Raw genomic sequence first — 288,358 nt, 5'->3', positions numbered from 1 at the left:
CTGGACAATTATGGATGTGTGCAACATGAAACCACAGAAAGACAAATGTTTTTGCTGTCCTTACAAAGACTCAATATGACACAACTAGTCACAGAGCAGATATCTAACTGATAATCCAATTCTTCTCAAACATCTGTATGTTTGAGAAGAATTGGAGAAGAACATATATCTGATGTGACAGTAGCCAATGCCTAACTTATTTGATTCTTCAATTCATTCAAATCATAGTGAAATGGAAGTACAAACACAAAGGTCTTTCAAGTAGTTTCAAAGGAAGAAATTAATTTTTAATATAAGGAGAGTGCAGAATTGTTTCCAGCAGGGCTAATCTGCCTTTCTGAAAGAATGTCATTCAGATAAGCTTGTATCTGCATATAGTAATGAGATAGTATCTCACTGTGATAAAAATGAAGTCTGCAGACTACTCTTCTTCCAGTTAAAGCATCAGCCACATCTGCAGCATGTCTGGGTAAGTCATTCCAGTGACAATGACCACCTTAAAAAACACATCCCAGTCTTGGAAAATGACACAAAGCATATTTACCTTGCAAAACTCCGGCAACCTGTTCTATACTTTGATGATCACCACTTCATTCCATAGTAATTTATCATTCTGTAATAAACTGATAAAAAGCACCAAAGCTTTTTTGAAACATGTATAGCACACACATATTGTGTGACCAATGTGACACACAAAATTGCAAGTGCTTGTGTGAGATCTGGATTTTATCAGAGTCACTTTTTGTAATAATTCGTTTAGGAATTTTCCCCTAGTATAAACATCCTGTCGAAAAACGGCCCTGGACGAGAAACTATGCGTCCCCGGCCAGATAACTGTCAACAATCCTTTGTTCTTAAATTGTAGCCTAGATCGTCTTGCAACCTTAGTGTACACTTAGCGTCCGAATTCGTCATGTATTTTGAATCCCGGGAACACCTATGACACAAGTCGTCATCCGCTTACGATCACGTGACCTAATTTCCCAGACAAAAACTATAAAAGCCACTCCTTTCCCCCCTCTGGGGAGTCTCTTATCATCTGCCAGACAAACGCCGTCGCTCGTCGTCGCTGACTCGGACCTCTGTCCTAACGTCTCCGCGCTCAGTCGCGAATATATAAAACTGTGCCTATTTCGGATACTAATCTCCACATCGAGGATGTCAAGTGCTAACCGTCAGGAAACGAACTAATGAGGTATGAACCGAACCTGTAAGCTCTCTCTCTACCCCCCAAAGCGACATAGGGAAGTTAGTCAGATTTTGTATTGGTGTCCTTTGTTAAATTGAATAAATCTTGTTTTTATTGTTAAATGGTCGCCTCTTTGTCTCAAATATCGCTTCGCCTTATCGTCGACCCCATCCGTCTCACCTCCTATCCACTCGCGTAATGCGTAACACAAAGAAACGAAACAGCCATCCTTGACAAGTGAGTCGGAGAAACGGGAGATACGACTTCCTCCTACCTCCCCCGATCTCGCACTTGCTTATTGAAATAGAATTCTTGCATAAAAGATTATTTTAAATCTATATTTTTAAAAACTTTTTAATAGTTTGTAAAAGAATAAAAATACCTTGTTCTTCTAATTCTTCTCTATTGTATTGAGCTGGTACATTATGATGATGATGGTGGTGATGATGGTGATGAGGATGAAGATGAGAATGGGGATGAGGATTCTGATTTGGATCTGTTTGTTGTTGTTGTTGTCTGGTCATGTGATTATGATCTACCTTTTGACCTTCTTCTGCAGGCATTCCATTTTCACAAAGAAATTCATCCAAATCCACATATTCTAATTTAAAATCAGTAAGTGTTTTATCCCAAAGGGTTGGACCAAGAAAAGCAGAACACCCATCAAAATTTCCATTCTCTCCTTCCTTATCTTCTTTCTCACTTCGTTTTGCTGCACGAATGTAACTATCTATTCAATAAATATTTTATAATTAATACATTTTTTAATATAAAGATCTATTAATATACATACATACAAAATACATAACTTCTAAATCATAACAGATAACAATCTATTTAAATATACTAATAACAGTTTTGGAGCTTTATATTGAGAATCATAGGAATATTTTACTACTGGTGGATTTTGTCATATGTGATTTATACGAAAAAACATTATCATCAGATTATACAAAAGTAAAAATATAGAAACAAGCATTTTTATGTTTATTTGTTGTTGAAAGTAAGTTCAAATCAGATGATAAAAAGTGATTTGTTTTAAAAATAAACATTTTATTTGATAATTAAAACATAAATTATACTTTTAACTTTTAATGAAAAATACAGTTTTTCAAATGAAACACAGCATAGGAGAATGTGTACAAGCCTCTCCACACAAAGCATCAGAGATAAGTGTATAGTATACTGGTTATATCCATGGTTCCCAATGTGGGGCACACCCCAAAGGGGGACGATTTGATTTTTAAGAGGGGCAATTCGAGAATGAATTATTAAAAGTGAATGTGAAAGCCTGCTAATTGTTCTTATATCTTATTCATATATTAAGCTAAGAATGTTTTTTTAAATTTCCCTCTTTCCACACTATCTTCTTCTCGGTGTCTTTTCTGTTTAGCTAACCTTTACTCCTTATCTCTCCATTGTTACTTGAAGCAAGTTAAGTGGCTTGAGATGCCATTGTACAGTACATCAATAAGTCTGGCAATCTTACAATAAAATAAAGTATTTAAGTGTGTACAGTGTTATCATTATTAAAGAGTCTTGATACATAAATGTATGTACTTATAAATAATTTTTATATTATTATATTAATTTTATATTTATGCATTTCAGTTCTCTATTATAATGTTTTGAAACTTTGTTATTTTTTCATATCACTTCATATTATTATTATGTCGGGTTAAGTGAGATATACTCGGTTAACACCGGTGGCTGTGTACTATGCCGGACCAAAGTCAAGGCATAGTAGCCAAAACAGAAATTAAAGAAGTGTATCAGTGTGTGTGTCTGTATTTAGGAATTTTCTCACAATATGACATGTATTCAATATAGTGGCCTTCTGTAGTGTGATGTATGTGTTTCTATTCAATTCAATGTGCCCAGGCTTTTGTGTAGTGTGTGTGGTATGACACCTGTAGAGGAGAGAACAACAGGTACAATAAGCACCCTATCCATCCTCCACAGATGCCTTATTTCCTGGGCGAGTTCTGTGTACTTGCTAATTTTTTCAGTGCATGTGTTTTGTATATTGTGAGTGTTTGGAATGGATATGTCTATAATGTATGTGATTTTATTGTGTTTGTCAATGAGTGTGATGTCTGGTCTGTTGTTGGTAAATTGTTTTAATCTGTGATTATGGCTCTGTCATAGTACATTTTGTGCGTGTTGTTTTCCAATACTGTCTGTGGAATGTATTTGTAGTATGGTTCGTGGATGTCTACTAATTTGTGTTTCTTTGCAAGCTCTTGGTGTATTATATTTGCTACTTGATTATGTCTGTGTAAATAATCTGTCTGTGCCAAGAGCTTGCAACCAGAAGTGATGTGTTGTATAGTTTCTGGCATGATGTGACATTTTCTGCATGTGTCATTTGTGAGTGTTGCATCTTTTAGTATGTATTTTCTGTAGTTTTTAGTATTTATGACCTGATCCTGTATGATGATCATGAATTCTTCCGTCTCCCCAAAGAGGCATCCCAGAGCTAACCAGCTGTTTGACGCAGTTTTGTCAACAAAATCCTGGGCCAGTCATAAAAGATGCCTGCCATGGAGTGCCTTTCGAGCCCACAATTGCTTAATGGTGTCTATGCTTTTTATATGTTGCGTTGTGTCCATATGATGTGAATGTAAGTTTAATGGTGTGTTATTTGAGTCTGCTAGAGTTACTGCTTTATGTAATTGTGATGTTTCTTGTTTTTTATGAGAAAAACTCTCGCAGTGACTGTATTTGTTTGTAGTGAAGGTTAACTATGTCAATCAGGCCACGTCCGCCATCTTTACGTGGAAGGGTTAATCTTTCTGTGGCGGATTTAGGATGATGTTGTTTATGCTTAGTAAGTGTTGTTCTTGTTTTCATTTGGAGTTGCTCAAGATCTGTGTGAGTCCAATGTATAACTCCAAAAGAATATGTGAGTACTGGGATGACATATATGTTTATTGCTTTAACTGTGTGTTTTGCATTTAACTGTGTTCTGAGAATAGCATTTAACCTACTTTCGTATTCTTTAATTAATCTTTGCTTTATTTGTGCATGTTCTGTTAGTTTGGCCTGTTGGAATCCTAAATTCATGTAGAACTCGCCCTCTTCCAAGGATTCAATAACATCTCCATTTACAAGTGCAAAATCTTCTTTCTTCAGGATTCCTTTTTCTATGTGAAGTGTTTTGCATTTATCTAGGCCAAATTCCATTTGTATGTCCTTGGTGTATGAATGTGTGATTTGTAGGAGTTGAAGTTGTTTTTGTGTGGATGCATAAAGTTTTATGTCATCCATGTACATGAGATGTGACAGTTCATACTGTGTATACTGTGTTGTTTTTTCATGCCTGATATTGTAGCCATATTGTGTGTTGTTTAACATGTTGGATAATGGGTTCAAGGCTAGGCAGAACCAGAGAGGACTCAAGGAATCTCCTTGAAAAATTCCTCACCTAATAAAAATTTGGTTTGTATGTATGGAAGTGTTACTAACCCTGAGATGTAGTGTTGTTCTCCAGTGCTGCATAGTGTTTTGAAAGAATGCAATGAGTGATGGATGTATTTTGTACATGTGTAGAATATGTAGCAGCCAACTGTGTGGAACACTGTCGAATGCTTTTCTGTAGTCTATATATGCCATGTGTATGTTTCTGTGTTGTTTGTGTGCTTGCCGTAGAATGACTGAATCTATGAGTAACTGTTCTTTGCATCCCCTGTGATTTCTACGGCAACCTTTTTGTTGTTCCGTTAGAATGTCGTGTTCTTCAACATGTTTGTATATTTTGTTCGCGATACAGGATGTCAATAATTTGTAGTGTGTTGGAAACATGTAATTGGTCTGTATTGTGTGGGGTCTGTGGTATTGTTGTTTTTAGGTTTCATGTAGGTGATGCCCTGAGTAAGAAAATTTGGCATGTCTTGTGGATTGATGATGATGTGTGTTAGGTGTTTAGCTAGTTCCTGGTGCAGTGATGTAAACTTTTTGTACCAGAAATTGTGAATGTTGTCTACACCAGGTGTCTTCCAGTTGTGTGTTCTGTTAACAGTGTATTGGAAATCACGTATGCTTATTTCAACACAGGGCATAGTTGGTATGTTGTGCAAGTTTCTGTTCTCCTCCTCGATCCAGCCTGCTTCAGCATTGTGCGTGACAGCACTGGACCAAAGAGAAGACCAATATGTTGTGAGTTCTTCTTCTGTTGGTGTGCCACTGTGCTGTGTATCAGTGTTTGCTTTGTTATTAATTTGTCTGTAAAAGAGTTTTTCATTGTTTGTAAATAATTTATTTTGTTGTTTTCGTAGTGTACATGTTTTGTATCGTTTGAGTCTACGTGCTTTGGCAGCAAGTTTTTGTTTTAGTGTATCAATGTATTCTGTAATGCGTGTGTTGTGATGTTCGTGTTTTGTGTGTGTTTTTATTTTCTTGAAAATGTTTTTGAGCTGTTTCCTTAATTTGGGTGTTATGTTGTTTTTAGTGTATTGTGTCAGCCTGCCTAATTGCTGTCTAATGTCATTTATTTGTGTTTCTATTCTTCTCTGCCAGGCAGGCTTGTGATAGAATTGTGTTTTCTGTGTATTTGTCTGTGATTGTACTTTCAGTCCATGGTGTGTCACTACTGTGACTGCCCCAGCATAAACTAATGTATGAATGTCTGCGAGTGTAGAAATTGAATGAATGTAGTGTGGTAGTAAGTGAGTGTTTACATAATTTAGTGTTTTTCCTACTTCCTTTGACGTGTTGATTTTTGGTATTCGTGGTCTTTGTGTGGGATCTGTACCTGTATATTTAGTGAGTGTTTCCTGAAATATAAGTGAGAGCGTATTAACTAAATCCATGTCTATGTTATCAGTGATGGATGAGGAAGTGTCTGTAGTATCATTAGTGGTAATTGTTGTATGTGTGTTATTATCAATGCTTGTTGCTGGATTATCCTGACAGGTTACATGATCTTCATTAATGTTAGATGTTTCTGTCTGTCAATGTATTTGATCAGCAACCTGTTGTTTGATAAGTTCAAGTGTTGTTTGTGGAATAAGGTTGTTGTGTATAATTGTTCTTTTTTGATCAACAACCCTTTGTTCGGTGACAGTGAGATGAGGATACTGTTGTGTGAATCTATGGTGTAGTTGTTGTCTGTATGCTGTCATGTTTGTTTCGAGTTTTGTGATGGTGTAGTAAGTACGGATGATAAACTCGTTCATTTCTACTGTCCATTTCATCCGTTGGCGTGGTTTTCCAGCCTTTGTGGTCTGTAGATGCATTGCCACAGAAACACCAAGGCTGGGTTGGTTCCTCACATCTGTTGAGGGCATTGCAGTAGCCATGCTTGGGCCGATGCTGCTTTCGCCACCAGTAACCAAGGGAGACTGTGGCCTATTTTTTCGAACGTGAGCCTCTGCCTAACCCACGAATGCGGACCTTGTTAACCCGGGGCGACGTCCGAGCCGGTATCACATTTGATCTGGTTACTACCATAATACGTATCTCCACAGAATGTGGGTGTGTGGTCACTCTTAGCTTCATTTCTCCCCATAGACCTTACTGGCATGGGTGTCCCTACCAGGAGCTTGTTCTCCAGCCTGCATTGCCCTATGGATCAGTAAAATTACTGGGCTCTTCCACCACGACCAGGTGGTGACCACGGGAGAGTTATTATTATTATTATTATTTAAACAATTTCTCAGTACTTCAACTGTCCTATCGTTCTTTTATTTTTCTCTTTCATAAATGTCATGTTCTTTGGAAGCTTGTTTAAACCAAGTTAATGCCCTTTTAGGCTTCCTCCATGTAAATAGGAGTTCACTTTTTGAATAATAAGAATTATATTCAAGAATTATATTCACAGGGGGCTTCAGGAATTTAGAGATGCATAGGTGGGGTATGGCCAATAAAAAGATTGGGAACCAATTGGTTATATGATGAATTTTGTATTGCAGACCTGAAATGATGCATGTGTGTGGTTGAATCACTTTCAACTAATGTAATCCCAGTTGCATAATTCTGTAACTAACCAGTATGTTATGAGGGTTGAACTTTTTTTTTAATACTTGATATACAAATGATAGCAAGAACACAACACATTACAGTTTTTTAATGTTATTTTTAGTTTTATTTAAATAAAACTAAATCATAACAATAATAAAAAAGTCAGTAATGTTTCAAATATTAAACAAAACAAGTTTAATTCTCACAATATACCTAGATGTGAATTACAGAACTATGCAGCTGGGCTACATTAGCTGAAAGCAATTTAACTATGCCTATGAATTCTGTGCAATTAATTTCTGTTTGACAGTATTTAAAGACCTGAAATGATGTATCACATAACCAGTATACTAAATACTTACCCCTAAAGTTTTGCTACAAGCTTCTCTGCACAATCTCCTTTGGTATATGTTACTTTTGAAAAACCATGTATAGATATGTCACTGTAAAATTATATACTGTATTTTTGGACATATAAGCATTGGCAGCACATAACCTGTGTGACGTATATCCTGCAGAAAATTGCAAGAACAAAAATAAAACCTTTGTGTAACCTGCCCTATCTTTAATCATCCCTATGGAGCAGTCATTGTTCCACAGGCAGAAGTTTGTAATTTCAATTTAAAACCAGCATATAACTGCCCCTCCATATAATCCACACTCCTTTTCAAATTGTCTTTTAAACAGATAACCCATAAGTTATATGCATGAAAATATAATATTCTTAGATGAACTTTTATAGTTGGAACTGAAATGAATTCAATTAATTATAATGAAATCATCTGTTTATAAAAAAAAAATTTAGTGTTAAATTTTGTAGTTACCACTTTATTAAAAACAAAAATATTTATTCTATTCCACTATTGCCAGAAACATACATACAGGCAACCCTCAACTTTTGCACAATTCACTATTTCGCACATTTTTAAAAATTCAACTTTTTAAATATTTTTATCGAAAATGAAAAAATTTGCTTCTATGCAGAATGCTCATACACTACAAAGTGTGGTAGCTCGCTCTAGCTTCTTCGACACACATTACTTCCTACAATAGCAGACTTCTTGGAATTGTAATCACTACTGTGTTATTCCAAGAAAGAGATCAAAACAGTTTCAGTCTAGCATTAGGGCGTGCGTCAACATGTGTGTTTTGCCAATTTTTTTGTTTATGTTTAAATATTTTGTCCTTATAAATTGATAAACATGAATGAGAAACAGAGAAACTGCAGCATTGATACAAACAAAAAGAAATTAAGGACTCATAAACTTCATACGATTGAGACAAAGATAGAAATAATTAAATGTTCTGAAAATGGTGAATCTTTTGCTTCAATTGGACATTTGTACAATGTAAACAGATCCTACAATATGTTCAATTTTGAAAAATAAGAGTAAAATTAAGGAATACGTTCAAAATTGTGGAAATATATCTTCAAAGATTGTTTCCAAAAAATACAGCATAGTGATGGATGAAATGGAAAGATCTTTGTCATCATAGATTGATGATCAACATCAAAATAATGTCCCTCTGAGTTTTTCAATTATTCAAGCTAAGGCTCTTAGTTTGCATGAAGATTGGAAGACTAGATTAAATGAAGATTCTAACACAGTGTTTCAATCAAGTAATGGCTAGTTTGACAAATTTAAAATGAGATATTCTTTACATAATATTAAATTCACTGGAGAATCAGCTGATACAGATAAAGATGCTGCAAAAGAATTTATTTCCTCATTGTCCAAAATTATTATAGATGGAGAATATTCTCCTAGCCAAATATTCAATGTAGATGAGATGGATTTATTTTAGAAAAAAAATGCCTAATCGTACATTTTTATTAAAGGAAGAATCAGTTGACGCTGGACATAAACCTTCCAAAAACTGATTGACATTGCTTCTTGGTGGAAACTTAGCTGGTGATTTAAAATTGAAGCTGTTGTTAGGTTACCAAGTGGAAAATCCCAGAGCATTGAAAGGGAAAGACAAAGAATTGTTTCCAATCATTTGGAAATCAAATAAAAATGCCTGGGTTACTGCGTTAATATTTAAAGATTGGCTCACTTTTCATTTTGTGCCAACAGTTAAAGCATGTAAAAATAATAATTTACAATTGAAAGCATTATTAATCTTAGACAATGCTCCAGAACACCCAAAATCTCTGCAGAATTTATACCCTGAAATCAATGTTGTGTTTCTTCCTCCCAATACTACCTGCCTCATACAGCCCATGGACGAAACAGTGATAGCTACGTTTAAATGAGGACAATAATGACTAAGGCCATCAAGGCAACTGACAGGGAAGATGGGCCAAGATTAACAGATTTTTGGAAGAACTATAAAATATGGAATGCAATAAACAATATTGGAGACTCGTGGGCTTAATAAGAGTCGACAATGAAAGGTTCCTGGAAACAATTATGCCCACAAATGATGAGTGATTTTATAAATTTTGAAGAAACACTAGAAACTATCATAGATGAAATAGTTAGTCTAATAAATGAACTAAACTTGGACATCAACAATGAAGATGTTAATGAGATAATTGAATCTCACTCATTACCTCTGTCAAATGAATACTTAATTGAGCAACAATGAAATACACAATGAAAGTGAGGAAGAAGAAGCTGATAAAAACATCAAGACTTTGACAATTAAAAATATGAATGAAGCCTTCATGAATCTTGACAAATTTTTGACTATCATGGAAGAATGTGATCCCAATGGAGAACATATATCTCAAGTATGTAGGGCGACTGAGAAAGACACAGCATGTTATAGAAATTTGTATCAAGGAAAGAAAAAAAAGGGTGGTATTCAACTAACTCTTGACAAGTTTATAAAGAAAGCACTCGAAAGCACTTAAACATGCCTCGTTAACTTCATTATGTATACATACTGATAAATAAATACTTTAAAACACAGTTTTTGGTAGATATTTTTTTACATTCGTCTACTTTCAAACATTCAACATTCACACACACTTTCAGGAACCAATTATGTGCGAAAGTCGAGAGCCGCCTGTATATATAATTGAAAATGAATATAAGTTAATAGATCAGGCAATGTTTGTAAAGTAGAAACTGTAATTTAGTATAATTTTATGCCTTCAGAAAATAATAACAATAAAAACAATTACAAATATAATAAATATTAATGCTTTAATAGTTAAAAGTATCATAAATTAATATTAAAAAAAATGACTTTGTTATGAATTTGTAAAAAAAATATTAAAGCCAATTAAAATATTGATAACATTTTTTTCAAATTGTAGTATTTTTTATTTACTAATCATTCTTTAAAAACAAACTTTCCTGTTTTAATACACACAAATTTACAAACCAATTCAGTCTTTCATGTTTATAATTTATTGAGAATTTTTTAGTTTTCATTACTGCAATTTCTTTATTTTCAATTTTAGAAATTTGTTTTGTTAATGTCTAATTTTTTTTTATTTAAATATTTTGTATACAGTACATTAATATTTTTATATATTCATATTTTTCTTTCATAATAAGTTAAGTTAAAATTTTTAAGTTAAAATTAATAAATTTTAAAAATTTTTATGGGATATATAGTTGTTTTTTCTTTTCTGTTTTTTTTACCAGAACTATACAAATATAAGTTTAATTTTATAATATAATTAATACAAATATAATTAATAAATATTTTAATTATAATACACAAGTTGCTGATGTACAGTAGAAGTTGATGTATTTTCCATCAAAAATATACATTATATATAAACCATAAAAAATTAAATTAATTAAGTTTTTTGCAATTTTTAAATATTTTAAAGAATTGTTTCATGACTATCAGGAATTATGAAAAAATTAATAAATTTGAATTTTTCAAATCAAACAGAACATATCAATTTAAAATAACTTTACTTTGAATTATGTAATAATAAGCTTAATTGTTCAGAAGTGATCTTTAATAATTCCTTTCGTGATCATTTTTTTGAGAATGGTTTATAGATTTTTAAACTCTTTTCACTTCAATCTGATTTCGAAGACTTCAGATCTGTTTCGATCATCATACTTGACTCAACTTTTGAACTAGTTTTATATATAATATGAAAACATGCTTACAGTAATACCTTGGTTTTCATTAACTTTGGTTATTGTCGGTTTTGGTTTTTGTAAATTTTTTCATGAAAAATTTGTTTTGATTTTTGTCAGCGTGCCCATGTGACCTCGCTGCTAATTTTGTAAAAACAAAGTGCAGGAACAAACTGAGACAAACAAAAAGAAAACAAACTGAGCAGGAAAACATATGTTTTCCTGCTCAGTGTGGCATTGTTTCTTGTGTGTGAGCATTACCTTGCAAACAATTCCATTGCTTTCCTTTCCTTTTAGCTCCATCATGGGAACAAAGAAAGTTTGCAGAGCAAGCAGCCCTTTGAAAAAGGCCAGGAACACAATTGAGTTAAAGAAGGACACAATTGATTTTCAATTATTTCCTTCTTTAACTAAAAAATCTTTTATATTCATTTTATATTAATTTCTTATCATTTTTAGTATTAAACACTACATTTATTCTCTATAAAATGTGTTTTTGGTATGTATTTTGGAGTGTCTAGAATGAATTAATTGGATTTACATTGATTCATATGGAAATAATTGCCTCGGTTTTTGTCAGTTTCGGATTTCGCCAATTGTTTTCGGACAGATTATCAATGAAAACTGAGGTATTACTGTATATTTTTAAAGTGACGAATATTTATACTGTAGCATTAGGTGATTCAACATTTTACAGCTTGAAGATCTTCAGATTAATACAACAAATGCTAAATAGAAGATTTCTAGCATTAAGTATATACAGTGGACTGTCATTAGTGTCAGCTATCAGTATCACCAGTTTTTGATATCCCAACAAGAGCCTATACTACACTATACACTAAATTCTGCTTAAGAGATATTCAGTAATGATTACTGTCAATTTTTCTTCAATCTATGTAGTACAAAGTATATACATAGTGTACTGAACAACATTAGTTAGTAGAGAGTTTGCACATAGCATTTTATAATGAAATGTACCATTGTTATAACTAAGGTCCGGATTTTTGGGTGCATTTTTAGATTGGATTGGGTGCTCATTTAGTTGCTTTTTCCCCCGTTTTGGTGCTTTTAAATGCTGTATTGTTAAGACAAAAACCAACAAGAAGTATTATATTTACAAACTACATAATTGTTTAATGCAATTTAGACAAAGATGAGCATTGCGATTTACAACATTAACCATTTCAATGTTCTTAAAAGTGAAGTTTCCTTGTTTGGAGGATAGAATGTCTTTATATAAGAAAAAAGATTTTTCTATGTCAACCAAGACTAAGGGGGCATGTTTCAATTTTACTTGGAATTCTAGTTCAGTGCAATCCAAATATTTTTAAAATTGGGATTTTTTGATAAACTAGATCTGAGTTTGTCCAGGGCAAAACCATCCAGTACATCAAGCACCTGACATTCCACTGATCTCTCATTTCAGTTCCACATCTTTCCAGCTCATTGATTTTATCCACCAATAACTTGCACGAATGCACAGAGTAGAACTCTGTGGTCACTACTGGATCAGCAACCAGTTTCTTAACACTGCCGATGGCTGCAGAATCGCCAGGAGGAAGTTCGTTGATAAACACATTAATTTTCTCGAAGTTCTCGCAGTAGAATACCATTCTGTTTATCCAAGATCCCAGCAGGTGACCACTGGACTGAGTGGTAATGGCAGTCCAGTTACATCTTGATACAAGCATTTCCGACTAGGGCATTTGAGAACCATTTTCATTTTTGAAATGAAGTCATTGGCCTTGCTATATTCTACACAAATACGTTCACATACTCGGTGTAGTGCATAGGAAAGACAAGTCACATGCTTTAGGTTGTTGTAGACACACTTCAAATTTGAGAATGCTGACAAAATGTAAGATGCTTGATCTGTAACGACAAGCCAAACCTTTTCTTACTGGACACCATTTGGCCACAACTTGAGGCAAACATCATTGAAAGTTTGGGACACTGTAGTTGAGTTCATAGTTTCAAGTTGGTACATTTTGAACAACATTGGTTGTACATCTGGTCAGTGGTGCAACAAGAATGTTCAGCATGTACCATTTTGTGGAATTCGTTGTTTTGTCCAGTATAAACACTACAGGATTATCTCTGACAAAATCCAGAATTGTAGATATTGTTTGATCATAAACTGGTTTCATGTAGTTTTTTCTAAAAGTGCTCTCATCGGGGACAAGCTTTCCTTTATATTTCTGGAGAAATGACTTAAAGGCTGGATTGTTTACCTTATATAAGGGTATATTTGCCCGCAGAAGAGCAGTTGTTAAATCTGCATAAAACATATTATTAGCCTTCTGAGATGCTTCTCCTTTTTGAAGTGAGGCCCCTATAAATATCTGCTTGAAATTCTTCCTTTTTTTGTTTGTCTTCTCTATGCTTTTCTGAACTCATGTATTGCCTAACTTTCGTTTCTTGGTGTTTCACATCAACCAAAATCACATAATCGCAAATGGAACAGCGAAGAACTTTTTCTGTCTGTGCATTCGCCTTCATTTTTAAACTTATTTGCTAACATGTTCAGTTTAGATGTGGATAATTTTGCCATTTTCATATGTCACTGACACTGAACAAAGTAAATTGGAACTGTTGTGCTCACAAGTCAGGGTAAGGTGACAGATCGACCTTATATAGTCGTCGACAGTTGTCAGCTGACCAATCAGTGACTATGCTAGTCACAGCTCTATTTCAGGTCTGCCAAATCTCATGATGTAGCTACCAATGGTCTTCTTCCTTGAGACGCATGCGGTACCAATTTAAAATTTAACCGATCATGTTCCTCAACAATCTCTCCTCAGCGGCATCCATTACCAATTCAAATTGACGAATCATTTTTCTTACATGATATCACCATGACAGTGACCTCAATACAGAATATTCTAGATTAATCTTTTCTTAGAAAACAACACTAATGCTTAGTTGATTCATCCAGAACATTTCGTTTTACTCTCTTTTTTTTTTGTTTTTTTTTTTAACAAAAGAAAAGAGTAAGCTAATTATCGTAGTTTTTTCCTCAGTACATGTGGTCCGGTTCAACGAATTTGTTTTTTCCCCTGAAATGAATGAATAAAAACTAAAAAAAAAAAAAAAAAAAATAATAATTGTCAACATATTCTTTGAAAATGTAAAAAAGAGGGAAGCTGGATGCAAAATATGTAGTTTGGGTGCTATTCATTGTTTTGGGGGCAAGTTTGCATTTTGGGTGCTAATCAATTTGGCAAAAAGTGGACCTACTGCACTAAAACTGTAGTTTGTCTTTTTATACTCTGCCCCTTTCAAAAACTGACTGAGTGCAGCACCCAAAAATCCAGACCTTAGTTATAACCTTATGAACAGTCATAAGCAAATTTCCAATTATAAAGTGTGCTTATAAGCACACTTTATAGCCAATTACAGAAGTCATTTACTTAAAATGGAGTCAATAAGATATAGCAAAACATTAATGTCACTTTATCAAACAAGGCATTTAAGAAGAGATTTCAACTTTTTAATATAAAAAGACCCATAAATTGTTTAATAATGCTTGCAAGGATACTTCAAATGATAAAAGTGAATTTTGGAGGAATGTTCATTCTGTATTATTTCAAGATGTACTAAGGTAAAAATGCAAATACAATGAGCAATTATTTATCATGACATTGTCACAATACCGAGCTGCAATTTTTTATCACATTTTTAATTTATTTAAAATATGCTCTCCACCTCAAATTAGTACTCTAGTGTCTTGCCCCTGTACATCATACTTTTCCCATTCACAATGGAGTTGTACCAATCATCTAACTCCTTACAAAGGAAAATTTTTTAATTGAAATAATGTGACTTCCAGTTTGTATTGTAAGTTTCATATATAGTCAACCGAGGCCTCCTGCTGCTAAACTTTCTATATCTAGTCTTGATTTCATGTGTAACACCATTCTAGAGATTAAGGAAAGAAAGATGAACAATAGTGGAAATTTATAGGTCTATAATTTTTTTCAAATTGCAGACCAAAAACTTTAGATGCATAACTGGAACATGAAGTTCAGTGTACAACCACACCTTTTCTATTTTAGTACTACCAGATTTAATACCATATGCTGCAAACATATGGTATTAAATCTAATTTTTGCTGGGGCTATAGAAAAAGTGTGGTTGTACTCTGAACATAAAATACATTAAATATAATAATAATTACATTGTATATTTGTATTTTTAGTTTTAAATTTTAAGATCATAAAATAACATGCTTGATTGAGTAAAGAAATTTATGAAATATGACATCTTAAATCAACAAAGAGTAGTCAATAGCAACTGATGATTATCAACATTCTTGTTTTCAGAACATAATAGTGTATTTTATAACAAGAATTGCACAAATGTTATCTATGATGTTCAACATTATATTACTTATAGAGCTATAAGTGTAATGGAAAATACCAATATCATCATCCCTCCTGCTTGTCTGCCAGAAATACTATTATTTTCATAAAGTTTCACTAAAATAAAAGCAAATTTAGCTTTAATCCTTTTAGGATCTTTCAGGTGGTTTAAAAAGATTCATCTGGCAACATGCATATTACATGAAAGTACAGTAGAGACTCGTTAATCAAAACCCCGGTAATCGGAATCGCCGGTAATCAGAACGATTTTCAGTCGGACTGTGTCGTGCTGAATCGAACGTTTTTGATACTAGATTTACTTCTAAAGTATAATTTTCACGTTTTTACATTCTTCAATATATTTATTTTGTTTGTACAAAATAAAGAAATAATTTTTAACGATACAATAGCCTCGATTATTATAATAAAAATTTTCGTTAGGCTTAAAATCGACGAAAATTCAGCACGAAGCGACACGCAACAGAGAAAAATTTGAACATCGGACAGGTTAATATATTTTTTCGTACATAATCAGTAATCGGAACAAATCACTAATCTGAACAACCCCAGTCCCCAATTGATTCTGATTTTCGGTTCTTTACTGTACTGTGCTTTTTATATTGTACAATTACACTAAGGATTATTTTTAAAATCTCAAAAGCTAATTTGTTAAATATTCCTTTAGATATCAACCAAAGAGAGCAAAGATTCTCATAATGTTTCATATTTCCAATTAGCTGAAAAGTACAAGATTAACAAAGATTTACCTGAAAACAGAAAATACAGTTTTACATTAAAATATATAGTTTAATAATACCATATATACACAATGAGGCTAAAACTGTATAATACTAATTAAGGTCAACTATCAATTAATGTCAACTTTTTTAGACAGTCCCACAGGAGTTGACGCTAACAAAAATTTATTGAATTACTAAAATAAAATTTAAATAAAAGTTATAACATCTAATTATAATCATCGAAAGAATTAAAATTCTAAATACACATTAATTAGAGAAATAAAAGGAAGGTTTTTCAAAATAACCTTTTCAGAATCAATTCTTATAGTTAGTTATATTGGAGATAATCTGATATATGTGATACAAATGATGAATTATAAAGTCAATATCTGATTATAGATTTGTTCAATTTTAATATTGTTTAATATTACTTTATTAGAATTTCATGTCTTAAAATCTTAAAAATTCTCAATTACAAAATCATTTTTCAGATTTTTATTTTTAAAAAATTCTATTTTCTTAATAGCAAGGAAAATCCCAAAAATCAGCCTATTTTTGACCCAAAATCTTGAGGAAAATCCCAAAATCAAACTATTTTTGACTTCTGTTTGATATTTCATTATATCTGAATATTCATTTTCAATACAAATATAATTAACAGTCGATACAGATTTTCTAAGAAATAAAATAATCAATTTTGGAAGTTTTTGCTTAGTTTCATTTAAATTCATTAAACTATATCACCATAAAATTTTAAATTGATTACATTTTTAAGACATCTGTATATACAGAATACACTAAGATAATATAATTCATATGCATATACTTTAATAAGTTTTCAATCTATTAAGGTACTTGCAAATGAATTTCATTTATGTTTAATACATTATTTTGAAGCTTATTTAATGTACACAAGCCCTGTTGTATCTGTTATGCTGTTTGATTTCATTTAAAATAATTAGAAACAAAAATACGTCCAACTTTGCTTTTGCTGTAATGGTGCTCCTCCTGACATACTGGTTATTGAACTTGCCCCAATATAAAAATGCTTTCATAAGCATTTTTATACTGGGGGCAAGTTTTTCTCAATTAAAATTCTTTCAATGATTTTCAAATGTTTTTTAATTTTATATTTTTTTAATGGAAAGATTATTGTAAATTAAATTTTGATCAGAGGACCAATATTATTTAATTATTATTTAATATTAAACAGCTTTAAATGGTTTCTAGAAAGTGTTTAACTAAAAGTAATATACAACTACCAATAATCAGCTACAAATTTAACTTACAATTAGTTACTTAGTAATTCATTTAAATTGCTTAATAATATTAATTAATTCTCCCTTAACTATGAGTGTGTCCAAAAAATAAAGATACAACAGCTAATATTCATTCAAAACATTTTTATTTGATCAAATGTCCATTACGCCTTATTTACTGGTATATGCATTATTTTTCTATATAATTGCCACCATTGTCCAAACGCTTGTTAAATCTGGGTACTAGCTTTAGTATTCCAGAGTCAGAATTCTACCACTTGCTGTCAGAACTTTTTCATTTCAACTTCATTTCAACTTCATTTTTGATCTCATCATCATTGTGGAAGTGTTTTCATACAAGATGTTTCTTCATATAAAGAAACAAGTGTAAGTTGCTGGGAGCAAGGTCTGAGCTGTATGGCTAACGGTCAAAAATTTTTTATTTGAAATGTTCAAGAAGCATTTTGGTGACAAATGCTGTGTGAGCCTGAGCTTTGTCATGAAGTTCCTGAGGAGGATACCAGTTGTCAACATTCCTGTTTGTTTTGAATGGCTGTTGAAGGTGTCGCAAGGCTTGGCAATATGCAGCAGCATTAATTGTAGTGCCAGGAGGCATAAAGTTAATCAAAAGAATGCTTTTTCTGTCCCAAAAAACAGAAGCCATGATTTTTTTTTTCTGAAATTGAAGTGTTGAATTTCCTGGATACGATGCCATTGCAGTGATTGTTGCTTCAATTCAGGAGTATAGTGGTAAATCCAAATTTCATCATCCATCACAATGTGGTCAAGAAACTCATCTTCTACATCTGCATAGCATGTGAGAAAGTTGATGCAAAGCCCATCTTTTTCATTTTGTGTTCGTCATTGACATTTTGGGTACTAAGCATGCACACAATTTCCTGTATTTTAATCTTACAGTCTCAAGCTTCTTCAGGCAAAACTCCAAGTAAATAAACATTTGCTTATAATTGGGTGATTCAGATTCAGCAATTCTTAAATATTTGCTATAGATACTTTAATAATTTTAAAAATCAATAATTCATTACTAATTTAGAAGAGAATATTGAAGCAGGGACTTCTGCAATGACTTCATACAATTCTCTTATTGTGAGATGCTGATTTGCACAAATTGCTTCCTCAGTTTTTTAGATAGCCTACCACTCCTGTGTTCATCATGATGATCAGTCCTGCCTCTAGAGAATGCTTCTTACATTCTGTTGATTCATAATGTTCCCATAAATGGAAACAATTTGTAAATATTCACTGATTATTTGCAATGCAAAATATCTTTTTGCATTGAGAAAAAATATGACAAAGTACACTTCACATTTGGTGGGATTCTGAATCATACAGCCTTATAAACACATGCTACTTGAATAACTAGATTTAGCATAGCAATGAAAAACTGCAAAAAGAGCACAAAAGATTCAAGGCCAAATTGACTGTTGTCAATGTATGCACTAAAACATTAGCTTTCTGTTTATATACACTGTATCTTTACTTTTCGGACATGCTACATACTTGGAAAATTTGTTGTGATCAAACCTAAATCACCACCAAATCTGAAAAAACAATAGAACAGACTTCCAAAACTGTCACCTATTATAATAAAGGAAGGAAAAAGGAATTTTGTAAAAGTTGTTATTATTTCATTTTATAGCCGGTTTGTCTAATAATTCCTTTTTAAATTATTCAAAGAACATTTAATTGGAAAAATTAAAAATTATATAAAGTAACATTTCAATTCTCCCTTCCATACAACTTTGTCAATACAAGAATTTATTTCATATGTTAAAGTAGTGCCAATAAAAGAGAAACGTTTACTGGAATGTAAATCAAACATACTACACCTTTAATATATCCAGTAGGAAGTCTTCAATAGCTTAAAAACGTTTTCGGCTGAGTTAATCAGCCTTCGTCAGTTAAACGAATACCAGTCTAATTTAATTTTTTTATGTTTTGATTTATTTGAAATTTAAAATTGCAAATAAAAAGTTTAAAAAAGTTATATTCATTATAACTGAAACTTGCATACAGGTTTACAGTGAAAAAAATTCATTAGATATATATAAATATGACATATATTGCATATTTATTATGTTCTTGGTCCTTTTTAAACAACTTTAATAGAATAACTAATTCTTTCTTCTCTAATCCAAAACCTTCCGGAGTTCCAATCTTAAGTTTTCAAAGAAAATTTCTTGGAAATTTTCTTGATCAAAGATAACCAATGCTGACAATATTAAGTCAATATGTTCCAATCTGAAGATCTACAATTTGATACTTATGCTGAAAAATCTATTTGAATCTGCTAATCTCAGGATTAATATACAAAAAACTGTAGTAACTATAATTTTCAATCCTTCCTTATCTCCTTTTTACATTGATTCCACTCCTATTATGTTACATCATTCAAACAATCTTTAATACTAAACTTATCATATTGATAAATTATTTAAAGTCTCTGGCTATTAGACAGAATATTATGGTGTTTTTGTAAATCTATCTCATCTAGAAGTGCATTAAAAAGCTATTGTTTTTTACTAATTTTCAATCTTGCATAGATTATGGATTATCCATTTGGATTATGCTGCAACTTCCTTTTTGGATAGAATTGAGCTCTCCAATAAAATTTATTTATCTTTTAATAAATTATGCAACTTACTGTAAACATCAGAATCCTAGCTTTTGCTAGGATTACATTAGGTTTTCCTTCATATTCTGTGCATATCAAATATTATGATTGCTTCTTATCGGTTGAATAATAATTTTTAAGCTTTGGTTTACTGGATATATTACCCTTTGAAAAACCTATGTTTACCTTGTGTATTCACTACGTTTTATTCATTTGAGAGTATCTCAAAGATTCTTTTTTTATAGTATTTCTCAAAATTTAAATAATTTTGATGATTTTTATTTATTTTTTTAGTTGTTTTTGTTTTAAATTAAAATGTAAAAATGCATTGTACAAATTTTAATTTTATGTAGGCCTAATTGTTGTCTTTGTTTTTATGTATATTTATTAATTTTTGTGTAGATATCAACTGTCCTTTGAGACTTTTCTATTTACTTGTAAAAAATAAAAATTTCTGCACATTCTTATAGATGGAGAAAAATCAGTAATACATTCCACAAACTAAAAAACTCAACTCTTTTTAAAAAATTTTATAGTATCAGCATTTTTTTATTTTGGCTTTTTATTTTTAATAATAATGGTTACCACAGAGATGTCACTGAATAGTCATTGTATCAGCATTACATTTACATTTAAACTTACATTAACACAGCAGTACAGTGCTTTTATGAGACAAAACAAGTTGGCACACAGAAAGGCATTCTCTAATATACAAGGTTTGCTCTTTGCTCTTATAAGTAATGAAACAGTGTGTTTCAAAAATATGAAAGCAAGCAATTTTCATATATAAGAGCATGTCTTATTTGCACAAAAATATGATAGTAACATTCTGCAGATACTCATTGTCTTAGATAAAAGTCACTGACTACAGATTATTGAGCAAACAATAAGAGAGATTAATTATGCAATATGATTATACAAACTTACATTATGATAGGCCCTCTATTCTTTCAAACATGAGCTAGACAGTAATTTATAAGAAACAAGATTAAGAAATTTTGTTTAATAATAATAATAATTATTCTCTTAATGCTTCAGTTTGGCTTCAAGTAAATCAGAAGTCATTCAAGTTTTCTTGTTTATAATAAATGTACTGCTAGAACTGTAAAATATTTTTAAAATGTGTAGTAATTTGTTTTATTTTGCATTTATGGAACTGGAAAAAACTAATTTTATATAATTTTTTCAAGAATCAAACTGATAACGTAATATTGTTTTTGGAGTGGAGCCTTAAAAATGATAAATTTTCTATAATATAAATGTGATTTGATTTTCTAAGCAAGTGTTGCATAAACTGAATTCCTTCTAACTAAAATAGGAAACAAGAATTTTTAAAGAAAAAATAAAATTTTTCTTTAAAAAAGTTAAGCATTATTTTAAAATTGTTAAAAAAAAAAAAAAATATTAATTTGATCGTTGGATTAATTATCAAACATTAAACCTACAATAAAGAAATATTCTAGAGTTTATACAACGATAACCGTAACTATTTTATTTTTTTCATTTTCTAACATCCGCCAGCAAGCTATTCTTTCGTTTACCATATTCGATAAAGGATTCAGTTCATTTGCAAGTAGTCCGAACGACAGAAAATTTCGTAATCCATTCTAATATCCGAATCGAACATACCCATCTTTTAAAAAGATACAGGTCAAAAGGAAAAAAAAAAAGAGATCTATTTAATTAGATTAATTTGATTTAAATAAGCAAAAAATTAAATATATATATATTGACATTAAGAATCCAAATAACACGTGTAATTTTCTTGATTATGGGAAATTGATGAATTTATTTTTCATAGTATGTTAGGAAGAAACACATGAAACTTAAGTTATGTTCAATTCTCCATACGATGTTTATAAATTATTCACATCCATAACAATTTGATAAGATAAATGAATTATTTTTTTTATCCATTATTGTGAACTTATCAATGTAAACTCGATTAAATCCACTGATCCTAACACTAAACATTAACGATCAAATGTATAATAAATAGTCAACAGCATTGTATCGCGCCTGTACATTAATAATGGAGAGTACTTTTAAAAAAAACTGATTTAATACTTACCTGGAGGATTGAGTAATTCTCTATTTTCGAGAAGTGACCGAAGAGTGACTCCAACATGGACATCCAGATCTAAATGGGCTTCGTCCATCGCCTTCTGCTAAATGAATAACTTAATGAAACACTAATATTAAAAATTACATATTAAAAATATATATTTATAGATTCCAAAACACACGTTTGCGACTCGCAGAGGTTCTTCCGAAATGCAAATGTCGTCTGCCTTGTTGTGCGTACGATCGTCTGCCTTTACATTGGCTCCGATAAAAAGCATTAAATGTTATAGTTTTTTTAATAATAATTATATTATTTTTAAATTAATTAAACTATAAATAACGTAATAATCGATAAATAACATTATCGTCGTTACGTATTAAATTTTTAACGAACGAAAATATTGACGATAGGGGGCAGATCGACGTCTACGTGTGACGTTTCAATTATTTTAGCTTACACGCGAAGATCTCGTGTTTTTTTATTTTTATGTTTTAATTTTATTAAACTATTCGAAATAAAATGGATTTATAATGTTTTAATGTTCAATTATAATTTAAATTCGTTTTTCTAACAGAGATAATATATAACAATATAAAACAGATTTGGAGTTTTAATAAATAAAAAAAAACTTGAAATATATATTTGTATTACACACAACTAAAAACAGCACAGTTTTTATTGTAAAAAAAATTATAATAGATTACATAAATAATAATCCTAGTAATTGCTAATAACAGATTTAAAAAACTTAAGTATACTGTAAAATAATAAAGCTAATATTAAAGTCTTATAATGGGACTTGTATAAGCAATCTATACATGTATAGGTGATTAAATATTGTTAGTTATATATAATCAAAAAAGAAAAATAATACATGACAAGGGATGCCATGGCAAATCCTCTTTCGGGTCCCAAAAATAGAAATACAAGTAATATGTTAAATTCCACTTATAAATGTTAAATAAACATTTTAAGAAGTTCCAAAACTAGTTGGTGCTTAGACCATCCACATCTGTTAATTATCCATTATTATTAAATATTATAAAATTATTTTAAAAATTATTTAATCCAATTTTTTCAAAGATTATATATGCATAAATATAATTTAGATATATTTTATGATCAGAAAAGCCCAAAATATTGCATCTAATAAACCATAAATGCAGGAAATTTTTACTGGTTATTAAATTATAGTATGATTCAGCTTTTACAGTTTATCCTCAATCAAATTTGTAATTAAGGTCATTCAATTATATATTATTTTATTGTAAAAAATTTCAAAGACAAAAATTATTACACTTTGTAAATTGTAATCTTTAATCCTTTATTTACAGTAAAAATTTTATGTGGCATGGTTAACAGCTTACTGTTAAGAAATCAAAATACTTTACAATAAATTTTCAAAAATGGAAATATTAAAAATGAAGAATTCTCTGCAATGAAAGATAAAAAATAATAGGTACAGGGGAAATGCAAGCGGCCAATTTCACCCTCTGTCATCATTATCCACTTTTTTTAATAATTAAAATTTGTTTAGGTCCTATATGTAAGTGTAAAAATAAACTAAAGCCAGTTGCTGCAAAAGTGTACATTTAAACCATATAACCTGTACTTTTTAAATAATTAGTAAAGTAATAAAATATGATTTTTTTTCCCCTTTCATACTCTTATGAAACAAATGACTCAAACCTGCATGTGTGATTTGTTTAGTGATTTCATGTGATTATTATTTATATACCTGATTCGGTTGCTATAAAGAATTCATAAACAATAACATAATTCACAAAAAAATAACACCTTTTACTTATAGCTGAGATAATTTTTATTGAGAAAAACTAACGTTTTCGGCTTATTCAATAAGCCATCCTCAGGTTTATTCCTGAGCGGTTGCTATAAAGAATTCATAAATAATAACATATTTAACACAATTTGTGATTTTGCTTTGAAGTTTTATTCAAGAATGGATACTTGTTTTAGTCACACAGCCCTTGCTAAATTTCTGGCTGCACTACTGGTATATAATATGCAATTATTATTCATGATGAGAAAGTTTTCTAGTTATGGAGTTTGCATAGTTAACTAGAATTTGTTTAATTATTAATTTATAGTAATATGTTATTTAAGATAAATATGAACATTAATATATTTGCTTAATTCCATTTATGTTTAAAAAGATATGGAGGAAATTCTAATAATGATGACATTTCTTGATTCTTGAAATATTGTTAGAATTATAAATCATGCATTATAATCTGTTGAAACAAAAATATACAAAGCATTTCTCTAGGTAGACAAACGTTAAATTTATTGTAAAATGTAATTTTTATATAATTATGACATCATTTACCAATCAAAATATCATAAGCATCTTTACTATTTATCGAATCAATGAATTTTCTTCTTTCTGAATAAATTGTATCATTTATTTCATTGGTGTAATTGGCTATCCTTTTCTGTGCTTTTTCAATATTCACATTCCTTCCTATTTCATTTCTAAGTTTTTGTTTAATACATTTTTTACAAAGATTGTCCTTTTTTTTTCCTTGAAAATTTTTAAGTTCTTTGACCAACTTGTGTATGAACTTTTAAAAAAAGTTTTTAATAAATCTCATCTTTAATGCTTGTTTGTTTTGCAATCTTATCTATTCCTATTTCCTTTCTTAAAATGATTTTTATTTTCTTTTGTTTTATATTTTATCCATTATACACATTTTTTTCTTAATATTATATTTGTCTAAATACTTTTTTCTACATGTGTTGCTTTTTATTAATGGTAAATTAATCTCTTAATACTTTAGATTAATAAAATAAATAATATTTCTTTTTAAACTGATTTGCATGGAGAAAAAGATCATGATTTTAAAAGAAGAAATAAATTACTTCTTTTTTTAGAAATATGTGAGCAGTTTGATTTAGATTTTTTTAATTAAAAAAAATTAAAGTTTATTTAATATGTTTTTAAATATTTTTTCAGTATAAATTCTTTCTACAGAAATACAGTTGTCTTACCATTTTGATACAATAACAGGTCTATTAAAAGTATTTGACTATAAAACAAGTGTATGTATTATTAATAAATATTTTCAATTAGTAAATAATAAAAACATAACTATTATTTCTGAATTACTGAGGAACTTTCATACTACATTTTATATTTTTAATTAATTGTTACACAGTTTTGAAATATACATGTAGTTTGATGAGTACCAATTTATGCATGTATCAATCTTATCATGAAGCAGAAGATTAAAGTATGCATCATGTTGAATTATCATACTGCTTGCTAATACACAAGCACAAATAATAAACAACAAGTTGTCAAAAAATATTTGATAAGGGATTCAACCCAAAAAACTATCATTATGTAACGAAATATGGATCTTTCTCTATTTATCTGATTTAAAAAACACTAGCAAATACACGAACAAATTAATTGTCGCTTAAATAAAAATTTAGATTCTATCAATAGCTCTGTAATGGCTATTATACCGTAGTTTAATCAAAAATGTTTTCATCCGGAATTTAATTCAGATGCATTCACTAGTTATCAGCAGGGCCAGCGCTACCACTTAGGCAAACTAGAGGGCAAGCCATTAATTAAGGGGCGCAAAACCTCAAGCTGTACTTTTCTAAAATATCAAAATGAAATGGTTATATATGATTTAAGTATCGGTCCTTCTTCCTTATCCCTCATACATCACACTTTTTTCTATTTAATTAATCTGAAAGAGAATTTTATTACGTTTAATGTCAATTAGAAACATTTTAGTTTATGTGAGGATTTATCGGTATTTTCTAAACCAGTGTGTCGTAACACGGTAAAAGGTTCGACGTGAACTTTTACATATTCTGTTAATTTCAAATTTTATTTATATATTTTTATCACAGTTGTGTTTCTTACGCTTGTATTTCATTCTCTGCCACAGCACTGATGAAATAAGATGATGTTTGTTTATTCTCTATTGCAAGCCACGCATTTTTATGTATTCTAAGAAATTATATGTAAAATAAATTTGCTTACGGGTGTTGACGTCTGTTTAATAATAATAATAATAGATTAGTGACATTACGTAATTCTATTAATAGTATCATATCATACGTTTATGAGGGGAATAACATTTTGGTGTGCCGTGGAGTCATGGGTGTGCCGCAGGTAGAAAAAGGTTGCGGAACAGTGTTCTAAATAATGTGTGGAAAACATGGGAATTTTCGGGGAAAGATGTGGGAAAAAGGGGAAGAATTCGTCTGGTATGTGACGATACTGGCCAGCCGGAGGTTAACAGATTTGGCAACAATTTCGATCGAACACCAGCGATTGAAATTGAAGAAAACAATTTCATTTTAAAAAATATCCAATTTGTGATTCCCATTTCTGGTTTCTTAAGATTCGTTCCAAATTTGATAGGTGGGACAATTGCATTTCTATAGAAGGAATGTAAGCTTTTTACTCAATGCGTGTTATTGTAACTGTTTTAAACGTTTTAAATGAACTAGCCGTTCATTTAAACAACTACCATTTAAACAACTAGCCGTTCATTTAAACAACAACTAAATGAACTAGCCGTATCTTTATAACAACTACCGTTGTTATAAAGATAGCCCCAGAAGGAAACGAAATCGTGCTAGCTTTTAAAGTTATTTATGATTAGATTCGCAATTAATTCACAAATTACTAATTTATATTTCATAAAAACTAAAAGTTTTTCTTGAATCAGAGACAACAAATATGTATGAAAACATTTTTATTATATATCTTATAAACACGAAAGCGAATTTCTTAATTAGTTATTTAGATTTTTATTTGATAAAAAAATTTTCCTTATCGCATTTGATATATTTATTTTGATATATATATATTAAATTTATTTTGGGAAACATAAAATCTTAAAATACCATATATTTGTTAAACTTAAATTGTCATAATGTGATGAAAAATTATATTTTCATAAATATACTAACTGTTATTTGGGCTTTTGAGGGGATGGGATTGATAAAGTTGAATTGGGAGGGAGTGATAAAAACAATGGTTTTAGTGACTAAAATATACATTTATTGACCTCAGTATGTACAACAATGAAACTGAAAAAAACAAAAAAAAACAAGTTGCTCGGACTAAAGTTAACGGATTTTTTTAAAATAAAAAATACTACAATATTTAGAAAATGGATTTCCTATAAATCTGTTCAATTTTTTCATTATTTATATTTACTTTATTATTATATTTTTTAATAGCATAGATTAGCTTATCGATTAATAATAGAAAAAAAATCGTGTAATGAAGGAATTAATTTTTAAATAAAAATCAATCATCATCTAGTATATGAGAAATTAGTACAGTAATATAGGTTACTGTATTTTATTTAACATTCAGCGACATTTCACTACAGTTTTCTTGTATTATCTCTAAATCCTGTCGGTTTATTTCGGACTCTCCTATGTAAGTAAATTTTACAAAATCATCTTAAGTTGTTATTTGCTTTTGTGTTTTATTTGTATAAATGAATTATTCAATAATAATAATAATAATGTTTAAATACTTTTAAACCTGTAGTACTACCTCTAAATTTATTCATTTTACTTTAAAAATGATATGAAATTTACTTGGGTTAAAGGCCAAATTTTATCACAATTCTTAACTTTATATGTATAATTAATGAAAAGAATTCATTTTATGTCAACAGATACATCTATATGAATTATAATGATTGGGTCATACGTAACGTGACGAAATTGTGATGTAATGGTGTATATGTATGTACTGTACAGTACATATATGAATTCTAAATTCTGCAATTATCAGATAGTTAATTAAGACGTCAAAGTGTTTGGTAAGAAAAAAAAAAAGATCTGTAGGTAAATGAATTTTTATTTTGCGATAAATGTTTATGAGCGTGTGTGCAGAATATAAATTAATATTGAAAAATATACACTTAAGATTTTTATCTATGAAATATTTAAATTACAGGATAGGTGAGGTAACAGTTTGGTACTTTTTAATTCTATTGCAAATAGTAGCCTATATTTCATTAGGAATTAGAATTTTTTTTCTTCCTAAAAGATTACGCTTTTTATAATCTGTTTTCAAAAAATTCAGTTTGTATTTCCAGATATATTTTCAACTAATACATTTTTGTTTGTCTCAATAAAATCGTTAAGACAAAATTGTATATTTAGTAAAATATTTTATGCTTCATTCTTCAATATTATTTAACAAATATAACATATATACTTATGCAGCAACTGGCTTTAGTTTGCTTTTGCAGTTACATATTTTAGTTTGCTTATGTATATATAAGCAATATATATATATACATACATATGTGTGTAACAAAATTTATGGTATCCCATCACTTCACAAGATTTTTTTATTCCCTTCTCATAAAAATGGCTTGGCTACTTTGTCCTCTCGCACGTCATCGTCCGATTTCTATAGTTAAGCACATCGTGCATTATTGAATATGCCGAGTCGTGGCTAATCTGCAAATTGTAAGCGACTTCATCGACAATAATGGATCGGTTACTTCGGATGAAGGCATTTGCAGCAGCAATGTTAGCTAATTTTGGACTGCCACTATGCGAGTTGCCCAGTACTGATTGTTATCCTGCACGATGCCTCTCAGCCCATTCGAAGACTTGCATTTTTGACAACGCATTCTTGTCAAACAGTTACCAATCAAACAGTTACCAATTTTTCTACCCATCCAAATTCGATTTTGGATCCCAGGATGGCAGGCTGCCATCTAGCCCAATAAAAGAAATTATAATAGTGAACATTTTTAATATAATTTTGAATTCTTTAACACATTTAAAGTTTTAATTTGAAAAATGTCATTAACTACTGATTATTTCCGTAATTATTGATTGATTAGTTAGATACTATAGGTTAAATACTATTCATCATGTCACAATTGTTTCCCCATCTTTAAACAGAAATCGATAAAACAAATTTCCTTAATGAAAGAAAAGTGGGGAAAAAAAGTTAAATTCTTTTGAATATTCGCTAATATTTCTTGGATCGTCATTTTTATTTAAATATGTAGCTACTTATTTTAAATTCCAATTGAAGTTACAACGTCAGCCGCCAATTACAATGGTGAAAGAATGTGGTATATTTATTTATTTATTTATTTATTTATTTAAACAAAAACCTGTTGAAATAATAAACGGAACAGTTTGTTATCAATTAAAGTTTAGAATTTGTAATGAACTATTATTATTATTATAAATTTAAATGATTTATATAAACTAAAACAGGTCACGCTGTGGTGAATATTATTCTCATTACATGACTAACAACTATATCGTCAGAAATGTTCACGTAATTAATTTTTAATTTAAAAATTACTGATAATACATAAATACATAACAAAATAAATGTATTTTATTTTATTTTGCTCATTGCAAACAATAAGTGTTCAATAAGCCATTCATGTTTCATCTGTTTATTTTAATTTAATTATTCAGTCCATTAAAATTTTTTGAATATTCTTCTTACATTAATATGTACTGTACTGTATATATAATAGGATTATTGATATATAATTATATTTAATAGCAAATATTGGACGAACATTAATAATGCTTAAGATAATATATATATATATATAGGCCTTAAGTTTAGTTTAAAATCAATTTCTCGAGTTAATTTCTAAATTCAGTTTGTAAACAATAATCAAATATCAGTAATAACAAAAAACAGAATATAAATTACATTTAATAAAACCATGACTTATTATAGCTATTAGCGAGGTTGAGGCCGAAGTTTTAAACGCGAAAACGTGTACGACGGACGTTCAGCGCCGCTTTCCCGTAAGCCTAGAAGTTTGACAATGACGTTTGGAACGTCGAGCATGATTCCACTGACTTTCCAAATACCATTGTCAAACTTCTAGACTTACAAAAAAGTGGTGCCGAACGTCCGACGTACACGTTTTCGCGTTTAAAACTTCGGCCTCAATCTCGCTATTATAAAGTGTATTGTAGAGAATATGAGATTGTGTACAGTTAGTTATACGGCCGACAGCGGTGAAGTGTAAAAAATACTTCAAAATATTGTTTTCTTGTAACTTTATACTTTTGGAATAATATTGTATGTGTTATTTATTATATATTAATTGTGTTAAATAAAAAAATCATTGTATTAATTTAAAAATTCAATTTATTTCCTTTTTTTGCGGATCAATTATAGCATTTTTCTTTTGTTTTCATGTGGACAGATATTCAAGAATTGATCTTTGGTGTTTCGCGGAATACATTTAACGATGAATTTCTCTTTCTTGCTAGCAATTATATACATAAAGTATTGTATAATACTTAAATAAATGATTTTATTTATATCTTGTATTGAGAAACAGTTGAATGAATTCAATTCTACATTTTTTTGAGACGAAAAACCCCAAAAATTCGGATAGGCGTAAATGTCGTAGATAAATAGGTAATCGGATTATATAATTACATTACAACCAATAAATTAGAAAATGTTTTATAAAGTAATAATTTTAAAAAAAAGAAATTATATTATGAAATATCGATTGATGTTGTTATCAACACTTAAATTATTTCCTATTTGTAAATATTTTAAAATATTGGATCGATAGACAAGTATATGAAATCAAGATATATTTATAAATTCAAGTTCAATGCTAAATATTTAATTAAAGATATTCTTGAAAAGAAAAGAAACAATAATATTTAGTAGAACTATTTACATTTTTCTCAAAAAAGCTTGTTAACAGTGAAATAAAACGTTAATTTAAGAATATTCATTCATATTAAACGTTTAATATTAACAATGGTTAATAAGAAAGTTCACTTAGGTAAAATTTGTAACTTCTTCTATAGAGTAATTGAACACACATTTTATATAATTTAATAAGCTTTATTTTTACATATAAACGTTTAATATGCAGTAATTATTAGTATTATATAAAAGTATAAATATTTTTTCTTTATCACAGGATAAATTACTTTTATGAAGTTGTCTTATATCAAATTTATAGGATCACACGATTAAACTGTAAATGTTTAGTTAGTATATTAAATATTTTAGTTAATATAATTAATAATTTATATTTAAACTCTTCCCAAAAGCAGATGCTAGTTACGGGGTTGTTTTATTGGTAATTATGTTTACATTTGAATAACCTATTGGAAAAAATAGAGTAATCAGATAAAAATTTCACGGATATTAAATTTATCGACTTTCCATTATTCAATGACACTTAGTAGTAGTTTTTTTTTTCGGAAGCCACACTCAACGAAACGTATTCTTTTATTTAAGGGTATGCATTTCGGGTATTTATTTCTCTCTTCAGTTCAATTTCTTAAGAGGTTCCCATTTAACATCGCATTTAATATAGTACTTTATAACCAGTGCCGTAACTAGCCATTCTTGTGCCCTGTGCAAGAATTTGCATTTAGGCCCCTTAATTATATAATTAGTTTTGGGAAAATAATAAAACAAATACGTGCATTTTGGGTCCCCCTTTCAAGTGGACCCTGTGCGGGTGCACCTGTTGCACCTGCCTAATTACGGCACTGTTTATAACATTCAAATTTTTTTCGTACATTACGGTTTACAGTAGCATTATTCCGTCTTTTTCTTTACTATTACGTAAACTATTATCTAGGTTTCATTGATTACTACAAGAAAAACAAAGCGACTAGAATAAAATGATTTTCCAATTTTTAAATTTTTTAATGACCTTTTGTTAACGATATAAAGTTAATTTACCCAATGGAAAAAAAACTAAATACAGTAATGATTTTCTACACTTAAATATTTCTCATTTTAGGAAATAATTTCAAAACAAGATATATATACAGTATATACAGTAAACGTCAAAATCCTCCCAAAGTTCGTACGTACAATAGAAAAATAGCAAAAACTATTCGATATGAGAAAGTAAAAGAAAAGGAAATAAATCAGTTGTAAGATTATTACAATATTCACATAACAGCAAAAAAATAAAATAATTTTCATATTTAAAAAATATCTATGGTGTATAAGTTCTGCTTGTTGTGTTTTGGAAGGATTTTGACGCATAAATTATAACATCAATGTTAAACGATGTAATTTCGTGCATATTAACGAGATATTAGCGTATAAATATACAAATGAGCTGCTGTATGATATGCGTCATCATGAAGAAGCTTTCCCAGTGAGAAGAGAGTACGTATTGTGGACCTGCCGAAGAAAAGTTTTTCTTATGAGAAAACAGCATTAGAAGTTAATTATGGGCGTTCGAGTGTATCCAGAATGAAAAATAGTGAGCTACCATATCATGAAAATTTAAGAGCTGGCAGAAAGAAAACGTTGAACGCCAAAACAGAAACGTTTGATGACGAGTGGACCTTGCGATACATCATCACAAGTAAAGAGGAAATTGAAACATGACTTAGGAATAGAAGCTTCAACTATCAGCAGATGCCTAAAACGTAACAATTAGAAAGCCCAAGAAGCCTAAACTTAACCAAATTACATAAACAGAAACGTCTTAATTTTTTCCAAACGCTATAAATACCGGACCTTAGAAGATTGGAAGAGGATTGTATGGTCAGATGAATCCAAAACGAGTAGAGTTGGTTCAGATGGACGACAATTGGTATGGACTACATCGATGAAGTCTATAACCGAGAGAGAAGTACACAAAACATTGAAATTTGGTGATAGTAGTCTTATGGTACGGGCTATATTACCTATATTTTCCTGGAATGCTATGTTCTATACCTAATACAACAGATAGCGTTATTTACACTGAGGTACTTGACGGTTATTTGTTACAATCTGTTGATTATTACCACATTGATAGGAGCTCTTTCATTTATCAGCAAGATAATGATCCAAAACATACATCCAGGAGGGCAATGTCATGGCTTCAGGATCAAAACATTAGCCTGTTTGAGTGGCCACCTCAATCGCCTGATCTCACCTGGACTTAACACACTTGGTCCCTTCTTAACGTCGTTTATCTGACTATGCAGCTTCGCCTGAAAGCATCCACCAATTATGGAAACGTGTGTAGGATGGGTGGAACAAAATAATAATATTCCTGCAATCGTGCAATGTTAATTCTATGCTTGATCGCATTAGGAAGGTTTTAAAGGATAAAAGAGGCTACACTAATTATCGAAGTGTACTTTTCCCACAAAAATGATAGATTTTTGTCTGCATCAAAATCCTCCCGATGCATATGTTCTTTGTATGTTACTATTATTAATAAAATAATTACGTTGTTCAGATAATTATAATATAATTATATACGTAAACATAAAAGTATGCAAATAAATATAAAGCTTTTCGTAACAAATGCTTTGCAACATTTTCTAGTTCTTTAAAACAGTCTCCCGAGTTCTTTAAGAGGATTTTGACGCCATTTGTATAAATTTTTCTTTAATTCTTTTTATTTCTTTTGATATTTTCTTTAATAAAGCACTTTATATATAATTATTAATGTAAATTTTAAATATAATATATAATTTATTTTCAAGAAATGTAGTCATCTTTCTTATTAATAAATATCCGTAATTTCTATGTCTTACATGAATTAAACTATTTTAAAGAAAGAGAAGCTACGAGATTCGCTAGATAACAATATAAAAAAATACTGTATAAACTAAATTTAATAACATATGGCGTAGTCTGAGTGTTACAAAGTAGCTTGTAAATTAAATATGCCTGAAAGAATATCACTTGATATAAATAATAATCAAATGCCATTGCTTTGGACTTTATCAAGTTTTTGCCTTAAAAACGATTTTCAGGTAGATAGCACTGCAGATAAATAATAGTCATTAACCTATTCTATAAACTTTATTTTTATATTAAGTAGATAATGAAAGGAAAAATATTTTTAATTGAATGTGAATATTTTATCACCAAAATCGATTTTATGTAAATGACGTGAGATCCAGAATAACCACATTTCAACATATGATTAATGTAAGAATTTACATAATTTATCATTTAATAACTTTGTTATCTTTGATGATAAAATAAATAATTTCATTGATAAATTTTGCCTTCAAAATAATCTACTATATTTCTATTTTTCCTGAATATATTAATAAATTCATAATAATATAAGAAATATGAATTATAGAAAAAAATATATAAATGTAGATGCAATTAATTAAACCGATTAATCCGGGTCAAATCCTGAAATTTTCGTGAGTGGTTTGACCCGGATATATATATCGAACCTTGTATTTCATCACCTCTTCGCCTACATTTTTGGCCTGGCCGAACTATATTTAAAGTAAATTAAATCTAAAAGTTAAATTCTAAGAAATATTTTTCAATATATATGGAGTTTTAAAAATAAATCACACTATAATTTTTTATTAATAAAAACTGGATTTATTGTTAGATTACTTTATTAATGAAAAATCATATCACATTTTTCAAAAATAGCTATTAAAATTATTTAATATGTAACACCGATACACACAACTTTAACATTTGTCTTCTATTGTTAATATCGTAATTATTCTGAATAACATTGTAGTGTATGTCTGTGTATCTATTTGTTTCCAACCCCCAATACATACACCAGAGTTTTTTTTTTAACTCCAGGAACCACTTTTTATCAAAAAATGACAAAAGCCAAAATTTTACGTGAAGATTGGCTCGTTAAATTTTATCATTTAGCCTGATAAGCCGTCAGACTAGACAGGACTAGATAAAATGGACTGCGGAATAGTGTTTGAAGCGATATCACCGTCATCTGGCGAAATTATATTTAAATTAAATTCTAGTGTAAGATTTTAATTGTATAATATTAAGTATAAATATTATGTTTATATATAAAAAAACACAAAATTATATATGCTTAATATTAAAAAAAACCAATTCCACCTGATATCATCCAGACCTCCGAGAGCCACTTTTCAACTGCATACAATTAATGTCGTCTATCTAGTCTATTGACAAACCAATCTTCTAATCCCAATTTTTGAACTTTCCCCTCTCGTTTACTATTCGAAGAGCTTTAAAAATGGCTTCTGACCCATTGACGTTGAGCATTACAAACATGTTTACGTCTGGGTTCGAACACAACAGATCTGAATGTATTGATATGTAGAAATATTGATATAATGATAAGAATCTGCGATTCATCATTTTTGAATAATTTTGTGCCAATTCGAAAATGTACAGTACAGTACTTTTACAATTTATCAGTACGTTAGCATCAATTATCAGTTTTCATTGATGTTTGTTATGCGCCATTTTCTCCTTAAATTTCAGTATTATATAGCACTCTGATGTCTATAGGAACAGTAATTTACGAATTATGAACAGGGCCATATAATTAGGGGATGCACTGAATAGGATTCCTCAATTTAGGAAATGGCGAAATAGGATGAAATTTTTAGAAATAGAGCAAAAATATAATAGCTGTATGGTACTCCATTAATTAAAATTAAATTTAAATAAAGTAAATACTTTAAATATATATATATATTTACAAAGCCCGGATAGAGGTCAGCAACCGATTTTCCGGTACGCTTGATTCCAAAGTCTTGCCTAATAAACAGTTTTACGGGACCAACCGAAATCACGTAATATCTCAGCAATAGACCGCAAATCTATACGAGTATATGTCATGTCTCTAAAACACCTTACACAGAAAAAATTAAAATATATTAAATGTGGACTGATGTATAACATCCTCCCTCCCTTCCAGTGTAAACGTCATTTATGGACAGCCCCTAAGTAAAATGAAGTAAAAATTACTCTGAGTGAACCAGGGAGGGTTATAGATAGATCAGAAACGGAGAGCGACGTTCCTATTACGATCTACCTATAATCGAATTAATATTTTTGCATGATATGTAATGTTATACTTAATCGTACAGCCTAGATGTCTTGTACGATTTGATTCTGATGGGCCTTTAAGGAGCAAGATGTGGTCATTTTTAAGAGGTCAAAGATTTTACGAGTGTATAATATGCTTTTTTTTATTAAATTCTTTCCGCATTTTAGACATTAAGAGGGCTTTTTTAGGCTCGGGGGTTCGGTCGAGTCCACGGATTGTGAGGGACAAGGATCGATACATTCGAGACAGTACCGCCCCAAAAAATTCATGGGTTCTCTTGATGCCTTAACCGCCTCAACCATCCGGCCAGCATGTACGGGTAATGTACTAAAAGTAACAAATCTTATCCCACAAATTTGTCAGCGCTCGCAAGATATTTCAAAATATATTTATTATAAAAGAAAACGTATCAAAATTTAAAGCAAAACATCGCTAGAATTTAAGCATTGTTAAGCATTTAAAAAAAAAAAAAAAAAAAAAAAAATTATTGCCGCAAACCGGAATTTATTATTATAAATTCTCATTTTAAAACAAAATTAATAATTATAGCCTACATGTTTTACGAGGATAATTGATAAATTATGGATCTAAGAAAAAAATCAATCAACAATTGTTGTCTTTCAGCACAATATGCTGAAATGTATTATGTTGAAAGACAATATGTATGAATGTTTGATACCACTGATAGAAAAATTAGTAGTAACGGAATAAGAGTGTCATGGGGTATAAAAATGATTTATATTTTTATTAAGTTTTGTGTAAAAACATACATAACATACACATTCAAATATATTATATAAGAGTATGAAATATTTGAAAGTTATTATTTTTCCTTGCCAAGATGTTAACTAATTGGTATTCAATGCTCTGCATCGCCTGTACCTTGCTAGATTGGCCATTGAAAATTAGTTATTTAATTTATTTACACACATCAATACAAAAAATAATTAAATTTATTATATTTTTGGAATGATAGAATTATTTATTGTATAAACTTTCAAAAAATGAATTTCATGCTGATCAATAAATTCATATTTAAGATGTGAATAATTATAAATTATCAAAATTATGAAAATATCTCAAATAAATGCACATAATTCATCAATTTGAATGAACAATTAAATAACTTTGGTGAGTGAAAAAACAATCAAATATAAGGAATGTTATTTTGATTAGTGTTCAGGTTGGCTTATCGTACAATTTATCATACAATAATTATTTTATATTAATATCACATAGCCACGTGTAAATTAAAATTCTGTAGGCCCTGCATGATTTACACATAAATCTGTTGCACATGAAATGAAAAATATTCTTGTATGTTATATTGTACTTATAAATGATATATATGCCATTTATAAAGACATTATAATATACATAATAAATTATAATACAATGATTATTATCGTGCGATTATATAACATATAATAAATCGTATATATATTATTTATAAATATATTGTATATACTGTATATATGAAATAAATAAAATTCTTATATAATAAATTTTATGCTCAGATTTATGTACAACTTTTATTTACACTGTCAGAAACTCTAATATTTAAATATTTGCTTAAATCGCAGATTAAAATTGATAAAGAACTTGTATATAGATGGAAACAATATCTTTAAAGTAAGTAATAATAGAAAATACATTTAAAACTGCAATTATTTACTATTTTTATTATTATTTCTATACTACCTTATTGTGAAGGGATCCGAAATTTGACAAAATTTAAGAACCGATGAGTTATATGATAAGGCGATGTTTCTAGACGGCTTAGACCAGGGATGACGAACCTTTTTGAGTCCGCGTGCCATATTGTAAGCATACTTCGCTTTAAAGATGTTAATGCGTGCCAAAGTCTTAGACTCCTAATAATGATATTTAAAGAAATTAAACGAATACCCTTTAATTCGAATAAATGTCAAAAATCTGATTGAAAAAAGGATGATCAGGTGATAAACAGAAAGGATGATTTAAAAAAAAAACAAATTATATGATACATTACGTGCCAGATGATTTCTCTTACGTGCCACTTTGGGCACGCGTGCCATAGGTTCGCCACCCCTGGCTTAGACCCGTATTCCCCAATCCGTGTGTCGAGGAAATATTAAATATATTTTAGAATTTTGAATAAGCTATTTTTTTCAAAATTTATCTTTCGTCGTTTTATCGCCGGTCGACCGAAAGAAGGAGGTATTCACCAAAATGCCTATTATAAAACTTGAGGCATCAGCTTATCCACCTCACTAAAATTGCGTACCAATTCTTAGGAGCTTCTATAAACTTTGTGGCTTATCAGCTTAAAAACCTATACTAACTCTTTACATTGATTCAAATAGTCCTTTCAATTTTATAGTAAATTTGTAAAATTGTGAGTCTTTGTCTTGGTACGTTCAGCTTTTGTATTGTCAAACTTTTTTAAATCAACCGTAATTTATTTTTAAATTTTAAGCAAATAAGAAAATGGACAAGATTTTAATTAGAAAAGAATTGCAAAGAAACTGATATTGACTACAATAACAAAGCAGCATCTTCTGCCAAAAAAAAGAAAGCAAAAATCATGGGTTAATGTTACCTATGGTTCCAAAATGGTGGCTCGTCTCTGATTCCAGCAAACAGAAAAAAGTAAATAGTGGGGACGCACGTTCTAACCTAACCTAACCTATTCTAATAAATTACCATAATTATTACTAACAAAATTATTAGAATAGGTTAGGTTAGGTTAGAACGTGCCTCCCCACTGTTTCCTTTCTTCTGTTTGCTGGAATCGGAAACGAGCCGCCATTTTGGAACCATAGGTAACATTAGGCCTAATCAAATTATCAAACGACAATATGATAATAAATATTTGGCACTGGGGTTTTCTAAGATTGGCGAAGAGGACTGCCTTACCTACTATGCCAATTTGTGTTGTTTACAATGAAAAACTTTTTAATGTTTCTATAGTTCTCAATAAATTACAACATTTATTCACAAAACGTTCAAATCCATTAACAAAATTCAGTGAATATTTTAAAATACTCTTAGATTCAAAACATAAACAAACTCAGATCATTACAAATTTTGTTAAAATTTCTGACAAAGCAGAAGAATGTAGTCTTTTTTATTATTATTATTATTATTTGCCGAACTGGTAGCACAAGAAAAAATTGCATACTATTGCTAAAAATCTTATTAGGAGGCGATGCAGAAAGGAAAATTTTAAAAATTCCCTTCTCTAGTAAGCAGATTCAAAACACATTGAAAGAATTCAAAATCAAATGATAGAGCACCTCAAGTCTGATGATATAAAAGCACTTTAAATTGATGAATTCACAGATGTAAGTGGGAGGGTGCGATTAATGGTCATTCATCAGTCAATTTTTCTTTTGAAAAGAAATACCCGAAACAACAATTGGAGAAAACATTTTCGAAATAACAATTACATAAAAAGTTATAATTTAAATTGGAAATCTTGCATAAACATTCGCACTGACAGAGCAAAATCTATGAAAGATTCAATAAAAGAATTTTTTGCTCGGGTTAAAGAGTACAACCCCGATCTTATTACTATTCACTGTTTATTATTATTATTATTATTATTATTATTATTTTGGTTACGTGGATGACCTGCCAACGAGGTATTCCTTCCGGAAGAACTTTTATGGTAATGGCCCGCTCCTATTTAAGTGTTACAAACGTGAAGAGAACCCAGAAAACAACACGTGGCAAGCCCATTGGCGAGGAGCGATTTCATTACTTATTCAGTAGTTTTATCCACTCGGCCTCTGGTGGGCCTTCAGCAAGTAATAAAAGTTGTCCATTTTATTAAAAATAGACCACATAAAATTCGTATCTTTTCTAAACTATGTGAAACTTCCAAAGCAAATCAATCAGTATTATTAATGCACACCAAAATCCGGCGTTTATCGAAAGGCAAGGTGTTAACACGATTTTTCAAATTACAAGAGCTACTTATTTATTTTACAATTGAGCAAAATGTATATACAGTATTAAGTACCCGAGCAGCAATACACTGTGTTCAAAAGTGGCATTTTTGGCAGGTTTGATCATTTAAATCAATTAAATTTGAGCATGCAAGGCAAACAGAAAAACATTTTTATCATCAACTGACAAAATTAATTCTTCTAAAGATAAATTAGATATATGGAAAAGGAAGGTAAAAGGAAAAACAAACTTAGAAATGTTTTTCTGTCAATAAACAATTTATATTACATTTATAAATTTCTGATCCAAGCCGTATACAGTACTTTTTTGGATAGACACGTTAACGTCCACTGACCTTAATTTAATAACCAAAGTAAGGTTGATAAATTTTCGGTTAATAATCAAAAACAGAGATAAAAAATAAGCTTAAGTATTAAAAATTTTAGCTTCAAGTACTTATCATTTAGGTAGTTTCGGGAAACGAAATAGTCGCTTTTGTTTTCACAGGCAACACATTTAAAATTCTTCATTCTTCTCAAAGTGAAACAGCGAATCACGGATTAAGAATATGACCGACTTAAAGTCGAATTGAAGAAAGTGACTGACTATACATCGTCTATCTCAGTCACGTGAGAAGATTCCAACATCCGACATCGGGACACTACGCTTCTAAGTCACGTGACATTCGCGGAGTTGGCCATTTAAGTATATTTAATTAATGTATGGCTGATTGAGGTCACTCGAGTACAGTTTGTTTTAAGTTGAAGAACATTTATCATTCCGCACAAAATAATTTTAAACTCGCAGGCAAGGGTGTAAATGTTTATTTGTTATGAAGAAAAAGTACCCTCCCAGTAGCCGAGTGGATAAAACTACTAAATACTGATTCGCACAGTTGGTCGTGGATTAACATCTAGTCAACGGACTAACCGCGTGGAGTTTTCCTGCTTCTCTTCACTTGTCTAACACCTGTATAGGAGCCAGTTTCCCATAAAAAGTCTTTCCGAAAGTATTTCCTCTTGACAGATTGATTGCCCACGTGTCTCGTTGCCTTATACCATCAATCCTTGTGACGGAAAAGTCTACTACGCCTTAATTTGTTTTAAAATCGTTATTCGATAGATTGCTATTTTTTATAACTTCCTTCTTTTGTAGTTTTAGAGTACAAGTCATCCTGCTCTTACTGCTAAGAAGAAAAGCCTTATCGTGGCGGCAGGGTTTAGTAAGCGACCAATCTTTAATATGTGACGTGTTAAACAACAAGTACAGTTTATTCTTCTAAAGGGTTATATGTTTCGACAACTAAAGCATTTTCCATTAAAAACATCTCTTTAAAGTAAAATAAAGCATGCCCAAAGTCTTATTCCTTTACACAGTTGGCTGCCTCCAGTACGCAAAGACCATGCAGAGAGATCTCCCCAGAGAGGATTTTGCCCCACGAGAAGAGAATTGTATGTGCATGGCATCCAAACCAACGAATATTCCACTATTAATTACTTATACTGCAGTGCAATTGCATTCAGTTATTAGGTAACAGACATGAGATATGTTTTAATATAATCATATACTGTATTGGACTGATTCTGACTTATTTTGATACTAAATATATTACTATATCAAGTCAAAACTATTAATGATACTCTCATAACTTATAGTTCAAACTTGACAATATGAAGTATCGATTCTTTCGGGATGTAACTGTAGCAAATATTAATGAAATTATTGTACTAAAAGACATGTCACATTATTATGATGAAATGTGCAGATACCGTCAAAAGTATTGGGTCTTGTTATTAAATATAATGGCTTTCTCGTGCTTCTACAAATTACATTTTGGTGTGTTATATTCTATTATGATTTATAGTTGTAAATTATCGTTTTCCATATTATCAACTGATGGCAGGCTTTAAATTACTATTAGGTAAAATTTTTACATGTATTACACAGGTATTATGTAATTAACCACTATTATTATATGCAGTAAGACTTTATTTAGGTTTTTAGTTTTTTCTACATATCTAACTAACAAATGCTAAATAATCAGAAAGCATTTTAGGTACCCTGATTATAAATGCCATATTTCAACATATATACCGTATATACATGTTGAAATATTGTTTATGTATTGGTATAACCACCAATATTAAAATATATTATATTAAAACAGTATATTAAAATAGTGTTATATACATTATACAGTATATAACGAGAGAGAGAAAATAATTTGACGGATAATGGAATTCACCTCTAATATATCCAAAAATTTAGATATAGGTTAATATACTTTGCTTGTATCATCGATATCTCTAACATATAAGATATTATATACTAGAGATGTCGATGTTATATTATACGTTATATATAAGATAAAATTTGATCCAAAGGACAGAATTTGTTTAGCAAAAAATTAAACATTATTATTATTATTATTATTATCGATGTTTTATCGTGTCCTTCTCTATATTATTATCTGCTTTTACTATACATCCTACGCATGATGCAATAAGATTTTAACGTCTACATTTTAGATCATACGATTCCGTTATCCAAAAATTAGATTGCATCAATAAATCATTTTTGTAAATAAATAAAATAAAATTATATTAAATACGGCAAAACTATTCATCGTTATTTGTCATAATTCTTTCTATTTTACGAAAAACACATAAAATATTAATAATTAATAACAAAGGAATATAAAATCAAATACAAGATTTGATCATGTGGAAGTATTTACGAGTTAATAAATAAATCAACGAGGAATCTTTAAAAAACGAATAATAACAGCTTGTATAATGGAAATTTAGATATATAAAGTTCCAACTCATTAAACGCAGACGAAATTCAAAATCTAAATCATACATATATATACGATTGAACAGATCGAGACGAGCTTAGATACGTTATCAATCTAATCAGTTATCACTTTCGGCTCCAGAAATTCGGACGCCTTAAGCTAAAAAATTCAATTGATCTTTCCGGCAAAACACACTCAAAATGTAATTTAATATAATATTAATTTATGAAGTTATATCGCGATTCTATTTTATGCTCAGTCGTATCGATTTAAACAACGTTCAGAAAATAAAAGGGCATTATCCTGATAAAGAAAAAAGATTATAACATGGCTTTATCAAATAAATAAATTATTATAACTTCATATATGAGTTCATATATTTGATTTGATTTAGTTCGGTTCAGAATATTTGGAATTCTTTTATAAAGAAATGATCCATTGAGTGGAAGTAAAAACATAGCTATAATTTTGTTATGGGTTAATGTTTTGATAGTTGATGCTACTTCGATAGAACTAAAATTAGTAATTTAAATGCTAATAATTTGTATTTGGTCAGAATATTTAATGATTTATATAATATAGGTTTGCCTAAAGAATGGAACAAAATTATTCTATACATGATTTTTAAAAAAGGTGATAGAACACAATCAGCCAATTATAGACCAATTGCTTTATTATCTGGATTTCGAAAGCTATATACATCTATCTTAATGACAAAATTTAACGAATGGACTGCAACAAATAACTACAGAAATAATACCCAATACGCTTTTAACAAAGATGGTGGCACTCTTATAGCACTATTTGTATTGCTAGCATTAATACAACTCCAACTTCAAAGAAAAAGACATACAGTATTTGCACTTTTTGTTGATATAGAGAAGGCTTATGATTTTGTTCTGATATCAAATTTACAAAATAAAATGTCAAAATGCCGAGCCGATGTAAAAATGATTAGAGCTGTGGGCTTGCTATTCGGCCAGTACGATATTAGCGAGGTTGAGGCCGAAGTTTTAAACGCGAAAACGTGTACGTCGGACGTTCGGCGCCGCTTTCCCGTAAGCCTAGAAGTTTGACAATGACGTTTGGAACGTCGAGCATGATTCCACTGACTTTCCAAATGCCATTGTCAAACTTCTAGGCTTACAGGGAAAGCGGCGCCGAACGTCCGACGTACACGTTTTCGCGTTTAAAACTTCGGCCTCAACCTCGCTATTATTATAAAACAGAACAATTGTTTATGGCCAACCTTTGAAATAAGTCCCGGACTGTTACAGGGTGACCCGAGGTCCCCTTATTTATTTAACTTTTATATGTATGATTTGAACGACAGTTTTGTTAACGAAAATGATGGTTTTACCTTTGAAGGTCAAATAATAATACAATCTGTTCAATTCTAGGCGAAGAGCCTAGAATTGAACAGATTTAGATTGGGTACGTATTTTATTAAAAGCTACATTATATTTCTCAGTCGATTGAAGAATAACGAGAAGCTTCCAGCTTTATTGTTAAGAATATTACACCAAAAATCTTTTGCCGATAAGTCAAGAAAAAATTGGGTTAGCCAATTGTCAACTTTAATTAATATGTTCGGTTTTTCGATAGATCCGTTTGTGGAAAAATCCGATATATGTGAAATACACAGTACTCATCTAATTCAGAACGCCTTAGAAATATCTTTATCTCAAGACATCTATGATATAAGGAATCGTATTAATTCTGCCTGTTATAACATAATTTTAGATTATCCAAATATTAATAGCTATATGGATACAGAATTGTCTTTTAATGTCAAAAAATTTTTTATTCCATTAAGATTAAATAGAGAGATTATAATTATTAATAATAATATCTACCAATTTTCTAAACTATTATATTAGTTGTGACGAGGCTTTGTCTAAAATTCATTTATTTTGTACCTGTAATAAGGCACAAGAATTACAAAACGTTATAATCTCGAAGTATTGGGCTTCATTGGGCTTCATATGCCTATTATAAATAAAGTTTATTTACTTATTAAATTATATGTTTTATAGTTTGACAACCAACCTTGGAATATAACTTATTAAAACAAGGGTTTATTTTTAATTCAAATAGTCTAGTCCAGAGGCGAGGAACATTCATTAATCAGAGTTACATTTCAATTCACAAGGCCACATGTTGTGTAGCAGGTTGAATAAGTGTGTACTGTACATACATGAACAAAATATATCATATATTATATTTAGATAGGCGTATTTATTTAAAAAAAAACAGAAAAAGCATACTTTTTTAACTCGACAAAATTAAACGCGCACCATTATTATCAGGCCATACTATAAGATCCACGAAAGTCCAGATATTGCCTATTGGCACAAATTTAAAGAATTAACAGTACCACCGGTGTTTTTTTTTTTTTTTTTTTTTTTTTTTTTTTTGTCTGGACCGCATTTCATCAGAGACAAAAACTTCTGAGTGTTATCTTCGGTATTCTTTATTCACCATGCATTTCGGGTGCAAGATTTTTTTGTAACTTGCACCCCTCATCAAGTGTTACATTTCTACAAATTGGTATAATGGGAGGGGCTAAAGAGCAAGCAAACAGAAAGAAAGACAGAAATGCCTTAGGCCGCGTAGCTGCATGTCTAAAAATAAAACAGGTCAGTTCACTATTGTGTAAATATATCCAAATAATGGAAGTTGTAATAATAGTTGTAATTTGTAAAGTTGTAATTTTACCGTAATAATCACTGTAATAATTGTATTTATACCAATTTGTAGAAATGTAACACCTGATGAGGGGTGCAAGTTACACAAAAAAATCTTGCACCCAAAATGCATAGTGAATAAAGAATAACGAAGATAACACTCAGAAGTTTTTGTCTCTGATGAAATGCGGTCCAGACAAAAAAAATCGGTTAACTTCTTCGGATTTAACCTATAAAGTCTCATCAATTTTTTTGAAGAAATATTTAAAGAATTGATTTTTAAAGCAATATAAAGAAAACCACACCATTGATATAATACATATCTATTCTTATAGTACCACTAGATTCAAAACAGCAATTTTATTTTAAGAAGAAAGATGATAAAGAAGAAGCATCTTAACAATTAACAATTTCAAATAAAGTTCTCATTACAAATATACTGTATAAAAAATAATCCGAAACACTATATTTACAGTATATTATATTAAAATAATTCCATATTTACATAATTAAATTTTATTTAAAAATATTTGTACAAACTTACTACTTAAAACGTATCTGAACAGTTCTATAAGAAATATTAAAGATTTTCTATTAAAATTTAATTTCGACCATTTTAATAATTATTTTTCTTATATAAAATATCAGAAATAGGATGAAAAATTCAAACAATACACACGTATCTTTGATTAGATTAAATTTTCTAAAGGCTCAGTACTTGGATTATATTGTTAATTTCATTTTGCTTACTTCCAGTGTAACCTAAGAGCGACACGAAGGGTCCATCAAAAATCGAAGCTTTGATTATTATTCAAATTTTCTAATAACTACTTTTTAATTTTTCTGCTTAGAAAAGTATTTTAAAATATTCCAGCAATTACAGTATATATTAATACTTGTTTAATGGGGAACGAAATCCCATCTGAAAACGATTTAAATAAACCGGCGACGAGTTGCTCGACTTTCCCAACAACATTTAAAATTTTGGTGGCGCCATCTGTTATCATATTTTATTTTTAAAACTTTTTATATTTTTAACTATTATAAAACGGCAAAAAGCTAATTTTGAGGATAGAAATGAGTTTTATAAAAAATTGTAAAAGCTAATAACGAGTAAAATCGTCATTAAGTCCGACCCTACTGAGGACACACACGATCCCCTTTATCTTCCCAACCCCTCGACCTTTACCCACCAGAATTTAATTGCATCAATATCCATAATAAACAAACCTTCCTGCAAAATTTCAGAAATTTCACGACAAAAAAAAAGAACAGTTATTATAAATATAATTTAATAGCAACGTTTGGTTATATCGAATTTCTGGCATCACTTTAAATACAGGCATACAGTTGACGAGGCGTCCGCAGTAACTTTTCCAAGGGCGCAAAGGAATATACTCCCACTATCATAATTATCTCTTGAAATTATACTACCTCTTGGCTCTCTTATGGCGCATTGGTGCTGAGGTCAGGCAATTACAGTGAGCCTACACCTAAGAAGTGGGTTGTTTGGTAAGCACAAACATAAAGACTATCAGAACTTAATTGAGATAAATCCAGTGGAACTAAAAGAAGGCTTAAGGCCTGATCCAGCGGACATTCATGGCAGTTAATAATTTTTTGTAGCTATTATGACACATTAAAAAAAGGTTTTTATTACACTAAACCGGAGAACACCGGGATGTGTAAAATATGTCCCATCAGTAATTCAGTCTTACACCTGAAGAAGAACTCCCAGCAGTTCGAAAACGTTTGTGGTGATAAGCATCCTTTGTTTTTATATCACACCGGTTATAGGTTCTAAGAGTGCAGTAAGGTTTTTATTTTTGATTTATTTATTTATTACTGACAAAATTGTCTTTTACACTTTTATTACACTGTAAATTACTTTCCAATTTTATTTTGATTTATACCAGTATTTCGATGTAAAAAAGTACTGTATATATATATATATTTTAAAATTAAGAAAATGGGCTCCTGATGTTAACCCATAGCATTTAAATGTATTAGGAGGACCCTGATTTCTAGAATAGTGAAATTTTCTTGATGAGTTAACTGGATTAATAGAATAAGGCAATGCAATACGTGGGCGATCTGCCAAGGGTGAGTGAGCCTTCCGGGTGAACTTTCTGTGTGAAATTAGCCCATATTTAGGTATTAGACGGGCGAAGAAAACTGCTTAAAAGCAATTAATATTTAATATAATTTTAATTCTTATTTTGTAAACAAATTAGCTTTAAACTTTTTCAAGAATCAGATAAATGATGATTATATTCAAATTATAGCATATAGAAAAACATTACTATCGTCCCATAATTTTATAATTGAAACTGTACTAAGAATAATGACGTATATCATCAAAATAAAAAAAAAATGAATGTTATATACCTAGTGTTTAACAAATAAAACTAAACATTTTTATTTCCATTGGTATTTCATCTTCTAGGCCTATCAAAATAAATGAATACTTACAAAAATTAGAAAATCGGAATATCAGTAATTGCCGCATGCAGCCAGTAATTGAAATTATTAAATAAATCGAAATATTAAATTTCGTATGATCTATATTATTTTTATGATCGATAAAGTTTTTTAAAAGGTCAATAAACACCGAAATCCTTATATAATTTTTCAAATTAATTACTAAGAATGACAGAAATAAACAAACATTTTTAATCTCATTTTCTAAAAGTATGTACAGTACAATATGTAAGTTAAGTTATTAAATATAAAAATATTGTTAACATCATTTGCACAATATCTAATCTATATTGTAAAATAATCAAATTTTGCATTTATTATTATTATTTAAACCTTTCGATTATTTTGTAATAGAAAAGATCACACAAAACAGATAGATTCATCTAACAATTTCAATCATCGGGCGCTTCTAAGTAGCAAGTAGCTAAGTAACAAACTAATATCGTATCATATGAAACGAACTATGCCGTTGGTTTGCTCATAAATTTTATAAATAATAATAAAAGATCATCCACAAATAATTATATTATTGCACTCTTTCATCTTCCAAAATGTTAACAGAATTTAGTCCTCTGATGTTACAATAAGTTTTTGATGGGTACAGAAATAAAAAGAAAGGTATTAAGAAAAATGAGAAATGCAGGAAATAAGTATTCATCATCTCAATATACAAATCTTGCAAATATTTTATTCCAATATGACACTAGGCCCAGCTTGAAATCAGATTGACAAAAGTAATTACTATTAAGAGAGAATGATTTAATTATTTATTAGCGTTTATTATTGCTATAATCTAACATTCTGTTCGATCATCCAGCCAGAATAAGAACTAGAAAATTATGTCCTGACCCAAATTATTTATGATAAATCATGAAAATCCTTATCGAATAAAAACCTGGAATTACTCGCTGCAGTAAGCCCGTGATCAGGATTTTTAAGACGATAGGATTTAAAGAATACGTTATTTTTTCATAATGCACCTTATTAATTTTTACAATATAGTTATATAGAATAACACAATACAAAACTAAGAAGGCATTGAACGTGTACAAAAGAAAATATAACTTATGTATAATATACTGTTTCATATTTTAATTCTCTTCAAATAAGGGTTAAATTCCAAACTCGTATTGTGCACGGCCTAATATACTTACCGTGTGGCTAATTGGTTAATTTTAATGTTGTATATGATTTTTGTGCATTATGTGTAGCCTATATTACGTACTTCTATACGCAAAGTTGGTGAACTTCTATTAATTCACACCGCAGCTTCAAGTAGCTTCGAAATAATTAAATACTGTATATGTTTTTAAATTAAATATTCAAAATATATTTCGCGAGACCTCTTCCGAGAAACAAGAGGCACACTTACTCCCGGGCTCTGAATATGTAGCTACGCCACTGTGCACACTTGTTTTGTAATACAGTATTATTCCCTCTTAGTGTTTTCAACTCGATTCAGAGTTTCTTAATTTATCATATATAATGCGAACCCAGACATGGTTTTCCATTCATTCATAACGGCGATCTTACTGTGAGTCAAGTCACAGTATCAGTATAGATGAAGTGTACTAGTCCGTCGCCTTAAACAGTTACTTAACTAATCTTTAATTAAAATTACTATTAAATACGGAAATTTCTGAATGCATTAATTATGTTTATTACCCTAATTTAGTAGCAAATCAACACGTGGGAGATCTGCCAAATCAGGGAGTGTTTCAGGGAGGACTCGCTATGAGAAATTTGCACCTATTCAGAAAAATTGCACCTATACACGTGAAGAAAACCCGGAAATTCTAAGCGGACAGATCCTGGGTTCTATTAATGATCAGTGGTTTTATTCATTTGGCTACGGGTAGATTACCTTAGTGTTAATATTTGTTTATTCATTCTTAAAGAAGTTAAGGTAAAAAATCTTCATTCACTTGTTTGCTTAGTGATTTAATTATATAGTACAAACAAACAAATTGAGTCATTCAGATAGTCAAGTGGTTACGTCTAATGCAACAATATTACAATATAATATTGGATTACATTTTAAAGATATTAGTCTAAACTATTTAATTTGCCTCTGCAAAAATTTTCTTAATGAAATTTTATTATTATTATTATTATTATAAATTAAGCCTGCATTATATTATTTTTTTGTATAAACAATGTTGTTAAAAACAGAAATTATAATAATACTTTGAAACCTGAATATGCGTAATATTTATTATGATAATATACATTTTAAAATTTCATAAAAGTGAAAATGGACTATAGAAATATTTCAGAAAAAATTAATTATATTACCCTAATACATCACATATAAGTAAACTCGTTTATTAGAAATTTTAACTAATATTAAATTCAAAAATTTTATAATTTAAAACCGATATAATTGAATCTGAATTGCTGGAAAATTCAGATTAAAAACTCTAAAATGCCAGATTTTCAATTTTTGAAGTACATTTTTTTTAAAATAATTAAATTATAAAACTTCAAAAATTGAAATTGGCAATCGATAATTAATAACGTATTCTAATAAATCATTAAATTCTTGTTTAATTTCCTGATAAATACTTTACACTTTTCTTAAATATAAAAAGAAATAAAAAATAAAAGATAAAAAATCTATCGTCTAATATAATTTAAAAATTGAATTCTTGGAAGAAAAACTTATCCACAAATTTCATGTTTCCTTGGAATATCAGCTTCTCATAACCTTCTAATAAAACAGTTGGGCGCCTAATAACTTTTCTATCCACTTCAAAGGTTGTTTAATGTAGTTGTGGCAATATAATAGATCTTGTTTAGTGGCATCGTTTCTTAATACAAATTTCTTTCCTTTTCAAATTCTAAAAGAAATAAGCGCTTCTTCCAAAAATACTTAATGATATTAAATGATATTATTCTCCAAAAGACCATAATATTAACCTTTAACGAAAATAAATTAGCTAATAATACTTACAAATGTAGTCAATTTTTATTGCCTTTATCATGAATTTAAATTGAACGAGTTATTACTGAATCAATTGAGATAATATTAAATGATTTTAGTTTGTTCAATAAATTACGTATAAAAAGACATTTCATAAAACTAAGCTCTACAACTTACAATTTTGTTTTAATTAAAGATTATGACATCTTTGACTTCTAAAACTGCATTTTTAATCCCTGTAAATAATTAATTATATACACAGATCTACAGTTTATATGTATTTATGTATGTATTAATGTTTATGCATGAAATAATATTGAAATAATATGTTTGTCGCATCGATTCAGAGTGATTTATATTCGTTGAATTTCAAATTTCGAAATGATATAAAAGAATACAGAATATAGAGAAATCATTAGAAATAATAGAGAAAAACCATTGAAAACGAAAGATTATTACTCTAATCTTAAACAATGATTTGAAATTATTATATACAGAAAACTTGAAAGAAAAATATATGCCATATTAATATACTTTCATAAAATACGTTAAAATAGTATATTTTTCTACCAACTTTCTTATTGATTGAAACTTGACAAAGTTTATAATTTATATATTATATAAATTATAAACATATTATAATTTGTAATGTATGCTTTGTCAGTACTTTAAGTTCGTTACTGAAAAAAAAAAAACAAATGAATTATTCACACTAATTGCAAATGTATTAATTCTTGCTTTATTATTTCAATTTTATTAACATAAATACCTCAATGAACATTTTAATAAGTTACATAATGTAATTTAAAATAATTAATTAATTTAATTCAATGTTTATTTAATAAATGAATAGTTTTTGTTTTCTTAATTAAAATTTTTGCATTTATTTACATAATACGAAATAAAATTTTTACCCAGTGTATGATATAATATTACATATTCTTACTTTGTTTATTATTTCATATATATTTTATATAGAAAAAAATAAATTATTTTATACTATAATAAAAATTACACATATTAAAGTGCATCAATCATTTGTTATTCTTTAAACAGTGAAATCTACTCCACAGAATATAAATACAGGATTAAGGAATTATCATCAAAAGATTTATCTCAAGCAGTTAACAAATATAACAAAAAATCTGTTCTCTTAATAGCAAAACTTTGCTGAATTTCTATATAAAATATTATATTTTGTTTTGATTTTATAATTGATTTTAAAAAATAATGTATTTTTTCATAACGTAAAATATTTTTAAAAATATCTTTTTTAGTATAAATACTCGTGAAACTCACATAAGAACTACAAGTGCTAGTGTTTACAGTTTCTTCAGTTATTTGATTTCTATTCAAATAACTATAAATATATTTCTTATACACAGTAATAATCATTCTTACGTTAAGCCCTTTTGTGTCAAATAATTCACGCGCGTTATTTTAAGTCCCTGTTAATGTCACAATAACTTTTCTAAAGAGAAATTTCATTATAAAGAGAATGTAGTTTATTACGGTATATTACTAGTTTCTCATATTCTCTATCACTAGTAACAACTTCATCCCAGACTAATTACAATTTAATGAATGATATTTTCCAGTTTTATAAATACTTTGACGTTTTTATTTGTGACGATTTGATTAAAAAAATTGGATTTTTCTAATAATTTTTTAAATACTAAGAAAAAATACATTTACTTATGACCTATATGAACAATAATTATATTTAGCAAATAAATTATACTATTTTATTTATATTACATTTATTTAAATTAACATAAACATTTTATTTCTATGAAGAATTGATAAATATATTATACGAAATTAAGGGGAATACGCATTCAAATTCTAATAGAACTAATTATTACCAAACAGAATGGTGATAATTTAAAAAAATTAATTAACAGTAGGAAATTTATACGTTTCATTACAAGGCTCATTTAGCTTTATGAAAGAATTAACCATTTGTTTCCGAATAAATATGGGAGAAGTAATTTTTTTCTAATTAAGACGAAAATCTGATTGTTTTCAAGTTTAGATTTCTGTAGATTATGTGTAAATAATAAATAAAAAATTATACTCATTTTTGAATTGTCCGCTGTGTATTCATTAGTGAAAAAAATTTCGACAATAATAAGTTCAATTTATGAACTTATTTATTATTGCTTTCATTTGTCTCTAACATAAGAAGTAACTCTCAAAGTCTATGAATAATTTAAATTGGGTGTATTATATTTTGTCGGTTTCAATTAGAGGAATAACTGGCTCAATAAGTTTTAATGAACATCGGCAGGCAGAAACGAATACTCTCCTCTTTTTAAAATAATGATTTTCCACTTTTTCCCTAGAGTATAATCTTCTGATAATCACAAGCCACATTGAAAAAGAAATTAAATACAACTACAACATTATCTGTTATTTTAAAAGAAATTATCCACTAGTTTAACAATTGTTTATATTGTTTAGAAAATAAATGATATATAGAAATATATAAAATAGTTTCCTATATGTTTCTAATGTTTTTAATGTCCTAAATATTAACATCAATTAAAGTAAAATGTGGCTCTAAACAAAATTTAACATTATTGATTTATAATCTAAAGAGAAAAACAATAAACAGTTTATATTTTAAAATATTAACAGTAAAAATAACTGTATAATTTAATTAGAATGAATGAATAAAGCGAAATTCAATACAATATTCTAAAAATATAAATATTTCTATATGAAGATTTAATGCTTACAAACTGATAAGTATATATCGATTTTAATCATACCCTGTGCTAATAAACTCTTATAAATTGCATGTAAAGTACCTTCAATTTTCGTAATTATACACGTTTGTTTATGTGGGAGACCAAAGTAAAAGAAAATTACTAACGTAAAAAGTTTTATTTTTAATTCAGATTCATACGCGTTATACACGAGCAGTAATCCATTTATACTGCTGCATTACAGGTCGATAGATTTCTATTGAGGAAAAAAAAAATTGAAAACTACCTTCTAGAGATTTGGGTTGATTATTAGATTAAAAAAATAATGATAATTAAAGTCATTAATAATTGTTAAAATCTCGCATTGATCATTTATTCCTTCCCTAATTATTCCTAGAACGTGATTTGGATGTAGATGCTTTAAGAGGAAAGTTGCAATAAATAAATAAATGAAAACAAAATATGAAATGATCTTACCCACTTATAAAAACTTGTTTCTTACGAACTCTTACAAAACTTGTTTCTGAAACAGTAATTAATTTGATAAACAATAATTTTTTTTCTATTTACTTAAAATAGAAATATAATTTATTAAATACTAGCTCTTAATTTTCAAGAAATTTTGCCGAATTTTAAAAATGCGGGACAACATTCTACAGTGTATAGCAATACGAAACGTAATCGGTGCTAACCTGCGAGTCAAAAACAACAATAACAACAAAACAAAAAAAAAAACAGCTAAAGTTATGGAAGTATTTCTGTTGCCAAGCGTAGTTTTATCGATTCTTTTAGGAAAAAAAGGAAAGGAAAAGCTTTCTAGGTGGCGTTTCGGTCTAGAGAGAATACATTCTGAAAACACATCTGCCATGTAACCTTGACGAATGACCTTGGCCACAGCGATGACGTCAAAGTGTTGTTACCGACCTGTTTCGACTAACATGCGTATTGTGAAAGCGACAATTTTATTTATTAATAAATCTCTAGAAACTACTAAACTGTTTCCTATGATCACAAATTTTGATTACATTTTATTTTAAAGCGTTTATTTATTGATACAATCAATTGTTTCTGTGTGTGTGTGTGTTTGTGTTATTAGTAAAGAAAACTCGAACTCGAATCGCGTATTAATTAATCACTTTCGGCGTTGACTGATTTGAATGTAAAGTAGTTAACTCACATTATCGATAAGCATTTTTGTTTAATAAATGAGCGTAATAAATTATCTGACTCAGTACATCGTTTTAATGGATACTGTACTCGTTACTCATAACAGTAGTGGTTCGTCTCATTGGCACAGCGTGATGCCTCATTTAGATAAAATACTTTATAAAACGTAGATAAATAAGTTACGTTACGTCGAATTATTTATGCATAGCCTATACATATATATATATACACTATAATGCTGTAACGTAAAAAAATATATTTAAAAATCGCATTGCCTGTTTAAAAATTATTTCTGGTAAAGAGTTAAAACCTCACCCCTTCGTTCGGCGTGAGATGTAACTGCTTCTATAATTGGAAGATTCAACGAACAGTTTCGACTCCCGTCGTGCTCTTTGAGAATAAAATTTATGTCTTTACACAAATTTTTTCCTTAACTAACTTTTCGATTTATTACTTCCATATTGTACAATACAATTATAACGTAAATATCAAGCCTCCTTTTTTTTTTTCCTATTAAATTGGATTATATCGTTGATACATAAGAGTATAATTGCTCGCTTGTAATGTAAATATTTGCAGAAACTCGAAGGTTAATTAGTAACACTTGTCATTAGTCAAGCTTAATAAATCTATTTGTTCGTTTGCATCAGATGTACAGAAATTTTCCATTTACAGTAAATAACTGTCAGTCAAGATTAATGAGGGGGGAGACACAGGAAACAAAATGAAGTCGCGTGCTTCCTACTTTTTATCCACTTCTGTACGTCCAACGAGACTAGAGTAATATCGATACTTTTCAAATCCATATAATCTGAAAGCTGTTGTATGTATATATATATATGCTTTATAATATTTAATCTAATGGTATTCTATATTAAAATGGCAAAACATTGTTAATAGCGAGGTTGAGACCGAAGTTTTAAACGCGAAAACGTGTACGTCGGACGTACAGTGCTGAACGTCCGACGTACACGTTTTCGCGTTTAAAACTTCGGCCTCAACCTCGCTAATGCATTAGATGTTTCGAACGTTAAAAATAATTTAAATTTACAGGACCGGAACAGATCAACACAATACGTAAGACGAAAACTAAAAGCTAAATTTCATACAATAAAAATGAAATTTTTAGTCTTTTTACAAGAATTTGTTTAGTGTTATGCTATAAATGCATTATAGTTAAGTTCATTAAAAATGATTTTTTTAAATGAATTTAACAATCTAGCTTTCAATTATGTGCAACGTATCAAGGAAATGTTCAAGGAAATTATTCATTTAAATTCATGCACGTATAAAATTAAACTATTCAATTATTCGCAGTTAGTTATTAATAACGAGTAAAATATGAAGAATTTGATGGCCATTTCGCTGCTCGTTCTGCGTATAGGTAATTATATTTTACACGGGATATGATTGCTTTCGAATAACAAGGAAGACAATAAAATAATATATCATCATAATTAAGTATGCTAATGTAATTTAAGAATTGCGATTGTACCACAGATTAGGAATATTTACATATTCGAGGTTAAAGGAAATTACACTAAGACGAGATTTGTAGTTACTAAATGAAATATTACAGTATAAAATCTATTTTTTTCATATAGTCTTAGATTTTTCTAAGAGGTAAAAGAGGAATCATGTTACATTTACGTTGTCCGTTTGAGGAAATTATAATACACTTTCTCATAGGATTTATCCTACAATTAATAAAATTTCGACGTAAATTCGGTGGACAACATTGCAATTTAAGTAACTCTTAAGTTAATGTTACCTTAGGTGCCAAGATGGCGGCTCGTCTCTGATTCCAGCAAGGAAACAGTGGGACGCACGTTCTAATAACCTAACCTAACCTATTCTAATAAATTACCATAATTATTAGCAACCAAATTATTAGAATAGGTTAGGTTAGGTTATTAGAACGTGCGTCCCACTGCTTCCTTGCTGGAATCAGAGACGAGCCGCCATCTTGGCACCTAGGGTAACATTAACCAAATCGGATGTTTCATTTTATTTTTTAAATTAACATTTTGATTTTCTTGAACAATTATCAAATATTCAATTTATTGTAACGCGAAACAACGCCTTGATGTTTCTCCTTGTTCAGTCAATAAATATAATAGCGAGGTTGAGGCCGAAGTTTTAAACGCGAAAACGTGTACGTCGGACGTTCAGCGCCGCTTTCCTGTAAGCCTAGAAGTTTGACAATGGCATTTGGAAAGTCAGTGGAATCATGCTCGACGTTCCAAACGTCATTGTCAAACTTCTAGGCTTACGGGAAAGCGGCGCCGAACGTCCGACGTACACGTTTTCGCGTTTAAAACTTCGGCCTCAACCTCGCTAATAAATACTCTCTTAATTTGTCTGTAATAAAAAATTTATTTGATATTTTAGTTCGATAATTCAACTTTCTAAACATTACTTTCTACCGTTTAAAAAGAAAAGAAACAAACCTTAGTCATAAACGAATTGATAATTCCATTGGAAAGTCACGTAAACCTACCTCACAAAATCGTATTAAAATAATTTTTTAAGTAACAATAATAATAAAAATTATTTATTTTGTATGTCAATATTGAGTTTATGCTTTTAAAAAATATATTTGATAACAACATTAATTCATTTTTAGAATAAAACTGTTTCGTTCATTTCGTTACAAAGGTTAGACACGGCGTGGGGAGACATTAGTAACGTCACGTTTCCCTTTGTTTTTTTAGCAGGAATAGTAGAAATACTGATGACGAAACTAGACTGTATATGCTTACGGTATATACATCTTCTTTTCCTCTACGATAACACTAATACCGACGAATTATATGCAAAATAATATGAAAAATAAGTAATATGAAGAGAAAATTTATTTTTCTTTTACTTCTCAAATGTTTAGATCCTCCTCCGCTGCTTGACTATTCAGCGCAACAGTTAACCACTGCTCTCATTTTTCTTGTTAATTCTATTTTCATCAAATAAACCATTCGGTCATTTAAGAAGGAAATTTCCACATTTAAATAATCGAATAACGAAATATATATAAATTCTAATCTGATGTAAACGTGTTCGTTTTCTCCAGGATAAATTATTGATCTTCTGTAGTAAATCAGAAATACTTGAAACCGACATTGGAGTAGGCAAGAGGTCCCTTGGTCCCCTCGGTTATATCAATCAGTCTGGACTACTTTCTACCGAAAATGTTAATAATTTGAATTGAAATTTAAAGTTGAATTTTCTTTTTACGAAATTCTGATGCACGTTTCCTTGCCATCTCGAAGTTTTTATCGTTTTGACATTTGTATTATTAATAAAATATAAAAACATACACTACTGTAATTTTAGTTTATTTTCTTTAGCCCACACTAACTTAATTACTGGCTATGCCAACTGCAGACTGATGTTATCTTATCCCATTTATATTTCTCCGCATGTATGTAACAGAATAGTCAGCGATGCTATCAGCGTAACAAATGAAAGCATATGACAACCAATGCTCAAATTAAGCTATACTTTAGTAAATTCATATCAAACCATAAAAATAACGGAAATAATAAATTATAATAGAGATTTTATTCTTGATTTTAACAAAAAAATGACAAACATTTTTTATTTAGATAAAATAATAAGTAATAACAAAGTGCGACCCAATAAGTAATTATAACTTGTGTGTGCGTGAGTCTTTCCCTGTCTACTGCTGTATTGACAACACAACGTTTCACTTCCAAAAAAATAAAATAAAAACGAATTAAAATTATTTTATTTTACATCATAATTCAATAACAATTATTTTCTTTCCATTTTTTATAAATAATTTCTCATATATATTCATTAAGAATATAAACTCTTCATTAACCGTCAATAGAAAATGTAAACTAAAAACTACTTACTTTTAAATTTCATAAAATATTTATTTATTTTGAATGTCATTATCATATTTTAACGAAAGAATTTCCATTATTAACGTTTAACACACAAAGATTGTTTATTTTTATTACCTTTTTTTTGTTATTTTGGTTTTAGTAAATGTATACAGAACAGTATGTAAATATTTACTTGTTTAACATTACTATGCATTATTATTTGTAGAATGCATATTAAATGTCTAATTTGTCGTTTAGCTTATAAGTAAGAAACTTACAGTAGACTGTCGTTATAGTGAATTCTCAAAGGACGGAGGTAAACTATTCACATTATCAACAGTTTATTACAATGGTTAAAGGATACATGGAACAATTGTTCACTATATCGAGTGGTTAATTTACAAATAATTAAAATATTCGAATGACACTATACTAATAATTAAAACATCTTCATGTATACGTAGAATATGAAATACAATTATGTATACGTACGTGGAAATTAATTAGCAAGAATTTTTTATTATTATTAGTTGCTAGTTAAATATCGCCCAATTAAAAACTGCATCATATTAGATAAAAACGATTCTAATTATCCTCACAAAATATTTTAGTAAAGCAAAAAGTAAGTAATGAAAACATTTTAATGAATTTCTCGTTAAAGTAATTTTACAACTGCATTTTAACACTAATCAGTTATTATACTCTAAGACAAGTTTTATTTATATATTAATATTAATATCTGCTTTTTTACGTATCAAGTTCTGTATGTGCTTTAAAAATGACACCCGAAGTAGGAAAATCGATTATATAACGGAAGATTTCACCATCCAAGAAATATTTAAGAAAACTTTTTGATCAGAATATAGAATGTGTACAATTCAATTTTGCCGACAGTAATAAAAACAATAACAGCTTAGAGGGAACGGTATGCATAAATCAAAGAGCGAAATGTTTAAGTTTTTCAATAAATGATAGCAAAGATCAAGGTCCTAAATAGAGATATGTTTTGAATGTAGCATTCTTTTACCTCTCTGGTTATGTCAACACACGTGGTTATCGGAGTAACAAAATCCTAACTAGTTCCCACAATATGACGCCAAAGTCGTGGTTGGTATAATGTACTGTACAAAGATCATAAACACATTTTCATAAGCTCTATTATTTATATATACTATTAAGAAAAGTCATTTAGAAATGCTTGATCTATCCAGATAAGAAACTAAGTATTTATAAAGTAGTTTGATCTTTATTTCGGTATATTTTCGTTCGTAGCATTAAACAGCATTTTGTTTCCAACATTTTATGCAATACACCGAAGTTCTTGAATAGAAACGAGTATTAATAAAAATGGATTTATTGAGCAGCCGTGTTTACATAGTTTCTCCTTTTGAATATCTAAAGTATAGCTCTTAAGAATATCACACATATATTTATAATTCGAAATTATGACTATTACATTTAATTTTTAAATAGTTATTTAAACTTCATAAAATACATTGTATTTTCTTAGTACAAATAGAAACTTCTGAAGTTTTAACAGGGATTTAAAAATATTTTAAATATAAACGCTAATTTTTAAATGTTTATTTTAAGTGTTTACACTTGTAAACTAAAAAAATATTTACATAATGTACTGTACATATGGAGAGCTCATTTATACGAAATAATTCATGCGCATAATTTTGAAAAGCATTAAAGTGATGAATAAATTATCTGTTAATTTCTTTTTCTTTTTTTTTTAATAAAATAAAACAGATGAAACAGTAAAATCTTCAGTCTTACATTAGAAATCAATATTATAGCATTGTTTCTCATGTTTAAGCAACTAAATACTATATTTTGAGTTAAATCTGTGTTAACAGCATACATATAACTTGTACTGTATAAATGAGTTACATTATGAAATATAACTTTTTTGAAAGGGTGAAGTACAATCGTACAGTATATAATTATTGCACGTAGACTTATTCTAGGTAATAATTATTTTTGAAATTACACAAGCACGCGAGTAATTACAATAGATTCGAAATAAACACAATTACAGCTTTATGTAATAGATAAATACTGATAGATACAAAATATTTTTATTTTGTTTTATTGTATCTATCAGTTTTTTCAAAAACCTTTTAAATCTTAGGATATTATTTGAAAACTTTATGAAAGCTGTCTATAATAAAATGAAATATTGCACTTTACATGGGTAAGTTTGATAGAATTGAAATATTTTTAGTAGATAGAATGCACATAAAAATATAAAATTTAAATCGACGTGCATTCTATCAAATCAGATTTTAAACAAATTTTTATTTAAATCTGTACTGTGTATGGCATACTAAACTTCAACTAAATTTATGATAATATTATTTAAATCTATGGATTTATATTAGTATAAAATATTGAAATGGGCATTTAGTTCAATTTATGCGGATGAAACGAATCGTTTCGTAATGCATGACATATACATTAAGCTATTTTATGTATCCAAAATATTATTTAAATCTATTCGAGTTTCTAGGAATTATTTTAATTTCAAGAACTGAGGTAGTTATAATTATGAACCAATGCTATATGTGGAAATAAAACGCTTTTTAAAATTAATATAGGCCCTATAACTCCATTATTATTTATGTTTACTTATTATCTCCTACCAAACTTAAGCCAAGAGACTATTTAAAATATTATTTATTATTATTTTTTTCAACGAATTTCTTATTTTAAGTGTAATTTCTTACGAATACAAAGATTTATCACCGTTTATATCAATTATTTACGTGATTATAATACTCGTAATTTATCAACACTGATAATAAGAATACTGAAAATAAAAAGAGATTTCTGTGATTAGAATAATTAAAGATGTGTTTTAATACGATGAAATTTTTAATTCGTATTCTTCGAAACGTGGTCATAGGCCTACATAAAGTTTTGTAATAACACAATTTCCAAATTTGTCCAAATTATATAACGAAGTAGAAGGAAATTTTTTAAAATATTTTTCTTCTACCAGTAGTTTTAAGCAACGGATGTTTTTAAGAATTTAAAAGTTAGCTATTCTCCCCCTTTAATGCCGAGTTTAGAGACGTCGGTAAATTAGGCTTTTGCCTTGAGCGTCAGACATGCAAAAATAACTTCTATGCTTGGCCATATTCAGTCATGATCTGGGATTCAGCATACAGTACCTAGCTACATCCTAAATCTTATGTAATATCAAATATCGTGGGCTACGGGCTTTATATTAGCCTACGTAAATTTACATTAAAAAAAAGACAAGAACGGGAACCTAAAGGAAGTTTACACTCGTGTAAGTCCTGCCATAAACTGCCATTTCGAAGCCCTAAGCTGAACTCTGTAAGTCCCCTTACCAACCCTTTACAACTTTAAAAGTCAATCATAAAAAGAAAAGAATTAAATCAGACTATCTCTCCGATTCAATACAGTTATTGGAAGAAAAAGATGCGAGGTTTCACTAGTCTTCTGTTTTATAACTGAGTTTAATTAAATTTTTATAACCATTCCATTAAAAATCTTTTTTAAAATCGGTTTATCAATTTTTTTAAAGACCTTATGTTAATTCTTAGAAAAAATTAATGAAATATTACACAAGATAAAAAGTAAAGTAGATTTGTTTGCAAAAAAATGTTTATTACAAAATTTGACTTTAGTTTTTTTTTTTGTACAAATGTTTGAGGCCCCTTGAAAGTCGAAGCCCTAAGCAACAATTTACCTAGCTCTTTACTTGTAAATCCAGCCCTGATAGGACAATGTCAAAGTTGATGTTTTTAACACAAAGGGCACAAATATGTATAGAACGATCTCGCTCACTTGTTTCGATACCACATAATGACGTGTCCCGCTAGCAATAATTGTTCTCCTTCTATAAAATTTCTTGATAAACAGCTACAAGCAGCATATATCATTATATCGGACAGTAATATATGATTCATTTTATATTACTAGTTACTAGTTACAAGCGACCCAGATAAAGTAGCCATTTTGTAAAAATGCAGCGCCTTCTATAGTTCATGAAAAACGCAGATTCTTTGAATACTTTGACACACACATTTTTCTGGAACGTTTTTGTATTGGTACAAAAACGTTCCAGAAAAATTTAAAGTATCTGACGATGGCCTGTAGATCAGGTTGAAAACGTTTGTAAGAAAATAAATATTGGTTCTCAGAAACGTAAGGTGTGTGTGTCAGAGTTATACCGTACTCGGTTGACACCGGTGGCTGTGTACTATGTCGGACCGTAGTCAACGCAGTGACCAAAACAAAACAAAAATTAAATAAGTGTGTCGGTATTCAGGAATTTCCTAACAATATGACATGTATTCAATATGGCGGCCTTCTGTAGTGTGATGTACGTGTTTCTGTCCTATTGTAATGTGTGTGGTATGACACCTGTAGAGGAGAGAACGACAGGTACTGTACAATAAAAACCTTATCCATCCTCCACAAATGCCTTATTTCCTGTGTACTTACTGATTTTTCAGTGCACGTGTTTTGTATATTGTGTGTTTGGAATGGATATGTCTATAATCTATGCGATTTTATTGTGTTTGTAAATGAGTGTGATGTCTGGTCTGTCGTGGTAAATTGTTTTATCTGTGATTATGGCTCTGTCGTAATACATTTTGTGTGTCATTTTCTAATAACTGGAATTTGAAATATTATAAAACTGCAGATTTTATTAATTGATTATTTTAATTACTATCAAAATTTATAAATATTTCTTTTTGAATTGGAGACGTTCAATTATTATTTCTTTGATAGCAGCTTTGCGTTATTGATCAATCGATCAAATAAATATATATGTCAAGTAAAAGTAAGTCGTAAATTCACATAATGGTTACGTTCGTATCTATTAATCATAAATTACACAGATTATTGATAGGTAAGATAATCATTTTAAATTTATAAACTCATTTTTTTACAAATTTTATGTAACTTTCACGAAACGTTTCCAGAGGTCGAGAGAGGCCCAGACTATTTATCTTTTTGAGGCCCGCAGTAGTAAAATTGTATTGTAGCTTTTAGATTAAAAAAAAATTGACTAAAAGAAATTTCATTTCATTTCTTGCAAATGAAAATAAATAATTTGTAACAAATATTTTTGACGTGTAAAATGGCCTGTTGGCTTCCCCTAACACGCGGGGAGACCAATTGGGCCATATATTCCTTTTTTTGACAAGTTAAGTATGCTTTCTAATCAAAATATAATACTTAATTTTAATAAAAAGTATCAATTAGCTTACAAAATAACCAGTTAGACCTTCAAAATTTTAATGATGTTTAATTAGTTTCCTTTGTGAAAGTCTTAAATTTATGCTGAAAGTGCTTGAAAATATTATTTTTTTGACGTTCTACCTAATTTTATTCGGTAGTAAGTTATTTATAAGAGTTTGACAATCACTTCGAACATTTAGTAATGATTAAAAATTCGAAAAATTTAAATAACGATACATTTAATGATGTTTGTACCCTTTTTCTATACATTTATTGAATAATTTTAAATTTTAGTATATTTAAGCTAATTTTAAATTAATAAAATAAACTCTTACAGAAAAGATTATTATATCAAGAATTTCATCAATATTTTCTTTTATTAATCAATTTAATTATGCCTCATTCAATAAAGATTATAGTTTAATATACTGTATATGTTCTCTACAATTACTATGAACTATAAACCTATAAATAACATTTAAACGAATTTTTCGTTTGATCTAATTTAATCTCGGTTCTGATAATAACTTATGATTCATAATACGATTACTATTTCATGCTCACGTCGGGGGGAAACATCTAATAATATAAATTCTTGCTTCTAAATATTATTGGATTTTCGAAAATATTTATTATATTAATATTAAATTTATAATTTTTCTAATTATTTATAAATAAAATTACACCCAATTCTTTATTTTTCACGCCTGTAAGATCTACAATAGACGTTTTTTTAATTAATGTTGGCTGTTTAATGTATTATATTACTTTAAGTAACTTTACAAAATGGTTTCAAGTAATATAAAGGTTGTTAACACTAAATTGTAGGGATAATTTTAAAATATATATATATAATATTTTTCCTTGTCGATTCACTTAAAATAAAAGGAAAAATACGGCTATTATAAATTAGATAATTAAAATGGCGTTAAAACAATAGATTTATTTCGAAATATACAACAATCGTGTTGTTTGTTTCTTCCATAAAATTTCATAGATACTCTCTTATCTCACAAATAAAAGCTTATATTCGTTTGAAGTCTTAATATGAAAATAGATTCAATTATGTTCTAATAACCTTTTCTACTGAGATTGTATTTTCATTCAACACCATTAACAAAAATAAACTTAATGAAAAACTGAAAGCAGTAGAGCATCCTAGAATGAAATTTGGTATGGCAACAATATTTATAAATTTTCTTATATATATATATTTTTTTAACACGAAGATCAAAAACTACAAAAATATTTGAGGTTAATAATTTCAAAACAGAAAAACATTTATTCTAATTTCAATAGAGGTAGTAGCGCTTTAGTCAGTGACTGGAGGCCGTGTTCTAAATTATGTAATTTATATAATTTAACCAATAATATAATAAGAATAACCGATGATTGCTTCGTAAAAACTGGCCAATTGATTCGTGGAAATCTATCAGTCAGTTGTCCCTGTTGTTTTATTGATACTAACCAATCAGCTCTCGGTTTACTATAAAAACTATGGATTTTTTGATTTTTTTTTTTTTTTTTGTTTTTTTGTTTAAAATAAAAGATTGATGGTTAATGTTTTATTTTATAAACGAATAATAAAATACAATAAAGTTTTCATCAAAACAAAAAGTAACGTTCATTAATCCTCTTCATAAATGACGTAAAAGAGTGACGTAATACGTTACGTCTGTTTCTTATTTCAGATAATTAAAATAATGTTGAAAGATTAATTAATAATAGTTTTTATTATTACCTTACATCGTATTTTATTAACACAGATCTTCTCCGTAAAAGTTACTTAAATGCAGAAGTATAACGATTTCTTAATTAAAAAAAACAAAAAGAAAAAATAGTAACAAACACGAACTTGGTATAATTACGGTATATACAGTTTGTTTGACGAGAAAATCTAATTAAGTCTAAAGTTTTTGGCAAATATAAGTTTTGAATTGAAGATGTGTATCATTACTTCCGTATCTATTTATAGGGACAATAATACATTAGAAAGATGAGGAAATAAATTTTTCCTCCACTTATCATTAAGGGAGCAACTGCAGTTACGTAATAGACACAGCAGATCCTAAGAGGCTATATTTATTTTATTTTATTTTATTTTATTTTATTTTTTCAAAGTTTTATGAAGAAAATAGCCGCAAGAAGTCGTACATTACCTAATTCGTGCAAATAGTAACTCATTTTCTTTTGTTTTCTATTTTTATATTCTACCTGTCGACGTTATATATAAAGCTTATAAAATACTAATTCGAATTAATTTAATTTGGTTTATTTTACACTCTACGGTCCAACATGTCATATTATTTTTACACAATATTACACATTTTTCACAGAAAATATGAAGGTGTCTATCGTAAAATGATTTTCGTGTTTCTTAATGCATTGGTGAATCTAAGTATAATAAATTTTGAATAATAAGGACAACAAAAATAAAATAAATAATAATAAGTCGTAATACAGGTATTAAATCTATCCTAAAATAATGTGTTTTTTTTTTCGTTAATAGTTATACCATTTCCTGAGGCACTTGATCCATTATGACTTATATAGTTAGGATGTTTAAAGTTTTCCCTATCTTTATCCCTAAATAAAAATATGTTTAGTAAATATCTTGATAATTTAGGAACATCAAAATAATTGTTACGGTAGATTCTAGAATAAATTTTAAATCTTTATGAAAAAAAAAAAAAAAAAATACTAGGATGCATTATTGATGAAGTTTCAATCACGTTTCTAGAGTAAATATTTACTTGAAATATATTCATTTTTTTAATTTTATGTTTATAGGATGACGTACAATGATTATATTTACGTGTAAATAAACTTTTTTTTAAAATATTAATTAAAATAAATCAAAAGATGAGTAAAGGTATGACGTGAATTAAACAAGACAATAATACAGTATGACGTTAAATGACGTTTTTCTGTGACAATGATCTAGATATTGTACTGTACGTCATCAGACCTGTACATACATTTTATAGTGATATGTATTTTAAAATACGTTTATAACTCTCTAAAGAATATAAAAAATTGAAAGGTTTTAGAATATTTTTCAACTACTTTATTTTATTTTAAAAATAGACTCAAGTATATTTTCATTGGGGATTCGTGCAAATTTAACTCAAGAAAATCGATCCATCGATTGAATAAAATAAACAAAATACAATTGACTTATATTATAAACCCATATAGCAAAATCTGTACAAAAAATAAGGTTGTAATATAATTAAATTTATGTCCAAAACGTTGAAAGATTTGAAATAAATGAAGAGTTTGGATACGAATTAATTTATGTCACAATACTTGGAAATGAAAAAAAAAAATTAAGGTCAAGCCATCAGTTTTTGCTGCTTTTAGTATATTTTATTTAGAGTTAATGGTCAGTTTTGGCCTATTAACTCTAAATACTCCTTCCGAGTGAGTTGTAAATTACTTTAGACTGAAATTTCTTTTCAATCGATTTATATTGTGTGATATATAATAGTCTTTACAGCTTATTTTGGGCTAAATATTATAGATAAATGCATTATTTTTGATGTGTAATGGCTACGTAAACGTCATTAATGGTTGTACAGATGATCATTTTTTTGGTAATAATAAACAAAATAATGAAAGAAAACTTAACATTATTTTATATAATTCTTAATAATATCAATATAAGTGGATTAACAATGAAGTAGCCTGGTGATGTGACTTCTACTTAATATCTTCTTTTAATTTATCTTAAGCTGGCGTCAATACACAGGAAATTAGTTTCGTTAATTTCAATTTTAAACGTAAACTTCATTACACAGTTATACAAGAGAATATTAAAATATAAAGTGTTTTTTTTTTTTTTTAAATATAGATTTAACTTAATATGGCATGGATCTGTTCAGAGGCAAACTCTTCGATATATTGATTTCTCTGTCTTTTCCTTCTTTTATTACATCAAATTTATTCCACGATAAACGTAAATGATTAAGAAACTTTTTAAAATAGTTAATAATAAATATAATTTTGATATTGTCTCTTAATTTTGCGTTTATTTCAGGACAGAACTAAATGAGATTTCTACATCCTATCTATATGAAACCGGAGCATTGTCCGGCCGAACAAAGAAATTTCAGGATAAATTTTCTAATATAAAACGAACCAATAAAGCACGCTGTCTTTTCCATTTGTGTTAGATCCAAAGTTTTCTTTATATCTATATAGAAACATCCCTTTATCCGGCATTTAGTCATGAAAAACATTGCCAGTTTCTAAAACGATTAGTCTGCGGGATACTATTATAAAGATACGTCTGAATTTGACAAGCTTTCTTTAGATATCCGAGTCAGAAGTAGTTTACTATTGTTATAAAATAAGCTAAGCTAAACAATAAACGATAATTTTTTTAAAGATTTGTATCTCTATCCTTAATAAAGCCGCAACGAGTTAATTTTCTTTAATTAAATGCGAGAGAATAATTCATTTCATTATGAAAACTTTACACGAAAACGTTTTGTACTTGCGCAATTAATTAATGAATTATGCAGAAATGGAAAAGATGAAAGTAAGCTCGAACGATCCAGCAACCGAATTATTTTGCTTATATTCTGATTTATAATAGCATAAATACGTAGATTGTATAATTAGAATGTAATGTTACTCTCTTTCTTAAAACCACGAAAGTTAGATTTGATAAAAAGCGTGATTTTTCGATTTTATTTTATGACTTTTCTATTTAAATTTGTCGAATAATACGAAGATTTTGCATAAAATTTTCGTGTCTTAAGTTCTATAGACGATAAAAATGTAAATTTCGTCCTTTAAAGCTGTTTTCCCGGTAGTCGTAAACAACACGAATATAGATTTTATTTTCAAAGTATTCTATTTGCCTTCAAATTCATGCGATTCATAAATTCTATTCAACGAAAGAAATTTTTATAATAATAATAATAAAAGGAAGAAGAAATGTCATTAAAAAGATGGCTGATTAAGTCGAATTATAGTAACGTTTATGAATAATAGCTTTAACGTAATTATTTGATATTTAAAATGAATAAATAAATTTTAAAAAGTAAACACTTAAAATATAATTTCTATAAAGATATAATGTAATTTTGCGTGCTTATCGATCGTCAGAAGGGATCACGAATCTCTTTCTTCTGCAAGGTTATATACGTCCAGGTGATGAGCCTATACGACTAACCACATTTCTCCAAGTTTCTTTTACATCTAATACCTCTTAATCTTAAATGAAGACCGATTTATACATACAAAAATTTTTGAATTGAAGCCAGTAGCTAATATTTACTAATAGTAAAAGTGTACACCATTAGTGAAAATAAGAAAATGTAGAAGCGCATGTAGCTGTATATTCTATAAATATACTAAGTCCAACTTTAGAGTTAGAAGTTCGTTGTTTACACTCATACATTTAAACACTTATTTAATTCCAGTATATTTAGTAAATTCGAACATTATTTTACCTAATTCTCTTTTTATAAAAATGGAAAAGAAAGAAGAAGAGGAGGTCTTTTGATCTCTTTTCTTACTCACTATTGGCTAAAAAGATGGTTAGAATAGTTACATAAGTCACTATAGAAAGCGAGGACCTCTTATTATTCACTACATATTCTTTTATTGATTATTTACGATTATTCTGTTTTCGAGGGTGTCTAGGATATTCGTTATCGAGCAGCGCTAGGGTGAGTTTCCCCAGTTTTTAATTCTTTCAAATTGATTTTTTTTACGTGTGTCACACATATATAAATTTTTTCAGGAATTTATCAGTTAGTTACGTTTTCCGACGTAGGTTATGTTATTAGATTCCAAGAAACTCTTACTTCTTCTGTCCCAATAATTCATTACGTTGTAATGAATTATTGGGACATATCTAATATCATAGAAGTTATTCAGTTTCCATATAGGAATTGTGATAGTCCACTCGAGAATAGTTATATTAAGGATCATATTGGAAATATGATTAAATATCCAAAATATGAGATTGGAGTAGAGAGAGAAACTTGAAGAGAACGGTACTAATAATAATAGCAATAAATATCGTATGAATGATATATAAATTGCTTGTTATACAATGGTTATTATTTAAATGATCGTATTAAAAATCGATTTATCATTAAAAACCAATGAGTCCAATTACCTTTGGACTCATTGGTTTTTAAACCTTTGCACATCAAACCTGGAATTTTTTATATTTTTTCTATTATTAAATATTCGTTTATATGTTTTTAATTGATATATTATTAAATAAAGCACAAAATGTCTTTTCACTTTGATCGCAGCTATAAGAGAGTCACCAATCGAAATCATTTTGGAATTAATTAAAATCGAAATCAAAAATGATATTATTATTATTATTATTATTTAATTATAACTATAAAAGTCGATATAATTAGATGCCATTTAATCAAAAGTTTTTAATTATTAATTTTAAAATACTGTACTAATTCGCAATTCGCTTATTATAATATATTAAAATAAGAATTGAAATAAAGACGCGAGTAATTAAGTTTATTTATATAACGATAAAAAGTAATAGAGACGTTAATTGAAATCGAAATGTAATCAAGCATGAGTTTAAGAGCAATAACGTGCGTCTCACCTGTCAGCGTGTCTTCTGAATATGAGCTTTCAGTAGTGGAATGTTCCCATGTGCTCCATGCGCCTCCTCTGCTTAGACTGGACTCAGACTTCCGTTGCTTGCTTTATTAACGACCCTTTTCGTATCATTTGCTACTTATTACTGCATACACTAAGTGAAAGAGATTTTATTTCCTTTCATCTCATTCCTAATTAATTTACCGATGTGCATTTCCACTCCACACTGTAGTCGATTATTGATTTTTATTACTTTATTTTAACATTATGAATTTTTAAAAATTTTTTATGAGTTTTTTTTTTTTTCGTTGTTTTGGCTGCGTTTTACTTGACTGACAACCTTGGATATAAGGTATATGTAAATACTTTTCCTATTCGGATAAACTTAATACTTTTCTCTTACTTCAAAATCCTTTTGCAAGTTTTGTTAATTTATACATTTACAAAAATTGTCTGAAGAGAAATATGTATTTTAAAGTATTTACTAATATTTATAAGAATACTTTTAATAAACAGCTGTGCCGAAGAAAAAGAACAGCAATTGATCTGGATTGTATATCCACACATCCTTGATCTTGGCCTTGGCCCGAACATCTTAAGGAATGCATTATTATGACCTTAATGGATTAAATTTCTCTGTGCGGTTGCATTTACTTTTTCCCGCCTCCTTCGAATGTTTTGTATACAGTTAGAACTTTACACCTAACTACCTTTAAACTCATAAAGAATGAACCTTAGATTTAGAACTTGTTTCACAAAGTGCTACGTTAGAAAAATTAAATTTTCCTTTTTAAGAAATTAAGATATAAATCAATCGACACTTCCAACAGATAATAATTATTTAATTGACTTTTTCCTTTAGCAAAAAAAATCTTTTAATGAATATTACTTGTATTCGATAATACTACGTACGATGTATTTTTGTAATGAGAAACTAAGAGCTTATGCATATAATATTTGACACTTAAGCGCATTGATGGATCATAATGAATTTTCTGGAAGAGTTCCAAACAAAAGAAAAAAAAAAAAATGGATACTCCGCCCGTTCCCATTTCTCTCGACATATTTTTCACTTTTATTTTGTTGCTTAATAAAGCTTAAGTTATATTCTTTACCAAATACTTTCCGTAATAAAAACGCCTACTTCTTCACAGAAGATCTTTATATAAACTCTACGTTTTATTATTTTAATATATTGTTAATATATTAATTATAAATACCTAACATTTAAACTAAAATTACATTTTTAATATCACTACAGTATTATTTTTATTTCTTAATTTTCAATGCTATCTATCGATTATTTCAATATACAACACATATTTTTCATATAGGAGAAAAACCATTTCGAGTTTAAAGTATGTTTTTAGTTAATTCAAATACTTAAATACTCGTTTAAATGTAGTTATAATATAAAAAAACTATATTTAAATTTTTGGTAGGTCAGAATTGTTCTTAGTATCCGTTTCGTCCAAATTAATCTTTCTTTGAAGGAAGTCTAGCAACAGATCTACTTGGGGTTTTTTTTTTTCCTTTTTCTTTGACGAGTGACGCCACTTAAATATGTTTAGAATACTATTTCTGATGCTGTTGCAACTTCTAGGAATGGGCTGAACAGTTATAATTAATGGATCTCACTTATTTCCCGAAAACTTACCGATTATGGAAGAATTAACAACAGTTCGTTTATAAAATTACTTATTCAACTTATTGTTCTTTAATAGAGACACGCGATAAGACCACGTGTATATAAATATACTATAATAGTCTTATCCCGTATAAAAGAATAATAATAGTTTCCTGATTTAATTCAGATTTAATTTTAGATACGGTTCTTGTTAATTTCAATATAACTGTAGGCTATATAAATAAAACAGAGTTATAACGAAGATTTGATTTGAATGTAATCAAGAAATTATTATTTATAGAAATATTGATTGAAGAGTAGTTCTAAAATAAATTAAATTACGCACCGACATTCTTTTTTTTATAAACGTGTAGCGTTTGAAAGTACTTTTTTTTTATTGTCTTTCATTGTAAATGTCTGTGATTGTTGCAACTGGTTTGAAGAATTCCCTAGATAGAGAGCAGCTTATATGTCTCTAGATAGAAATAAAGTGCAAATAAATATTCCTTTCAGACTTACTTAGCTTCAATAATTGTGTTTTTATTTGACAAATATTTTAAATGTTACTAAGAAAACGTTTATATATATATACGAGAATCACTTACAATTTACTTATAATAATTAATATAAATAATTATTTACTCTTATTTACTATTGAAAATCGGATCAAAACTACTAATTAATTTAACATCGAGTATTTTTTTTAATTGATAAATTATCATCTTTCCTTTCTCTTATAAAAATATATCTGAATGGGTAAAATTACAATCAAATACTTCTCGAGCACTCTTATTTGTAAATTACAGAATGTAAATAAAGTTTGTCTCGTACATAGTTCATATCTTTTCCCATCAGAAATACGATAATGTTATATCAGACGAGACCGAAACATTAAATATTTACTACGAATTTCGATTTTTAAATAAAAAAATAATCATTAAAACTACGATTTAGCGTGTTCGGGGCGGTTTTAAAAGACTATTACGCGATTCGTAATCAGAAATTTAACTGTAATTAAAGTTTTTCTTACGTTAAATAGTTTGAAATTTACTTCTTAACATTACGTACCTGCATATAGGTCATCATCGAAGAGATGTCAGCAGACGTTATCCTGCATTGATTTCTAAAACAATCAACACTCCTACAGAAATCTGCACGGGACTGGTCAAAATTATTCATAACTTTTCCTAAATTATTGTTTAACCAGAAAGTATTTATAGGATTCGATTTTCTTTAGTTCTTTTAATGGTCGCAGACATAAATAAATAATTGTTTCGCTTTATTTTTTCGTTTCTGCAACGTTGTATGGTATTCCTACGAAGGAAAAGGGTTAAAATTACATCATTTTTTTAAATGGAATTATGAAGAAGAAAAGCATCTTTGCGACGGAAAGCGCGAAATGAAACTACGCATTTTCAAAATGGCGAATGTCAATCATATTGAACAGATTATATAATAAGTTAAATATAAATAATATGGTTGTATTATTTATATTTTTTATAATAGATGCAGTGAGTACGAAATAACCGAAAATTTGAATGAATTAAATATTAGTAAGTAGTTCATTTAAATTACAACTCTTAACTTTCGTTTCGTTTAGATAATGGCTAAAAACTTCAACCGATCAATCCTAATATTCACTTTGCTAATCATAAAATCGATTTATATTTCGATTCTTTGATGATTAAAACGGGTTTTTTTTTCTTTTGTTTGGAAATTTGTAATTGATTCTTATTATTATTATTATTTTTTTTAATTAATATATAATTAATTTCTACGTTAGAATATCTTAAATTTTATATTAAACGGTAAAATATAAAATGATGTGGCTAACTTGGAAGATGAGAATAAGCTGTATTTTAAGAGATATTTGTCCCATTTCACGTGTTTACTCTATTGATTGAAATTGATCAGTGTTTGTTAGATGCTATTGATAATATCGATTATTGGTATTTTAAAATCACGTACAATCTATAGTAAATTATCGAAGAATATTCTACAGTTTATAATAAACTCGTTGAAAAATATTTATCGTCTTTTAGTTAACTTTAATATTATTTTTAAACATTTTTTTTTTTTTTGCTACTTTAATGGCTAATTTCATGTTAAAGTTTTATTTATGACATTTAAAAATTAAGTATTGTATACGAATGAAAACAATTAATTCCAATAAAAATGAAAAATTTACGGTAAAATATATCAATAAATATATTACAAATTGAAAAATAAAATATTAGTAAAGTAATTACTAAATTACAACGTGTCAAAACTAAAATCGAACGTTACGACTTACGTTTCGTGCATTAATATTGAGTTTTTTTTTTAATTAAAGAATTAATTAATTAAATAATATAATCATAAAATTTGCTTCTTTTTATTATTAAGATATACGTCAACCTAACCTATTTAAATTATTTTAAAAATGACTCGCAACACAAATTTTAAAGATAAAAGAAAAGATAATTAATATATTAAACAAGTTTAAATGTAAATAACATATTATATTACTTTAAAAAAAAATTACTTTAATTAATTTCAAGAATTTCTAGATTAATTAACTAATCTGGAAGAATTTCTATTACAATTTAGTATAATTTACTTTACTATAAATAAAATTTTAAATAAAATATATTTCAGAATGTCTAAAAATAGTGAATTGGCAGCTAATTCGTTATCGGTGGTAAAAGAGTCCACAAGACCAGAAAGAAAGTGTGAAAAGATGATAACCAAATGGAAAGAAGAAATAAGAGATTGGTCCACTTCCTCCTTAAATATAAGTCAACTTAAACAAGATAATTATCCAAATTGGAAGGATTTGCCTTCAATTGTTTTGCTCTTAGTAAGTATTTTTAATTAAATTATAATCTAAATTAATTTACGGGGAAAAAAAAGTAATAAGTTAGTCGTATCGCAGTTAAATTGACAAATTAATTTGTTGTGTATGTGTATATATGTATTCTTTTTAATCGATAGAATGAAAATTCGTATAATTTAAAAATTGTAGATGTGTCTTTCATGTTATGTTAAATAAAAAGAAATAGAAGAGAAGATGCAAAATTTATTTAGTAATATTTTTAACTTGTTATGTTTTTCTTTTTTATATATATATAAAATACTTCAGTCAAGAATAAATAACTTTAGAGAAATAAAAGATAGACTGTATCCAATTACGTTTCTGATAAAAACTTTATTTTTTTCACATCCATTATACATTTTTTGTTTCCGTTTTCGTATATTTATAAGAAATTCCGATTAATGTAACCCTTGGTGCCAAGATGGCGGCTCGCCTCTGATTCCAGCAAGAAAACAGTGGGACGCACGTTCTAACCTAACCTATTCTAATAATTTGGTTGCTAATAATTATGGTAATTTATTAGAATAGGTTAGGTTATGTTAAAACGTGCGTCCCACTGTTTCCTTGCTGGAATCAGAGGCGAGCCGCCATCTTGGCACCAAGGGTTACATTAACCGAAATGCTCTATGGTTAAAACACTATTTTTTATTATTATTAAAATTGTTATAAAGGAAACAATAAATACAGGCCTATTTATTCAACTGAAATCGAACATAGAGGCGTGAAGATAGTACAAAAAGTTTTTAAGATATACACTCAGATATATATATATATATATATATATATATAAAATAAAATTTAGTATATTCCTATAGATTATACAAATTTAATATTAGTTCTGTGACTTAGTGACGGTATTAATAATCTAACGTATATTTTAAAGTAAAATAAACCAGCAACGAGTTGCTTGACTTTCCCGGCAACATTTAAAATTCTATTGGCGCTATCTGTTTTTATATTTTAAACTATTATAAAATGGTAAAAAGCTTAATTTTGAGTGTAGGGGTGAGTTTTATAAAAAAATTCTAAATGCTGAAAATGAGTAAAATTGTCGTTATGTCCGACCTTACTGGAGATATACGCGATCCCCATTATCTCTCCATCCCCTCGACCTTTAACCACCAAAATTAAATTATTAAAACATGTTGAAATGAAAAGAAAAAGTAAATTTGATAAAGAAATTTTAAACCCAAAATGTTTTGTCTGTTATTAGACAATACACATGTAGTACAGTATTTGTTTCTTGTAAACGAAGACGTGTTAAATCTTGAACGTGTACTTAAAGCATGTCGGTTGCACAATATCAATACAGTAGTACCTCGTAAATCGAACGGCGCTTCAGAGCTCGAACGCTAAATTCGACAAAAATTCGGTTAGAAGTTCGAACAATGCTTCGAACTTCGAACTGACTGTGCAGTAAAAAAAAAATGCTCTCGAAGGGTAAAACAAGCTTCTAAACAAACAATTTTTTCATTTTATTATACAATATTTACGTATTTTATTCATTGCTTTCGTGTTTTAATTTATTATTGGTGCATTTGTGTTATTTTTATCTTAAATTACGTGTACTTGCTGTTTTAAGTTTATCCAAATGAGTATTGTTTAGGGTCTGGGAATGGATTAAATTCGCTTTCTATTATTTCTAATTGGAAAATAGATTCGTAGTTCGAACGGCCTCCTGGAATGAATTAAATTCGAAGTACGAGGCACTACTGTATTATCATCATTCGATTCATCAACTATTTTTAGTCAATACTGTATATAAAGGAATGTTCCTAATATACATTTTTGTAGGTGTTTTCATTAAAAATAATATTAAAATACCGCACGAAATTTATAACAAGAACGAGCAATTATTTATTGTGACATGGTCACAATGCCAGGCTGTAATTTTTAATCATATTTTTAATTTAAAATATATGCTATCCATCTCAAATTAGTAGTATCTCGCCCCTGTACATCATACTTTTCCTTTAACAATACAGTCGTGCCGGTCATCTAGCTAACACCTTTCAGGGGAAGAAGTTTTGAATTGGAATAACATGACTTCCAATTTGTATCGGAAGTTTGTATATAGTTAATCGGGACCTACTGTCCCTACACTTTCCGTATCTCGACATTCATCTGCCTAACTCAGTTCTCGAGATTAAGGAAAAACAGACAGATAGACGGACGGACAGACGGAAAACAGTGGGAATTTATTAGTCTACAATTTTTTCAAATTGCAGCCCAACAAAATGTGGTTATGTTTGCTCGGATAACGATGTCACTTCATTAAATTGTTGCTAAATTATCTTAATCTGAAATTGTTTAATTAATCAATTAGTTAATTCTAAGTTTTTTTTAACGCTATTTCAATTTAATTTAATTTAATTTATGTTATAAATCAGACATTGTAGCTTAGGTCTATAGTATGTCTAGTATATTAACTGTTCTATTTATTATATTGTGTATTATATGACTAGAAAACAATTTTAATTGTTAAAATAAAAACAAACAATTATGATATAATATGTAATATACGTACTAACTTATATACACTTAAAATTAATAAAGAAAAATAAATTATCAACATATTTGACAAATATTATAAATAAATTATATAAGATGTAATTTATTTATAACAGTTGTCAGATATATGCTGATGATTTATGTATTAATCAATTTTAAGTGTTTACTTAGAAATATTGTAAAATATAATATACGAAAAGAAGATTAAATTTTAGATTTATTTTATAATAAAATATATTATATATTTATTCTTTTCGTATAAAACGTTCAAGTTGCAGAGAGCGGTGTTAAATTCATTTATTGTTGACCGGGAGGAAATATGAAACTTAATTATTTCGGTATAAATTCGACAGTCAATACAAGCAATAGAATTATTCTCCAAGTTTGGTTTCATTAAATATTAAAATTCTCTGGGTTTAACGCTGAAGATGATGCTAAAGTGTAACCGAATAACCAGTTTTTAAGTCTTGTGTACTTAATGTAAAAAACAAACTCTTTAATAAATTCAAAACTTAAAATCCTGCTTATTTTATATTCAATTTAATCTTATATTAGAATAAAATTTAACATATTTGACTTTCTACGATTATAGAATATAATAAATATCCCGAAGAATTATTATCATTTAACGTGTAATTTTATCGAAAATTATCTACGTTAATACGTAAAACGATGAATTGAGTGAAACTTGAAAGCATGGCGGGTTGGGAGTTTAACTGCTCGTTGGGGAAGAATATATTTTCCTCTTGTACCCTTTCAGTTCCTCTTTAGTCTTGTATTGTTTTATTGGGCTGCAATTTGAAAAAATTGTAGACCTGTAAATTCCCACTGTCGTCCGTCCGTCTGTCTTTCCTTAATCTAGAGAATGGAATTAGATGAAAGAAGAGATCATATATGAAAACCTTCGGGAGAAAGGCCCCAATATAATATACACGAACTTCCAATGCAAATCGGGAGTCACGTTATTTCTATTCAGAATTTCCTCCTGATAGATGACCGGCACGACTTTATTGTTAAAAGAAAAGTATGATGTACAGGGGCAAGCCACAACTAATTTGAGGTGGAAAGCATATATTTTAAATGAAATTAATTAAAAATATGATTAAAAATTGCAGCCCGGCATTGTGACTATGTCACAATAAATAATTGTTCGCTCTAACTTATATAACTATATTGTAAAAGTTAATATAACTACATTACGAAAAATAACGTGTGTTTTTTAAATGCTATCCTTTTAAAAATCCCGCGAATGAGTCTGGTTATATATAGACATATATATATATATAACCAGGTCCTGGCGCAGGATTTAAATATATATATATAGTTAGACTATATATGTAGTTCATGTTTTTGTATTATGTTATGCAGAAGAGTCGGTTACATAGAACATCTTGTTAAATTTTCTTACATTATATAATTATAGGAATATGTATACAGCTCAGATTTACGGGATACAGTACACATCATCATCGTTATTCTCTGCACGAGATCTTAGTTGTTTGTTTCACGTATCATGCATACAGGGTTTTCCCTTTACAGATTTATAAATCCTGTTCTTACGTAAACTTATAACCTTGCATAAGAACAGACTTAATGTTAACTTATGACTGTAATGGAGCAGAGAGTACACTGCAGTACACTTTCGTAGAAATCTCATTTATCCTCCGGTTATGCGATTTTTCGTATAAACAGAAGGTATACGATAATAAATCTGAAAAATAATATTTTTTATCTCAAATGCAACACCTTCACTTTTATAGTAGAGGAGACTGAGACAAGTTGATACGATTTTTGGTTTTCAACTTTTTTAATTGTTATTTATAGTAGTTAGTTACTACGTAGATGATATATGAAGTAGAGCAGTAGAGTCTCTATAGTCTGTCACTCGCCAGTCCGACAAGCCCAGTAATCTAAAACTCGTGAAATTTTCATATTAACACTTCTCGATGTGCGACAGAGAAAGATTAATGTACTGTACAGCATAGTAGGCTATACACGTACAGTACTTACTGTAAGTGTATACTGTCAGTAGCTAGTTGTACGTGCAGTCGACAAAACAATCACAATCGTGATTAACTTGTGAATCAAGTGTGTTTTTACTGTACAGCGCATACACGCATACAAAATCCAGTAATCCGATTCCCGCCGGTCCGATATATGTCGGATTATAGCAACTCTACTGTAAATTACAATATAAGTATATGTTATAAGTAAAAACAAAAAGAAAAAAAAAATTTAGTAAACTATGAATGAAAAAATGTTAAATGAAACAACTCAAACTGTATCAACTTACTCCACTGAGGTCTGAGGGGTAAGTTGAAGTAAGTTGCTACATCTGTGAAGCATCTGGTATGACTCTTAATAACTTGATATATTAACGTAAAACTGAATAGAAAATTATTGTTGTCAATCAAAACATTATTTTATTCAATAGTTCTGTTGGTTTACCTGAGAAAATTAATACAATTGAACCACGAAAACATTTTTATACTTTAATTTACTGGATACACACAAGAACAGTTTTATTTCTTCAATTTCTACATGAAATTTTAAATAATTAAACTATAAATTATGTAAATTTTAAAACTAAACTGATTTATGTTTAGTCCTTTTCCGCGAAACTTGTCGATCAAATGGCTGCTCTTGGTAATGGGGAAGTATCGTAATATACGTGCGCTTACCGTCAAGGGAGATTAGGTTTGAATCCGATAATGTAATTTGCATGTGTAGTTAGTGTCAGAATTTCTTTTTGTTTCTTTTCTGTAATGAAGATCATCCAGAAAATCCATTTATAATACAATATGCAAAAGCTTCGTGGAAAAATCCAAAAAATCCAATCGTTCATCGATGATCTTGGCGTTATAACTGAGTATTATTTAATTGTCTGTATTGTTCTTCGTTTATATTGTACGAATAATATAGATGTAATTCTTTAATGAGATGAAAATATTATATTTAGAAACAGGGAGAATGCAAGAAGCTTCAGAAAGACATTGTCAAAGAACTTGCGAATATTCTGCTTGTCGATATTTGAACTGTTTATTTTGGTAACTTCTTATGTTTTTGGCGTATTACCTAGGGTAGATACTATTTCGAGATGTGTTAATTTTTGTATAAATGATATTTTTAATTACTTTTGTTTAATTATAATAAAAAATAATATACTATTTTTGCGCGAATACTGTCAATTTTACTGTAATAATTAACTGTAAAAAGTGAAAACTGACGTCTTTACCATCAAGGACCGTTGTTAAAGTAGCGTACAGTAGCTACTTATTCTATAATGCAGTTCTTAATTTTTGTTTATTATAGATAGATTCGATCCACAATGGATCCACAATATATTTGATACCAGAATATATTTTTAAACTATAATTATGCATAAATATTAAAGTTTTCAGATAGATGAACTTAACTGGCGAGCATTAAATAATATCGAGGTAAAAAACTTTATTTTACTGCAGTTTTAGCTGTGAATAATGTTGATGCTGAAGATCATTAAATATCCTATAATATTTAAAAACTATTTTAAATTTATTATAACCAATATCTTTTAAAAATACAGTACTTCTCAATTTTATAACAATGATTTTCAGGTGTTTAAGCATTTACAAATTTACGATCGTGCTCAAGCTGCTCGTGTATGTCAGCATTGGTATAGAATATATCAAGTACCTCAATTATGGCAATCGTTTGAATTCATCATCAGTCAACCGCAAAGGTCAAAATCTTACTTTATTACGATGATTAAGAAAAGTTTTGTAATGATAATTAAAAATAATAAAACTACGTTACGTATTCAGTTAATTTAACATAAATATGCCTATTCATTACTTAATCATTTCAGATCATCCCTTCAACCAACGTCACCTGCTTTAATTCGGTACATTCTTAATCAACATGCCAAGCATCTCCGTTTTGTAACATTCAAAGTAGACAGTAGCCAAGAATCTGCAGAAATGGCGTGCCGTATTTTGGCACAGTTAGTTAATTGTTCTCTTAAGACACTGGGTCTCATATCTTCAGCCAAACCATCATTTATGAAACTTGATCCAGACCGATTCGTGTCTGCATTAACTCTTGTAATTGATAAATGTCATTCGCTTTCGTCACTCGCCATTGAAGAAACACCGGTCGATGATCCATCGTTACAACTTTTGGCTACTAATAGTTGCAATTCTTTGGAACTTTTGTGGATGAAAAGTTGTCCCAGAGTATCTGCTAAAGGTAACTTTTAGCTTCATATAGTTTTTTAATTGACAATAAATTTTAAATAAAAATTGTTTTAGGTATTCAGGCGGTTGCTGATCATTGTCACCAATTATGTGAGTTAACTCTTAATTATTCTTTATTGAGCGACGATTTATTATTAGCTCTGTCTTCTGAAGAGCATGCACGTCTTAAATTTATGAGAGTTGATGTATCTTCAGATGATTTACAGGTATGTTGCTAACATAATTATAATAAATATAAAAGTTTTTTATCTTAAATTTCAAATTACAAATGACAGAAGGTATTGTGAAGAAGCTTCATGCTAACAAACAATACTTGTGTCAGATATGAAGTAAAGATTATTCTCCGAGTCACGTTCCTCTTGTTCTTATTTGAGATAAGAGCATTGATAATAAAAATTTTTATATTTTGTATTGTTGTTTGTCAAATCAGAACCGGCATAATTTGAGTTGGTTCTTATCACATAATACGTTAATTGGAACTTGTATTTTATAACTGATATTGATATAGCAATTCAGGTTTTTTATAATTGATTGTTGACAACGATTAAAAATTTTATACCAGTAGTAAAAAGAAAAGTTATTTTGAAACTTGTAAGACAAAATAAGTTAAAACTTTTGTACTTTCTAATAGTAGAAAAGCATTATGTAATAAAAAACAAGAATTTTATATTTTAAAATTAAACAAAACATCCATTTAAGAATATTGTGATTAGGTCGAAAATGAAAATTAATCAGTCTACAAAGCCAACAGAATACGTCGAATGTACTTCGCTCTTTCTACCTATGAATCAAGGCGTAATTCAAAATTTCAGTCAGTACAAACAAACGGTTAATCCCAAATGTAACTTGTGGAACATCGTTCAAAATGCTGACCAAGCAATTCGATATCTTTCAAACCATTTTACGGATTTCAAATGTTTGGAGACAGGTTCTGCAATCAACAATTTAGAGTTGTTTTATCAAAGCTGTATTTTTTTGGCAATGAGAACAATTACAATTACGTCTGGGGCCGCCGCAAGCAGGCATGCACAGTGGGTCGTGTGTATCTCCAGTAGAATCGGACTTCACGACGATTGTACTGGCTATTAGCATTTAAATTTTTGTACAAAACTCATCATTTCCCTCTAAATTAAGCTTTTTGCTATTTTATAGTAATTAATAATATAAAACGCGACAAAATCTCATAACAGATGGCGCCACATACAATTTTATTTATTAAGGTTAAGGATATAAATGTTATTTTTAAAATAAAATCCCTTATCCACCGGGAAAGTTATGCAACTCGTTGCTAATTGTTTTTAAACTTAGATAACTAGCAAAAATCATCAACTCCTTTTTTATAACTGATCAGCACAATTGGGTATTAAAATTTTTACTCTAACTTGTATGTAATTTATTTTTTGATTTACAATTTTTGAATTATTAAACAATCTAAAAGCAAACATTTTTCGGTATAGTATATTAAAAGGTGAGGCTGTTCCCCCTAATTTGGGATGTCTGGTCACTTACACACCACATAAAATCGGTTCCATTCATTAGAACGATAATAATGAGTTCAAAATTAAACTTCAAAAATTTCGAGCTGTAATAATATCATTTAAATTCTGTATATAATTACTTGAATAGTTTTGATTTAATTTTGTACAGCACTTAGATACAAAATAAAAAATTTTTTCTTCGGAGAAAAGAATTACATAATGAATTTAGAGATACAGATATCGCCATCTGTTGGAAATTCTTATCATTAAAATTTGGCATTAAGTAGAAAATTATAAAAATATTTAATTTTATGGTAGTTTTTATGATAATGTCTGTTTTGTGAATCTTCGATGATTGATACATAAATTTAAGAAAGTAAAATAAGTGAATAAAGAAGTTGCATTTAAAGTATTTATGAAAGGATATACAGTTGTCCCTTGATAGTCCGACGTTTTGTAATCCGACGTGTAGAGTAGTCCGACGCACGTCCCGTCAAGGTCACCGTAGTCCTGTCTTCAAAGTGTGAGCACAGTATGTATGTATGTACATATTTACATATGTACAGTACATAATTAATCTACCTACGTTGTAGCATTTAGTTATAATGTTTATAACTTATTGTACGTACTGTTTTATTTATGCCTATACATACTGTATGTACTATACATTTATTGGCTTCCATATTTCTTTTAATAAACATGTTTTAGTTAACCGAAATGGGTGTTTCATTTCCATATTCACTTAGGCAGCATTTTATTCATAACTTGTAGGAATATTATAGGCTACTGCTAGCAAAACAATGCCAAATATGTAATAACTTCCGATAATCCGGGCACTTTTGGTAATCCGACACCTCTTTGGTCCCATACCTGTCGGATTATCAAGGGACAACTGTACTGTATATCCACAAGTTTCCAGAGAAGGTTCATTATTTTCCCCTACTGCAGTCGCCAATGAAAACTAAAAATTGCAGACCTATACTAACAACTAGCAATATCAGAGTCAATAGATATATTGGTTTCTCAGCTACCAGTAGCTCTAAGGCTATGAAAGCTACTGGTTACCGAGAGACCAGTATATTTATCGAATCTGGCAGTATCTTAATGACTAAAGATTGTAGAATCTTGGTAATAAAAGAGCCCATAGCCTTTTCACCTTTTTCTGTTCTGTGCTTCGTCAGTTACAAACCGCACAACCTCAACCAAACATCGTTGCTGATCAATCACAAGTAAAATAGCCGACTACAATTTGACTTATATCTGTATTTATTTTCTTAGAATATCAGCAGGGGCAAATTTAGGAGTGCATAGGGTACAGTTGACCCCTTCCTGAGGATTTATTTGAGCCCACCATTGGCTGAGTTGATAAAACTACTGAATACTGGTACAGTGGATCCTCGATATAATGCGCATGTCAGGCGGGAAACAACACCCGCGTTATAAGGTGAACTGCGTTATACCGAGCGGCGCGGTGGCGACACAATAAATTTACTCAGAACGATTTGAGCTATTGATATATACTGAAACATCCCATTAACTACACACATATTATGTATTTTAATAAAAAAAAAAACAATTTATTTATTAAGTGCTTTATTACAATTCACACAACATAGTTATACATCTTAATAAGTACAGTGCATAATCTCTGCACACAAAGCTAGAACTAATTTAAAATCGCAGGCACAAAAAAAAAACCTTTCACACTCTGTTTCTAGCAAACAAATTAATGAGCACAAACGTTTTCGGCCGTTTTAAAAGGTCTTCTTCAAGTGCACTGAGGACGGTTGGAAAGTCGGATAGCCAATGTTTACGTGACGTCATTGTTTATGAGGGGTTTCCTCTTACAAGTGACGTCTTAGCAGAGAAGGTTTAAACGAAATTGACCTTGGAAAATATTTTAAGATTAGCCAAGTTGCGTGAACTATTGTCGAAGATATGCGAATCGTGAAAGGCGGAAAAAAGGAAATAGAAAGACAAAGGAAAAAGAAACCTGATAAATTTAGAAACTGCACGAGAGAACGAAACGGACAAGGAGAGGGTGGACCGGCCTATTTAATTAAGGGGGTTGAGTTCTTTAGATGGAATACAGCGCTCAGCAGAAGAATTAAAGAGGTTGACGACAGAGACAGGGTTTTCTGGACAAGCGTAGATAAGAGTAAGAAATGGTTACAAGCTAACGATATCACCCTTACTAGGGCGGATAAAAGCAGAAACGTCGTTCTTATGAAGAAGCATACGTACGTTCAGCTCCTCGAGGAATATATCAGGTCTACGGAATGCCAAAATATTGCGGAAAGTTTCTTAGACAAGCTCCAGAATAGAGTTGTTAGATTTACCTGTTCACCTCTAGCTAAACACCTACGCCTAGGAAATGCAACGATGCGGTCTCCCGAGGTACCAAGGCTTTTTGGCTATGCTAAAGCCCATAAACCAGGCAAACAAATACGGCCGATCGTGGACAAGTCAAGATCCCCAACACTTCCCCTTGAAAGGGGTCTGCATGAGCTCCTCAGAGCTTATTTGAAAGAATATAGCTACACCGTTTCAAACGCGGGTGAACTCGTCTCTAAATTACAAGGCATTGCTTTAACCGGGCAAGAATTTATCACAGTGTTAGACTATGAAGCTATGTATCCGTCCATTAAATTGGAGCCGTGCTTCTGTGCCCTTAGAGACTTCCTCTTCCAAGCCGTTCCGCCCGGACCTAAGCACCACAAGCAGATTTTGGAGCTGGCCCACCTAGTATGCTACAACTCCTTTTTCACCTTCAACCAGCGAATCTACCTTCAAAGAAGAGGGGTCCCAATGGGTAGCCCCCTGTCTGGAGACCTCTGTGAGTTAGTGGTTAGAAAATTAGATAGCGAAGTCCTACAAACCTTCAATGCAGACATTGTACTCTACACGCGGTATGTTGATGATATTCTTATTATCTGGAGATCCGAACCGGACGTTGGTAAGCTGCTGCAGACTGTTAATAACAATCCGTTTGGGCTTAAGTTAAAGCTTGATCAGCAGGATGATAGGTTGGCCCATTTCCTTGACCTCAGTATTTTCCTAGACCGCGGTTGTATAACCACTAGTGTATTCCATAAGCCTAATCTTCTACCTTTCTTCATCCCCTCAGCCTCGAACGACCCCTTTACCTATAAAATTTCCGCCTACAGGGCCCTGATCCGTAGGGCCTATACCCATTGCTCTAACACTAATGACGCGTTTCGTGAAATCCAGCACATCAAACGCATCGCCGTAGCCCACGGTTACAACGGTAAATTTATAGATGTGCTGGCCCAGAGAATACATGATCGCGTTGTTAACAAAGCGGTTAGTTCCAGTCCTCGTAACCTGCGAAGTAAGCAAGTTGTTGTTGATTTCGACCCTAGGTTGAGCCAAGCGTATAAAATCTTATCCAAAAAAGCCAAAGTTGGTCTTACGTACAAGCGCAGCCCTTCGATTTATAAGCTTCTAACAAATAACAAGGATAAATGCAGCGAAGCCAGGATTCCAGGGGTCTACTCTGTTCCGCTGGTGGACAATAGAGTTAAGCCAAGCAATAAATTAACCTACATAGGCTCAACCAACAGATCGCTTACCAAAAGGATAGCTGAGCATAGGTACGACGCGCGCAACAAAAAATTTAATTCCACCCTAGCCCAGTACGCAAGCGAACCCAGTATAACGGCCGAATGGGAAGATGCTAGGATTACCGTTCCTATTCTTGACTCTAGCAAACTTAGAACAATCGAAGCTATAGAAATCTTTACTGAGTCCCTCAAAGGAAACTGCATTAACAGCAGGGATGCAGATTCGCTTTCCCCTGCCTGGCGGTCACTCCTCGATAACCCCCTTAATTAAATAGGCCGGTCCACCCTCTCCTTGTCCGTTTCGTTCTCTCGTGCAGTTTCTAAATTTATCAGGTTTCTTTTTCCTTTGTCTTTCTATTTCCTTTTTTCCGCCTTTCACGATTCGCATATCTTCGACAATAGTTCACGCAACTTGGCTAATCTTAAAATATTTTCCAAGGTCAATTTCGTTTAAACCTTCTCTGCTAAGACGTCACTTGTAAGAGGAAACCCCTCATAAACAATGACGTCACGTAAACATTGGCTATCCGACTTTCCAACCGTCCTCAGTGCACCTGAAGAAGGCCTTTTAAAACGGCCGAAAACGTTTGTGCTCATTAATTTGTTTGCTAGAAACAGTGTGTGAAAGGTTTTTTTTGTGCCTACGATTTTACAGTGCATACTTTATATGTATTATTTTATTTACGTACATACATAAGGTACGCTTGAAAATACAGTACTGTACGTAAAAACAAACACTATCTATAACTTGACTAAAATCTATGTATTTGACATCATTTCAATTACAAAACATCACTTAAAAAAGTGAGTAATTTTTGTTTGTTTGCTTTTTGATAACTTCTGTATCATTTCCCTTTTGAAAGATGTTAATTACAATAATCTGATACTGTTAATATTGTCTTATGATTCAGCCCATTTTATAACAGTTTCCATGGCTGTTATTGCTTCTTTGGTTGGTGGCGGTATATCAGCTATCCCACTGGCACTTTCATCATCATCTTCTGTTTCTGCTTGACAATCTTTGTCACCACAAATGGATTCGATAATCATTTCATCAGTTATATTCTGACAAATATCTTCTCTAGCGTCCACATCTAACCAATCAGTCAAAGAATCATTAGTTATTTCTGGCTCATTCAATATTTCCCAGATACGAGAAATTTCAGCCTCAGTGAAGATATTATCTGAAGCTGAATCTGAATCTGAATGTGTTGTGGTTTGGTTGAGATCAACTTGATTATTAGATTCATTTAATTTTTTCCAACAGTTTCTAATTGTCTGATGTGATTGCCTGCCAGGCAAGTCCAGTTCTGTAGGACACGTCTTTGAGATCCATTTTTAAAAAAAATATGTTGACGTCAATGTTTGATGCTAATAATGATTATCATTTCTCTACGGTAATTTCTTTGAAAGCACTAATAATGCCTTTATCCAAGGGCTGTATAAGAGCAGTAGTATTTTTTGGAAGATACATTACTTTAATTTTACCATCGTCAGACACAAGGTTATCAGCCAGTGGATGAGCTGGGCAATTATCTAAGAGAAACAAAGTTTTTGGATCTAGACTCAAATCCTCTCAGAAATTTGCACACAGAGGGAACAAAAGAATTGTGAAACCAGTCATGAAATATGTTAGAAGTCATCCAAGCGTTTATGCTGTTTTTATAAACAACTGGCAGAGATTTTATATTGATTGACTTGAAACATCGTGGGTTTTGACTTTTACCTATAATGAGTGGCGTCAACTTGTGATTACCAGCTTTATTTACACAAAATAAAGCTGTTATCCTTTCCTTGCTTAGTTTTAATCCTGCCTTTGTGGGTTTCTGTTTAGTTCTAAGGTTTTACTTGGCAACATTCTGTTATATAATGCAGTCTCATCACAGTTATAAACTTGTGCATCAGTATACCCTTCTTTCTTAATTGAAATTGTGAACTGTTTGGAAAATTCTGCAGCGCCTTCAATATCACTAGACTTTGCTTCACTATAAATGGAAATTTCGAAGATGCCATGTCGTTTTTGCCAACACCACAACCAACTGTCAGAAGCCTTATCATCATCTGCTTTTAAGCTTACATGGAATTTTTCAGCCTTCAATTTTAAAGCAGTTTCAGATACAGGAATACCTTCTCTTCTTTTTTGCACAAACCATGCATAGAGGCAATTTCAACATTTTGATTTTTTCCAAGTCTTGTCCAGCATCTTGGTCAAGCTTATCAACAAATGATTTCAGTTTTGTCTCCTCTGCCATCCAACCCCTTACAGTTCCTTCAGGTATGTCGTATTCTCTTTTTATGTTTGCTTTCGAAACTCCGCTCTTTACTTTAGCAATAATGTCAAGCTTTTCTTTCACACTGTAAGCTTTTCTTTTACTCATCATGCATACAATAATTAAACACTATTCAAAATACATGCAGGAACTCAATACATACACAGTAACAATAAAATGCACTACTCACTAACGCCGCACGGACCTGTATAAACGTGTTTGAGCTTATCGTGTCGCGAACATCGTCCGCACTATAACCGAGTGTGCGGTATAGCGAGCAGCGCTATAACGAGGGTCCACTGTAGTTGGTAGTGGATTTGCGGGATTTCTTCATGTTTGTAACACCTAAATTTGAGCCAGTGAAAGTCTCCTGGGAGACATCGCCCACGTGTCGCATTATGTAACCAAACCAAACCTGAGCTGGGTAAACCAAATTCCAAGTAAAGTCAAGTAACTCAGGTAGTAAAAACTTAAAAAGGCAAATCATTTCCTTTCTGCATCCCTCCAAAAATTTCTTTGAGGAAATGGTAAAACTGAAAAATAAATTAAAGAAACAAAGTCAAATTATAATATGTCAAGAAACTTTATTATCTCTGACAAACATGTAAATGTTATGTTGTATAAAACAAAATATGCATGCACTAATATATAGGAATAGGGATATAACCCTATCAATGTTTCTTTTAACGCTTCTCGTGGCTATGGACAATTAAAAAGTGGATTCACAACTGATTTTAACCTGCTGCACACTGTTACATTGCAGCTGCCAGCAGAAAAAAAAACCTTCACTAATGCCACTGTCTTCGACAGAAAGATCTCATCATGCAGCTCGCACATTTACGTGAATTCTGATCATCCTTCAATTATGTGCATCCTTTACAGAATCGTAGATTTCAGTCCTTAATTGCCGACTTCCCAAGTCTATGTGTACCGTACACGTTTACCATCCTTTGAAGTATAGTATTGTGGTTTGAGACGCCCTCCACAGTCAAAAACCGAATAGCAACTCACTGCTCTTCCTTGGACGCTTCCATCTACACAGATATATGCCAATCAACTCGCTTGTAACTTAAGTAACACTCACTTCCTTGCAACATACTGCCTTTGTCGAACAGTAGCCACATGCAACTAGTTAGAACTAGTTCCAATGTTTGGCCATTTCTAAAATAGAAAAACTTTCTATATATGCACGTTACGTAGTAAAAGGTGACAAATTATAGTTTCATCTTTCTCATCTTAAGAGCTAACAGGTTTTAAGGATGAGAAAGATTAACTTATTTGCCACTATTAATTTTTGAAATGACACTTTTGCACTTTTCTATAGCTAATTGAATTTGAAACATTTTCTAATGTATTTTCTGTCATTTTATTCTGGGATAAAAAAAGTATATTTTATGAATAAGTTACTGTATAGTCTTCAAACATTCAGTAACATACTTATTGTATTGATTATAAAATATTTTTAACTTTATGAAATTAAAATATTTCTTAATAAAATGCCATAACTTAATTTTTACAAAAGAAAAATAAGTACGAGCTGAACTTATAAATTCGACATTTTATGAAATTAATTTTCAATTAGAATTTTATTTTACCTTTTATTAGGCTATTGCAGTTCATCATGTTTCATCTGAAAGTTGGCAGGCTCTAGTGAAGCACTCACCAAGTATGTCACTTGTTATGTACATTTTTTTAAGCTTAGAAAATGCTCTAAACCAATTTTTTAATGTCAACATTCCCGTTACTCATTTATATTTTTGTAATTATGTTCCGCAATCAATATTAATTAAAGTGGCAAAACATTGCCCATGTTTAATGGAACTTGTTATCGGATCAAATGGAAATTCCATTATTGACCAAGAAATTTTGTCTGTTGCACGTGGTTGTCCCAAACTTGCATCTTTGGGTTTAGGAATGTGCGAGATATCGTGTTCGGCAATAGTTGAACTAGTAAAAATCTGCGGAACTCGTCTAAAGAAACTGTACGTCCTTGAAGAATCCATGATCGAAGACGAACAACACGATATTGCCAAAACCTGCTTTGAAGTATCTCATATTATTGGATATGAATGGTGTCCTGATGTAATGCCTGTATGGTAAAGTGTTAAAGTTGAAAAAGATTAAAACGAAACATTTTTCATTCGTTACTAATTATGTATTAGGTACAGTACTTTTAAATTGTGTAGCAGCACTTTTCATGTAAAAATAAATAATTCATGCCCCTAAATTTGAAAAGTGATTAAAATATAGGATATAAAGAAAAATCACAAATTTGCAAATATCAGAAATACACTTTAATGAAAAGTAGAATACCACCACTCAAAAACTGGGTATACTTGAATTAAAATCTCTAAAACGTTACCACTTATTTCTTTTACTCTGCTGGATATTAGGTTTTTTAGAGATTTTAATTCGTGGAAAGTGTTCAAACGGTCTAATTAATAAATTTTTGTTAGCATGTTGACAACTTACTGGTTTATATACAACATATATGCATTATCATTATTAATTTTTGTACAACGTTGTTGTGTTTGCCTAGACATGTCACAATCTTTATATGAAAAAAAGCATTTCCAATCCTTCAACTATATATTGTAACAGTGAGACAACATGGTCTGAAATGAGAGACAAATGCTATGCTCTGAGGGACATAGTTCATAAATTTAAGAAATACAGAATTCTCTTTGAAAACCATAGAAGAGCATTTCCACTCCTTCAAAAATATAGAACTACAGTAGAGCATCGATTATCCGACTTAATTGGGGACTGGGGTTGGTCGGATAACTGAAAAGTATGAAAAAATACATTATTAGTATAGTGTATTAGGCCAGGTTTAAATACTAGCCTCCCTTTCATGGTCGAGTCAGTGCTGCCAGCTAAAACATGCAAAAATTTAACAAAAATAATATTAAAGTAGCCAAGACATAACCAAATATTGTAGCACCACATCACTAGCGGACGTTTGAATTTGCCGACTAGAACACGGTCGGTTAATCGAGGGTCGGATAATCGATGTTCTACTGTATTTATACTTCCTCTTTATAGAGCAATGCAAGTCTTGACTTTTTTTGAAATTTCATTTATTTATAGAACATGAATGCATTCATGTTCTATAAATTGAGAATTTTAGAACAAAACATATGCCGCAACATTGAAGACAGTCTTCAAACAAAATTTTGGCATGATATGTGTTTGATTTGATACCAAAAATAATTTTAGATGGCAAATGATAGCTGGATTACTAATTAGTAGCATTATTATATACTAATGTAATCCAGCAATCATTTGGCATTAATCTAAAAATTAAGTTAATGTTTATATTTGAATAGTTTTTGTTTGTGGTACAAATTATGGTTTTTGCAGGACGAGGATGAATGTGGGACTGTCTTTCTGGGAGCAAGACAGTTGACAATCATGCATTTCTAGACCATGTTTCTCATGAAAGCTTTTCATCCTTTTTGGTGTGAAAGATGTCTTTGAAAGTTTGATGAACATTTTGAGAATACCTTATATTTTTTAATTTATTGTTAACTATAAAAAAAAAATGAATCATTTTTGTAAGCAAATATTAAATTAATTGTAAAACTGAAAAATTTATGTAATTAAGTTAAATTGATTAAATACTTTTAAAATAATATCTACTTCTGTTATTTTATAATTTGTGCTGATATAGTATATTTATAACAATTTATTATATATCTTTATATAGTAAAATTATAGACAAAATAAAAATCACAAAGAAACAAGCTTCTTTCCATTCCAAATCTACTCAAAACCTCTTAGTTGAATAGAGAGAATAACCAATTTCTTTCCATTCTTCTAAGACACTACATCTCAAAGAAATTTATTCTATTAATTGCCTTTTGGTTTATTGTCCACGACTCACATCCGTACGTAACCACATTCCAAATCATTGTTTTAACCATTTTTAGTTTCAGTTTTTTGCATACATTTCTATTTCTTAATACCGAGGATATTTGTGCAAAAGCAGCTTTAGCCTTTATTGTTTTTAATTTCATAATTACATCTATTATCCTCAGTTATCCAACTTCCTAGGTATTCAACTATCCTTTAACCTTTTCTATTTTCTTTCCACCCAACATAATCTTTAGATCTTTGTTTTCTTCTCTTGAGATCATCATAACTTTCGTTTTGCTCACGTTTATTTTTATTTGGTAACTTGCTTTTCCCACTTCTTTCAATCAATTTAGAATTTTTTCTAATCCCTCTTCAGTGTTACATAGCAGAGTGATGACAGCATATCTAATGTTATTGATAAGACGTCTGTTAATTTTTACACCTTTGTCTAGATTTTTGAATGCTTCTATCATTATCCATTCGCTGTAGATGGATATGGTTTGTCCCCAACACTAACATCTTATTCCTTTTTTAATCTGAATCCATTTGATATTCTCTCCCTGAAATCTGACCATTGTTTTTTGACTTTTATAGATATTGATAAAAAAAAATTAGAGAAGAATCTATTTTTTGCAGAATCTCAAACAGCAGCCCATCTCAATTTATCGGATATTTTAATAATGATGTTTTTATTTACCATTTACAAGTACAGTACTTTTCATTGTCAACAGTTAAACATATTTCTTAAGCTTGACTTTAATTAACCACGGTGGTGGCCATCTTTAATCTTTTTTATCTGATCCAAACGATCCTACTCTCCGTTCGGATTAATTTGATCCTAGATGGAGTTTTTATCCACGGATAGATTGATCAGATCAAATCAGAGTAATCTTGGATCGGTTTAATTCAAAAAGTATATGCACCCAATGTAAACATCTTTTTGTCCAGAAACATGAAAACGCTTAACTGAATAACCATTCGATTAATTGTTTTTAAATTGCAATATTTTGCGCCTAGAATTGATCTTTTTTAAATCACAAATGTACTGCTCTTTACGATTGGGACAAAATTTTAAAAATATGACAAAGGTTAAAATTTTTACATAGAATCATACTATACTTTCTTTTTTAATTTATCAAAAACCTGTTTATTACATTGGCTAGTCAGAGAAATCCACCAGCAATCAAATAAAACAAAAAAAAAAAGTTCGGAAAAAAGCAAGTTTGAATGGCAGTTACAGTATCTACTTTACACATTTGTATCTGGAAGTCTCCACCCTGTCATAACTATTTTTAGTCATGTAGTGCCCGTGCTTAATAGAAAGTTTCCGATTAGTTTATTCGATAGATTAAAATTTCGGAGTTTATGAAATACGTAGCAAAATTCTAGTTAACCAGTTTGAATCGACATGTAAATCCCCATGCTAGACGATCGGGGGATAGAAAATGGAATTAACAAAGTTCCATAGTAGTAAAGTCTTCGTATAATAAAAAAGGCAGTTTATTTATATTTAAAGCGTTATTTCAATCAATGAACTGAAAGCTAATCATAATCTTAATATCAATATTCCATACAACTTTCAAAGAAATAAATATTCGACTGAACATGTTAAAAAGTTTTGCCTTTATTTTGTTTTGAAATTAAGCACTTACTCCAAAAATCAACATAAACATATTCCATCCACCATTTCAATGTTCTTCAATTGTAACTGTCTTCATGAGATGATATTTACTTGTGATGCATCCAAAAATATTATTTATATACATATATATAAAATTATTTTTAGTTTTCCCCACAAAGCTTTTCAAAATTCTGTAGTATCAAACAATTTTTATCAAATTTTAAAATAATTTTCATGTGTTCAAAATCTGATGATGAACCATTAACGGATCCAAGAAAAGAAAAAAAAATTTCAATTTGCAATAATCCTGCAATGACATTACTTTTTGAACATTTAATATTAATATAGTATATAAAAAATACTTATGTATAAAATTGTTTTTATAGAACAAAATGTATCAAAATAATCTCCTACAATTTTATCTAATTATCGACAATATATGAATATCCCTTGATTAATGCAGTTAATTAATCCCTCAATGCTACCATATATATTGAAATTGTGTTAATCAAATACAGTATCTATAAAGTAAAGTCAGCTGTTAAAACTGCATTAATTGAAACTTCTGCCACATATGTAAAGGGATTGCTACAGTTAATTTTGCACAACAATCAAATCTGGTGTTAAGTAATACTAGCGAGGTTGAGGCTGAAGTTTTAAACGCAAAAATGTGTACGTTGGACGTTCGGCGCCGCTTTCCTGCAAGCCTAGAAGTTTGACAATGGCATTTAGAAAGTCAGTGGAATCATGCTCGACATTCCAAACGCCATTATCAAACTTCTAGGCTTACGGGAAAGCGGTGCCAAACGTCCGACGTACACGTTTCTGCATTTAAAACTTCAGCCTTAACCTTGCTATTAACTTATGTATTGTTGTAGTAATCTAATAATTTTTAAAGTTATAAATTAATTGAAATATCATTTAAAATATTTTCTCCATAGATAAAGTCAAATTTTGAGAAAAATAATGTATAACGGGAAAAACTAAAATTATTACAATTATTTTTATTGCAAAGAAAAACCTTAGTTTTTCTAATGTTTTAGATGAAAACTTCAGTTTTGTTCAATTAAGAAAGTTACTAAATGTATATTAATCTTGAATTCTTATAATTAAGCAGTTTATAAAATGTATTCTATTTGATATTCTTGTTTTAAATATTATATTTGATACCATGTATAAAATAAAAAGATCAAATTTTTTTAATGGTCAAATTTAATACCTTGTGACCTAGTTTATTTCTAATCTAAAAAGGTTATTATTGCATGTTGTATTCTGTTACAAAATTAATATATAATTTAATATATACATATAACAGATTAATAATCATGCACAGTTCTAAATATGTCCGATGCTAAAATATTGACAAAGGTAATTTAATTTTTTGACGTACACAAGAGCGTAAATCCTTTACTCTAAGTATTAGTAACAATACAGCATAAATAAAATTCAGGTACATTTCATTTTATTGAAAAACCGAGAATCTTACCTAAACAAAAATAGAACCGATTTAAATGAATTAAATTCTTTTAATATATTTAAAAATCAAAAATGGCTCTATAGTGAAAATAAAATTTCAACTAACCAACTCTTCTACACTTTGTTGTATATTTGGCAAAGGTAATGGCATTTTATTCACTAATAAATTTTTCTAAAACTTAAAAACATTGAATTAATACAAAATAAATTGCTTTTTTTGTTTTTACTAAAAATATACAATTAAATATTTTTTACACTGATAATTTTTCTTTTTTATAAAATACAGAGACAAATCCCAAAATTTTCATTGATTTAAATCAAGTATTTTAGAAAAGAAAACAGATCAATTCAACAGATGCATGAAACTATTTAAGGATTTTGACACTTCAGTTGAAATTTTGGACAGCACCAAACATTGAATTACGTCACATCAATTTAAATGTAAAAAGTTTAAGGTAAACAACTGAAGAATTTAAAAATGGAATGTTATTGATTAAATATTTAAAAACAAACGAGATCGTAAATTTTTTCCAAAAGAACACGATAGATGATATATATCATTGACCATAAAACCGTTACATACAAGCATGCATTAAGGAAAAGACATTCACATACATCTCTTATATTTAAAAATATATTGATGATCATCGTGTGAGCAGATATGATATCGATGAAAATGAAAATGTTGAGGCAAACGACTTTTTGTTCTTTCGCATTCACTCTTAATTCGTATATATACTTTCATTCCGTATTAATCTGGCCTCAACATGAACTATAATTTACACAAAATTTTAAAAATATCCATAGACTATCAATCATCATGGTAGACTTGCAGGAGGTATCATCAATGATACAGAATGAAACCTATGAAAAGATTAAATGAAGTATAAATTATTTTTGTATTAAATTATAAATTCAGTATAATTATTATAATAATTCAACTTCAAAACTAAATATGAACTTCACTGTTCAATGCAATTAGATTTTATAATTTAAAGTTACAAGGGTGGATCAAATATAAACGGGATTTATTTTGTTTTAAAATTATTTATTAAAAAACAAAAAAACATTATGATTTATTTTTCTACATAGCTTCCTGCTATAGAAATACATTTTTTCCAGCAAGAAGGAAGGTTTCTTATTCCAGTATCATAGAATGAAGTTGATTGTGTCAGAAGCCAATTGCGCACAAATTCCTCTACTGCTGCATCATCTTCGAATCGCTGCCCTCCTATAGCTTCTTTAAGCGACCCAAACAAATGAAAATCACAGGGCAATAGGTCTGGGCTGTAGGGAGGATGATCAAGTGCAGTCCAGTTCATTTCGTTAAGTTTTGAGACTGTTAGAGCTGCAGTATGGGGCCTGGCATTGTCATGGAGGAGAATGACATCTCGATCGCTTGATAGCTTCCATGACTTATTCTGACCTTCTCTGCAATTTTGCAAACTCTGATTCGTCTCTCCTCTTCGATAATGTCTCGAACTGCTCGAATGTTTTCGCTTGCGATACTGGTCCGAGGACGGCAATCGTGTTTCTGATTTTCCACTCGTGTCCATCCTTCCTTGAACTTTTTATGCCAGGCAAACACACGAGTCCTTAACAGTGTTTCATCCCCAAACTGTGCAGTCAATCTGCAAAAAATTTCTGTCGCGTTGACTCCTTTATGAGCAAGAAATTGCATGATTATGCATTGCACAACAGAGGGGTGTACATGTTTCTCCGACACCATGAGCACTACTGACGAATTGGTTGAAAGTATGAAATGGCCTGCGTTCCCCACTCCTAATGACCCTATGTAATCAGACTAGACACACAGGCCCTGTCTGCCAACCTTAGTTGCTCAGGAACAAAAATCCCATTTATATTTGATTCACCCTCGTATTATGAAATCTCTTAATTTATTATAACTTTTGGAATGAAGTTTTTTAAAGAGAGAACAACAATAAAAAATTAAATTAGCAACATTATTTTTATTTTATAGTTGTATTTCAAATTTTCCATAGTAGTTCAATAATACTATCTAAATATTAATAATAAAATGAATAATTATCAATTAGAAGTAAAAATTAGTGAAATATATCCTTAATTAAGGTTGATTAAATACAATCCATACTCAAAGTCCAGAAAATATTTCTAAAATATTTTATTTTTAGATTGACATTATTAGAACACATATTTGTTTATTTTTCAACATAGTCGTCATGGACCTCAATATATTTGGCAAGCTTGGAAACAAGTTTCTTGATGCTGATAGTATAGAAATCTGACTGCTCTTGTAACTATGTCATCCTTTCTTAAACTTTTACATCATCAAACTTCTTTCCAGAGAGATGTTCCTTTGACTTTAGACATAAGTCATAAGTGCTTGATGTGAGAGCTGGACTGAGTGGTGGTTATTCCAAAACTTTTCACTTGAATGTCTGCAACAACTCCCATGTGACACAAGCAGTGTGCAGACAGGAGTTATTGTACAGTAGATCACCATTTTGTTATGTTTTGCCTGTCCATAATGTCTTTGATACAAACAGAAACCAGAATTTCAGCAGCAGTCTCTCCTTTCATTCAAAGAAATCAAATCACTGAATGAACCTTGCACTTGGCAGGATTACAAATTCACACTGCCATTTTAAATATACACACTACAAGCATAACAATGTTCAATTAAAACTCAGATGACTTAGACCCTAACATACATGGCAATGCAGGAAACTGAAAAAAAAAAAAAATTTTCTTTGGATTTCTACTGGTTCTGTATCTTTACTTTCAAATATACCTCATATAACCATTCACAAACAAAACCAAACAATACAATTTTCACATTACTAAGCTAGTTTATTTGAGACACAATAAAAACACAGTGTAAAAATTGAAATTTTTAGTTCATAACTTATTATATTTGCAAAAACATTCTATAAAATCATAATTTAATAAATAAATTTTCATAACTTATTTATACTATTTTTAGTTTCACATAACTACTAAATACATGATGTGTCTGAAAAGTTTTGTTACACAAAACTTTTCTATTTTCGATTTCTATACTATCAGCATCATGAAATTTTGTGTAACAAAATATTCACACAGAGAAACTTGAAAATGTTAATACAAGCATTTAGTAGTAAATGCATGAGCTAATTTCAAACATACAAGCGGAACAAACATTTTAAAGATGAATATTGAAGATGACTCGACATTGATGGAAATAGAAAATGTAACAAATAATTAACATACTGACAAAAACTGTGAATAAAGAATACTGTCTGCATCTGCAAGAGGCAGAGAGAAAAATGAAAGACCAAATTCATAGAGTAGAAATGAATCATGATAACACTCTAGTACATTTGTTGTTGGTTGCGACTTGTTCAAAAACTCATCCTGCAACTTGTGTACTCAATAGGTACCAGAAAATTTTGCTTGCTAAAGTGAAAAACATGTTGACCTTTCAACGTTTTGAGTACATTGAGGATACCAAAACAAATTTGCTAGTAGAGCTATTCACTATTCTAAAAGATTACCAGGAGTACACAAAAGTGAAAGAACTACTGGGAGCAGTACATTGGGAGTTGAGAAGACTACTTTGAAGGCAAAATATCTAATAACTCCTATATGAATAAGTTTATTTATTATTTTTTATTAAAACAGTTCAGAAACTTTTTGGGCACAGCTCATATATTTTGAAATTAAAACTCAAATGTAAAAAGGAACAATCTATTATTGATAGAACATTTTTTTAAACTTATTTATTTACAAAACTGCATGTAATAGTATGAAACATTAATTCTTTTTATAACGATATTTTTCATTCAAAAGACTTACATAAAATTATACAGTCAAACCTGTTTTTATGCGGGGGATAGGGACCGCATTAAAAAAAACGCATAAAAAAAATCTCACGAAACTTCACGAATGGCTGTAAATAATAGTTTTCGCAACACAATTAAAAAATATTTTTTTTATGCGGTCAACAGGGACCGCATAAAAAAAGTCTCACATAGAAAATAACTCAAAACCGTACGAAATAGAATTTATTGACAACAGATGTCAGCACTTGACTGCATCGTCTGGTCTATCGTCTGTTTTACATATTTTTGTCCAGGTGGTGTTTTGTTGACTTAAAAAGTAAATTATTTCATTTTTCGCATATTCATGCAATAATATTACTATAATAAGTGCATTTATGCTATAATAAGTTTATTTAGCTATAATAAGTCAATGTAAGACATGACGAATCGCACGAGACTAGTCGCCAACTATACTGCACAAATTAAAAATTCGCATTAAAAAAATCGCACATAAAAAGAGCGCATAAAAACAGGTTTGACTGTATATCTATCATCAAATTTAAAGCTGAAGTTCTGAAAATTTAAAACTATAAATGTCAAATTTTGCTTTGTTTAACATTTTCAGATATTCTTATGTAAATTTTAGTCTAAAAGAAATTTTAAAAATTTCATATTTTTAAAAATCAAAACATAAATATCTTCTGAAGATTTTATTAAAAAAAGTATGGTATAAATTTAAATACTTTAGTTATAAATTTTGTAATTTCACCATTTTTCTGTTGATATTCGATTATTTTTAATTTTGAAGCAGTTCTACATTTGTAAATTAAGACACTGTCAACAGATGTATGATAAAGTCAATAATTTCCTAGATCTCTAACACTACTGTAGATCTTATGGAACTTTGGTACAAACAATTTTAGTGGTAAATTGGATTATGATGATAAAAATTCAACTAAGTATAATATCAAAAATATAATGCAAACATTGAAGTGCATATATTATATAGTCAAAGTGAGAAAATACCTATATTAGAGCAATAAGTACCACAATTATATGAGCCACTGATTTTGAAAGTGGGGCAAGTCCATTTTGTGGAAAAAATAGTTAAAGCTAATTCTTATTACAAATTAACATAAAATTTATGTTTTTAATCAATTCACAATAAATATCTTTTAAAGTATAAATTTGTTACTAGTAATTTATATCGTAAACGATATTTACAGAGAGTGGATTTTGAAAGTGAGGCAAGTCTAAAGAAAAATATGAAGATACGATGGATTTATTACCCTATGTACCACCCATTTATCATGAACACTTTAAAAATCTGCATTATCTAAACTAAGAAATATAATTATATGAATGCAACTTATTACTAAATATTTTTTATTATTTTCTCCACTTTTTCCTATAAAAATTAAATTTATCTTTTGTTTCACTGTAGCTTTTCGAAAAAAGTTTGAAACGTTGAAATAGAATAAATAAGTAAATAAATAAAATACTCAATTTTTTGTTATTATAACTATATTCCATTCAAAGAAAAGCAATGTTTTCAACAAATCATTGCTTTTGAAAGTGAGGAGAGTCCATTGGCACATACCAAATCCATAATTATTGCATACCAAAACCATTATTGCATATTAAATTTACACGAAATAAAACCAAAAAAAAAATTTAAAATAAGTCTATTACTGTTTACAAATATTTTTAAACTCATTCAAATGCAAACCATTAAATATCTAGCAATAACATAAAGTGGACTTGCCCCACTTTCAAAATCAACGGCTCATATAATGAATCAATTAGAGTTGATGCTGAGACTCCTTAAATATATCAATAATCAAGAAATTTTGATAAATATTGAAAATTATTGATAGTGCTGTGCCAATAAGCAATATATGAAACCAAAACTTACATTTACAATATTGATATTCTAAATAAAGAAAGAAACAATAAAATATCAACTTTTAATGACAATGTTGAATATTGGTATTTGTGTCAATGACAAATATTGATAAGTTAGTATTTGTTGATTATAATAATCATCAACTCTATTACTTTCAACTTAATAATTTCCTTAGTTGTCAGAAAATAGCACTAGAGTATTAAAAATTATGGAGGTGGAGTTGCTACAGTTCTCACAATTAGTGTTGTGTGAATACTTATATATCAAAGCAAAACTAATAAATGTTTATGATACTGATATCCTGAAATCTAAAATATAAATTAACAGCATATACAGATTGAATTTCTAATGCTAAGACAAGATTCAGATTTTGTTTTAAATAGAATTGTTAAAATATTAAATTATTAACAAAACTAATGACTTTTTAATCACCAGAAAATTTAATGACCAGAGTGATATGCAATATCATAAGTTAAATATTGCAGTTATGAAATTTATATTTGTTACCATATGAAATCAAAATACAATAATTAAAATCCAGCATCCCAAACAAACAAACATTAATTAATTTAGATAGTCAAATATTTTGAATATTTTGATGATGATTCATATATCAAAGTAGTTTCATATTAAACTATACTCAATATTCATAATATTTTCAACAATACATTTTTTTTCCTCCATTTTTTGACTCTTTCCCATGTGCATTAAGAGGGCTTTTTTCCTATGCACACAAGGGTATAACCAGGCCCATAATAGGGCTATTGGTAAAGTACAGAGCCAGACCAACTGAGGATGAGCTGAAAGGGAGAAAAAAATCCTATGATTGCTCATCCAGATTAGCTCAGTGATGGGGTGCACCTTAAAACCCTGGAGATCTGGCCATCTCAATAAATTGTCATCGTCATGCACTTTGAACATGGATTTCAAACATTATAGCTTAAATTTAAGATTGTAATTCAATTTATTAAAAATCAAATGCAAATGTAATATAAACAGTATTTATTATTATTTTAAAAATTACATTCAATTTTGCACATACAGAACTATATAAGATATGTACTGTGCATCAGTTATATCTTATGTAGTTCTGTACGTAAAAAAATCAAACGAGATTTTAAATTTAAAGAATGAATGTATTATGGATTTAAAACATTATGCACACCTAATAAAGTTGATAATATGATACATTTAATACTAGTGTGAGTACCGAGGAGGTAGGACGACGTCGTACCTCCTTTTGATCGGCTATCAAGTTGGAGGGACTTGCCCACTAGTCAGAGATGGCTTATTTTTCTGTAGTTTTATCCTGAGGGGATGGGACTATTTTTTTCGTTGGGTCGAGTGTAGGAGGGAGGAGGGTCATCGGTAAGGCGACAGGCGATATACGAGCAAAGGAAGACACCAATTAACAAGGAAACAATGGTTTATTGGATAGCTAATTAGATGTTACAAAAATCTAACATTGAGTGAATTTACTAATCCCTAATATGCGAAGGGGAGAGAGAGAGTTCACAAAAGTTGGTTCCATACCTCTTTGATAATCCATATATATTCCTTATATAATCCGTAGGCAATTGGAGGTTAGGCACAAGGGTAAATTTTTAAATCCACAGCAACTCGATCCCGGTCGATGATCGACTCCCCTGAGGGGGGGAGAGAAGTGGCTTTTATAGTTTTGCGGTGGGAAAAGTGTCACGTGACTAATGATTTCGAAGGTAAAGGTGTGTGTGGAGGTTAAAGTTGTCCCTGGGATCTAAATAAAGTGATGAAATCAGATGGTAACTATCAACTTTAAGTCTTGTTGTGTGGGAATAATTGTCGAGATAGGCGAATGTTTACATTAGTAGAAAGGGAGGTTAACATTCCTTAGCAATATCGTTTCTTTGTGTTCCATGTTCGTTAGGAAAAGAAAGATTAATCAGGGGGGGGGGAAAAAAAAATCGGTATAAATTCCTGGTTTTCACACTAGTACATTTGACGAAACTAACTTTTTTCATCTTTGTTGTTTGGCATTTATAGCAGCATAAGACAGTTTTTGTAAATACTAAAGAATTAGTTTATAATTATACATAAAAAAAGCATCTTATCAGCATTTTAGAATTTTAAATACATCAACATTTAAAGTTTGAAGAATTAAATATGTATATTATTTTAACTCTCATAAATAAAATTTACTTACTTTGATGATTTATATTTTTCCATTACTGCTTGTTGAGGATAGGAGGGAGCATTATTAAAGCTTTTATATAAAGATTTAATACAGTTATTAAAGTCACTAAGTTGAAGTCCAGTATATCTCTCTAATTCTTCATTCTAAAAAATTATAAGAAACCAGAATTTGAAATTTAGCAACAATGTATATTTTTAAAAATTTAGACAATAATAAAAAGAAAACATACCCAAGGTTTTCTCCCTAATGTGTGATTTGCAAGTGATAATGCTGAAGCAGCTATCTCACTTGGTAAATACTGCAAGTAAGGATCAGCTTCCAAAAGAGAAAGTTCACAAAGATACTGCAAACAATTGCATAAATTTTATAATTATTTCATAACAAATACTTATATTTTGATTTTATAACAACAAGAAAAACAAAATGGTAGTCCTCTTGATGAATAATTTTTTTAAAATACCAGATGATCTTATTAAAATATTCCTTCAACGCTTCAGAAAGCACTTGTAAAAAAACAGGAAACATATAAACCAATCACACTACACCTTACACTTTTCCATAACTAGTTTAATCAAAACGAATGTTTTCAACCCTATTCAGAAGTCTACCTCAGGTTATAAATGTATTAAAATACAAATTAGAAAAAAGAACAGTTCTAATAGTAAAACTATAGCTGCTATTTTTAAATTTACAAAATTCAAAAACAAACAACTTATGTATTTTTAAAATAAAAACATTAAAATAAAATAATTACACATGACAGATTATTAACAAACATTTTTTAAGTCAAGCCTATGCTGTTCTCTTGCCTCATTGGTTTATCAACTAAAGACTGTCATGTCATGCTTTGGATAATGTTTCTTTTGCCTTGAAATTAATGCATTCACTCTTTCTAGATGCTTGGAATATTTCAAAAACTTCCACTGATCGTAACTTGTGATGTCAAACAGCTTTTTTAATAATTTAGCCTGATCCCAACATGCTGACACCCTTGGCTCATTTGAAACTGGGAAAACAATGTGGACAGACTATTTGTACAATCACCATATTTATGCTCCTTGAGCCTTTTGGTTAACAATCTTTCAGTGGCACCAATGTATGTTAACTACTTTTGAGCAAATCTATCATTCCATACTGGGATAGTGTATACCCCACAGGCTAAGTTTCTATCTATAGAATCTTTACCATTAGTTAGAAGCCTAAATATAGTTGGATTACATCTAAAAGCATGAATGCCAGAATATGTTAGCTAATGTTTTATATGTGGAAGTCAGCTGTGGGTCATAGTCTGCAGCTATGTATTTCTGAGGTAAAACTTCAGAACACTGTATTTTTATTAAGCTGCAATGCATTAATGTCGTCCTCCGTGTTTTAGATCAGGTTTTTGCTGTAGCCATGACCTTCTAATTTGTTAATCTGCCATATCTCCTTAATTGTGACCATTTGATAGAAATCAATTCTTTTCTTTAATTTGTATTTTAATACGTTTTTAACCTGAGGCAGACTTCTAAATGGGGTTGAAAACATTTGTTTTGATTAAACTAGTGGTAGAGAAGTGTGTAAGGTGTAGTGTCCTTCAATGCTTCTAGAAGTTTAGCAGTTCAAATGCAACTAAATCTGACAATTAAATAATTTAGACTACTGGAAGAAAAAAATTGACCCAGAGCAAGACTCAATTATGCTCTGGATCAGGTAGCGTAATTGGTTTGCGATGGCCAATTGAGTGCCTTAAGAATAGTTTACAGGATGTGGGTGCTGGATGCATCCCCAGCCGGCACTATAATGACCGTTGATGGTTGCAACATAATGTTATATATACTGGAAGAGGTCTACCAAAACTGAAGGTCCAGGTAGTGTAATTGGCAATGCATCTGCACAGTAAGGAGGAGTTGAAGATTCGAGTCCCACTCCAGGCTGATTCTTTTCTTCCAGTTTAATCTAAAATTTAATTAAAAATTATAATTATTAAATTTTTTAAGAAATGGCACCTAACGTCTCCCTCTAATACCAAGTTGTTTCATAATTTATTAGTATTATAGCCGATATCTAGCCCAATAACATACGTCACAGTTGACTTGTAGTTTATAATGTATCAGGTTGTAATGTTGTTGTTTGTTTATCCTGTCTAATGTTTTGTGTTTCTATTTCTGAATAGTTTAAAATGTAGTTAACTAGTAGTTTTAACTACTTTTATAAAAACTAAGTATCAATATCTACTTAGTTAACTACTTATTATGTAGTTTCCATCATTACCACTATGGTACTTTTGGCATTACAAGCAACATTTTATTTTACAAGATACTCATGTTAACAGAAACTTGCAATGCTGCAAGGGATACTGCTCAATGTGGTTCCTATTCTGAGGTGTAAAACTGAAGACAATGAGCAGTGTTAAATAGCCAATTGTAAATTGATTTGCTGTGATGCTTCTCACACAGAGCACACAGTATCAAACTATTCTGCATAAAACTGGTTGACTCATAGCATGGTCGCAGTTAAATGTCATTCTTATCAGTTTATGGGCATTTTTATACTAAAAACAAGCACATACTCTCTTTAAATGCAAAGGCTTCTACAAAAATTTGGAGAGGGCTTTAGCTCCAAATTTTGGTAAAAGTCTACTGCCAATAGCAAAATATGAAAAGAAGGCCAAGGTGATTAAGATGTCATCCATGGTCACTGCTAGATAAAATTTGAGGAATGAACCCACTGAAAAAAATTCTGGCTATAGATCCAAATTCCATTGAATGCCATAGATTCAAAAGCATAAGTAATCTTTCTGCAATCCTTCTACTACACTACTATACTTTTGGTTATGCATTTTCTTTGTTTTGATTCACATTTACCCCAAGCAGATTAAGGAATGACTTCAAGAGCACTCAAGCGCATACCTCTATGTGGCCTGGGAATAGTCCAGATCTTATCATCATCAAAAATATTGGCACAAAATGGACATGGAAGTAAGGAAAAAGAAATCATCCACTTTATAAGAGTTACATCAAACATTAATTCACATGTGATACCATAACTTGTGTCTGGAATGTATTCAAAACCTCTGCTTATCAAAGCCATAGCAATGTGCTACTTTCATTAAAGCAAAAGGTGGAACAACAAAATATTAGTGACAAAATTATTATAATGTACATCTCTGAATATTAGGGAAACACATATTTCTTGCACACATATATCAATGAAATTTACTGCTGTATATGATTCTGTTCGTTGCCAGTTTATCATGCATTATTTTTTGTATTATGTTAGATATTTCTCAGAAAATTTCACAAATAGACAGTCCTATATAAATAATTTTGTACATTACTGCATTACCCTCCTCTTTCATTGATCTGCACTTTAAATGTTTAACTGCCCTTTTCCTCCATTTACCCCATAAAAGTCATGGAAATGTGAGTAGTGCAAAATTTTTTTGAGCACGACTCTATACAGTAGATCCCCATAACACGGGTTCCTATAACACGACGAAAAAATTGAGATTGGGTTCATATAACACGCTAAAAGAGACTCGTATATAGAGATTGCAATTGCTGGATCCCTCATCCAGCAATCCAGCTGGATCCAGCGCATTCTTCGGCCTGCTGGATCCAGCACTTGGTGCTGGATCCAGCGCTGCGGATCCGCAAATACTCAATTAACTTTCTAAATAATTGCGCAAAAGTCTACGTCATCGCGTTGCCGCTTTGCTAACTACTAGACTGCTACTAATTACTTACTCACTACTTTACTAACACTAATAATTAAATTACTTATAAATAAACTATACCTTAATCAATCCAACAAAATTTAATAAAATAATAATGTATTCAATCGCTTTAACGATCTTCCTCAGTTACAAAAAAATACAACATTAACTATAAAACATAAAATGTGTTTGGAATAAATGTAAAAAGAATAGTGCTTAATTACATTCCATTTTTAAACAAGATACATAGATGTACTGCCAGGTCTAATAATTTTCGTATTGTATACCGACGTAATCCCACTGTTTTCAAACTTTTAAGAAACGATAAAAAGAAAGAGGATCGGAATTCAACAACGAGTATATATTCGGTGCCTTTACACAACCAACGTTTCAATTCCAAGCTTGTTTATGTGGGTGCAACGATGCGCAGTTTAAAACAAAGGCTCAAGAGCACAAATATACAATCAGTAAGAACCTTGACAACACTGCGCTGGCACCATACGCAAGACAGAAGGATGTTAACGTCCAATGGGATCAAGCGGCAATTATAAAAACGATGACGAATAGGCAAACGGTCAAACATCTTGAGAGATTGGAAATCTGCAAGGCGCACATGACAACTGGTCGTATAAACCATAGAGATGCGGACTCATTGTCTACCATGTGGAGATCCTTTTACATTAATTAATGTTATTAACGGACAATGCTGGTTTCGTTGGATCTTATATACAGGGTGTTTTTTTTTAAACTGACAGTACTCAGAGACATCTGTAGAGCAATCTAACAGCCGGACTGTCGCCAAATTTGGGAAGAGTGACTAAGGACGACATGGGAAAGAGATTCCGCGAAGAAAAAAGTAGTACCCAAATTTTCCGGTAGGGGTGGATTTGGCGCTGTTGTAGCAAAACAGCTAAGAATCTGCATAAAATCCAGCTGCAATTAACAAACACACGAATGAATAATCAGACAGAGGTTTCAGTGTAATAACGAAAGTTTAATTAATCAGCAAATAACCTTCTCCTTTCTTCAATGTGATCACCGTCCTGCTGGACAACTCATTGCATCCTGAACACCGTGTTCTCTATGGCCGAACGTAACATGTCCGCAGGAATGTTCATCACAGTTCGAGAAATGTTGTCCTTCAAAGTCATCAAGTTTGGGACACTACCAAGATAGAGCTTGGACGTTAAGTAACCCCACAGGAAAAAGTAACATGGGGTTAGATCCGGGACCTTTCTTCAGTGAAGTGCTGGTAGCTTTTTCGCTACAACAGCGCCAAATCCTCCTCTACCGGCGAATTTAGGTACTACTTTTTTCTTCGCGGAATCTCTTTTCCATGTCATCCTTGGTCACTCTCCCAAATTTGGCGACAGTCTGGCTGCTAGATTGCTCTACAGATGTTTCTGAGTACCGTCAGTTTAAAAAAAACACCCTGTGTATATTTTTTCCGCTATTTATTTTGTTTATTTATCTATATTTTGTCCGTTTGGGCGTTTTCCGTTAATTTTCATATTTATTCCGAACACATTTTATGTTCTATATTTAATGTTCTATTTTTTTTTTTTGTGTGTGTAACCGAGGAAGATCGTTAAAAACGATTGAAAACGTTATTATTTTATTAAATTTTGCTGGATTGATAAAGGTGTAGTTTATTTAACTTATTCTACTTCCAGTACATAGTTTTATATACTTATAAATAACTACAGACTAATATGTAGAGCCTATATATGAAAACTGGTAAGACTGATAGCCACTTAGCCACTGATTATCCGTCCTTACATTATTATAATATATTAACCGTATTTTACGGACTATAAGACGCATTTTTTTCTTCGAAAAATTGCCTCCAAAATTCAGGTGCGTCTTATAATCCGTAGCATCTTATAGTCTGTAAAATACGGTAATATAAATTAATCAGTAGAATTACCTTTGCTATCATTTAACTTAAAGATTACATTATAATTATAATCTAACTAAACATTTAAAGTTAATTATCTCTATCTCGAATGTTAAACCAAACCAAAGTTAAGTTTACTACCTAAATGTGTAAAAAGTTTTACTGATTTATAGTGACCAGTCTAAATAATAAAAGCTTTTTAAGTATTTTTAAAAAATGTTTTATTTCATTAAAAAAAAACATAAATTGCAGGATAGATAGATAGACAGATAACACTTTATTGCACCAAAAATACATCCGCGCTGGATCCAGCTGGAATGATTTCAATCCAGCAAAAATCCAGCTGGATTCAAAACACTGCTGGATTGCAATCCCTACTCGTATAACACGGTAAAATGTCATCGCCGACTCATGTGAAGACAGGATTGGTCGATTCTGGACCAATAGTGGACGAGTAGCCAAACTATTTGCCACCGTCCAGCACCAGACGTATATACGGAGTTTAGATGGGAAAGTATTGATAAATTTTTATACAGTTCTTGTGAAAAAAACATTTACAGTATTATTCAACGGCCATAAAAATTATATTTCTATTAATGATGTTTCCAATGTTCAGTGAATTCTTCGCAGAAAGAATAACTTATCAGGAAACGCATCTGCCGTTCGATGAGTCACTCTGTGACGAAAATAAGCTTAGGCAATGGCGTCTTCGAACAATGCACACTTGGTAAGTAATACAACAATCTTTTGTTTATAGCATAATTTATATGGATTATTCCCAAAAAATTATACGTGATTTGGAAATGTTGAGTCAAATTATTCTAGAATCGATTAATTTTATGGAAGAAAACCTTTCAAACAGCCGTAGCCTCTAAACTGCACACATGCTGGGCTGTGATTGGCTCATATATTTAAGGGATTCATATAACACGGAATGTATCTACTGTGTTATAGGGGGAGTCTACCGTATATTCATTTTCTATAAACAATCTACAACTGATATCAACTTTTTTGTGTATTCATTTATATTACATATAAGACTACATATGAAAAATTCAGATATAATGTCAAGAAATTTTAAAAATTCTTGACACACTTAGCAGTAATTGAGAAACCATGGCTTTTATAACTCAAACCAAAACATTTAACATCTTCTAAATTAAAATATCTTGACAGCTTAAATTCATGAGTTCATGCACAAATGATTAAAAAAACTGAAAATGACAATTTATAAAAATATGAAAAACTAAATCAAAATAAAATAAATATAATTTGGTAATAAACTTATTTTATGCTTGATTTATCTGACCACATTTTTGATTTTAATGTATAAATTTTGCTTAAGTCATATCAAATGCATTTATCCATGATTTATGTTTAAAAGGGTCATACCTTTTTAATATCAATATCAAAAATCATCATCCATTTGAAAAATGCTTTCTTTAAAACAAATAATTAAATAAATAAAATATTTTTAAAATTTTATCATGATATAAAACAAAATTTAATTAATTAAAATTATATAAAAATTAAAATTTCAAATCTTACTTGAGCTAAATGTTCTGTAATTTGTGGAATATTTCCAATACAACAAAATAAATGAAGAAAATATGAAGGTGTTGGTACTGCTAAATCAAATGACAATACTTTAAGAATTAAATGCTCCATCCGTAAGACTTGTTTTTTGGTATAAGTGTCATCAGTTATATAAACAAATTCTCCAATATCAGGAGGATATATTTCTTCATATTTTCTATAAAGCAGTTTAAATATAAAAATACTAAGCCATTTTTTAATAAACTAAAAAAGAAATTTAAAATAAATTGTGTCTCAAATTATTAACACTGAAAAGTATATTCAAAATTATTAAAATTGGACAAAAATAATAAAAAATAAATAAATTTTTCTTAACACGGCACTTGTTTTTGAATTATCAAAAAGTGCTATAAATTAAAATTATCTTTTAAAATAATATTTTTATATGATAAAATAATTATAAAACAAACAGTTGGAAAAACTTCAAAACCAATACCTATCACACTTTTCCAGCAATAGGTTTATTCAGAATATGAAAAAACAAATGTTTTCAGTTTATTTTATAAACCTGCTTCAGGTTTAGTTTTCAAATTCTACAAAGGAATGTTTACACATGTTCCATGATATTAATGTTTAAAATTTTACATACTAACATCATGGAGCATGTATAAACATTCCTTTATAGAATTTTCAAAACTACGTTTCAAAAGCTAAACCTGAAGCAGGTTTATAAAATAAACTGAAAACATTTGTTTTTTCATATTCTGAATAAACCTATCACTAAAAAACTGTGAAAGATATTTGAAATTATTTTATCACTAGTTATCATTATCAATTTGTAAAGATCGTGTAATCCTTTTATATTTCACTCCGGTGTTTTTTGGAAGTAGAAGTAACATTTACATATATATTTAGTAGTGATATGCATGGCTATTAATCTGTGTGGAGAATGGAAGTTTTATTATCTTGAGGAAAAAACATTTAACTTGAAATAAAAATAAATTGTTTTGTCTGTGGTATATTATTATTACAAAATCAAGTTTTCTAAATCTGTTTCTTCACTATTATTTACAAGGATACATAATTATTTCATTTTATCCTTTTTTGTGTTACATTATAAATTTCTAAATGATCAACACTTCAAAATATTTGGATATTGCAAGAAATAATATAAATTACATTTATAGATATGAAAAATTTATATAATTTTACTTACGATGCAATAAACATGCTTGCTGTACCAACAAGTTGTAATTTACTTCTGAGAACAGACATAGAAGACAAAAAACGATCAATATATGACACAGATAAAAATAATGTTTCTGGATGAAGTTTATATTCTTCTGCAACTTCAATTAACCAATCAATAAGTATACTACGCATACCAAAAGTGATATCTGGTTGTTTATGCATATAATGTGGTTTAGGACGGAATTTTAGCTAATAGAAAAAAATATATATACTCAAAAACTTACATTATTCCTTATCTATAAATTGCATACTGTTAAATATTATAATAAATAAAAATTATAATATTCAATTATAAACAAATTCAGACAAAAATATTAATTTATATGAATTCACACAATTTCAAGTGATAAAATAAATTGTTTTTATAACAGTGATATACAAAAATAAATTGGTATATATATATATATATATTTTTGGTATATATTTTTTTTATATTTTTATATTAAATTGGTATATATATATATATATACCAATTTATTATTAGTGATCTTAAAATGATATTTATTTTTGATTATCCTAATCACTCAAAAACATCTGTTTAAGCAAACCTAAAAACATTTCCAAGAAAAAATAATTCTAAATACAATCAAGTCAGCATAAGTCAACACCCCAAGGGGAAGTGGAAATGTGTTAAGTTATATCAGATAACGACTAAAACAAAGTTGAAAAAAACCACAAAATTACAATTAGGAAAATACAATAGTGCTTTATACAGTACATGCATTGTATCTCTCACTGGCACTAAAGTTGGTTTCTACTCCAAGTATTTCAGTGATTTCCATTGCTTTTTGTTTCAGTATTGGCCCTGAAACAAGAAGATTCAATGAACGAATTTGCTTTAGCCAACGTACCAGAGCTTCTTTGACATCTTTGTATGGCAACTTTCTCTGGCATTTGAGACAGCCGCAACGAAGACCTAAGAAAAAGTTTCTTAATTTCCTCTTTTTTCTTCAGAATTCCCACCAATGTTGTTCTTGGAAGAGTTTATGCAGTGCACCACCATTCGGTTTGCTGTGGGCAAACGTAACCCCTTTCATCTGAACTGGGTGTTGGAGGTGACTCCGGACGTCCAGAAAAAACTGCTGGACTTGAAGACTGTCAACCTGTTGTGGACTAGATGCAGAGTGACAAACCATATATCAGTGGTCTTCAGGTGTTGTCAATTCAGTTGTACTTCTCATCATTGTGTTTCTGAGAGACCAATCTGTAGTTAATGTTTGGGGAACACTTCTACAAAGAGTGCATTAAGCAAAACCAAACACCCTCTTGCTCTAACTGTGCTAGAGAAAGATTTGCTGATAGAGTGCACAACTGCATGAGTTGTGAGTGCCCAGTTTACATTCGCGCACAGAATCTAGTCATTCAAAGGACTGATTATAGACATTAGTACCTAGCATAGTAGTTCTCAGTCAATCTCTATTAATATGGTTCAAATTAACTTGGTGCACAATTATTGCCACTTCTCACCTCAATCAAATTCTTGACACTTATGATTTGGCTCTTATGCAAGAACCTTACTGCTGGAAAAATAAAGTTGCCTGTTTGCGCACCTCTTATGGAATCCTTCAACGTACTGATAAGCACCTGTGGGCAGCTGCTGCCATTGCTAACAAGGATCTGTCCATTCTATTTCATCCCCAACTGAGTTTGGACAAACAGATCTGTTTCGAAATCAACTATTCTAGGTTCAGGCTGTTGGTTCTCAATATCTATAGCTCCATTACGGATGACATCAATTCCTCTCTACAATTTCTGCAGGCCACCATCAATCTTACTCAGGATGCACACATCCTAATTGTTGGTGATTTTAATGCCCACTCCCCCACTTGGGGGCTACAACTCAAGATGAGTATGGTGATGCATTGGCAGACTTTGCCAAATGCAATAATTTACTGATTGCAAACGATCCATTTTCACCACCAACCTTTACTGGTAGCAGTGGCTGCTCATGGGTGGTTGTTGCTCTTTATTCTGACAGCCTTAGCCCTCTGCTGAACTCATGGGAGTTAATGGACATGGATAGTTTTTTTGCATCATGTCCTTATCAGCATTAGGATCTCTGGCTGCATCCCTGTTAATCACGCTAAGACAGTTAGGCCCTATAATGTTGCCAGGGCCAGCTGGGAGCTCATCAGTGAAATGCTAAAAGACATCACTGCCCAGGATTTTGTTGTCAGTAACAGGGCTACAGCTGTGGAAAGCATTGATGACATCATCGATAAAGTTAATCTTGCCTGTGATGCTCACATACCCAGGAAATGCAGAGGGAGGTGGTCCGTTTCCTGGTGGACTCCTCAACTGACACAGATGAGGTACATCAATAACAACCTTCGATGCAGATATCAACGTTGTCGGAACTCCCAGCATGACATCTGCAGAATGAGTATCTCCAGTATCAAAAGGAGTATAAAGTTGCCATCAAGGCTGCCAAAATGAAATCTTGGAAGGACTTTGCCACCGCAACAGTGGTGATTCTTGGGACTTTATCTATAAGTTTTCCTCTGGAAAGATCAGTTCTCGTAACTACCTACCCAGCCTTTCTCTATCTGCTGATCTGACTACTACTGTCCACAGTCTTTTTCACCAGTTCTGTTCACCGGATATAGAGGATGATGATATTCCCTTCCATAGCAATATTCGCAACAATCATGATCTCTCTAATCTTTCTCCTGATGATCCACCTTTTAGTCATTCTGAGATTCTAGATATCATTCAAAGAGCAAGGGCGGGAAAGCACCCGGACCTGACAACATTACTGCTGACATAGTCAGAGGTCTGTGGCAAAGACAATCCTGACCTCTTTCATCTTTACAATCTCTGCTTAAGCCATGGTGTTTTCCTGATTGCTTGGAAAAGGGCTCAGTTTGTCCTGATTCCTAAGGATAAATCTATGTCGCCAACCACTAGCAATCTCCGCAACATCTCACTTCTGTCTGCCCTGGGTAACTTTTGTGTAACAGACTTACCTGGCATTTGGAGTCTACCAGATATCTTCACCCTTCTCAATTTAATTTTAGAAGACAGCATGGCACTGTTCATGCTTTGATAGCCCTTACATCCAAAGTACGTGAACTTTTATCATTTAAATATGTTCTGGGTATTAGTCTTGACCTGGAGTTTTAATTCTGCCTAGTGGCCTCTCATTCTACACAGGCTGCGAAGGAACAGGTGTCCAGCTAATCTCTACCAGCTGACCAGGGATTTCCTCTCCAACAGGGAGGTCATCTTAAGGTCAGGTCCTAACACTTTTTCCTATCATTTGGAGCATGGTTGCCCTCAGAGTTCTCCTTGTGGCTCTCTTTTTGAGCTCTTGTGATTTACAAAGTTTACAAACAGGGCAAAATGAGCAATTGTTTGCAAGACTGCCAGCAACAAAACATCATTTTGAAAGTTAGCAGCAATGTCCATATGTAATACTGACAAATGATCTATTGGAAGAGTTGTGTAAACATGCCAGCATCTTGTATATAAGTGAAGAAAACCTGACCCATCACTAACTCTTGCACACAAGGAAAAACATTTACTATGGGTGAGGAAAATATGATAGTATGGACACATGGAAACAAATCATCTGGAGTGACAATATTCAACTTTGATGGTCTGAGGTTGGAGCCACTAATGGCATGATTTTTAGAAGGAAAGAAAGATTATAATCCAAATGACAACAAAATGGTGGCTCAGTTATGGTGTAGAGTACATTTAGTTAGCAAGGAAAGACACCACTTGCTTTTTACAAGGACCTAGAAAGGCAAATAATTATCAAGACATGTTGGCAAGCAATCTTCTGCCTTTTGCAGAATGTATTGCTGGGAATTGATGGTTCTTTCAACAGGACAATGTTCCCATTTACACAATAAACTATGTATAAATGTTTTTTAGGTGCCTATTATTCATTGACCAGCTCTATCCCAATCTTAATCTGATGGAAAATCTTTGGGGAATCTGGCTAGAGAGGAATACACAAATGGGCAGCAATATATTAATAATAGGACATGAAGGTGGGCATGAAGGAACTAAAAGAAGTCATAATTTACCACTGGAAAGAAATAAGCACTTCTGTCCTCCAAAATCTCATACAATCAATGCCAGACCATATTTATAAAGTGATTTTAGCCAAGGGAGACTTCATTGGATGTTATACACTCAAACCTGTTTTTGTGTGGTTTTTTTGTGCGGTATATGAATTTCAATCAAGTTGGTATACCGCACAAAAAAAATTGCACAAAAGAAATCACACAAAAAACAGGTTTGAGTGTAATCATTGAATATAATTTATTAACAATGCCATTAATTTTTTCAGTTAATTTTGTTATGTACTTTTGAAACAGTCAAACTGATTGTAATTCTAAATTGTTGTTTCTTTTTCTTCTGTCTCAATAAGTGGTTATAATTTTTTCTATGTGTATTTGTGAAAGTTCAAGCAACCTAAAAATAAATTATTTTTGCAAAAATTTCAGTGTGAATAATTTTATAAAGGCACTGACAGATTTCTATATATTTATGGGATGCACCTTATTTCTTCACATATAGTTCAAAGAAAAATCTAAAAGTAAGCAAATACATTAAACATTGTAACTAATTAATTTAATTTGATTATTATAAAACAACTTGCAGATTAATAAAACTTACGTAAACATTTCAGTATATCTCAGACAAAATTGATTTCGTTATTAAATAAAAAAAATTCAAATCTTTCTCATAATAAACATCACATAATAAAACTCACATTAAATATCATTTAGTTGTTAAGATACATTAATATGTATTTATCAGAATTTTATTATTTAAAAATTTTGACCCAAAAGACTCAAAAATGTGGATTCAAAAGACTATTTTATAATGTTTAGTTCTGAAGAAAAATACCACTTGAGAGAATTAGAAATTTTATTCATTTTGCTGCACATCCAATGAATTCATTATTTAAAATATCTTAATTGATTTAATTTATTAATTTATCTAGGATATAGAGAAGGATGTGTTACAGGAAAAAATGATAAGAAAAAATATAAATCAGAGTTAAATATAATAATAAATACTGGTATTTTTTTTAAGTAACTCAAATTTTGACTTTAAAATAATCAACTAATTTATTCATTAAGAATAAAAAATTACCTCAGTTGCTCTTAAATATTGAAAAATCTCTGAAGCATATTCTGAAATATAGCATATGTCATTCTTAAAAGAACTGTCCTTCTCTTCTGATATATCAATTACCATAGGAGAATCTTTAAATATCAAATGAGAAAATTCTTGAAAATGAACAAACTTTTTTTCCTAATTACTTTTTCACAAATTTTTTTATATTTATTTAAAAATAAAAAATTTTACATTTAAAATTCAGACCTGCATATATTTCTTTTGCTTCATCTGGAGATAATGCAGCTAAAGCAACTGATGTAGCTGTATGCTTTGCTTGATCTTCATGATTCTGCGTAGCAATTTCAGCATTTTCAGTCTTTATTTGCGATTCATCACTTTCACTTGAATCATCACAATGTATTTTAAAAGGTTGCTTTGACTGATTAGTTCTTAAATTCAAAGCCAATACTTTTCCAGAAAGTTCGGCAGGTTTAACAGGATTCTATAAACATCCATAATTAAAATAAAATTATAGTCAAAATAAACAAAAAAAGTATTATAAAATATAGGAATACTTAAACTTAAAATCTAAAAAAAAGGAAAAAAAAAAAAAAGTTATTGTTTGGTCCAGTTCTTAAATTCTAACAGATTCCCAAATCAACGATAAAAAAAAAATTATGAAAATTCTTTTTATATCGATTTTGTTTGAGGCTTGTTTGTTATATTGATTCTGTTTCACAAAAACACACAGTTAATTAACAATTAACTTTATTCACTCTCGGATACAACTGACTGGAATGACAACTATGCTAAGACTCTCTCAGACAAACGAAAAGTATGTTGGAATTTCCACCTTTGACTTGACGCCCAGATCAAGTTACAACAGATCTTCCCCTCTAAAACGAAGTCTCAGAGATATCCGGGTAGTGTCTGTGTTCTAGATCTCCTTCTAACCAGTAGTCCTTCATCTGGATGTTGATTATTCTGGAAAACTGGATGTTAGTTGTTCTGGAGTGGTGAGTGCTGACAGTTCTGGAATAGTTGTTCTCTTCAAGCTATCAGTTGATTGATATGTCTCCTTTCTATAATTCCTTCTGGGGACGCTATCATGTATATGGTCCAGTCTTCCCTGTCACCTTACCAGGTTTCCACTTTCCACTTCTTTGCGTCTCTATAGCACCTGTAATTGTTGTCGTCTCCTATTTGGAATTCTCGTATTCTTGTTTCCTCTTTTTCTATCCTTATATAGGTGTGGATTTAGTCGATCATAGATGGTACGTAGTCTTCTTCCCATCAACAGTTCTGTTGTTTATCCTGTAGTGCTACTAGGTATTGTGCATAAGCTAAACAAAAGTCTGGGGAGCAACATCTCACTTTTTTCTTGGCTGTGATGTAATTTTTTGATTCTCCTCTTTATAGTTTGCACTTGTCTCTCTACTTGTCCATTACTAAATACCATGTACTAAATATTCTTCTCAATAATTTCATGGTTTCCTGGGTTGACTGCATTTGTACTTCTTCAACCTCCACCCATTTCAAATAAGCATCCACTAGAATGAAATAGTGTGGTCCTGCATGATCAATAATTTTTTTTTTTTTCTTTGTGGTTTTAGGCCCTTTACCGCTCAGAGAGCACAAAAAGGCCAATAGCATTTTCTACACATGGATACCGTCTCTTCAATTTGGGCCACCAAAAAATAGCTCCTGGCTGTTCTTTTCTTTCTAGATATGCCCTCATGTGTGGAGTGTAACAGGTGTAATAGCTGTGGTTGCAAGGTTCTAGGGATAACTACTCTTTGTTCCCATAAAATGCAACCACAGTGAATTGAAAGTTCTAGCTTTTGCCTAGTGAAAGGCATAAGTTCTCTGGACCATCCGTGTAAGATTGCATGTTCAACTCTTTTTAACACCGAGTCTTTGTTTGTCTCTCTGCTTACTTCCTGAGAAGTGATAGGTAATTCTGGCTGTTCAAATATAAGGAATATCTCTCCTGGTCCAGGGATAATCTTGTCTTCCACAGTAGTTGGTATAGAGAGGTTTCAAAGTCACATGTCACGTGATAAAACATACGTTTGCTCTGTCCCTTTGCCATTTTTGTGGTAGCTTTTGCTTGCTTAGCTGGCACGTGGTTTGTTGTTCGATGCCTTTTTAGTTCAAACATACAAAAATACTGTAGTTCTGTTATCATGGATAAAGTTAAAAAAGATTCTTTTCTTGTGGGCTATTCTAGCAGTCTAACAGGATGAGATGCAGCTCTATACGAAGAGAAAATTTCATTATGTCAAGGCGATCCATACGAAGCCAGTTTATCAGACTTCGTCATAGATCAAGAGTTGTGGTTGAAAGTAGAATTTGATGACATTATAAACTATTTGGTTTTGACAACAAATTTCTACACCCTGTCACAAATGAAAGCTTATAAATCTTTAGAAGCCCATAATTATTTAACAAGTGGCTGGGTTTCCCCTAATATCAGAGTAAAAGTAATGAATAACAACAAAGTAATATTGCTTGGAAAGGTATGTTTTCTTTTGTTTGTTTAAACTCATGTTTTTACGTATTTCTTAACTAAGAATTTTTGTCTGAAAGTAAAAAAAGTCTTATTAAAAACAGCTGTGGCAATTTTTTTAATTCAAATTGTTCAGTACCTTTATTTTCTAGTTGAAATTAGTATATAATAAGCCTACTTGCTTTTAGTTTTAACATGTAATGTTTATAAGTTTGCACTAGCTAAAGTCTGAAATTACATTAGTTGTTCATTTATAAATGCACTATACCTAACTAAATTAATATAAGCAAATCAGTAAACTCTTTTAGATTTTAAAATATAACTTAGTGTTTATTAATGCAAATATTATTAATGTTAAAATTAAATGTTAATATAAATGTTCTAATGCTAGCACATTTCTTGACACAATTTTCTTAAAATCTTGAGAATGCTTTTTTCACATAATGTCTATTTTTTCAGCTTAGTCATTCTCAAAGCTTGAGAATTTCAGGTTTAAAAGTGTGGATTCTTGGCAAATCCTCTGGAGAAATCATAACAGCTCACTGCAATTGCATGGCAGGTTGCTCTTCAGCATGTTCACATGTTGGTGCTGTACTTTTTGCTTTAGAAGTGGGTGTTAGAATCCAGGAGTCAAAAAACATCCACCGACAGAGCAAATGAGTGGTTGCTTCCACATTCAACAGTTCTTGTTCCTCGACCATTAAAAGAAATAGATTTTAGTTCGTCAGTTGCAAAGCATAACTGCATGACTGGTTTAAATGTTAACCAAAGTTCATTCAAAAAGAGAGAAACATGAAGGTGAGCTGGATTCATTTTTGTCAGTTGTAGCAAAATGTAATCCACAAGCTTGCATTTTGGCTGTTACACCAAGATTTTCAGATCGTTTTGTTCCAAGTCAGGATATACCTTTTCCTTTAATGTTTGGAAATCTTTGTAATCCATCACTTGTTGATCTGGAGTGGCCTGAGCTGGAAGAATACTGTTGCAAACTGTTTCAAGAGTTGCAACTTACAGAAGACCAGGTAAAAAACATAAGTGACGTGACAACAAACCAATACAAACAGGAACTTTGGTATCAGTATCGAGCTAGACGCATAACTGCATCTATTATGAAAGCAGCATGTCACACAAGTTTAATTAATCCAGCAAAGTCACTGATTAAAAAAATTTGTTACCCATTTAAACATCGATTCAAAAGCCCCTTGGTAAGATGGGGATGTGAACATGAAAGCCATGAACGATCAAAATACAAAGAAAAACAAGCTAAATTACATCATAATTTCATTATTACAGAAACAGGATTTCATGTGTTACCAGCTCATCCATTCATTGGTGCCACACCTGATGGTCTTGTAGACTGCAACTGTTGTGGCCAAGGAGCAGTTGAAGTAAAATGTCCTTAGTGTCAGCGACAACAAAATATTGATGAAAACATGCCTAATTATTTAGTTAAGGAGAATGGTATTTTCACAATTAACAAAAGCAGTAATTATTACTACCAAATGCAAACACAAATATTTGTATGTAATGTCGAATATTGTGACTTTGTAGTTTGGACAGAAAAAAGTTTGCATATTGAGAGGATTTATAGAGACTTTACAGTGTGGAATACTATCATTGAGAAAGCAAGAAATTTTTTCAAATTCTGTATATTACCAGAACTGACAGCAGTTCAGGTATTCAAAACAATAGATTGAAATTGTAAATAAAAACATTTATTAAAACATTACACAGTGTAAACTTGATTTTATTCAAATGGCACAACACTATTACATAAATTTATTAAAGAACAACTGACATGTACAATCTTTTCTATTGACGTGCCATTGTCATGTCCTTTTAGTGTCACATGCTCAATTGGCAATGTTGACTCTAAAATTTTTAAATTATTTTTAATGCAACTGATTACTTGCTCTACATGGATTCTCAAAATGAGACATCTTTCTGCTTTCTGCTACTTCCAATGCAGAAAGTTGTTGTTTACCTCTGGTAAATGCAGGAACTGCTAGCTGTGCTCCAGTAATTCCAACACTATTTGTAATGTTGAAACCTCTGTCTGCTAGCACAATCTCCAGGCAGTAAATATTTAAGCAATCCCGAATGTTCGGTTAGGTGTTTGTCACTAACCCTTCCTCCCCAAGGTTCTGATATAAAAGACACAGAACCTTGAGGAGTAACACCTATTAAAAACTTTATTGTGTTATGGTGCTTATACTGAGACCATGTCAAATAGCGAGCATCTAATGATGAAGGCCGTTCAACAAAAAGCTCAAAACATTCTATTATTACTGCAATCTTACTGCCAATAGTTTTTTTAAATTCTTTGGGCATAGTTTTTTGCAGCACATCTCTCTTAGGCCAAACAATCAATCTGCTTAACCTGATGTATAAAATGTGCAGCCACTTGTCAAAGATTCGGCATATTGTTACCTTTGAAATATTAAATCTGTAAGCCAAATCTTCCAAACTTAAATTTAAGCAAAGTCTCATCAAACATACTATCATCTCTTGAAAAGGAGTTAATTTTCTGGAATTTGGATAATCAATTTGTTTACAACAAAGGTTCAGCACCAATGATAGCAATTTAAAATTGCTGAGTCCAGTAAAAAAACGAATCTTGTTGTCATCACCTTCAAAAAAACTCTTCATTAAGAACATATGTTTTTTTTAATAAGAAACTTCAGTTTTCAAGTTTGCACACTCAAGTTGCAAGCTTTCAATATCTTTAGCTTTAAATTCGGTCTGGCAAGTGACAGTTTTAAGTAAAGATGTAGTTTGTACCCATGCATTAGATTTTAAAGGCTCTGCTTCTTCCATTTCTGCAGTTGCTGAGATCTCTGCATCTTTAACAGTAGAAGGTTGGGTGCAAGCTTCAGCTTCTAAGGCAACTCATTGTATCTTGTTATCACGTGCTCTTTCATAACGCTCCTGATTTGCAGTTAAGTTGTGGCCACTCTCATACCCCATGTGTAATGTTGGCACCCAGTCTGGTGATGACTCATCATATAATGAGGAAGGTTTTCCTTTGGGGTGAAAAAACTTTTTAAATAATATATTATGACAATTTAATATTAAATTATTATTATTAATACACTGTGTTTAATGTTATTAATTTCACATAATATTAAAAAAACTTATCATAATGGTATGTTATATATAAATAATAAATAAGAATTTGTCAGGAACAAGTTGAACATTACTATGTTCAACTTGTAACTGACATAATTGTGTGTGTCTGGTAATTATTTGTGTATTTATAACTGGCTAACATAATTATTTGTTACTAATGTAAAAATGCAAAGTAAAAAGTAGCATCTTAAAAAAATGTTAACGTTGCTCACCAAAATAATAAACTTAGCTATTTGTAAATGAACAATGGAAATTATTAGTTTATATCTTAAAAAATACACATTTATTTATGTAAATTAGACTGAAGGGAAATTGGCTCAAAATGCACTTCTAATTCTTCATCTGCTAAGTGATTATCTTTGTTTAACACTTTAATATTAACTCTACTGTATATTTATTACAAGCAGACACTATGATACTCATGCAAAAGTTTATTTAATTTATTGATAACTAGTAATTTGATTTATGGCTTACCTGAAATGAAATGTTTCTGACAAACTCCTGTATTGATATTCACTTTATCTGTATTCAAATTTTTCCGGTTAATTCTCGAGAGCCATGCAGTTTGCCTTCGTCATGAAAGCTCCTCAGTTTGGGATCCTTGATGACAAATAATGCCGGGAAATTAAAAAAATGATGTTCCTTTATTCTTGAGTGAACTAGCATTACACCCAATTACACAACAAATCACCATAGTAATATTCGCGATGAAATAAAAAACACAAGAACTCCAGTTAAAGCGCACGTGAACACACAAAATGTAAACAAATCACAAACAGTCACAAAGATGGCACTGGACAATTGCGCATGCTTATGACGTCACTCGTGATGTCAACATGAAATCTCTCTATACAAGATAATGCATCAACATTAGTCATCTCTGCTGACTGACAATGTTCAATCCTATATAAGTATGCTGCTAATCTCAAACACCAATAAATCATTCTGGGTGAGATTAAATCAGGAATTGGTTTAGCAGGGTTCAGAACACCCACAACTGGCTTACAATCTGTATATATAGTAAAATTTTGGGCAGCTAGGTAATTATGAAATTTTGTGATGCCAAAGATCAACTGCAAATCTGAGGGGAACTGCCTGAGGAGTTTACCATTCAGACAGGAGTTCACCAGGGAGAGGTGACCTCCCCACTACTGTTTAATATTGTGGCAGATGCAATTATGAGGAAGGCCTTTGATGGGAATCGTGATGTCCAGTTTGAGGATGGCCACTTTCTAATTGATCTAATGTTCGCCGACAACAGCATCATTCTCGCTGACAACGATACAATGGTCACAGACACGCTTTATGATATCGCCACTATTGCTCAAGTCATATGGTCTTAAAATAAATGTGGACAAAACCAAAGTGCTCACCACAGATGGATCGCTAGCTACTGTTTACCCCAATGGAGTCCAGATTGAGCAGGTACAAAAGTGGATTTCTTTTGACGATGCCACTTTCCTCTGCTGAATCAGTGACCCAAGGTATTGGGTCACTGATTCAGGAGAGGAAAGTGGCATCATCAAAAGAAATCCACGCCCGAATTGGATAGGCAGCCCATGCATTTGCCTCACTCAAATGGTGTGCATGGAAGAATAACATCTAATAATGACCAAGATCCACCTGTTCTGTACACTGGTCATGGCAATTCTCTTTGGATCAGAAACTTGGACCCTGCTCAAACGGATTTGGCCAAACTTGAGACCTTTCAAATAAGATGCTTGAGACAGATTCTCGGTATCTCCCTTTGGGATCGCATTACCAACAACACCATCTGGGCCAGATGCCTACAGCAACCAGCGGTTGAAACACAAATTCAATAGCGACAGCTGAGATGGTTTGGCCATGTGTGCCAAATGGATACTAACCGAATACCTCACCAACTACTCTTTGACAATGACCTATTCTGTGGAAAATCCAATGCACCACACCTAAGAAAACGTGGACCAAACAAATTGAAGAAGATCTCAAGAACCAACAGCTTGATCTGAAGCAGGTGAAAGCGGCAGCCATCGATTGAAGGCAATGGAGGAGCATTGTGGAGAAGGCTCGACTTCCTGTGGCACCCACAGCAGCATACTGGTTGCGCGGACACCCCAACCAAATACTAGCTAAGGATCAAAGAAGAAAGAAGCTAGTGTAGTGTCCTTGACAGTAGCCCAAGTTCCTGCTGCCGTGTTGATGACAAATAACACAGCATCCTTCAAGTTAATTTCAGTGTACACTTGCTGAATTGTTTTTTCATATTCTTCCCTGATCATTACCATATGCAGCAATGCTTTTCTGTAATAACATTTGAAGCTTTCAATAACCCCTAATCCATCGAATGGAGGACTGAAGTAACGTTGAAAGGCAAGAAAACAACTTTAAACTTTGTTTTCTCTTTTCAGTGAAATGTTTGAGGGATGACTTCAGGCATTATCAATCAACATTTCCATAATTCCTGGTTTAAGCTGATGCTTTTTGACTTCAGGGTCATACCATTCTTTAAAAATGCTTGTATCAATCCAGGAATTCTTTTGATTCTTGTAGGTGACCTGCAATTTTTATTCCCTTAAAGCACCAGAAATTTTTAGACTTTCCTATGATTAGCAAAGGTAGCCTGTGTGTTCCAGTAACATTTCTGCATACCATAACAGAAATCATGATTTGCTTGCATTAAAACCAGGTACTGACATTTTATTCTTAAAAACTAGGGTTTTCTTGGCATGTCTTCCAGTACAAACGTTTCATTTACATTGTAGACATTGGTTTTTTTTTGTAGCCCTCTTCCTTATCAATCAACAAGAGTTTTTAAGAGACTTTCAAATGTTGAGCCTCTTCAGTATCAGCCAACAGTTTTTCACCCTGGATGTCCAATTTCCTAATTCCATGCCTAGATTTGAAATGCATAAACCAACCAGTAGTCACTTTAAAATCAGCATTACCCCCTAGTTTCCTATTCATTTCAAGAGCTTTTCCCCAAATCAAATGGTCACTTATTGGCTACGTACCTGCATGAACCATGTGTAAACTGCGGTGTCAAAATCCTGGTTTTCTGCCATTTTCATCATTTTTCTGTGCAAGCTTCTGTCTTCACTGTCAAGTACACTCACAAATTTTTTAACAGCATCACTTTTCTTTTTAATACCCGATATTGTAGCATTTCCAACTCCATATTCTTGAGCTAAGCTTGATCCACTAGCACCACTCTTCAACTGGTCTATTATTTTAAGTTTATCAGAAACATTGAGAAGAGCATATTTATGTTTAGTCACCATTGCGAACAGTACAAGAACTACAGTACATACAGCATGGTCTATCACAAGCAACAAGTTTGTTCACGTAGGCCAGTTGGCTGGAGGGGGAAGTGCTGCAGTGCCACAGCACTAGTGGAAATTTGAATTTGCCAACTGAAATGCTTTCAGTTAACCAGTTAATGTTTTGGTTGATCAGTATTCGGATAATCGATGCTTTAATTCAAAATAATTAACAAAAACAAAACTAAAGATATTAACTTTTTGCTTTATTTTTTAAATTCTGTAATGTAGAACCCATGTTACATAAATTTTATGCAAATATTAGTTTAATTAAAAATATTAAATAATTTCAATCTGATCATGCACTAGCAAAGTCTAACTTAGTACACTCTTGCATATTTTGTGTAAAAGCATATCGCACGCCGGAAAGAAAAGTGACAACTCAAAAAATGGCAATTTTGAGGTTGTGTCATTGAAAAATACGTACGACATACCCCAACATTCACAACAAGTATCACATCTCTCTCACACAAAATAACGAAGTTATTAGAATAGCAAGAAAAGTGATATAACTCAAAGACCTCATATATATTTAACTGATAACACCTCATATTTGATGAGAGCAGAGCTACAGATCCATAATTATTATACTATAGAACAGGGGTGGCAAACTTTTGTGTACTTTGTTGCTTTTCATTTGCCTTTATGCAATTCATGATTAATAAAAATAATAAAGTTTTACTTACAAATTAAAATCAGAAGAAATTTAACAAAGTTATAGACTGTGGCACCACAAACGTCTAGTCTGATCTAGTACACCGATAGTGCTACTTGTTCATAGATGGTGCGTATAATTGAATTAAGTCGTATACCGAGCAAAATTTGTTTCGTCCAAACAGGACGTATTCTAAAGCAGATGTATACTGAGGTTCCACTGTGTGTATATTTTCTGCTCAATGATCTTTTCATAATTTTATGTAATTACAGCAGAGCCAAATAATTAAAATCATATTATCATTATCTTCTTTTTTGGATGGAGAAACTGTAGTATTGCTCAATAATTTTGTCTAACTATAAAAGTAACTCATTTTCTTCTTCTGACGAGTCAATCATAATTGATTTAACCACCAATGTGATGGTACTAATGTTGCCAGACTTGAGATGCAATTTATCATATCTACCATTTAAAATTATCATATTTGAGCTACAATTCTCATACATATATAAAAATAAAAATATCAATCTTTTTTCTTTCCCAGTTGAAGGAATCTGAGAATGTCATTCTGGTTTGCTTCAGTTGTACATAATAAAATACATACAATGTTTTTTTGCTTGTATGTCTAGTATCTGTAATGTAATTTTTACTTTATTAAATTACATACAATCTATTCATCATATATATTGGTATTTGATTCATTAAATGAACTGTATGTGAATATCAAATTCTTTTAAAAACACTGACAAAAAAGGAAAAGCAGCCTGTCCCGACAGCATACAAAACACTGATGGTTGGCAACTATGAACATCTCTGCACACAAAGCTAGAACTAATTCAAAATCGTAGGCACAAAAAAAACCTTTCACACACTATTTCTAGCAGACAAATTAATGAGCACAAACGTTTTCGGCCGTTTTAAAAGGCCTTCTTCAGGTGCACTGAGGACGGTTGGAAACCCTCATAAACAATGACGTCACGTAAACATTGGCTATCCGACTTTCCAACCGTCCTCAGTGCACCTGAAGAAGGCCTTTTAAAACGGCCGAAAACGTTTGTGCTCATTAATTTGTCTGCTAGAAATAGTGTGTGAAAGGTTTTTTGTGCCTACGATTATGAACATCACTGGCAGAACTAGTTATGAAGACTAGAACAAAGGATTTTTATGGCTACATTGACTTAACTTTTCTATTCTCTACTTGAGATATGTAGATGATACCTTTATTACATGGAATTGCACCAAGAGTGAGTTATTACTCTTTTTAGAACTTTTAATTTGCATCTAACTTGCATGAAGTTCTTGCCAGAGAAAAAAATCTAGTAATTGTTCTATCTCATTTTTAGATCATTCCATCAAAAGATTGTCATCAGGTTTAGATGTAGATTAGATTGCCATCCTCCCAATATTTTGAGATTTTCATCTGATTTGAAACACTTCGTTCCAATCAGAAAATTTTCTCTCTGGAATGTCCGATTTATCCATTTCTACCTGAAAACATTCTGATTTGTATTAAAAACAGAAAAATAAGAATTGCAGGCTGTAGGTGTCTGCAGATGTCATACTTTTGTAAGTTACTTGTCCTCACATGCATAAACCTATACTAATTCATGGCACGTGTGTAGTATTTAGTTGGCCCTGTATAGTGATGACAATAGTTTCAGAATTATTGAAGGTTTTGTGCAATCATCAACAATGGATCTTTGGTTACATCTGGACGTAAATCAAATTTTATTCTTAATTTTACTGTTTCACTCCTGTAGGACTAAGAGGATGATTCTTATTTTTTTTATCTTGTCCATGGATTTGGTCACATCCACAATGGGAGCAGCTGAATTTTCTAACAAAAACTTAGTTGAAATAAGTAAGATTGGTTCAACTAATAATGAAAATTTTCAATTGATAATTCAATAAAATTAGTTTAATTAGAATTATTCACTTATTTTCCAGAATGACTACTGCCTACCTAATGCTGGGTATCAATCAAATTTTATTCATAATGAAATATCCCAAGTTTTGGCTTTGAACTTATATACCTACAACTAAGGTTGCTATTTCACAACTTTAATAGGGAGCCTTTACTTATTCATTGCCTAACTCCCAATAGTTATTTTTATTAAAAATAATGAGATTCGAATGATTAATCAGAAGTAGGACTTCAATCGAAATAATACGACAAACATGTAGCAATATTAAAAGCGATCAATCTGTAAATTATTCCTTAAAGTATTACGATAACATATTTCAGATTAGATGAAGTTAATATGCTATTATACGAATACTTGAATATTCCCTATGGTCCCAACCGTCTCATTCGGAGCTAGAATTGTGCCAAAAATTCCATATAATTTCTGATCGATAACTTAATGAAATGTAAACTAAGATAATAAAAAAATCTTATTTATCAAATTATTATTATTATTATTATAAGTAGAATTTTAATCTTTATATACGATTATTTTTATTTCTAGTTTTAAAATAATTATGATCAATTTTTAAAATGTATTAAGATATATTAATTATTGTTTATATTGTATTTAATTTACATGATTAAGCAATGTGTGAAATACATTAAATCGGTGGGTGAGAACACGTTTTTTTCTTTACAAGTAAAACTGAAGAAGAGGATAAGGCATTTTCACGAACTCACCAATTTAGATAACCTCGGCGGTTGTATTCGATTTACATTAGTCGGTATTGTAGCCAAAGCTCGTCTTTTATGGCCGTGAATATCTTTAGGAATTTCTGGTCTCGATTTATAGTCATTTTCGGGAAGACGATTTTCGATGTTTTCATTCAAACGTACATTAGCCATCTTTAAGAGAATGCAGCGTATAAATTACCGTTTCGAATTAAATAATTACAAATGAAAAGAATGCATAGATTTTATTCGAGTCGCGTGTTCGAACTTCAACTTTTTCACTCACCTCAGCCACTAATTATGACAGAAAATGGGACGTAAAAATGGAAATCAATAGAATTCTACGTTCAGCTGAGAAACGTTAAAATCCCCGCGGATCTATGAATTGACCAATTACAAGTAAATTTACTTCTACCGTCTCTTTAACTCCGCCTCTTTTCCCCAACCGACCAATAAAAAAGCTTATTAGTAATTTACGTTGAGAGAATATTTTACAGTAAACAGATTTAAAACGAAATATATTCTGTCTTTAATAAAAATATTTTGAGAAATTATCATTTTATATATAATACAAATATTTTAATAAATATTAAATTATAAATAAATCTTTATATAAAGTTTTAATTCTTAATTTCGTACTATATATTTCCCTAAAATTTCCCTACATAGGTTTAATATATATATATATATATATATATATATATATATATATATACACACACACCTTATACTGGATTACAAAATTTATTTTATATTATCGAAATTAATAATATAAAGTTAATATTATTAAACATATTAATTTGTTTGCGTGATATATACAGTTTATACGTGGTTAATACCAAACAAGCAACAAGTATACAAGTATACATAGATTAATATAATATTGCAAATTTACATAAAAGTTCAAATTTAATATAATTTAATAAGTTTTAAAGAAGTATTTATAACATTAATTTACTATAAATGTCATAAAAGTAATTATTTAAAAATTAAAAAAAAAATATTTCTGTTATTAATAAAACTGCATTTTTTTGTATTAAAAAATACTAAAAATGAACGCATAAAATAAAAATTGTATCGTGAATATTAAAATACACATATATTATATAAATTTTCCGGATTAATTGAATAAAATATGAAATTTTAAAATCGAATGATTACAGATGGCGCCACGTTCGAAATATGAAATTGATTAATGTAAACAAACATGGCAGAGGAATCGAAAGAAAATATTTATATCGAACAAACATTAGCTATTATTAAACCGAATGCATTCGATAGAGCCGAAGAAATTGAAGATATAATTAGAAATGAAGGTTTTATAATTATTCAGGTAAATTTCAATACTTAATAATAATAATAAAATTCAGAAATGTAAATAAAATAATTGATTTTGTATCTTTAAAAAAAAAATGATATTTTTTCCTCGTAAATTTATTGAATCTGTTGTAATTCAATGGAGGAAAATTGAAATACTCTTATGACAAGTATGATGGATTGATGAATAAAATTTCAAAATATATTCTAAAAATGTCAGAATATATAATCTTGATGAATAATGTATGGTTTATATTAACCAAAGAAAGGAATAAAACTTTGTAATGATATTTTTAAACAATTTATTAAATTTATTTTATTACATTTAATTGGTTTATTTATTTATTTTTATGTCTTCTAATAAAATTTAGAAATGATGGAGTCCAATTAGGTCAAATATACTCCTACAACTGCCGCAAATGAATGGGCTAAATTTGGTTATAATGATTATAAATTAGAAATGAATTTGGCATTTTTAATCATTATATCCAAATTTAGCCCGTTCGTTTGCGGCAGTGGTGGGAATATATTTGCTTAGTAACGGGTTTTCAATTGGTGCGTATATTTGCCCAATTAGGTCACTCTTCAGTGATCTAGTGTTTGTACAGAATGTTGATGTTAATAAAATTAATATTAATTAATATTATGAAGTAGAACTTGATTAAGAAGTTTTTCAGGAAAATTTTAAAAACTTCTTAAGCAGAAATGAAAATAATATAGCTTTTCTTTCAATAATCCATATTTATTTAACAGTTCCACTACACTACAGTGAATTAAGTGTATACTTAGGTTATTTATTTAGATCGGTGATTCCCAAACTTGTTCGATCCACCGCCCCCTTTGTTCCATAAAGTTATACCCAACGCCCCTAACCCATTTTCTCCTGTGTGAGAAAGGATTGGAAATATTCTTAGGAAAACTTTGCTATGAATCTCACACTTTGTGCTCTTACTGTACATTGTTCTCAACATCTGGAAACTATTAAACGCAATGTTTCCTCTTATTCATTTAACAGAGGAAAGGGAACGGCTGTCACTGACCCCAACTTTTGCCTTTGGTCACTATTCGGTACCCTGCCTCCAGCGGCCCCCCTAGATTTACTCACCATCCACAGGGGGGCGGTAGCACCCACTTTGGAAACCACTGATTTAGATATTTGTTTGATGTGGCATGCTTCATCCATTTTGTTATGTAAAAAAATATTTTTATAACTCCCATGAGCAGAATCACAAATCTAAAATTTGTCAAATACTTAAAATATCACTCACTTATTGATGGCACTTGTCAGAACTTGCTGTTTGTTGCAAGCATTGTTTACGGATAACTGCGTAAGAAAGTTGTAAATCCATGTTCAAAGTAATCCAAAGTCATATACAATGACACACAAAATTTGTGTATTTCCTAATGTAATTTTTTTTTTTTCATGTGCAATTAAATTATAAAATTTTTCGTAGGGTGCAGTTGAAAAACTTTTCAAGCAAACCCATTTTACAATTGTGGACAAAGATTTCTGTCTACTTAAATGGGAAATTTTCATTAATGAGATCATTTTTTATTGGAAAAATTTACATATCTCTTATGGGGAAAAAATTAGTAGTTTTAAAATTAAACTTTTTACATGGAAAAACTTCTAATGCAGGAACTTCTTAATCATTTTCATTTAATAGATCAGGTGTGTCAAACTCGTAATCAACAGGTGATTAATGCGACTAGATTCAAGTGGGCCACATCACATTTACAAATTTACTTAAAATTATAGTTTGAAGTGAGAATGCAGGAATATAGATGGGGCAATTAAAACACATTATGTAGTTCAGTGAATTCAACTCAATAATATATAATTGCTATAGTATTGCTCTTCTTTAAACATTTATTTTACTTAATGTACATATTTATAAAACTAAAATTAATTGTTTTCACTGGAAACTTGCCAGTGCTATCTTCCTCCTCCTAGTTTTCCAAAATCTGGATTCAAAAACTGAGAACAATCTTCATTATTGTAGATATGTATGGAAGAAAGAATAAGTAGCCGTTACCCAAGGAAAGCCAAGGTATAGCCACGGTATAGCCACGTAAGGAAGTGGGAAGGGGAGAGAGGGGGGAAGAGGGAGGAGGGAAGGAAAGAAGGAAGAGAAGAGAGCTCATACACGCATGCCTGTGTTGTTTGATAGACAAAATAAATACAAAATACACTGACCATGATACCAGTGGCACATTACTGAATACACAATTAGGAGTGCATGTGCACAATTACTGCAATAATATAAAGTCCTGATTTAACTACAAACTACCACTAGTATAGTTGCCTGTCCGCCCGTTATTGTAGATAGATGTTTATCAGTTAACCTTGATCTGTAAGCCGTTTTATTTAATTTCAGAGCATTGTGGCCGCGGGCTACGAAAAATCACATCGGAGGCTGCCAGTTTGACACCCCTATAATAGATCATTTGATTGTTTCTTTATCTGTTGTTTTATTATTTTTGTTAGCATTTACTTATTTATAGAATGATTAGTTTCACAAATATGAAAAATGGTTTCAAATACCAAATTTCAAATAGAATTCATGAATATGGAGCATCTACCTTACTTTGTTTATTACATTTTATCATAATATGTACTTTTTATTAAAATTTTTATTACAAACTTAATGTAAAGATTGAATTATTTAGAAAAATGTAATATACACATCAATCCACACCAGAATATATATAAAACAGCCACACAACCAATTTCCGGTGCATAAAAAAACGAACACTGCATAAACATTCTCCAACTTATTCTGAGTGTTTTTCCAGGTTCAACTGAATGGTTACTCGATAGAACGTCCAAACTAACACCTATTTGTAAAAATTTTGTAAATAATGTAATTTGAACAAAAAATATAACTGTAGTTTTAATAAATACATCTATCAAAGAGCCTTAATTGAATTCCAGTGAGATTTAATTCAAAATAATGTAATTAATAATTCAAATTAATTAAGTATATTCAATGATAGAATGCTTGAATAGAACAATGGCATCTTTTTGAAAAATTAAATTATACGAATTTGAAGATCTCCATTTGTAAATTGAAAACATCAGTCCAAAAGTTTTGTTTTGAATTATATCTCACTGGAATTCAATTAAGGCTCTTTGATAGACATGTTAATTACTGTATTATTGAGAAAAATGAGTCAGAAAATGACATACACTACAATAGTTTTAGAATATGAAGATAAATATAAGATAATAGGTTCTCATTTATTTAGTGTAAAAATTAAAAGTACATAGAGTTTCAACACCAAATTAGGAGACTGGAATAATACATCAATAAACCTGCCTATCAAAGAGTCTTAATTGAATTTCAGTGAGATTTAATTCAAAACAAAACTTTTTTGGACTGATGTTTTCAATCTACAAATGGAGATCATCTTCAGGTTTGTATAATTTAATTTTTCAAAAAATTTCATTGTTTTATTCAAGCATTCCATCATTGAATACACTTAATTAATTTGAAATATTAATTACATTATTTTGAATTAAATCTTGCTGTAATTCAATTAAGGCTCCTTTTGATAAATGTATTTATTAAAACTACAGTTATATTTGTTTCTTGTTGAATGATATGTTATAATTATGATTAAAATGAATTCAAAGTTTCTGGATAGTAAGATATTTGTGATAATTATCTCAAATACACAGAGTATTGCATCTGGTATTGGCATTGTCATTTCTGACATGATACCAGATGTCTGAGTCTTAGGGTTGATTTACACACAACAGTGACGTGCCAGCACAGTGACCGTTTGGTGCAGTAAGCATCGATAAATATCACACATAGCCAATCAGAGTTTCATCTACAACACTTGTATGATTGACAGAATACAGATCACGTGTTGTAGATGAAACTCTGATTGGCTATATGTGATATTTATCGATGCTTACTGCACCAGTCACCGTGCCGGCATGTCACTGTTGTGTGTAAATCGACCCTTAACTATCTACTTTTGATAATACTGAAGGTTTGGTATTCAGTAATTAAAGTATATCAGGTCATTTCTAAATGTTATTATGAATGAAGTTAATTTATTCATTTTTATGTTTACTATGCATATATAAAATATTTTATTAATTTTTTAATATCATTTAAATGAAAAATTATTCAAATTTTATTATTTTAAAGAAATGTTTGTATTTATTTTAATCTGATGTATTTGTCAATAAATTTTTTAAATAAATTTGTATTATGAAATTTCTTTATGCATATTTTTATTTAGAAATTTTTTCAACATTATGTCTATAAATATTTTAGAGAAAAGAATTACAACTTACACCTGACGAAGCAGCTAAGTTTTATGCAGAGCATGAAGGAAAACCATTTTTTGAGAATCTTGTACTTTTTATGTCTAGTGGTCCAATAGTGGTGATGGTTTTAGCAAAAGAAAATGCAATAACACATTGGAGACATGTCATGGGTCCTACTCAAATTAATAATGCAAAAGAATTTCGACCCGAAAGGTATTTCAATTTAATCTGTTTATTTATAATGATCTGTTTTAATTCATATCAATCTTTTTATATCTTAATCTAATCATATTTGGATATTACATGCATGATATTTTAGTTTTAATTTTAAATCTTTGTCCAGGAATCATATTAGAATATTATATTGAAGTACATAAGGATGATCATAATTAAAATTATTTATAGTGATATTTTTATGTGGAAACAATTTATCAGAAAACTTTCAAATGTAGTAAACAATATTTCAAAAGATGATTATGATAGTTAAAAGGAGGTGATGATAATTTGTAATAGAAAAATTAAAAGTAACATGATGGAGATATTACAGAATTTTATATCATATAATATGGGCCATCTACAAAGAAACAATGGAAAATGCATCTTGTGAAAAGAAACTTTAGAACTGAAAAGATTATCGATTGAATCCATTTAGCTTAGGATTACATATAAGCTTAAAGTTTGTAACATCTAATTGGGATGAAAGGTTCCAGAATAAATAGAAACAGTATAACAGTAAGAATTTATAAAAACAAATAATTTAATTTCAAAACTTATCATAAGATCAGAAATAACGTTGTATACTTTATATCCAAACAAAAAATCTGAGATGTAAAAAAATTGCACCAAGTAAAAACTTATGACAATTTAGATGACAGTTAAATTTTCTATGAGTTTTTCTTTGGTAAAGATAAGCTTGGTGATTTAAAGCAGCACCAACAAGACACAAAATTTTACCCATATTGTTGTTTTCTACAAATTGCTTTCAAGTATCAAGCTTATTTTTACCAAAATAAGAACTCCAAAGAAAAAAATTTGACTGTCATCTAAATTGTCAAAAGTTTTTACTTGGTACAGTTTTTTACATCTCAGATGTTTTTGTTTGGATATCAATTGTTTTTTGGTTAATGATTATATTGTTACATCAAGACATAAGGTGGTGACATATAATTCAATCAGTGACCACTGCTGACTGAACACTTTCAATACACCATTTAGAAAAATCATTATAAAAGGTTATAGTTTGAATAAATTTGAGCTTTTGTTATTCTGGATAACATTTTGAATGAAAATCATTTGTTTTCATGTAATTTTATCTTTATAAGCATAAAATTAAACCGTAAAAGTGAAATAGCTCTATGGGAAACCCCATGAACTCTGACCTATCAACCCATAAGTTTATACCAGCACCTCACTGATAATGAGAAAAGCTTAAGTTTAAAATTTGAGCTTTCTAGATCCAGTTGTTTTTTTCTCTAGGAGCACCTGCAGTATTGGATGAAGAAAAGAAGAAAATTAAGCTTTTTTGGCAATTTTTACACTTTTCAATTGTTTGTATTTTGGCAACCATTTTATAGAAAATCTTGAAATTTTCTACACTATCTAAGAAAACAATTATCCTTCAAATGAGATAGTCAGAATTAATTTAAGTGTTCAGGCAGAGAAATCAATCCCTGGAAATTGGCAACTTTGACTCCTGTACATATAGTCAGTCAGTGACCTTTTTTACTTGGTGGGGAGTCACTGCCATGACTCAATTAATAAATACGTTTGAAGACAAACACAAAAATAAGTGTCTTAAAAGTTCTTTCAAACATACACAGGATTATGTAAAAATATACTGTACTACTACCTTTATTTGAGGCTAAGTTCCATGAAAAATAATGTCAAATGTTAAAAGTTTCATCAGAGATCTTTTTAAGTATTTTTAATTCTATTTCTTATTATGATCAACCTCTGGTATATACCATTTAAGATCCACATATCAGTATTCTGTATATCAAAGTAGGCCACCTGCTTTTTGTTACTTTAAAGCTAAACCTACAATTTGTAGCTTTAAAGATATGATATTTTTAGCTAAAACTGATGATATTTTGGTAAAAAAACTGGCAACATTTATCATTATTTACCTCATTTTTATACAATAGAGAAATAATAAATTCTAGTTGATTTCAAAACAAAATTCTTTCTTTATCCAACCAGTGTTCATTGGAAAGATTAGAGATTATCTACCTAAAGTGAAACTATAAATTTTCTCCTTACTTTATCCAAAATGGTATTGATAAACCTGATTTAAGTTTTGTTCTTGCTTCCTCTGTCTGTTTTTTGGATAATGTCAGCTTTATCTGCTTGTGATTTGGTTAAAGCATGCTTTATATGGATAAAGTTCAAAAGTAATAGATTATTACTTGCTTTAACCGAAAGGCTTGGTTAAAACTAGAATTAGCTGGTTAAAAATGTAGTTATCATTGAAAAAAGTACTGTCTTACGTGGACACTTTATACATGGCAACTTATTAATTATTAGTTTTCTCAAAAACTTTCTAAATTCAATTCTTTTTCTGTCTTTCACTTTTTCTTCATGATTTTTAGTATTAATTCTAAATACAGAATACTACTAATCTTTCTATTATGTAGGGAGAGGAGAATAGAAAGTTTCATCATCACTCTCATCATATGATATGTCAGTTAACTGCAGTGCAATGACAGTACAAATGATTAGTGTTTAATATGCTTGTGAAAATTATTGAAGTTTTGGGCTGAAAGCAAGTGTTAAAGGTACAAAAACCAAACTAATTTGAAATGCAACACAAAACTTGCATATGAAAAACATAATGCCAAAATTGGGATCCAATCTGTTATTGCATTGTAAGTGATAATGCATTCTGTCAGGCTATGTTATATCAAGTCCCAAGTGTAATTATTTTTTCTTTTCTTACAGTAAGATTATGGAAATTATTGAATTAAATATCTGTAACTTTAGCTTTAAGACTTTTTAAAGACATTGTTGTCTTTTATGGAATGTGAGTATGTCAATCGTTCAGAAGAGTTCGGTGGAACAATTGTTAAACACTTCTGTCAAGTGATTGCTAAAGATAGTTTTTTTACTGTCATATCAATATATGTAAATTAATTTTGCTTGGACAATGCTGCTTTTTGATTCAATTGTGTTAAAGATATTACGTAACATACTAGAATTTTTGCTACTACTCAGTTTTATTAAAAATGTTTGTTTTTTTCAAAATATTCTTTAGATGTATTTTCAAATCAATGTTAAAATCTTTAGTGTTATATTTTTTGCTAATGACTGTTTTATTTCTTACAATATTCAGACTTTCCTGAATATTGTAGAGAAAGTAAAGATAATAGACATTTTAAATGTAATTAAATTAACAAATTCATGTTAAGGAAATAATTTTTTTTATTGGAAAATTAAAAACAAATATTTATTAAAATTATGTAATAAAAACCTTTCTACATTATATTTTCATTGAAAGCATATTATAAATAGAATATGAATTCATCACATTAATTCTAATTTTTTTAATTCTTATATCATACTTCTCTGCTAATGTGTCATATTTTATTTAGATTTTAATAATGACTGCATGATTACATGAGTTGTCATTAAATCTTTATGCTATATAGGCTATTGAATTATTTTTTTATTGTAACTTATTAATAGGATTTATTTCTTATCCTCAATAAAAAGATATAATATCTTTTATAAATTAATCACGAACTCTTAGAATTTATACATATGTACATATTAATTAATTTAAAGAGTTCATACACAAATGTTCTTAATATTACATATAAAATATTTAACATCAATTTAGCAGTGAATCATAACATTTTTAAAATTTGAAAATTTAAATATTCAATTGCAAGTAATTTGTTTCTAATCGGTATTTTTAATTTGACTTTTTAGTATTCGAGCACTTTATGGTCAAGATGATTTACATAATGCTGTACATGGTAGTGACAGCATAACTAGTGCTGAACGAGAAATTCATTTCTTTTTTCCAGGAAGTAAGTTTTATCTTATGAAATTTTTTTTATTATTTTTTAATTAATTGCACAATTGTTTATCATTATAAAATTTTAAGCAAAAATGTTTTTAAATCTTTTATTAATAATATACAAATCTTATATAGCATCTCTTATAACAGTACTGTACCTCTTTATAAAACAACATTACTTATAAACAGATTTTTTCTGTGAATATTAAACAGAGAATCCTTCAGCATTTACAATTATTAAATGTATGATTTTGCATTGCAAATGGTATTATCATCATCAAATCATGTGACTTTTAAATTGAAACTATAAACTTCAATCTTACATCTTGGTATAATTCTTATCATATGAGGTACTTCAGTTTAGCACCACACTTAATTTAGTGTCAATTTCCAAATTAAATAAGTGTTGCTAAATCAAGGATGACTATATATCATTAGATTAATGCAAAAAGTTACAAATACCAATTTAAAAGAAAATAAATTCATTTCACAGTTGAACAGAAATTGAATTTTTAATTTTGTCTATTTCATTATTTTGTAATTGCTTATTTACTGTAACAGTGCTTTTTTTGTCATAGAATGCAAAGGAACGGCATTCCACCACCCTTTTTTTGATATATTTTAAAAGTGTTAAGAGAATTTTTGAAAATTTGATGTTTGGTCCGCATTGAATCGCTCTGTTGAGCATAGAAGATCGGCAACAAAATTATTAAGACGGTCCTGCTCCTGCTTGTGTGCCAAATCTTGTGTATGATGCATGCATACTGCGAACTTAGTTTGTGGTGACTGTGACATACTGCTCGGCTCGTGTTTGGTCGTGACATGGTTTGGCGGCAATGCAGGAATCGCAGTGCTAATTGCAACTGGTGACTGTCATTTCGACTGTTTTATATTTCATTGTACAACTGAATTGTAAGGGTGTGTGTACAGTGGAAAAATTTGAAAATTTGCAAAAGGTAAATAATTTCTTTACTGTCAAAAATAGTTGGAGAAAGGAAAATATATTTTTTAAATTTTTAATGTAAACCTGTGACTCCATATTTAAAAATGAAAAAAAATCGCTAATTACTTTTCAACCACCGGTCCTGCTATTAAAAAGGCCACAATATCAACAGGCACAGACAAAATCACAGAACACACGGAAATAACAACACCTGTTAATATTTCTGAATATGATGTTGAGAAGCAATGCCAAACTACAAATGACTGGCCTGACTGCTGGACATATAAACAAAAAAATGATTTTTGCTTGAAAAATGAATGGCTCTGTGATTGCAAAATGAAACTTGGCTGTACACCTTGTAGAAAAGTTTGAACTCTTGGAGTTGAAGCAAAATGAGAATGAATGTTAGCAAAGAATGGGCCAACAATGAGATAACATATTCCGGCAAAGATAGAAACCAACAGTTGGCGTCACTTCGAAAAAAATTTTTAATCACAAAGAATCTGCTTCACATAAAGCAGCATTAAAAATAGTTGCTGAAAGCAAAAAAATGACACATGAGAATGTTTTTGTAAAGTCATTATCTCATGAAAAAATAATAACTGAAAAAATTTTTCAAACTGCTTATAAAATAGCAAAGGAAAATCAATCATTCCATCATTTTGAAACTGAAATTGATTTGCAAAAACTCAACGGAGTTGAAATGGGTCATATTCTTCATTCTACAAATGCGTGTATTAACATTGTTAATCATATAAGTGAAGAAATGAAGAAAACTGTGGTTAAAAAAATTGTTGAATCAAGAATAAAATTTCATTGATAATTGATGAATCAACCAACGTATGTTCAAAGTTGTATCGAAGGTGTTAGAATGAATTCACCAATTTGTTTTTGGACTTGGTAGAACTTGAAAAAGTAACAGCAGAAAGAGTATTTGATTCCTTACTTCAATGTCTTTGCTCTTATGGGATGACAGAAGATTATTTAAAAAAATATTTAGTTTCTTTGGCATGCGACGGCACAGCTGTCATGTTAGGTTGTAAAAGTGGAATGAAAGAATTGCTATCAGAATGTTTTCCTTCTATTATAATTTGGCATTGCACTAATCACAGACTACAATTATCAGTAAATGATGCTGTCAAGGAAACTTCAGGAATAAATATATTCAAATATTTATTGATAAACTTTACATCATATACCATGCGTCAGCAAAGAATAGTAGAGAGTTGCATTCATGTGCAGAATTACCAGGGAATGAGCTGCTGAAAATTGAAAGAGTTTTGAGTACCCAATGGGTTTCATCTAGTTTGCGGACAGTTTTGGCTGTATGGAATAATTTTCAATCCCTTGTGTTTCATTTTGAAGAAGTAATAAATGACCCTACTAGAGACAAAAATGATAAGTGCACATATGATGGCTTGAAAAGAAAAATCATGTCCACAGAATTTTTACTGGATCTAGGATTGATGTGTGATACACTCCAAGAATTGTCAGAACTAAGCTTGGAACTACAGGACTGCAACATGGACCTATATAGGGCAAATAACAAAATAAAAATGCTAGTACAAGTTTTTGAAGAAAGAAAACAGAACTTTGAGCCCTATTATAGATGCACTGTTGATGCCGTACGTGATTGTCGCTTTCGTGGAGTTTTACTCCATGAAAATGAATCAAGAAAATATCTTGCCATTGACCCAAGTAAATTTTATACAAAATTGAAAGAGTCAATCGAAAGAAGATTGCTTGATAGCAAAGACGATGAGTTGGCAAATTGGTCTTGTGTACTTGATCAAAAACATTAGCCTAAAGATATTAATACTCAACTGACATTCGGAGAAGAAGAAATTAGAAACTTGTGAATCAGATTGCAACTAAATGAAAGGGAAATGATTCATGGATTCCGTGAATACATTCTTGAAAAGACATATCCAGAAAAACTACTGCATTTGATAAATACTTTGAATACCATTCCAATATCTTCAAGTGAATGTGAAAGTATTTTTGCAGATGAACCTAATTGCCACCCCAACAAGAGCTTCGTTAAAGACTAAGACAATTTCAGCACTTTTATTCATTAAACTTGTTGGACTGCCTCTGAGACTTTTCAATCCTTCAAAATACGTTGATCTCTGGTTACTCAGAGGATGTCATTTGGCCACAGATACTAACAGTAAAAAAAAGAAGTTGAGAAGATTTGTTAGATGAAAACTGGACAAAACTTTGGAATATATTATAAACATTTGTTTTAAATACAATTAATAAAAGTAATGTAATATATTTGTAATATATTTTTAGTAATGAGATAAGCGTTCCACCACCTTTTTTTTCCCAAAAAAGCACTGTACCATACTAAAAAGTCTTGAAAAGTATATCATGTCTTTACCTTATCAATATATTAATTGAAAGAGGATTTCAGTTTTCCAATTTAGTTTGAGTAAACAGGGTTTGGATATCAAATTCAAGCTCTTACACTGTAAATGTCACTGAAGAAAGGTATGAGAAAAGTGCAATGGTTTGGATGTGACAGAGTGGCAAAGATACAATGTTAAGTCTACTGGAAGGCAAGTGAAAAATGCATTGGGCACTCAATACCATGTAGCGATTTAGATTTTCTTAACTGTTTGAACAACCTGTTGCTCACCACTACTATGAATTCCTGCTTTGTTAATTATTTATTTGTTATTTGCTTTATTTGAAACTCCTGCCAATTGCATGTTAATTAAGAGCATTATTTTGCATTATTTTTTCAGTAAATTAATTTTGTCAATATCAACCACAGTGCCATCTATCAACTATTAGTACCAGTATCTGTTTTTATTTTACTATACTTCATGACAAGACCGAAACATGATTCTACCCATTCTACCCATCAAGCTAATTGATGGCTTTCCTGACAACTGAAAGAATAATCTCAAATGTATGACTGTCAGTAGGTTAAGAGTTTTATAACAGTCAATGATATTGTTATAAGGCAGGCCAATACTATCTTTGCCCTTAATCTGAAACCCAGCTGGTCAAAGTCAGATAGCCTTAGGAGTGCTGAATTACCATCCTGAACCTGTAAGAAAAATTGAAAGAAGCCATTTGGAAAGAGAACCAGTGGGAGGAGCTAGGTGGTTCCAGAGGACAGATAGATGTGAATCACCCAGAAAACACTTTCCATACTGATGGTTTCTGTGTAGAATGCCAAATTTAAATGAGCTTGTTGTCTATTAGAATCTTTTGTTTGAACTTACAAAAGTAACTGAAAAACATTTATGTTAAAATAATTTAAATTGAAAATTTACATAATTTACTAAAATTAGATTAAACCCATTTCCACGAGCATTCTCATTGTATGTGAAGATAATTTTATAATTTCAGAGTAGCATTAATTATTTTTATAATAATTAAAAACAGTTTTAATTTGAACAGTAACTAATTGTTTGTTTATATTGTAGCTGTCATTGATGCAGTTCTTAATACAGCATCTGCTCATGAATATTTGGCAAAATCTGTGAATCCAACATTGTTGAAGGGATTGGTGTTGCTCTGCAAAAATAAACCAGAAAATCCAATTGTAAGTATGTAGAGAATTTGCAGTAAAAAGTATTTTATGCAATTCATTGTAGGTTGGCCACTAATTTCCTGGCACACTTGGTTCTAAAACCATGTCAGAGTAACAGTTTTGCTGGACTAATCAAGGTTATGTAATAATAACTTAATAGTAAGTACATGCTGGACCACTATATGACTGCCATGTCTCTTAACCACTATAGATTACTAGAAACTTAAAATCTATTAAATGTAAACAAGTTTGATATCACTGATACTTTTTAGAAGCCATGGCTTTGCTTAAATATAAATGAAAATCAAACAGAATAGAGTGATCATCAACTGCAATGTAGATAATCAAAATAAATGCATACTATACATAATACTACCTGTGGCCATTTAGTAAGCTATGAATTCCTAGTTGACTATTTTTTTTAAAGAAAAAACTGTTGCTAAAGCATCATACAATGAATTATGTCTTTCATACTAAGAAAATTGCAACTGCTGCTAGTGTTCTGTTTAAATAAAAATCAAGAAAATACTTTTTAAATTAAAAATAATTGTTTTGATATTAAGGGAAAAAAGGGGACAAACAAAGGAAAAAAGGGTCACTTAGTAGTGGCAAAATGTAAAATATGTATAACATTGAAAGAGTTAAATAAATTGAACCAAAATTATAACAGAATAATGATAGTCATGTATGCTATCAATAATCAAGAAATTAAAATCCAATTATTCCCACTCAAAATGTTTTAGTCAAATATTTTTGGCTTTTTTTCCCCCCCTCAACCGGTGGCAACACAAGTGTCCAAAATTTGTACAGATGCCATTTGGGTTTGGGACCAGAATTTATATAGGTAAATTGTAGTACCCGATGATACAGTAATCTGTGAGAAGTATAGCTATTACAAATTTCAAATCAGAGAAAATCATCAAATATAAAAAAATTAGAAAAAAATGTTTTTAAGAAGTCGAGACTTTAATTTGGCAACTTGTAAAATATATTTTTGGATATTAATTTGATTTTAATAATAAATATCGGAAGATATTTTTTACACAATCAAACCTCGGTTTACGAACTTAATTCATTCTTAAAAGTTGTCTGGAAACCAATTTGTACTAAAACTGAAACAAGTTTTCCCATAAGAAACAATGTAAAATGGATTAATCCATTCCCAACCCCCAAAACAAAGCCTTTTTTTTTTTTATTTACCTTTTTAGCATCATTTCATGCATAAAAATGCCTACAAATGCAATATATTATTATATTATCTATATTTGTTTTATATGTATATTAAAAACAAAATGTTCGATTACTGCCAACTGAAATTGAAATTATCACTTTACAAAAAAGTTCTATAAATACAGACTGGACTCTGCCTGGATGAAATATAAGCAAATCAATCAAGACAGACAACAAGTACTTTATCCACACTTTCTGAAATATGTTTTAATTGCCTTGATTTAAATTGTAATTTAAATCAATTAATTAATTTTGATTTATTTTTAATTTTAAATTTCAGTTTTGGTGTAAAAACCAGAGTTTTAATTATTATTTTATTATTTTTAGTTTTAATTAACTGGCTACCTAGTATTAATAAATATTAAATTAAATAAATTTTTGTTATTTAATTTGAGTTAAGCACTTTCAAACACAGATTCGTGGATGTCATTTATGTTATGCGAGTGTCAATTTATTAATTAATTTGATTGAAATTCAGTTGTGATACATACCAAAAACAGAAGTAGTATCTTACCCACACGTGCGTTGAAATCTAATTTGAATAACAATGTCATTGATGGTTTGTGTCACGACATCTAACGACACGAGGTGATCTCGGCACCACTAACTTCTGTATCAGTAGCCTTGTCATCGATTCAACTTCCGAAGTATACGGAGTTGACTTGTCTTTGTATCTCAAATTTGTGGCTGACTCTTGCCAAGTAGCTTGTTCAGCAGCCGAGTTATTGTACGGCAACTGGGGCAAATATGGCATTCAAAATTTTGTCTGTAAACCGAATTGTTCGAAAGTGAGGCATTCGAAACCCAGGGTTTGACTGTATATTGATTAGTTTATATAAAAATTTTAAAAGAATGAATAGTGTATTCAAGGTCTTATTTTTAAGATTTAATTACACAATAGTTATTTATATTTTTTTAGAAAGGTTTATTTGAAATTATTTATTTTTAGAAAACATTTTCAATCACATATTTTCAATGATGTTCTTGCTGATTTTTTTTTCTTTTCTGCTTTTTTTAATAATTTTCTTTTAATACAGTATCAAGTTTTGTGATATACTGATGCATGGCTTAGTAGAAATTGTATAACTTTTTTTATCTGAAGGGATATCGATTCTATAATATAAATAATTTAAAATTTTTCTTTTATGTGTAATATTAAAATTTCTAAAACCTCTAATCCAAAGAACAAAGATGTAAAATTTTCTTTCATGCATTTTATCTGATAGAATTATTAAATTTATAATTATAAAAGAGATATTTGTTTAGAACACCACTAAATTAGTTTTTTATTACAAATTTAAGTTGTTAATGCATAATTTTGTTTAATCTAAACTGTGTATATTTGTTCATTTTAATTTAAATATCTGTATATTTTTTTTCTTTCAGATATGGTTGGCTGACTGGTTACTTGCTAATAACCCATATAATCCACAAGCAGTGTAAAGTTGCCATGTTACTTTCACTATTCACAACTTGTCAGTATTAAATGCACACTACCTCACACATTTATAAAACTGTTATCATTCATGACAAATCAATATTTATTGAATAAAAATACACTGGAGCATTTTTCACACATACTGTTATATTTATATTGTTATACATATATATATATATATATATATATAATGAAATTTTATAAATTATTAATGTTTGTTATAATATGGTAAATTACAAAAAACTTTGAAATGTTACATTTTCATTTTTTCAATTTTGTAATTTTAGAAAGTGATATAACTCTACCAAAATCTAATTATTGTTATTACATTTAAAGGTGTTTTGAATATTAAAACATACAAATGGAACATAAATTAGCAGTATTAAAATTTCAAACATTATTTGTTACACTTTTATTACTCACTTTCTATCAAGGATAGTAGCTGATCTTATAAATATATATTGTATTTACTATTCATAATCTTGTTAAATGCCTAATCGTTATGCAAACTTTGACATTTACGAACAATTTCATTACCCATTTGATTTACGTTCTAAAAAAATATTTATATATAAAACAAATGGAAAATAAAATTTTAAAGAATCAAGTTTGTTATTTAAATAAAAATACACATTTTTCCTGATTATTTTCTTAATCTATATACGTTGACAGTTGGATGACCGGAGCATTAAAAGTGCTCTGGAGGACCGAGGTTCGAGTCCCGGTCTTCCGGACACGAAAATTTTACGGAGGTCTGTCCCGAATATGTCGGCTTTCATCACTCGGCCGCCTCTATTGTGGGCCTGGCCAAACTGTTATTCACCTGGAATAAAAGCTCTCATAGTGTATATGAGAAATAACTACAATATGAAAAAGAAATAATGTTTTATATGAAGACCTGTTATAGATACTGTGACACATTAAGCATATTATGAGAAAAATTGCACATTTTTCATGTTTGTAATTTTGTGATATTGATTGTAAATGTGATAATATTAGGTACAAATAAAATCTGTTTAAATAATTTAATGCGTTGCAATGAAAAAATTGATGCAAGGAGAGGTGATTAAGATGATCTAAGGGGCGAATATGATAAAGGTACAATATATATTTGAAACTAAAGAGAAAAATTCATTAACACCTTCACTGCCACATAAGAGAAAAAGTTAATTATTAATGAAATGATTGAAATTTTGTCATTATTAGATATTATGCCCAACATTTCTCATAAGTAGGTAGGAGACTGTTGATGTTTATACTAATCTACATATTTAAATATTGGCTGTGTGACTTGTGGGAATTTGAGTAAAGCATGTTATTTAGAATATAAATGTCTTATATCCGAATCAAAGAAAGAAATTTATTTTAGTAGTGAAAGCTGATTATAATTGGAGAATGTGCTAAGCATGAGAAGAATTAAATTTTGAAGATATGATTCTTTATTTTATATTATTAAACTGAAAGATTCTGTATACGGTGTATCTAAAATATATATTGTACATAACTTTTTTTTATTTCAATAATGTCATTTAATTTTTTAAAGCCCGCTTGGAGAAGGCCTGAAAAATAGCATGTTGCATGCCCTTCATTTTGTATTGAGTGTATTTCTTCTGATGCAAATTTTTTTTAAAATATATTTTAACAGAAAAAGGATTTCTTGAATGAATCATTAAATCTCTATTCAGTTGTTTCGGGATATTTTATTTTCTTAATTTCCGGTAACTTTTTTAACGTAAAGACTGGACTCCACAGTCCAGGCTTTACATTAAAAAGTTAACGGACTCGTGAAACTAACGAAATTGCACAGAATCTCATCAGCAAAATTGAAAATAATCTCGTTTCTGATCTTCGAAGTTTTCAGTTGTAATTTTACCAATAAGAAAACGTTTTGTAAGTAACGTCAGATCGTCATAATGCTATTAACATCGAGCGCCCTACATTTTGGGAAAGCTAAAAATTGGCCCCCTACTGAGGTGTTATATACGCGAAGAAAACTCGGAAAACTCCACGTTTCTTCATGTTTGTAACACTTAAATAGGTGCCAGTTTCCCACAGACAGTCCTTCCGGGAAGCATCTCTCCCTCGGCAGATCGCCCACGTGTGGTGTTACCATAAACAAAGAAAATCTTTTAAGATTTTCAATTACAAAAAATTGCTGCTTTCCTGTTGAAAAAATAAAAATGTTCCTGTCAAGACAGTCGACGTGTTAAGTCGTTAACAGATTTTCGGTCATCAAGATCGGGCCGGTCCCGTTTGATCGGATAAACAAAATTCTACTGTATTAAAATATATATAATATGGGAGGAATTAAAACAATATAAAACAATTTTGATAGCAAGAAAAGTCAGTTTAGTAAGGAAAAAGAAGTATCGTGTGTCATAAATCAAATATAAATGAATCAATCATAATTCCATCAGAAAATGTCGGCGTATTCGATGCAATACCGAAGTATTTATTCAGTAAATAAATATGCAGCTTACCTTTTATCGAATGTTAATTGTAACTGGTATAAATGTTTAGATTATTCGCATTCAAAATGTGGAATACCTGAAACAAATAAGATTTTCTCATATAACTTTTAAAGAATGAATGACATTTCACCTTGAAATGATTGCTACGAGCCTATAGTTTACATATCGTAGGAAACGTTATTGATTTTACTGCAATATTTTTCATTTATACGTATGGAAATAAATGGATAGAATTACCGTTATATATTTACTGGATGAGAACGTATCACTGAAGACAAAATACAGAAATTTAATAAATGTAATGCTTTTTACTCGATGAAATATAAATTTTAAAACAATCGAATTCATTTACAAAGTGTTAAAAACTTTTACATCCTAATTGAAATTAATGTATATAAAAATAGTTTCTTCTGTTTATTAATTAGTGCTTACTCTTTCTTAGAAAAGGAGATTATCTACGAATCACGTGTAACCTACCTCTAACTGGTATTCACCTCTTGGATTTTAATTTGCAATTTGTTATTGCAACACACATAAATTTTCTCTTTCCTCTTTTTTTATACGTTTTCATAATGATAACTGTTATATTTTTAGCTTTATATTAGATTACCATCTTTTCCTCGTCACTATATTGTTTGATAATGCGTAGTGTGTTTGTAAGAACTTCAAAAATTGCCATTTATATACAGTGCGATTGTGATTTAGGCGTGAGTTACGATACCTGGAGTACGTGTAAACGAAGATTCGCGCAAATTAACACTAATTATCATAGAAATTGGTGAGATACGTTTGACAAACTCGTATATTCGTTAAATATATCCCCGAAACGTCAGGAATGTCACGAATAGTTTAACTCGGAGATTTCGGTCCCGTCTCTCATCACCAGCTGCCTCCATTGTGGGACTGATCAAACTTCATGGGCACGAGAAAGGTATTAGTACAAGTTGGAGAGAGATTTTTAAAATTTTATTATTTATAAGGGACAAGGCAGCGTTGGAATACCCGCCCATGGCCTTCTTAGAGGCCTCATGTTACTGATCATTAAGATGCTAATATTTCTGTATATACGTAAGCTACCCGTAAAGTAATTGGGCAGGGACCTCAAAATTGCTTAAAATGGCCTGAGAAGGGGCGAATTGTGACCGGATGGCCGAGGCTGCCTACAGATCCTTCCACCCAGTTGCTCGATTGGGACCTGGCCAAACTCACGACGGGTCTGTTAAAAGGCCCTCTTAGTGTACACAGAACAGAAAGGGTAAAAAAAAAGCACATTATTTCAAAATCGCTTTAAAAAAAAACTGTATTATTTATGTTTTAATAAGTTAATACAGCCTACACTAGGCCTGGCCAACCCTCGGCCCGTCACGTTAAATTGTGTGGCCCGCTAAGCGATATTATATATCTATTAAAACTTTTGTTTCCCGTTATGTGTATACCAAAACAATTAAATAAATGAAAAAATCTGCATGTCTCATTGTTATAACGCGCAAGTGCGAGTACGAATTCTTGGTATAACAATAAAATCTTATTCATTTTGTATTTGTTTTAATTTTTTAAAAGCATGTTTGCCTAAATTGTGGCCCACCGTAATGTTACGCGTGATCAAAGTGGCCCGCGAAACAATTTGGGTTGGCCAGGCCCTGGCCTATACCGTAATGCTAATCGCTCTGATATCGATTTCGCCGAATTGTTATATTGTATTTTAAAGAAGCAATGCATTTTTTTAAACATACAAAAATTATAAACACGAACTGCGATAATGACTATATTATTAATAAATTTATTTATTGATTTCATTTGAAATAAATCAATCTTTTACTCAGTAATATAAACTCTCAACAGATGACGCCACTATTGGATAATATTACGAATTTCTGACGTTAAACGATTATTTAAAATTTCTAAATAACAAAAAAAGGCGGAACGTTATTTACAGTAAAATAATGACGAATAAACTAGAAGATTCGGAATAAAAAAGAATTAAGATTGGTTCAAGCAATACAGTAAAAAATATGCTATGCAATCCCATACGATTGTTAGTAGTGATAAGTTTTTTTTTTCTTCTTCTAAGAAGAAATCCTGCCCGAAAAACATATTTTCATTTCAGGTTTAAGCCAAGTTAATATAGAAAATCGTTTCCCTTCATTAATGGCAGGTGCTGTGTATTGACAACATCACCTGCCATCATCGCTTATCGGTTCAGTTGCTTTGTAACAGTGTTTATGATCGTAAACTTCTCTCGTGGGGCCCGAAAATGTTAGGACATAAGTTCTCGGTTACCTACTTACCTATACTAAAGACAGTTGAACAATCAATCTATAAAAAAGTTATAAAGATTTCGAACTTAATTACAGAAAATTCTCTTTTACGCAAACAAGTAAATGAATGAATTCAAATACTATACTGTATTTATTTCAAAACATTTTAAAAATAAGTTGCACGAAATACATAAAAGTTAGGTTAATGTTACCCTAGGTGCCAAGATGGCGGTTCGTCTCTGATTCCAACAAGGAAACAGTGGGACGCACGTTCTAACATAACCTAACCTATTCTAATAAATTACCATAATTATTAGCAACCAAATTATCAGAATAGGTTAGGTTAGATTAGAACGTGCATCACACTGTTTCCTTGCTGGAATCAGAGACGAGCCGCCATCTTGGCACCTAGGGTAACATTAACCAAAAGTTATTGTAAATGTAACGATATCCTTCGTCATTCGTGTATTTCTATTCTCATTTTTTTACCCGTTAATTCCTTCCTCCTACGGATTTTCAAATTTAAATATATTAATACAATTTACATATATTGAATTAATACATTTAAATTTAAAAATCAGTCGTCAACAGTCCTAAATAGGGTTATTGACGATGGGATTTTATTAGTATTTTTACATTGATTAAATAGGACTAGTTTTACATTATTTTAGCTGTTATAATAAATATATTTATAAGCGGTTTTAGGTCCGTTTAGTTAACATTTTAAACTTTAAATTTGACTAATTAGCTGCTTATTTAATTAAAAGTTATTATTCTTTATCCGTTTACAACTAAATCAGAAACAGTTTCATTCAAATTTACAGACCTAAAATGTAACGTATTCATCCTGCTTGACCTGATACTTATCATTCAGACGGTTGAATGTCTGCTTAGGAAGTTAACTCACAGGCTAATAAGCTCTTTCATTTTGCCGTTAGTCGCCATTCTCTTCTACAATTGTTAAGAAGTTCGTCATAGTCATGAACGAACTATGTGTATATATGTATGGTGGTAATAAATATAATGACAAATGTCTAGAAAATCTATCATAGACTAACGGCAAAACGTAAGTGCATATTACTGTAACCTGTGAGGCAACTTCCTAAGGAGACATTGAACGGTCTGTATGGTGCATAATAAGTATCGAGCAGGTGTAATCGCTGACTTTCTGAGTTTATAACTCTCCTACGTTGCTACTTGTAATAAAATTTCCATCTAATTTTGATCTAGACAGACGAGTAATATCTGAAAAAGTGCTCGTTAGGTAACTTTGGAAATAAATGGTAAACATCGTAGCTTATATTTATCTCATTTTTGCGATGATATTATTCTAAATTTATGGTTTTTAAATCGTAAGTAACCTTCTGTAAAGTTCGTAAGCATAAAATTAAAAGCATTTAGCCAAAAAAAACACTCGGTTAAATTACTCTTCAACGTCTCCTAGCCTTCAATCTTAACCTCCTTCGTTGGAACATTACTAATTTACGTATTTTATACGATAGAAACAAATAAAAATTTGGTTTAAATCGTATTGTAAATTAAATAATATGAAAATGAAATAATTAATTATTATTTTTAAATTTATCTTTTACGATATTTAATATGTTAACATGTTTGGAGAATAGAATAAGCACAAAATATCTAAATCCATTAGGTTATAGTTATAGAAAATATACACATATACGTCTGCAAAAAATTTCCCAGGGAAAAGCTTGAAGACAAATCATTACATCAAAAAATTTTTATTTAATTCTTTAATTTTTTGGGGATTTTTCACAAATAGATTATAGAATACAGTATTGTATCAATACAAAAAAAAACAGTACTGTAGTGTCTCATGGTCGAGACTGTAAGGTTACGTATGTCAATCATTTTTACGATTATAATTTGTGAAATTTTTTACTCGATCCCAGGGAAGGACAAGTGTTCTCTCTGCGGATGCCCGTTTATATGTAGGCCTATATTATATCCCTGGCCCTTGTAGGTTGGGGCTCTGCATGCGGTGCTTTGCGGGATCTTCATCAAACTTTGACGCTCTTAAGTATATTATATCCCTTATAACCATTAAAAATCGAAGAAAATGTTATAAGCATTATTAATAAAGCATTCCAGTGTGAGATACTGTAACAACAATTGAATGAAAAATAAAAAATGAATATAAAAATGTAAAAAGAAAGTTTGAACAAGTAAATTTTTATTTTTTATGTCGATGAGAAAGACAAACCTCCCTAGTCTTTCCCTTGAATCCTTCATTAATAGTGGATCATTATAGGTTTAGGCTATAATATATTAACATAAGATGTTTATTCCTGTAACAGTTATGAAATGAATGAAAAACAAACAAAAAAAAAAATCTCAATTGTCTTAAAGTTTATCTTACTGTGTTTGAAATATATATTACTTTCCCGGCTGTTATATTTAACAGAGGGAAAGTACCTGTCAAAAAATGGCCCCTTTCGAAGATTTTTACATTTTTGGGTTAAATACACAGTGAAACGTCGAGAAATACAAAAAAAGAGGATTTTTTTTCTGTGTGGGTACAGGGAGCGCAATTTTGTTCACCCTGTTTGAAGCTTAATAACTCCTATGCTTTTTGTCGAAAATTTCTGAAATTTTGCAAGGAGATTTGTTTATTAGGGAGATTGATCCTGTTAAATTTTGGTGATTAAAGGTCGAGGGGTTAGGGAGATAAAGGGAGTCGTGTGTATCTCCAGTATGGTTGGACTTAATGACGATTTTATTCGTTATTAGCATTTACAATTTTTATAAAACCCATATTTACCTTCAAAATTAAGATTTTTTTCTATTTTATAATAGTTAAATATATAAAAACTTTTTAAAATAAAATATGATAACAGATGGCGCCACCAAATGTTGCCGAGAAAGTTAAGCAACTCGTTGCTGGATTTCATTTATTTTTTTTTATATTTATGCATTGATTATTTTTATAGGCCTACTAGGCCAATTAGTAATCGATTCGTTCCATGATATCACGACATCAAATACAAATTAATTACGTATTATATCGTGAAATTTAATATTAGAATTGTTGATACAATATACATTATATTTGATATAAGTTACTAGTGTTTGTAAATACTTTTTGAACGAATCGATGTTTTATCAGAATGGAAATCTTAGTTTAATCGCGTTTCTCTTAGTCTTTCTACGTTATATCCTTTTGTTAATTCTACGTCATCAGTGGATATGGCATTCACTTTAGCCCGTGTTTGTCTATCATCGACCTTTCTGAACAACTGAACAGTTGTCATTCCAGTCCACTGTCTTAAATTTTGTACATTCTGTAACCGTAATGTCTTTAAACGTTTAGGTCTCCTTTTCCCTTTTATCTTTTTCTGTATTTTGTAAAACATTATAGTTATATTCAGCAATAAAATAATGATAAATCGTTGAACACGGGTTCAAGCTTGACCAACAACGGGCTGCCGACGTGGATTTTTTCGGGTTTTTTTCACTTGTTCACCTAAATAAGGTACCAGAGCCTGCTGTAGGGTGCTTGGCACCCTTATGCAAGAATTTATACTGCACCCTGAAATTATCGTAATTATAATGTTCAGCATTAATTGGTTATTTGTAACTGTAATTAAAAAGGCATATAATTTAAATAAAAGAACAGCTTAGTGGAAATTAAATTCTTCTTTCGCCTCGGAGATGCCCCGTCGTTGGTGCTCTTGGCATCAAGCGCCCCTATACCTTACATAGGCTGCTTAGTGGTTTTCGCCGGTCCTGTAAGGGACAGTTTCCCCATAGGAAATCCTTACAGGAGGCACCTCCTTAACAGATCGCTCTCGTGTTGCATTGCCTTATCCCAACAAACCAAACCCTTAATTAAATGATAGAATTATTTCACCTTACCTTTCACATTATAAAATATATCAGTATTTTGATTTTCGTTTAGGAGATAAAATATATTTTCAACTTACTACGGTAAATTATATCACGGTAGATCGCCGGAGTGCATCAATAGTCCATTTCGTTGAAAAATCACCTGAACAGGATAATTATATTATAATGGTTTAGGAATATTCCTTGCCAATGTTCAACCAACTAACGTTATTTCTTCATTCTAAAATACTTTCCTTTGGATTTTGCAGACTTTTTTAAAAAATTCCTTTCTATTTTAATTGTATTATTTTCAAATGTGATGTTGTGTAATGAAAATGAATATATAATACTTTAGAAAACAACAATGTAAAAATAGTTTTAAGATGTGGTGTGACTGATTTTGATTCCTTTACTGTAACACTGAATAGAAATTTGATAATGCTTCTATGGAAGGACCAGAAGACCTTGATGTTATTTATTCGTCGACGTGATTCGAATTGACATAGGGTCATTGGTACGGTAAAAAAAGATAATAGTAAAATATTTTTATTTCAACCTTTTGTTTTTGAATAATTTTACTGTATAATTCTTACCTTAATTTATAAAATAAAAATTAAACATCTAAAAACTATCTGAAAAAGTTAGATAAAAGGAAAATAATCAAATATAAACAAGAAATTAAATGATTTTCGGTTTTCTAAATGAAGTCAAAGGTAAATGTCGTATTGAACTATAGAGACAAGCATAAAAGGTGAAACAAGAGCTTAATATTTTCTCTATTACACGTTAAACAACTTTTAAAACAACATAAAGAAAAACACAATAAAAATCTCATATTAATTTTTAAAAACTAATTACGGTACTTTATGGATTAAGGTTCACTTCTTAATATATATGATATGTAATTTATGGATATTGATCTAGTTTGTGATTATTATCTAAAAATATTTTCGAAAGATCTTCCTCTAGCTGAAAAAAACTAAATTAAACCACGTTAACTATAGCTAAGACGGTTTAGTACGGTAACAATGGTAAAAATAATCGGTCAAGGAACTTTTTGAGTTGATAATCGGTCCTCCATAATTACTAGAGACGTAACATTTCGAAAAAAAAAGAAATCTGAGTCATCTTATTGGGATTGACACGTGCGCCTTTCGTAAGAAGTGAGAATGGATTTTTTGTCGCGGACGAACAAACAATAGGATCTTGATTAGTATTACGGGAGTGATACAGATAGAGAAACGACAAGCTACTTGTAGCAGAAGAACAAAATCCAGTCCAGGAGATTCTACAAGTTTTAGTATTCTGTATGTTTGAAAAACCTCCCGATCATCATGGACCTCACGCCCCGAGGTTTATAGAACCTTTTCTATGCTACCCCTCAGTAAGCAATAAAATAAGATCACTTTGCCGAACAGGTGAAATAACAAAATAGTAGATATTGATATAATCACATTGTAATTTTTTATTTATAAGTTCTTTTAAATAATAGGATATATTTCAAGTTTTATATTCATCGGTATTACATATTTTTCAACTATTATTAGGCTGAAGATGGCTTTAAAAAGTACTTCGGCAACGTTTACCAACTTTAACGTAATGTTTCCATAATGGCCCTAAGAAAACAATGCCTGGTGTTCGAAACTGATAGGCCTACTCGACACTTAGCTTCATGTCGTGTCTCAGTTTTAACATTATATAATTAACATACGAAATAGAAACTTATTCTATTTGTTTTGAAAAATATTTTAAAGTAGTTCGTTTTCGTTGACCGTTAGGATTTTATTTCGATGACACCGAAAACATCGAAAGTTAAATCTGTTTTGTTTTAGCATCCGCGATAGAAATTTCGTGAGTTTGTAATTTCGAATTTGATTCTGATTGGATAATCGTATATAATTTACCTTAATATTTCGAACAACGTCTTCAAGATAAATATTAGGTTGGTCGAATTGGTTCTCAACCAACGGAATTCCGTTTTGTTTCATCAAAAACCGGATTTTCTGTCGAGTCGTTGAAGCACGTTCGACTAGTCCATGGCACTGAACGGTAGATAGCTGTCTGCGTTACGAATATCCCAACGGGACGGAAGTTAAAGGATTGCTAGAAAATTATCAGCTAAAAGAAAAAAAAACAACAATTGAGGAGTTGGATTTTACAACGAAACTTTTACTGAAATTTTCGCAATTCTCAAACGTTAATAAGAGAATTCCACCTACCACTGTCAATATGCGTGGTCGTTCTTTCGACACATTTGCGTTGGTTTTTATTCTCGATTATTCTAATTCGACATTAATTGCTGCTTTGCATATAGAAAGAGTCCCACAAAATGACAAGTTAAACGTATTAGTTCCTCGCCTATGCAAAATCCATACGCAACGCAATTTAAGCTAGACTGTTGCGTAAATGATACAATGGTTACAGCAATAAAACATTCTTAATATACCTAAATATTTAATGAATTATAATTTTAACAGCATAAAAATGTGTACGTGAGAGTATTTTTAAACGATTTATTATTTTCTTAACAAATTTAAATGAATTCTTCTAGCAAATAGATGATAACATTATTAATTTCTGAAATAATAGTTGGATCTAATAGGAACAAATGGTTTAAACCAGAACAGGTAATTAACATTAATAATATAGATAACTTTTATCATATTATTATATATAGTTATCGATAGATAGACCGTATTGATCTCTGTATTGTTATGCCGATAGCATAACAATTAATTTAATTGTTAATTAATTAATTAGTTAATTTTATTTTATTATTGATAATAAAGAAATAAAACTAACCAATTAATTAGTTTTACACTATATATTAATTATATCCGCAGATACAAAAAGTAAATAAAGATGATAAATAAAATTAAGGACTTTTTAAGTTTTTGATCGTCTCAAATCATTGTCATCTCAATTAAATATATTAAAATTGTGAGATAAAGCCAGTTTGCAATGTCTTCATCGTTATTTCGGCCTTTTAATATAACTTTTATGTATTTTTATCTTGCGAGTTTAATTGAAACACCACTAAAGTAGGACTGTTTCAGAGTCCAAAATGCATTTTAGGTGTATTTTATATATTTTTATACATATTAGTTTTAATTATTGTAAAATCTCTTTGTTTTGTAAACTAAAATAATATAGGCCTATACAGGTATTAAATTTAAGAAGTTTTTTTGTGGCCATATTCACTGGTGTGATAAGCCCTAACATAAATAATTGATTTAAGTTAGTAGAAACATTTAATGAAATTGAAGTCAAAAAACAATACAATATTAAATATTTTTTTAATTCTTAAATTTAGTGAAGTGAAAATTTATTTCTCGTCGTCTATTTAATACAAAAACAGAAATAATTTCGTTAAAAATCACGTGAAATATAACACTTCATCCCGTTTGATACTTGCCAAGTGGATTGGTAAAGCATCAAAACAGTGGAGGAAAGCTCCCAAAAGTTGTCAACTTGCTTCGTAGATTAATAAACTCTTTTAATTTTGTACTTACAACGCAATTCGTTTACATTCATTTCTAAAACGCTTATTATAATCATCATCGAGCGAAAGAGCCATTGTAATTATTGATGTAAGTGAACATGGATTAACGGTAAAATGAATGTGTTTACTAGTCTGAGAGGTAATGTCCGTAAATAGATATTTAATGATCTTTCCAAACAGACAGACACTTAATGATCTCCGTGGTAAATGTCAAATAAAGGTAATGAATTTCGTTTTGGCTGTGTAATTCCGTTACCGTGCAATTTTCAATGATATTGTCTAGTTTTTGTATTAAATTTATAATGAAGAATAACTTGCTAATTGCTAAAAAAATATATTAGTTTTTTTTAATGCGTATGTTTAAAATTTAGAAAGAATTTTTTCGTTTTGTATATTTTTTATCATAGGTCTATTTTAAACATACAATTGGAATATGGTGGAAAAGAGCTGATTAAATTATCCTTTAGCATCATCCATTATGTAGGCCTATCTTATATCAATATAACTATAGACACATGACTCTAGATGTCTACGTGTGTAGCCTATATACAGGGAAGACTGGGAGAATTGGGAATACATTTTGTTAGTCTGTATCCGAGACTCAGTAGAGAAAATTTAGATATTTTTATATCAATTGATACTCCAATCCGTTGGCCACTACATGGTATACGACGTTTAAAAAATCTAACTTGTTTTTTCCTCAAAAGATTAAAAATTAGACAACTTTGCAGTGTTCGGTATTCCCTTGCGACAGTGCCTGGGGCAACGACACAGCTAGAAAATGGCCAAATTTTGTAGACAAAGGAAACGAAGAAATGAAATGTAGTTTATTTACACATATTCATTAGAAATTGAAATGCAATAAATTCGTCAATTTATAAAAAGGGAAATGTACATCTCAAATATTAAATCACTACAATTTTGGATTTCCATGATCAGTATCTGCTCCCGACAGTGGCAACTAAAACTTGTAGAGTATCGTAAGAAAAATTGAATAAATTTATTTTAAAAAAAAGTGCATCCTGGGGCAATTCTGGACACTTTAGATGTCTGTGATTGGCCTGAAAAAGTACATCCGTGGTTGCCTCATGTTTGAGAGTCAGCTTCGGAATCAGCTTTGGAAAGAAAGACGTTGCCCTATCTAACTTTTGATATATGGTAAATAAATAGCACGAAATACATTATTATCCACATTTATAAAGAAATATAAAAACTTCATGTGATACTTGTATTACATTTCCTGAAAAAGAGTAAAACTCTTTCAAAAAGAACGAGTTTTCAGCTGCACAAAGCATGGACGGAAACGTGCAAACATAACAACACACGTCAATACTGCGTGGCCGATAGGAATCATGACGCAACATGACAGTGCTACCAACCTTTCTTTTTACAATATTTCATGTCCGGCTTTACTTAGTGTCCCGAATAATTTCTCCTATACAGTCTCTCCTATACGGAATACAGTATATATATATATATTAAGTATATAACTTGTACAGTATATGTATACTGTATTATACATTAATTCAACATTGAATCTACTAATCCCACTGCTTAATAATATTCCTGATAATCGTTGAAAATATTACTTCATCTATTCTTGTTTGAAGACAAACTGTGAGGGCAAGAAAAACGTTTGTCGATCGATAAAAACATTTCAATATTACTAAAATATAATATAAAAACAGAAAAAGTGAATCGTGATACGTTATTAGATCATTAGAACTTAAAAAATAATTTGAGTCGTACGATTTTTGGTAAAAAAAAACGAGGTAAAGGAAAAAAAACTAAAGAACACACGAAACACTAGTCTAGAGGATCAGTAGGTAATTTGAAAAAAAAAGGAATAATTTATTCTATGTTTTCTTAGTTTTTTATTACGTAAAATAGACCTCTTAAACCTTCTGCCCAGATCACATTTTGAATTGCGTCACAGTAGTATGAGCTACCCTCTGTTAAATTGGACTATTAAATCCACGAGATGGTTAAGTTTTTAACACCTGTGAAGTTGTTCGCCGTGTTTTCTTTTCGTGTATAATCTTTTAGAAAATGATCTACATCTTTAATTAAATATAAAAATCTTAATATTATGTCTATAATTTTGATTTATTTGACTAATATTAATATTTTCTACTCATTTTCTATTGGGATTTGCTCAAGATAGGCTCACGATACTTAATAACACTACTACAGATTTTTAGAGATATATTGCATGTAATTCTGGAATTATTCTCACTCTAAATGAATATGTAAACACAAAATGATTGCTGTAAACTTGAGGAAATTGTGGCATAATCCGGATAAAATATCCTCATATAATAGAGCCTGTATTCGGAATAAATGTAACAACATTTACTCTTTAGGAAATATAAATGGTTCAAACACATAAATAAAATAAAATGAAGTAGGGCTTACGTTAAAAATCGACCCGTAAGAAAATTCATAACTAAAAACATACCTTAATTAAGACGTTATGTAATAAGCATTAACTACTCTTAATAATATTGGATATAGAAATTTAATTCAAAATTCCTCGTTAAGAAAAATTACCGTAATCTGCACATAATTCCGTAACGATATAATTAAGTCTATAAATCTAATTACATCACTACACGTAACTTGAATCTGATCCCTCGTATAGGCTAAACTCATTTCAGAAAATATTATGTAATAAAAAAGTGAAAATATTAATAAAGAAAATGCACGGATTTCATATAAACTGTATACATTTCTCTTTAATATCGATTGGTATGCGATTCTATATTTGAGCCGACATTGTGTAATAAGAAACAACGGTAGGAATTTTTCCGCTTTAAGCATTTTAAATTGACGTGTAAGACAACAAACTGTAGTAATAACTTTTGCAAATGAAGAATAAAAAGTAATAATAATAGGCCTGAAATGAATTTGGCTTAGAAATGCGAGCATTATTTGAAGTTCTGTATGCGAGAAATGAACATAGGAATGGGAATAAATAATGAAAGAAAACTGTAATTTTTAGTGTCTTTTACTGAATATCTGAGGATGTTCTATAACTAATTTTTTGAGTATTTCAATACGAATTCACGAGTTCGTGCTAAAATTTTTAGGTCGAAATAATAATATTTTTGAGACGGCAAAGTATATATTTTGCATTCTAATGCCGACTTTTGTTATGTAAAAATTCTATTAAAGTTTGTCATTAAGAATTAAATGCATTTTCAAGTTTTTAACAAAAATGTAGGCGTAATACTTTTTATCAGACATGAAAAGTAAAAATTTCAAAACGTCTGAAAATTTTTGTTTAGATTTCTTTATCCACAAGAAAGTCTCATAAACGAAGCATTTTATTACAGGCTACACATTAAAAATGAAAGTCGTTTACTTTTAAACAATAAAAGAAAAGAACCTAACACATTTTTAAGTAATACCTTTCTAATCCAGTTAAAGTTTTTGGCTTTTAATCTGATCTTTCAATAAAAACCCTTTCTAAGGATCCACTGAAGGATACGAATGTTAATCCCATTTCATCCTACTGGCCTAATGAGATTATCCCCGTTATGCGCGATCTTTCATCCTTAAACTATAAATATTTAACGAGAAGCTGGCTAATTAAATGAACAGGTGATCCAACACCCAAGATGAGGTCGAGGGGCGAAGGACTTTAAGGAGACAGACATAAAGAATGCCGCGCGCCCGAAGAGAGAATGCCACTTTTCCTTTCGTCTATTACTAAATATAGAGCATTTACAATGGGGTGAGCGTCTGCTGACAAATTCGGACACGTGCAGACCCCTTGTGGCAACAATAGAGATCCTGAACTGCTTCCGTACTCTTTGAGAAGGATGGATGTGAATGGAGTGAAAGGCAGCTGTTCCAACTCCCGGAACTTCACCCAAAATCGGTTTAGTTTCTTAAAAATGAAAAAGGGGTCACCTTTACTTATCTTTAATTCTTCAAAGAAATTTTTATCTCCCAGTACAATATATCTTTTCACTACCAAATCTCAGCTTAATGTACAGTTATGAATCTATAAGTGAAATTTTTAAAAATGATTTTTCAGTATATATGATAAATATCATGTTATAAGTTAGATATGTTTTACTTATCTGTAGTTTAGTTATGTTGGAATTCATTAATACACTCTGTTATAATTTTATTTTCCGAAATAATAAGAAAAAGAAGCCCCCCCAAAAAAAACACATTGAAAAATTCAACAACAAAGTGGAAGTATTCTTAATATTTTTGTTTGGTTCTCATATTTCCTATAACACAGCAGAGTATCAATTTCCTATTTCCCAATTATCAGTTTTTCTTTTATCCATTCTCATTGTTATGGGCCTTTGACACTATGAATAAACACGAAAAAAATGGAAACGTTTAACGCTGCGGTGTAGTGTTAGTCCGTGATTATGTTTTGACCCCTGACTTAGGCGTTATAAAATAGCTCAAGTAGAATTCCCATTTCCAGATACAAAAGCGGATGCCAATGTTAACACAAAAAGAGATTAGTTGAAGTAGTATTTAAAAATTGAAAACACGAAATGGGATTTTTTAAAAATGTAACTGAAATATTTTGTTTTATGAAGATCATTAGTTTCCATTTGAAATTTCTTCTTTTTTTTTTTGTTACTACACATTTTTCAAAAGCTAAATTTAATTAAATTTATGTGCTATTGTTCTTTTACTTTCTGAAATTTCGATGACTTTATTTTGATTTTAAAGAAGACTTTTGAAAAAAATTCACTTAATAAAAATTAATTTTTTTAAAATAATTTTTAAGTACATTTATGTAAATTTTTGAAGATTAAATGATTACGAATGGATACAAATTGTTTTAAGCGTTTATAAATAAGAAATGATGGATATTTTCCAATTTTGGAACGTTTTAAAACTTTAAAATTAAAGTCCTGTATAAATAAATAATGTTTGACAAACATTGTAAACAAGCGAGTGAAAAGCTCCCTCCGAGCCGATTGAGCGCCGGGGGATTATTGGTGGAAAGTAAAGTCCTGTTTACCAATCACCTTTGGGGACGATGAACTCTAGGTTATTGGCTACCATTTAAGTCACGTGACAATGCCGAATAACACGAATGTCATTCACCTCCCCCCGTGACTGCATTTGCACATGCGTTAGTCTTTCCAGTGCCAGTGACCTACAACTAGGCAGCCTTTTCCACAGCCTTGACCCAAGGCTCTTCTGAAATAATCCTTCGGCCCCTTTGAAAATTCTCCTGATGTAATTAACATTCTTAACTATATTTTTTCGCTCCTTTGATTAGAATACCACTCTTGGATGCTCTTCCCTTCGCACCGTCGATCGCCTTTATAACGATTTTCTTACTGATTCTAAGACAACGGTCGATGTTAAGAGTTTTCAAATCAGTGTTAAAAAGAAGAAGAAAAAAAAAGAATTTTAATCAGGTTCTGGTTCATCAGATAAATTACATAAGTTGGTTTTTTCCCTCTCTTTCTCTGTTAATAAGCTTACTTTAAAGGTATATTACACCTATTATCAAATAGCCTATTCAACCATTGTCCTTTTTTCTATACACAGTTCATCTATTCCTCTTCAAATCCTTCTCTGACTTATTATATCCTACTAAAATAATATAACTACTCTAATTTTCTCTTGTCAGAAACACTTTTTCTTATAATAAAATTCCAAATTTATCAAGAATTTTCTCGTAATTTAACTAACAAGAACGACGAAATGTTTTATTTTTAATTACAGGATTTTTTTAATGCTAAAATATCCGACATTTTGAATCTATAGCCTCGTGGATATCCGCCATTTGCATAGAAGTACGGTACTTCGGGGGCGAAACAGTTTTAAAATAGCCTAAATATTTGCGAATATTTCTGCTTTATTTTCTCCTCTAAATGTATTTATAAAGTTATAATTCACTTAATAGATTATTAAGTCATTATTAAGTCTATACGAAAAGTTTTTATGGACTCTTCTAAAATATCAGCTTTAGGAAAGTTTTAATTAAAATGAGATATGAATCCACAATTTAATATTAAGACCATAATAAATACGATAGAATATTATTAAACCTAATTCAGTTAGATGTAGGCTACTCATCCCTCCGTTTCGGGTAAAGGCTCAGTCACGTTTGTTTTGGTAAAAGGCGCTGCACTCTGAGCTTCGTTGACTTTTAATCTGAGTCAACCCTTAATTAAGTTCAAGGGGTCAACGCCTGTTTGTTTGATACATTTATTTTAAAATATTTTATGTACTGTACGCTATAGGCCTGTAGATTCCTACGTAAGCCTGTAGGCTATTTACTTTAGAAGATTCTTACGTTTCTATTAAACACTTAATTCATTAGTAACTGTTATTAAAGTCGTTCTAAATTATATTAAAAGTCTTTACAAATAAATCAAAAGCTTCTTAATCCTCACGCCCCACTCTTTAATGGAAGTTTAATAAGAGATTAATAGTTGAGCCTCCTTAGAAAAAAAATGCCTATTATATAAAACATAAAGTGGCATTGTACATTAATTTAACGGGTTTAATAAATGAGTCGTGTTAAAGGTAAAGAGTAACAGCCTTTTGCATCATCAAAGGCCATTCTGGCAAAAGTTGCTCGGACGAGTGGTTATGAGAATGACTAGTTTTTAATGGAAAGTGAAGCACAGGAAGTTCGACTTATTACGTCACTAAACACGATGGATGACGTGTTGTTGACATGCAAGAGTTCACTGGCTTCGGGCACCAGGGTAGTCGCACTTCATTCCCTAACTCTCTCGAGGTCAGTAGCCTAGAACCCCGTTAATGCCGGGACGGCCTTGGTTGTGTGTCTGGAAAAATTCTCTTTCAAATAACAAAGCTAATTTTAAAATATATTCTGCAAGTAAAGTCTCAAATTGCTTTAGTCTTAGTGTTTCACGTCTTCGCTTCCGTAACGTTAAAAATTAATCACTACCCGCGGATTTACACGTGAAGTTTTAAAGGGCTTTTTTTTGGTAAATGAACCATTTTACATCTGGAAGATTATAATAGAAACTGGAATTTATTACGTAGAACTTCATAATTAACGTTAAGATTTACAAAAAAAGGGATCAATTATATAATTAAAAGTAGTTAGAAAATATTGAAAAGAGATTATTTAAATGGATTCTTTAAATTTCCAATGTAAATAGGAAATATTTTATTTAAATTTATAAAATATTTTTACAAATGAATAAAGAGAATTTTAATTATTTACAATAGAATAATTCTATATTTATTTAATCATCCATAAAACAATTTAAAGGTAGAGAAATTAGCCAATTTATATATAAAAACAGTGTTGTCTGTATCGGGTATCTTTTATATATACGGCGATTCTTCTTTCAGAATTGCAACCACTTTCTTTCGTCTTTGTATCCGGCCTTGCAGGATCTGACCCCCGTCGAGAGAAAGAGTTGATGCCCTCTGAGATAGTCGAGCAATGCTCACAGCCCACTGTTCTGTTAATAACAGGTTGAGATGCCACGAGGTGAAGTACCATCTTAGGAACAACTGGCTGCCAAGAGAATAATGAGGAGCTTACTCAGTCGAACAAAGGCTCTTTCTGAATGGTTCAAATACCTATTTTTGATGCGTATTTCGTTTATATATAAGCTTTTACATTTTTAAAACATTCATTTGTAAAATTATCTGCTTATATATTAATGTTTTCGCATGAAAATTCTAATTATCTCAATGAGAGATTTACAAACGAGTGACGTACAGTACGTACTGTTTGACCTACGAATTTTTTCTATTCAACACATCGTTTATAAACATGGTTGCTATCGTTCGATCGCAAACATTACCAAATTTTACATATACATATTTAAAAATTTATTCGAATATAACTATTGATTTGACAGATAAATATTTCGACTAATATATATCCGGTGGGAAGCGCAGAAGTGGAGAAAAACAAACAAAAGTAAGACATGTGCATCCATTCGGGCACAGATAGATCTTGAAAGTCGTCACGGAGGAATACAGTTTCCCAGGAAGAAGACGGCAATGACCTAGAGAGAAGAGCCGATGACCCAGCCGAGTGACTACCGGTTTGATATTGCAGAGATGCAGGTTTTTGTAACACCTGCTGCCATATTGCCTTACTTCGTTTTTCCGCTTTTTCTCCAACTTGTTCAATGGGGAACCTGGCTAATTCGGAAATCAATTGCCAAAACTTGTTTCGCAGATATTTTTACATTTAATATGAAGTATTCGCTTTTTTTTCTCTATAATATCGAGTACAAAAAAGGGTAATAAGCGAAATTAACACAACGAAAACTCTTTAATAACGTTCGATGTAACCGATTAAAAATGGTAATTGCTGTTTTAATGATTTCTTTTTGTTCTTGAAGCATTATAAAATATTAATTGGGCTAACTTATCTCCATATAAAGCGCGATTATTTAAAAATAAATCAAATAAATGCCGTTCTCGTCGTTAGATTTCGATAAAAGTATGGAGATTAAACAAACATCAGAATAAAGTCTTAATGGGAATTTTTTAAAATAAATAAATTTAATTATATATTATTTTACTCGTTTACATAATACCTGTAAAATTTATACTTTTCTTTATTTACCTTAAGGAAAGTATTCCTGACCTTGTGAGAAAGCGTTACATAAATTTTGGAATTAATTGTGTCGTGTTTTATTTTTTAAAAAAATTATAAAATGATTTATAATAAAATTAAACAATTTTCCTCGCTCCCAACCTATTTATAAATTATTAATTTTTTTTCTAATATTTATAACTAATTAATTAATCCCTTTTCTAAGAGACTCAATGGGTTCTTTGGTCTATCTCGTCGTTTAAATAACTGAAAAATAAACCAGAAGCTTTGGCTTTCAGCAGTCCTCCATCATTTATCAACCCTAAGGTCCCTTTGTTGTTTAAGAATCGTCAACTATTAAAGGACAATGTTTTCATCAAGCGACAGAACTTCAATAGTAGCTTTTATGACGTAACTTAAAGTGTAAAGATTTATCGTCCTGCAACAAATATTATTACATTGACAGGCCAACTGGTTCAATCCCATTCAGAACCGTTCCTGCCTCCGACTCGTTTGTTTCCATCAACACTTTCTCGTTCATAACTGTCATGTTATGTAATGGGAACTACAAAGGAGTGAGCCCTGTACCCGAGAACTAAATACTGTATCAGAGACTATTACACAAGCGAGCAGACTGCTTTTTACACTATGATCTTTGATTCGTTTTACTGATGTCTATGTTATTACATTCGAACCGGTTATTTGTAAACTGTACGCACCATAAAAAAACCGTACAGTTTCGACTTAGTTAAGAAGTCGTAAATAATTCGTATCGGCGTCAAATTTGTCACGAATTTTTAATAATTAACCGGAATAAACGAAACAATTTCTAACTGGAAGTTGTAATATTTCCCCGGGCTAAAAAAAAAACGACAAAATAACCTAGCGTGGCTCGACCCGTACTTTCGCTTCGTAACTCGCGTTATCTCTATAGTTTACATATACATAAATACGATGAGGAAAAAGGGGAAACTATCACCTCACGTGACGTCGGTATTGATTGAGTTTCTTTTATTTTAGGACTATTTTATTTATAGACGAAAGTCGACCTAGAAGATAATATGGATAAAATTGCCATTGGAGCAGGTTAGATGGTTTGCAAGGCCTCCTTCAGGGGGTGTTTCTGTTCCGGTGAGCACAATCGCTGTCATTGACCGTCTCGACGCCTCCAACCTTGGCCGACAGGTAGACGAGACCTTGACGTTTTCTGCGCATGTTCGGCACTTTCCCTTTTTCGTCCCGCTCCTCCGCCTCTCCAGGGTCCAGTCGGGTCCAAAAACACCGACCATGCCGAAAGCCTTTCTCGTGCGCAAAAAATCGTACCCATTGTCGTTGGGGGCCAGGGGGCACGGTCACACCGCCCCCCAGCCCGGAACAAATGATAGTCGCCGTCACTAAAACGGATAGTCTACCAGGTATGTTTTTTAATTTTACGTTTGACATTTTCGTTAAGTTACGGATAATGTGCCCAGAATCGTTCTGTTGATTTCTCTGCGTTTAAAACGTTCTTCTCGTTTTCGCTTCTAAAAACCGTTCGAATTTTAATCGTTTATAATCCGTAAAACTCCCGTAAGTAGTCATTAAGTAATCTTATATAACACTACGTAAAACGAATAATCGTGCACACGTGGAGAAGATAAAACGTTAACTAACGCCAAACAGCTCGATTTGCATATCGGTACGCAGAGATTTTTAGCGTTGTTATATGTATACAAAGATAAATTACACCACGATAACACGGTAATTTCCTTAATATAAATTATATATATGTATACGTATTATCGTAACTTTTAAAAATTTAACGAAGAACGATCGATATCCTGTTCGATTAAAACCAAATCTACGGTAAACAATACGTAGTCTTGGATTAAATCCAAAGTTCTGAGAATATCCATTTTCACATTAACCGAAACTAATCCTAAAATGTAATTTATAATGGTATTTTTAAGGTCGGAGACGAATGCAGTCATTCTTTCTTGATGTTTTTTTAACCGAAACCCATTTCGGAAAGTCTCTTCCGAGAACAACTAACCCTTGAAACCCAAAATGACTCCGACTTACCCACAACCTTAGTCAGACGATTTCACTAAAATAACAGCCAGATTGATAACGTAATCTATTACATTTTTTCCTTCTTTTTTTTTGGAGGAGGATGTTCCGTCCCTGACCTCCTTCGAAATCACGTGAATTGAGTTCAGGGCCATCGGTGTCACGTTAATTTTATGCGTGAGTTCGTGAAATGCATTTTAAGAAGTTGGACCAAAACAATCGTCATACGTGTTATTTTTTTTTTCGTAAAACTCAAATTATGTTACGATAAAAAATGCCCATAAACTATTATGGTGTTAGTAGTTGAATCTAGTTAGGTCTGGTGTTTCATAGGTGAAACACCAGACCTTAACTTGATAAAATAGATCTATTCGGTGAGTATTTAATAGATATTCGTGTACGTTTCTGAATAATTTTTACTAATTTTTTTTTAAAAATTTTAATTAATAAGTTAAGCCTGAAGTTTCTTAAAATGAAAATTCCTTCCCCCCCGTAAATTATTCATTTAAACTCCGTATTAGTTTCGATAAATCTTCTACAGGTAAGTACGAGACAATGAAATAGTATGGTGGAAGACACAGCAATAGAAATTTTATAATGTTTTTTACTTGGCTACGCCATTATTTAGTATTCTTTGAGAATTCTAAGGGAATAAAAAGTGAAATATCTGATAGAGATCTGAATCCAATTAACATGTTGGGACTTTAGTGGGACGTAGAGGATCAGTACGAAAACTCGTTCTACAATCAAAATGCCGTTCTCGCGACAGTTAGCCATTGGAATAATGCGTTAGATTGTCTCAATGCCGACGTTTACAACGTATATATATTCTTGGAAATTGAATATTCGTGGAATTGTTGTGTACAGTTGACAAACCCGTAACATTCGTAAACTCGTTTGAATAAAACAAACGTTATTTCATTAAAAAAAAAAAAACTGAAAGGAAAATCCGGGTAACTTTTACTCACAGAATCGTACTTCTATAATCACTCCTCGTTATTGATGACGACGAAGGCGTAGCTGAGCTTCCAAATGTGTCCTTGGCAGTGGCCTTGAATGCAGGTGTGCGTCAACTAACTCCATTTTGATTCAAGTTTAAGTAATAATCGCAAAATTTATAGTAAAATCTCTCTCCTGTTTATTCAAATGAAGATAATCGTCAAACTCTTTAAGTTTAAAAATTGATCTTTTAATAATATAAACGTAATACGAATTCGAATCTAAATAGGTCAAACTGGCGGAGCGAATGAAACAATTATTAATTTAACACGTGTTTCCTCTCCTCATAAAGGAAGGAATTAATTTGAAGTTGTGAAATTGCGAAAATTTGTGACGTAATTTTCCGAGTAGCTTTAGAGGAAATTTTTTTTTTTCCTTTTCCGAAAAATTTCTTCTCGATCTAAAGAGATTTCTTTTTTACGTAGTCGTGCTGCCTACAGAGTTCTTCAGCGAAAGTGTACAATTCATTTCTTATTACGGTATAAAAAAAAAAAATAATAAAGTGAAGGTGTATTTTTAAAAGGTGAGGCATAACGCAAATGGAAATTACGATATTTGGCTTTCTACCCGGAAGGTGTCTTTCACGACGATGGCGTAACTGTTAGAGCAACAATGGAACGGAACCGTCCGTTATAAAGAAACTAGACACTTTCGCTTTTCAAGGTGACCCTTCTTCTACCCGGTGGCGGTACTAGTTTTCATAAACCGGGCGTTGTCGTTGTTGATGTGCCACGTGCTACTTTCACAAAATCTTATCATTCTGATCACTTTGGATCAATCATGACCAGTTCGACTGAATTAAAATCTGGTTTATTTAAATATCATTATTGATTGTCTACTTTGCACTACTGCATTCATTTAAGAGGTAAAGGATCTATAATCACAACTCATCTTTTTCACCATATGATATATGCTCCTTTAATTTATTATTTGTTATAGAGGAATCGGTTATTGGCTCATTCAAGTTTTGGAAGATGAAAAATAAATTTACGAGTTTCATTCAATTAATTCTTCTTTGGTTTTTAAATATATCGGAAAGAATGGATGATTATTTTGATATTAAATTATACAAATAATTAACTTTTTTTTAACATTCTGTAAAGAGTGTAAACAACTGATGTGGAAAATTTATCTGTATTTAATACCGTATCGTAGTTTGAGGATATATTTCGTGACAAGTTGGTTAGAATTTTTCGGCGCTGTGGTTTAAATATAAGCGTAAATAAATAGCATTTTACACATTTTATATATTAATTTTAATATATAAAAATCTGACACAATTCTTTTTAGTAAATTTTTAATAATTCATTCCTTTTAGATGATTCTCAATGTTCAACTGACAGCTGGCAAGTGGTGGATCGTAGCAGACCCGTTTCTCACACTCCTCCAATTTCTCCCCCGCCTCTCAGTCCGGAAAGGGTATCGACTACAAACTACGATCCAAAACTGATTGAAAGAATGCGACTTACCATCACATCTCTTCCTGTTCGTCTTTCTTCTCTTCCAGTACCTGTGATAAAAAGTGTTCCATTACAACCACCATCTCCCGAGAGCGATAATACCCAAAATTCTTCTGAAGAATTTTCAAAAGGATTACATCCAGCTTTATCGTCTCGAATATCAGAACTTCAACAAAGGGTATGAATATCTTCCATATAAATCATATATTTTTTTTATTAAAAAAGACTTATCTTTTGTATTAAATTATAGCTAGGGCTTCCTTCAAATGTGTCTTTGGAATTCGTCAATGGAGGACACGGAATTAAAAATCCTATGTTAAGATCTGATGATATGCGAGACGAAACTTTAGACGATTCTAAACAAATAAATAAAGTATCTGAAGACAACAGGTAAATATAGGGCCTATTTGTAGCTACAAAGGATAATGTTTGGATAGTTAATTCGATTTGGCTTTTTAATGCTATAAAAGTATCTACTTCTTCGAAAATAATCAAATCGCTCTTGCAATAAATCGATAATCGCTCTACATCAATCCCGTGAGACGTCAAATGGAGAAAAGATCAGGATGTCTCCTTTCAATCCAGGATGCTGGAGATTTTCGTAAATTTTCAGAACTATTGCTTAATGAAAAGCTTTTTTAAGAAATAAATACTGAAAAATAACAAGAATAAGTAAACTTTATAAGAGCGGAGATTAAGATTTATTCCGTTAACACTTAATCTTAAAGGAGATAAAAGTAGTCTATTGAATAATGAACTTTACAAAAATCTTACTTAAATCATATTTTCTAAATCAACTATTGGGTCTAAATTAAATTTATCGGAAATTAGAATGTTTCCTTTCTGAAATTAAAAAGGCACATTGGACGGTAATAAAATTTATTGTTTTTAAAAAATTTCTAGGTTCAATTGCCAGATATGTGGCAAAACTTTTGGCCTGCAACGTCTGTTAAATCGTCATCGTAAATGTCACAGTAACATGAAGCGTTATCTTTGCACGTTTTGTGGAAAAGGTTTCAACGATACTTTCGATCTCAAAAGACACACCCGAACCCACACAGGTAATAAGCGCACTAATTAAATAATATATTTAAAAAAAATTTGATGTATTAATAATTAATTAATATATAAAAATCGTTGCAGGTGTTCGGCCCTACAAATGTAGTCAGTGTGAGAAATCATTCACACAACGATGTTCTCTCGAATCTCATAAATTAAAAGTTCACGGAATTCAACATAACTATGCCTACAAAGAAAGGAGAGCTAAAGTTTATGTTTGTGAAGAATGTGGTCACACCACAAGCGAACCCGAAGTGCATTATATTCATTTGAAGGAAAATCATCCTTACAGTCCGGCGCTTCTCAAATTTTACGATAAACGTCACTTCAAATTTACAGATTCTTCTGCACCCATCATGTGTTTAAGATTAGCAACTTCTCAAGCGTGCAAAGAAACCTGAATCTCTGCTCAATTTCATACGTGTCTTTCCATTCCTTGTTGCAGTGTGTTTCAAAAGTAGTTTTACTTGTTAGGGGAGACAGATACCTAGTTTATATTTTAGGTAATAGATGGCAGTACAGATCATCCGTAATATTTTTTAATATTTTTGTAGTAATAATTTTAATTTAAAGCGCTTTTATTTGTCCCTTATTTTTTTAAAAAGTAAAATAACCGATACTGCACCGTGTGCAAACTAACTTAGCAGATAATCATAATAATAATAGAGGAAGTCTCTATTTTGTAAATAATTAAACTTCGTAACGTACCTTCATCCTCTCATAGAATGAGGTACACAATCTCTTAGAGTATGGAAATGGTAATTTACTTTGGGTCCTTTTCACGCTTTTGAAACACTCTGTATTATAATGTACATACAGTATTTTATGTATTTCCTAATGAGTTTTGAGTACAAAACTACTATTTTTTGATCTTGCTGAGAATTTATTTGTTGTTGTTTTTTCATAAAACATTCCATAAAATATTTTTTATATTAAAAAAAAACTCTCGAAGTGGCTTCCCTGAAAAGTACAATTTATTATTATTTTTTTAATATAATTGGATCGCTGTTCTCTTTCTATTAAAAACTTGTACAAAACTTCCCGAAAGGAGAAAAGCATCCTTATATTTTTTTAACAAAGTCGTTCCTATTTAATTCTAATATTGAAATGTGTGTTACACCATTTACAAAAGGGATAAGCAAAAAGTGCCTTTGTCTTAAACACTAATAGAATTACTGGACAACTGTAAATAAACTTTTTTTTTATAAAGCTTTGTTTAAAATGTTTTGTATTTTAAATTTTATATAAGACATTTAACCGGCATATTTGTCTTCGTAACGGTTAATATAACTGAACGAAGTTTATTTATTTACTTAGACAATAGTGGGACGTATCGATTCAGAAAGTATTATTCTATATAGACTAAGATTGGAATGCGATGAATTTCTATTTTTCTGGTCCTGTTTTGCGTATTGTAAAAGATTAAAATCGACCAAATATTTATTTTATATTATTCAAATAGGATTTACTTTTATTTCGAATAAAAATTTCATTTAGTAGGCCCGCGTTTGAATATAAGAGCCATTAAAGAACAAATTAAATGCATCAGAAAAAATGTTCAAATATGTATTACTTCATTTTATTAATCACTTTAATGAAATATATGTACAAGATAAATTGTTATATAATTTGCCAGGTTCCTATCTCAAAAAGTCTCAAATTATTGAATTTAAACTTAATATTTGGTCATTTTGTTAACTTTTCAGATGGTCTTTAATCAAGTTGTAAATAAATAAATTAATTAAAATAAAATCGGATTAACGAGAATGAATCTAAATTAAGTTAAAAAAATTAATAAATCTAAAAAAAAATTTGACACAATGAAGGGAAAGCTTTAAAAATGTGGCTCCATCTAACGACAAATAAAAAAACGAATACGTAAAATTTAAATCAATAATTCATAATTAAAAGCTATATATTTTTTAAATATAAATCGAAGTATAAAAAAATATAAAATATCGATTTTAGCTATAAAATGACTGTGAAAGTTCAAAATTATTAACTCGATCTTCGTCGAACCTATAGATACAAAACTCAGATATAAATCAACTGCAGAGCAGCTTGTGTCGGTGCCTTTGATATTCGTCAGACTTGTGTCTAAATGCCTTGAGCGAAAAAGTCTTTATTCAAGACTTACCTAGCAGATAATGCCAGAAGATATCTGCATTCTTGATTATATGAACTATGAAGATCAATTGGTTTTTTATTGCTTGAATTAATAATTACTTTACTTCTATTAGGAGATTGAGCATTATACAGGAATTTTATGATCTTGTGGATATCTTTAATTAAAGGAATTCAAGCATTATAATGTGCCATACTTCTCTTATAACTAAAGTACAATGAAAATCGAATTATTTGGGCATATGTCTGAAATCCAATGGCATAAATATGCAAAAAATTAGACTGGCCTTCAGTATTACGTCTTATATTTTATTTTAAAATAATGTAAAAATTTTTATTATTTGGTATTAATTTTAATAATTAGAATAATAAACATTTTTTATTGCATAATATTTAGTTTATGTTAAAAATAAGTAATCAAATATGTGGTTTTAACGCGAGAAAAAGTTTCGAATTGCAATCAATACTACTTATATCAGTACAATACAATGGACTCTCGATATAATGAACCGAACTAAATCACTCTCTAAATCAAGAGTTTACTACACACATAAAGAATAGCAAAGAGAATTAATTCACTACATTGGGTGAGGGGTGACTACCCGATATCAAGAGCCATTGCAGTTATATAGGGTATCCATTTACATCTGTCCAGAAAGTGGCTGGAATCTCCAGATGAACAAAACAAATAAATAAAGAATCTGTCCAGAAGCAAAACAGATCTTTCTAGCATTACACGAGTGTATGCATGTAGTGTACGTTTGTTCTAGAGCAGCGCCAAAATAACCAATATTTAAGTATCTATCTAAGAGCAAAAAAATTAATTCATTTGAAATATGCAAATTTTTCAAACGTCATACCAAGATGCAAATTACGAAAGCGATTTTGACGAATCACATTGTGGCACATGATGCTAATATCTCTAAAGAGACATCAGCATCGTATATCGTAATATACGACAACACGATGCAGTCTGTTAGGTCCCAAGATTAAATCTTGAGTGCGCCACTATATTAGATAATAGAGTACAGAGGCAATGCCTTATACTCACGAACAATTCTCACAAAATAAAGCTCACTTTTTGTATTAATTTCTGCAATGTTGTCTTTTACAGTGATATATTTTGTATGTTATAATAAATCGTCTTAAATTGATTCCCTCTGTTTTAGCGTTGGAACAAGCATGCACCACCTGCTTACACTCTTGCAATGCTAGAAAGATCTCTTTTGTTCCTGGACATATTTAAATGGACACCCGTATACCAAATGGAATAGCGAGTTAAAATTTGTTAGATGTGTAGTCGAAATATAAGCTTAACTCATATGGTGCTTTGTATGTAAACCATTATTGTTTACTTATAGAAATCAGATATTGGTTAGAAAAAGCAAACATTTTATATAACAATCATTCACTTATTCTTAATTCTTCGAATTTTCAGATCCATAATGTTTGGATTTAGCTAATTGTTTCACTTTTATGTGAACAGATAATGGACTGTCAATCCAATGATGATGACGCAGACAATGATTATAAAATTTCAACATTTGGCACAATTATTTTAGTTAGTATATAGATAACATTCGATAATTTGATTTATAACTTAATAGTGCATTCTTTTTCTTATAGTTGTTTTCAAGCCTACTGAATACAGCGCAAACTTGGGGGTTGACGGCCGGATGGCCGAGCGGTCAAGGTGGCAGCCTACCGCTCTGGGGGACCCGAGATCGAATCCGAACGGGTCGAATAATCCCCAGGAATTTTTCGGGGGGGGTCCGTTCGGATATGTTGGGCCCCGTCTCTCACCACCCGGTCGCCCCATTGTGGGCCTGGCCAAACCCATAACGGGCCGTCTATAAGAGGCCCTCTTAGTGCCCACGGGGCGGAAAGAGTTAAAAAAAAAGCGCAAACTTGGGAAGCCTACAGAAGGTTCCCAAGTTTGTGCTGCATTCAGTCTATAGAGTAAGACTCGTGCACAGGACTGAAAGCGTTTTCAGATTCACAATGTATTGGACTAAACTCGTTATAAAATGCACTGCAAATTTGGGAAGTCTCTGTAGCAAATAATAATACAGTTTCGAAATGTTTGAATAAAGCTTCACATAGCTAACCCCATTTTCGATTGGAGATGGACCGAGCGATTTGAGATGCAACTCTTCAAATATATGTTATTTTCTTAACACCTTCAAATATATCTATAAATATCCATTTAGGCAAATTTTTACATTCAAACAGAGAACATGTTGAGACAGGTAGCATATGGCATTTGCCTGCGTGGAATCAAAAGTGTTACCCTGTGAAAAGTTCATAGTAAGTACCGATACATAGGTATTTAATTTTCCACATCTAACGACTCGGGTTTTTCATTTCTGAACGGTACTTTCTTAATTCTAATAAGTGCCCTCCAGTAGCCGAGTGCATATAACCATCGAACCGCAGCTCGTCGTCTAATAGGGTGGAAAGCTTTTCTGAGTATGGCTCATCTCCGACTTTGTATTGCTTAACTTTAATATTATTGAACCAATTGTAGATTGTAGACTAGGAGACGACATTCTTGCCAAACGATTGCACCGTACAGTGATAAGATTAGGCTGCTTTTATACCAAATTGATAATCGTAAAGCGTACTGTACCTGTACATGTTCGAATTTGGTCACGGGAAAGCGTTGGCAAACTTGGCATATTTAAAAAGTTGATATCTCCACACATACTTACCCCACATAAACCTACATGTAAACAGATCTAGAAAATTACGGAAACTTTCGCATCAAGCCAACAATAATAGTACTACACTAGTCACGTCACCGATCGAAAATTGCTAAAATAATTAATAATTCTATCGAGTCGGAAACTCGAATTTTTACACTTTCTTGCATATCTAGAGGTCATAAGGTTTTATTTCCTGAATTTGATCAATGGAAAAAGTATGAACTAACTGACTTTGTTTACATTTTAAATACATAAATATGTATATAATAAAATGAACTAAGAGTAACTTCTATCCTCGTTTGTTTTCTTCCAGTAAAAGCTATCGGTTACTGTTTTTCAAGCTCTTATTAATTCTAACTACAAACGAAACGACTTTGCAACGTTAAGGCGCGTTTGGAAATTGTAACCGGTGTTACCGGTAACACCGGGTTACAATTTCCAAACGCGCCCTTATAAACTCCGCTTACTTGGGTGACGTAAAAATCGGATATGGCGGATGCGAATGATAGACCCATTGTGGGTCTGGCAGAACCCACGAAGGGCCTGAAAAAAAGAACCTCTTAGACCCATAAGGCCGAAAAAGTCAAAAGTGGTCATAAAATAGGAATTTATGTTTTTGCTCTAAATTTATGTTTTTAGATGAAACTTTTATATTTTATTAATTAAATTTATATTATTAAAAATTTCATTTAAAATAATAATTTAAACCGAATGACAATTGAATAGATAGAGAAATTAAATTATTTGTTTGTTTGCTAGAGCGTAAACAAACTGAGGGGATGGCAACGTTGTTCTAGACGTGTTTATTAAAACATCGGCCATCGCGGCAAGATGGCGGATTTAGGTGTTTTGGTGTTGGTTATCTGAGAATGAAAGACATTTCGTCTTCCCGAAATAGAGGTCCAAACAATAGCCTTAAACGCCTTGATGACGTAAGTTTTATTGCTTTAAATTAACTTTCAATTATAATTAAGATGTTTCATTTCGGAATGTCAAATAGTACAATTCAATCAATTAAATTGTCATTCTGTCTAAAATATTATTTATTAACGCACTGCAAAAATATAACAACGCAATTCAATATGTCCTAATTGATTTCAACAAGCGAAATGTCTAAATTATGCTATGAAATGTTATAGAATATCTATAGAAAAATGAAAAGTATTGTTTCATATGTGAAGTTTTGTTTCCCTTAATTTCATAATAATGTATCAGCATTAGATAACGTATCTGTACGTTCGTGTAACATCGACTGCTTAATTTGGTAAGTTTTGTTAACTGCATTTGAATAGTTCAATTGCAGTTACTTGGCATCAAAGTTAAAATACTAAAGCAGATAATTTAATAAACCAATAAGAATAATTAAATGATCAATAAAAGTTTATTACAATTATCCAGTTTACAAAGGTAATGATTTTTTGTTGTTATTTTTTATATATTCTGACCTAAAAATATGTATACGTGTGTATTAAATTTGCTTCGTATTTTTGCATATTTTTTTATGTTAATCATTTATGTTAAATACACTGCATACTTTTTAAAATTCTTCTTCTTGATAAATGGTTAAATTGAACTTTTAAATTAATAATTTTTAATATGATTAAATATAAATAATAACTTTTTATTAACTATTAACATTTAATCTTCAATATGCAGATAATTTATTTTGAAAAATTTGTTTATGAACTGAACATTTGTTAGTGAGATTATGTAAATGCTTTATTTGTATGCTCAAATATTTATACTTTATTTTATATATTAAATATATTACGGTTAATGCCAAACAGTCACCTGATTATATTCGGCAGTGGTTTGGTGTTAATATTAAAAGATCGGGTTAAACGATATTTATGTCGTATACTTTGATTGATTAGACTAATGTTTTTATATAATATTGATTCTATAGTGGACACGACATTTTTAAATATAAACTTTTTATTTACTAATAAAGATATAACAAATATTGAAGATGAATAAATAAAAAGTATTATCGTATATCACTTAACATTTTATTAGATGGCTATAATGTATTTTATTAATTACTTGATAATAGTGTTTCTTACACATGTATGGTACTTAAATATTACACATTTCAGCAAAGTCTGTGAGAAAGATAGAAATTATTTTAGAAATTAGATTTGATTAAAAACATTAATAATATAGTTCAGAATAGTTTATTGAATTATATATATAATTATTTATTTAATTTATTTAAAAAATCTTTAACTAATGAAATAAACTATTCATAATATACTTAAGAAAAATGTAGGCCTACACAAGTGCAATGAGCAATTACTTATTTTGATATTGTCATAGTGCTGGGATGCAATTTTTTATCATATTTTTTAATTTATTTAATTTAAAATATGTGCTTTCCATCTCAAATTAGTACTCTTGCCCCTGTACATCAACTTTTCCTTTAGAAATTGAGTCGTACCAGTCGTCGAGCTAACTCCTTTCAGGAGAAAATTTTTTGAATTGAAATAACGTTAGTTCTGGTTTGCATCAGACATTCATATATAAGTAATCGAGGCCTCCTGTCCCTAATCTTTCTGTATCTGGTTTTGACGTTAATCTATCTAACTCCATTCTCAAGATTAAGAAAAGACAGATGGACAACAGTGGGAATTTATGTCTACAATTTTTTCAAATTGCAACCAAACAAATACAAATATAAAAAGCTTTGCTTTATGGCCTTGTTGCTTATGTGCTTGTTCTTGAAATTCCCCTGTAAAACTGCATAAATAATAATTTTAATATAAATTAAACTCCATCTTGGTGACCACTTCAGTTAAGTGACCAAGATGGGAATGTCTTAAAGGGATATTTATCCCCCATTTACATAATCAACAGAATAGGAAAAACTAACATTACTAAACTCAACATTTTTTTTTACAAAAAAAAAAAAAATATTTATATTTTTTGAGACTATACATACAAGATGAGTCAATTTCATTCAGTCCCTTCACAAGCTGTTGAGACAATAACAATTCCACAGCATTGACCTTTTATTGTAGGCACTCATCCGCCATCCAATATATGTTTTTGTAAAAGTAAATTTGTCTTGGCAATTTTTTAAAAACTTTTTCAACTCAACATATTATTTAAAACATTTTAAATGGAATTGAGCTTTGCTACTATAGCCTTGGAACAATTGTCACCTCTTACTAAGTTTCCTTCTCACAGATGATTTTTAAATAAAATAATCTTAAATTTAATTTGTTCAGTGTAAATAATCTCCAGAATTTCATAAGAAGAAAGACAAATGCATATTTGTTCAATATTTTATTTAAAATCTGATGTTTTGTAAAAATATAACTGTAAATCAGCAGTGATCAGTCTATTGCTGATACATCACTTGAAATGCTCAACAAAGAAAAATATTTAAACTGGTTTCGCATCACGATTGTCAACACTTTTTCCGACACTTGAACACTTCTGCATATCTAGTAATTTCCATTTAATAATTTTTTCTGAATTTTCCTGTTAAAATACAATATTTAAATAAAACCTTTACTACCATTCCTTTAAACTTATTGATTTATCTATGGAATCATATCTATACTAAACAATTCTGTTCAGTACTGCACTGTACAGTACTTTTATGAACCATACTGCAAACAGCTTGCATTCGCTATACATGTAGTCTGTATGATATTCCTATTATTTGGTGTTAATACATTACTCTGTATGAAAGTTTGAATTACTGTATATTACAAAAGATACGATACAATGTAAATTTTTTATTTATGTATTTTTTTTTTGTTTACTTTTAAAATCTATATTAAACTTTTAACAGGATTCAGTATCATATTCTAATTACAGCTCTGTATGTCAGTTTTTTCATATTTCGACTTGGATGATCACCTCAATTAAATGTGGCTAAAAATTGTATACTCTGAAGATGGCCACACAGGTGAGATATATACAGTACTTTAGAGATTGTTAAGAAAAGGAAGTTTAGTGGATAATTCATTTATATTTTTGTTACCTGAATAAAAATAAAAAATTATATGAAATCAGAATGATAAAAATCTGATTTTAACAAAACATCTGGTAAGAGTTTAAAAATTTTAATTTAATATTGCATTTATAGATTTATATTTTAGTATTTGTTAGAACTAATTGATATAAATAACTTTTTTAAAATTTGAATAATTATTGTTGCTTTTAAAGATAATTGCTTGTAAAAACTCTTGAATAACAATAGTTTTGCAAAAGTTCAAAAAATGGCATTATCGGAACATCGATACCCTCTGTGTATCATCATCATTAATTTCATTAGTTTTGGAAGATATTGAAGCTATGATATAATCAGTCGAAAGTTTCTTACTAATAACACTGACATCAATCCTGACATATTCTTTAAAATGCACCCAGTAACTGCAGACAGAGCACATCTTGAACACCTTTTGTTTCTTAATTTGTAAGTTTACTTTTCAAAAGTTCATTAATCGGAATGTTGTCTCTGATTTGAACTCTTCTCCATTAGTTTGTAGAAAGCTGGTGTGTCAAAAACAATCTGTTGTTGTTTGCATTGATACATTTTGCCATACCATAAGGACAAAGTTTATTGAATCAAGATTTATAGAAAATGATTTTTCTCTATTATCTATAGAAATTACCATTTCCAAAAGGAGAATTTGCTGATTGCTGCTCTTTAAGTTCTCCCAATACAAGTTCAAAACTACAGCCTTGATCTAAAGCCTGTAGTTTTGAACTTGTACTGGGAGGCATGAACATCAGTGTAATGCAACATAAATTCTTGATGTCACGATGCACCATGCAGTTGTTAATCAATAATAAAATTTTTCACTTCTTTCTTCTTATTTCTTCATCCCATTCTCACAGTTTGCCACAGAAAATGTCAGAGGTCACCAAGCTCTTCAGTTATATTTATAGTTTATTGGTAGTCATCAATTTTTGAAATAGATTGTAGTGAGCATAGAAATGATTCATTTGGGATATAATAAATAAAATTTTGTTTTGAAATTAGAATTTTTTTAGTAAGTCAGATCAGATCTAAGACTATGTTTTTCTTCTTCAGAGCAAAAGGAGAATAACAGAATTAGATGTTTCCAATGATAATCAAAGAAATGATTCTCATTGATGTTTCCAATGATTCATTGGAAACATTGAATTTCATTATTCTCCTTTTGCTCCGAAGAAGAAAACGTTGTCACGAACAATTATCGGGAAATGAAAAAGAGAAAATGTGAACTCTGTTTCTCGATACTAGAAGAAACTCAAGCCCTTCAATCAAAGAAACTGACTCCTGTTGATTGAAAAATGTTTCAGAGTCTAAAGGACACCAGCAGAAAAATACGAAACAAAATTCTAAGAAGTAGAGGAACCAGAATAACTGGATAACATAGAACATCTAGGAAGAGATTGAAGGCAAGCAAGGTCAGAAGACAATCTAAATCAGGCCTGGCCAACCTGTGGCCCACTAAGCGATATTATATATCTATTAAAACTTTTGTTTCCTGTTATGTGTATACCAAAACAATTAAATAAATGAAAATTTGCATGTGTCATTGTTATAATGCACAAGTGCAAGTATGAACTCTTGGTATAACAATAAAATCTTATTCATTTTGTATTTATTTTACTTTTTTAAAAGCATGTTTGCCTAAATTGTGGGCCACCATAATGTTACACATGATCAAAGTGGCCTGCAAAACAATTTGGGTTGGCCAGGCCTGATCTAAATTGAAAAGGATAGGGAGAAGTAAAAAAAAAGTGTTAGATCTAAGAATATTAAAGTAAGAAACTACCATAAATATTTTTCAGTAGTATTAAGAATGGAGTCATGAGTTAGTATTTTAATAAACATGATATAGCTAATTTTTAATCTAATATTCAAATTGAAAAAAAATTGTGGAATGCTTTAAAAATGAAATTAAGTATCATTTAATTATATAAATTTTCATGTTTACATTATTGTATCATCAGAAATTATAAATTTTTATATTTTTTGAGATTATAGTTAAACAAAAACATCACACAATTCTTAAATTAAAACAAAGATAAAATTCTAATTAAATGATTTTTTAAGAGAAAGGATAAGTATGTTTATAAAATCCTTGAAACCAAAATTGCATGATTTTATATATATTTGAACTCCATCCATCCAAAAAGCCCAATAGAACATTGATATAATTCTTTAGTTTTTATTTATTTCATAAACAAATTCCTAAAATATATTAATAATTTTATTAAGTATTATGAAATTTAGATACATTATACAGAATGCTGATAAAATCTATATATCCTGGATGATATTTAAAATAGATTAGGATTATATTAGATTAAATAATAATTGTTTTAAATTGTTTTAGATTCATTATGATATAGTGAAAATAAAATAAAAGGTAAATAATAAAATAAAATGAGTATCATTCTATTATAATAAACAGAGTTTTTTTAATAAGTATTTATTTTTAAGTATATCATCATTATTTTAACAAATACCAATTTAAAATTTTCTTTCAGCTGTTCTAAAATTTAATTTTAGCCACAAATAGATAAAGAATTGTATTTTTAAAAGTTAAATAGTTTCAATTTCAAATAAATAATCTATTTGTTTGGCATTAAAAAAACTATATTATCAGTCTATAATAAGGCTTACTTTCTGTTTTTTGTTTTTTAATTAAATTTCAGTTACAAATTTGAATGTATTCTAGCATTTCTGTCAAAAGTGGTAATTTGTTGTTTAATAACAGATGTATTTCTTCATGAACTAGTAAATTATACTGATTCATAGTTTACATTTTGTGCTTGTTACGTATATATGATGGACAATTTGCATTGCTGAGTATATAATAATAATAAAAAAAAATCAATATTATACAAATAATACATTATTGACATTTTTAATAGATCAATTTCAAAAGGTCAGTAACCATGAATAATGTTTTCATATAGTATTACATAAAAATTTTCTTGAATAAAACAAAAAATTATAAAAGTTTTCTATTAATTTAGCACATAATTAAAATTGATAGAAAGTCAATAATCAAATTTTGTTGAATTATTTTACTAGACATCAAAGATGAGAAACTCATTTAACATGATATAAATTGCTAACATTTGGAAAACAGCCCAGAACTATAATAGCAGAGAATTTAAGCTAGCAGTTGTCGACAGTTTCATTAACTGTTAAATAATGGAAACATGTGGTCTTGTCTGAAAACATCTGACAATATAGTTTTTAATCCAAATTAATTTCGAATTTTAACAGTAATTAAGCAAAACTTTTTTCCATTTTTTTCCAATGCTTATAAAGTATGTTTTGAAAGCTTATAAAGTTTTATAATTTACTATGAAAATTCAAATTTGCTTGGTATTAAATTCAATTGAGGAACTTATTTCCATTTGGATATAGTGCTTATGGAAAAAAAGGACTATAGTAGAAAGAATATACTTCTGTTTGTAAACAAACATGAATTAGAGGCTGTTTTCCCTATTGTGTATGGGCTAATTTGACATACAAACAATAGTTTGTAATGAGTAATATTATGGCATTAGTTCAAATATGAATTGGGTGCTTATGTCCATTTAGAAATAAGCTCCTCAATTGATTTTCTGCATTAGATGAATATTGAAAAATGTATCATATTTTGAGATTCTCTGTGTGAAAATTTCTCCATTTAGTTCTTTTAAATTTTATACTTAATTTTAAATAAATGTTTAAATATGTTTTTAGAATAAATGAAATCATAAAAAGTATCATTATCGTCTTTCAAATCAATTTTTATAATAAATAAAAAATGTTTTTAAAATAGCATGAATGTTTATACTACAGTATATAATGGTTTTTATAAATATGTGCTTTGATGCCAAAACTTACAGTTTGTTTTATTCTTATTCTATCAGCATTAAAGTTGTTTACTTCCAAAGTATTTAATTAAAGAACAAGTACTTTCAGTGTTGTACGTTCTTCAAGTACTAAGTACTGTCACTATTTACAAAATGCCATCTTCAGGTATGTTTTTTATTTTTATTGAAACTATTACTGGAAAATATCACACAGTTGCATTCATTTTTTCATTAAAATCGTTTTAATTTATGTAAAACATTTATTACTAGACTTAATCCAAATTAATCCATAGTTATTCCAACTAAAGATGGTAATAGAGCAGTGGCGTGCCGTGACATTTGATGATAGGGAAGCTGTGTTTCTGTAAGAAGCCGACTTTCAGCGGCAATCAATTAATTGCGCATCAGGGCTCATTCGTAGTCGTTTGTTCGATAAACCAGTAAAAACCGCATACTTCTTTAAATGTATTTTTAATAGATTATCCGACGTACTTAATAAATAAGAAAGTTCAATATAATTACCTCCGTTATTAGATTCAATAAATTCCCCATGCCCTCTAAATGCCAATTCTCGCTTTGAGAAAAAACATATAATGTCTATTAATTTAGATATATCTATTAATCGTAATTATCTCGTTATAATTTTCAATATTTATTTTATATTGTCTACCAATGTTAAATTCTATTCCTCTTTGATTTCCAAATTGCTTCAATTTTACGAAAGAATCGTCATTCGTCATAAATTTTATCGTCAAAATGTCGAAATTTTTTGTTGACGTATTTATATTTAATTTAGGCATTGGTCTTTCTCTTTTAATAATGTTTTCTTTTTCATTATATGGTCTTGAGCCAAAACTTTTTTTAAATAAATTTTTGAATCACTAGCCACGATATAAGGGCTAAAATTAAAATTATCAGAAAAACTTACTTGGTAAAACAAAATGTGTGACGAATATACATACCTAGTACAAAAAATTCTTCAATTGTACGAATATACTTTTAATGAAACTTATAATTAAATATAACTTTGTGAAGAAACGTACATAAAAGTAACAAAATATTCTTTACTTTTTAAATCTTAAAACAATCCACTTAGTGAAATACTGTAGCTCCCTACGAGTGGCTAATGAATGGAATCAGAGACGGTCCAGGTAGGTGTGTGCGTGCCAAATCCCGAGGGTGCCGATACCGGTCAATGTCAAATGCCTCTTTTGTCGCGTCACTAGTATATATCAAAGGACGCAACGGGGTTGTTGTAGATTTTAAACGTTTCTCACCATAGCTGTAAAAATCTAAATACGTTAAACTTAACAAATTGTCCGTCGTTCGTTTTCTAACTAATTCGTTTTAGGATTGAGTGTTCACGGAAATTTCCAAAATTTACAACTTTTCGGTCACTCTCATTGAACTGGAGAAATTTCTGTTTTTATTACATCTAATATTACGAAAAGATCAGACCCCACTGTACTCGGCAAGAGATTGGTTCGGTTAAGCTTCTGTTTAAGTAAAATTTCGGCTCTTTCATCGGGGTTTTATTTATGTTTCTAATTCCCTAATTGCTTAATTATTTAACTACTTCTTAAATAGAAATAAGTCGAAACCGGTTACTTTGTACTCGAATATCTGTAGTCTTGGGAAAGAAGTGGAAAGAAATTTTTATGACAACCGATACATAAATCGTAAATTTAAGGAAAATAAATTCTAGAGCTTTTTTTGTACCATTGTACGTCTCATTCATTAAATTTGGTTGTAAATGATGCAACCAAAGTAACAGTTAATTTTTTATCACTGTACTAGAATTGCTAGTCCGAACTAGCAAGAATGGTGTTACAGCACCCATACACCCGCTATGGGACCAGGTGATGATGCTCAGGCATTGTAATAACAGGAGCGTCGTGTTTATTTGGGAGGCCTTTCTTACCGCTGCACTAAATCCGTGCAACACGCCCACGCTTGATTTGCCTGTTATGTGGGTTAACTTATATAACAGATTAAAACAACACCTCTAGCTCCACATTTCAGTAATTTATAGCGCATGCGCTACGTCACCACGCGCGCACATTTAAATTTCTTCTCGCTCTGTTCCATCGATGAGTGTGTTCCAAAGTTCTAAAGCGGTTTTTGCATTTCGAAAATTTTTTGATTAGAAAGAGGATTTTATCCGTTTTTATCCACCTGAGGAAGACGAAAATAGTTTCGTCAAAAGCGCTAGTGATTATAGCGATATTCGTTAACACTTAACGCCTGGATGTGAATTTTCTCATTTCTTGCTTATGAAAGAGATCGGCGTGCAGTCCACCATCGTTACGGATAGAAACTTTTCGCCAGCCTTAGCTGGCCCGTGGGCCGGGGGTTGTCCGCCGTTGATCTAGTCTGCTCATGATTCACATAATTGGGCGAGGGTGGCCAAATATCTAGCAGGCGGCTAACAGCCCACAACCGCTCCGGGATATAAAGTCGGACTCTTTACGCGTGTGTTGCTTCTACCATCTAAACCATGACGTTGGTGCTCTGTAAAGCACATGCGCCAATGCCTATAATCTGGCTGCTTGGAAGTTGACAGGCAGGTGGCTAACAGCCCACAACCGCTCCGGGATATAAAGTAGGACTCTTTATGCGTGTGTCGCTTCTACCAGCTAAACCGGGTGAGGTTGGTGCTCTGTAAACCGCATGTGACAATGCCTATATAATCTGGCTGATTGGAAACTGACCCGGTTTCGACACTCCTTCCGCTACCGAATTATTCGAATATACAATAGCAATCTTATCGTTTTTTTTCAAATGTAGTATAGAAATTTGTAAAAGATACATAATGCAGTTATAATAAAATATTAATTTTAATTAATGCAAAGTACGTTAAAATATGAAAATTTATATTTTATAAAATACAAGGAAAGGTCATTGGAAGGTGGAATCGTCGCTTCCATCGCTTCCAATGACGGCACGCCACTGTAGTAGAGTTCTCAATTCTGCCCTATTTAATAAATATTTGAAAACCTAGCCTTAAAAAACCCCTGGTTAATTCCAACAAAGACTAATATTAACAACAAGTGTGTGTCTATGTGTCTCCTTGTCACATGATCTTTGTGTCTGACAAGGTTTGATATCATTCTTGGAATATAATTTGTCATGTTCTGCAGTGATTATTATACCTAGAGGTGATTTCACTTATTTGTTTATGAATGGAATCTTAATTTTCCACTTTATCCAGGTTAAGTTACATTCTTTGTACCAAAAATTTCTTTCATTTTTTATATTGGACAGGTTTCCGTTTTATTCAGCTTCTTTTTAGACAGGTTTACTTGTAATGCATAAATAATAATAAAGTAATATAATTCATATATGGGGGATTATTTACAAATGATTTAGACTAACCTGAAGTATATGATCCTTGTTGGTTGTGGCTCTCAGGTTATTCTTCATTTCATTCCATATATTCTCCTGTGGAGATTGATGCACCAGTGCTATATTTCTGGCAGTTTCTGAGTTTTCTCATGAAACTATTGCAAGTATCTTGTACCCCTCCCTGATAGCCTGATGTAAGATATCACTGCCCCTCGATGTGGGTTCCTGTCCGTGGTGAGGGGACCTCCCAGAGATGGTTTAGTATCTCTTCTTTACCATCCCTGGGATCTGAATGCCCACCCACGTGTTTGCCGTGCGTGGTGGCCCGTATGCCAGAAAGGGGGATCCTGGTAGTTGAGGAGCAACATACCGTCCCCAACACACTGCTTTGGCCCCTGCTTCGGATAAACGGGAGGCTCAAATCAGGCTCCGTTTGAGTCAATCGGCTGGTCGTTGAGTCATATTTGACCTCGGCTTGGAGTCAACCGATCGATGCAGACCGGGCAGACACGTCAGACAAGGTGTGCTCGACTACACGTTAGACAAGGTCTTCTCGACTGCATTGTGAGGGTATAGCTCCTGGGAAACCCTGGTGCGACGGTCTGTGGGAGTCTCCCATGTGACGGCATCCCCCTGTTGGGCCCCATGGTGGGTGGGGTCACTAGGAGCTGAATATACATTCTTAAATATGGATTGCAAAAACTCAATTCAAGCGACCAAAGTAAAGACCTCCAGCCAACCTGCTTACTTAATAGTACATGCAACTGGAGAAAAACCCCTTGCTAAGTGTTCCCCCTTTTTGATTCAAAAGCTGTTTGAATCAACCATTGGGCATTTGAAAAAAATTCAAAAATTGAGGTCAGGGGACTTACTTGTAGAAACAGCCTCTCCTCAACAAACAACAAAGCTTTTGTCAATTACAACTCTTGGAGACATGGGAATATCGGTCACACCACACGGAAGTTTGAACTCATCACGTGGTGTGATATCTGAGTTTGACTTGATGTCTGAAGACGAATCAGACATTCAGATCGGCCTCTCGGACCAAGGTGTCACTTCTGTCCGACGCATTTCGATCTGTCGAGACGGCAAGTTGATACCCACTAAACATTTAATTATCACATTCAACAACCCGACATTGCCATCTTTCGTTACAGCAGGATATCTGCGCTGCGCAGTTCGTCCATATATTCCAAATCCGCTGCATTGCTTTAAATGCCAGCGATTTGGACATTCCCAGACCTCTTGTCGAGGCAAAAACTTGTGCGCACAGTGTGGAACTGAAGGTCACAACAGTACTGAATGTAAAAGTACGCCACACTGTGTGAACTGCAAAGATGCCCATCCTTCCTACTCACGAAAGTGCCTTGCATGGCAAAGAGAAAAAGAGATCCAACGGGTAAAAACTGTGAAAAACATCTCATATCCAGAGGCTCGTCGCATGGTCAGTCTAAGTGCACCTATGCAACAAAAGACATTTGCTGCCGTGTTGAAATCTACTAACACATGTGGGGTTCAAACAGAGATTTCTGTCTTCCCAAGTGAATCTCTTACACGCCATGCGAAATGTTTAATACTCCCATCTATGAAAACACCAGAACAGGAGAGTACAAAAGCAAAAACACCTCTACCAAAAACTGGGATAACAACTAGGAATGTGGGTTCCAAAAAAGCGAGTAAGAACCCACTAAACAAACAGAGAGTGAAAGCAGCACTCTCCAAATCCAAAAAATCGGAGGCTCAGTCGATGAGTGAGTTCTCTGATATCTCTGACGAAGAGAATAAACTGGAGGTGACCCAAACAACATCGCCTCTAAAAGGAAAATCATCAGTTAAATTGAAGAGGGACACTTTTGCAAAGAATGCTGCCTCAAACACATAATGGATTATAAAATAATTCAGTGGAACTGTCGTGGTTTCCGCAACAACTTCTCTGACGTTAAACACCTGACATTATCTACCACATCTCTCTGCGTGGCACTCCAGGAAACACATTTAAAACCTGGAGAAAAAATATCTTTAAAAGGATTTGGACTCTACCGCAAGGATGATGATAGCCACAACCGCGCCAGTGGAGGTGTGGCTATACTGGTTTCAAACTGCATCCCGTCCTTACCGGTACAAATAACAACAGAGCTGCAAGCTGTGGCAGTCAGAATTTCTATTGGAGTAACTGTCACAGTTTGTTCCATATACTTGCCACCAGATGTCAGAGTCGATGAAGATGAATTGGATGCCTTGGTTGAACAACTGCCGACTCCATTCCTTTTACTTGGTGATTTCAATGGCCACAATCCAATGTGGGGCAGTCCCGACATAAACCGTCGAGGCAGGGCCATTGAGAGATTTATAGGCAATCACCAACTGTATTTATTTAATACTGGAGAAGTGACATACTTCCACGCCCCAACAAGAACATTCACTGCCATTGACCTATCATTAGCAACCCCGAATCTGTTTTCAGCGTTTACATGGGAGGTTGGATCTAATCCACTCTCTAGTGACCACTTCCCAATATTTTTAAAATATCGAGGCAGAGAAAGCTGTGAAACAGCCCGTCCACCACGCTGGAAATTTGAAACGGCAGATTGGCCTGCATTTTCCTCTTTGGCTAACATCACTGAGGAAATGGTCAATGCTGCTGATATCAATGACGCAGTTGAATTTGTCACTTCCAGTATTATTGAGGCAGCCGAAAAAACAATGGGGATAACATCAACCAGATATCCAAAACATCCGAAACCATGGTGGGATCAGAATTGTGAGGCAGCATTTAAAAAACAAAAGAAAGCATGGGGGATTTTAGAAGATACCCCACTGCTAACAATTTGGTTGCTTTTAAAAAAGCAAAGGCAAATGCCAGAAAAATAAGAAGGCAAAGCCAAAGGGATTCTTGGAGGAAGTATGTATCTAGCATAACATCTTCCACCAACTCAAAAGCAGTCTGGGATAAAATCCATAAAATTAATGGGAAATATGCTTGTCACTCTCTGTCCATGCTGGAAAATAATGGCACAATAATCAGCGACATACAGGGTATTGCTGATTTGATGGGTGAAACGTTTTCTTCTTCATCCAGCAATATAATGTATACAAAGAACTTTCAAGCTTATAAAGCCCAAACAGAAAAACAAAATTTAAATTTCCATTCTTCATCTAATGAGGAATACAATGTGCCATTCACCAGAATCGAATTACAAACAGCGATCTCTCGCTCAGGGAATACTGCTGTAGGCCCGGATAAAATTCACTATAGCATGATTAAAAATCTGTCAAACAATTCCTTTGGTAATCTTCTGAATCTGTTTAACAGAATATGGACAGAACATATTTTCCCTGACTCTTGGAGGCTATCAATCATTATTCCCATTCCCAAGCCAGGAAAAGACTGTAAGAATCTGTGGGTGCCGGGAGGCGGCCGGTGTCTCGTTCCTCCTTTTTGTCGGCTAACAGGTCCGTGAGACCTGCCCATGTCAAGATGGCGGTTTGGATGAGTTATGCGTTACGCGTTTTTATGCGAGTGGAGGAAGTGAATGGGTTTGACGGTAGAGCGGCGGTGACGACATTCGAATAAAAGACTTTACCAACGGATAATAACAAGAACAAGACTTTATTTAAGCTAGCAGGATGATTACAAAAGGGGCGCGCGACGGTCGCCTCTTTCTGGATTCGCGGAGGGAGAGTTTACATAAATTCGGGTCATACCTCGTGAACCGGGTCGGTCCTCGTAGTCGACAATATTCCGTTGATTTTAGGCGGTTCCCCTCGATTTTGTCCGCACACGCACAGTTAAAAGACAAACGTAACCGACCCCCCTTTTCTCTGTCGTCGCCTTTTTATTCTCTCGGTCACAAGGTCCAGTTTCACCAACCCGCGTTTTTCGACTCTTGTTCCTCCTGATTCATATTTTCTTTTCCTTCGACTCATATCCCTTTTCCTTCTACACGCGCGGAAAAGGATGTATCATTACCGGCTTAATTCCGGTGGGTTCGAACTTTCACAAATCCCTCTAATTACAGATCAATCTCTTTGACGAGTTGTCTCTGCAAACTTTTTGAGAGAATGGTAAACAGACGCCTGATGTTTCTTCTAGAGGAAAAGAACTACTTTTCACCACATCAGAGTGGATTCCGTAGGAACAGAAGTACCACAGACAATTTAGTAAACCTTGAAACATCTATACGCGAAGCGTTTATTAGACGACAGCACTTAGTGTCTGTGTTTTTCGATATAGAGAAGGCCTATGATCGCTGTTGGCAATACGGGATACTCCGTGATCTGCACAAATTCGGATTGCCGGGTAATTTGCCAATTTTTATAAAAAACTTCTTGCAGAATCGAAGATTCCAAGTTAGGATTGGCAACACTTTATCTAGGCTTTACACACAAGAAGAAGGTGTTCCTCAAGGTTGTATTTTGAGTGTGACTCTGTTCCTAATCAAAATTAATAGCATAGCTAAGTGTCTTCCTTCCAGTGTGAAACACTCCTTGTATGTGGATGACTTTCAGATCTCCTGTCAGTCTACTAACATGAGTTTTATTGAGAGACAACGACAAACCTCTCTAAATCGGATAGACAATTGGTCCAAGATCAATGGTTTTACTTTTAATGCAGAGAAGACCTCGTGCATCCACTTTTGCCGAAGGCGTGGTTTGCACCTGGACCCTGAAATTAACCTAAATGGGGTTAAAATTCCAATGGTCAACGAAGCAAAATTTTTGGGTGTCGTGTTCGACCATAAATTGACGTTCTTGCCACACTTGCGCAATTTGAAGAGTAGATGTTTAAAATCTCTGAACCTTTTAAAGGTATTATGCTGCTCATTCTGGGGAGCAGACAAATGTTCAATGCTTAGAATATATAGAGCCCTTGTTCGCTCTAAGCTTGATTATGGATGTATCGTGTATGGCTCTGCGCGAGAATCTACTCTTCGGATGCTGGATCCAATCCACCATCAAGCATTGCGTTTGTGCACTGGTGCGTTTCGAACTTCTCCTGTCCAAAGTTTGTACGTAGATGCTTATGAGCCTCCACTATCTCTCAGGAGAGAGCAGTTGTCTTTGTTCTATTATATTAAACAGAAATCTCTGGCTAAACCTTCAGTTTATTGTAGAGTATCAGATACTCAGCTGAAAAGATTATTTACAGCTCGCCCAAGTTGTGTCCCTACATTTGACATTAGAATGGAGAATGTAAGCAGCACGATTGATTTGGACACAAGCAACATTTCACAGGCTGAGGTCGATAATATATCACCTTGGTCAACTCCTGTGATTAATGTTGACTTTAGCTTAAAGCAGTTTCCTAAAGAATCCACCCCGGACTACATCTATAGGCAGCACTTTGCAGAAATTCAACACCACGACAGGAATTTAATTCCTATTTATACTGATGGATCGAAATCGGTTGATTACGTTGGCTCAGCCTTCGTCTGCCAGGATGAGATTGTGGCAGAACAAATTGCATTGAATTCTTCCATCTTTACTGCAGAGTTGCAGGCTATTTATCTAGCCTTAAAATATGTAATTAGGAAAGGTCATCGTCGCTGTGTTATTTACACTGACTCAGTTAGTGCACTTCAGGCTTTGATCTCACATGAATGTAGTTCTCACTCTATAGTGATTAAAATTTGCAAACTGTTTTGCCATCTTATTGCGAGTAATATTTTTGTAAAATTCTGTTGGGTCCCAGGCCATGTAGGTATAAAAGGGAATGAAGCAGCTGACGCAGCTGCAAAGTCAGCAAGTCCTTCTCAGCATACAATGTTTATGGAAGGAGGTGACTTGAAGCTAGTCGTTAAAAAACGACTAGCAGAGAGATGGCAAAATGTGTGGAACGAACAAGTCCACAATAAACTTTACGAGATCAAACCTATAATAGAAAATTGGACACACAACAAACAGTATGATAGGAGATCTGAAGTCATTCTTACTCGTCTGAGGATTGGACATACTCGGCTTACTCATCAATACCTTTTGAAGGGTGATGACCAGCCAGTATGCCAGTATTGCAACTGTACTTTAAGTGTTAAACACATACTTTGCAACTGTGTTGCTTTTGACCAGAGTTGCAGACAGTATTTCGGAAATGCAAATCTGAAAGAGATTTTGGGCCAGAGGCCAAATCTTGATAAGATAATGAACTTTTTGAAAGTTATAAATATTAATAGAGAGATTTAAGTTAACTAATTTATTTATTTATTTATTTATTTATTTATTTATTATATATTTATATTTGTGTTGTTCTGTTTGTTTGCACTTGTTTGTGTTTTTGTGTTGTATTGACGTTTTGTGATATATATATTTAGCTTGGTTTATTTTACCATTTGTCATAGTGCAGCATAGCCTGTATGGCTCTTGTGCCAAAAAACTAGAACTAACTAACTAACAAGATTTCACTGTCCAGAAATTGGTGACCATTCAAGGATTCTTCATCTCATAGAAAACGGCACATTCACTGGGTGCTAGGTTGGAAGAATATTAATTGGACAGGTATGAAAGCACAGTGAACCCCAGTGACTGCAGCTCAACTGTAATCTGTGGGTTGATGTATGACCTTGCATTGTCATGCAGTAGCAACACATTCTGAGGCCACTTCTCCTTCCAACACTCAGATTTTGTGCCCTACTATTTGGGAGGCATGTTACAGTCACTTTTGATGGTCATTCCCTATGACAGCTATTTTATCATGATTATGTTTGTCATCTCAAAACACTGTTCCCTTCTGTTTTCCAGACAACAATGTTGATCAGAATTTGTTCAGTGTGGGCTATCTTTATGATTTCATTGCTTTGCCCAATTTGCACAGTTCATTTCTGTCCATGGTATTCATTCTCTATTGCTTGTCAGAGTGGTCATTAACCCATACAACTAAATGATGCTGTCCATGGCCTCTGTCACAGTGTCATCTCACAACTACATGATGACTTCATGGTCAACACTATTATTATACCAAGTAACAGTTCAATGCAATCTACTGGGTCTAAATTGTAGCCACAGTAAATCATTTTTGTACAATCCTTGTATAATACACTAGAGACCACCTCTGGTTTATCTGCCAGAGTCAGATCACTGAAGATAAATCAAAGGTGGTCTCATGTATCCAGATACCACATAATAGTATGGCAATTAATCAAAAATGACACCCCAAAAATTTTTACATTTTTGGACTTGAGGCCATGAAATGTTGCGAAATGCAAAAAAATTTAGGGGGTTTATCTTTATGTTTCAATGTTAGTGAGTGTGTGTGGGTGGCACAGTTTTGTTTACTCTTTTTGAAGCTTAATAACTCCTGTGCTTTTTGTCAAAAATTTCTGAAATTTCACAAGTGACTTTTTTTATTGGAAGATTGATGCTATTACATTTTGAAGATGAAAGGGGTAGGGAGTCATGTATATCTCCAGTAGGGTCAGACTTAATGACAGTTTTACTCATTATTAGAATTTTCAGTCTTTTATAAAACCCATCCCTACCCTCAAAATTAATTAGCTTTTTGCCATTTTATAATAAAAATATAAAAAGTTTTTAGTAATAAAATATCTAGTGATGCCACGAATATTCGGCTACTTTTTTTAATATTCAGTATTCAGCCGAATGTTATGTACTATTCGGCCGAATACCGAATACAAATCATGAAAAAAAAATGCACATATTACTCAAAAATGTATTTACTTTAATCACAAATTATTACATTTAATACTTAAAATCTATCAGTGGTAAGTTGCGCTGAAACAATTTTTTCAGCATTTGTTGATAGCAAACGATTGCGCTTTTCCTCATAAACTATACCTGCTTCTGAAAATATCCTCTCACTATATACACTACTGCCAGGAGATGATAGATAAATCTTACAAGTTAGCGACTTCTGTCAGGCTTGGATACTGTTTTGCATTTGCTGACCACCACTTGTAAAGGTCTGCCGTCAGATATAGGTGAACAGTTTTCATATAAAAATCAATCTCATTTGCAATAGCACTTTTCTTCTCCACATCCTCATTATTTTGCATATTTTCTGTAGCAACTTCCTCAAAACATTTCCAGAAACTGTCGTGTGTTTCAATGGTTTTATCATTTTCATTGATATTTCTTTTCTTACGAAGTGGAGAAGAATCATCATCGATACTAGTAGTCTCATCACAACTAATTTTCAGGGGTTCTAAAAGAATTTTTTTTTACTCTTTGCATTTGAACTAATCCAAGGAAACTGGTTTTGAAATGCAGGTCAAGAAAAGTGGCAACCAGATATTTGTCATTCTCATCAAAGTTGAACTGTGTTTCAAGCTCAACTTGTAGTGAAGATCTCATTCTCAATAAATTTGGTGTTCTATCTGCAGTCTCTTCCTTCCCCAGGTATTTCAACAATGTGACAAGTGTGTAGTAATAAGGACTATTAGTAACACAGTTTGATGTAACAATGAACAAATAATGCATGTCGTGACAAGATCTACTTGCAAATAAAACAAATGTGTCGTTACTGCACCCACCCCAATGAGACAGGTCGTAACCTGTCACCCGTGAAATGTACACATATTTTGCCGAACATTCGGCGCTTTGGCCAAGAGTGCAGCCGAATATTCGGTATTCGGCAAAATCACTATTTGTGACATCACTAAAAATATCATAACAGATGGTACCATACATGCAATTTTAAATGTTGCCAGGAAAGTTAAGCAACTCATTGCTGGATTTTTTTTTTTTTGGTGATCTCAGATTTTTTAGTAACATTCTTGGCATTTACTTTTCACTTCACAATTTTATTTTTATGTAAGAAGTCTATTCTTACTGAACACTATATCAGTGAGTGAATGTAGTTCTAAGGCCAATTCTTGATACAGGAAATTTTTGTTAGTTCAAAATTTAAGGAATGAAATAATTGCAACTTTTAATTATCAAGTTTCAAATTTTCAAGATTTACATATTTCTGTACAATATGCTAAATGCTATGAAACTGATATAATTTATTAAGCAAACAGAATATACTGGACTGTAATTTTTAATTCATTTAATTTAAAATATATGAACTCCACCTCAAATTAGTTGTGGCTTGCCTCTATACATCATACTTTTCCTTTAACAATAGTCATGCCAGTCATCTATCTAACTCCTTTCCAGGAAACAGTTTTTGAATGGAAATAACATGACTTCAAGTTTGCATCAGAAGTTCATATATAGTTAATCAGGGCCTCCTGTCCTTAAAGTTTCTATATATGGTTTTGTTTTTCATCTATCTTAATTCATTCTCGAGATTAAGGAAAGAGACAGACGACAGTGTCTATCATTGCTTTTTAGAATTTTTACAAATTGCAGCCTAAATATAATTGTAAATACTATACATAAAATTGCAAATTGAAATGTTACAATATTTGAACACTATATAAGAGGCATTAAAATATTTATATGAACCATCCTGTGCAATCTTTACAGACAGTGAGTTTTCAACCTGAGTCATCTATTTTTACACTTGTGGCCACATGTACCATATTTCAAACCTTGTTTTCTACCAGTTGGAAATAAAAGGGGATTTTCCTTTTATATTTTATCAGTTGTTATTCAGACATGAATAATTTGCAGGTGTAGAAGTTCAACAAACTTTCCTTTTATTCATGTTTGAACTTCTAGGTCAGGAAGGAATGTATATCTTATTCTAACATTTATCATATTATATTAACATATTCAAACACTTTGACAATGTCATATAATTGATTTGGTTTTTAATAATACTCTTATTTTTCAAACTCTTTAATACATTTTTATAAGATTATTATTTATTCCTCTTTCACATCCTCATTCCTCTTTCACATCCTCTTTGTAGTTGTAAGTTTTCAGTTTTTAGTTAACCCTGATTGTCATTTTCACTATAAATAATCTCTGCAACATTTCTGCATTACTTATGACTCTCATTTTGATATTCACTCTCTACTTAGAATGTTTTTGTTATCTCTAAGTTATCCTCCAATGTCAATATCTTTAATAATCTATAATCTTATCACTTTACTTGTATGTTTTTTTATTATTATTATCTGCTCAGATGTCAGTTTCTTTCTTTTATCAATTTTTTATGCTATTCAGTCTTCAAGTTTTTATCTTCATCTCAATTTATTTTATTTTTATTCATAATTCATATATGCTGATGGAGTTTTATACAGCTCATTTGTTTCCTATATTATTAAGTGTTTGAAAATTTGAAAATTGATTTTGCTCTCAACTATTTCTTTATCTAAAATCAAATCTTGGCTGACAGACATTAAAATATATAAATAAAATTTACTGAAGCTATGAAATTGTCTTCATGCTCTGTCATTACAAACACCAGTGTCTTCCAAAGACAATTTTGTAGCTTTATCTATCTCACACTCAAATCTACTTTTACAAATCTGAAAACATATAAAAATATAGGATTTTATCTTCCTTTATTCTGTTCTGTCTCTGTAATATAACTTCCTAATGGTCATATAAATTGCTTCTTCAAGACTATATCTATGCTGCTTATCATAATCCAAATTATTTTTCACATTTCTACTCATAAGTCTGCTATACTTAATATTCTGTTTTAAAGAAACATTTGTAATACAATGCTTTTGTCAAATTACAAAATACAATATACTCTATTAATAATTAGATTTTGAAACTACAGTATTTAACACTGTTCATATTTTTAGTCTGATGTTTAATATAAGTTATAGTATTTTTCAGCAATGAATGAAACAATAAATTTCAGCTATACAAAGATAATCTGAACAAATTTTTTTAAAATATTAAGATTTATTTGATGTTCAAATATCTGGAATATTTCATTTACATAACTAAAAACATTTCTGTAAAATAAAAATTTTTGATTACAATTTTTGATCCAGCAGTATCTTTTATTGTTTAAGATTATAGTGAGTTTCAGAATTGAAAGGTAAAAGATTCCCAATGCAAGACAAGATAAGGGGAGAGCTACATATATTTTGCCAGTTTTGTTTTTTAAATTGAACAAGCTGTTAAAAAAATAACAATAATTTAAATTTATTGAAATAAAAATATTTATAAATACTTTTTTAAGATTCTAACATTCTTAAAATTTTTCTAACAAGCACTGGGAGTTAATTTTTTAAAACATTGTGTTTTATTCTCTCTTCAAATATGAAATTTGAAGATAAAAATATTAGTAATATAACAGTTAAAAAATGTTACGGTAATTTTGAAATAATTTTAAGTAATTATAATAAATCTCTAAACACTATTAGAACAATTTTAAAATATTGTACTAAAGATATTTTTATTTTTGGAATTAAATTATTATATTTAGAAAAGGGCTTAGAAGGAAAGAAATAAACATAGGCTATGATTTAACTAAAACTAAATTTAATCAAAATTATCAAATGTTATTAGTAGACTACTCTTTTAACTAATAGCAAATTTGTTTATATTCTGTACTAATATATAAAGTGAGAATGTTTGTTCATTTGCTGGAGGTAATCTTGAAACCTACTGAATTGATTTTTAAAGTTCTTTTGCTATTAGAAAGTGAATTCCTTCCATATGAACATAGGTTATATACTATTTTTATATAAAAAGGAAAATGCACAAGAAAGATGTTTTTATTGTGGGGATTTATCTTGCACTGTCCTATTGTCATTTGTCTGCTCTGTTCAAGGTTAATTCCCTTCACCACCTTGGACTTTTTTAAACTTATTATTTTATCTATTCAGTTTCTGTTTTGATTTGTGCAGTTCAGGTAGTTTTATGTATACTTTGTCTCTTATAATAATGTTATTGGATACTTACAGCTATAAGGAGTGAATGTACTTCCTTTAGTTGAAACTAGACTTTTGTATGTAGGCCTATAGTATTTTTAGATGTTTGTTGTTTTAGTATTAATCCTACCTTACCATTGTTTAAAAATAAGAATTAGTCTTATGTTGAGATCTACATAAATGAGTTCTTTTGGTTCCTTTTCAGGTGTACACATATGCCAGTGAGCCTTATCAACAATATAATGCCTAAAAGAAAGTCACAATTATTATGAAATACATGTGTCAAGGGCAAGCAAATAACATAGAATATACTTGAACTTTTTTTAATTCTTTCACCATTAGAAAGCTTATTACTTTCCATTATACATAAGCTACATTAAAACTCAGACCCCTTATGCCTTCTTGTGATTTCATCTCCCACAAATTGCCAAACCCTTTGACTGATTCGTACCAAATTTTGCATAGTTACCATCTACCACCATACAGTAAACATAAGTTACATTATAACAAGGAAAACTCAGCCCTCTTCCCGAGTTCCTGGCTAGCACTGCGCATTCTTTGCTTGTTAATTTATTGGCATCTTATGACTATTTAATAATTAAATAATAATCGTATTATTGGAAGATGGTGACATTACCTACTTTTAACATTAACTTTTATTTGTAATTAATTTCTAATGAGCCTAAAAATAGCCTGATAATAAAATGTGAAGTTTTTATATAGAATAGGCAGTTCTTTGATTTAAAATCAATAGACATTTAAGTAAAAACATTTACTAAAAAATAAAAACAATATGTATTTAAAATTATATTCAAAATTTTTAGTAAAGTTTTAAATAAAATGTTTTTAAAATTATTGCTACTTGGTCATTGATATAAAAAGTTTTCTGCACTTTTATTGATATGTAATGAATTTGATCACTACTTGACATTTAATGAAAGTGCTACTCACTAATGTTATATATTTTAAAATATTTAAAATATTAATTCTCTAGAAATAAGGAAACTAAGGAAAGACATGTTAATGAATTTATCATTAATTTTGAAAATTTGATGATGATGATCATCATCATCAAACTTACATCTAGAGCAAGCTTATATAACAAAACTGATGATTATTGATTCATTTGAATGAATAATGAATAGGCTTAATATTACTGATTGTCGCTATTAATTTTTTCATAGTAGACTTTTCTAGCTGTGTTTACATGGATCATCATCATCATCATCATCTCCTCTCTGTAGCTACAGCAATGCTTGGATTAAGTATTTAAACAATTTTTTACAATTATTTTACACTTGAAATATTTAACATAAATAATATATAAATAACAGTTGACTGAACTCTGAAATTGTCTCTCTGTTCTCTTTTAAAAAAATTAATAGTTTTCAATTTTAATTGTAGTGTCATGCTAAATATTTATTAGACTTGTTCATATTACTAGTCTCGTATTTTTTTTAGTTTTCTCTCAGAAGAAAACAGTTAGTAAATGAACTCATTTTCATAAATAAAAGTTTAATGCCATTTAAATTAATTTTACTTTTTTAAAATTGAAATAAGATCATTGTAAATTTACATAAGTGGTTTTTTTTTTAAAGTACTATATATAAAATAACCTCTTAGCCTCTTCTGTCTTCAGAGGTGATTAAATCATTCAAACAGTACTTAAATCAAGAAAGGATTATTTTAATACTTACACTTTTTATTATAAAATTGTAAGTTACTTATCAAATGCATTTAGCCAAAGTGAAGATGGTTTGGCTTCTTTGGTGATGATACAATTCAATCTGCATGCAGTGTATTTATAGTTCACAAATCTAGCCCAATAAGCATCAGCATTAATGCCATTATTTAAACTAATATTATTTATATTCTTATTTATTATTAAAAGTGTTAGTAAATTTTTCTTTTAATAGTATTCTTTTCTTTAAACAAAATGTTTATCATCTGTATTGATGATACAATTTGCTTCACTACAATGTAAATACCATGGTGGCATCGTAATACCTAATCTGATAGCTGCTTGATGCTCTTTTACTCTTTTTTGAGTAATCTTTTCATTTCTTCTATGTAATATTTAGTTTGATTTTTACAAGTACAAAATATCCTGTAAATGATCAATTATTTATTGTGATATCATCATAATGCTGGGCTGTAATTTTTAAGTTATTTCTGAAATCGAGAGATGGACTACATTGAAGAATACACATGATATTGTGAGTCTCATGTATTTGCAAGGCTTTGACAATTTTGTAGATATTGCATCAAGAAATCATCGTATTTGCAGCGGAAGCATTGTTTGAAAAATTGATATAGGTGTTGCTAATAAAAAGTAAATATTTATTGAGACGTAATTGGGCTATTAATCTTTTTACACTAAGATTTATTGGTTTATTCATGTATGGTTGGGAGGATGGTATCTTTAGGATATCTATATACTAAGGATGGTAATTACTTCAACTTAAGCTGACTTGATCTTTGTTTATACCAGGTAGATTGAGAAATTGCAGATTCCGGTAACAGTGTGTAGCTGTATTTCCAGTCCTGAAGATTATCTTTTAAATAGTGGATCAAACACTCCAAAAGAGTTTAGTATTTTGTTAAATTTATTTTGCCAGAGATGTTCTGATTTTGGATTTTTACAATATTTAGTTATTACCAGGTGTAAAAAGGTAATATTGTCATCACTTTTGAATTTAGCCGATAATAAAATTCAATTAATCATTTTAAAAAGAAAGGATAAGACTATATGTGATTAGTTTCGTGATGTATGGCATAACCAGGGACTGTTCTCTCCAAGTGAAGAAGTTTGCGGAGGAAGTAGATGTGAAAGCTTTCTAGTTTATAGATAGTCTATGCCCCAGATTGAACTTGCATAATAAATGATTGGGTTGATTATTGAATTATAAAGTTTCATGTGAATAAACAAGTTTGAAGTTTTTAGAGCACAAAAATAGTAAATTGTTGATGGCTGATTTTACTTTGTGAACACAGTAGATTATTGATTTAACAGACTTCAACTTAGTGGACAAAAAAATTTATCCTGAAGAAAAATGAATTTTTTGTTTGTATGTTTGTTAGTAATGTATATCTTTTAAACATATTTAATTTAATGGACTTTCAGCATTAGCAAACACTCCTTTTTCCAATTAGTCCAGTAAATTGAGGACCTGCTGTATCTCAGCTTATAAAATGATATTTTTATATTATTTTATGATGATTATAACTTTATGAAATATTTTAGAGCATAATGTCGAAGAGTCCTTCAGCAAATGGTCAATCTCCTACTGAAAGTGAGCAGTTTGATAGAGATTTACAAGAAGTAATGGAAACTGCACCCACGCTTAATGAAAGCAACGAAGTTGTTCATACTGGGTCTGTCTCACAGACATCTAAATCTGATGCTGTGACTCCTCCCTCACAGCCAGCTGTCCGTCCGACTTCTCTTCCAGCAAATACATTACGAAGATCTTGGGTACCGCAAGGTAATATTTGATATTTTTGTATTAGTTTATTTTCAGAATTGTTTACTTGATAAATTTTGTTTTGTAAATCAAAGAACTAATCAAGCACATTAAAATTAATTATAAAGAAAATCTGTGTAATATAGTTTTATTTAAAGTTATTAAGATGATTTTAAAATGTTTCTAATAATAATATTGTTTTAAGTAAAAACTAAACTATGGTTAAGTTTACATTGCTGTTTCTAATTTATTATTATTCATTTTTTTTTTTAAACCTCTTTTCAAAATTTAAATAGTTCAATAAAAGGTTCATGAACCTATAGGAATTTTAATATTTTTGTAATTTTACTGTTAATGAACCTAGTTTATTTACAAATGCAAATTGCATATATTTATTTAAGTTTAGCAAGTTTGGTTAATCATTTATTTAGTAATAAAAATATTTTATTCTAACATTGGCATATTTTACATTAATTAAAAATATATAAATGGAAATTACAGATCATTAAAATTTAAAATGAAAATCTGAAAATCAATAAATTGTGGTTAATGATTTTTCTGGAGGATTCTCTGAAGAAAAAACAATAGATAAAATTTTATGATACAATATTTAATCTTTAACATTGGTTCAGTTGTAATATATGATGAGTCAGAAAATATTTGAAGAAATAAAGAATAATCTTTAGACATAAAGATACAACATTTAACATTAAAATTATTATTAGAGTCAAAAACTGTAAAATGTAGGGTTGATAAAACAAAAAAACACAAATCTAAGAATTAGTCAAAATGTAAAAAATATTAGCAAGGTTGCGGCCAAAGTTTTTGTAAAGGTCCGCTTTTAGCGTCCTAGGTCGAAAAGCCACGTGACCGAGATAATTAGTCCCACCTGGGGTTTGGGGCTATAAACGGCCGGGAACAACAAATGGAGTAGCGTTTCCATTTATGGTACACATCAATGTGTTTGCCGCGTGTTGGCCGACTTGTAAAACGTAAACAAGGGACGGACGCATTTGTAAGCTACGTCGTTTGGAGGAGGGCGGACGTCTTTAGAAGCTACCAGGGGAAAAGAAGGACCCTATTGGTCGCAAGTGGTCGCCATAGAATCCCTTAAAAGGTAAGGGTGGCGAAAGAAACAGGGAGAAGGGCGAGAGACCGGGTACGTGGTAGTCTCTGACACTAGAGCCTTTGAGGTGTAGAGAGAGCATTCTCCTCTTAGAAAGTCCTCTGAGAAAGGTTAGTGCAGAGACAGGACGGCCACGCGGTTGAGCCAGCTCCGAAAAGCGACCTGAGTTCCCCGAAGTCTAACAGTCCCCAATAGACAAGCCGACGTGAGATACCACATCCTTATTGCATAGTGTATGTAATGTTGTCGAACTTGTACATCCTGTAAATATTTGTTGTGTAAATAAACTGTAAATATTCACTTGCTGAGTGTGGAGGTGTAGCTTTCCTCGAACCATCTTACGGACATTCTCGAGTCATAAAACCCAACTCGAGATGGATCATCGTAAATGTAAAGATCGTAACGGATTACCTAAGGATCTTCACTGTTTTCATCTCTAAAACATGAACGTCAAACGTCTAGCGTGGTGCTCAATGTTCGACGTTCACATTTTAGAGATAACTATTGCCGCAACCTCGCTATTAATTTGATACCATCACTTGCCAAATTATCATAAAAAATGCTGTCGATTTTTATTTGCTTTAAATTTTATTAGTTAGGATGTGATGAAAAAATGAGAACAGTTAGCAATTAAGAGTCACTAGACCATTTGTCTATCATAAACTTGAAAGATTTATTTAAAAGGCTGACTTTATTGAATTGAACTTTGAAACATATATTTTTTTTAAAGCATTTGACATCTGTATTTCACTGAATTTAAAGAAATCAATTTAAATCTTAGTTCAAAATTTGCATAGCAGATGAATATTATTTATTTATTACTACTATTATATATATTTATTTTATTTATAACAATGAAAATAAAATGAAACAAAATGAGGAAAAAATTTTAAATTTTGAAAAATTAAAATTTGTATAAGTAAGTTACATAATTCTGCTATTGCATTTCTTTATTAAAATAGCTATTTTTTACTTAAAATGACAATGTTAAATAACTACTATTTTAAATATTATTTTGTTCTTTAGTATTACTTTGCCTAACAAAATTATAATTGCTATAATAATAAATTTTTGAATAATTACTTTACACTAATTTTATTAAATAAATTAAAATAGTAGAAGCATTTTTTAAATCAGTGATATAATGTTATTTTAATTTAAAAAGCTTTTTAAGATATTTTGATCTTGAACCTATTAAATTTAAAAAATTTCAGACTCAGAGGTGTGGGGATGAACCTAAGATGTATCCATTTTGTCTCATATAGTTTTTAAAAAGATGTGTTTTAAATGAAAATATTTTTGTATCTTTTAAATGGAACATTTCTATCATTGGTTTATAAACAGTTTACAGACCCAGCCATTTCATTTGGGGTTTATTATGTTCATTCCTGTTTGAAAGGAAAATCTCTAAATTTAAAGCCCCACACTGCCGTATGAGAAAAAAAGGGGAACAATTATGTAAAGTTCTTGATATCCACTCCACTCCTGACACCAATTTGTGAGAATTCACGGTGAGTTCTCACCTTTGCACAAAGTTGGGACGGTTAGGCCCACTCACATTGTCACTGGATGGCTATTGGGATTTTCTTTAACTGGAATCAGATTCCTGGCTCTGGTTACTTGCTTCAGTCGAGTGTGGAGGATCATGGGATCATTGATAAAGCATTGAGCTGTCTGATAAAACTTATTCAGAGACCAGGTAAACTTAACAACAAGTTTACTATTCAAATAACTGATTACAATGAACAAACATAGACATATTGTTAGGTATATAGCTAGACATATTATCAGGATTTTGAGGATAACCTCAAGCGACAATTTCTAACATCTAACTACTTATCACTATAGAGAGATAGTTTACAATCAGTTAAACATTAGAGAAGACTTCACTCTGTCTACTATTATGTCTCTAGAGGTGTGTTGATGGCAGAACCTTTCCAACGTTTGCCCCGAGACTTGGGTGTGAACTTGTTATATCTCTAACATTTTCTATCGAGTGTGAGAATTTTGTCAGGTAATTCTCTGTCATAGCTGTGCCCCAGTGGGCTGCAATAAGATTTGTCATGAGACTTTGACGACTAGGGCAAAGGTTTATTTTCATTTTTGTTATTTGATTCTCTTCAAACGTGTAACTGTTTAGGTATCGTGGTATCGTTATTCACACACATAAACAGCAAGCTGATATTGTTTATCAAAAAAACTTTCTCAGGTTGAAGAAAGGGGCTCTCTGTCTTTGACTACCTCCAAAAGTTTTCTCAGAGTCAATTGTTGAAATAGGATATAATAATTAATATGAAAAATAGATTATGGTTGGCATTGTATGTTTACCGATCTCATGGGATATGGATGCAAAATGGAAGAGTTGTTGTGGCGAAAAGTTTATTTTGAGGTCATCCAGAGTCGTAATGTCGGAAAGGGAAAGGGGACGTTTCCTAAGTCTCGCACAATTAGTCTACAGGAAAAAGTGTGCGACGTCATTGTGTTATTTTTAGAACTCAAAGTGAATAAAATAGTGACTGAATTTTAAGGTTTTTGTCGTAATTTTTTTATTAATTTGATGAGAGCCATTCTTTCCTTTTGAAGATTTTATTAATTAAAAGATCTTTGTTTAGAACTTGTTTTATTTGGCAAGACTAGTATTTGGTATATTGTTGTTATTTATATATTGATAACTTTGTTATACAGTAAAAGCTTAATATAGTGATTACACAGAACTGTAGAAATTGGTCTGTTATAATGAAAGTCTGTTTTATATGCTGAATCAGAAGATCTGAATCTCATTATTATGAAAATATAAAATTGTCCATTATATAAAAAACTCCATTATTATACAGTAGAATCATAACAGAACAAATCATGATAACAGACTTGGAGAAAATATCAGTAGTTTGAAGTTTTTCTCCAGGTCCAGATGCCAGATCAATGTAGTTTTACATCATTTCAATGGATCTGTTACTGTGAATATAAAAGGATTCTACTGCATATAGTAATATTGACTTGTCCATTACTATATATCAATATCGTGGATAAAAGTAAATTCTGTAGTAGACAAAATTTTAGTTGTAAAGTATATAAGCCAGATTTTTTATTAAACTTGTAAAAACAATATTTTTATTATTTTTAAGAATTGTTATAAGACATGTCGGTTGTAGTTTTTCTCTTGCTTTCCTAATGTCTCAAATTGTCTGCTTACTCAGAGACATTTCTTTATAAATTTCAGCTTGAGTCTGATGAATTATATCTATTATTTGTGTTATATCTAAAGCTTTTCATTTTTTTTTAATGATCCATGGCTTTGCTTTACACGACAAATCCAAGCAAGATGCATTGCTCATAGAGAAAACAAAACTAAAAGTAAACAAAAGTAGTCAATCAGAAAACAAAACAAAAACTAAATGTAATGTGATAATCTACTCCAAAGAATGATTTAAAAGTAAATTTTATATTATTTTTGTATTTATTTTTTGCAAATAAAGTAAAAATGTCTACACAATTTAAACAAAAGTATTAAATACAATAAAATAATTTTAGTAATTTTATTAAAAACATTATAAATTTTGATGTAATAAAATGTTAATGAATTATTACATTTCTTTACTTTTCACAGACATATTTATCATTCTCTACTTTTTTTGTTGTAAATACATAAACTTAAGTAGTTATCTTGTTTTAGTAATGGATTTCAACTAACATTTTATCGCTATACTAATATATATAAATACTCAATCAGAAGAAGAAATTCTATTTTTGTTTTAATTTAATAGTTTTAAAAGCAAAACATAAACAATAGCAAATACTAGAGCTTGAGGCTTATATTTTTTTCTTAATGTATTGAAGTTGACCTTGATATTTGCAGAAATCCAAAGTAATCAATTTTATTTTTCTCTCTCATACTTCTCACAACAAGAAACACAAATGAAAATTTATCACAAACAGTAAAATGCTGTTTCTGTTAATCTATTCTTCGATCTTTGTAAAAAATATTACATTAAATGTGGATTAGAAATAGCTAAAAATGAAACATTTATTTTTACACATTAATGTAGATATTGATAAAATTTTAAAAACTAATCAAGATAAAATAGAAAAACAAGAATGAGTATCAAAATACATGAAAAAATAGCATATTTGTCTTGGTGTTTAAATTTTATGCTTTCTGATAATGTTTTGTACAAATACAGTGAAAATGATGTATTTGAAATTTTTTATTTTAATAATTTTATACATATTATTCAACTTAGTTATTAATAATTAAAAGAAAAAAATTTGTAAGTAAGATTGTAAGTAAGTAATTGATATCTGTCATATTTTGTGATAAGTAAATATGTATTCAATTAGGACTTTGCTTCAAACAAAGCCAATAAGTTAAACTTTCTATTTGAAATTTTTATATTTTGCTTTGTTGAAATTGTTTTTTTTTAATAAATTAAGTTTGTTTTCTTTTTCATATTTTTATAATTTTGTAAGTAGATACAGTTTATAGTTAGTATTAAATTAATATACAGTATTATAATGATGAATTTATTACTTTTAGAGAATTATTTTAATTGATTACTTTTTTGCTTAATTTTTAATTCATTTATTTTCTTGTAGCAAATACAAATATACCATTGTCAAGTCCAAGTCCTTCTCAGAATGGAGATAATTCTAAATCACTTGTTACTAAACCATCACGTTCAAAATTTGATTCTATTAAACAGTGGAGCATTTCTACCTATAAGTGCACAAAACAAGTCATATCTGAAAAACTTGGAAAAGTATGTAGAATTGTTATTAGCTGCATGATTTTAGATGTTAGTATTAATATGATTTTATTTTCTTTAGAGTACTAGAACAGTTGATACAGAAATGGAAGCCCAAATTGAACAGTTAAGAGAAACGCAAAATAAATATACTAATATTCTACAGTTGGCTCAAGCTCTAGTAACACATTTCTCAAGTGTTGTAGAAACACAGCAATATCTTGGTGAGGCATTTTCTGAACTTGCACAGAAATCACCAGAATTACAGGAAGAATTTTTATATAATGCAGAAACTCAAAGGAACTTGAGTAAAAATGGTGAAACATTATTAGGTGCACTTCAGTTTTTTGTTTCAACATTAAATACATTATGTAACAAAACTATTGATGATACATTACTTACAATTAAACAGTATGAAATTGCAAGGTATATCTTTATTTCAATGAATAATACATATTTTAATAAATGTTTTTTTTTTATAATGAAGAAATTACTATTTTTAATATAGATTAGAGTATGATGCTTATCGGACAGACATGGAAGAAGCTGCCCAAAGTACAGCTGGAAATGCAGTATCTCCCAAATTAGATGAAGCAAAAAAGAAATTTAATATTCATAAAGAAAAATATGAAAAATTAAGATCTGATGTTACAGTAAAAATGAAATTCTTGGATGAAAATAAGGTAATCATCAAAAATTTACAAAATAAAACAAAAAAATTATAGTTACATTACTATATATTTTGTCACAGAAGTTTAGAATTTCAATTAACAAAACTTCAACTTACATATTGAATCAGTAATTTTTTTCAAAAAGACAGTAAAACTATAAAAGCTTACCATTATGCATTTTCTTTTAATCTTTTTTAGAAGAGAGATATTTGATAGTCATTACCAAAAAACAAAATTTTTTTGGGTGATCTGTGTAAAAAGTTTTGTAAACAAAAAAATCATAAGACTACTTACCAAATGTGCATCAATCAAGACTCCATTGTTTAAGCTTGTTTTTGTCATACAGTGTTTTGTGAAGCAGCTTATTGGATGATGAATGTGTACAAAATGTGTCATGTGACTTTGTTTTGATGTTATTCCATCACATAATTACTTAGAAATGTCACTTGCTTCAGCCATGTGACATCTTTGACATATTTCCTAAAAAATTTCTTCTTGTGAAAGACTTCTTTCTTTTGGACTGGACTTTGGATGCACTATATGATAGAGGCATGACATCATATTTTCTAGCATGATCCCCTCTTTTTGGACTCTGAAGAGTTCGTGGACCACAGTTTGATAAACATTGCATTAGTTACATTTCCAGTACAGTGGAACCTTGCTTAACAAGCATAATTCGTTCCAGAAAACAATTAAACGAAACAATTTTTCCCATAAAAATTTATGTAAAATATGATAATGCATTCCATGCTGAAAAAGATACTCAAATATTTTATGTATAACATTTATTCAAAGAAAATTATACAATATATATTGTTAAGGAGCATGAATAATCTTTGCTAATAATCTGGAATGTGAATTCAATTTGCAGAAAACAAAAAAAAAACTCAAAATACAGTAATTTCTAATATTTAATTATAGCGTTTACATAGACCAAGAATTTGGCATATCTTTCTGCATGTTTATTATATAACGGACTATGGTTATATATCTGAACACAAGTTTGGAAAAATGTGTGACACATGCGACACTAAGATGTTAGCCAAACAAGTGCTAAACACAGACTGATGTAGCATGTGCACAATCTGGGACTTTCCCTCTCCTCATCACTGGTTATGCAAAATGTCACTCATTAAATGAGTCCTTTTTTTTACAATTTGTTTTGCTTGTTATGAGATGCTCATTAAGCAAGGTTCCACTGTAATACCATAACATTCTACAACAAAACCCATTGAGTTAAGATTTAACAACAATGATTTATTTTTCAACATTAATACCATAAAAAGCAAAACAAATATAGTAAGACCCCACTTAATGCTGATTCGATCAGTCTGCTTGAAGCCTAAAAAAAGCTCAAAATTTACGCTGATTTAAATTATCACGGCATTTCATTGATTCATATGTAATATGATTATTTCCAAACACAAACCAATCAGCGAAAGGTGGCAATTCATTATAGCGCTGTACTTCCCTTAAATCTATGTTTGTTTTGTGTAATTTTGGAAAGAATATAACATCATGGATGCCATAGGAAATATCAACTTTGTCTGGCAAGAATTAACTGATAAATGCATGAATGAAGTGTGGAAGAAGTTATGGCTGAAGGTATCCAAGAATTCTTAACAGGAAGAGCCTATCACTGTATCATTAGGTTGACCAAATTGTCAACCTAATTAATACAGCTGGACTAGGCAATGTAGACGAGCAGGATATTGAGAAGTTACTGCAGGTTTCTGGTGAGATCCTTACCAACGATGACCTTCAAGAACTAGCAGAACAAGGAATTCACGTAGAACTGGAAAATAGTGATTCTGAAAATGAAGAACCCAAAGAATTTCTCTACAGATTTCCTTAGTAAAACTTTGGTAATGATAACCAAAATCATTGATCAAATTGTAACGAATGATCCAGATTTTAAAAGGAGGCAATTTTGAATGCTATCTGCTACCGACATTTGTGTAAGGAAAGAAAAAGCAACAAATGTGAAACTACACGACTTTATCGCAAAAAACAAGAATTTCAGAAAAGCCAGGACCTTCATTACAAAAAATTAACTTTAGATTTCTGTGTGCATATGTTTGTTATTTAACATATATTATTATGCAAATTAATATAAAAATAACTTATAATTATAACTATATAATTATACTATAAAATTATAGTAAAACTTGTTTATTTTTGGCCACGTGTTTTTCTTTCCCTATTTACTCTGTTAAAATGACCTCGTTTAACTCTGTTTTGGTTAGTGCTTTGTTGTCTAGGAACATATTCCTCGCGTTAAGCGGGATCTTACTGTAATTGAATTGATTGAAAGCTTATAATTATAAATTTGTTATCTAAGTTTACAAATATATATGTTTTATATAACTAATCATTTTATTTTAAAATTTGAACTAAAGTTATATAACAATTACAATAATAATATATGTGGAGACTTGTCTGTTTAGAAATAAAATGTTTCATTTAAAACAACAGATGTAGTGTGTGTTAGAGCAATGCTTCTCAAAGTTTGTGTTTATGGACCAGTACTTGTGAAATAAAATAATTATAAAACAGAGTTATTACTTCAGTTTATTTTTCTGATTATGTGAAATAATGAATAGAAAACATCTCAATATGAAAATAATTATTTTTTACAAATTAACTAAAAATGTTCAAATGCAATGGTTATAACTTTATACAAAAGATTTATAATCATGAGACTAGTGACTTTTATCACATCTCTAACTATCCATATTAAACAGAAACCAAGACTATTAATCAACTTTTATTGATTAAACAGAGACCAAGACTTTTAAAATAATCTATTGATTCTTTGGAGTTTGAGAAGAGGAGAATTACATGTTAGGAAATATGACATCACTGCTCTATCATGTGGTGCATCTAAAATAGTCTGAAAGATTGAAGTCTTTCACAAGAAGAAATTTCTCAGGAAAAGCATCAGATTGACGTGGCTGAGGCAAGTGACATTTCTAAGTAGTCACATGATGGTGTGAAGTTATGTGACTTGCTTGGTACATGTTTGCCATCCAATGTGCTGCTCTACAATGGAAACAAGCTTAAGCAATGGCGTCTCAAATAGTGCACACTTGGTAAATACTCCTATGATTAACATTCTCGAAACCGTGTCTGTATTTTTTTCCCTTTATTCAAACATGACATAGTGCAATCCCTTGACTACTTGGCATTTTTCATCATTAACTTTTTTCCTGTTAAGGATGAAAAATGCCAAGTGGTCGAGTGATTGCACTATATCATGTTTGAACAAAGGAAAATAATCCTATGATATTTTTGTTTATAGTGGGTTGCTCTAAAAAAATTCTGTATTTTCAAAATGGCTATCAAATATGTCTCTTTTTTAAAATAGAAATAAAACATGTAATGTTAAGCTTTTGTAGTTTTACCATAAAGACTTTATTGAAAAATAAATTAGAATCAATTTTTATTTATCAAACATAAATATGATTTAATGAAAACAAATGTTATAAATTTTCAAACAGAAAATACTTTTACACAACTTCCTACAGCCAAATTTAATAGCATTTTATTAAATTTGATTTGATAGTTTTTATTTTTTATTTTTATTAGTAAACTTTTATTTACTAGATAGAAAATAAAATATTTTTGTCAGTTTAATATCATTCTCTTCTTAAAATATTTCCATATATAATAAGAATTAAAAATATATATATTTATTTTAATATAAAAAAGGCTTACACTTGTTAGAGGCTTTGTTACACTTGAGGTATTTTATGTTAAAATAAATACAAAATTGAAGTAAAATTACATATAGAAGTTAGTGATTAAAACATTTGTATTTTCAATACTCTTATGTTAACATGAAAATGATTAAACTGTTTCTAGAATTAAGGTGACAAAAATTAATTCTAAAGCTAATTTCTATTGTATAAATTGTAATAACAAAAATAAATACTTGTTACTGAGAATGTCTGCTAAAATCATAGCAGTTATGTAAAAACAATCTATAGAGTACTGTTATTTTACTTTTGTTTATTTTTCAATCTTTTTAATTAATTACTTGGCTTTAAAAATATTTCTTTCTTTCTTAAAAAACATGTTCAAAATATTTTTTGAACGTTTAATTAACTTGCATACTTTTGATATTGTACTGTACATGTTTGAAATTTTAATTTATATTCTTAGATAGTCTTTAACAAAATTTAATAGAAATTTACAAGTTTTTTGACATGTTTACTATTGATTTGCCATTACCAGTTTTATGCTGTTATATAATAATAACAACAAAATACCTACACTTCATTGTTACAGAGCAAAGGGTTGTTGATCAGAAAAGAACAATTATATGTAACGACCTTATTCTACAGACAATACTTGAACATATCAAATAAGTTGCATCAACATGCAAAAACTGGATTATATGGTAGATCAGACACTCCTTCACAGTATCTCAGCAGTGTTCACCAAGAAAACATTCCCAGCATAACCTGCCCAATGAAAACATAAATACAATGATTACAACTGGTGACACCATGACAGATTTGCTAATTTATTTGAAGAAACGCTTATTAAAGATACAGGTTTAGACCTCACGTAGAGACCATGAATATCTAAACTAAACACATCAAAATTAGTGGGGAAAACTCTACAGTACCTGAATACAGATATATTACTAAAACACATTCAAACAGAATCAACACTTTCAGACATATATGTTAGTTTAATCTGGAGCACTCATTGTAGCTACATACTGTACGAGATAGTCAAGGACGCCTCCTAGTGGGTGTTCTAGCAGCAGCAGTGTTGTAAATATTCATTCCGTGGTATAAATAATAAATTTCTATTGCAAATAAAAATAATAATATATACTGTTAATAAATAAATTATACTATTAATTTAAATAATAGCTGAAAATCATTGCTAGGGATGCCCCCTAGTGTACGTTCTAGGCATTCCATAACAGATATACAAACAGTGGGATCAATGGCTTATATAAGTATATAATCACAGACAGATAAACAATAAAAACAAAGACAAATCATAAGTCTGCCTGACAAAGAAGACCAGAAACACAAATACATACATTAGACAATAATTAGACATGATGACAAGGTACACTAAAAGTAACATAACACCAAATTTAATGAAAGAAGTCAGGAAAATGTTCAGAAAATTTAAAACATGAACAATACAGTACACACATACAGCTATAAATTGACATTCTCAAACAAAATCTAGCTGCTAAGTCACAAAGACCAAAATGATACAATGCTATGAAAACGACAAAATAAATTATTCATAAATAATGATGCACTTTTCTGTGATAATTTTGACATCTACATGCCAAATTCACTACACAATCACAGTAACAAAAAAAAAAACTTATATAGACTATTTGTCTCCTCTTTGGTCCAATCTAATCACACACAAGTTGCATCAAACAGATGGAAAACATGCATGAAACTTTAATCATGCCCTGTGTTGAAGTAAACGTACATGACATCCAACATGCAGTACAAAGAATGTACAATTGGAAGACATTTGGTGCAGACAACATTCACAATTTCTGGTACAAAAGATTTACATCTCTCTACTTGGAACTAATCAAATGTTCTGCACTCACTCACACACACACACACACACTCAACAATTCATACCATATTTTTGCAGAATGACCAGCATGCTGGTGTTTCCAGGGAAACCGTGAAATCAGATATTTCCATAAGGTAAAAACCAGCATGCCAGTTTAAGTGAGGTTATAGATCCTCTAGAGCAGCGGTCTGCAATCTTTCTGACCTCGTGGACCAGTAAATTCACAATTTTGAATCCTGCAGACTACTATCATGAATTTTTTAAACAATACAAAATCTGTAGTATAATGATCATGAAAGTTTAATTTTACTATATTAATATGAAACTCGCTTGTTTAATTATAACAAATTAATACAAGCCTAAAGTTCATTGTGCTTGCTTGAAATAAGTTTATGGATTATTAGCGCTTTTCCATGAAGGACAACAATCACACTTACAATATTATTTATTGATAACAGTCGCTTCGTATTTGGTTTTAGATTCGAATAAAATCCCCAATGAGATGCAAAATGCTTAGTTGCTTTTTTCATTCTTTCATAATACTTTGCTTAACCTTCAGTTGATCAATGTCCAAGTTTCTCCATGGATCACCCAAATTTTCTCGCGGACCATCAATGGTCCACGGACCACCAGTTGCTGACCGCTGCTCTAGAGGGTGCATTGAAAAAAATGAACGAGTTTTTATTCTAAAACTATGAAACTATCAGCATACATCAAAAACTATGATTATATGTTTAATTTCTTCATTTTGTCATCTCTATAATGACTCGTGGGATGACAAAAGTACTTTTTTACATTTATTTTATTGTAATTCAATTTAAAAATGCAAAAATAAGCATATTAAATTTCAGAAACTGGCAGTAAATTATGTGGACTTATACACTGATTAACATCAGCTTTGTATGAAATTTAAGAGGAAGGTGTTATTTTTAAGGTCAAGGTAGATGGTCAATGCAGCCCAAAATAATTTCTACTACTACTAATGTCATTAGGCTGTTAATTGTTTTATTGCACTGTAAACAAAAACTCTTTCTGATTTTAAGTTGGTCAAATTATAATGTTATTTTATTGTAATCAGAAGAATGTGTTCTTTAACATTTAATTAACAACTAATTTTGTTACATCTGATTAATTTTATGTTTTAGTTGCAGTTTAACCAGTATGCCGGTAACCTGAGGGTTTCTGGCATGCCGATCTCCCCAGTTTTATGCAGCATGCCAGTCATTCCACGAAAATACATGTCAAAATCCTTACACATTAAAACATTACATACAGTAACTGTTAAATAAACTATTTATTACTTCTGTAACTTTTTTCTGCTCCTTTCATTATTAGTTTGTTCATCAATATCAGTATATATTCTGAGTCAAAGGCTTTTTGAATATCTATAAAGATGACAAATATTTTTTTCTTTAACCATTAAGCCATTAAACCATTTTTCTAAGTTCAACAAATAAGTCTTTCTTACAGGAAACAATTGAAGCATTTTTTTATTATCAATAAAAAAGCTATTGCCAATAATTTTGAGATAATTTTGCATCTGCCCTTTTGTAAATCATGCAAATTATAGTTTTATTTCAGACAGGTGGAAATTTTGCAAAAGAATAACTCAAATTAAAAATATTTAACACATTGATTGCAAAGTCATTTGTAATCAAACTTCCCTCAGTGCCATTTCATTTTGCGTAAATACTTTTCCTTGTGGACAGAACTCTCTTCATTTTTCACTATTTTTATTATTATTATTTTTTATTTCATATTTTCAATGTATAATAATAATTTTATAGTAATAAATAAACATATAAACAAAAATTAAATTTTGTTTATTTGGTAACTTTTTTCAATTGAGTTTGATGTTTTTGTTATGGTAGAATAGATACTGTTGACAATGAAGAGATCTAATTATGAAAAGGATGTTGGTAGCTTGCTATTTAAGTCAGATGATTTAGATTTTGACAATCCTAAATTTTTGCCTGATAGTGAAGATATTTCTGAATGCCTCTTCAATGGAAATTTAGTCATTATTTTTGAATAATGAAATAATCGTCCACGAAACAAACAGATGTGCAGATTGATATATTAGTAAGATTCAAATGAAACCAACAACAAGATTTCTTAAATGGAAACCTGTTTCTGTTGGTGAAAATTTCTTGGTGGAATAACTTTACAACAAATGATTTCACAACAATTTTTGTGTTTTCTTGTACCTTTCCTGTAGTTATGCTGGTATTGTGCAAGTTTTGTATTCGAAAAGTTTCATTTTTTCGAAATATGTTAACATTCCAAAATGCATTTCATTTCAAGTAGACCTGAAGATTATCTCAACTAGATCGAAAATGTTTGTCTTTAAGCATTTGATTATCATTAAACAGTATTGGAAACAAAAAAAAGGCTCTAGTTGAATGTGGTTTTTATTAAAATTCCTTGGACTTTTATTGTTGACAGGTCTTATAAAAGAGGATCAGTTTCATCATACTAGTCAGCAAACTATGTCTATTTTTCTGATATGCAATTAACCAAAAATAGAATAACAATATCTGTATTTGTGTAAATATTTAATAATAAATTTCTTGTTACTATTATCTTTGTTTCACAGTAATTTTTATTTTTTAATATACAAAATTTAATTATTATTCAATGTCACAAAAACATTATTTTAACTTAGACACAGGTCCCACACAATTTTAAAACCACAATAATACATTAAATGTATTGTTGACATGTTATACACTATGATTTAAGGAAACGTCTGTGTATTACACCTATGTTATAAATGGCCCCTTCAGAACTGTTACAGTATGACACATGTAATATATGGCAGTCAACATGTTAACCAATAAGTAAGTTATAATTAAACTAATTTAGTTATTAAAAACTGCAAGCGAATAAACTTAATTTCAAACAAAAAACGTTGGAGCTATATTTCACCCACAGCCATGGATGTCTGCAACACTCGCCCTTTATATTGTTATATTATTATTCAGAAATAGCAAACTGCTTTAAGTTTTGATATTTATTACCAAGTTAATTTGAAATAATAGTAATATATTTTATAAAACTAAAAGTTAAAAAAAAAAATAAAATATATATTTATAAAATTTAAAATTTTCTGAAAATTTAAAAGTACATATTTTTTTCTTTCAGGTTAAAGTAATGCACAAACAGTTGTTGTTATTTCATAATGCGATATCAGCATATTTTTCTGGCAATCAAGCAATGTTGGATGCTACTTTGAAACAATTTAATATTAAATTGAAGAATCCTAATGCATCATCACCATCGTGGTTAGAAAAATAAAGTAGACAAAAATTTTAAATCTTATATATTCCTTCATATTCTCATCTAGTCATTTTAATTTCATTAACCTTTTTACCTTCATTTTTATATTTTAATTTCTGTAATTTAAAAATATATATATATATATATATATAGATTATCATTATATAGATATACATTAAAGAATGGTGAAGGATTGAATTATTTGCATCAGTTATTCTGATTTTCATTCAAGTAATTGATTTAAGTGCTTGATATTGCATAGTAGAAGAAAAATAATGTTTTATGAATTTAAGTTTTAAAAGAAAAAAGTTTGCTTTGTTTTGAAAATATATTCAGATTTTATTTGATTTATTTGGAAAAATTTTAATTCAAAAATACAAGTCAAATACTAAAATCATGATTTAATTTTGCTTCGAAATTTTATTTTTTACCTACAAAATTAATTTGAATTTAAGAATATGTTATAAATATAACTAAGATAATCTATTTTGAAGTTATATAGTTCATATATATAGTGAAAAAATAAATGAAAATTGATAAAAAAAAAAAAAGAAATGCAGACAAATGTTGTTATGATAATTTAGTACTTCAGTAGATAATTTATGACTGTTATTATTTATCATCATTAAACCCAATGTACATTATTATAATACTTTAATGATTCTACAAATTACATTAATCTATCTATTTGTTTATGTGTATTTGAAAAATGTTTAAATTACAATTCCACTTAAAATACAAATTTTTTAAACATTCATTTTAATAGAAAACTTGTAATGAATATAATTTGTTTTATAACTTTTTACATATTGGGTCTGATGGTAACTAATCAGAAATGATTATCATTAGTTAAACAGTCCATTAAAGTGCTGGATAAAAGATTTGTTTACATTTTGTTTCTTTGTATGCAATATTTTTCCATCTATTTGGCTTAAACATTTTTAAAAGTTTAATTTATAAATCTTGTTACATTAATAATAGATTGATAATCTAAAATATTTTTTTAATTTGATATATACTTCAGTAATTAATCCTCGTTAATTTATTTTTTATACGTTTGTCTTTAATGAATATTTATTGCCATTGAAACATTCCATATAAATATGTTACCTATTTATTTAAAAATAATATAAGAGAAACTATAAATTTTCATTAATTTTTTAATCTAAATTATAGTTTAGATTTAAAATAGTTTCGTTGTGTATCCCAACAATAAATTTCATAAATATTAAGATATGTTTCTAAAATTATGTGATAAAAATACTTTAAATTAATTGAAAAGAAGTATTTAAAAATTAGATTTTTCTAAAATAATTGAATATTATAAAATGTAGATAATTTTAATTTAAAAAAAAATAATTAAAATAATTTGTACAAAATTTATAATGAATGATAGAAATTGTTTTTAATGCAATTTAATTCCAAAGATAATGTCTAGCAGGGTTTCCTAAACTGTATTATGATTCTTCTTACAGAATTGTGAATTTTTTTTTCTTTCAAAATTTATTGAAATTATTAAGTTTATTGCTTGCTTTGGAAAGTTAATTGTATTGAATTGCATAAATGATTCTGTTAGCACCAGTGGCGTAGCGTAGTGGGGGTGGCAGGGGCGGCACTTTTAGGGGGCGGCAAAATTTCACAATAAATATAATAATAAATAATCTTGTAAAAATTTGAACCATTTCATTTTATATGTTTGTAGCACCTACAATTTGGACCGATTGAAATGAGCACGGAATTTTTCATTACTTATACCTAAATAAGGGGGCGGCTGACACCCACCCTACGCCACTGGTTAGCACATTCAAGATGAATAAGTTTCAATTATCAGTGTATGTTATAGCCCATTATTGGATATTATCAGCCTCTGAATATTTGCCATTAAAATAAAAGTTATAAGATTGTATGATTTTTTTTAAAAATTTGTTATATGTAAATTAAAATCTTACTGTTGAAGAATAATGGATACATTTCTTTTTCACATTTAAAAAAATAAAATACTAGTTTATTATTAAAGGCTATGCAAATATACATTTTGAAGGTCGTGATATTAGAAAGTTTGAGAAACTCCGATCTGTAGGATTATGCCATTGAACTACAATAGGATTAATTTGATATTTGATAATTTTTGGAAATTCTTGAATATAAGTTATAGATTTGCTTTATATATTATTATGAAATTTATACTTTTCATTTTAATTATTTAATAGGATATTGAAAAAAAATATATAATAATGATGATTAAAATTTTACTAATTTTTAAAACTGCTATAATAACTATTATCAGTATGTTTTGAAAAGTTTCTTACAAAAATAATGTTTAAAACATTGAGTATTTTTATTTGGAAAATTATATAAATTTATTGAATTACTTTTAGTTGATAAACTAAAGTAAAATTTATTTGTGAGCATCCAGAATCAAGTAATATGTATTCCAAATTTGCTCAGTGCTTTTTATATATAAACTTTACTGATAAGTATGAAGAGAGGATCATTTTTAAAAGCATGTTTGTTGAAAATTCATAAAAAGGAATTTATGCTTTATATATTATTATTATTTTATTATTAAATTTATGCAGTTTATCTATGATTTTATATATTACAAACCAGGAAGTGTATGTAACTGCAGAAGTTCCAGAAATAATGTACAGACTTTATATACTTGAAATTTCAATATGCACGTCACAATTTTTTTTTTTAAATTGTTAAACTTATTAGGAAATAGTCTATCATAATTCCATTTAAGAATAACTGAATCAGTATTTTCATTAAATCATTTATTTCACACAAAATGTGATGTATTATTTTAAGCAAAATATTTTTCTTATTGATGAATATATACTGATAACATTAAAATGAGTTTTTTCACGCAGGTAAATAACTATTTTAATATATTTTTCTACTAATTATTGACATTTGTGATGACTTTTCATTAAATCAGATGTGATTTAAACATCCAATACTTGAAAACATTAAAGCTTTTTTAATTGTGCTGTGACTGGAAACTTTAATAACTGTACAGAAAAGAAACCGTTGGTTTTGATCTTGTCCTTTTTTACGAAGAAAAAAAAAATATTACATATTTGAATTTCATATTATGGTTATTTAATGTATAATTAATTCTGAAAATTGTTTACCATAATATGTATTATTAACTAAAACAATATATACATTATATATCTTCTCAAAATAAGATCACCTCAGTATTCGTTATCACTCTCATGATTTATTGTCATTAAAGATAGTAACTTATTCTTACTGATAATTATATTTTTCTTATTTTCAAATTATTATTTTTTAAATATTTGTTTATTAATAAATGTTATATAATACGATTTTATATATTCTTTAACAGAAAACTTGCCCATTTGTTATCATACTCGTACCTTATATCAAGCATTTGATATAAAACATAAATCTAAAAGTGTAGGTTTTTTTTTGTGTTTTGCAGTTATTTCAATGTAAGTTTTAATTTTGTTATGCAGTTATTTTAGATAAAATTGTAGAAAGTTTAACTGATGAAAGTGCTGAGCAAGTTTTGAATTTTATTTCTGAATTCTAAAAAAAATTTTGATAGTTTTGATATTTTCAACCAGAAGTAATAATATGTAAAGTGTTTAATTAGAATTATTAAATGAATATGTTGGAAAAGCTTTTCCAAATTAATTTAAATGTTTTATTTGATATTAGACACTCAACTTACATATGATTGAATATGTCAGAGAATATTTTATGCGCCAGTTTTAGTACATAAAGTACAGGATAGTTAGTTATGTTTGAAAATTTTGTTTTTTGAATAGTTTCTTTATCTGCCTTTACATTCCAAACTATTCAATTATTATTTTTACTTTCAACAAATATAAGTCATTAGAGAGGTTGAGGCTGAAGTTTTAAACGCGAAAACATGTACATTGGACGTTTGGCGCCGCTTTCTTGTAAGCCTAGAAGTTTGACAATGGCATTTGGAATGTTGAGCATGTTTCCACCGACTTTCCAAACACCATTGTCAAACTTCTAGGTTTACAGGAAAGCGGCACCGAACGTCCGACGTACACGTTTTCATATTTAAAACTTCGGCCTCAACCTCACTATTATCTTGTAAGAAACTTCAAAATGGAATAATAGCAGATTTAAATATGTAAATTAAGCTGCAGATATTTTTCTATTTCAGAAAATCAAATTGAATGAAAATTCTTTCATCACAATTTTTTGGATATTTTATCAAAAATTATTTACAGATTTTATCTGGACTGATGGGAAATCCCACTCCAGTTTAATTTTTTATTCATTTGTTTAATTTTAAATTTTTACATAAAATATAGATACAAAAAATTAATCATTTGTTTTATTTAATAGGTTATGAATTGTCTGAAATATATATGATTCATTTTTTTGTGTTGAATCAATCTCCTACAAATTTCTTACTTGTATTTAAAATATTTATTCTCTTCAAATTTTCATAATTCATAAAATATGTGGTCCATTGTTATTTTGTAGTAAAATATTATTGATAATATATATATATTTTTTATTTTGAAACAATTTAATTATTTGTAGTAATTATTATAGATTCAGACTGCTAGTTCAAAAATTTTTTGAATGTTTCTATTGTATCATTTGTAAGCATATAAAAGAACATTATACTGTTTTACATTGTAAGTTTTTTATAGAAAACATGGATACTAGTCAATAGTCTGTGATATAATCTTGTTCTGTTAATATTTTCAGATAAAATTATTAATTTAATATTAGAGACATGATTATTTTATCTAAATATTGTATACGTATTTCTTAAGTTTAAATTATTTGTAATCTGACATAAACAATTTCACTTGTATACAATGCATATTGCTAAGCTTATGTTGACAGGATTTACAATAGGATGTTGCTAAACTATTACACAAATATTGCCTTATCCAGTAATTTTTTTTACCCGAATAAACATTCGTTTGAATTTCTAATTTGTACATTAATTTGATTGTTTAAAGTACGATTTAAGAAAAATTGCCGAATAAGACTGTTTGTGTAAATTTAATTTATTATAAGAGACTTTTTTTAAATTAATGTTATTGCAAATTAAAATTTAGATATACAACACTATTTTAAAAAATTTATATCAAAATATTTTTGTAAACAAACTTCGATTTGGCTTTGGGGAAATGGAAATTGTCATTAAGCTTCGTGTTGAAAAAGTTGACGATATAGAAACGGTATTAGAAAAAATGAAACTTGAGGGTAATGCAGGCCATTTTTTTTTAAATTTAGTTTGTTAAAAAGTATTCTACTTTCCATATGTTTCTGTACAGTTTTTATCTGTTAATTGTCTTAAATTTAATTAATGTAATTGAACTGTGATAAGTATTTAATTCTGTTAATGTATACGTATACATTAGTTTTTGCGAAATTAATTTTGTCGTCTTAATAAATCATTGTCGGACATACAGATCTAGTCATATCTAGCAATTGTATAAAATAGAATATATTTTATGTTAATTATCATAAAACATATATATACAATATAATTGTTATTTAGTTATAAATTATAAAATAATCAACAAATCCTTTTTCTCTTTAATCATATGAATAAGTATTTTAAGGAAAATTCATATATTAATTAATATAATAGTCAAAACATTAGAGAAATAAACTGTTTATCAGAATAAGTGGAAGAAAATAAATTTGTGTTCATTGCAATTTTTTTATATCAATATGATTATATCCTAAAATATATTAAATTGGAAAGTTTAAATTTTATATATTAATTGAATTAAAAATTTTTCCATTATTGTCCAAATTAAAAATGTTGTAATTTAGTTTTATTGTTTAGGAAAGATATAGTAATACGTGAAACGTTCATAATAATGCATTTATAATAAATTATTTTAAGGAGCCAAATAATAAGTTGTTTGTTAATCATGTTGAAAAACTGATGTAAACTGTTGTATTTTCTTTCTTTTCAATAAATTTGTAGGCTATATGCTGTTACTGATTATTTTGTATTGTATTTTGTGTTGTTTCTCCAGTTTTTATTAACTTTCAATAAAATTTGTTTTAAAAATTTAATATCAATATTTATTCTAATTATAAAAATATTTCATAAATTTAAAACAAGCTTTTTCTAGTGAAAAAAATTCCTTAGCTTTATCCCACACTATTACAAGCTCTCAAAAAAAGACAAATGCAGAAACGATAGCCATTACATAAGGAGAATGCTTCCCACTTTAACAACATAATTTTTCTACAAACAACTCCCCGGAAAATCAAACCTTTAAAGGGGGTCTAGTGAGGAGGGTGCAGCATACTACCGACACAAGAATCCTTTTGTAGAAATGTATCCACGCAAATTCGTTTGTAAATTTTTGTTATGTTGATTTTACAACTTTTGCCTGAATAATAATCCTTTTGCTAAAACAAAATTTGAAACATTTGTTCAAGATTTTCATTCAATAAGTGGCAAGCATCTTAAAAACTTTGTTGTTTGTAAATATTGAAAATCTAATGCAGTAAATGAAATATTACAGTATTTTTATTGTTTCTATTTTTGCCTAATAAAAGTTAAAGAAATTGGAAGGCATTTGCTTCCTACTAAAAAACAAAGAATACAAATAAATTTTTGTATTCTATTTTTAAGATACAATGACACCAAACAGCAATTTTTGTGATTACCTTACTTTTCGATTGAAAGTTTCACTCACTGACCTTTAATGAATTGTTAATTACAACAAATAAAGAAATATTTTCTATATTTCAAATAATTCAATTATATTCAAGTCAGTTTCTAAATTTTAATCATAAAACAATTCGATACATTACTTTCTTCTAGATAAGAAAATAGTATTTGTAACAACTTTTCTATTCACGTACTGTACATTCCATTTCGCATTTATTATTTAAACAAAGAATACTTTAATCAATTTTTAAAATAGTAAATGCGATGATTGTGCAGATTAAACTATACAGTTCATGAAACAATCCAGCTGATCTACAACAGTTGTATACTTCATATTATTAATAATACATTAATTGAATTCTAATTCGTCCTTCATATACTTGCTTCCTTCTTTTTCTAATCTTTGAACTATGAAATTAGTTGTATCGATGAATCTATTAACACAATTAGTTAAACAGTTTTCGGTTTTCGAATCTAATCTGGAACTTGGTTTATCCAGGCACAAATCCCAGCACTTTTCTGTTAGTTCGTGAACTAAATATTGGAACTTCCTTTTCTGCGTTTCTCCTTCGATGAAATCCTTCAGTTCTGGATCGACATTAACTGTCGGTCTTTCGAAACTGGATGCACTCATACTCATAAATTTTCGATAACCTTTAGCTTACAATCCACGCTCTTTATCGGTCCAAGAGAAGCATGAGACTTCGCTGTAAGTGCTGCCAACCTTATCGCTATTATGACGTATTAGTGTTTTATAAGTGTTGCCACATGCTGAAAATGCGTATTTTATCATGTAAATTAATACATTTAATTGTGATTGAATTATAAAATTCGTTATAATATTTTAATAATTATTTCTATTGATACCTAAATCTGAAGAAAAATACATAAAGCAAAAATAGTGATAACACATCGAAGTAAAATATAGTACAGTATTCATTTACCACAGAGATCGGAAGGATAACTTTGTGCATTATACCAAATTAATAAATTTCTCAGAATTTTTATTAAATTACTGATTACATATGAATGTTTAAAAAACAAAACTGTAAAATAATTCCGTGATTATAGGGCTGGCTTTTCGCAATATTTAAAACCATTTCCGATTGATCGGATGAACGCACAATTCGATTCCAAACAAAACGAAGGTTCGGGTCGCATCCTAATCTTCCATTTGTCGGTTTGAACCTTGAGTAATTACATCATTGTAATCGTAAAGCGCATTCTTCTTCATCTAAATTAAATATATCTGATTTAAGTAAATTGAAGCGTTAATTTTCATCTTCTACCTAGGCATAAATTATATCATATTTTCTAGTCAATTTAAGAATATTGTTTTAAATTGACAATGTAATACAATTTACTTTTAAACAATTCCTTTCAATATTAACACGTTGCAAAAGTAGTAACAATCTATCCGATATCTGTTGCTAACAAAACAATTTCTTGTTTCTATTGAGTTTACGAAAGAAAATATCCTTTCGTAATTGGCACTCGAACGTGACAATGACAAAGTATCTGTAACAAAACAAACAGGTCCGGAAATAGAAATTCTTCGTCATTACCAGTTAGTTTGCTTCGTCGATTGTACGGTAAAATAAAATAACTTCTATTTTCCACATCCGATGAAATCATATAAATTTAACATCGTCATAAGACGGCCGGATGACCGAACGACGAAGACGTCAGACGGCCGAATTCGAGTACAGGTCGGATTCTCAGAAATTTCTGTGATTGGTTTCATTAGGATACATTGGTGTATATAATCGTTCCATTATGTGCGTGCTAGAATCCGCGATGGGCATCGTAAAAAAGGTTCTCATAATGCTTGCAGAATGGAAGGAGTGGAATAAACGAATGCACGAGTCTCTTCCATACTTATTAATTTTCAATAAAGTGATACGTTGCAGATACTCAAAATTAAATTTCCCGGACGTCGTCTTGGAATTAAAAACAAGTTGTTCATTCTTAGAAAGGAATATTTTTAAATAATAATTAACGTTTTTATTTCTATCTTAAATAAAGTATATCTAAATTCTGAGTTATTACTAGTTTCTAGGAAATTGATTATTTCCCTGATAAACTAGAATTTTTTTCTTTTTGTGGTATTCCTTGTTTCGTGAAAGGGCATGAACTATTTAAAATTTTAAAATCAGTGACGAGCAATCTTTGCCTAATGCGGGCCACAAATTAACTTTTTTACGCTTTCCGACGGGTCGCATGCATTTTTTCTTACATAATTACAGGTTTTAAGCCTGCTTAATACCAACACATCACGGCCGGATGGCCGAGCGGCGAAGGTGGCAGCCTACCGCTCTGGGGTACCCGGGACGGATCGAAAAATCTCCAGGAATTTTTCGGGGGGTGGACTGTTCGGATATATCAGTCTCTGTCCCTCATCACCCGGCCGCTTCATAATGGACTTACTAAAAAGAGACCCTGTCAGTGCCCAACGCACCCCATAACCGCCAGTACAATAGAGAATAAAATAACATATGCTAATAGTTTTTTTTCCCCCATCTTTTTGCTGGTCCGGCGACTCATGACTAAATCGCTGGACCATCCGACTGTTCATTTAGTTTTAATTATAAGAAAAGTATTCATATTTCTTCTCTAGAAAATTGCTTTTGAAAAGAAATTCTTAAAATTTCCATTTACGAATGCTACATACTCTCAAGTAAATTTTAATATTTGGTTTTATTACGACTCATTTGAATGTGCTTAGCCAAAATCAGTCTTTCATACCCACTTTAAAACACGATCGGAACAGTCCAAAAAAATTAGTTACAAAGTTTGACGATTTGTTTATACCGTATGATTGCGTTTCTATGGCGCCGTGGTGTGGTTTTCTTTCAATACGGAATAGTTTTTGAATGTCATTTAATGTTAAAACATAAAAGACAGAAGTAATGCCGTAACTAGGAGGCTGCGACGGGTCACAGGACAAAGGGCAGCCCTAAAATGGGGAATCAAAAATTATCAGTATAATATTTCATTCTATTGTATAAATTGGTTTATCGTATTATCTTTACTAGTTTTTAAGATCTGAAACAAATATTACATTCTTCTGTAAAGACAATATACGACTCGTTTCACGAGTCTCGACTGGGCTATAAACACGAGCAGTAGCAGGGATCAGTCTATTTAATTAGTGAAGGAAACGTGTAAAAATCATTTTGACGGTTAAAGTGACAGCCTACTGCTCCGAGGTACCCGGGATCCGAATCTGGTCGAAAACCACATCAATTTTTTGGAGGTGTTCCGTCGGATATGTCGGGCTTGGCCGAACCCATAATGGGCTTTGTTCGAAAGGCTCTTTCAGTGTCCACGGGGAGGAAAAATTAAAAAAATATATATATATATAGAATTGCGTGTATAATAAAAAATTATGAGATTTTCCATTGTGTAACAAGGAAAATGTATAAGTTAAATATTGCATTAAAAAGTTTTTATGAAATTTTTATCCATCAATTATGTTGTAGACTTTTCTGCAATTAAACCTAATCATTTCGTAAGAATTTTGTTACGAAACGATTGATTTAAATTATAGAAAAACATAAAAATGGTTGATGTAGACTTAAATATATTTGACTCACTTGGAAGTTATACAACGTTATAAAAGAATACAATTAAAAATATTTTCTAATTACCACAGTTTTGTACGTACTTGGTTTATTAATAGAAAAGCTTGGTGCATCCAACGAATATGTCGAAACTTAATTAAATTCGATTTTATAAAATGTAAAATATACTGAGATGCAAAAAAATAAGGAAAATTGTCAATATTTTTGCACGTATTGTAACGCGTTTGTTTTCAAATTACGAAAGAAAATGCTTAGCACGTTTCATTAATTAATAGCGACTTTCACTTATCTATTAAATATGCTAATATATCTCTAAAAAAACGAATCGTTTCAAAAGTATACCAGTATATTTAAATAAATAATGGCAAATGTTTAAAATTTAACTCGATAGTTTTCATATGTAATGCAAAATTATAAAATTGAGACGAGCAAACTTAAAGGCATACATAAACTTAGGATATTCATTCATAAAAACAATCATTTTTTTAATTAATAGAATTTTCTATAGTAGGAAAAAGAATACGGAATGAATTTATATACTTTGCTAATATTTAAAAAAAGTTTTAATTGATGTAAATGTTTTCGCAATTTGTGGTAAAATTTAAGAAATTGCTGCAAGCTTTCCCGTAAAACTTCTATTATAGATAGATACTGAATACAGTATTACATATTAATTATTGATAAAGACAACATTAGTTACCTTAGTTAGAAATATTAATTGGTTCATTAATGTAATTAAATATGCAGTATATTGTTCTTCCAAAAAGCTTAAATATATATATATTTTTCCTCATGAATAATCTTGATTAATTTCCCGATCACGCGAGTATGTGACATGATATGTAAGTCGTATGGCATTGTATTAGATCGAAATAAAAACTTGTTTTCAACAAGAATTGTTATTTTCGTAGTTAAATTCTCGGAATATTTAAAAATTTGGAAAATGTTCAATTTCGTAATTTCGTTTGATGGAAATTATAAATAAGAATTTAGTCCACAGTGTAAGCTGTGTAGGAATCTCGGAAATTGTAATATTTCAACGTTGTCGATGAAAAATTTATTATTAAAATTGAACAATAAACTCTTCCGACAAAGTATTCAAAATTACTATCTCCAATTTTTATTATTTCAAATCATTATATTTTGAAATGTTTTATATATACGAAGTAAGGCGCTATCATAAACTAAAAAATATAGCCTTTTAGTCGATCCTCATATTTATAAAGAACTCGAAAACGTTTTAAAAATTATTTATCGTATTAACTTTTTTTAAAATGCACTAAAAGGCATAAAAAAATGGCACTACCCTCTCTTGATTCCCGAGAGACCCGACTGAAGTTTACATCATATAGAAAAATATAGATAGGTTTATGATAATATCATTTTTTATTTAGTTAAATTTATATTTCACACACAAATTTTTAAAAGTAAAGCCGAAGATTGTTTAAATTTCTGGTTAATGTTACCCTGGGTATACAAAATGGCGGCTTGTCTTTGATCCCAGCAATCAGAAGACGGAACTGGGGACGCACGTTCTAACCTAACCTAACCTGACGGCCGGATGGCCGAGCGGTAAAGGTGGCAGCCTACCGCTCTGGGGGACCCGGGATCGAATCCGAACGGGTCGAATAATCCCCAGGAATTTTTCGGGGGTGGTCCGTTCGGATATGTCGGGCCCCGTCCCTCACCACCCGGTCGCCCCATTGTGGGCCTGGCCGAACCCATAATGGGCCTACTAAAAGAGGCCCTCTTAGTGCCCACAGGGCGGAAAGAGTTAAAGAAAAAAAAAAAAGAAAAAAAAAAAAAAAAAAACCTAACCTAACCTATTCTAATAATTTGGTTGCTAATAATTATGGTAATTTATTACAATAGGTTAGAACGTGCGTCCCTATTGTTCCCTGTCTTCTGATTGCTGGGATGGGAGACGAGCCGCCATTTTGTATACCTAGGGTAACGTTAACCAAATTTCTTTATGCAAATAACGAAAATTTTATCGAAACGAATTCGTAACTTGACAACGATCGTAGAGTTTCGTATTGCAAATATTTCACAATTGGCAATTTTTTTCGAATGGAGATTTTCCTCATAAAATGCTACACGTTGTTTTATTTTTAATTTTAAATATATATATATATATAATCGTACTACGTATTTAATTATAGTGCAAACATAATTATAAAAATAGAAAATATTTTAACTTTAAAAAAAAAAATTCGCATTTTGAAATGGCGAGTTTTCTTCCTCCGGGGAAAAAAAAAATGTAAAAAATATCATCCACTTTAAGACGATTGCAAAAACTGCACACATAAATAAATATTTTAACTAGATATTTGATACTGAATTGATTTTTCTTTCGCTTGAATATGCGAAATTTTATATTGTGAACAGCATTACAATTGAAAAAAAGAACATGGCAAGTAACTTAATACGTCAATTTAGTGCATTTACAGTTTCATCGTCGTTATTGATTCCCTTATAAGTCAAGAGCCTAAAAAGGATATAGGCCGAAATTGTTCCTTTCTGTATATCCTTCGAAAGAAGGGGAGGAACTTACATTGTTAAAAATATCCTTGACCACTTTTATACATACAGACAGTGGAAAAAAACAGGTGGTTGAATTACGTTGACCTTGGTTTCAAGACAAAATTAAGATGTGTTAAATTTCAAAAGAATCATTTTTACTGTTTAACAGAAAGATAAATAAAAATTCATGGAAATAAAACAGAATCATGTTGCATGTATAATTAATAATGACATGGATTATCTGAACTGAGAAGATTCTTAATTTAAATTTCCACCGAAAAAAAGTGTAAAGTTTCAATGTATGAATCGCCCATTATATAGAAAATATTAAAGTTTATAGAAAGTAGATCATAAAAGGTCGAATTTCACCTTAGAACTTTGTTTTCTATGTCGCCCTTATTTAAATATCATAAGACAAATGTAATTAATATAGAAAACCCTTGACCCATCTATATTTTTAAAGTCTTAGCGTGTACATTTAATCTATTCTAAAATTATATCCATTGATCTTATATAACATCCTAACTAATTAATTAATGAAAATTCAGAAGCAGTAATCTCTTCGTGTCTTCCAATTTACTTAATCTCTATAATTAAATATTACAATACTATATTATAAACTTATTTTGTATATTAAACAAAATAATCCTTTTAATATTTAACGAGTTATATAAAATATTCATTTCCCATAATGAATAATTATGTAATGTAATAATTGTATTAGCTTCATTTATCATTTTAAGAGTCTGCTTTGAATGAAATACAATTTTCCTAACATTCAACGTTATTAAAATGAAATATTTATATGTTATTTTATAAATTTATAAATATATTTATTAAAAGGAGGAAACAAAGGAGGATTTTTACAAATAAAAAAATATTTAAGAAATTAATGTGAATCTTCCAGAAAAACTTTAAAATCTTGTTTAAATTAATACGTATTTAATAAATTCTTTGTATATTACTAAATAACTAATTTATTGTAAGTAATTTTATATCACATTAAGTACAGTTATTTTGCAGTTAATTATTCAAATTGTTGTATTACAATTCAAAATATACAGTTAATTTTAATTAATAGAACATTTAAATGCATTGAAAAATATAATTAGGAGTATATTAAATGTAACATATCTATATTATTTAAGTATATTTATTTTATTTTTGTCAATAGAACTGACTTCATTATAAATATATATATATAATATATAAATCTAGTCTCGCCATCTATTGAGTTTATTAAGTATTAATTTTTTAAAATATTATTAAATTAATTAAGTTTTCATTTAAAACATTAAATAAACGTCAATAATATATGTATATATATATTTTTAAAAATAATTTAGAATTAGATTTTATAAAAAAAAAGTAAGAAAATTAAATAGTAACACTTATTTTAAAATATGATATACTTATAGTGTATTATACATTTGTATGGCTTGTATAATAAATAGTTGTTGATTAATGGATTAAAAGTTTTTCTAGTTGAAATCATTGTCTAAACAAATCCGTGAATCCGGCGATGAAGCTTTTAACTCGTGTCTGACCTAGTTACCTACTTTCCCCACAATCAGCTTGATGACCTTGCTAAATGATGTAGGCAATCAAACTCACCAACACTCCAATGGCCAGACTTATACTTTAAACTTGTAGAACCTGTCGAGATTTAATGAAATTTTATTTTGCTAATTATAATTATTTTTACCCTTTACTCTGCACACATCAAAATATACTGTTTAAAACAGGGTATCCTTCACCATAATCCTTTAAAGCTGTATAATGTTATAGAAGATTTAAATAACTTAGGGGAAAAATAGATTAAAATAACCAAAACTATAATAATTAATGTAAAAAAAAGTAAACTTTAATTTATGTTAAATTTTAAATACTGTTAACAGATGTGATACATTTTACAGTGCTTTTAAATCGTTTCATTTATCTGTATCATGATTTTCTTAATGTTCAAATTAATTAATATGTGAATAATTTTATTAATTTTTTTTATAAAACTTTATGTCGTATACACACGTATTTATTTTCTGAGACTACATTATTTTTAATTGAACGATTATTATTATTTTTATAAATAAATCGTAGAAAAATTATAATCATAATTGAAACTTATATAACGTACGATTCTACGAAATGATGAGTCAAAGCGGAATCATTTTATAACGAATCTCATATGGTGTGTTTTTTTTTGTATAATTGGTATTGAAACTTGCATTTGCCAATCTTCCTGTTTATTCAATGGCTGTTTTTGGCATAAGCAATCGAGGCTTTTGCCTAGCACTTTTAGGGCCTCAGACCAGGTGCTCTCACGGGGGGCGAGGAACGACAGGGTTTTTGGCACTTTTACAATGATTTCAAAAGCATTTGTTATAAATTATTTATTTAATTGCATTTCTTGTATATTAAGCCATTTATTTTTTTAAACATAACAATACGAGTTTTAGCGCTTTGTTTAATAGACTGGGAGTATAAAAAAGCGTGTGGTCAGGATCTGTTTCCGTATTGAAAGGCCTTACCAAACGGAACCGTTAGGCTGAGTAGATTTAAAGGAAGGGGGCCAACAGCAAAAACAAGAAAAGAAATAGTTTAATTGATACGTTATTACAACGATATGCTATTTAACGTAATTTAATGTCACTATTCGATTCAACAAAGGATGAGACGAGGACCCTTACTAAATCTTAATCTAAGGGGCCCGGGTAATTAATCCGCCACTGGATACGAACAAATATATGCTTGACGATATTCAATCTTGGTCCAAGACTCGGAACTTAGGATTTTAGAGCGTGTAACATTATGTATAGAATGATACACGTTATATAAACATATAAAAAGAGCCTCACAAACATCCAACTTTGCCTAGAGCCAAGCACAACCTAACACTGCCACTATATTAAAAGTAATATTCTAGTTCACTTATCATGTAAAGCACTTACATTTCAAAAAATATGTACGCTTGATATATTTGTAGAATAAATATATTGAATTTTAATCCTTTATTTCGATAAAATATCTATTTTTTTTAATACACTATTTAAAGCTCTACTTTCAATAAATTTTATTTAAAATGATTTTTCTTAATATATTATTTCGCAGATTGAAGAGAGTCAGTATACTCGAGATTTATGCCTGTAAGCATTTATATAATGAAATGGCTGAGTAATCAAGTTGTGTGACATCTGTTACTATGATTTTTCTTTAAAATTAAATTAATAAACAAATTCAAGATAGAAAAAAATTAAATTTAGTAAATTTTAAAATACTTGGGAATTCTAAATTTGAGATCGGAAATGAGTAAATTAAATCTCTCAATTTGTAAACAGGATTATTAATCACATGTTTATCACATTCATTGCAATATATCCGGGATATGATAATTATATAACGTTAAATATATATAAAAAGAAAACCTTTTTAAAATTAGCTAAAAATTATATTTTAGCGGATTAAATTCCTAAATTTAAACAATTAATTTAATTAATTAAATAATAAATATTTATATAATTATTCATCATTTTTTTTAATTTTAATAAATAAATAATAAAATATTTTTTTCTTATGCAAATGTAAAAATAAATATTATAATTTTTTAAGTAATAGCCTATCTTTGTACTGATTCATTAATATATAATAAAGAATATATCAATATATATTTAGTAATTTATAGTTTATTGAATATATTATTTTTATATTTGCAATTCATTCCAATACAGATTTGCAGTTTCATTGCTAAGGAATAGAAACTTTTAAAAATTTAAAGTATTAAAACAGATGACCCAACGCGTTGTTGTGGCTCAAAAATCTATTATAAATGTGTAAACTTACTCCCCCATGGGGAGAATTATGAAAAATCCCTTTTTAGTGTATATTCTGTTGACGTACCTATTAAAACGCAATTAAAAACGCAAAAAACCGCATGTAAAATAGTATAAATAGAAGCAGAGTTCTTCACGGTAAGCCTTAATCCTGTCCCTCTCCCCGCTGGGGAATATCGAAAAATCTCTTTTTAGTGTATATTCTGTTGACGTCACCTATTAAAACGCAATTAAAAACGCAAAAAACCGCATGTAAAATAGTATAAATAGAAGCAGAGTTCTTCACGGTAAGCCTTAATCCTGTCCCTTTCCCCGCTGGGGAATATCGAAAAATCCCTTTTTAGTGTATATTCTGTTGACGTCACCTATTAAAACGCAATTAAAAACGCAAAAAAACCGCATGTAAAATAGTATAAATAGAAGCCGAGTTCTTCACGGTAAGCCTTAATTCTGTCCCTCTTCCCGCTGGGGAATATCGAAAAATCCCTTTTTAGTGTATATTCTGTTGACGTCACCTATTAAAACGCAATTAAAAACGCAAAAAACCGCATGTAAAATAGTATAAATAGAAGCAGAGTTCTTCACGGTAAGCCTTAATCCTGTCCCTCTTCCCCGCTGGGAATATCGAAAAATCTCTTTTTAGTGTATATTCTGTTGACATCACCTATTAAAACGCAATTAAAAACGCAAAAAACCGCATGTAAAATAGTATAAAATAGAAGCCAAGTTCTTCACGGTAAGCCTTAATTCTGTCCCTTTCCCCGCTGGGCGAATATCGAAAAATCCCTTTTTAGTGTATATTCTGTTGACGTCACCTATTAAAACGCAATAAAAACGCAAAAAACCGCATGTAAAATAGTATAAATAGAAGCCGAGTTCTTCACGGTAAGCCTTAATCCTGTCCTTCTCCCCGCTGGAAAATATCGAAAAATCCCTTTTTAGTGTATATTCTGTTGACGTCACCTATTAAAACGCAATTAAAAACGCAAAAACCGCATGTAAAATAGTATAAATAGAAGCAGAGTTCTTCACGGTAAGCCTTAATCCTGTCCTCTCCCCGCTGGGGAATATCGAAAAATCTCTTTTTAGTGTATATTCTGTTGACGTCACCTATTAAAACGCAATGAAAAACGCAAAAAACCGCATGTAAAATAGTATAAATAGAAGCAGAGTTCTTCACGGTAAGCCTTAATCCTGTCCCTCTCCCCGCTGGGGAATATCGAAAAATCTCTTTTTAGTGTATATTCTGTTGACGTCACCTATTAAAACGCAAAAAAACCGCATGTAAAATAGTATAAATAGAAGCGGAGTTCTTCGCGGTAAGCTTTAATCCCGTCCATCTCCCCCCCGTAGGGGAATTTCGACATGTATATTATATAAAAACACGTGCATATTCGAATGCAACGTTGTGTCAAAATTTCAAAGGAATCGGTAGGAACAAACAAACGTTGTATTTTATTTATATAGATAGGTAGAAAATGATCTGCTTAGGTCCATTCTCACTGAAAAGCATAATGCCTTACAGAAAAGCAAACTTAGGTCGTCGGAAGTTAGCGCCATCTGTTGGACATAAAAGCCTTAATCCATATATAAATATATTTTTGAAAGGGGGGAAATGGGTGATCTTCACATATGCCACAAACCTTCGTGGGAATGTATTAAACAACTTCCCAAAGTTTCATGGCAATCGGATAAATGGTGTGGTAATGCATAAAGGACAAACACACACACACACACACACACACACACAGACATACATTCGTTTTTAAATATATAGATTAAAAAAAATTAATAATTTTCTGATTATTTAATAATTTTTAATACATTTTTTGCTATTTAACTTTACTCAGTATTTAAGTTTGATAATGTAATAGATATATTATTATAGTTACTATTGAATAGTTTTAACAATGAAACATGAAATATATTTATATATATTGTACAGTAGACCCCCCTATAACACGGTAGATAAATTATCTATCGTGTTATAGGGGGGTCTACTGTATATGCATGCGTTATATTGTCAAAACTATTCAGTAATATTCTTTATGAACATATAACTGAATTGTTAAAACCTTAAAGCTAAATTTCTTGTAGAAATATATATTGACTTGCAATGTCATTCTAATTCAGTTTAGTTTTATTAATACAATCGATACAAAGATTTAAAAAGTGCCATTTATAATAATGTAAATGAGATTTAAAATGAAATCTTCTTGACAAATAGTTATTCAATATTTACAACTTGCAAAAACATTAAGCTACATAAACAATAAAATGTATAAAGAATATTGTATTGACATTTAATTTAAAAAATACCTCTATAAAAAAAATAATTGTTTAAACATTTAAAACATGACTGTACTTTAAAATATATATATATGTTTTTATAGTTATTGATAATGTAAACATTATAAAAAATTTAATATTAAAGAAAGTTTAATTATTTTCCATGCTAATAATTGATGTTTTTCAAGATTACTTTTACGAAATTATGAATTAAATATAGCTTTGATTTATTAATAGTAAATTAAATATTACTGTGTCTAAGTTTAGATAACTAAATGTATTATACTAATTACATGTTAAATTTAATTACATTATTAGTAATTACTTATAGCATTTAGTAATAATTATATTGTATTTTTAAAATATTTTCGATAATTTAAACATTTAATGCTCATCAACTTTATGGTATTAATACGATTTTCTATCGATGTTGCAAAATTAATGATAGAGGATAAAAGTATTTAATTGCAACAATAGCATTAATTACTTAAAATATGCAATAGCAATTAAGAAACTAACTCAATTTTGATTACATATAAGTCTCTTTTAATTTAATTATTTCGTACAAATAATTTGTTTAATTAGAATAAATTTGAATTTTTATTGTATTTTAATTGTTTCCTCAACTAAATAAAGGTGGAAAAAGCCAAGTGTTTAATAAATAACATAGTCTTGTGTTCAATACTCAATTTTTATTGTATCTTTTTAAATATAAACTCGATGCATTTAATTCAATCGTTTTCGTTTAAGGAAATTATTAAGTATTATATAAAATAAATATAATTATTATCTAATTTTTTATTTGCGAATGATAATTTATTATTAATAATTATTTAATTTTTACCTGAAATATTAAATTTACACTTAGAATCGGTTCATCAGCTTGGGCCAATTTTACCAGAATTTCTTTCATGAACTCTCTACCTATCTTGTAATTTACTTCAGAATGAATTTTCTTTCCTTTTTAGGTTCATAATGTACAGCATGAGAAAGTCATAACACTCATTTTGAGTTCAATATTACAGAAAAATCCGCAAGTGTTCAATTTAATTATATATGGTTATTGTAAACAACAATAAGAAAACAACAACAACAAAAATTGTATTTCAAATTATGAAAATTATTTTGTACGATAATTTTACACTTGGAATAAAAAACGATGAATAATTTTAATAATTTAAAATTTAAATAGCTTCTTTACCAGGAATATCATACATACCTAGTTTATTTGAACAGATTTTTATTTCAAATAATACATTATTTTTCCTAAAATTTAAAAATAATTGTAAATTAATGGTAAAATTTAAAGATTTTTGCCATTAAGAATTTGTAATTCGAATTGAAATTTTGAATCTTTTTCTTCTTCTTTTTTTTTTTTAGTAAACCAAAACGAAGAATTGAGCGACACTAATTAAGGAAACGTCTTCCAATTTTGTTTAAAAAAGAGGAAGTTTTATTTATAGAATATCTAGGTAATTTAGAGGCCGAAATTGGGTTCAAAGACTTTATACTTTAATTGCAAGTTGACAAGATTTCCAATAAATTAAAACAAGTTTTCTTCAGATTACACTGAATGTTTTTCATTTAAAAAGTCTTCTTTAAAAGCAGGAAATATTAAGACAATAAACATTCGAATAAAAAATTCTATAGCTGAGAGAATAATAAATTGTGAGTTTTTTAGGTCATGGTTTAAAAGTATAAAACACCAAGAAAAAAAGAATAAATAAATAAATATATATATTTTTTGGGGGAGGGGCTTATTTTTATGTTAGTAAAATACTACAAATGTATATAATTTAGGAAATTAAATATGCATTGAAATTACATTATTATTATTATTATATACATATTCATATTATATACAAAATTATTTTTACATTTATGTACAGTGGATCAATTGTTTGTGTTTTAGTGATAAATAAGACATTTCTACTGCGTGATATTCTTGATGTAAGAATGATAAGACATTACATTTGTTTTCATACTCGAAATCAATGTAAAACTGAACCGTTCGGTTTTAAATGTTTTTATATTAACCTTGAAGCTACGACATGTTTCAAAATGTTATACATTACGCATCCCCTATTATGCATAACACATTTCTCCGAATGATAATGATAAGACCAATTTTTCCCAACCGTTATCTCTTTCAATTCCTCTGAAATACGTTGAAAATTATAATAAATACGATTAGACATTAACTAATCAATTTTCACAAGATTTTCATTAAACCTTTTAAAATTTCTATATTTATAAATATTTACTTTGACATTTAAAAGTCTTTCGGTTTTAATAAACTTATATCAAAATGTACACCTTTAAATAATGAATATTCGAGCAAACGTGTTTACTCTCATTCATAAAGACCAATATTAGATTTATAAATAATTTATTTTATTAGTTTATAACGTAATAAAAATTTTATTTACTTAAATTTCAATGATAAATATATTCTTAAATGATAGACAAACTTCCTTTTATATTTAGATTTTCGACTAACCTGCAGTATTTTATTACGTGTATATTTTTATCAACTTTATTATATGTTTGTTATGTTATTTCGAGTAAGTTTTTAAAGATTATGCCCTAAATATTTAAATTTTTTGAGGTTCTCTTACTTAATAATTTTCAAAATTTATAAATAAACCGCAACATCTGCAGAGATTGACGCTTTTCAGATTTTACTTCTTATTAAATCATTTTTTAACTGAAAAATATTAAGAAATAGAATATAACCGTGCACGAGTGATAAAGTAGAGTGATTTGTGCATAAATTGGTTATATCATTTATCCATTCTATCGATTTAGTTGCATCACATCCCATGTTTTATCTTGTCACGTGTTATTTGCGACGTCACCACTTACCACACGATTAATTTGATTTATATATCAATGTTGCACTCGCATTATCGATAGAAATTACGTAAGGAAAATTTTTGCACAATTTCCGTATTTACCATGCTCTAATAATCTGTGATTTCATTAATCATGGCCGAATAGCTTTTGGTTTACGAAGGAAAACTTATATAACATTTACTTACATAACGTATTTGTTATTAAAGAAAAAGATATTAAAGACTAACAATACTTTATTAAATATATATTATGGCAAAATTCATTAGTCGGCAAATTCCCTAAAGTTATTTGCTTTAAAATATAAAGAAAGTAGTAAAAAAAAACAAAGTTTGAGGTCGAAACTCGTTTGATTATTTATCCAATTTGTTTGATCTTTCCACAGAAAATCATTAAAATCGTAAATAATTTAGATGCTCCTACTTATTTATTGATACATTTAAAACAATAGCAATTAACATGTAAAATAGAATTATAGAGAAAGAAATAAGACAGAATTGTAGAACAGGGAATAAACTCATTATAGAAAATCAGAATTCTCGAATGATTTATAATAAAAATAAACCCCATTAGTTTGTGAAAGTTGAAAATTTTTCTATTTTTCTATTCTGAATGTTATTAACTTTAAAATACTTATTTGGTTTTATTTTAATTAAAAATATTTTCCAATTTTCTAATATTTTATTGACATTTTGCATTATTCAATTTGTAACAAATGAATGCTTATTTGTTTTAGGAACGTTATCAAATTTTATAATTGCAACGTTTGTTTGAGCATTAATAATAATAATGAGTGAAGTAAATGAATTTGTTTTGTTATTTGCGAGAAAGATGGGACGTTCATTGAGGAATTACAAATGATGCCGACTTCCAAAATAAAAACGGGTCAAGCGGACCAAAAGAGAAAGTAAGGCAAATTACCACCTGGCGGAGAATTTACACGAGGAGTTTGTTTAATTTTAGAGAGTAACGTCTGTAAAAAGAGCAACAGAGGGCAACAAACTGCACGGGATGACCTCCGTGGTGTCGGAACGAACGAAGCGCCATCGCTCCACTATCACGTGGTTCCTTATATAACGCAGTAGCATTCGGTGGGATTCATTACGTAAAGAGAAATCGAACGGAGCCTGCGCAGTGCTCGAGTTGTGTGACAATCGCGAGCCATACTATGATGAACAGTAGCTGATAGTTATTCACGTAGTCAACAACCATGTACGGACACATGTTCGGTGAGAGAGGCGAAGAGAATGTGGATCTACTGTTAGGTCTAGCGGATTCTCTGGTGAGCGAAGGTAAAGTAACACAAGCTATCGACGTGTATAGCAGAGCTTACCGTATCGGATCTGTGTCGCCAGAAAGACTAGGGAGTTTAGTAGAAGCTATGGTCGAAGTTGCCAGAGAGCGTGCGTCTGATACTTGGAACTCTTCCCTGCCTAGACATGACATTTTTCTATGTTCGCTCTGCCAAAGTATGTACGTCGATCCAGTCACTATCCCTTGCGGTCACACTTACTGCAAGAGATGCCTGGCTAAAGATTGCTATCCAAAGACATGTAAGAAGTGTGGTGTTTCGCACGCTCAGAGTCAGTTAACTCCTCTTAAATCGAACGTTTTGATTACGACAGTTCTAGACAAGTGGAAAAATAATGAAATGAAAGCTGCTAAATTAAGACTCGAAGGTTGTGAACTGTTTCAGAGAGGAGAGGCCATTGCCGCTTTAGAGAAATACAGAGAGGCGTTCGACCTCGGTGAGTGTATATTTTCTCCGCTTTAATAATAAATACAGGTATTCGATTTTCCTTCGCACGCAATTATTCGCTAGATTTTTAAGCTAATTCCTTTTTTAAAATATATTTTATAATAATAAGTATTATATGTATATTTAACGCACTTTAACCGAATAATTTATTATTTATATTTCGTATATCTATTGGTTAAATAAAATATAACGCGCGTTCTAATTCGGTGTCAAATAATTAATAAAAGTGAAGTGGCATTTAATTTTGAATTCAAATCATTTTGAAAATGGAGATCCCGCGTCGCTTTCTATTGGTGAACTTTTGACCAATGAGGCGCGTCTTATTATGAAAAGTGCTTATATAAGTTGATAGAGGGTCACGTGACGAACGCGAGTCCTTGTCCTCGCTACGGTAGCGGATCTTATACAACTATCCCTTAAGGCAAGTCAAAGTTCGAACACGTGTAGGAGATTTCGATAATAATAACCCAGTGTTTAAGCGTCTAGACTGTTTATCGAAATTATTTTGGTTGTTATCGCTATACAGAAATAAAGAATCTTCGCGAGAAACACTAGTTCCATTATTATTTTTTTTATGACTTAAATAATGATGTAATTAGTATAAGGAAGAATAGTCAATAGAAGGTTTAAATTAAGTTATTCGAAATTTTAAACGAATGAAGGAAGCGGCTTTATTTTAAAGAAAAATTTAAGAAATGCGTCTTTAGAAGATTTCCTTGTTTCTATTCGGGTTAAAACTTATAAAGTATTATATAAGTAGTTGTTTTCCCAAAACTAACCCTTACGTAACTAGCACTCTAGAGCTTTGCGTCATCATGCGCTTGATTTGCAGATTTACGGTTTCTTTTATTTATTTATTTATTTATTTCTTAAGAACACGTGCGGAATTATTGCAATAATATACTGATATACAACTTCTATTTAAATCGTTACTTAAATTAATCAATTAAATGTTTTATTTAATATATATTTTTAAAAAACCTATGTATATATATATATACATATATATATATATATATATATATATTTATGCATGGTAGAATGCAAAATATTCAAGTGACGAAATGAGGTTGCATAATTGTTTCGTTGACAAAAACTTTTGCCGTACCTCTCTCTCTCGATTGCCAACTCACGGTTCACATACGCGGATCTTCTTCGGTCGATCCGCTACACGTGTCGAACTTCGATCACGTGATAGCGGGGAGGATTAAACGGAATTGTTTACGTGTTCTTGTCATTCTGATAGCGTGACTTTCCGTGTTCGCTAGTTAAGCATCACAAGGTTAAATCATATTTTTTAAAACGCCACCCCGATTGTTGCATTTGTTCACATACGTGGGGTAATTTCTACTCCCAAAGTATTTATAATCGAATATATAATTATAATCAAGTATTTATAATCGAATATATAATTAGAAAATTTCCGTTTCTAATACTTCCTTGATTAATTATCTAATTAAAAAAAGGGAAAAAAGGCTGAGAATTAGAGACGGAAAATAAAATTGTTGGAGTGAAGATTGTTAGGTTTTGAGTCATCGACACTTTTAAAACTACTTGTTAACGCGTAACAGGAAGATGACGAACTTTGTTGGACCGTATTAAAAGGTCTGATACTGTATTGTTATCTACAGCTTACAACACCGAGGGAGGAGGTAACACAATTTCCAGTCTGTCGGAAATGTAAGCAAAGCGGTCATCTTAACTATTATCGTTATATAATGACACTTTCGCTTTGTTGATTTTTCTCGTTACGGTGTATATCGTCGACGTAGGTGTATATAACTATTAAATGTCGACTAGAAATCCGCTGAAAGTCATAATAATTTAATTTTTTTTTATTTAAATAAACGCCCAATTTTGCGTTGAGACGACTTTTTCCCTTTTTTTTCGCCATTTTGAATATTATTTCCGGGGCGTTGGTTTCTTCGGCTACATTTTAAATATATATGTATATATGTATGCACGTATACATATATATATTATAACTTGTAATTATATAAGAAATAAAGGTTTAAGTGTATTTAAAAGTCCTTATATAAGGCGCTGGATGTAACTTATATAAAACTTAACTTATATAACGAATTTTTTGAATATTATTACTGTATTAAAAACTGGTATGTAAAGGATAAAGTAAAATAAAATGATTATTGCCGTTTTTATTTCTTTTGAATAATTTATTTTCTGTCGCCATCGCGAAACGATCGGTGACGGACTATAGCATTGACGTCACACACGTGCGGCACGTGGCAAGGTTAAATTTGAAACTGTTAGATGCGATTCTTTTCCTTCTCCCCCTATTCTTAAATTAAAAAAAATAATAATAAGAATGGGGTGCTCGTAACCCGTAAAGGCGGATTAACGTGTATAAACGAAAGGTCACCAGGAGCATCTATTTCTAGTTAGATTATCGATTTAAGAGAAATAATTTCTCGCTTTTGACTCGTCTGCAGCCATTTCCGCTGTTTTCAGACAGATTTTTCGAATCATTTCTATTGTAATTCGTGTGTACGACCTTTACAAAAATCACATTTGATTAATATAATGCATTTTATATAATAAAATATACATAAATCGATGAAATTTATCTGTGGTGGTTTATAATGACGTCATTAAAAATATAAAATATAACAAATAAATAATTACAACAATTATCTTAAATTATATAGTCGAATATGACGTTTAATTCTCGTATTAATATATATATATATTAATAAATAATAATAATAATAATAAAATTAATATCAAAAATCCGATTTAAGTATTCTGTCGTTATTTGTTTTCCTTAAACGATATAACACGAAAGCGCATGCGTAACTTCTAATTACGTCATGTGACCGACTCTTTTCGGCACGTGGACGACCGTTGCTATGGCAATGTGCGCCTTTCGAGTTCATGTGGAAGGAAAACAATTTGTGTTACGTCACGGATACTTTTTTTATTATTTTATTTCCTCCTTATTTTCTATCCAATATTTCCTCGCGTTTGAAAATAAATCTACTTTGAAATATATCGACTACACAGTCTTAAGATCTCTACGATTTATTATATATAATCATTTTTATTTAGATGCGTATTTTTAGCCCAATAATCCTCTAATAAATAGAACAAATGACAATGAATTGTCAATGGAAAGTAGGACTTTTGTCCGCTTTCACGCTAAATTATAATATTTGTTTGTCTTCTCCATTGTTCCTTTTTATTCAAAATAGTATCGAAATGTTTATTTTTTCGCAATTAACGTCAGATATTAACAGTGTACTGTATATGCACACAGCGCATTATTTTGTTCTGAAGCTGGGAAAACCGATCAATTCTGCTAATTTTTCCTCGTAACATGATTCGGATAAAATACACACAAGCTTAATATATATATTTACAAACCGTCCACTTGATATATACACTTTTTTGGTCTATCAACAGGTGGAAAGTACAGTACAGTACTGTACATTTGTCACTCCTCTTTCAGAAATTGTTTATAAAATCATACTTCAAAAGGATGTTTCTGCAATTCAGTTTTAAACAATTTATATTCAATTTTATAAATAGAAAATATTTTCCCAGTCACTTGTGTGTGTGTGTTTTCTATTTTTTTAATTTTTGTCTTGCATAAATTTGTATACAGAAAATCACATATTAAAGATCTGGCTGGGGATTACTTTGACACTACAGCATTTATTGTTATTAACGTTACGAATCTAAGCAACTGCTTATTGGATTACTAATAAATCATATATAAACCCTGTAGAAATGAATATAAGCACTTTTTTCTTAATATCAGCGACTTGAAACATTCAAATGTAAATAAAATGATCTGTAAAATGTATAAGATATTTTTCATTTAGATATCCTATATCAGATTCTATATTATATAACATAATATATGAAGATATATTCTATCTATAGTTTGAAATGATAAGAAATCTGTCATCATATAAAATTTTACGGTTAGATAGGTATTAAGGCTATTTTTATAGATATGAAAATATGTTTATGTGTAAACACACACACACACACACACACATATTTTAAATGCTGTTGTATATAAAATAAAGTACGAATCGCTGTATAAGAAAAGATGTATTAACGTACGGAAACAGCATCAATCTGAAATGTATTACCATTATTGATTTTATTACTTACAGAGAGAAATATCGTTCCATCTGTTACGCTATATAGTAAAAGATTTTTATATATTTTCGCTTGTGTTTACAGTTACACACGTAGGATATACATATATGTGTATATATGTAGATATAAGCTACGTATATATATATCTTATACTAAATATGTAAACATAGCATTTATGAGATGTTTTCACGATAACATCTGTTGAATGAATCTGTCTTGAAATATGCGAATAAAGAAAAATAATTTAAGCGTTATCGGCTTACTTAAGTTTGTTTATAGAATATATTTTTGGAAGTGATAGCGTTCATTAACACCTGTTCGAACACGAGATTGAATAATACTATTTTGTTTGATGTCCATTCAGTTAATATTTGCGTGTTTTGACATTTGCGTGACTGAATTTTATTTTCTCTTCGGGACATTCACATCGCATCACGAATTCAACAATAATCGAACGTGTTTGATTTTCGCTTCCCGTTATCAATTGATAATAAGCAATGAACCTATGTATTCAAAATAGAAATGTGTACTTTATAAATGACTAAACTTATGATGGCGAATTTCTGTAATATCCTATTTCGCAATTATTAATATATGTCATTTAAAATTATATTATATAAAATATTTTATTTATAAGCTCTTTTATGACTTTTATTTTGTATTGATTTTATTAACGATTGCATTTTGTAGGAATTGTATTGTATATTCATACATATAAAGAGCTATTGAATATTGATATAAATTGTAATGTTCATTTTAAATGCTGCATTAGTATTTTATTTCATAAAATTGTTTTTAAATATTTTATAGTAATTACAAAGAATAATTTGTTATTGAATAAATTCTTTTTGATATATTTATTTTAAGTAAAATTTATGGTCTGTTTATACAGATATAAAAGGTTTAAATCTTACTGCAAACTTCATCAGTAGCAAAAAATACTGTGTATGTTATGTATTTTAAACATTATAAGTAATAATTAATAGAATATTTCAAATTATAAAAATGTGAAAAGAATACAGAATCTTTATTTTCTACTTTTGCTAAAATTATATTTAAATAAATGTTCACACAAAATATAATAATAATTTCACAGAAACTTTAGCCATTTCAGTCTACAGGAACTTTTTATTTACTGTTGATTTTAATAATATATAAATGTGAATATCTTAAAAATAAAGTAGATGATGAAAGTTTTAATTTGAAATAATATTTACATGTAGAGTTGTTATAAATAACAGTTTTTTTTCAGAAAATGAATTAAAATAACAAATAAAAAATTATATTTTAACTGAATTTTCTTTTACTCACTTTTTGTAAGAATGTTTGTTCCATAAAATTTCCAATTAGTTATATTTATATATACTCATTATTTTAATTAATGTATCATGAATTAATTTATTTTTTTTGGTTATCTTATCACTATTATTATTAGCATTTAGACTTACATAAAGTTTCAGTTACATTATTTACAGAATTTGTTAATTTAAATAAAGTTAATTGATAATTTATTCTATAATTAGTTCTAACACTTTAGCATATAACTAATTACTATTTGAAATTTAACTCAGTTTAATTTTTAAGTTATATAAGTTAATATGACTTCAGCTTGATAAATTAAACTTTCTGTTATTGTATGGTATAATAAATTGAGTTGTGAAATGTAAAAATCTTTATCAGTTTTATATATGTTTCTTTACATTGTAAATAATATTTTTATATTTTATTTATAAATAAGGCCCTATATCATATTACATTTGCTTCTGTGAGGAGGGTTGCATACTATGTATTCTTTCTCTCCTATGTGCCTTTGTCAATTATGTTATGGTACTCCTTTTACTATACTATTGGTATATTATACTAAGTTAATGAAATTTTAATTGTTTATTTAGATTATATTTGATTTTTTTTCTGTTGAATTATGATATAAACTACTTTTAAAATGAGAATAACAGTTCTGACAAGGAAATCAATAAATTTGGATTAAAATTATTGATAGTACATTGATAAATGATGACTAGATGACTATATAAATATTTGCATTATCTATTGTACTTCATGAAATTTTTCTTTCATTTATTAATTCATCTTAATGTATTTTTATTATAGTTAGTTGTTTTCTGCAACTATTTATGATTCATAGGTTATAACTGAATAATATATTTTTGTTTTTACAAGGATTTGTTCTAAACTCGGGTTAAAGTAAATATGTGTACTTTGATTTTCAAATACTGTATTTTGAATTGTTTTCATCAGATTTAAAAAAATAAATTCTTATTTATTTATTTATTTATTTTAAATGAATTGTTTTCATTTGTTTTAAATGAAATGAAATGCAGTATTTACATGAATTATATACAGTAAGACTCCAGACAGCCGAGGAGATAAGCCTTGCTGTTCGGAGGATAAATTGAGGTTCAAAATCGGGTTAAAATTTAAAAAAAAAAGGAAATTAAATTGAAAAGAATAATATTTTATTTTCTTAGATCCATCAAACTATCATGTTGTTACAAATCGGGCACATACTCTATTGACACTTGGACAAGCAGAGCAAGCATTGGAAGATGCAGAAGTAGCAATTCATTTACATCCAATGGGGCCAAAGGTCTGTATTTTTGAAAAAGAATCTTACAAAATGGTAGTTGCATAATTAATAATGTATTATAGTATTTGAATCCTTAATAATTTAAGTAATTTTATAATAATAAACTATTTAATAATTTGTAAACAAAAAAAGTCTTGCTATTTTTTTAAGATTTGTTTATTATTTTAATGAAAGAAAGCAGAAGCTTATCTTATTAAAGTAATGATAAAGATAAATGTTAGTAAAAAAACTTAAATTTGTCAAAGCAATAGATTTCAAGAATTTTATAAAATTATTAGACTATAGCAAAAACTTGTTATTATAGGCCTATATCAAAAGAAAAATATTAATACCAAACAATAGTTTCAGAATGTCACTGATCTATAGCCTACTATTTCTTTAGTAAAATAGAATGGTAATTTATTCTTAATTGGAATTATGAGACTGAATTTAAATTCAATCTCATAATCATTACTGATTATTAGAGTAATTGTGAATCTTAAGATAAATATAAAAAACTTTTGTGGCATGAAGTAAAATGTGATATTATTAAAGAAAACTGACTCACTCACAAAATAAATATAGAAATATTTTATTTAGCTGTTTACAGTATTAAAACAGTTTAAATGCTTTCTTATGTAGATATTAATCAGAAGTAAAAATGTTTCTTTATTACAAAAATTGATCAATAATCAGTATAAGAAAAATGTTTTCAGAAAGAAGATAGGTGAATTTTTTGTCCCACTTTATCTCCTTTTTTCAGTGAGCTTGCCTTTTCCATAGTTACTTTGTGTGCTAATTAAGGCCATGAATTCTAGTTCTCTGATATCTAGATATTGTAAATATTCTTAGCATTTGAGTCAGTTTTAAAATGGGGGCTTTACATTAATCTAATACATTAAATTTACTAAATATTTTATTCTTTTTCCCTATATGAAATAAATTTTTAAAACTATGCAATTTATTTTTTATTTAAATGTCTTTCTTATATTTAAAACAACAACAAAAAAAATCTTTTGGTAACTTTCATAACATCATTTTATTGTAATGATGCAAAAATTTACTTTTTACGTATGAATTTTTATACATTATTAATATTTACTCTTTTGATTTTCTGCATTTTACATATTTCTACAAATAAGTATTAGTTTTAATAATAGAATAAATGTTATGTGATTCAAAAAATAAAATAAATAAACTACCAAATTATTTATTTGGATACAAATATCTGAAATATTTATACATAGATCTTTCTTGAAAAATTGTTGCTTATAAAGTAACAACATAGATATTAGATAATGCATTATACATAGCATACATATAAATATTGTTAAAATTAATTGTCAAATTTTAATTTCTGAATTTTCGTAATCAGTTTTATACAACAAACACTCTGAACCATTAATTATGCAGTAAGAGCAAAGCAGCTTTATACAAGTTTATATATTTGAAATAGCAATTATAGTTTGTTTTCTTTATATATTATGATCTAAATTACATAATTTTTTAATAATTTGTTTCTATCAAATGTTAATGTATTAATATTTCTGCTTCCTACATAATTAAAAATCTGAAATAAAAAATGAAAAGACATAAAATGCATCTTATAAAAATTTCATCAAATCTTTCTTCAGAATAAATATGCAATTTCAAAATCACAGAAAATTTTCTTTTATATTTAAAGATTTAAACAAAAAATTTTAGATTCAAAATATTTTAAATATAATAGGGATATAATGTAGGTTTATTCATTCTAATATAGCAAATATGTATATATATTTATATTTATTTATAATGCAAACTATATATACAGTATATGAATTTAGTATTAGCATATACATAACTTTTTATTGGTAAGTTTTATTTTCTTAAACAGTAATATAAACTTTTTTTCAAATTTGGCACAGTTCAATGACACAGCCTATTTGGCATAATGATCATCACCAAATTATTTGCAGACATGATATATCTATGAATGTATTTATTACAATATTTATTTAAATTTTCATACAATAGCGAGGTTGAGGCCGAAGTTTTAAACACGAAAACGTGTATGTCGGACGTTCGGCGCCACTTTCCTTTAAGCCTAGAAGTTTGACAATGGCGTTTGGAAAGTCAGTGGGATTGTGCTCAACATTCCAAACGCCATTGTCAAACTCCTAGGCTTAAAGGAAAGTGGTGCCGAATGTCCGACGTACACGTTTTCGCGTTTAAAACTTCGGCCTCAACCTCGCTAATTATTTTTGATTATGTATTATATAGTAAATGATATTAGCTTCAGTATTTATTATTGAGTTAGTATATAAATTTTATTTTGATTTGTAAATGAAAATATAAAATCATTATTAATTTTAAAATATATTTATAAGGAAGACATGACTTATTTCTTTAGAATCCTTAAAAAAACATAGCTAAAAAACAAGATTTTAAAGTTAATAATTAAAATTAAGTTTTATTTTGAAAATTCAGTATTCTTTTCAAGTTATAAAATTTTAAATTAATTACAATAATAGAAATTGAACATTATTTTTTTTTTTCTTATTGAAGATAATATATTAAAGATTTTGCAAAAGTCTTTTCAAGATTTTAATTATTACATTATTGAAATTATTTAATAGAACTATGTCTCTATTCAAAATTAACTGACAATTTATATGAAGTAACAGAATTAAAATTTTCAGTAAAATTTGAAATTGTTTAAAATTCATATAAAAAATGTTTCTGTAAAGGATATTTATGCATTCAAATGTTTTATGAAATATGAACAGTAAAATTTAAACTTCAAGTATAAAACATTGATTCAAAAAAATAAAAATATGATATATTTTGAATTGTGTTGTGCAAAATTTGTTAGTAAACTTTGTTTTTCTTATAAAAATTTTGGTTAATGTTACCTATGGTTCCAAGATGGCGGCTTGTCTGATTCCAGCAAGGAAACAGTGGGGACGCACATTCTAACTTAATCTAACCTATTCTAATAATTTTGTTGGTAATAATTATGGTAATTTATTAGAATAGGTTAGATTAGGTTAGAACATGCGTGTCCACTGTTTCCCTTTTTCTATTTTCTGGAATCAGAGACGAGCTGCCATCTTGGAACCATAGGTAACATTAACCAAAATTTTTTTAGGACATTAATATATACATAACCTCAAAATTACAGAAGAACTTTTCACATTTGATTTAAATATTTTAACTAAAAATTAATGAATTTTCTGTGTTCTCTGTTATATCTGATCATTGTTTTTATTTTATACAGTACTATTATGTATTAAGAGTTATGCAAAGTTACTTTTTATTAACAGTCTTTCAGGCTAACGTTAACAAATTAAGTCTAAATTTCATAAAATTTTATTGTACTACATTTTAAAATTATATTTTACAAAAACAAATTCTTTTTATATGTTTGTCATTTGATATTTTGGATTCATACCAAACTGTAACAGACAGCGTAAACTAATTGCACAATTTCAAAATATAAGTAAAATTTTGTAATAAATATATTTCAAAATTTACACTACTGATATTATTTTTTAAAATTAGTGTGTAAAAATTTACTTAAATTGATTAAAATTAATTTTTCTTGCAAATTGTTAAAGAATAATTATTGTTATTATTGTAATAAGAGAATATATTTTAATCGAAAAAGAGAGATTTACGAGTATTTATAGCTTGATTTAACTCATTTTTTATTATTCAATGTTTTCTACGATTTTAAAATAAAATACATAATAAATTTTGAACAGTTATAATGTTAATAAATTAAATGATTTAAAGATAAAATTTTAAGATTTGAACATTAATTTTTTCCTTTTTATTAATAAATTTTAATAAAAAAATATATTTTTAATTTATTAGGGATATTTTTGTAAAGCAACTGCACTAGTCACATTAGAAAGATTTGAAGATGCAGCAGAAGCATTTTTTATATGTTTAGTTTTGGATTCTTCATCATCAGCTGTTAAAGAGGAACTTGTTCAGGTAAATTTTTCAAAACTTTCAAAACTTAAACTGTCAAAAACTTTAGAAATGGAGCAAATTTAACTAAAAGTATCTAAAATAATTCGTTTTATTCATATTTAAATAAAGTTTGCATGATACTCATCTGAAAAATGTAAAATTCAGTTAATGTGTACCTAGGTAGCCAAGATGGCGGCTCGTCTCTAATTCCAGCAAGGGAACAGTGGAACGCACATTCTAACCTAACCTAACCTATCCTAATAAATTACCATAATTATTAGCAACCAAATTATTAGAATAGGGGTAATTTATTAGGATAGGTTAGGTTAGGTTAGAACGTGCGTTCCACTGTTTCCTTGCTGGAATTAGAGATGAGCCGCCATCTTGGCTACCTAAGGTAACATTAACCCAAAATTCAATCTCTGGTATTATATATAATATATACAAATATTTTAGGTCTTATTTTCTTTTCTCTTTTAGAAACAAACTAAACATGTTTTGTTTAATTAGTTTAATTGTATTTTCAAATATTAAAGTTTTTATTAAAATACATATATTATAAAAATACTAAATATTGCCTTGTGTTTCTGGCTTCATATTATTATCTGTATAAAATGCTTATTTTCAGGTAGCAGACTGTTTAAATTTTTTCACAAAGGAAGAATGCGCTCGTGACAAATAAGAAAAGGCGGACTTGTAATCTTATGACTAACTTACACTAAATTAGAAACTAAAAAGAAAAGGAAGAATAGCAAGAAGTTTTAGTATGATAGAGGAGGTTATAAGGAATACCCAGTTCTCTGTTTGGTATTGGTATTGATGCTCTTCTGGTGGGGAACCACTCTAAATCGTTTCTCGCTGATCTTTTTCGGATCTCTTCGAAGATTCTCCTTATACAAGGAACATTGTCTCTCTCTCTTTACGTTAGCGGGGTCCTTTCTCTTTCTGTAGGCCACCTTTGTCTCCCTTTGTCCTTCTAGACAACAAGCAGGAGCGTAACTTTTGCACATCTACCTTCACCGAGAGTCCGACCCAAGAATGAACCTTCTTATCGTTCTAGTAGTCTCGGCGACTTCACTTCCCATTGTTAACGTGGTTCGTGGAAAGGGTTACCCCACCCACAGGAAGGAATGTTAATAGAAAATTCGAGAAAACAAAAGGAAGAACAAAGAAGAAAGAAAACTTAAAACTAAAAACTTATATCTAATATATACATTAATATGGCATATTGCCACAAAAGAACATATTTAAAACATTGTAAAATTTGGAACAAAAAATTCTCAGCTTGCTCTCAATTTTCCTTGATATAAGCCTGAAACTGGCTCTAAACAGAGCAAAAAACATTTGTTTAGAGTGTAGGGCAGAGGGCATCGCTAAAAGAGTATAATTTGGTATATAAGAATAAACATTATAAAGCTGAAAAAGTGTGCAAGGTTTCTTGCAAGTCATTTTATCAGTATAACATAAATTATAAGTTTGAAAATAGTTTATTTATTATTTTTTAGTTGCAGAATAGAATTGAATATTTACATTTTTCTTTTTTTACATTTTGAACTTTTTTCTGTAATAAACTTTTGTAATAATTTGTTATCATTGTGTAAAAAGTTCTCAAATATAAGCTTTTAGTCAGTAAATATTTGAGTATATTTTTAGTTGTAAGATTTAATAAAGAATTGATAATGTTTACTTTGCATTAATGCATTAAACTATTTATTTTTCTGTAAAGTTGTTGGTTTTTATATTTTTTTTTTTTAATAACCAAACACAAGAATTTTTTTATTAATATAAGAGTTCTTTGTAAATTTGATTGTGATTTTTATTTCAGTTTTTCAAGTATAATATTTATATATATTATATATATATTATATATATTATATATATTAAATATTATATAAACTTGACGTGAATATAAATATATTCACGTCAAGTTTAAATATTATACTTGAAAAACTGAAATAAAAATCACAATCAAATTTACAAAGAACTCTTATATTAATAAAAAAATTCTTGTGTTTGGTTATTAAAAAAAAAAAATATAAAAACCAACAACTTTACAGAAAAATAAATAGTTTAATGCATTAATGCAAAGTAAACATTATCAATTCTTTATTAAATCTTACAACTAAAAATATACTCAAATATTTACTGACTAAAAGCTTATATTTGAGAACTTTTTACACAATGATAACAAATTATTACAAAAGTTTATTACAGAAAAAAGTTCAAAATGTAAAAAAAGAAAAATGTAAATATTCAATTCTATTCTGCAACTAAAAAATAATAAATAAACTATTTTCAAACTTATAATTTATGTTATACTGATAAAATGACTTGCAAGAAACCTTGCACACTTTTTCAGCTTTATAATGTTTATTCTTATATACCAAATTATACTCTTTTAGCGATGCCCTCTGCCCTACACTCTAAACAAATGTTTTTTGCTCTGTTTAGAGCCAGTTTCAGGCTTATATCAAGGAAAATTGAGAGCAAGCTGAGAATTTTTTGTTCCAAATTTTACAATGTTTTAAATATGTTCTTTTGTGGCAATATGCCATATTAATGTATATATTAGATATAAGTTTTTAGTTTTAAGTTTTCTTTCTTCTTTGTTCTTCCTTTTGTTTTCTCGAATTTTCTATTAACATTCCTTCCTGTGGGTGGGGTAACCCTTTCCACGAACCACGTTAACAATGGGAAGTGAAGTCGCCGAGACTACTAGAACGATAAGAAGGTTCATTCTTGGGTCGGACTCTCGGTGAAGGTAGATGTGCAAAAGTTACGCTCCTGCTTGTTGTCTAGAAGGACAAAGGGAGACAAAGGTGGCCTACAGAAAGAGAAAGGACCCCGCTAACGTAAAGAGAGAGAGACAATGTTCCTTGTATAAGGAGAATCTTCGAAGAGATCCGAAAAAGATCAGCGAGAAACGATTTAGAGTGGTTCCCCACCAGAAGAGCATCAATACCAATACCAAACAGAGAACTGGGTATTCCTTATAACCTCCTCTATCATACTAAAACTTCTTGCTATTCTTCCTTTTCTTTTTAGTTTCTAATTTAGTGTAAGTTAGTCATAAGATTACAAGTCCGCCTTTTCTTATTTGTCACGAGCGCATTCTTTTGTTCTGTATTTGCTTGATTCCTCGCCCCAGTTTGGAATATTGTATAACATTAAGAGTTGGAATCTGAAAGAATCCTGTATATTGCTACTCACATGAAAAAAAAAAGAAAAATTATTGTTATTTTTTTGTGTACTACCTCTCGTGGACTACTGTATCCTTGCATGATTATCACACTTTTATGTCACTGCTATAACAGACTTGACCTTATGAAATTAAAGTTGGAGTTGGTTACAAAGATTCTCATTATCAATTCCTCACAATTTATATTTTTAATTCATATGCAATAAATATGGTAAAAATTTTTTTTTAATAAATGACAAGAATCTTTGCAACCAACCTCAAAAGATCAAGTTTGTTATAGCAGTGATGTAAAAGAACATTTTTAAAACATGAAATTTGGAACATAAAATTATCAGCTTGCTCTTGATTTTCTTTGCTGTAAGCCTGAAATGGCCTCTAAATGGAGCAAAAACATTTGCTTAGAGCAGCGGTTCCCAACCTTTTTTTGACCAGGGACCACTTTGATTTCATTGTTGTTAGCAGGGACCACAAGGTTTAAGAAAAATAAACTGTGTCAATCTAAAAATAAACTTTAATCAAAACTTTTAACATAAGTAATCGTTAAACTCAAGACTTTTGCTTTAACAGTACTATTATAATAGAAAACATAACATTTTTAGTAAAAATTAAATTCAGTTTGTATCAATGTGGGAATAATAATTTAAAATAAATAAAAGTTTTAAATCTTTCATGGACCATATTCTAGCTCTTGTGGACCACTGGTTGGGAACTGCTGGCTTCGAGTATAATTTTGTATACAAGAATAAACATTATATCGGTGCAAGAAAAGTATGCAAGGTTGTAGGTCATTTTGTTAATAATTCCAGCTTCAGTAGAACTTAGTGGTTATAATGATAATTCAAAAAATATAATAATTTAATATATTGATATATTATTACATGATACATAATCATTTATTAACTAAACTTTTAATTTTACAATTAAAATTTTGCATTTAAAACTGATAATGATTTAAACATGCAAATATAAATTTGACTTATTAAATTATCTTCAATGAAGTTTTTTTATGTTCATATTAGAAGTATTTAATCAATAGTCTCTGTTGCTTGTAAATATCATATTTTGAAGATTTTCTACAAATTTTTACAATTTATGATATTTTGTAGCTTTTTTCTGTATGTAGTTGTTTAATAATCTTATTTCTTCCAGTAAGACTTCAACATCTTTATCATTTTATATGTTAAATTAGTTTCATTCTTTCCCCTCATCATTTCTTTCTATATTCTTTCTAGTCAATAGTTTCTGGATTTATTAGATTTTCCAAAGAATGGAACGACATAAACTTCAAAATTGTTAAGTGTCTTACTCTATCATTCCTAATTTTCTAGAAAAGATTGCATTTACTTTTAAGAGAAATTGAATCTTTTTAAATTTTTTCCGAATTCTTTGTAAAAGTTTCTTTTAAATCCTAGATATAAGAAACTGGGAGACATTGTAAACTATTATATGTAATAGTATTATATAAATGACAATATAAATATAATGCTAATCTATGGTAATAGTGTATTATGTACTTATATAATATAATTTACTTGATATTACAAGTTATTGTAAAATTATAATCTTTTCTGAAATTGCAGGATACTATCAGCTATTTTTAATTCATTTGTACTAGCTTGATGAATATACAGGATGATCCATTTGGAATGGCATAAAATTAAATGTGTAGAAAATAGTGTATTATTGCGAAGAAGTGTATTATTGTGCAACCCGTAGGTCATGAGAGAATTTTTCAGGGTTGCCAAATTCAAAAATATTTATTTATCAATAAAAAATATAAGGCTTTTCTTCAACATGTGTCAGGTACTAGTAAAATAGTGAAATGAATTTATATTATTTATAAAAACTATAAGAAACTATTTATAAGAACTATATTTTTTACTAAAACAATTGTCTGTATTAGTACCTAATACCTATACTTTGGCAACCAGACAGGTGAACAGGCATAGTGATACTGATAATGTTGCAGCAACAGAAACACATGTTGACACATCCATATTTAGCTTGCAGCGCAACAGTATAGTCACAGCACAGTAAATGTCTACTGTCTATCCATGGGTCACTACAAAAAATGTCTAATGTCAATCCAGGGGTCACGACAAAATTTTACACAAAATGGGAGGGTCAGAAATGAAAATAGTTTGCACACCACTGTATTAGAGGTAACTAAATGTTATGTATGTGAGTTGGAAAATTGTCAATTTCTACTTATAAGAAAATCAACACTCAACATGGCCACCAAAGTGGACAATATACAGTTCATACTGGGCAGATAAGTAATCATGCTGCTACAATGTTTGCGATTGCTGCATGTGGTATGGAAACATTTTCAAGTACTGCAAATAATCCTCTGACACATGCTATATGAAATGTCATGTTCTACTGACAAACAGCATAATGACTTCTTTGAACTCTGATCATGGTCTGCTGAACATTCTTTTCTTTGCCATCTCATGCACTCTTCTCCAGTATGAGTGAAAGTCAGACCCATTTGCAGGTACTTCTGGTACCATTTCCTGAAGGATTCTGTGGTTTTTTTGGATATAACAATAATAATTATTCATTGTTAATAACATTTTATTATGTTTAATAATAGCAAAAAGGAATAAAGGCTACAAAATTATGTTTTGCTAACTAAGGCAGCTGTAAATGAGACTACACAGTAGTACACACATGGCAAACACCCATAAGTTAGACCTCACATTACACTGACCAACTGTTTTCTCTAAATGTGCCCTCTTGAATTACAGAAAGGACTAAGGACCTGGCATTACAGAAAGGACTAGTAGTGTTGGCTCAGCAGGGCACAACAGTCAAAGTTTAAAATATCAGAATTAAAACTTGCACTCAATCATGAAGGATGTTGACTTTCAATATTTCTCAATACCTCAATGTGAGGAAGCATGGTGGCACTCATAAACTTGCCAGAAGAACAAGTGTTACTCTAGACAAGAGTAACACTGGGCATCTGCTCAGTGTGACTGCCATTTTGTGTTCCTATGCATGTACACCATCATGTGGCAGAGTACTGAAATGAACATCCACCATCCTGAAATTGACAATCTTCCAACATTTAGTAATCTATAATTTATTTTCTACACATTTTTAATTTTTGACATTCTAAACAGATCTCCTTGTATGTTCTAATTGGAAAAAACTATAAGAGAAATTAAGAGTTATATGATTCCTTGCAAAATTTTATGGCTTTCTAGATTATTTAAAGAGATGTTAGAAATGATATGAAAGAAGCTGTTTTAAACTGAAGTTGAAATTTGTTTTTTTTTTTTTTTTTGTAGTTATATCTACAATCCTTTATATGTAAATTTGATAAGATTTATCAAAGAAATTAAATTTTAAAAAGGACTGAAATCCTTCTTTAGAAAATTTGGAATGACAGAAAAACAAGAAATTGATTTATAAAAGATTGAATTTTGTTTTTTCATTCTACATTAAAATAACTGAAATGAAAACTATTACATTAGAAAAATTTTTGAGATACAAGGAACGCTAAATAAAAAGAACCAGGAAAGTGTAAAACAAAATTAGTTTAGCGAAAAGAATTATCAAAAATTTATTGGAATATACTAAGATTGCAAAAATTTCATACAAAGAAAAATTATAGAATATCAGATAATTTGTACATTTATAGAGAGATTTTGAAAGTAATATTTATAAGCAACTGTAACTGAAATTTTATTACTTTTGTCTGTATGAAAGACATTTAAAAAGTAAAAAAAAAAAAATGGAATTAAGTGTATTGAAAGTGACTTAATAAAAAAAAGATTGATTTATACTTTGTATAAAACTTTATATGTAATTATGTAATTACAATTTTATTATATTTGATGTCATATTAAATAAGATTTCAAATATTTTCTTTTCTGAATCTTTTATAATCTGGTTTCTCATGTACTGTACATGATTTAAATAGAGTTGAAACTATAAAATATACTTATTAATTTGTATAATAGTTTTTTAAACTTTTTGAAGTTAAAAATTATCTTAAAAACTGTTGAAAAATCAGTCATTTTTGATACTTTAACTTAATTGTTAATATAACAAATTTTATTTTAATCTTTCATTTGTTAAGTTTAAAAATAAAAATATTTGCTATCAAATCATGTATATACAATTATTCTCAATTTCTGTTTTCAAATGTTACTACTTGGCTTGGTGGAAAATTTTTTAGAGAAAATATCTTCGAGTTCTTTTGCTGATTTTATTTACATATTTGGTAATTACATTATAAAAGAACAATTTTTAAAAATTACAAGTGTTAGATATGTTTTTAGAGTCAGAAACATCTTGTTCATTTAAAATTATCAAAATTTATTCTTATTTTAAATTCAGTTATTGAAAGGAGTTGCACAATTTTTAATCAACATGATAACATCTGAAAATGGTAACTAGGACTGGATAAACATTAATCATAGACCAATATTTAGTGGCATAATGTGCATCTAAGCTGAATTAGTTTTAAACTAGAATTAAGTCAATTAATTAGATAATTTTTGAAAAGAATTATGCTAACTTTTAGATATTATATTTGCTTTATCATACTTGTAAGAATCTGCTTTTATCTGACTAGTGTATTATTTAATTTAATATATGCAATGTTTTTATATTTTTGCAAAACATTTTTATCTTTCTATTTATCCATTTAATTCATATGTTATATTATGAAAATAATTATTTTTTACAGTTATTGCATAAGCTTCTGTTAAAAAATTCATCACCTCATGATTATGTTGATTTGGGTGAATCATCTTCCAACAATCATTTCTTTCCATCTTTGCAATATCAAAGGGAACATTCAGGCAGTGAAGGAAGTCTTTACAGTTCTACTAGCAATGATAGTTATAATTGGCAGTCTAGTGATATAGATAGCGATTCATCTTGTGACGAAGAAGTTCTAAGGGTCAGTAATATTTGAAACATATCAACATGTTTTAGTAGTTAAAATTTGAAAATTTTTTAATAATATTTATATACTAAATTTAAGTATTTTTAATAATAGAGTTATAGAAGAATAGGAAGAAGAGTTGAAAGAGATGATTTACATAGATTTTTAGAAAGAATGTTAAATGAAATAGATAAATTACACAGTAAGTAAATATGTCTAATAACTAATTATTAATATTGACTTTTTATCTGAATATTTAAAGTGTTAATAAATTATTTTAAAAATTTGTAGGTAAACTGTTACACTTTTAAATTTAATGATGTATTATTTTCAAGTTAAAAAATTAGTAAATATGAGCTTTATTTGATTTTAATATTACTTATTAAGAGATTTTTATACAAAAAAAGTGTATTTTTTTGTAAGTTAATAAATTTATAAAATTATCAAAAAATTACTTTATTAAATTATAATGTTATATAGTTTATACTAAGTGAGTAATTATATATTTTATTTTATAATTTAGATACTGAAGTAAAGTTAGTTTCAAGTAAAATTAATCCTGATCTAGTCGACAAAAAGGATTTCGAATGTTCTTTATGTTTCAGGTAGAATTTTTATTTGTTATGTAATTTAATATTCATTAAGGTTTCAATTCTTTCATACATTTCTAAAAATTAAAATAATAAAAAATAGTTTAAAGGCATAGAACAATAACTTATTGTTTTCATTGCCTTTAAGATACTTTTTAAAATCATTTTTAATTTTATAAATAAATTAGTAAATATTCATTAAATTTATATTAATTTAGAATACTTTGGCAACCTGTAACTACTCCATGTGGTCATAGTTTCTGTCGAATGTGTTTAGATAGATGCTTAGACCATCAACCCTCTTGTCCACTTTGTAAAACTTCACTGGAAAGGGTATGTAAATATGATTAATATTTGATTTTTTTGTATATTTAGTTATGATTTAATTGAAAACAATTATTGCATGATATTTACGATTTAACTGTTAATAAAAATAAGAAATATATTTTTATAATATAATATTAAATGTATATAATATATTATTGAAACACATAAGAAAAATAATTTCTTACTGATAAATTTTTATATATTTAGTACCTAGCTGAGAGGAGACAAGCTATAACAGAATTTATTGATAATGCTATGCAGCTTTATTTACCAGAAGACTATGCAGAGAGGAAAACTATCTTTGAAGAGGAAATGGAGGAACTTTCAAAGTAATTTTTTATTCACATTATTTTTTTATGTTAACAACAATTAAATTAGTTTTTAGTATACTCTTATGTAAATGTATAAAAGTATCTGATTGTAATCTAACTCATGAGCTAACAAAAGCAAAAACTTTAATTGAATAACTTGTTAAGAAATATATATTTAGTTAAAGGAATTTCTGTTTAAAATATTTAAAAAAATTTTATTTCTTCATTATAAATTAAGATCTTTATTTTTTATTTTTTATATTGTAAATTACAAACAATTTCTTTAATACTGTTTGTAGTTTACAGTATAGGTTATAGGTTATAGAACTAGGCTATACATTAAAATTAATGTATAGCCTAGTTCTATAACAGCCTATCTATATATCTATAACTGCCTATCCCGTTCTATATGGGTTGCCACCTATCTGGGTTTCACTGAGTTATCTCCAGGCTCCGGGTTTAATTAGTATTTCTCCGGGTTGTGCAAGAAAGTTCTCAAAGTCGGTTATTCCGCTGGAATAACCGACTTTGAGAACCTTCTACCCACCCCTAACTTTCGCAGGTGTGGGGAATGAAACAATAAAGAGCAGGAGGCCCTCAGGGCAAGTTCCCATTAGTTGAGACACTTTTGGCGGAGACACCTAAGAAGAAAGACGTGCGATCGGTGAGAAACACGTGGAGCAACGGGTACCCCTTTCCTAAAAACTTATTCCTTCCTAAGATCTTCTTATTCTCTAATCTTTTTCTATCTTAATATTAAGTAGGTTAAGAATATAGCCCATTCAAATATTTTTCAGTAATTAATCTTAAGGACGAAAATTTTAAATACCAAGATTTTTTAAATGCTGCAAAACACGTAAATGTAGAATTAGACGCCGATAGATTATATGATGACATCTGTCTTCTTAAAAAGATCATTCCTTCCACCAAATCGCTCAATTTGCCTACTGATAAAAAATGGATAAAAATATTTTCCTCTAATGTTTTCACTGAACTACCCAAAGTTGTTGGTAAGATTCTATCGATACCTATTAGTAATGCATACGTGGAACGAATTTTTTCGATTATGGGAAATACCTGGACAGACAACCGTAACAGGATGAGGGTTGAGCTAGTAAAGGCAGAATTATGCATAAAGCTTAATTTTGACACGAGCTGTCGAGAATTTTATGAATTCATAAGAAAGCCAGAAAATGCAGATCTTGTAAAAGCTGCGATGTCAAACAGGAAATATACATGGAAAAATCTACATAAATAAATAATTAATTGCACATATACCATTTTGTATCTTGCATATTTTTATATTTATTTGCCTGTATTTATTTTATACATAAATTGTTAGATTTGTTTTTTATTAGTTCTTAGTTTTATTAGTTTTTTATTAGAAACTACTTTGTGATTATTAGAATTGTATTAAATTTGTAGAAACTTGAGTTTTGAATTTGTTAATTTATATAAATAAAAAAATTGTATATGTATACATATAAGGTTTTTTTTTGTTTCTTAAATCATCGTCTCCGGGTGAGATTAAGTTATGAGGTGGCAACCCTAGTTCTTACTGAATTATTTAATATCTGAAATAAAATAAAACTTCATTTTACTGTGCAAAAATTTTTATTTGTGAATTTACATAATTTATTTCATGTTTTATCGCTACAAAATATTTATTTTTCTGTATAACAATATTTTTCAATATTTCTTTTCTTTTAAAAATTCTTTATTTGATTAAAGCATTTTCAAATAAGTACATTTTCTATTCCATCATATTTATGAATTTAATAAGTTTTATATTCTCTTTCAAAGAATATTACTTTTTATATTTGCTTCAAATGAAATGATAGAAAAGTATCTCTTAGTCATTCATCAAATATTTTGCTAAAGTTTTAATGTTTTTTTTAATGATTAAATTTTAAATACTAAATGTTTTGTAAAAATAAATAATTTATACAAAATCTTTTAAAAATAAAAACTAAAATTTTCAATTTACATTGTAATTTGAAAACTGTGAATCATCAATATTTCAAATACTTTTAAACAGTCTCAAGATTAATATTATAGGTGGAGGCATTTTTAAAACACTTATATCATTTAAAAATATATTTTTGAATTTAAATTCAGTTACATAACTATAATATTTGCCAACCTTTTAATAATTCATAAGATCATATTTATATTAACAAAATGTATTCACTACCTCATATTGTAATAGTATACTACAAAAGATTAAGTAAAATTTTATAGACTTCAGACTTTAGAAAGTTATTCACTGATATATTTTGCTGATATATTCACCGATAAAAAAAAATATTGCTGTTGATCTAAAATGCGTTTTAATGATTTTCTTCTAATTGATTGTTTTGAACGTTTTCGTAACGAATGTTAATGAATGTTTTATATTTTTTATATTTATATGAAACATTTTCTCCATTATTATTGTCTTTCTTATTATAATGAAAGTAAGCTAATAATAAGACTGAAAAATTTTATATTGGTAGGTAGTATTACTTAGGTCTTAAAACAATTATTTACTAAAAAAAAAAGTAACATATGGTGTGAAGATTAACATTAAGATATAATGCTTAATTAACAATTGCATAGATCAGTAATTATTTTTCGTTTATATAGTTTTTGATAAACTTATATAATACCAAAATATATAAATATAATAATGTGTTCAGACAAATAAAATATTACACAAAGAAAATAAATAGCTACATTTCTGGCATGATTATATTAGTATTTTGTGAAAAGTATAATGTATAAACTACAAATTATGTTTTTAATAAGAATGAAAAATATTAAAGAAATTATTCAAAAGAATAATCATTTGATGTAAAAGAACTATGAATATCTTAAAAAGTGTTTTTTTTTTTTTTTTTTTTATCTTTGAACTAAGATTACAATTTATTTCAAGACATCAAAAATATAGAAAATTTCTTTAAAAATTTCTTATTATATTTAATTTTCTTTATTGATTTTCAGTGCTGGAAAAGATCCAGAACATGTCATTCCATTGTTTCTGTGCACAGTTGCATTTCCCATGGTGCCTTGTCCATTACATGCATTTGAGCCTAGGTATAGACTAATGATTCGTCAGAGTATGGAGTCTGGAACAAATCAATTTGGCATGTGTGCATTTATGGAAGATTCAGAAAATGGGTAATTTTCTTTTACATTATTTTAATATTAATGTATAGCCTAGTAAAAATATAATTTTATTTTCAAATAATATCAATTGACATTATTTCTAGAAAAATTTTTGAACAGTTTTAAATAAAAACAATGATATACAATTATATCACCCTTGATGCCAGTTGACATATGCATTTATTCACTGTTTTCTCATTTTTTATATTTATGATTTTGAAATCTAAAGAATTTTTGTGTAAAAATTGAAAACTGATATCCAGAATTACTATAAGAATACTGTATTAAGATATTTAAAAATTACAATTTCTATAATTCTTATACATGTGACAGCAAAAGCGGGTTATATAATTATCATTAGACTTTCATTTACATTTTTATGTTATGAAATATATATTCTTCATTATTTTTACTTCACTAATAAATCTGTTACATAAAAGCTACATATATTACTATTAGTAACTTCCTCATTTTTCAGTTTTATTTTTTAAATTTTAATGAAGTTTTATTACCAATATTACTATTATTTTTTTTTTGTAAAAATGTTTATTTTTGTTTAATAGAGGTATTATTTTTTTTAAAACATTAGTACAAATTTCCATTATAAAGAAAGAGAAACAAAGCTATTGTGTAAAGCAGTTTTTATATAAAATTATTGACCATATATATTATATTATATTGACCAAATTGTTATTCTCTATAAGAAAAATGATAAATTGCGTTGATATTAATGGAAACTGATGAAAATATTATATATGTATATTTTTACTGGTTACATAAGAATGACTTATGTGGAAATTATTATTAAAAGATGAAATTAATCTTAAGTTTATAAGCATTTGATAGAAATTCCAGTTTATGGTTTATACATAAAATATGTGAAAATGAAATTAAATCAATAAAATTAGTAAATCTTTATTCATAAATCTTACTGGAAAAATTAACAATTTTTTAGGATTAAGTGTACAAATTTCATAATTAATTAAACATTTTCTAGCTCCTATGATTTATCTTAATCTCTTATGATAAAATACTTGATAAACAGAAGTTTGTTAACAACTATACTTATTATTACTAAATTCTAAATTAATTCATTTATCATTTTGAATAAAAAGATTTATTGATGATTAATTCATATAAAATGCTACATTGTAAAATATTTTTTGTATACTGTGAAGGGAATTCATCTGAAAAATCAATATTGTAAAAATATTTTAATCAAAATCAGACATCTGGCTGATCAAAACATTTGTAAGGACCACATATGACCTATGTTGTTTATATATGACACATGTTGTTTACTCCTGCCATAGAACTTTAAAATAAGTTCAATGGTAGTTCATGTTATATCTTAGATAAGAATATTATAAAAAATATTTATTGTGAACTATTCTTAATTTATATTTTTCACATTAATATCTTTTTAGAGTCTAGAAGATAGAAGTATTTTTATTAAAATTGTTTTTTCTTAAGAAAGTATATACATTATTACATTTCCAAACAAGTGATTGCACCATTTGATTTTCTTAATGATAAAAATTACATCATACATTATTGTAAAGTACGATATTAAAGTGTATTATGTAGTTTTAATATTACTAGAACTGGATATTGTAATTTGCAAACTATTACAATATCCAGTTCTAGTAAATTATTAATATAAATTAAATTGTAATAATTATATATTTGTTGTGAATAAATTCATATTTGAAAAGAAAAATATATCTTTATGCTGCAAGTTTATTGTTATCAAATATATAATATAATTGATTAATAGTTAATAATTAAAATATCAATTTGTTATTCTTTTTTGGTAGAATTGCAAGTCATGGAACAATGCTGGAAATTCGTGAAGTTCAATATTTTCCAGATGGTCGGGCAGTTGTAGACACCATTGGAAGTAAAAGGTTTAGAGTATTGCATACTGGCATGAGAGATGGTTATCACACTGGAGCAGTAGAATTTTTATCTGATGTTCCTCCAGAGGATTTTGAAAGAGATGGTAAGTAAAATAATAATTTATTTGTAAATATCAGAAATTCAATGGTCAAATTAAAAAGTTACAAAATGCCTTTTTCAGAGCAAAAACTCAGAATCATTTTGAGAAAAGCATTTTCTGTCTTATTATGTGTTTGAGCATTTCTCTGACAAGTGTGCTGTCATTAATAAATGTTTAAATATCATAATAAAGCAGACAATAATTTAAAACTTCTAATTTCTTTAAAGTTTTATGTAATTTTTTAATTTATATTAAATATGATTTTATTATTTTACTATATTACATTGTCTAATTTTAAATTACTTTTTAGAAATATCCCAATTGCATGATGAAGTTCATAGGAAAGCAGAAATGTGGTTTATTGGACTTCCATCAGACATCAAGAGGAGAGTATTAGAACATTTTGGTCAAATGCCATCAGTAGAAGAAGATTATTTAAATAGTCAGAATGGACCATCATGGTTTTGGTGGATGCTCGCAATTCTTCCATTAGATCCAAAGGCACAGATAGCAGTCTTGGCTATGACATCTCTAAGACGTCGTTTAGAAGTTTTACATCGGGTTTTACTTTATCTTCAAACTCATAGTCCCCTCTGACTAGTGATGAAATCACTTTCATGCATTTTAAAACATTATAAAGTAAGTAACAGGAACATTTTTCTCATAACAGTATTTGTTTTTTGTGTTTTTTTCTTCTCTCTGTGAAGTAACTGAGCTTGACTTCTTGTGTGGTGCAAGAACATTATCTCTTCAAATGGCAAATGCCAAGACCAAATAAGTTTAAATTCCTATGGAATATTTTTACTATTCAAGACCATAAGCATATGGTTATGTGGAAGATGACAATATCCATACTTGTTCAAATCCAACTCAAACTATAAATGAAAAAATATGCATCCCGACTAAGGAAGTGTATCGTCGTGAATTCACTCTGTTGAAAAACATTTTTGTTTTCAATGCAGCTTCAAGAAGTATGCTTGATATCCTATGAATGTGTGTAATTTTTTGAAACTGGCAGTCAGAAATTTGATTTTGATATTGTAACCAAGTATAATAATACAAATATGAAATTTTTTCTTTTCCAGTTTTCATCTATACAAGCTTTATAATTAGTAATATATACATAGAGTAACAGTGCATAATTTGTGAAATTGTTATCATATATTCCATATTTTAGCCACTTAATGACAATCCAGTTTGAGATTATTCTATTTGACAGCAATGTGTAAGATATGTATATTGAATCAATGTATTATTTAGATAAAAAGATTGTGTTAATTTATTTTACATCAACTAATTATGATGTTTCAGCAATATGTGCATATAATGCATTGAAATTTGAAAAGAAAAAGTAACATTAATTACTAATAGTAATCTTATTGTGCATTAATCTTCAAAAAATTTGAAGCAAAAGAATTAATATCCTTACAAAAATATAGTTTGAAACTCCTACTGTATTATTTTATTTGACGAGGAAAGCAAATGGGAAATTATTAAGTTTTTATAGAAGTTATAAAAACATTGATTTCTAAGCTTCTGTTGAAGTAAAATCAAAAATTTTATATTTTATAGTTAATTACGGCTCAATTACAGGAGCTCATCTCATCATATTAGTTGTTCTTTTTAGCATATCCCTGGTCAAGATATGTTGAACCTTGTCCAAATGTCTTATTTTAATTATTTCATATTTAAATTATAGAATGTCATTCCTAAAAAAAAAAAAAATTGAGAAAAACAAGAATATTTATTTCTGCATCTGATTATTGAACAATACTGTACAATTAAAAAATGTTTTTATATAGTTTATTATGTATTATATAAATTGTCGTTATTTAATATATTATTTGTACTTAAACTCAAATACAGCTCAAAACATTTATACAAATGTGATTTAATCATATAATTTGGAAGGATTTACTCAAGATAGTTTTCTAGGTTAAAGAGTAAAGTTAATTAAGAAATCAAAATAAAAATAATTTGAACATTTTAACATACGAAAGTCGTACAAAAGTATTTTTATCAATGCATCGTGATTCATTGATAAGAATACATCGGTTTAATTAACTAAATGCTTTTAACAATATTTAGGACTTTGAAATTGAATTAAATTAATATAAAATTTAAAACTTTATCATCAAAAAACCACGTAGAAAACTATTCTTGATCAAAACTTAAAGATACTTCTTTACTCTTTAGATGTTTGAAGAACAGAATATATAATTTTTTATTTTTATTTTTTTAAAATCAACATTTGAATGCAAAAGAAATAGTCTCAATATGAAAATTATAATTGATAAGAAGTATACTGTGATGTATTTAATGAATATTGTTCCTGTTTTTATTTAGTACTTAGATATGAAATCTTTAAATCCATTCCAAAATAATTAAAATTTTGAACAGCGTATATATATATGTTATAAGCTGTTTACAAATTTACATTTTGCTTGTTGCTAAAAAAAAATAAAAAAATAAAAAATAATAATGGAATGCATAAGGCATTTGAAGTTTGCTGGCATTTCAATACTGTTAATTTTTGTGCTATTTTTGATTATTCTTCCATTGTGAATACCTAATTTATACTTTTATGATACTGTGTATATTATAAAATAAAATAATTTCCAAATTTTTATATTATTGAAAGATTTCCTATTATTGAAAGATTTCCTATTATCCCTGCAAATGATTTTTGTTCACTTCCTTTTTAAAAAGAAAAAAATCAGGGAATGAAAATTGTGATGTTTATATGTGATTCGTCATTGTAAAAATCAAACCATACTTCTTCTAGTTTCCTATCTTCTGCTCAAATAAATGTTTTGTTGTAATTCTAAGTAAATTATGTTCATGTAGATGTACGTAAGAATTCTTTCAAAATTAAGAAGAAAAAAAAAAACAACTGAAATTCTTCGTGTTTCGAATGTCAGTTGTGTACAAACACTACTATGCATGTTTGCAGTCTTCGACAATTTCAGCAATAATTATAAAATATGCCATGTATGTGTATTTAATTTGTGATATTATGTATTTATTCAATGTTGATATCTTTTTTGGTCATATTCAATATGAGGTTGTGTCAATTTTTATGACTCTTCATAGTTAGAAGCTGTAGTTGTGAAATTGAATAAAGTTATATTTGATCAAAAAGTTAAATTCTGTTTGTTTTGTTTCAAAAAATTTCGCGTTTTCAGTTTGTGTAGTTAATATATGCATTTGATTTATCCTCAGATCCATAATGCAGAGTGATCAAGAAGGACTACATTTGCAAGCACAATAGAGCCATTTCCAATAGCATTTGTTACCTGAGCAGGCCGAATTTGTACAGTACACAAGCTAAATAAGCTGTAGCTTAGTGCCTCACATTTTACATGCATCATTATGCCTTCAGTGCCTGTAATCAGTGCCTGTTAGACTTGTAAGCTATAAAATCTAAGTCCAGCTCTAAACCTGAGTGATTATTCCTATATTTAAGCCTATAATTCGTAGTGACTTTTTAATTACCGATGCAATTATAGGTTAATTATTCGTAAAAATTAAGAAATGAGCAGAATTTTAAATAAAATCAGATTAAATAAAAAGTCGGGTTATTAATAAAATTGCACTTTACGAATATAAAGATCAAATCCTTTATAAGATTCGATTTTAATTGTTTCGCGTAAAAAGTAAAGAATGACCAAGGAGAACTTGGCGCAATACATTTATAGAAGACCTTGCTTCTTGGTATTGATCGGAATAAAGCGGAACGGGTTGTAGCCGATCTTACAGGCCACAGAACACCTGCTGCCTATGCCACAACACAAGCAGAATCAAGATCGAAACTGAAATGTTTCGGGTACTTGTAAACTGCATTCTAAAAGTGATCAAAGTTTCTACAAATGGAAGCGATCTTAGTCAAAAAGTCAAATTAAAATTTTGTTTTGTAATAGTGGGATGGCCCATCCCACTATGGACCTGAAAAAAGGTTAGGTTCTAGTAAAAAAGTTCTTGGTGTTTTTCGATTCGCCGAATCTCCAAGGCTGTATGTTAGCACTACACCGCTTCAGCCATCCAGCCGGAATCGGATGGCCCAGGCGATTAAGGCTTTAACCTATCCCTCTGGGTAACCCGAAATCGAATTCGGATGAGCAACCCCAAGAATTTTTCGTCTCCAACCACTCTTGCTTAAATTTTTAAGAAATTTCTCGCAATAACTACAGTATATTTATTTATTTATTTTATTGTTTCTATCCTCCAGTCAGTTAGCATTTATATATTTAACATTACGTAATTATCTTTGAGTGTTTACTTACAAATAAAAAGCAGATAGACAAACTAAAAATCAAAAGAAAATGATATAATTAGTAAGAAAGTAATTTGATTTCTTATTTTGAAAGAAAATACAGATGCAAAGATGAAGTAGAAAGTAAAGAAATTGAAAAGATAAAGAATATAAAAAAACTAAAAGAGTTGCTTAACTTTCCCAGCAACAACTGATGGCGCCAATTAAAAATATTAGAAGTTTTTTTTAATTATAAAATGGCAAAAAACTTAGTTTTGAAAGTAGAGATGGATTTTATAAAAAAAATTGTAAATGCTAAAAACGAGTAAAATACTCATTAAGTTAGACTCTATTCGAGATATGTTTATCTCCCCGCCCTCTCGGCCTTTAACCACCAAAATTTAATAGCATCAATACCCCTAACACACAAACCCCCCTGCAAAATTTCAGAAAATTTCCACAAAAAGCACAGGAGTTATTAAGCTTTAAACAGAGAGAACAAAATCGTGCCCCCCTAACACAAGCACTAACATCCATACATACAGAAACCCCCCCCCGAATTTCTCGACGTTTCAACAGTAGCGTAGCGAACATAACTGGCGCTCGGAGCACGATACCTTATTGGCGCCCCCTCCCCCTCCAGAAACACATATAGTTTGTCTTGGAGACCATTTGGGCGCCCCTCTGCTAGTGGCGCCCGGTGCATGATAGACCCCCTTGCACCCCCTCGCTACGCCACTGCGTTTCAAGGTACCCTGAGTCCAAAAATGTAAAAATTTTGAGGTGTTTCATTTTCGATCGCCATACTTTCCCTCTGATTTATATAACAGCCTGAAAAATACATAAATTACTGAAATAATATACAGTAAATTAATAAATTATCGTGAAAATTTCGGTCAAATCGGCTCATCAAATTTCGAGAACAAACAAGCTTCTTGTGTAAGCCACACAGAAGAAGCTTCGTTAACGCCCTGCCGCAATTAAACAGCCTTATAATTATTTATAAATAAATCGTGATTATTGTTTATTTTTTCAACCATTTAAATTTATATACGATCTAAAAAGAGAACTTTATCGATTGAGTATGAAGTTTGTTTTCAAATCTGTATTATATCTCATTCGTTGAATATTTAATAAAGTGATTACACAACGTTCTTTTTTGATTGTTTGAATTTATTCCTTTCATAAGAAAAACTTTTAATAATAACTATTGCATTTTGGTTGCGTAACTTCGTGCATTCTTTATGTATTAGTACGATTTTTATTTTAATTTTCTTAACAGTTTGTATAAATATAGAATGATAAGGTCTCAACAACGATGAATTATTAACCCGGAACGGAGTTTTATTAGACACAATTATGCGTTATCAAATATTTGTAATTTATGTAATTTACCCCACCAACTTCATGTAATCAGTAAGGATTAATATATTATACTTTAATCTTTGGAAACACATTTCGCAATTGTATTGTCTGAAGAACAAATAGTTTGAATGCTTGAATGTAATTCTCCTCGTGCATCCTGAAATCTTTATTTCCGGTGAGCCAAAAACCTCTACAGAATCAATAAATCACAGTTAAATAATACTTCGACAATTGCATTGTGCCATAAGATGTTTAATACTATTAAGTATCTTTATATAAAATAGTGTCTTTAGTCATAAGATTAAAGACACTACTTTCTGTAGGTTATAACCCGCAAGTTACGGCTTTTGTCGATTGTCTTCATAAGATATTATTTTCTAAGGTGTACCGGGACACATCAACTATTTCTTAAACGATCATCTCCTTCAACTTAAACCTGACTTTTTGTTTATTTGGTATAAGCTGAAGACAAAGAAGGACTAATTCTGTTTCCTAATCTACGGATATATAGTAAAAAAATGGATTTTATAAGAGCTTTTCATCTATTATGATCTGCAATCTACCAAATAACGGTAAAAAGTTATTACCTTAAAAGCATATTACGTAAAAACTTTCGATCGAATATTTAAATCGTTATATGTTAATAAGCCTATTGTAATAATATAGGGTTTTTTCTTTCAGTCTTTTTACTATTTTCGTTCTGTGGATATTAAGGGCCTTTTATGGATTTGATGGGCCGACCGGGTGGTAAAGGACGAGGCATATTTGAGATAGACCGCCATGAAAAATTCCTGGGGTTGCTTGCTCCGATTCAATTCCGAATCCCCTCGATGATACCCTTGGCCATTCGGCCATCTTTAAACCAATATTAATGGCATTTATACAATAAATCTAATTATCTTAAAAGGGCTCAAGGGCCTAATTTCATTTATTACCGATTTAAATTACATCTTTCATTATAATTAATATTGAATTTAATTGAAAAAGTGTTATTGCCGGGGAAAGAACGTTAGCAGACTCACCATACGAAACGAATTTAAACTACTTTATCTGCAAATGATAATAATCTTTATTTAAATACGTAAATTACGAAAGATCGCATATAATTAATATAAGATTTTTAAAATGTTCTTATTGCTTCGCGCAATTAACAGCGACTGCTTTTCCCTAGGATTAAATAATAAGTTGTTTAATGAGGCTCGGAGCTTTAGAGAAGATTATTTGTCTAATTCACTCTAAGGATTAATTATAAGTACAAGGACACTCGCCATAAAATTGATTGCTGTAAATATTCTGTAAGTTACTCGTTTCTAGAGATTAATTATTCTTACCTAACCAAGGACGGTCTTTTATATAAGTCTTTATTGACAACAAATGCTGTATATTAAGTTATATAACTCGATCAAATTATTTAATAAAAATATTGCTTATAGCGTTTTAGATATAAAATATATAATAATTTAGATTAATTTTATTAAAATTACGGTAATTTATTCTTATATAGGCCTATAAATTCCATAAAAGTGGATAAAACGACGATCTCTTAACGAGTTTAAGTGATTAGGCAAACACGAAGGCCTAACAGGTTCTATTTTTAGAACCGAACTGCCGAAGTTGTTAATGTTTCTAAATATAAATGAATTATTTGAAATAATGATAGAAAGGCAAATTTATGAACAGCACGAGTCCGATTTAATAAGCAAATGTTCGTTTTATATGAATAATAGATCATTACGGAAGGTTATGTAATGGACTGAGAATCGGTTATAACGTTTTCTCTATCGAATTCTTCCATTCGCTTCTATTAACATATTACCTAGACATTAGGCAAAACTTTTCTTCATTTGTATTGCTATTTTAAAAAAAAAATAATAATAAAATGAAACGTTTATTTACAAAATTTTCCTCCTTTCAAGGATATTTACTATTTTAACCTAACGAACCGCTTGTTAACTTAATTACGTGTTTTAAAATAAATATTTAGTAAACAATAGCCAAATATATTTATCATACTTTAAGGTTTTTATAATATTTTTAGTTCGAGTGAACTAAATCTACTTTTTCTACAGAACTACGATTAAGTCTTTTATTTATTATAAAATGTTTTCAAAAATACTAGCCATAAATAAATTGTAAACAGATTTCTTTTTCGTTGATGAATAATTGAATTGAATAGAAATTCCAATTTATAAATATAAATTATTTAAAATCATTTTTTTTTTGGTTGTACTATGAATAAGTTATGTAACGATTTTCTAGAAGTGCTGCTAAGAACTTTATCGATTTAATTAGAAATCGGTGAAGGAATTAATTAAATTCCAAATAAAATTACCGAAAAATTTCGTAGAATTTCAATCGATATTGCTTAAAATCCCGTCTTTAACGCGTCCGATTTGAAAATGTTCTAGTGTCGTCTAACACAACGATACAAAACCATAAAATAAGAACTTTTATTGATATATAAACATTAAATAATTTACAGGAATCTTATAAATACAGTTTATGCAGCGAATGACTATAATTTTCTTCCTCTGGCGATCATCAATTTGTAGGAAAATCCGTAACCTTCGTTGTCGTTCGCATCTCTTTCGTGTGTAGCCAATGCCGAGAGTATTTTTAGAGAATCCGAGATGTACGATTCTTTATCGTTTTCGGGTATTCTGCTCACAAACGGAGAAATTGCGCAAACACAATCTAAGAAAGAAAATAATAATTGAATTAAAATAATTCTATTATTTAATTCGATTCTATTTTGATTTAACGAAACTTATTTTACTTTTTAAAATATCGATGCTGTTAAAAGTGAATTCCATGTGCGTGGTTTCACAACTCAAGACTTCTAACCCGCTTTCTTTCATTAATTTACTGAAGTCGAATACAGGTTGCAACGAGTGCTGTGTGTCGGGTACGAAATTCTCTACATCCTAAAATACAGAAGAAGAAAAATAATTCGTTTCGGTTAAATAAATTGGCTTATGAATAAATTTAGTAAAAATCTACTTACATTCATTACGTTTTTCCATTTCGGTAATGTGGCCATGATTTCGTATAATTCGAAGACGGGACACTGCGCCACGAAAACCAAAAGGCATTCTCCGTTAGTGGATAACAACTTGCCGATATTCCTCAAGACTTTTCGATGATCTTTGATCCAATGCAAACAATAGAAAGAAAATATTTTGGAAAAACATCCCCAAGTATTTTTAAAATTTTCTACGTCTTCACAAATGTCTAAACGCTCGTAGGTAATTTTATCTTGAGAGTTATGGCGGCGAGCAAAATCGACCATCTCCGAAGACTTGTCTACGCCGATTATTCTCCTGTATTTAGAAAATATCGGCCTTAAAATCGTATTAGTAACGTTTCCCACTCCGCATCCGATATCCAAAATCGAATCTGTATCCGTTGTTTCTTCCATTTGAGGAGCGAAAGAAGTAAGAACCATCTTGGCATCGCGAAGTTGAAAAGGATTCGATTTCGCGTACAGCTCGGGGTTATTCATTATTTTACTAATGAAAAAAATAAGGTGTAATCTTTAATATTATAAACTATATAACAATTAATTTAGTGAAATGTAAAAATGAATTGATATCGAACCTTGTATCCGATTGATCTCGGTTTTGCGTAGTTTTAGGCCAACGTTCGTGCGATTTCTTCTTGATGGTGGTTCTCTCAATATGGTAATGGACCGTATTGGTAGGATATATATAAAGGTTTTTGGTCTCTACGGGTGTTCTTGAATATTGTTGGGGAGTCAAGACGAAATTCCGAAACATTTCTATTTTTGACCACACCAATTCGAATAATCATCAATATTTATGGAGATTATTAAATTTGTTTCTGTCTATACTAACATCAACCTATCTGATTGGATACATGCCTTAAGATGAGATTGGACTAACTGTTTGAATGTTCGCACCTGCTGAGGGGGAAAGAAAATGGCCCCGAGAATATATTTTACCTTTCGTTACAATATTTACATATTTTTAAGTAAGTATTATTCAACTTTTATAAATTATAGTGATTTTTTTTTTTTAGATTTTTCGGTAAGTTTAATGAGAAAAAATTGACATTTATTTTGACTTTTCTCGACGCCATTTTAGAATCCATCTTGTCTCTTTATCCGTTTTTCCTTATGAGCTTAATGAAATCTGAAATTGCGAATGACTTATTCTGTACTTAATTATAATTTAAATAATGTGTTTTATTTCTTGTTTACCGAAAATAAAAACGTTTTTGAATAAGAAACCTTAAAAATTTTTTTGTAATAATTGAATCTCAGTTGTAAAAATTCCACATTTAAGGTTTAAATATATAAATTATTTAATGACATATTATATCAAATGAATTTATTAATTTTTAATACGAAATTCAATACAAATTTAATAAAAATCCTTGTAAAATTGTACATATTTCAATGCCCATTGCAAGATTTTTGGTTAGATTAATGTTAGACCATTTGTTTTCATTTTTCTTTCGTTTGTAATTTATTAATTAATATATAAATTATTATTTTATAATAAAATTTCGAATGGAAAATGATTTAATCATTAACTTAAACTTGAAATTTAAGCTTATTTAAGCTCTAAAGAATTTGTTTCTCGCCGCAGAAATTCTGTTAAAAAAACAACGTTTTATTTCAATTTTAAAATTTATTGAGAGTTATAAACAAGTTTAATATGTAAATATTAAATATTCATCTGGGTGAATCACCCCAAGTTAAAAATAGTGATCCCCTGTAATATCTATATAATTTGATCAAGGTGAAGGGTGTTAGTATGGTCTAAATATAGATACAAATCGTCCATGGGTGATCAATCCAATTAAGACGGAGTTCTAAAAATAGTGAGTGGTCCCACAGTCTCGCTGTCGGAAGTGAAGTTACCCACTGCGATCGCCTCGTCTCCCATTTCCAATGGTATGCGGTCGTGCAGATGCTAAGGGTCTCGTTAATGACGGAAAATTTTCGAATTATAACTCATTTATTCTCTTCATTAAGCAATGAGATCTGTATTAATTAATTTGGAAACTAGCTAAGATATTTCTTAAATATTTTTATAGCGTGATGTAATCCAGATGAAACTTTAAGTAATAAAACAGAGTTCTCTATTTAATAAAAATTTCTACTCAAATTTAAATTATTACGATTATATTTGATAAAAATTGCCACGTTTAAGGGGATAATATGGATATTTCCATGCGTTATGTCTCGTCTAGGCGCGTGTTGTTCTCGAATAGTTAATATAGAGATAAGATTGAGAGATATCTTTCCTATTTTACAGTTTGAAACTAAAATATAGTGACTATATCCTGTATATTTGGGTTAAATCGTAGCACGATTGACCTTTTACGTCATCGTGTAGAGATCTTTGACGTCAACCGTTGGAGTAATTAATTACCTCTATAAAAAAAACATGCTTAAATTCTATATAAAAACATGTCGCGAAGAATTAATTTAAACAATAAATATATTAACATAATTATTATAATTATAAAGCATAGTATCAACAAAAATTTCTATAACGTTTATACGGCTAAATCTAATTTATAAAATTGTATTTAATCACAAACTTAAATTCACTTCATCGGGGCCCCTCATTTACATATAAAGCTACAAGTCAAGACCTCAAGTACTTAGGGCCTGGCGTTTTTAATTTATTATTTGCTGAAGGAGTAAAGACTTTATATGCTATGGTTTAGAACACGAGTTTCAACCTTTTTTGCTTGTCGCCTTCTTTCCAAAATTAGATTTTATTCGCCGACCTCTTTCTATATTGATACAAAATACGAATAGATTATAAATAATAATTTTAAGCTAAATTTTCCTCTTAGTCTTATTTATATATATATATAAATTTTACACATCGTCGATATATAATTTGCATTAATTATATAATCTATATTGTATGGGATTATATAAAACCCCGCACGCCACTGTCTTATATAATATGCGAGTCAAACTTTGCTATTTCATTCAGTCACGTTATTGAAAACAATATATATTTTTTCTTTATATATATATATATATATATATAAAAGCTGAACACGTATCAGAAAATATAAATTTTTTATCTTAGAAACCTTATTTTATAAAATGATATATAGTTTATTGTGTGGTGTTATAATTGCCATAAATTAAATAATAGTGATAATAATAATTACTTTATTAAAAATATAAGTATAATTAATTGTATTATATTATTGTTTATAATCAGAATTCAAAATTTATTTCTAAAATTTTCATTTTTATTAAAATAAGCCTTTATTTTCTTTTAACTACGTTTTAAACAGTCGATACACTTGACATTCTTAGGCTACACAACATCTGGTAAGCTGTCGTATCTTTACTCGAAAGTATTATATAATTTAATTAATATTAATTGCTATAATAGAAATGCTTTTTCTAAAGTTTTTATATAACAATAAAACGTGTTTTCTTAATATTAAACATTTTTTAAAATTATTATTCTATATTATATAATAATGAGACGTGCTTGATAAATTGATCGCTTATTATTTTTATCCAGGAAGGTATCTCTTTATATAATTAATCATATGTAAATTGTTCTCGAAATACTTTATCTATATGACTGATAGTGTTTTTGTTATATTATATCAATAAGTCTACATATTATGCCACAAATGGCTGAAGTGCTGTGCTCGGTATTTTCTAGCAGAGCGTAATAATATTAAATAGAAAATACCGTACTTCATTATAATTAAAATAAGCTATTTTAACTATACTAAAATAAAATATCTTTTACTTATTCGTTTTATAGTACACTTTATAATTTTTTTTTTTTTTTTGTAATAGTATAGACCTAATAAGATTGATACGATCATTATAAAGACAGTAATAATAATAAAGATTTTTATTAAGTATATTTCAAGAATAGGTTTAAGTATTAAAGAGGAAGCAAGCTTCGACTTCTTACACAATATATGAGAAGTAAAATCTTCCTAAATGAGACAAAAATCATCCATTTTTTTTGTCTGTCTCGCCTTACCTTGGAATATTTTTATATCAAAGGATGCAGCGGTAGGAAATAATACTGTATATCAAAAAAATATATAATATAATATATGATTAATAATGCAAAATAACATCTGCATCTATATTTCTACTTGAATTTTGCTACAAGCTATCAACAGACAGAATTATACAGCAATATGTTATATGACAGCATATTATTAATTCAATATATAATTTAAAATAGAAATTTGCTAATAATATAAAATTTAAATTTCCTCTGTAAATAAATTTATGTTTTTATACAGTAGATCCCCCTATAATACGGATTCATATAACACGGAACGTATCTACCGTGTTATAGGGGGGGTCTACTGTATTATGGGATGAACAAGGGGTCGTACTTAAATTATGTAACTTTATTTTAATACTTTATTAATTTAATAATATTTTTTTTTTACAGTAAATTTAATGTTAAATATATATTTGATAAAATTCATAAAATGAAAATTTAATCTTGCTACAACTTCTATTTTATTCCTTGAAATGTTTATTATTTAATATTATATAATAAATGCATATTATATAATGTTACATAATAAACATTTCAACTGGAAAAATATTATAATAATAAATACAGTATTTTTTAATATAATATTATATAATATATTTGCTATTAAGAAAGAGCCAATTAAAATATTTAAAATTAAATTACAAAAATATGAATTTCTAAAATTATTATTGAAAATTACTGTTATTATATTCAATAATAATAATTTTTAGTAAATTGAATTATCCTTGAATATAATAATATAGTTATTATTATATTGATATATTAATATCTTATACATAATATGTTAGTGTTATTATAGAACATACTGTAATGATAATTCTTTTAAGAACTAAAGATTTTATCCGTCTAATAATATCATTGTTTTCTTATCAATTTGTTTATATAATTTTAAATTATTATTATTATTATTAAATAAATACAGATAAGTGAAAGGTTCAATAACAAATTGTTGTATTATTCAGATAAATATTACTGATAGTACTTAATAACGCTTATTATATACTACTTTCTAGATTATTTATTCCTCTTTAATAATCAATTAATAATGTTAAAACTTAATTCTAAAATTATTTTTCTGAAATTGATAATTTGTGTTGGAATGAAAGAATTTTTTTTTTTTACTTATTTGTGTGTTTTTATTTTAAAAAAATTTAATAAATTCTTGATTTAAATTGCGTATTTTTAATATAATTTATTAAATCTGCTTGTGTATACCAAAAATAAAGTGTATAAAATTTTAATATAAAATTCTGGCTGTAGTAATATGAAAATGTAATATAAATTGTCAAGAAAGACGAGCAAGAGCTTTCACCATCTTTTTTTTTTTAGTCATCTTGATCAAATATTCGTATGTATACATATATGTATATATGTTGTATATACGTGTGTATATATGTGTATATGTATATGTTACAGTAAAAACCCGTTTTTAGTTAAAACGCGTTTTAACTAGTTGATACTGGATGTCTTTGTTAAAACCCGTTTTGTCTAGTTAAAACTAGTTTTAACTCAAATTCATTTTTGACTAGCAGTAAATTCTAGTTTTAACTAGACAAAACGGGTTTTAACAAAGACATCCAGTATCAACTAGTTTCAACTAGTTAAAACGCATCCTAACTAAAAAATGGTTTTGACTGCAACATATAGAGTGATTCGGGGTAAGATGGTAAGGGGAGGAAGATGCCTACTTTTTTGATATTTTCAAACGGTGACGTCAGATATTGTCATGTGTTTGTATGATAAATCGTTGGGCCAATATTGAGTGCGGAAAGCTATAGTTGGCTACCGTTACCTCATTTTCTACCTCTGAGAAGAATAAAAGCAAGATAAGAACGAAGTTTTTGTTGTGAAATGTTTCTAGAATCGTTTTAAAACTAAAAGTTAAAATAGAATTTATTAAAAATTGCGTAAAACAATTAATGTGTGATGTAGTTAAGGTTTTAAAGTTTCCATTGTGAGCTACCGCCGATCCCGATCGGACATGCTAGAACACGTGACTCCACTAGGCATCTTACCCCGACAAATGGGAAAGATGCCACATTTTTCTTGGGGTAACATGCTTGAATTCCAATATGCATATTTTTAATAAATTTTTGTTTTCTCGTTTTATTACAGGATATGCATAGAAATTATATAAGGACTTCTCAAAAAAGTTTTTGGACTGAAAAAAGCTTTCAGCTAGCTATAGAGCACGTTAGAACGGGCGGAAACTTAACAATACTTATACTGCGCTGTTATACTTATTATGAAGTACTTTGTACTACATATTCAATAAATTAAATTTGGTTAAGATATTTGAAAATTAATTTTATGCAATTATATTTGTTATCTTACCCTAATGTCATTTGGCATCTCACCCGAAGTATCCGGGTGAGATGCCTAAAATGCCAGACAGTAAAAAAGTCGTCATTGCAAACACAATATACAATTATTTTTCATATATTCCAAAGTTTTATTTGAAAAATATGCTCAAAAATACGATATTTTCGTTAGAGGCCTCCAAAACCCAAATTATCGCTATAATTTCCTTCATAAGCAAAATGTTAGGCATCTTTCCCCAAATTACTATACATAACTTTATTTATTTCTCCCAAACATATTTATGTAACTAAAATTAGTTAAAACTAGTTTTATGTAAAATCAAAACATGTACAGCAGTAAATTAACTAGACAAAACGGGTTTTAACAAAGACATCTAGTAGTTTTAACTAAAAACGGGTTTTCACTGTAACATATATAATTTCATGTACACACACACACACCTATAAGTTATATATATATGTACAGTATACGAAATATCATATTAATATGATATTTCAAAATACAGTCCAATCCCTTTATTACGTAATCAGTTTATTCGCGGTCCCGTGGACGAGGATAGGCATTTAAATGTTGACGAGTTCGGTTAATACAAAGTATCGGCTAATATGTAATACAAAGCGTGTCGTGGTTTCCCGAATTCAATAACGATTAGGCCTATATTACGTCATTTAATACGAGGCGGCTTCCCCGAAGACACAAGAAACACAACATGACCTGGAGTGCATTTTTCGACTTCAACGTTGGCCACAACGCTAACGATGTCAACGTTATCAACGCAATTATACCTTATACGTCACATCGATGATGTTACTATAACTTATAGACTATGACAATTCTGAACGATTAGCTAAGACAGTGACTGGCGCATTAGAAACCGAATTAGGAGATTTTCGATTTAAAGCGACATTCAAAAGCAATGGGGATGTCAACTTTCACAATGCTCATTAATGACAGAGAATGTAAAGAATCCGCATTTGCCTAGAGAAAAGGACAATTAGCATGTGTGGAGCCTTAATATTTGATGTGGCATCGGAGATCAAATAATCGATCCTTGTTTATTAAAAATGTCTTTGAATACGCAATGTTATGCAAATGTTTTTGTTAATATGCATCCAGAATTTCTGGAAGATGTTAGACAGACAATGTGGCTCCAGCATGATTGTCTAGAGCATTTTGTCTGACTTTTTCGCCAAATTCTGGATCAAAAGTTTCTTCACAGATGAATTGGAACAGGTGGCCTTGATGATGGGCCACCGCTATTGTCTGACGTGCATAGACTACAAACTATGGGGAAAGATTTAAAATATTGTACACTCCTCAAATGTGAAATCGTAACACCACAAAAGAATGCGCGTAGTCACATTGCAGGACCGATGGAGGTAACAGAGATGTGTAAATAATTAAAAAAAGAAACGAAAATATACAACAGACACCTGTTTATTCAGTAACGAATATGGCCCCGACGGACAGTAATACGATAAGACACTATCAATAAGGCGACTAATGGTTGCCTGAGGTGTCCCTTGCCAAGCTGCATTCATTGAGGCGCGCATGTCGTCTGCGATAATGTAGCTGTGGTCCTCTGTGCACTTCACGTCGGACGAAGTCTCACAGGTGTTCAATGGGAGAAAGGTTCAACGAGGCTGCCAGCCAGGAAAGAATGCGAATTTCGTTCAGGCTGGTGAAAGTTTGCCGTGCGACGTGCGATCGGGCATTGTCTTGCCGGAACACCTCGTCGGATGCGGCCTGCACCAGTGGCCGAACCACAGACCCCCCAATTAATTCTTTGAAATGTACATACAGGTCCCACAATTCGTGTGACCTATTGGTCCACTGTCGGAGTACCGGAAATGTGCACCAGGGCTATCCGCTGATCGAACAAGATGCCTCCCTAAACCTCGATGCTCAATGTGTCGCTCGGCAAAAATGGCTGGCACGTAGCACCGCCACACCCGTCCACTGACAGAAGCGGGATTCATCCGTAAACAACTGCGTGGCAACTGCACACATCGACAAACAGAAATCACGCAGCTCTAGGATACGGACTCGTCCCCAGCTGTTAACTGGTGGTATTCGGCTAGTCGTCAACTTCGAGGCATATTCTACGCTTCTTCGAAAATTCGGCCAACCATCGCTGATAGCATTTGCGTCCAGAGCCGACTTTATAACCTGCAGGTCTTTATAGCTCGAAATTAAATTATTCATGCAAAAGATGCTTAGAACAAAATGAAAGACACTTCGAACGTCTGTGATTCGATTCACATTAGCAATAACTTTTTTATACAGGGTATTCCACTTAAAATCGGCCGACTATGATGAAACATTAGTGATATAAATTTTGTAGAGAATACTTAAAAGGGATCTTAGAATTATACACAAACTGAAGGAAAGCATTCGCAGAAGCTTTGAGGCTGTCAACATCAGTATTATACGTAAGATCAGCCTGAGCATTATTACTCGTACTCGAGGTACAATATATAGATGCGTGACGGCCGGATGGCCGAGCGGTAAAGGTGGCAGCCTACCGCTCTGGGGGACCCGGGATCGAATCCGAACGGGTCGAATAATCCCCAGGAATTTTTCGGGGGGTGGTCCGTTCGGATATGTCGGGCCCCGTCCCTCACCACCCGGTCGCCCCATTGTGGGCCTGGCCGAACCCATAATGGGCCTACTAAAAGAGGCCCTCTTAGTGCCCACAGGGCGGAAAGAGTTAAAAAAAAAAAAAAAAAAAAATATATATAGATGCGTAGATATAAAAGGAAGCCACTCGCAGCATTTAAGTGTTAAAGTTTCCCGTTGCTGCATTTACTTAATTATATAAGGAATTATATATTAAAATTATAAAAACATGAAAAACATTCTTAATTGTAATACCAGAGTTTTATTAGAATATCGCATCGCAAAATAATAATAATATATGCCTATATATGTATATAAATTCTCTGAAAGAGAAGAATCAACGTTATATAAATAAATAATTAACAGTTCAAGTTTACTTTACTAAACTTTATTTTTTTATTTTAAGAAGGGGAAACAACATAAAGATAGCGAATAATCGATCCATCCAGTTGAAAATACAGTAGAGCGTCGATAAGTGGAACGTCGGTAAGTGGAATGGCCGGAAAGTGGAACGATTTTCAGTCGGACTGTGTCGTGCTGAATCGAATGTTTTTGATACTAAATTTACTTCTAAAGTATAATTTTCATGTTTTTTATATTCTTTAATATATTTATTTTGTTTGTACAAAATGCAGAAATAATTTTTAACGATACGATAGCCTCGATGATTATTATAAAAATTTTCGTTAGGCTTAAAATCGACGAAAATTCAACACGAAGCGACACGCAACGGAGAAAAATTCAACAGGAAGCGATGCGCAACGGAGAAAAATTTGAACATCGGACAGGTTAATGTATTTTTTCGTACAAAGTCGGAAACTGGAACAAATCATTAACTGGAAGGACCCCAGTCCCCAATTGGTTCCACTTATCGACGCTCTACTGTACATAAATATTCTTAAATGGTGTTCTTATTTTGTTATTTGTTATTCTCGAAACATAAATAACTTAAATGAAAGCTTATTTCATTCCATTAATGTTATTCATTTTTGAAACTATTTAAAAGCTATTATTATTATTTTTTTTATTTTTATAAAAGCTCTTGAAGTAATGAAAACTTTGAAAGTGCTAAAATTAGTATTTAATGCTTAATAACTTGTAAATGCTACGCATGTTAGCCATAAATAAGTAAAACATTTCCGATTGTAGCATATAATGGTAATTTACTAAACACGGCCATTATGAGCAGTTCGCATCGGAATCTATAAACAGTCTAAAATTTATATAGTGATGATAAATTTGTGTATTTTATTTATTTACAAAATAATCTTCGAATTTATTAAGTACAGTAAGTCTATAATCGTGTGGTGGTCGCCATCAGAAGCAGTGTTTTTCTTTCATTCGAGGTGATCTTTTAGAAAATGTTGCAAATTTAAACTCAGGATAAGTATATTTTTATTTTAAATTGTTAGATTTAATTATTATGTGTATAAATTACATAGATTTATTAATTTCCCATTTCTGCTTTTTGTTTAATTTATAATATGCTGTTATGCCAAAAGAAAAATTCATCAAAATCAAATATGGCGGTGAAGGATGATGATGCTCACGTCAGCTAAGTTCAACAACTGGTGCATTTAGGTGATATTTCACCCCGAGTGGACTCCGTCTCCGCTCATACTGACGGAGACCAGACCCTAAACACCGGAGTTCGATCGGAGGTTCGAACCTCACTCGGACGAGCTGGCAGCGGGAGTTTTTTCCGGGTTTTCCTCCTTGCCAATGACGCCTGAATAGGGGCCAGCTTTCCCCCAAGTCCTCCCGGAAGGCATTTCTATCTCCCCTTCTCGCGGTGGCCGTCTTCTATAAGGCCGACTTTGGTTGCCCCGTGCCCTCTCCTCTGTCTTCTCGGATTGGCTGTCTTCTATAAGGCCGACTCTTCGGTCGCAGTGCGATCATTCTCCTGTTCTTCCGGAGTATAAAGCCTCAGCTGCTAAAAACTCCACTCTCGAACAAGGAACAAGAATGATATTTCACCCGTTTCTTTTATTTCAGACAATACTAAATGGCCGCGGTTAAGGTGGCAGCCTATCTCTCTCTCTCTCTGGGGGACCCGGGTTCGAATCCGGACGGGTCAATAAATCAACTGGAATTTTTCGGGGGTGGTCCGTTCAGATATGTCGCTCCCCGTCCTCATCACCCGGCCGCCCCATTGTGGCCACGACGGACTTGATTAAAAACAACCTCTTAGTACTCACAGGACGAAAAGAATAAAAAAAAAAAAAAAAAACTTTAACCGCTTCTCTTACGTGTTTGGCTGAATCCACGATGGGCACGAAGGCATCTCAGACTCAAATACTGTATTTTTCTCGGCGATCCTGTTTTATTATATATTGTATTACCACCATCAATGGCATAACTAATTTTGAGGCTTCCTGCAAATTGTTTGGGACCCCTCCAATAAAAGAATGGTGAAAATAATTTTTTCAGCAGACTTTTTTTTATATATATATTTGGTAAAAATATATGTATTTTAAAAAACATACTAATATAAATTTTCTAAAATTTAGGTGACTCGAGATCTTCAAATAACCAAGCTCTGGAACTATGGAACCTAATCATGTCGCTGAGCATCACAGGGGTTAAATAAATAAACTTCAAGTCTTACTTATAGAACTGGAATATTTTGAAAAACTGCAAATACATCAATGTGTCAAATGAAAGTTTTACAAACTATAATAATAATAATTAATAAAATGTAAGGAACAGATTAATACAACGAGAAATGTCATAGATAGAATAAAGACACTTTTAATAGGATGCTACATTTTGTATTGTAGTTGTATACATTTTTTATTCATCATATTGCGTGAGATAAAGAAAGGTCAAAAATAAAGGAAAAAAACGATGTTTGTTCAAAATTGAATATTGAATTTGTTTCGAAACAAATTAATGCTTCTTTGTATTATGAAGGATTTTATTCTTTATAAAGTTTTACAGAACTGAAAATACAATATTTATTTTATCAAGCCCGGAAAGGATAACACCCATTTTCTGCATGTCATATTGCATTCTGCGTGTCTGCATGAAAGTTTGAAAGTTAACATTG

General features: G+C 29.8%; 8 protein-coding genes across 12 annotated transcripts in view; 5 read left to right on the top strand and 3 right to left on the bottom strand.

The window, feature by feature from the left end:
- Pdp1 (PAR-domain protein 1) overlaps positions 1-70,597 on the bottom strand; it is a 76,346-nt gene extending 5,749 nt beyond the window's left edge. The window contains exons 1-3 of one of the 5 annotated variants that reach the window (XM_067271492.1): positions 70,454-70,597; positions 22,272-22,365; positions 1,572-1,919 (exon numbers count right to left, since the gene is read on the bottom strand). In XM_067271492.1, coding sequence (XP_067127593.1) covers positions 1,572-1,919; positions 22,272-22,359 — 436 coding nt within the window. In that variant the 5' untranslated portion in view covers positions 22,360-22,365; positions 70,454-70,597. Of the gene's footprint in view, positions 1-1,571; positions 1,920-22,271; positions 22,369-22,446; positions 22,645-54,091; positions 54,208-70,453 lie in introns of those variants that run through there. The other 4 variants (XM_067271493.1, XM_067271491.1, XM_067271489.1 and 1 more) reach the window with 4 other exon arrangements.
- LOC136976265 (F-box/LRR-repeat protein 3-like) lies at positions 69,233-91,235 on the top strand. Its single transcript, XM_067271487.1, has 6 exons — positions 69,233-69,536; positions 74,714-74,915; positions 81,038-81,162; positions 81,289-81,668; positions 81,731-81,882; positions 90,614-91,235. The coding sequence occupies exons 2-6, from the start codon at positions 74,715-74,717 to the stop codon at positions 91,106-91,108; spliced, it is 1,353 nt and encodes a 450-aa protein (XP_067127588.1). The 5' UTR covers positions 69,233-69,536; position 74,714; the 3' UTR covers positions 91,109-91,235.
- Positions 91,236-96,171: 4,936 nt separating this feature from the next.
- On the bottom strand, positions 96,172-129,942 carry CycA (cyclin A). Its single transcript, XM_067271488.1, has 9 exons — positions 129,801-129,942; positions 129,524-129,688; positions 117,549-117,786; positions 117,318-117,430; positions 112,171-112,394; positions 110,967-111,171; positions 104,054-104,167; positions 103,834-103,967; positions 96,172-96,827 (listed from the first exon to the last, which is right to left on the bottom strand). Exons 2-9 carry the CDS (start codon positions 129,686-129,688, stop codon positions 96,782-96,784), a joined length of 1,239 nt encoding a protein of 412 aa, XP_067127589.1. The 5' UTR covers positions 129,801-129,942; the 3' UTR covers positions 96,172-96,781.
- Positions 129,943-130,658: 716 nt separating this feature from the next.
- Positions 130,659-147,321, top strand: LOC136976336 (nucleoside diphosphate kinase homolog 5-like). The gene is made up of 5 exons (XM_067271583.1): positions 130,659-130,847; positions 135,124-135,329; positions 139,044-139,144; positions 143,518-143,636; positions 146,241-147,321. The coding sequence occupies exons 1-5, from the start codon at positions 130,722-130,724 to the stop codon at positions 146,295-146,297; spliced, it is 609 nt and encodes a 202-aa protein (XP_067127684.1). The 5' UTR covers positions 130,659-130,721; the 3' UTR covers positions 146,298-147,321.
- Positions 147,322-167,820: 20,499 nt separating this feature from the next.
- LOC136976262 (transcription factor ovo-like homolog lin-48) lies at positions 167,821-173,672 on the top strand. Its single transcript, XM_067271484.1, has 5 exons — positions 167,821-168,317; positions 171,269-171,588; positions 171,661-171,800; positions 172,314-172,471; positions 172,554-173,672. The coding sequence occupies exons 1-5, from the start codon at positions 168,116-168,118 to the stop codon at positions 172,868-172,870; spliced, it is 1,137 nt and encodes a 378-aa protein (XP_067127585.1). The 5' UTR covers positions 167,821-168,115; the 3' UTR covers positions 172,871-173,672.
- A 4,420-nt stretch (positions 173,673-178,092) lies between these two features.
- Positions 178,093-225,045, top strand: LOC136976260 (arfaptin-2-like). The gene is made up of 7 exons (XM_067271483.1): positions 178,093-178,230; positions 203,447-203,687; positions 209,386-209,549; positions 209,617-209,960; positions 210,043-210,217; positions 218,921-219,074; positions 223,412-225,045. Exons 1-6 carry the CDS (start codon positions 178,168-178,170, stop codon positions 219,071-219,073), a joined length of 1,140 nt encoding a protein of 379 aa, XP_067127584.1. The 5' UTR covers positions 178,093-178,167; the 3' UTR covers position 219,074; positions 223,412-225,045.
- A 16,848-nt stretch (positions 225,046-241,893) lies between these two features.
- LOC136976264 (LON peptidase N-terminal domain and RING finger protein 3) lies at positions 241,894-270,855 on the top strand. Its single transcript, XM_067271486.1, has 11 exons — positions 241,894-242,549; positions 249,175-249,293; positions 253,131-253,253; positions 261,134-261,349; positions 261,449-261,536; positions 261,858-261,939; positions 262,143-262,257; positions 262,459-262,580; positions 265,545-265,721; positions 267,527-267,711; positions 268,019-270,855. Exons 1-11 carry the CDS (start codon positions 242,012-242,014, stop codon positions 268,303-268,305), a joined length of 2,052 nt encoding a protein of 683 aa, XP_067127587.1. The 5' UTR covers positions 241,894-242,011; the 3' UTR covers positions 268,306-270,855.
- Positions 270,856-275,762: 4,907 nt separating this feature from the next.
- Positions 275,763-276,830, bottom strand: LOC136976335 (juvenile hormone acid O-methyltransferase-like). The gene is made up of 3 exons (XM_067271582.1): positions 276,330-276,830; positions 276,102-276,249; positions 275,763-276,019 (listed from the first exon to the last, which is right to left on the bottom strand). Exons 1-3 carry the CDS (start codon positions 276,825-276,827, stop codon positions 275,841-275,843), a joined length of 825 nt encoding a protein of 274 aa, XP_067127683.1. The 5' UTR covers positions 276,828-276,830; the 3' UTR covers positions 275,763-275,840.
- Between the last annotated feature and the right edge of the window lie 11,528 nt (positions 276,831-288,358).

Source organism: Centruroides vittatus, unplaced genomic scaffold (genome assembly GCF_030686945.1).
Source record: "Centruroides vittatus isolate TY-2023 unplaced genomic scaffold, ASM3068694v2 contig_4, whole genome shotgun sequence".
Classification (NCBI taxonomy): domain Eukaryota; kingdom Metazoa; phylum Arthropoda; class Arachnida; order Scorpiones; family Buthidae; genus Centruroides; species Centruroides vittatus.
The sequence above is the reverse complement of the archived record's forward strand: the minus strand, read 5'-3'. Positions and strand labels throughout refer to the sequence as shown.

Coding starts and splice junctions, on each gene's coding strand:
- LOC136976265 (XM_067271487.1), top strand. CDS start 74,715: ATGTCTAAAAATAGTGAATTGGCAGCTAATTCGTTATCGGTGGTAAAA. Junction 81,163..81,288: donor ATCATCAGTCAACCGCAAAG/GTCAAAATCTTA, acceptor TAATCATTTCAG/ATCATCCCTTCAACCAACGT. Junction 81,669..81,730: donor TCCCAGAGTATCTGCTAAAG/GTAACTTTTAGC, acceptor AAATTGTTTTAG/GTATTCAGGCGGTTGCTGAT.
- CycA (XM_067271488.1), bottom strand. CDS start 129,688: ATGGCTAATGTACGTTTGAATGAAAACATCGAAAATCGTCTTCCCGAA. Junction 117,431..117,548: donor AGCAAAAGAAATATATGCAG/GTCTGAATTTTA, acceptor TGATATTTAAAG/ATTCTCCTATGGTAATTGAT. Junction 96,828..103,833: donor GAAAAATATAAATCATCAAA/GTAAGTAAATTT, acceptor ATCTTTTCATAG/GTTTCATTCTGTATCATTGA.
- LOC136976336 (XM_067271583.1), top strand. CDS start 130,722: ATGGCAGAGGAATCGAAAGAAAATATTTATATCGAACAAACATTAGCT. Junction 130,848..135,123: donor AAGGTTTTATAATTATTCAG/GTAAATTTCAAT, acceptor TAAATATTTTAG/AGAAAAGAATTACAACTTAC. Junction 143,637..146,240: donor ATAAACCAGAAAATCCAATT/GTAAGTATGTAG, acceptor TTTTTCTTTCAG/ATATGGTTGGCTGACTGGTT.
- LOC136976262 (XM_067271484.1), top strand. CDS start 168,116: ATGTTCGGCACTTTCCCTTTTTCGTCCCGCTCCTCCGCCTCTCCAGGG. Junction 168,318..171,268: donor TAAAACGGATAGTCTACCAG/GTATGTTTTTTA, acceptor CATTCCTTTTAG/ATGATTCTCAATGTTCAACT. Junction 171,801..172,313: donor AAAGTATCTGAAGACAACAG/GTAAATATAGGG, acceptor AAAAATTTCTAG/GTTCAATTGCCAGATATGTG.
- LOC136976260 (XM_067271483.1), top strand. CDS start 178,168: ATGAAAGACATTTCGTCTTCCCGAAATAGAGGTCCAAACAATAGCCTT. Junction 209,961..210,042: donor AAACAGTATGAAATTGCAAG/GTATATCTTTAT, acceptor TTTTTAATATAG/ATTAGAGTATGATGCTTATC. Junction 210,218..218,920: donor AATTCTTGGATGAAAATAAG/GTAATCATCAAA, acceptor TTTTTCTTTCAG/GTTAAAGTAATGCACAAACA.
- LOC136976264 (XM_067271486.1), top strand. CDS start 242,012: ATGTACGGACACATGTTCGGTGAGAGAGGCGAAGAGAATGTGGATCTA. Junction 253,254..261,133: donor TTAAAGAGGAACTTGTTCAG/GTAAATTTTTCA, acceptor TATTTTTTACAG/TTATTGCATAAGCTTCTGTT. Junction 261,350..261,448: donor GTGACGAAGAAGTTCTAAGG/GTCAGTAATATT, acceptor TTTTAATAATAG/AGTTATAGAAGAATAGGAAG.
- LOC136976335 (XM_067271582.1), bottom strand. CDS start 276,827: ATGAATAACCCCGAGCTGTACGCGAAATCGAATCCTTTTCAACTTCGC. Junction 276,250..276,329: donor AATGGAAAAACGTAATGAAT/GTAAGTAGATTT, acceptor TCTGTATTTTAG/GATGTAGAGAATTTCGTACC. Junction 276,020..276,101: donor CAGCATCGATATTTTAAAAA/GTAAAATAAGTT, acceptor TTTCTTTCTTAG/ATTGTGTTTGCGCAATTTCT.